Source organism: Tauraco erythrolophus, chromosome 28 (genome assembly GCF_009769465.1).
Source record: "Tauraco erythrolophus isolate bTauEry1 chromosome 28, bTauEry1.pri, whole genome shotgun sequence".
Classification (NCBI taxonomy): domain Eukaryota; kingdom Metazoa; phylum Chordata; class Aves; order Musophagiformes; family Musophagidae; genus Tauraco; species Tauraco erythrolophus.
In genome coordinates, this window is record NC_141492.1 from 2,590,632 (window position 1) to 2,799,867 (window position 209,236).

General features: G+C 53.4%; 12 protein-coding genes and 1 non-coding gene across 17 annotated transcripts; 7 read left to right on the plus strand and 6 right to left on the minus strand.

Moving 5' to 3' along the window:
- Nucleotides 1–27,809: 27,809 nt before the first annotated feature.
- Nucleotides 27,810–38,149, plus strand: ATCAY (ATCAY kinesin light chain interacting caytaxin). Its single transcript, XM_086627510.1, has 11 exons — nucleotides 27,810–27,886; nucleotides 32,039–32,103; nucleotides 32,452–32,673; nucleotides 33,464–33,649; nucleotides 34,323–34,425; nucleotides 34,979–35,110; nucleotides 35,511–35,597; nucleotides 36,010–36,108; nucleotides 36,375–36,410; nucleotides 37,253–37,288; nucleotides 38,044–38,149. Exons 1-11 carry the CDS (start codon nucleotides 27,810–27,812, stop codon nucleotides 38,147–38,149), a joined length of 1,149 nt encoding a protein of 382 aa, XP_086483636.1.
- A 14,351-nt stretch (nucleotides 38,150–52,500) lies between these two features.
- Nucleotides 52,501–59,246, plus strand: NMRK2 (nicotinamide riboside kinase 2). Of its 2 annotated transcripts, XM_009977626.2 has the most exons (8): nucleotides 52,501–52,526; nucleotides 54,175–54,265; nucleotides 55,603–55,651; nucleotides 55,848–56,019; nucleotides 57,648–57,719; nucleotides 58,501–58,607; nucleotides 59,010–59,095; nucleotides 59,201–59,232. In XM_009977626.2, the coding sequence occupies exons 1-7, from the start codon at nucleotides 52,501–52,503 to the stop codon at nucleotides 59,093–59,095; spliced, it is 603 nt and encodes a 200-aa protein (XP_009975928.2). In that variant the 3' UTR covers nucleotides 59,201–59,232. The 2 variants fall into 2 exon arrangements, with proteins under 2 accessions (XP_009975928.2, XP_086483790.1); XM_086627664.1 differs by lacking the exon at nucleotides 59,010–59,095 and having other exon boundaries at nucleotides 59,096–59,246.
- Nucleotides 59,247–64,129: 4,883 nt separating this feature from the next.
- On the minus strand, nucleotides 64,130–70,586 carry DAPK3 (death associated protein kinase 3). The gene is made up of 9 exons (XM_086627582.1): nucleotides 70,559–70,586; nucleotides 68,932–69,075; nucleotides 66,951–67,311; nucleotides 66,616–66,745; nucleotides 66,397–66,445; nucleotides 66,207–66,233; nucleotides 65,954–66,106; nucleotides 65,345–65,390; nucleotides 64,130–65,164 (listed from the first exon to the last, which is right to left on the minus strand). Exons 2-9 carry the CDS (start codon nucleotides 68,991–68,993, stop codon nucleotides 64,622–64,624), a joined length of 1,371 nt encoding a protein of 456 aa, XP_086483708.1. The 5' UTR covers nucleotides 68,994–69,075; nucleotides 70,559–70,586; the 3' UTR covers nucleotides 64,130–64,621.
- Nucleotides 70,587–71,015: 429 nt separating this feature from the next.
- EEF2 (eukaryotic translation elongation factor 2) lies at nucleotides 71,016–80,143 on the minus strand. The gene is made up of 15 exons (XM_086627596.1): nucleotides 80,053–80,143; nucleotides 79,092–79,306; nucleotides 78,205–78,386; nucleotides 77,907–78,118; nucleotides 76,898–77,076; nucleotides 76,404–76,509; nucleotides 75,996–76,109; nucleotides 75,672–75,810; nucleotides 75,043–75,238; nucleotides 74,584–74,842; nucleotides 74,148–74,255; nucleotides 73,696–74,049; nucleotides 72,597–72,779; nucleotides 72,378–72,510; nucleotides 71,016–71,442 (listed from the first exon to the last, which is right to left on the minus strand). Exons 1-15 carry the CDS (start codon nucleotides 80,053–80,055, stop codon nucleotides 71,249–71,251), a joined length of 2,577 nt encoding a protein of 858 aa, XP_086483722.1. The 5' UTR covers nucleotides 80,056–80,143; the 3' UTR covers nucleotides 71,016–71,248.
- On the minus strand, nucleotides 76,276–76,342 carry LOC147526729 (small nucleolar RNA SNORD37). Its single transcript, XR_015222912.1, has one exon. It is a non-coding gene; the product is annotated as a small nucleolar RNA SNORD37 (small nucleolar RNA).
- A 3,440-nt stretch (nucleotides 80,144–83,583) lies between the features above and the next one.
- PIAS4 (protein inhibitor of activated STAT 4) lies at nucleotides 83,584–105,388 on the plus strand. The gene is made up of 11 exons (XM_086627644.1): nucleotides 83,584–83,616; nucleotides 87,015–87,450; nucleotides 93,752–93,836; nucleotides 95,576–95,617; nucleotides 96,016–96,106; nucleotides 96,452–96,580; nucleotides 96,668–96,773; nucleotides 100,123–100,196; nucleotides 100,354–100,514; nucleotides 103,957–104,087; nucleotides 104,991–105,388. Exons 1-11 carry the CDS (start codon nucleotides 83,590–83,592, stop codon nucleotides 105,194–105,196), a joined length of 1,488 nt encoding a protein of 495 aa, XP_086483770.1. The 5' UTR covers nucleotides 83,584–83,589; the 3' UTR covers nucleotides 105,197–105,388.
- A 2,810-nt stretch (nucleotides 105,389–108,198) lies between these two features.
- On the plus strand, nucleotides 108,199–109,303 carry LOC147526730 (forkhead box protein L2-like). The gene is made up of 3 exons (XM_086627941.1): nucleotides 108,199–108,456; nucleotides 108,812–108,984; nucleotides 109,075–109,303. The coding sequence occupies exons 1-3, from the start codon at nucleotides 108,199–108,201 to the stop codon at nucleotides 109,301–109,303; spliced, it is 660 nt and encodes a 219-aa protein (XP_086484067.1).
- A 6,310-nt stretch (nucleotides 109,304–115,613) lies between these two features.
- On the minus strand, nucleotides 115,614–123,185 carry ZBTB7A (zinc finger and BTB domain containing 7A). Its single transcript, XM_086627860.1, is given in 4 exon segments — nucleotides 115,614–116,500; nucleotides 120,654–121,816; nucleotides 121,818–121,865; nucleotides 122,103–123,185. Coding segments are annotated over 4 exon segments (1,833 nt in total). The 5' UTR covers nucleotides 122,271–123,185; the 3' UTR covers nucleotides 115,614–116,046.
- Nucleotides 123,186–139,612: 16,427 nt separating this feature from the next.
- MAP2K2 (mitogen-activated protein kinase kinase 2) lies at nucleotides 139,613–150,650 on the minus strand. Of its 3 annotated transcripts, none has more exons than XM_086627520.1 (11): nucleotides 150,565–150,650; nucleotides 149,241–149,451; nucleotides 147,634–147,780; nucleotides 146,929–147,006; nucleotides 146,429–146,480; nucleotides 146,209–146,333; nucleotides 144,642–144,855; nucleotides 143,670–143,734; nucleotides 142,745–142,806; nucleotides 142,009–142,054; nucleotides 139,613–140,567 (listed from the first exon to the last, which is right to left on the minus strand). In XM_086627520.1, exons 1-11 carry the CDS (start codon nucleotides 150,648–150,650, stop codon nucleotides 140,457–140,459), a joined length of 1,197 nt encoding a protein of 398 aa, XP_086483646.1. In that variant the 3' UTR covers nucleotides 139,613–140,456. The 3 variants fall into 3 exon arrangements, with proteins under 3 accessions (XP_086483646.1, XP_086483647.1, XP_086483648.1); XM_086627521.1 differs by lacking the exon at nucleotides 150,565–150,650 and adding an exon at nucleotides 149,581–149,675; XM_086627522.1 differs by lacking the exons at nucleotides 143,670–143,734; nucleotides 144,642–144,855.
- Nucleotides 150,651–153,333: 2,683 nt separating this feature from the next.
- CREB3L3 (cAMP responsive element binding protein 3 like 3) lies at nucleotides 153,334–156,857 on the plus strand. The gene is given in 10 exon segments (XM_009977290.2): nucleotides 153,334–153,456; nucleotides 153,633–153,888; nucleotides 154,408–154,523; nucleotides 154,958–155,089; nucleotides 155,172–155,278; nucleotides 155,441–155,509; nucleotides 155,625–155,709; nucleotides 156,340–156,436; nucleotides 156,509–156,580; nucleotides 156,583–156,857. Coding segments are annotated over 10 exon segments (1,332 nt in total).
- An 846-nt stretch (nucleotides 156,858–157,703) lies between these two features.
- Nucleotides 157,704–164,910, minus strand: SIRT6 (sirtuin 6). Of its 2 annotated transcripts, none has more exons than XM_086627686.1 (8): nucleotides 164,821–164,910; nucleotides 163,534–163,661; nucleotides 163,125–163,307; nucleotides 160,945–161,004; nucleotides 160,265–160,360; nucleotides 159,403–159,483; nucleotides 158,905–159,028; nucleotides 157,704–158,177 (listed from the first exon to the last, which is right to left on the minus strand). In XM_086627686.1, the coding sequence occupies exons 1-8, from the start codon at nucleotides 164,884–164,886 to the stop codon at nucleotides 157,842–157,844; spliced, it is 1,074 nt and encodes a 357-aa protein (XP_086483812.1). In that variant the 5' UTR covers nucleotides 164,887–164,910; the 3' UTR covers nucleotides 157,704–157,841. The 2 variants fall into 2 exon arrangements, with proteins under 2 accessions (XP_086483812.1, XP_086483810.1); XM_086627684.1 differs by having other exon boundaries at nucleotides 160,265–160,439; nucleotides 160,937–161,004.
- A 2,221-nt stretch (nucleotides 164,911–167,131) lies between these two features.
- Nucleotides 167,132–174,595, plus strand: ANKRD24 (ankyrin repeat domain 24). The gene is made up of 19 exons (XM_086627702.1): nucleotides 167,132–167,200; nucleotides 168,305–168,435; nucleotides 168,513–168,601; nucleotides 168,936–169,000; nucleotides 169,241–169,298; nucleotides 169,379–169,449; nucleotides 169,694–169,800; nucleotides 169,892–170,079; nucleotides 170,625–170,653; nucleotides 170,811–170,903; nucleotides 171,386–171,490; nucleotides 171,605–171,649; nucleotides 171,769–171,867; nucleotides 171,944–172,016; nucleotides 172,129–172,250; nucleotides 172,336–173,574; nucleotides 174,011–174,148; nucleotides 174,236–174,301; nucleotides 174,518–174,595. The coding sequence occupies exons 1-19, from the start codon at nucleotides 167,132–167,134 to the stop codon at nucleotides 174,593–174,595; spliced, it is 2,865 nt and encodes a 954-aa protein (XP_086483828.1).
- A 1,120-nt stretch (nucleotides 174,596–175,715) lies between these two features.
- EBI3 (Epstein-Barr virus induced 3) lies at nucleotides 175,716–177,971 on the plus strand. The gene is made up of 6 exons (XM_086627924.1): nucleotides 175,716–175,815; nucleotides 176,500–176,724; nucleotides 176,817–176,934; nucleotides 177,042–177,214; nucleotides 177,524–177,687; nucleotides 177,819–177,971. The coding sequence occupies exons 1-6, from the start codon at nucleotides 175,716–175,718 to the stop codon at nucleotides 177,969–177,971; spliced, it is 933 nt and encodes a 310-aa protein (XP_086484050.1).
- The last annotated feature ends 31,265 nt before the right edge of the window (nucleotides 177,972–209,236 follow it).

Sequence of the window (209,236 nt, forward strand, 5' to 3'; positions counted from 1 at the left end):
GAGGACCAGGGAGATGGGAGGGGCACAACCCCAAATGTACAACATGTCCTAAGATGCTGAGCGTGTTCTTTGTGCCTCATCATGTAATCACATGCCCCGGTTGGCATCCAGCAACGGGTTTCTGATCTTCTAGGTTAGACCCACCTCATGGCCCAGCCCAGAAAGAGCGGAGCAGAAAGACGCAGCCACCAAGAACAAATTCAGCAATGCCTGATCCAGAGCCCTTCAATGTCAGCAGGGAGACTGGGATGGGAGCGTGAGGTTGCCAGCCAGGCCTGAACACCAGCAGTCCCCCAAACCCTGCATCCCCTTGGCCATCTGCCTCTCCCCAGACCGTCCCATGATTTTGCTCTATCTATATTATATCACCAGTCATGTGTGTTCACTGGGACCATAGCTCCTCCCAGAGAGCAGCACAACCCTTTGGCATGGGTCTGACTCCTTGGTGGAATCCAGGCCAGGCAGCCCCATTGCTGCTCCCCACAGGCTCCAGCCACCAGGAGAGTGGCAGGAAGTGGTGCAGGAAGGTTGTGAACTGTTTGTGTTCCCCAAACCACGCTATTTCCCTCTAGAGAGAAAAAAAATATATATATAACAATTGCTTGTGCTGCACCCAGAGCTGAACCACGGCAGAGGGATGCCAGCGCTAATGGCCCTGCTTGCCCAGGCCACGTTCACATGCAGCACTGAAAGGCTCCAGCGTTCTTCTGGGGAGGAAACAAGTTATTTTTTTATCTCCATCAGCTTTGGGAATCAAAGACACATCATGATATGTGTCTCCAGCATGCCCAAGCGCATCTGTAAATTCAGCAAAACACTCCGTTCCCTGTGACAATTTATGTTCCTTTCCCTGATTCAGCAGCAGCCCAACACATGGTGTGCTGCTCTCCACCAGGCTGTCCCCGTCCTGCCCGTTCCTTGAAATCATCAAGCATCTTTCCCAGGTCAAGAGCCAAGATCCTACATTTCTCAGCATTTAGTAGTCAGCATGTGATGGTGTCAGGGTAGGATTTCAGCAACTGCAAATAGTAACACCTCCGAAATCCGTCTTGGTACAAACAATTCCAATAGACAGACTCGGGTACTTAAATAGAGTAAAAGCCACATAGGAACACAGAAACATGCCCAGAGGGTGAGGGAGGGCCTGATTTTTAAACGTGATCAATCCTAGTGCACATGCAATCTGAATGCTACCACCAGCCAGCCTTCTGGCTTAGAAACATTTCTTCTGTCTCACACGAACCCATCCCACGCCAGACTTGGAGAGAGCAGAGGAAAGAGGGAGCAACCATACTCTTGGCTCTGGGAATTTGCTTTTCACAGCCTCGCAGAACTATGTGGTGAGGTCAGTTCCCCACCGCCTTTGAAGACTTTTCCAGCCTGTGCCTGAATATCTCTGATGGCTTTTGAACTAAGGAACAATTGCTGTGAGATTTGTTAGGGCTCATGGAGTCCCAGCAGCCGCTTCGGTCCTGCTCTTCTCCCCAGTCTATGTCCAGCATCTACAAAGTACCCGGAATCGATATGCTGAATGCTGCCACGAATCTGCCGACTGGAGATCAGCCAACTGCCAACAGCCCCACTGCTTCCCAGGAGTTTCATTATGTCCATGCTTTTGTTCCCATTCCCATCTCAGCCTGAACTCCCAGCATCCTATGAGGATATGGACTTAAAAAAAAGGTACCACGAAGTGATATCCATAGCTGCACAGCAGCCCAGGAGCAGAGGGTTTTGGTTTTTTTTACTGAAGCCATTATGAATAAAACATTACAAATTTGGAATCTCACTGCCTCATTCTTTAGTTTGGTTCTGGTTTGGTTTTTTGCCACGTTTCCTAAAGAAATGCAGCCTGTGACAGTGCTGCAGTTCGATATTTTGTCTTCTCAGCTTCCACGTACCTGCTGGTCCCACATGTCCTATGTGTCTGCCTTCCCAGGGAGTCACCACCTCTCGTATGAAAAGTCCTACAGGAATCTCACCACTGCTGTATCTTCACTTTTGTCTTCACTTCTTTCCTGCCTTTTTTCACATCCAAAATAGAGGCTCTCCAACACAGTTTCCTCTGGAGAAAACCAGATTTGACTACTCCTGTCTTCAAAGCTGTGCTCAACCTCTGGGAAAGGCTCAGGGGAGCTCACAAGACAACAGCTATTTCAAAAGTTTATGCTTTTTAAGAACAGGAAAGACCACTCCATCCTCCAGCTGAGCCTGGAAAGACAGCATCCACACAACAGCTGACCAAAACACACCATCCCAGAAGGTCTAAAGGTGGATTTGAGAGCTTTTGTCTGGCTTTAAAATTCAGCAGGTGAGGATCTAAGCTCTTTTCCCCCTCTCTCAAATCCTTTCACACCCACTGCTCTCGTCCCACAGCGTTAAGAACGTGCTATAACCCAGCTGCAAGTGTGGATGGCAAAACAGAGCCAATGCTGCCCGTAGCCCTGCCATCGCCCCAAGCCTCCACTTCAAAACAGAAGGTAGATAAGATATTGCCTGCTAATGGCTTTCCATATAAATATTAGGACCTCCCCTCTCAACCAGTTTACTCTGTGCGCTCACCCCTTCGCCGGGGTCACAGGGAATGGGAAACTGTGGGAGGTCCCCAAGTTTTATAAACGAGAGGGTTTCCCAGCATAGACACGTACCATGAGGCACCCGGGAGCCAAAGACACTGATTAATGGTACCAAGAAGGTCTGTTGCAGGGGAGCAGCGTCTGAGCAGTGCTGGGGAGGGATTACCGAGAGATTTAGCAGTTCAGGTGGATTAAGGATGATTTGTCAGTTGTCTGCTATGGGTCTCCACAAAGGAAAATAAAAAAGTTTTAAAATGGCCAAGGGTTGAAAATCATTTCGCATGAAAACAGGAGACAAAAATGCAGTCATTCCCTTTGGGTTTGATGAAGTTGAGGTTGGAATGTTGGTCTGGGTACCTAATAGGGGCCCATGGGTGGATGCACAGTTGGTCTGAGGAGTGGGAGAGACAGAGGTTACCTCCAGCAGCAACTTGCCACCTCCTCCACTGCAGCACATGCGGCTCCCATCAGCTCCCATCGCTCAGGAGCTCAGCTACAGCCACTGTGTGGGCAGGACCCCAGTGTCTCGGGGGCTGCAAAGATAGTTGGAGCTCCCCACGCCTGAGATAATGACCCAGAACAGAGAAGAGGACGACCGGGTCTTACCAGACACTGGCTGCGCCCTCGCAAAGCATCCTTTGGAAAGGCTGAGCTGCACCCCAGAGACAGCCTGCTTGCAGCTGATGCCAGGTATCCAGATACACACTTTGGTTGCCAGAAGAAAGCAGATTTGGGCAGTGACACCTCCTCCCCAAGTACATACAGCATCTATTTTTCCCAAGCAAAGGCAAGGGGAGGGTCTAGAAAGGGAAAATGTAATAGACAAGTAGCTGGAAAAGTAGCTAATAAAATTGGAATGAAGATCATGCTAGCAACACATCTCTGGTTTCAGAGGTAAACAAATAAAGGTGCAGCTGAAGGACCACAGGTCTCTGATTGCAAAGAGTAACACAGGACTGCCCACTCTATGATTTGTCTCTTGCAGAAGGGACAATTTTGGAGTTCCCTGAGCATGCTTGACTCAAATTATTTCCTTGAGCCTTCCCTAAGGATGGGGCGGATGTGGAAGAGCCAACGAGGCAGCGAGCCGCCCTCCCCCAGCTAATGAAAACCAGCATCCCGACGAGGGTTTGTCAGGAAAACACAAAACAAACCCCGATGGAACGGGAGCAATTTGGGGAGCTGGGGCTGGGCAGGCGCACTCCCACGCTGGGACAGCTCCCAACTGCCGTCTGCTATATGCAGCCACGATTAAAACACCATTTCTCTACAGGGTTGACAAGTCCAGAGTAACTCCAGGTAAGCACCACAGGCTCAGACTCCAAAATCCTGCCCAAAACCAGCAGCAGGATCCACCAGGAGATGTCCTGAGAAGGCTTTGGTAGAGCCAAGGATCAGCCAAGGTGTCCATCCCGCTTCCTGAGATCTCATTTGAGGCCAACCAGGAGGGGTCTGTTTAATTTATTTCAAAATGATTCATTTTGGGCTGCAGCAAATTGGGCTGTTTTGCTGTTTATTTTTGCATCTGACTATGCTATCCTCAAGTTTCTAAACAGAAGTCACTTCCAACCCCCAAATGGAAAATGTTCCTCTTGCAAATGGAAAACACAAACATTTCCACTGTGGCCACACAGGTGTTTTTTTTTCTCCCTAGTCCACTAAAATCTTCCTGCATTGAGAAATCCAACTGCAATGACACTTGGCTGCAAAAATGGGTTCAAATGGGCCTTTCTAATAACAACTTTGCAAGGCCAAAGCTTTGGGAAGCTGCTCCCAAGGTGCTCCAAGGCACCTGCTCCCAAGATAACCACCTCCTTGCGGAGCCTGAGGGAAACACCCTGCTCATGGTGCCCATCTCAGGTTTGTGTCATGGATAGGACAAAATTCAGAGCACATGCCAGATCTAACAAGCAGCACGTCTTCCCAGCGTTTAGCCATTGTTGGTTGAGAGGGATGAATGGCCAAGAGGAAATCAGAAGCTGTTTTGACATGCACAAAAAAAAAAATGCACAATGGCCACTTCACTTTTCCTCTTACGGGTTGCCAGGTTTGGTGACCTGCTTTTCAGGGCTCCGGCTGCCGCCGTTGATCCGAATCGAGCTTCCCAGCTCCAGCGAGGCCCCGTCCGCACGCTCCCTCCCGAGGACCACGCTCGGACCTGGCGGCAGTGTGGAAGGAGATTCAGCTGGTTCCCATTCGCATCCTCCCAGCAGCTGCCCGCAACGAGCTCCAGCTGCGGGCCGGGGTGCCGGGGTGCTGGAGGGAGAAGGCGGAGGCAGCCGAGGCTGCTGCTTTTATCTCCTTCGCTTTGTTTACGAAAAGAGAATTAGCGCGTGGCTGCCAACAATTTTCTCTGGCAAGGGAGCTCCTCCAGAAACACTCTTACTGCTGTCGCGGCGAGCGGACATGGATCGCCTTCCGTTGGCTTTCTCACCACCAGCCGGGGCTCCTGAGACCCGAGAGTGGCCACTAACTGCTGGGGAAGCTGCTGCTGGAGCCCGTCCCAGCCTCTCACAGCGGCTCCACGTGGGTGGGTGGCCAAGCGGCCAGGGGCAGTTGCAAGGAGAGCAAAGCCTGCTCTGCTCAACCATCTTCCCAGAGATTTCTCTTCCCCAGGCACAGAGGGTCCAGCTGGCTTTACCTTTGGGGTACCCCAAAGGCTGTAGCATCCCATGAGTCAAATCCCGACTGGGATGCAAAGCCCTGCTGTCCTCTGGGCAGGGAAGGTGGCTGTAAAACAAGCATGCTGCGCTGCAGAAGGCTTTTCTCCAAAAACCCACGTCATAGAACTCAAGAAGGCACCACTGTGGCAGCCTTGGGTAAGAGGCATTCAAGTTCTGGTATTTCAGAGCAAAACTTCACCCTCTGGGTGCTTTGAACGATACAGAAAGCAGGTGACAAACCAGCACTGCCATCGTTAGGACGTTGTCCTCCCCCATCAGCTCCAACAGGCCGTGCTGGCCCGTGACAGTTCGTCTCCTGTCTCATCTCAGCTGCTCCCCTGCAGCTCACGTTCAGCTTCTGATGACCCAGCTTCAGTGGGGTGACGTGCAGCTTTGATTTTGCTGTACGTTTGTTTTCCAGGGGGAAATCCATGAGATTCTTGACCTGTTTAAAAAAAAAAAAAAAGGAGAGAGAGATTTAATTAAAGTGTCACCTTGCTGCCAGGCTCCTTAGAGTTTCAACTGCACCTATGGGTCTGAATTGCCACAAACCGTTGCTCCCACCAAGGATGAGGTGGCACGCAGGTGGTTGTTTCAAACCATCACCCATCCACGAGCTGGGTCAGGCTGGGTTTGTCCCTGTATTCGCGTGGCCAAGGTGGCAGCAAAGGTTTAACTCCCAGCCAGGGAGGTCTCCAGTGTCCCCTGTGATGCTCCATCACGGTCCCTGCAGCTGAGGAGCCACCTCAGGTCACCCTCCAGCAGTCCCAGCACACCAGGTCCCCACTTACGCAGGCAGCGTTGGCCACGGAGGTGTTTAATCTCTCCCGGCCTCCCTGCGATTTCAGGAGAAATGAGTTATCCTGGCAGCCAGGGGATGCTGGCCCGGGGAGAGAAGAGCCCAGGCTGGATCCAGGCACTGGACACCTCGACCGGCAGCAGCGGAAACACAGGCATGTAATTTCCCAGTGCACAGAAACACCCTTTGGGGCCGTCCTCTTCACAGAGGCGTTTTTCCTTTACTTCATCAATCTAAATATTGAGGAATTTCGCCCCCCCCCCCCAGTTCAGCTGCAAGTCCTTTTCCATGACACTTCTGCAGCACTGCTGAGAATAAGCCGGGCCAGGAGCCCCCCCTTTCCCAGGAGCCCTGGCCAAATTTTTTTTTTTTACTCACTCCGACTCTGCCAAGAAGGTGCTCAGTATTTTACAAGCCCTACAAGAGTCCGTCTGCCCGGAGATATGATTCAGGACAGCTTCTTGCACAGGCTGGCCTAAGCCCAAACCTTCTCGATTCCAGCCTATCTGTTTGGAAAGGGATTAAGCAGAAATAAGCAGCTGTTTTGCAGAATAACAACGAAAGCGCAAGATCTGTGCTCTTGCTTGGCTCAGCGAGAGCTTCCCGGGGAGACAGATCCTAAATCACAGCGAGGGGAGCCCATCCCGCCGGGAATTCCTTCCCCAGCAACGGGAAGGATGAGGCAGCCGTAGGAGGGGGGCATTGCAACGGGTTTGTTTGGGTTGTTTTGGTTCTCCCTGCTCCAAGTGGATTTTAGCGGAAGTATTTTATAACCCTTTAAAAAAACAAAAGCCAACAGCCACCACTAAAGTATGTTTTTCATCCCGGGGAGGAGGATCCCCTCTCCCTGGCAGGGAGGGCAGAAGGGGCGGGAGAGCGGAGCCACTTTAGGACATGGCTCCCCAGGATGCTACAGGAAGGACCTCCCGCTCTGAGCTGGGTTTTCCCTTTGGAAAGGGCTGTGCAGTGGTACCTGAGCTCAAGGAATTCCCTGGGTGAGGGCAGGTGACACTATCACTCAGATTTAAAGCCGTTTTGATGTGGTCGTGGCACTTGGATCTGCAGGGATTTAAGCAAAGAGCAATTCAATGCCAGGTGGGTGCTCAGACACCCATGAATGTCATCAGGGCAAGATGGGCTCCTTCGTGTCAGCTGGGCGAGGGTAACGGCTGGGGCTTTCCTGAGCTCAGAGTGGGGTTACGCTAAACCCCGTCACCCAAACGGGCCGAGGACGCGCGTGGTGTCAGTTCAGCAACGCGGTGTTAAACTGCGAGGGCTTGTCTGTGCATCTGCATCTGAGGAGCATCTCCAAAAAGGGCTCCTGCAGCTCCAGGAGCTGAATTTATGTCACCTGCTGGGAGCTGGGGTGCTTTTTGCTTGGGCTATTCCTGAATCAACCAACAGCAGAGCAGCAGGAAACTACAAAGAAAAGAAATCGTTGCTGCAAAAGCTGGAAAATGCCACTTGCTTCCCACTGAGCATGAATGGGCACAAAGACCTGAGAGATGGAAAAGCAGCATCTTTCTTTAAATAGCTTGTTATAATAGATAGTGCCTCAGCCTGCTCTGGGTCGCTACTGGGAAAAGCTCAAGGCAACGCCAGACCATCGCCTGTACGTACATCTGTGGTATTTGAAGGCTGCAGAGCTGAAAGAATAAAGAGTGCTTTGGAGGGGAAAAATATATTTTCAGATTGTCAGCTGCACTCGCTCAGAACCCGTTATAGCCTCACTCCACATGTGGCGGCGTTTTAGTGAATTCCCCCCTTCCCCCCGGGACCACGTTCCACCCAACCCACCCCAGCAAAGGGGGTTTCTCTCTCAGCCCCAGCCAGCTCCCCGGGCGCTCCCGCCTGACGGTGAGGTCCGACACCATCCCAGTGATCCCGCACAGCCGGCGCCGCCGTTTGCGCTCCCAAAATGGGGCCAAGACGCTTCTCCTGCTGGGATCCACCGCTGCTGGGCATGGGCTGCACAGACTCGGGCCCTCGAGGAGGCAAGTTTTCCTGGGGTGTAAAAACGTGGGTAACTTGGAGCAGAAGGCAGCACCTGGCATCTCTCCTTTTCTACCTTTTTTCCCCTCCCTTGAAAAAGTCAAACGTTATACACAGCCCTGTCTTCACAACGTGCTGCTCACAGGGCTGTCGTTTGGGGCTGATTTGGGGTTTTTCTCTGCCTCTTTGGGGTGTATGGCTGTTTTGCAAAATGCATCACCAGCCCATGGACAAGGATGCTGGTTTACCTCTTAAAAATGCTTTCTGGTTCCATGGCCACATCACCAGAACAGCATCATGAGCTCTGCAGGCTGCAGAAATTTCCATGAGTCACATCAGCAACCAAAGGCACTCAAGTCCTCCCCCAAAAACCAAAGGACCCTCTGCCATATCCCTCTCGCCCTGAATTCATCAGCTGGCTTCTCCGGTAACATAGTCACTCGCATGTCATCAGGAAGGAATTTGTGCTCTGTTTGATAATCGGAGATGAATGGGTACAGCAGCGAAATCCTCAGACCACAAAATATTTCAGCAGGTCTTTTAAGCCTCCTGCTCTCGTGTGTAGACTGTCCAAGGACTCGGTCATTCCTGGGCATCCCCGACCCCACTCATAAATCAAAGCATTCCAGTCCTGGTTTCCTCTACACATCCATGAACACTCAGAGAAGATTCTTCTTAAGCAACTTAATCTGGGCAATTGTTCAAAAATGTTAAAATTACCTGCTCCTTTTACGATATAATGACAGCCTGTGGAGGCATAATTTAGCCCAGACCTGAAGACGTCTGTTTTAAGGTTAAAAAGTCCTCCGAGCTAAACTTTATCCAACAGCAGCAATAAGAAAATGAACTGTGCGGTGTTAATTTTGGTTCCTCTCATTAATGAAGCCATGCAGGATCACAGCTCGGAAGGGCCGGCTTTGCTGTATCCCAACTTTGCATATTCAGTGCAAGGTTTATTCATGGCACCAGATCCCAAGAAGGATTTAAAACGATCTGGTTGCTAACCTAACTTGATTCCCGTTGCCACCACCTGCCCTTGCCCTCACGGAGACCCTCTGGCTCGAGTCTTGCATGCCAGGAGATCCTGGTAGGTTGTTCCCAAGGTCATGGTTCAGCCAAGGGTTTGGAAAACAGGTTAATTCCACCAAAAATCCATCTGTCTCTACAACTGGTCATGCATCACCACAAGATCCTTTAAAACCTTAAGTGAAAAGGTCTCCAGGAGGCCAAATCAATGGATAAACATATTAGTTAAGAGAACACATAGCTGTACCACAGAGAGACAGTTTCTGTTGATACCCACCTATCCCAGAGATGGGCCAAGGAGCCCCATCCTCACGCAGGTCCTGCTCCACTGAAACACAAACCCTGCTTCACCCCTCAAAGCACTCCAAATCCATGGTCAGGGCTGGAAATCTTGGCTGCGACTCCCACAGGGAGCCCCTCAAGACTCCCTGGCAGCAACGGGTCTGAAGGGGAGCAGGAACCAGCCCCACGTGCTGGGGCACACCGAGCACTCCGGGGGCTGACGCAGGCTTTTGGCTGGTTTAACCTGCACTTCGCTGCTCGAGTGGCTCTTGGCAGCCCTCAAGGAGCAACGTCTTCGTGTGGCATCGATGCATGATGCCATCTGCCACTTCACGGCTCCTTCCCATCGCAGTGTTTCCAGGGAATTGCAGCCCTCAGGGAGCAACGTCCTCGTGTGACATCAATGCATGGTGACATCTGCCATTTCACAGCTCCTTCTCATCGCTGTATTTCCAAGGAATTCCAGTGCCCCCACACAGGACTGTCACAGGGAGAGAGTCTGAACCAGGACACTGCTCTGAAACAAATGCAGAAGGAATAACTATTTCCTACAGGGATAAAAAGGAAAGACCCGTTAATCCAGTGGGCAGGGGATAGAGACAGGTGTCTCTGTGCTGTTGGTGCAGGTGATGGGGGTTGCATCAATGTCCCCCCTTCCTCAGGCTGACCCCAGCACAGTGTGGGGTCAGTGCTGACCCCAACACCTCGCTTGCTCGGAGACGCGGGGGCAAGTTGTACCAAAGGGACATAATGACAACCACGGGGAGCAAACGGTGTTTTCCCAGTCATCTCGTAACATCCCCTCCCAAAATCTCACCCAGGCAGCACATCCTTCCCCAGGCTCGTGGTGCTAGTGACCAGCCAAGGAAGCTCCCAGGGATGCAGGGAGCCTTAAGCCTCTCTGGGACCCAGTGTCCTGCATGGCAGTGGCAGAAGGGAACCACTCACCGTCTGAGGGGCCCTACAGACAACCCCCCGGTCCTCCAAGACGTGGGATCGTGGAACCCCGTCCACTGCCGGCAGCCAGCCCTGCGCAAAACGCCTCAGATCTGCGTCCAGCACAGCAGGAAAGCCCTCCGGGAGGATATTTCACGCCATTCTACTGTTTTGGATTAGACCCCAGCTGCCTCCTGAGCTGTTTAAATTTACGGGTCTGAGAAGTGAACTTTCCACCCAGACAGAGGCTTGCCTAGACGAGGGGCTGAGTAGGGAGCATCGGGTGCAACACCTCTCCGAAAACAGCCAAGGGCCCGTAACAGATCTGATTCCAGCCAGCATCAATCAGAAAATGATCCTCTAGTTATCAACTGCACTTTGGTTTAACTCTCCTTTGCATCCTGGATGCACAGAAACACTTTGGAGACACACACTGCCCGTGGAAAAATACCTTCAGAGGCAAACAGTCCCCAGTCAACATCTATGGAGACTCAGGGACAGGGACATCCTCAGGTTGTGATGCCATTTTTCCAACATCATAGCAAAGCAGCCCATGAAGGGAGGACAATCTTTCTCTCCAAAACACATCCATGTCTTTAACCAGTTTCTCCATTTCACCTGATTTCCCCAATGACCTGAGTCAGACATGTAACTTCTACCTGCAAATTCAGCATCATTTTACCCCTACCTGGAGGGCCAGCACCTACAGAAAGACAGGCACGTGCCATCGCTGGGCGCAGCCGGTGGCAGAGGAACACAGGCAGCACCCTGGGGAAGGCACATTTGCATCCAGCACCGAGACCCAAAAAGCCCCAGCATCTGCCCTGCACCAGCACCACAGGCTCCCATTGCAACATCTTCTACCCAGCAGAACCTCTCTGTAGGTTTTTGACAATAATATATGTTTGTAACACAGCACAGTTGTCTGCAGGGGGAAATTCCCAGGGAAAGGAGGACGTAGAGAGGCGAGGAATGTGGGTAGCTCCAAAACAGGATTAGATATTTCTGTGGATGTCAGGAACCGCTAGAGTTGGTACAATTAATGATAACCATCTTGGCCGAGATAGAAACCAAGTGCTGCAGGACTCCCAGAAATATCCATCTGTTCCAGCAAGACCAAGACAAGAGCATCTCCCTGCTCGCTCCACGCATGACATGTCTCTTCCAGCATCCCGTGAGGAAGGTCCCGGTGGGACTCTGGCTCTGCTGCAGCCGAGAAGCTGCTGCTGAGAGCAGAGCAGAGAAGGGGCTGGCTGGGCATGAGGAGCTGGGATGGGGCAAGGGCAGGGAAATATCTATGTTGTGTGCCTTTCCTGTTGAATTTGTAGTCTGGGCAACTCAAAAGTTCAAAGCAAAGAGACAAATGTACCTCCACACCCAGTGGCTTCATTGGAAATCCCATGATTTCTAGCATGATCTCACAACTACTCAGTCATTACTCGCTCCTGACCTGTGATGCTTTAGCAGGGAGGGGAGCAGCATCCCCATCACCCCACAGCTGCCATGCAGTCCCCAACCTCGACCTCACCGGCTCCAGCCCTGAGGAGCACAGCCAGAACCGCAGAGCTTCGCAGGCATCTCCCCATATTGCTCCCATGTGGGTGCCACAGCTCCAACAGCCACCCGGAGCCCTAAGTACTTCCAGGCTGGAGAAGCCCCTGCTGCTGCTTGGCGTCACTCACACCGGGGAATGGGAGCCAGCGTCTCCCTGCTGCCTGCGCAACCGCGTCGCAGATATCCCAGAGGGGAGATCACTGCCTGCAGTTACCCAATTAAAAACGTGTTTGAGGGGATTTGATTACTCAGTTTGGCAGAGGGAAGAAAACCCTCCGGGTCCCGGCAGCAGTGAGGATTTACGAGCCAGGGCTTTGCTTCAGGTCGCTCTGCCTGATCGTGATATGTAGTAAAGGAGCTAAAAAAAAAAAAAAGAACAGGGAGAGATGGTGTCTGCATTCCTGCTGCTTGAATCAGGCGTCTTTCCTGACAGCTCCAGTCACCCCTGGCTCCAGGGACTCAGCCAAGGTGCAGCAGCGGGCAGGAGGCACTGGAGCAGGTCGTCTCTGCCATCCTGCACTAAGGACTGCTCACGGCATCCTGGAGAGCCACATCCTAAACCAGTTCTACTCTTCCACCCCTCTTCCTCAGACAGGAGGTGATCAGAGGTGTAAATGCTTCCCCATCACTTGTGAACACCTCCTAGGGATGCAGTGAATGCTTTCTTCCCAGTTTGCTAAAGGGCAGAATCTGCCTTCTTTCCGATCCAGGGTAAACACAGGCCAGGCGTTAATGCTGCTGTGTGGCTGGGCTGCCTGCTCCTTGGGTACCCCCTGGCTCCCTTCCCTTCATTTCCCTGTAAAAGCATCACCCTCAGGTTGGGAAATGAGGAAAGACAAATCTCACAGCCATCTGCCTTATTGCAGCGTGTGAACAGCGTCCAGAAACGCCTCCAGACACGATGATTACTAACAAGGGATTTGGCATCACGTATATTTATTGCCACGGCAGTGAATGGGAGACATATGACACCAAACCCCTGTGTGGGCTCAGAGGAAGCCAGCCCGGGGCTGAGCATCCCCCTTAGGGCTCCGGGACCATCCTCCTGCTCACCTGCTTCAGGCCACGGTCAAGGACAAGACGCCGAGTTAGCTGTGCTGCCACCTTGCTCCTTCACTCGCCTTCGTGCACAGCACTAAAGCGTCTGGTGTTTCTCTTCGAGGCAATATTAAAATGAAAGGAGAAATGTTATAAGTTATTTCAAAGGTCTTTGCTTCAAAAACATTCAAACCAAATTTACACACCAAAGCCGTAAATGTCCCTTTTATTGCACACACAAAATAACCCTCTGCAATACGATTCCTCTAAATTTATGGTTCTTCCAGAGCTGTTAATTCAGCCCAGGTCTTTTTTTTTTTTTTTTTTTTCTTTTCCTCACCTTAAGTCGAATAATTCATAAATACTTCACGCCGGAGTGTACTTTATGAGCATTATGATGATTATTTGAATGTGGAAATGCCTGTGAAGTTATTACAATAGTTTTAATACACCACAGACTCCCCAGCGGTACGGCGAGCGAGGCATAAAGCAACTTCATCACACACTGGAGGGAAGAGCTCTCTCGAGAAGCTGTTTATTTGGCCAAATAATAAGGATCCTGTAGCCCATACGTGTCTCTGAATCGAGTCAATGACAACATCTGGAGCAAGTTTTGATTTGCCACGCTCCAGCTCAGGAGGGTTACGTGTGTCATTGGCCAGAACGAGACACGGCTTAGATCCACAAGTCTCCATAAAATTTTCAGACTCAAACACAGAAGTAAAAAAAAAAAAAACAAAAAAAACTCAGAGGTCCATCATAAAGACATTCAGAAGAGGAGGTAACTTACTTATTTGGAGTCCCCAGGCATGTAGGGAGGCACAGATAAGCTGAACTGTCTTCATCAGAAAGCAGACACTATTTTCTGTTACCCTTGCACACATCACAGGATGGCACACTATTGAAAGCCAGAAATTAAGAGTGGCAGAGCTGTTCCTCCCAAAGATATAGCTGAAACCATTCGTTTCATTAATGGGAAGAGGCAGAACACTACAGCTATTAAACTACACCTAGATGGAAGTAGGAACTTACCAAAATTTAACGTATTTTCCAGGATTGCTGAGCCATCCAGGGCCTTTCCTCAAGGTATCTCAAGGAAGGGGCTTTGCACGTGCTTCTGGATTTTGCATTTCTCCTCCTCATTCCCCCATCTAAAATGGATCACTGGGGGCAACCGTGGCCCAGAAACTGTAAAGCCAAAAAAAAAATCAGTGGGAGCATGTCTGAATTCCCTGAGAGGTGCCATAGGATGACAACCCCTCCAGCACCCAAAACCAGCTGCCCCGTGCCCTTCCCCAAGACCACCCAGAAAGAGCTGGGAAAAGAGGCCACAAGTCCTGCCTGCCTCTGAACCACCACTGCTCCCCAGGAAATCAGTCTTTTTGTCTTGTAAAGGACTCCTACAGTAATTGCCTTCATATCTCAAAGGTGTCTTACAGCCACAGAGGTGCAAATATTTATCCATACTTGGAATTGCAGAGTGAAGCCTAACTAAGTGTTCCCAGACACTTCAGCAATTGTTGTTTTAAGACCTGAACCATAGACACCTGGCTGGAATTAATCAGCAGATGTGAACACGGAGGCAGAGCAAAGCCCTTATTAACCCTTCACACATCAATGTCAAGGTCACCGGGTGTTTCGCTGGGGCAGCCCGTACCTAGATGTCAGCTGTCAACAGCTTGGGAATCCCAAAGCAAGAAATGTCCTTTACTGATCAGGGCATGAACTGGAAGCAAAATTTATCATGCTCCTGTCACCACTTGAAGGCTTGCTGTGCTGAGGCGCTCACTCGTGAATAGCAGCAATAATAAATGTTTATTACTAGATAATAAAACAGAAGAGCAAAGCACCTTCTGTATGGGCTCTGTCTAAAATCAATAGGAGTTTAAGCATCTCTTTAGGGGAAAGCGTTCACTTCGCACCAGGTGGTTTCAAGTAGTTCACATCATCAACAGCTCCTTGGATCAAAAAATCCAAGCCCTTCTGAAGCGATCAAGCACGGACCTGGGAAAGACTCACAGTTTCTCCCATTCCAGCTCTTCTCCAACACTCTAGCTGATCCCTCACCCATGGTAGGCAATCAAGCCACATTGGCCCCAGCTCAAGCCTCCAGAAAATACACAGCATCAATGACTTCTCCAAAGCCACTGTCCTGGGAGGGTCAGGACAAGGCCATGTCCCCACGTGACTCCAGCCAGGGTGAATTCCCTGGGACCTCCTACATGAATGACTTCACTCTCATCAAGTCCTTTCCAGGAAGGGACAAAAGTCAAAGAAGATAAGGACAAGCATTGGCACAATGTTCCTTCTCCCCTACACAGGGGAAGGAATTGACCTATGATAAAATGCAACCTGAAATTAGAAGGCAGATCCTCAATGGCCATGGCATTGGGTACCAGGACAAGCCTAGCTAGACCTGGCTTAATACAGAGCTAGAGTAAGGCAAGGTGCCAAGGTAGGACCCACAAACCATAACTAAACAGAAAACACCTCCTTTGGTCTGTGCTTTTGTGTCCAGCCAAACCTCCCAGCGAGACACCCAAGACAAGGCGCTGTGGAGTTTACCTTAGTGCTAACCCGTACAAACCTCCCGTGGGGATGTGGTTGGTGTTGATGAAGTACATCAAGACGAAATGAAAGACAACCTATGCCCTGTTCTGCTGGCCCTTTTCATTGTGAGACATCTGGTGATGGAGAGCTCACCTGCTTTGAAGTGGAGATGGATCCAAGAGCCAGGCAGGTGCAAAGCCTTCTTTGGTAGACAACGTGCCATGGAGCTCACCCTGCAAATCCATCATTTGCAGCTTCTTTGGGGTTGATGTGAAGGAGGATAATATTTCTAAGCATTTTATAAACCTCTGCATGAAATCTGCAAGTCAATCCATTTGAATCCTCTTCTGTCCTCCCCAAAAGCCATGAGAGAGAAGACATGTTTTCTCTGCCGTTGACCCATGACACCTCTCTGCCACTAAGCAATTCTGATCGTGGGACTTAATGCAGAGCAAAAAAACTCCAACCTTACATTTTAAAGCAGAGGAGAAAAACCTTCCTGGATCTGTCACTGCAGATATTAGCCCATCGCCAGCTACAGAAAGCTGCATTCTTGTCTGATGTTGGTTTTCATGGCCCATTTGCTTATTTGCTTGAACTTCCCCTCCACGACAACTCCAGGAACTGGCAAACTGCAGAGACTGGTTTCCGTAGGCTTGCTGGCAAGCTGGGAGCTGTTTCACCCAGCCAAGGAGAGGATGAGAACGGAACAGAATGAGGCTGGGAGGAGGATGCAGGAGACCAATGGAAGGAAACAGAAGAGCAAGGATGTTGCAGGGAGAGGGAAGGTCAAAGTTTGAATGAGCACAAGGGAAGATTTGGAGAGAAACTAATCGGAATGAGGGGCTGAGTTAAGAGGAGGAAGCAGGTGGGATGGAGGAAGGGTCAGTCTCAGCCATCCACCTCCCTTTTTCACCTTTGCACGTGAGCAGTATCAGGCCTTTCTTCTCTTCTTACTCAGTGCTGAGATGGAAACAGCTTGGGCTTCCAGTTTATCTACAGAGCAAGTCTGAAAAACAGCCGCACTGGTTCGCAGCTCAGCCAGGGGCAGAGTCCAACATCAGCTCCCTGGAGAGGTAGCTCCTGCCAAAGCACAGAAAATGTCCCTGTAAACAAGAATCAAGGGACAAAGTCCTCACATAGATCGCCCCACCAGGTCAGGCCAAGGGCTCGGTTTGCCTCATAGCTTCTCTTTGACAGTGACTGTAAGAGGATGCCCAGAGACACGTAAGAACAAGACAAACACATATGATATGTTCCAAGTTCTCTCCCAGTCTCCAGCTGTTTCCAGCTCAGAGGAACTCTTGAGCCAGATGTACTTAGTAACCTCTCAGCAATTTCTCCTACATGCAATCGCCCAGTCTCCTCTTAAACCCATATAAACTTTTAGCATCCACAGGCTCACTTGACAACAAGGTCACGGGGCAAGATGCAGCACTGTCTGTTGACATCGCTCCCTCCAGCTCTGGAGGACTCTCCTGCCTGTCGATGAGGTCGGACAGCATCACATCCTCTGTTCTTCAGACCACACAACCTTTGAGCAGCTGCCCAGGCCATCAGATGAGGTCTCCTTCTCCAGCCAGGCAACGGGAAACAAAGACCACAAGAGCCAGACTCATCCTAGAGAAACTAAAAAAAAAACCCAAAACAACAAGGAACTTCCAAAATCTGCATCCTGCTGCACTTGAACAAAGAAGGTCTCACCCGGCCAAGCAGGTGTGAACGCAGCCAAGGACCAGGATGCTTTTCACCACGGCTACCTCGACACTAAACAATCTGCTCCCCCAGCCAGGGCCAGCCCCAGTTCAGCTGAAAAAAAAAAAAAAGCAGGTTGCTGGACAGCACTGTTTACGCCTTTCTGTGTGGTTTTGTACCCAGGGAAGTCAAACAGGCAATCAGGGGAGGAAGGATTTGCTGCTGATCTCCAGGGAGGAGGGTGTGGGTGAAATTTTCCTGTTTATGAGATGTAAACAAGCCCCACGGAGCAGGTCAGGCCATGCGATGCCCTCTGATCACGAGTCATTTCGTTTGGCATAAACACCAGCCCGCAGGTCAGGGCCATAATCTCTCCCAGATGCTTTTGTCCATGGGCCTGATCTAAGGCTTCAAACCTAAAACGGGGGATGAAATAATCCTCACCCGCTACCTTCCTCTTCTAGCACCTTTTGTCTACTCCAAAACCTATTTCCCTGGTGCAGGAGGTTGGAGAATGGCTCCTACACGAGGTTGGAGAACGGTTTCTACATGAGGTTGGAGAATGGCTCCCACATGAGGTTGGAGAATGGTTTCTACATGAGGTTGGAGAACGGTTTCTACATGAGGTTGGAGAATGGCTCCCACACGAGGTTGGAGAATGGTTTCTACATGAGGTTGGAGAACGGCTCCCACACGAGGTGGCCATGGCTCTCCTCCACACGCCATCGGGACCATGGCAGCAAGTGCAGAGCTGCCGTACGGCACTGCAGGCAATGAGGCTTTACCCTGATGCAGAGCTGGGGGAGGGAAGGCTGGGCCAGAGGCTGCTGAAGAGCCTTTTTGGGAGGTAGCCACAAGCCCTCAGCTTGTCAGAGAGTTTAACCCAACCTGTCAGTCAAAGTCTCCATTTCCCAAGCTCCATCCCCATCACAAAGAAACTTGTCTCACAAAGCCCAGCCCAACGTGACAAGTGTTTATACAGGACTAACGAGCATCTCCGTCCCCAGGGACGTCTTGAATCACTCAGGGTCCAAGGTCCAGGCACACACGCCACTTCCCTTGCTGCAGGCTTGCAGAGACCTGCAGTGCTAGTTCTGCCCTGCTGCAGAGAGCAGCCCAGCGTGCTTTGGGCCATGCTTCTTCACACAGGGAACCTGCAAGTCACAGGAACCACAGGTGCTTCTCCAAAGGAGATGGTTGGCCAAGCAGTGAGGTTCTTGGCTCCTGTGCAAAGACCACACACCATCCTCCCAGCCTGGCTCGCTGCAGGACTGCCCACCGGACCAGCGAGCAAGCACAGGATGCTTGCCTTCATGGTCGAGCCCTGCAAACCACCTCCTGAGAAATAAAAGCACCATTTTTTCATTGAAGTGCCTTAAATATGGCACCAGGATTTGAGTAGGAAATCGCCAGCCTCTCCCTCAGGAGAACACTACACCACCGATATCCGGTGTGACTCTCTCCAGCTCTCCGAGGAGCCCTGGCTCTGCGGGATTTGCCTTCCTGAGCCGCTCTGGAGAGGTTCTACAGCCATACGAAGTGATGGGGCCCATCAGCAAAGGGCTAAAACGCCGGGTTTGGGCCATGCACTCCTGACAGCCGCCTCTGCCTACACGGGCCTCCTTCCAGCCGAGTCCTCGGGGCCTCATTACCTGGCAGTCTCCTCGGAGTGGACATGCATTACCCCCATCCCACGCAGCCCAGGCCATGTTCCACCACAGGGCACTGCCTTGGGATGGGAAACCCGCAGCTGGAGAGGAACCAGCCTCTCCACTCTCCCCCTGCACGTCTCCTCTGCCTTCGACAGAGGCTGGTGGTACCCATGGGTGCCAAGTCCCCCCACATCCCCAGCTTGACCCCAGCAACGTTGGTCAGGACATCAGCTTCATAGGAGAGGAGGAAGGATGCAGCCAGCGTGGTCTCAGCTGGGAATCATGATGCCTTTGGTTTCCAGAAACATTTGAGCACTCACCTCCCTTATCCCCCGGGAGATGCCTGACTTTATCAATGCAATTGGTGCTCACCTAAATGGATTCTTCCTTCTCCACACCGCTCTTCTCATCCCCTCAGCAGCTCCTGGGATTCACATGCCTCTGGATTTCAGGCAGACCTGAGCTTTGCAAGAGCACGTAGCAGCACCAACATCCTGCAAAAAAAAACAGAGCACAGAAGGCAGCAGCTGAGAGGAGAGGCAGAGGCTCCTGCTGCTGCAGAGCCTGCACTCAGCACACTCTGGTCCACCACAGGTCCTGTCCCTCTGACGAAATCCTCAGCAGTACCTGCCCTCCACCCACCTGAGAAGCTGTGAGACAAAGGACCTGATGCTATGGGGATGGGCAAGAGATCCTCAGGGCAGCTGGAGGTGCATCACAGCACACTGACTTATTTCACACCAAAGCCCACGGACCGGGAACTGCAGCAGTTGTCCTGTGAAAACCTCAACTGGAGAAGATAAACCTCCCAAGAAGAACTGGAAGATGCTGCCAGGAAAGGGTGTAGGGGTTTCCACATGTTCATTCCTCAGTCTCCAGCTCTGCCAAGACTGAGCTGAGTTCAACAGCATCAAGTGCAGAGTACGGCCGTGCCCATGTCGAGGTTGAGCTGCCCTGCACGTGTCCAAGCCTTCCCCACGCCCAAGCAAAGGAGAATTCAGATCTACAACAACTACTGCCATCCAACAGGAACAAGTCTGATCCAATCCCACATTCCAAAGACCTACCAGATCCCAATGTCGCCCCTCTTTCCCCAGCTCCTCTTCTGGGATTCCTAGAGGTGAAGCCCAGACCTGTACAAATCGCTGGTCTACCCTTTAAAGACCAAATTTCAAAAATTAGGAAAAGGAAAATTTTCTTTCTCTGGGTCAACCCAGAATGAAACCTTCCTATTTGTCACAGCAAAACATTTTTTTTTCCTTAAGTGGAGACAATTAAAACATTTTGTTCTCCTCAAAATAAAACGTTTCTCTGCTTTCAAATGCGTGTTTGAAGGCTCTTGCGGTCCCCCACTTTTTAAATTAAAGGCAGGCAAATTTCAAATGAAGAATGTCACAGTGCAATAAAAAGTTAAAGCATTTAATTTCAAGCATATCTTAAACAAGGCCTGCAGTTTTTCATCCCCAAAATACTATTTTTATTTCTTTTTTCGCTTGAAACTTTGCTTCGGGTTGTAAATAATTTCAAAGGAACCAAAATAACTTTTATTTTCCCTAGAAACAAATGTTTTGTCTTAATTTCAGCCAGGCTGGCTTAAAGTGATTGGAGCCAGACTCTTTCTCAGTGATGCCCAGTAAATGGACAAGAGGAAAGGGCCATGAGCTGAAGTACAGGAAATTCCCTTTTAACAGAAGGGAAATTTTATTTTATTTTTTACTCTAAGGGTGGTCAAACACTGGAGCGGGTTGTGTGGAGCAGTAGTGGAGTCTCCATCCTTGAAGATAATCAAAACCTGACCGCCTGAGCAACCCCCTCTGGCTGCTCCTGCTTTGAGCAGGGAGTTGGATTAGATGATCTCCAGAGGTTCCTTCCAGCCTCAACCATCCTCATTACGTGGGATTTTATCACCAACTTGAAAAGGAAGCACCCAGGGGATTCCCAGGGATACACCAGCCCTGCTAAACCACCGCGAGCTGCGGCATCGCCAGCTCTGCCAAGCTTGAGAGTCGCACAGAGCTTCGTGGTTTTAAGTACTCAATCGCAAAAAAATCCCAGGAATTGGAGCTTGAAAACACCACGAAGCTCCGCGCAACTCTTACCCTCGTAAATGAACAGAGAGTTTGTAACCTCTGCCTGACCTGTAAGGGAGAAAACAGCAGGTTTGTAAGAGAATCCCGCAGGCACTGAAAAGGAGCCGTCCTGTGAGCAGCCAGTCTGAACACGCCGGATTCCTGCAGACCTTACACCTCCTGCTTGGATCCTCCAGTGTCCACTAAGGTGTAAATTCTGGAAAGCTTCTCCCAGAGTTGGGTATTCAAAACGTCCTGTGCCTACGTGGATTCTCTGGAGTTTATGAAGAGGTTTAGCTCACACTGGGTCATCGCACTCATTAGGGCGCCCGTTCCTGTCCTGGTCACCTCGTAAGACCTTGATAGCCTCACAAGCTTGAGCCCACTGTCAGCTTGCACTGAAACTGGGCACCATCAGCACCCAGCATTTGGTGGGCACCATCAGCTGTGTCACCGCCATGCAACGGGCTTAATAAAAATGCCAGTGACTTCAGGAAAATTTGGGAAATGTCCAAGCTTGTCAAAAAGAGATGGAAAGAAGAGTAAACTGGTAATAGATATTTCTTATTTGGGCTTTTGGAGAGCGTTAGGGTCTGTGGTCTTCTCCACCTAAAGGCCTCTGAAGGGGTCGGGCAACAGGAGCATGAATGGATAAAGTGGAGATCTTTGAATATGGAAATCTCAGACTCTGTTCATCCTCCAGATCTCCCTCTCTGGAATGCTCTATGAGACACAAGCATTTTACTGTCCTGGCCATTAGACAGACATTTAAAATGCCTTACATTTCAACAAGACTCCTAGAAATCACAGACATGCATGCAAACCTTCCAAACGTGCACGCACATGAACAAGCCACAGCCCTGCACTGCACACACCACGGTGAGCTCTTGCTCCAGCAGCCTGTCCCTTGCAGTGTTTGGGAAAGGTTTGAGTTTAGCTGCCAGTAAAGCCCCACATCCCCAGTTTGCCCAGTGAGGTCCTCTAATCCAAGGACCTTTCATTTGAAAACGTCCTTGGACCAGCAGCAGGACGTTTTCAATATTGGCTTTTAGAAAAAACATCTCAGCCCGTCTTTAAAAAAATCCATCAGACTTAGATCATAGAATGGTTTGGGTTGGGAGGGATCTTCAAAATCATCCAGTTCCAACCCCCCTGCCATGGGCAGGGACACCTTCCACTACACCAGGTTGCCCAAAGCCTCATCCAACCTGGCCTGGAACACTGCCAGGGATGGGGCAGCCACAGCTTCTCTGGGCAACCTGTGCCAGTGCCTCAGCACCCTCAGAGGGAAGAATTTCTTCCTTAGATCCCATCGAAATCTCCCCTCTTCCAGTTTAAAGCCTTTGCCCTGTGTCCTGTCACTACATGTCCTTGTCCAAAGCCCCTCTCCAGCTTTCCTGTAGCCCCTTTAGGCACTGGAAGGCTGCTATAAGATCACCCCGGAGCCTTCTCTTCTCCAGGCTGAACAGCCCCAACTCTCCCAGCCTGTCTCCATAGCAGAGGTGCTCCAGCCCTCGCATCATCTCCGTGGCCTTCTCTGGACCCGTTCCAACAGCTCCGTGTCCCTCTGCTGTTGGGGACCCCAGAGCTGAAGGCAGCACTGCAGGGGGGTCTCAGGAGAGCAGAGCAGAGGGGCAGAATCCCCCCTCCTTGACCTGCTGCCCACACTGCTCTGGATGCAGCCCAGGACACGGGTGGCTTTCTGGGCTGCCAGCGCATGGTGCCAGCTCATGTTGAGCTTCTCATCAACCAACACCCCAAGTCCTCCTCAGGGCTGGGACTGAACTTACCATTCTGCTCTCCCCTCGGAGAAAGCCACCGGGACACCTTCACCGCTCAGCCCCAGCCATCTCCTGGTGCAAACTGACCCCTACAGCCCAATATGTGCATCTCCTGTCGCAGCCAGAAGTGATATTTTCCCACAGGCTTGGGGAAGATTCACTGCCCTCCCGTGGCAAACTCCAAAACAGGTTTCTGCCTTTGACTTCCATCAGTGTGCAAAAAACAGCTGAATTAATATCAGCATTTTTGAGCAAGCCAATAATTTCTTTCATAAGTTCCTCCAGGTAGAAAAGTAATTTAGAGCCTCTGGGTCACTGGTGACCTGCAGGATGGCAGAATGTGCCCGTCAGCACAAGATCTCACTGCCTAAAAATGAGCATTCAATTCAAGGAAATAAAAGGAAAATGCTCACATGACAGTGTCTTTCCGAGAGTGTCACTCCATCCTTTTCTCCCCCTGGGGTGAGTGTTTGGCTCACAGGCTGAAAAAACACGCTACCACGTAACATAAAAGCACATCGTTCCGTGTAAAAGGAGCGTTTGGAGATACGAGAGAGATTGGAATAGGATAAAAAAAGCTGCTTGGGAAAACACCCAGCACCAGGAAGGCCCTAATCCTGCACAACACATTCCTTTGCCTTGTTACTGCCTCCTCCAAACCCGCAGGACTCCGCGGGAGTTGGGCTCAGCACAGGAGAATTCCCAGAGGAATTGCAGTGCTGGAGAAGCAGCTCGGTGCACTGTTCACTTGATACATCCCAGCATATGCAAATAAAATGGAGTTTCAACAAAAGCATTTGGCCTGGCAAGCAGAGGGGGGCGAACTCAACCCATCAGTATGTGCTCAATGAAATTCCTCTGTGACCAGGCTGACGGGGTCTGGAAAAAGCACACGTGCTCCAAGCGCCGGGACTGCTGCCAGCAGATGCACTCGGATGCTGTCGTACGCACACGTACGCTGTCATGGGCTGCCGGGCTCAAGTGGCCTTGGAAAACACGAGAAGAGCATTTTTCATATAAAAATGATGATAAAAGGCAAATATTCACCTTAGCTGGAGATGTCCCGGTGGACTTTGATAATTAACTTTGGAGCCATCAAGCGTTACAGACTTCCTGGCATTTCTTTCTGTCCCCGTGGATCTTCTGTCTGCTTCTAATACAGAAATATATAAAATATATAAAGAAATATAATGCAGCCCCAAACCATCCATAAGTATCTCGTGTATCCTGGACCACAAGGACACCCGAACGGTGTGATGTGAGCGAGGGATACCCCACCATCCCTCTGAAGTCTGTCCCAGGATCTACCAGGCTGACCATGCACATGGCTGGGAGCTGCTGGCATTTGGCTGGCACTGATGTAAGTCGCTTTCTTTTTTTTTTTTTTTTCTCCCCACTTTTCTTTTCCTGTGGCATCCACTGGATTGAGGAAACGCTGTCCTCAGCACTTCATCCCGCAGGAGCCACTCATCCTAAGAGAACAACGTCCTCATGGAGCTACGCCACTTGTGTTCGTAAGGGCTGGAAACCAGTCGTCTCCCTGCAGAGGTACCACAGATCCCAGTTCCCAACACGTGGGACACGTGAGCACCCAGAAGGAACACAGAGTTACAAGAGAAGGATGGAATGAGTGAAGTGATGGGAGAGGCACGGTGCACCAGAGTAGGACCTTGTGAGACCATGACTTTACCAGCAGCACAGCCATCAGCCCTTCTCCTGAGCCTTGTAGACCTCGTCTGGTGCCACTGGAGACCCCACCACCATGCTGAGACCACATGAGAGGGCTGCGGGAGAGCCAGGACCAAGACAGGGCTCCTCTTCTTACCGTAACAGAAAGAGAGGTGCAATAGGCAGACTCCTGCTTCCACCACACAGAACTCCTCCATCTCCCCGCTATGCCCTGATCTCCAGATCATCACAGCCCCTCTGCCCACTGAAATGCCCTGAAAAAAATCAAATGCATTGTTAGCAGTTGGTAACAGGAAAATTCCAGGGCACTGGGCACCGGCAGACTTCCCAGTCCTGCTCTATCAGCTGATATAATGCAAGATCTCCTCTTTCAGACTATTTCTGCTAAGACTCAGAAGACAAACCCTTGCACTTTCTTCACTGGGGGATCACTCCTAAAGCTGGAGCTACCTTCATCTTTGTACAGCACCAAGCACACTGGCTGCACGACACAAACGTGGGAGGGATTTTTGACCCAAGACATCACCAAACTAACCCTGTCTCTGCCACCAGCTGGGCTGAGGCTTTGGCCTGAGCTGGAGTGGGGGCTGTTTGCTGAAGCTCAGGAACCAGAAGGCAGAGGTGTGAGCCCACGTCTGGAGCAGGTGAAAACCACTGCTTCTTCATTCACTTCTAGATTTGCAAAGGAACCAGCAAGGGCCTCAGACTCTGATGCAGTTACAGACATCCCAGAAGCCAGGATCAGGAGCTGACCCCCCAGCACAAGGAGGACCGTCCGTCAGGTCTGTCTGTACAGTCCCTGGCAGCAGAAGCGAGACCAGTGCCTGAGGTTTAGGTACAGATCAGCTCTGCACGCGCGAGGCAAGATGCACCATTAAATCCTGCATCCTACCACCGTTAAATCCCGCATCCTACCACCGTTAAATCCCGCATCCTACCACGCGCTGAGGCCGCCTTTTACTTTCTCGGTGAATGATGCACTGTATCGAAAAGCCCTCCCCATCCCACCTGCCCCTCCCCAGCTCCCACGCCTTCTCCAGGACCAGATCCTGCTGGGTGATGGGCATCCCTTGCTCCCACTGAAAGCAGCACGGAGACGGTGTGCGCAGCCCCTGGCAGCATCATTCATCTGGAGGAAGAGTGCAGGGAGATATTTGGTACCTCTCAGCCAATTGGCGGAGAGGTGACACTGAAAGGGGGGTGCTTGCAGCTCCTCTCTCCACCCATCCTCCATAACACCCTCCCCCTCCCTCGCTGTCACCACCACCACCCTCCTCACACACAAAAGCAGTGCAATTAGCTGACTTAGGAGAGCTGAGGCTTAGCCAGCTGCAAGTGGAAAATAATAAAATACCTTGGAGAGGAGGGAGGCAGCAGAGGAAGCGGCAGCCATGGAAGAATACAAATAACTGCCCTCGATTCCACACCCCCACCCCGCCCCCCCCCTTAAAATCCAAATCACAAAGCAACGACTGCTGTGAGAAAGGCCGACCTAGATGCATCCCCACACTCCTCCGCTGAGAAAGCCGCACACGTCTGCATCCAGATCCAGGCGCTGGACCTCTTGAGCAGCCCGTCTCCATCGGGAGGAATGCATAGCTGGGATACAGGCAGGATCTTCTTTGTTCCTCGTTAGCCACAAGTGTCGGTGAGTACAGCATCATCTGGGCTTCCATACTGCTGGGCAACGTTTGATAGTGAGAAACATCAGGCTCCAGCCTGGGATTTGCTTCAATTTCTTTCCTTTCTTTTCCTCCCTCCATGATGCCTTCAGGGTTAGCAGAGAGCAGATGACAGCAGTGGGGAGGAGGGAGGGAAGGTGGGGTCCCTCCGAGCCTCGGGGTATCTCCTTTCCCTGCATGTAGAGAAATCAAAAATGGAGAACTGTGTGATCGTGTCTCGGGCATCGCATGCAGCCCGGCGTGGGGGCGCGGGCAGAATACAGAGAGGGAATGCTGGAGAGACAGCAGGCAGGGCGAGAGCCCTGCAACGCTCCCCGCCGCTCTTCGCTCCGATTCCTACCTCTGCCAGAGCCTGGGATAAGGACAGATGCCGGATTTACTCAGGCCTCTACGTAGCCTCATTCCTTTAAAGCAGCTACGCACAGGCAGATTCATCTCCCCTCGGATCATCACTAGCGACACCCTCTGTAAATAGAAGCCTCCAAAGGAAGCAGAAGCAGCTTTGGCTCTCCCAAAGAGCCGTGTAGCAATGGGTTAAACTCTGCTAGATGCTGATTTCCTGACACCAGGGGACAGACAGAGCTACCCCATCCACTTGGGAAATCACCCTAGGTCCCTTATCCTAAAAGAACCCACGGAATGTTACCACCAGTACCTAGGTCCGTTTGCAGTGTAAAGGCTGAGGTCAGGAAGTACATTTCAAAACTGTCATGCACTGGATGGGTTGATGCATGCGCCAGACACACGAACTGGTTTCATTTGTACGAGCTCTATGTAAGAACCTTGTCCCCTCCAGCCTCAGGTGCCACTAAGCTCAGCTGCAGCAGCATCCAGCCGAGAGCAGTGTACCTGCTCTCTCTGACCAGGGCTGGTCCTGAGCCCTTGGCCAGGCTTTTTTAGGAGTTGCAGGTGCAGTCCTTGGGAAACAGGTCTGAATTTTGCTGGCTGGCAGCATAGGAACATTCTAGTGAAGGCAAAACAATATATATGGTCTTAAGGGCCCCTGGCACTGCTGGGGTGTTAGTGAGAACAAGGCTCCCTGGATCTGAATTTCTCCTGTTCATACCAGTGCAGGAGCACACCCATCTTGCCTCCATTTGAGGTGCTCCAGTTTTTTGGCATCTGCTTTGGTTTACCTGGGAGCAAGGCAGAGATGTGAATTCTGCAGGGATGAGGAAGGCCATTCAACATCCCTGCCAAGGCCTCCTCACCCTCCTCCGTGTCTCGCTGGGTATAGGGACAAGCGTGGGGGTGGAGCACGGCCAGGCAGCAGCAGTCAGGAATTTCTCTGCAAAACCAAAGCCATTAACTTCTGCCTAGGCCAGCAAAACAGAAGCTAGTGCTACTGCCAAATCGACCTGCAACCAGCCTGGGAGGAGCTCGCTCTTCTCTTCCCTTTCAGGCACATCTCATTTCCCTCAGCAGAGGTGCTTATTTGTTTTGAGATTATTATCCAAAGAGAAGTAGCAAGGGAAAAAGGGGTGGGCATCAGCCCAGACAGTGTTGATCCTCAGGGAGAAGAGCTGAGGTCACAACAGAGCAGAGGTATACCTGTAGCTTTGATCCAGGGCCAACCTCACCTCCTCTTTCTTGTCCAAAGTGTGTCAGGTAGCCACAAAACCCCACGTCCTTGCCTTGTTCCTTCTGCAAAACAAGCAGCTATCACGCTGCTTTGCTGTGGACCACGGTAACGGCACACCTGCTCTGAAGGGTTCGGATTGAACGCTCCCTGGGCATGGTGCTCAATGCCAACCTCTCTGCCTTCCTCTTTCCAGCCTGAGTCCTTCCTCGAGGGAACCGCTGTGCAGCCAGCCCCTCTCTGAGCACAATGGGAACCACAGAAGCCACTTTGCGGATGGAGAACGTGGATGTGAAGGAGGAGTGGCAAGACGAGGACTTCCCCAGGTTTGTTCCCTGCAAAAAATAAAGCCAGGGAGAATTTTGTTTCTTCCTGTAAGAAACTAGCAGGGCATGGAGCATGCAGGTCCCTCCCACCAGCCCCAGAGGCAACAGGAGTCTTAACTCCTGTTAGCAGGGCAATTCTGGCCAAGCTTTTGTGGCAAAAGGATGCTCGAAATGCTGAAAAATTTTTTGGATGGCTTCTGGCAACCTTCTGTGAGAGTGCCAAGGAGAGCGTGAGGAGCAGGGTGCGGAGGACAGGGAGATTGGCATGGATGGATAGAGGTATACAAGGATGGATGGATGGATTGATGGATGCATAGACTCCTTCCTCATCTCTGAATCAAGCAGCGTCTCCCCAAACAGAGCAATGCTGCTTTACTGGGAATTTGCCACAGGAAGCAGAGTCATTGGGATGCAATGACTGCTGGCACCGACACGCAGAATCGGAATGGTTGCAAACCTCACAAGAAGTGATGCGTGGGTGACAGAAGGTGCCGAAGCGGCAGCTTTCACCTTCATAGACACTTTATTAAGTGCAGAGCGCCCCAAAAAATCCCCATAAGATCAGAGCAAGCTGAACTCCCTTCAGCCACCCAAAGGGTGCCCCCACCCACATCCAGCGCTGACCCACACATCAAGCACTAAATCCCATGGCCCAGCAGCAGCAGCTCACTGGGGCACACACAGCATGGCCAGCACCAAGCCCTGCTGCAGCTGGGGTCCAGGCTGCTGAGGGGCTTTTCAGGGCTGTCTCACCCTGTCCCAGCTGCAGCTGGATTCCCCCAGGCAGCCCACAGAACCCCTGTATTCCCAGACAGTGGCGCAGTGTGCTGCGCGGGTGGGCACGCACAGCCCCTGCCGTGCTAGAAAGGGTCTCCTGTTTCCCCTGGCATCGGCAGATGAGTTTAGCTCTGTTTACCCCGGGCCCAGCTGCGTGGCTAATCTAAGCACCTCTGTCTTCCAGCCCAGCAGCCAGCTCACAGGACATGGTTTTTCCTTCCGCTGGCCCCAGAGGTGGGCTCAGCCAAGTCCTTGGGTTGCTAGGAGGGATTTTTCTCTCCTCTGAGAGCAGAGCTGGGCAGAGCTTTGGGCTGATGGACCTCTGCCAACCTAAGGCTCGCCCAGAGCACTGTGCTGACAAGCTTTTAATTGAGTAGAAAGGAAAGCCAGGTGTGAAAACCGAGCACAAAGCTGTTCCAGCACCCGGACACCTATGCACCAACCCACACCATCATGTTGGAGCAGGAGCTGCCAGGCTCCTTTTCACACTTGCCATGCAAGCAGCAAACTCACCCCAGCCACAGCCAAACCTTCAAGGGGCATTTCTTCTGCAGAGCCCTCAGCGCCACCCGACACGGGCATCATCACTCCTGCCTAGAAAATGAAGCACAGGGAAAGGCAAAGGGATGTGACCGTGGCTGGGTGGCAAGCCAGTGGCAGGGACAGGGTCAGAGCCCTACAAACAAGCTCCCCAGCCTGCTGATAGACTGCTGCAGAGGGATTAAATCAGGAATGATGCAAGTGAAATAGAGCCCAAACAGCCACTGGGCAAACGAGTGAACGCCAGCTGTGTTTAACCAGCATTACAAATAAATAAATAATGATTTTCAAGACGCTTCCCCCTAGAAGCATTAAAATAATAGGGCAGAAGCTGCTGCATGTGGGACAGTAGCTCTCTAAGATGATTTGCTGCAGAGCTATTTTTGCTTAGCTGTGATTAACCAATCTTGCTACAAAAAAAAAAAAGCCCATAACCTAGACAAAGATCTGGGCTGGAGAAACTGAATTCAGCTGCTCATTAAGGACACAAGGCGACATTCCCATCCCTCCCGGAGCAGCTGGTCTGCAGAACAAGCTCAAAGTGCAACGCCAAGGCACTGAGCAAAGGGAGAAAAGGGTCCCCTCTCCTGCTGCTCCCTGCAGGGTCAGTCTCCTGCCGAACGAACGGTCCGGTCCGTCTCAGCTGCTGGTGCAAGCGCCGTCCTGCAATGATGCTGTGAGGGTGCCGCGGGGCGGATGCGGGAGCATGCTCACTGCATCACGCGGCCGTCGGATCGCGGTCGGGTCGGTGGAGGCTCGGGCTGGTTGGGGCCCAAGAGAAGGTGCTTTTAGAGGGCAACTGGGCAGCACGCTCTCAGCAGAAAGCAAAATGGTGGCGCCCGACCCTTAGAAAACCTGCTTCGTTCAGAAAATTCGGCATCTGGGGCTAGCTGCCTTTGGGAAGGAGGATTTACACGGGAGACGGGGAGGTAGCGATACGAGCATCCTTGGGGAAGGTAAGAAAGCCCTTTTCTTCACCTCTGGCTTTTGAATTGCTTTTCTTGAATGAATCCCAGCATGAGAGAGCGGAGTGCCTGACTGCAGCACGTACTCGGGTACAGCTGGGCCTGCCCCCCCTCCTGTCGATGCTGTATCACCAAGTTGTGCCAGGCGCCAGCTCACAGCCAGACAAACAACCAGCCAGGCCCCCTTCAAGACCAAAGCAAAAGGGGAGAGGAGAGGCTGGAGTGGGGCAGAGGGATCTTTCCGACTGCTCAGGATGATCGCGGCAGCAAGGAGCAAGCGCCTTTGATCAGGTCTCTAACTCTCATAAATATACAACAACCAGCTAGGAGAGGATTATCCCTTAATCTAAATATTTATAGGGTTTAATTTGGCTGGTGGCTCTGGTGCCGTAGCAGCACGAAGAGGAGCCTTTGTAGGGCAGAGCTAGGCTGTGTCCTCCTGCGGACTCGGAGGTACTGGCCCCCATCATCTCCCTCCCTGCCAGCAGCTGCTGGACACCAGCCCCGTGCACGGTCCCATCCCCACTCCTATAGCACTGCCTTAAAACTGGCTTCACCCCAGGGCTGTCCCAGCACCCAGGATTTTATACCTGGAGGTATGAGCTCTTCCCCGTGTTGAGGGGGAGATCCCAGTAAGGGGCAGGTAAAACGAGGACGGCTCAGGTCCCTTCTAAACAGACCTTCGACATCATGAACTTATCGTGGGGTTGGTGGGGTTTGGTCATGCTGCACGAGAAGTCTCCAACCCAGCTAATGCCAGGGGACAGGCACAAGTCCCAGCTCAAATTAAGGGGAAAAGCGTTCAGAAAGTGTCCAGCTCAGGGTGGGCAGCGTGCTGCTCAGCCACCAGCCAGGGTTCCTCACCACAGTGCTGGGGGCTGGGTTCTGACTTCACTTACCCCAGTACGGGTCAGGAGCAACTCCAGCAACTTCCAAAGGGTGACAGCAACGTAATGAGATTTGGCATTAACGTCTGTACAACAAAGCCAACTTTTAAATCAATTGAGGCTTCTACTCTCCAGCTGGAGGCATGGTGATTGATACCAAGAGGGTGCAGAGGCCGAGCAGGAGAAGCTGCAGATCCTGACCTCTGCCATGCAGCCCCAGGAAGGGAGCGTGGGTCAGCCCTTGGCTCCGAAATACGGGTTTGAGTGCTGATGCCTGGATCTTAACTCCGAATGAACCTCAGCAGGGTTTGGGTATCACTGTCAGGTTTTGTCAAACAGGGGCTGAGGTGAGGACGGGGTGACAATTCTGAGGTCACACCTAAGGTTCGATCCCTGCCCTGAGCACCAGCTGACTTAGAGCAAAGTCACCACCGAACAAGGAGGCAGCTGCATCCTGGGAGAGGCAGCTGTGGTGGTTATTCTGGATAAAGTTCTGCTGTGGTGCAGCCAGGGCCTGTGACAACTGCAGAAGATGTCCCCTAGTACCCTCGATGAGAGATGCCTCTCAAACTTCTGACAGAGATAAAAATGGGGATAACATGGAGAGAGTGAGGATGTTAGCAGGCTCTTCTAGGAACAGGATTTGCTCCCATATCCCTGGCTGGATTTTCCAGCCTCTTGGCTGAATGGCAACATGAGAGAGGTGCTGGGGGGTAAATGCAGGGATAGTTTGGAGGTTACTGGGGATTGCACAGTGCTCCAGCGAGAAAGCACAGCTGCTGGGTTGCTCTTGGGCAAATCTCCCGAAAGCATCCCTCAGGCTGAGCTCACAGGCAAAAGGGAAAGGGTGAGAGCACACGTGGGGTTGTATGTTTTTCCCCGATGTCCCCAGTTCTCTCCGCTGTCTGCCATGGAGTGACTTTCTCTTAAACATCACCTGCTATCTCCTGTCTTTTTACCTCCACGTCTTGGCTTGCCTGCAGACCTCTCCCAGAGGAGACGGGGATGGAGTCACTGGGCAGCCCTACAGAAGACGAGAACACATCCTGTAAGTACCAGCCTGCCTTATCAGGAGTTTGAAGGGAAACAAGCCTATGGGAACTGCAGCTTGAAGTTAGGGCAAAAGCCAGTTCCCTTGGAGTATCCACAAAAATTCCCACGTGGGAGAGGAAACCAGCAGAGATTTGAATTTGATAGTCTTTCACAAGAAGCTGGGGGAGGAAATAGGTATCTCAGAAGTGTGGGCACTTTTATCCAGCCATACCTGCAGGCATCCAACACCTCCCAGCTATGACCCACCACCCTTAGCCTAAAACATGCCTGATGAAAGCACCATGTCCTGCACTAAGGATACAGGACAAGGACAACCTGTCGGTTATTTTCCTTTTAACTCCAGCTCCCCCAAATACTTTAAACTTTAACGGGGCGCATCGCAAGCGGAAGACACTTGTTGCACCTGAAATCAACATTTCCCTGGACCAGAGTGAAGGCTCCATTCTCTCCGATGACTTCTTGGACACACCAGATGACCTGGACATTAATGTGGATGATATTGAAACCCCTGATGAGACAGATTCCCTTGAATTCCTGGGGAACGGAAACGAACTGGAATGGGAAGGTAAAAGGCTGGTTTGGGGTGAATGTCTACAGGGGCTGGGGCTTTTTTTTAGCCTCTTTTTAACCACTTTGGACACCACTCACCATCAGCAGCTGAGCACCGACTTCCCCAGCAGTGAAGCACAGCACACACAACCAAGCCCCATCTTCCACCCAGTATCTGCCCCAGCAAGACCCCAGCTATAGCCCAGTGCTGTGATCTCAGCACTTCCATCTGGGTACAGTCTGGGCAGAAGTAGTTCAGGGACTCACAAACTCTGGTCTAGCCATAATTCAGGATAAGGCATAAGGCTGTGGACACCCATCCCCTTCCAGCTGCAAGTTGGGCCACCATCCCAGACTGGAAGGTGCCACCTGCCAGTAGAGCTGTCATGTGAATGTTCAAACGTCCTGAATAACATGGTCTTGACTAACCTGGCTGATTTTGGCTGAATTGGGCTAAGGACTCACACAAGCAGCTCTGCTAGCAGATCAGAAGACAGCCCCTCTGGTACAGGCAGTGCCCTCTTCAGCCAGTATAGATGGATCTGAAGGAGGATCCAGCAAGAAGTCCAGTGCTCAGCCCGTGACTGCAGGTACTATAAGCAGCATGAGATGTTAAAGCTTATTTCTATTACAATTTGGAAACGGAACAAGATTATTAGGAACCACAAACTTGCACAGATCAAAGTTGCAGATGAAACGGGTCATCCTCAGTCTGCGGTTGTTATTGTCTCTTACTGCACACCGAAGCTCTCGCAGAGCCTTTCCATGTGTTATATTAAAGGCAGAAATGTTTGTTGCTCTTCCAGATGACACTCCTGTAGCCACAGCCAAGAACATGCCTGGGGACAGCGCAGACCTGTTTGGGGATGGTGGGACAGAAGATGGGAGTGCTACTAATGGACGGCTCTGGAGGACCGTCATCATCGGAGAGCAGGAGCACCGCATCGACCTCCAGATGATCAAACCCTACATGAGAGTGGTGACACACGGAGGTGAGGGAGAGGTGGATTGGTGGATTTCTCTCAGTCTGTCTTTGTCAAGCTGGAGGGGATGCCATGACTGTTTTGACCATCTTTAGGGAAAAATTGCTATTCATTTTGTGCCAGTATGTGGCAGGCAAGCACAAAAGCACCCAGCTCATGCTAAAAAAACCCATAGCCACTGTAGCAACCTTTCAACAAACCACAGAGGTGACAAAGCTGGCTCTGAGCAAGACTGAATAAACCCCGACCCTCTGCCCTGGGTGCGGGCAGCACGGCCAGGGATGAAGGGTCTGCAAGCACTTAATCCCGCTGTAGCTCGGTGCCTGAGCTGCCTCTGGGGGCACAGCTAAAGGCCAACATGTCCACAGTTAGTGGACACTTCTGAAATCTGTGCACAGCCAAGCAGTGACCCAGGATGAAGTTCTCAGCTCTGTGCTTTGACAGGCACAAATTCCTTCCCTGAACCCCACATGCATGTTATGGCCACAACCAGGAAGGGAGGCAAACCTGATCACGAAAGAGGTCCATAAGAGGGACAAACACTCACCTAGAGCTGAACAGAGGCACAAAAAGCAGCACTGGCCCAAATTTGGTGATACATCTTCACTGCCATTTCTCCTTCAACTCTTGCATCTCTCCCCTGGAAAGAGTCACTGATGCTGCCTGTATCTTTCTTTCCCAGGATACTATGGAGAAGGTCTCAATGCCATCATTGTCTTTGCTGCCTGCTATCTCCCAGACAGTAACCTGGCTGATTACCACTACATCATGGAGAATCTCTTCTTGTAAGTGGCTGGTTGAGGTCTATGAGGGAGAGGAGGGCAAGGAAGGTAACTCGGGCACTGGGAAAACAGTTTCCATGTATTCATTGCATCAGGAACCTCAGCAGGAAATAGCTTGAATCCAGGCCAAGCATACCCAGTGTGCAGCTGCAGACTGGAGCGAGCATCACTGGGCGAGACACCATCCCCAGCATTTGCATACAAGTCCAATAAGTCAAAGCATTCAAACATTCAGCATTAATTATGCCAGTGATGGACTCACAACCAGGCTAGAGCATATGCATCCAATGCTGAACAGCTGATAGACGTTACTGCTAGGCAGAGGAACAGCAGGGGGATGTCCATCAGTGCATGCACTATGCTAACATGTACCAGCTATCCCTCAGAAATACCCCTAGACATCCTGCAGAGGTGCCAGGAGAATCTGAAATCTATTTCAAGGTCTTCAAAGAAAGGGTCTAGAGGCTTTTTGGGATGACACACGGGTTCCTGAGGAAGCCATAGGAGACCTTTTTCAAGTCTCATATCTCCATCACTTTTGGTCACCTCCCAACAGATATGTGATCAGTAGCCTGGAGCTGCTGGTGGCTGAGGACTATATGATCGTGTACCTAAACGGAGCGACACCCCGGAGGAGGATGCCAGGCCTTGGCTGGCTGAAGAAATGCTATCAGATGATAGACAGAAGGTGAGAATCCTGTCGGTGTTGCCTCTTCATTCTTCCCTGTCCTCTTTCCACATCTCTTCCACTGCTTCCTCACAGCCTTCCCCACCACTCCTCCTTCCTCACATTCTGTAGTTTCTTCCTCTATCACAGCTTTCTGACTTACTCCAGGCTCTTTTCTTCACCTCTTCTCCCTCCTTCCCTCACAAACAGAGATCAGGCTAATCCAAGCAAAGCAGTGCTCCTACAGCCTGCTGGGTCTGAGCTTAAGTAGGGTTCCTAAGGCCACCAGCAGGGCTCTTGTCTGGAGCCACCCAGCTGAGGCTGGTGAGCATCATAACGCTTGTTAGTGCCCTGACATGCTACAGGTGAGCTTAAGAAGAGGTACTTGAACCTGACTCTCTGTCCCATGGCTTTTCCACAGGCTGCGTAAAAACCTCAAAGCATTGATAATCGTGCATCCTTCGTGGTTCATCCGGACAGTGCTGGCTATATCCCGACCTTTCATCAGGTAAATGTAACATGTTCCTAAACTCAGCTGGTTTTGGAGTGGAAATTTAATCTCACGAGTCAGATCTCAAGCTCACCTTTAACTAGTAGTGACCAAAGCAAGACTGTTTGTCATTGTCCTGCATCTCTCTGATACTTCCAAGGACAGCTGCAGAAGTGGTTTTAAGAGACACTGTGGTGATCTGGATCCAGATCAAAGTTTTTCTCAGTGGGTAGTGCAAAAAGATTTACTAGGAAGTGCAGGAATGGTGGTCCTTTTTCCTTCCTACAGATATTGAGAGGCAGGGGTCAAAGCAGACTAGGGGGATATAGAGATGCAGAACTCCCCATTTCCATCAGGAAAATTCTGACTTCCTATGGAGAGAGCATCAAAACAAGACCTCAAGCACACACTCTTTCTCTCTCTCTGCCAGTGTGAAGTTTATCAATAAGATCCAGTATGTTCACAGCCTGGAGGAACTGGAGCAACTTATCCCAATGGAGCACGTGCAGATTCCAGACTGCGTCTTACAGTGAGTATCAGAGGGACCCTGGGGCACACGTAGCTCTGAGGAGGCCCAGGACAAAAATCCCATGTAGCAGGAGATTGTGTTGAGTCAAAACCCAGGTATTGGAAATGCAGAGCCCGAGGCAAACCTTGTCTTACTCATATACTGGTGCCAAGCAAGAGCTGGGCTGGTTTGTAGTCGCTCTCATCTTCAGAGCAAACATAGTATTTTACTAAAAGTGAACAGCCCTGACTGGATAATATTTAAAGAACGTTTCCTGTTTGTTGCAGATATGAAGAAGAGAGGATCAAGGCCAGAAAAGAAAGGTAATATTAATTTTGAGAGGTGGAGGGTGGGTTCATTTTCTTGGGATGCTGTTGCTTTCTCTCCTCGTTATTTGTGTTAGAACCAGTCAACTCTGTGTTCCTCCTACCCTGGTATCCCACACAGCCTACACTTATTTTCTCCTGATTTTCTCAAAATTAGTAAAAGCTGCAGGAGAGAGGAGAAGCTTGATTAAAAGGTTATTTATCCATAAAACTGTTCCTCTTAACCCCACAAGTGCACGCATCCTGAACATGCAGCACAGGTGCTAGCAGGGGTCATCAGAAATCTCTCCATGTATAAAAAAGGCACGTTTTCCCCACATGACCACGCAAACTGACCTTAAAGGGCGAGCTGGTGCTTATTTTAAAAGCCACTTCGTTCTGCTAGAGTGGCATAAAGAGGGCCATTAGTTTATGGGTTATTTTGTTTCATTCTTCTAGAGCCATTCCATCCCTGGGGATTTAGGATAGACATGCTGGCCAGGAGCAGTGGTAACAGTTGGCTCCACTGAAAGCAAAAGGCAATGGTGGAGAGAGGACAGACCACCAGAGCGATGTGCTGTGCTGACACCTCCTCAAGCTGGTGAATTGAATGGGAGATGCCAGGCTGGGACGATTCGGTTCAGGTTAGGTGCTGAAAAGTGAGTTGCCCAGCCCCCAAGGGCCAAGAGAGGCATCCTGAAGGATTTTGGATTATCAAGGCTGCTTATCACAGGGACTAACAGTCGTTTCTGGTGTGATAACCTCTCTCTGAGCTCCAGCTATCTCTAGAAATGCCTTAGACACTCTTTCACACTGCTCACCCCTAGATGATAGATTTCAAATGCAATTTGTGTTTACAGGGCAGAAGAGAAACAAGACATGGCTGAGAAGGAAAGGTAACTATTCTTTCTTATTTATCTTTCCCTTATAACACAGTTTAACTGGTCTTTGGTGAGGAGAACGGCCCTAATGCTTGGTAACAGCCCTGGGGAGCCAGGCTCTGCCTTCTCAGGAGAGGTTTGGACTCCACAGGACATTTCTCAAGTGTCTGGGAACTGATAAAACCTCTCCTCTCCCTCGCACCTCCCTGCACCATCACTTTTGTGATGTTATTGACCTTCAGCTACATGAAGGATTCCTGACTCTCCTTTTCACCTCCAGCTTTACTAGGGAACCAGTTTGGTCATGGACCAGTGCCAGAGGCACTGGGAAACGTTCTCCTGACGTTCAGTTGTAGGAACTGCATGCTGGTGCAATGCAGAGGGCCAAATCCTGCTGTCAAGCACATCTTGGGTGTGCGTAAAGGCAAGATATGAGGCTGTAACGTTGGATAGGAAGGAAAATTCTAGGGAGGTTTGGAAGACGTGGTCAAAAACCTATGCCAGGCTAATTTGGCCTGGTTTTGGCTCTGCTTCAGATTGATATAGCCTGCCTTTTTTATTTTATCTAACCAGCTCCTGAGGGGCAACAGTGCATATTTCTGCTATTCTCTTCCCAGAGAAAAAGGAGCTTTGATCAAAATTGCCAAGGTCCATTGGACGACTCTGAATTGTTCCAAGAAACAAACGGGACCTCAGGGCCAAAAGAGATGATGATTAGTCTGTGGTGGAGATTCACTCATATCTTTTTTTGCTGTTTCTCTTCCAAGCAGGCCTGTGGCCCCAGCAGAGGATCAAGAAACCAGGTTTGATTCCTACCTCTCTCTTTCGTTTGTCTGGCTCTCTGTGACAGATTTCATTGCATTTGGAATCCGCTAACTGGGAAGGCAAGATGGGTTAGACCCAGGACCTCTCTAGCCCAGTGCCACTCACGAGCACGAGAGAGCCATCAGCCACTCTGCAGCAGGGAGGTACAAAGCCGAGAAGCTGTTGACACCTTCAACATATACTGGTTGAAGTATACTGGTTCAACGTATACTGGTTGAAGTATACTGGTTCAACGTATACTGGTTGAAGACTGCAGCGAGGCTGCGGTCAGAACCACAACCGCTGCAGCTGGTCCCAAAGCACAGACCAGTCACAGCTGCAGCTGCTGGGGAGGCACTTGAGAAAAGCTGCCCCTCAATAAATTACCTGGCACTCGCCACGTGGGAAAGGTGGGTGCGTGGGAAGTTACTGCAGAGCTGCCTTTCTTCACCCTGCAGTAACTTTTTCATGGTCCTTTGTGCCCAGGAAAAGTCCTTAGAGAAGGAGAAAGCCCATTAAAGCTAGAGTGACATTATCTTTGGCCCTGATACACTTTTGTAGAGGATTACACCCAAACGTATTTTTCGACACAGTGGGAATAACAAAATCAATACTACAATTTGCTTTCGAAAAATAACTCTTGTCTTTCTGTTCCTTCCCAGTATGTCATGAATCGAAGTAGTGTGGAATGAATGGAGTAGGAGAATGACGCAGCCTGGCAGTCACCCACGTAAATGACCTTTTGGTATAAGACCTTGCCACCATCTTATTCCGCGTGCTGTAAGATCACGGAGCCTGTCTCCCCTGTCTCCAAGATGCAAAGTCCTTTAAACTTTTTGAAAACATTTTACTCAAAAAAGACAAAAGACAACACAACAACAAACAAACCACAAAGCAAAACAAGCCAAGAATAGCACTTTTCAGGACAGGTTCCAGTGTGTTTCAACAATGGTCTGTGGAGAGCTATTAAGTAGTGCAAATAGATACCGTGTTTCCTCTTAGTAAGTTAAGAGCATCCTGTAGTCCATTAGTCACCAGCCCAGAAAGAGATATATTTTTTGTTTAAATTATAATCCCTTCCCCTAACTTGCTGCTGGCCAGCACTCAGATGTTTTGCTCTAAACTGCACACCCAGTGTCCTCCATACAGACATTAGAGCAGCCATTCCCCCAGGGAATAACTCCTACAGGCAATGAAGAGAGTGCATTTTGTCCTTTCTATACCCAGTATACGTTTCTTCCTGAGAATACCAAGTGCCCACCGGTCTAGGCACCTCTTCCAGCCTTGACCACCTCAGCTAATTCATTGCCAGTTCCTCTTATTAACTCACATTGAACCATTCTTATGAGTAAATGCCATGTTTTTTCCTGATTTGTTCTGTCTCGGCTTGTAAGGCACTCTGATAGCTTTGGAAGAGGGTCCCACAGGGCATGGCAGCCTCCACAGAACCTTCTGGTCAGCATCTTCTCATACCAACGCACATGCACCAAAAAGGTCTGGATTTAAGAAGGAGCCTTATGGACAAGAAAGTTTTTCATGCCTTGTCTTTGTATTGATTTCATGACACTGGACAATCATTCACTATCGATACCTCCTATTGCGGAGACAAGCTGCTACAGGTTTGAAATATCCTACTTGCTGTCCCTGGGTAACGAGGGCCTCGTCCATAAACGTACCTGCCTGGGAAAAACCCAAGTGGAGAATTCTGCAGATGTGGAGGCAGGACACCGTGTCTGGGTTCAGCTGCTCAGCCAAGAGATGCAGACGTGATATCGAGACTCTGAAATTTTGTATTTTGGACTCATGAGGATTCTGTGAGCAAAGGAGGGAAGAAAATCTAAGAAACAACTAAAATAATTTGGAAACTCCCAATTTCACCAGAGCAGCTTACATAAACTGCCTCAAACGCATCAGGTGAAAGCCCTTGCAGACGACTACAGATGAAGAATTTCCTGCATATTTCAAGCCTGGCAACCCCAACCCGTGGCCATTCGAAATGACCACCGCTTCACTCAGCTCGGAAACCCCCTGGAGACAAGAAGCCCTTTGCCCCCCTGGCAAAGCCAGTTTTTCCTCGAGATACAGATGTCTCCTCTGTATAAAGCTTCTCTTCTTTTTCTTCAGATGAATAAAACTGCTCTAGATGAGATCTTTATTTTCCTGAATGCCACAAAGGAGCACCAAATATGCATTCTAACCTTACTTTTCATTTGATGTATGTTTTTCTCACGCACTTCAGTCACGGATGTATTTACCAAACAGACCTTTGCATGAAAAACAGAGTGCTGCATCCACAGCATCGGGTCTAGAAGCTGAAGATGGTAGAAGCTCCATATTACATGTTTATAAAAAGTACCAAGCAAGCACCGACCTCCACAGCTTTCTAGAAATCTCATTATTGCCAAAGTGAATTCAGTTTTTTTTGAGTTTCGGTTTTATGCCAGTAACTCCTGCAAAAGGCATTCCGTCCGAAGCTTTCCAAGCAGTCAGCAGGCATCTGTTTCAAGACAGAAGCAGCAGTCAGAAATTTTCAAACATTCATGTGTTAACCTGAGCTGCAAAGCTGGGTATCCTTTTCCACACACGGTCTGTCGGACGGACTGAAGGAACCCACGGAAATTAAGGAAGGACTCTTCCCATCACACTAATTTTAGCTCAGACTATGAACAATCACAAATCCCCTTGTAGCATGAGAGTACAGGAATTCACTGTCTCCCACTGATAATATTTAAACCTAGATTTTTCCTTTCTTTCCTTTGAGATCCTTTTTATGCCTTTAGATAAAAAATCACCTGCTCTGCTTTCCCCAAAAGAATGCAATGCAGTTGGGCACTGAAAGGGAAGTTTACAATTATATAACGAACAAAATTGATAGAACATTTAAGAATGTTTAAAAGTACAACTCTATAAACCTTTCGTGTATCTGTAGTTACTAAACACTTCAGTGAAAAATGTGCACATCATGGAAAATACTGCTGTTATGGAATACATGGACATGGAATATAAGAAACCTCAATTATATTTAGTCTTAGGACCTGAAGAAATAGACTGCTTCTTCACCCTCAGCAGTAACCATACCAGAATAATGTGGGTTTTGGTTGGTTTGTGTTTATTTTTTTCTCCAAAGAAAAGACATTATGTCTACTTTTTCAGAAAAACTACAGAACGAGCAGATCTGAAGACAAAACTTCGTATTTTTTTCCAAGTAATTCCTTCAGGGTGAGGTTAAGAGTTCAGCTGTGAAAAGGACAGATCACCGATTTCATTTCAAGATAGGAAGCAAGACATTTGTTTGAATACAAAAGTCAATTTGTAACTCCTTTGAAAGAATTTTTCAAAAAGTGCACTTTGTGTAGAGCACTCTAAGTAGTATGCACTATATTTTAATTTTTAACACAATTTTATGGGTGTATAAATTTTATGTTCCTGGATGGATGGATGTCTATATGTCTTTTCAACATAAAAAAGAACCTACATCTCATAATGGATAAACTATAGCTAAATGTAAAAAGTGCATTTTTATAGCAAAAAAAAAAAAAAGTATCATTAACTTCTTTCAGACAGTGATTTTAGATGCTACTTGAAACCAAAGTAGCTACAAATTCATTGCCAGAAATGAGCAGTATCCATTTACTGAACAGGAAGCAACATCCCTAAGTTGGGTGGCAACAGACCTCTACAAGCTTCAAAAAAACCCAGATCCACATGCTGTAACAAACACACCTCCAAATACGCTGCGTTCATCTTCAGAAGATCACCACAAATGTCGATCCACCTCGCAGTGGAGGCGAGAGATGCCCAGGAACTCCCAAGGACAGCCCATGCCAGGTGCGGAGGCTGCGGATGATATCATCGCATCGGTGGGGATGCTCAAAGCCAATGACAGCACTTCCCTCGCCCCAAAATCAAGTGGTGACAAGAGAACAAACAGAAACTTGAGGAGACTGAAGCCATTTTACAAATTTCTTTGCCAGTTCCTTAAAGAGAGCTGCTCTCCAAGCCTATTTGCAGAAGGGGTTACCAGTTGAGCTCTACGTTTCCACTGGAGATGCAGCTTATAAAAGAAATGAGTGATACCAGCAAAAAAAAAAAAAAAATCATCTTGCTAGTAAAAGTGCATTTACAGGAGGACTTTTGCCAGTATATAGACGTATGTTTAAAAAATGAAATGAAATAAAGTACATCCTTTTAGCAATACTGCTATACTGGTCCATGTTCCAAACGTACGTCAGGCCTTGTTTCACAAATCATCTCCAAAGGATAAATATTTTGACTTATGAATGCACTGTATTATATCAAAGAGCAGGTATTACCCACAACATTTTTCTGGTCTTGGATTCAACTTTTATGCGATTTTCTAATGGTGAATCCATGGACGGCCACATTTTAGCTGCAGAAAAGATTATTTTACACCCGTGATAGCACATTCACAAAAATCATGGTATTCTTACTGGCAGCCAGTGCCCACCTACCAAAAAAATCAGATCTCTTCCTGATGACAGACTAGGAAATACCTTCCCATCTCTTTTAGGGAGTCACAGGACCGGACCCGGCCTTTGGACACGCAGGCACTTGTCACTGCGTCGTGCAGCGACCATCCGATTTATTCAGTTAAAACCACTTTGTTTTGGCAAATACAGGAATCGTCCAGATTTGGGGCTGTCCAGTAATTTTCATTTTGATTCACAAAGAAGACACAGGAAATAAAACTGAGATACTGCTCTACGTTCAAGTTGGATAATTAACACAATTCCTTCCGGGCAGTACTGCGTAAATGTGAGTGGGTATTTAGAGCACACCTCATTGCATTTTTTCCATCTATTTTTTCCAAAGATTATTTGCTTACAGATGTGCATACACATGTGTGAGAAAAGCTAAGCAGTAAGGGTTTTAAAAGCAACAGATCCTCTAATTTTACACATCTAGGGGTGAGAAAACAAAAGAGTTAATGAGATGCTGGTGGCAATAAGTTCAGACTGGCCTGACAGCAGGTGAAATGTACGGGCAAAATGGCTATAAATACAAAAGCACATGTTTTCTCTTTTGTATTTCCATATTTACTGGCAGTCAAAAATACAGCATGCTACTGGTAAAGTGAATTTTAAAAAGTCACCAAGACAATATAACATCGTCTATCTCAGTTTTTTTTTCCTTTGTAGTGGGCCCTTTTAACCCAAACCTACATGTAAAAATGTGTGAACTGTCATTTTTCTAAAGTGTTTGTAATTAGGTGGTTTATGGCAGAAGACATAGATTGCTGTTAAGTATGTATTATTATTTTTGCTTTGTATTATTCCATAAGAATCTGTGGATATTCAATTAAAATGAAACTAATCCTTAAGCAAAACCGCTTACCCTTCTTTTTGTCAGTATCTTTTGTTTAGACTTTGGCTCCATAGGGAAAACACGGTGAAAATGTTTCTTTGGATGCTATTCCCTCGAACAAAGCAAGCCAAAGTCCTGCCTAGCAATTATGATACTACAAAATGAACCTCTCAGAATGTTTTTACTAAAATAACTTCTATTCTAACACTAATATGGTGTACGATGTTTCCAAGTTTCCCTCAGTGTTGTGCTTTAGAAGAGTGCCATGGAAAAATTGCTTCCCTTGGTTTCTATCAACCTGTACAGAACCATACTTGTCTCAGGTTTTTTTAATCTCACGTTATTTTCACTTTTTTTTTTTAATACTCAAATTGATAAAATGATTGGGAATTAAATTGTAAAAACAAACACACACAGACAAAAAAAAAAAAAAACCACAAACCCTAAAACTGTGTGAACAGGAAAAAAACCCAAACCCTTATAAACAAGTATTTACAGGAAAATGCCCGAGATGTCTAACTTGAGCAGGTTTTAGACAGGTTATTAACATATTTCAATTAATGAATTGGAAGTATGAATACATACAAGTCTGATCCTATAACAAGCATTACTGTATTCATGCCATGAAATAACTCATTCAGGAAATGCATATTCGTTTAAATTAGTATCTATTAATATGGTTCATTTTTGCTGCGTGTAGGTATGAAAGCAGTTTTGTTGCTATGGTTTTATTTTCACCAAAAAACCTCTAGTGCAATCATATCGGTGTCGACAGCCTTTTTTTCTGCTCACCCTCTCTGATTTTTTGTTAAATTCATATACAAAAGTTTGTAGAAGGAATGGCAATACTATGTGTCAAATGTGACATGTAGAGCCTTGGATTAAATCCATGTGGACAAGAACAGCGTAGGAACCCGTTGTTCCAGTAGAATGCTGCTAACCCCAGGCAGTGTTCTATAAAATCCTGGACTTACTCGCTTTTGCAGCTCCTCTGATGCAGGCACGTGGGTTTAGGGTATGAATGAAACGCTTAAAATATCTCAAGTGGCCTTGCACCGAAAGGCCACCGGCATCAGCGACGTGTCATGAAGGGACCTGGTCAAAAAAGGAGGCAGGGAGTCTTGGTTGAGGTGTGCCAGACCCAGCTCTGAGCACGAAGAACGCAACCGATACGGCAGACAAAGTTCAAATCTCATCAAATCTCATCTCAAAGTTCAAGTGTCATCAAATCAAACCACACCATGCCACAAGGAACGGGATTAGCTGCTGCCCTACCAAAGGAACAACGTTTCCCAATCAGAAGACAAGATGTCCTTCCTCAAAAGAAAACTTACTCTTCAGTCAGCCTTCACTGCAGCTTTCCATTAGCCACATTATTTGACTGATTGCAATTTTATATTATTATTATTTTCATTTCACAGTCCTTAGAAGCTAAGAATGTTCCCTAGAAATGATGTTTTAAAATACCTCCGCTGCAAACCAGCTGCAGTTTAAAAGACAGAAGAGAGGCACTCAAAAAACTCATTTTTTTAAAAGATTTTAAAAATCTTTTAAACATACCGAGGTTACATCGTTGGTTTGAGGGTTTTTGGCAGAACGGGAGAGAAAAGTCAATCTCTAACTGGTTACTGCTCTTGTCACCACTCAATTTACCTGTGCTACATTTTTGTGTCTGCAAACCTGTGCTGCAGCACTCTGCTGGATGCATTACCAGTCCCGTCGGTCTGGTCTGCTCTGGAGATGCTGGATAAGGCCCCTCAGTGGATGCAGGAGTTGAGCACTTCCCTTTTCTCAGCCGGACCTGCGGTCCAGGTATCACCCAGATGGTGCCAACTGTGATTAAGATCAATAGCAGAACATTAAGTGAATTTTCCAGAAATGTTGCTGATGAAAGTTTAGACGTTATAAACTCTCCCTCGACTGCACAGTTAGTTTTCATGGCTTATTTTCTTTGTATTAGGTGCCTAAAACCCACCTAAATTGCAGGCTGCCTCTCACATCTACTCCACAACCAGCTCTAATTTTAAGGCAGGAAAAAAACTATTATAACGTCACCCTATTGTGTGAATTAAAAATTTACAAAAAAAAGGCTTGTCTTTCCTCCAAAACAAAATCACTTTCTACCTAGACCTCACTTTGGCAGTTTGAAGGAAAATGCAGTATTTTTTCACTCCTCCTCACTCCCAAGAGTTGCAAACTAAACCACCACCCAAGCCGAAATCTTTTCTCCCACATGTGCGTTATGTGACTGTTCTCCCCTTTAAAATGGCTGAATTTCCTGAATGGAGCAATATCCAGGAACGTGCTCATTACGGCGTAGGCTGTTCTGAGGCGTTCACCACCACCGCTGATCGTGGTGCACCCCAGACAGAAGCCAAGATTCTCAGCTTAAAACAATCAGAATCTTCTCCAAACAATTAACCTCCACTCTAGGGATGAGATTGATCTTACCTAATTTTATCAATCTAAAAATTCGATTCGGAGTCTAAATCAGTTTCAGATTCTGTCTGCAGTCAGTGAAAAGAGATGATTTCACCTGCCTTAGGGTGGATGAATCACTCCCCACGGATAAGAGATGCAGCTGCAGATCCACACGCACCTTTTACACCGTCAGTTAATGAATCACAACCCAGGGGAGGAAAATGAAGCGACAATGCAAGAGAAAAAGAGACAAAGCCATAGAACATTCCTTCCCTTTTTAGCACACGGGAATTCAGAACTTTGATCATTCAACTCGGGTTAATTTCTCAGGGTGTTTGGGATTTTTTGTGCACTTGATCTTTTGTTTAAGGATCTAACATGATCAAAAGCAGTCAGTTTCCCTGAGTAGCCTCAGTCTGGAGATTAACAAGGGAATGCTAGCGGTAAAAAGCTGAGTTTTGAGAAGAGATTTAAAGCAGGAGAGAAAGCCAATACATTCCAGTCAGAAGTCATTTTAGAGGGGTTGTATTTTTTTCAGTCCATCAGAGAACAGCCACAACGGAAAACTCAGCCTCGAGATAAAAGTTGATGATGGCTAAATGAGAGTTGTAAGAAGATTTCATACCTGGAACGGAAAGAAGAGAGAAATTAGGGGTAAGGATTGGACAATATCGCTAATATGTGCTCAGAACATAGATCTGAGAAAAACTAATTGCAATAGCAATTGAGCTAAAGTCATATTACTCCATTTTAACTTTTTTTTTTTCATTCTTTAAATGCCCCAGATTTCTATTCCCTTATTTCTTGTTTTTTGATTGTTCTTAGTACATCGTACTGCAGCCAAATAAATCAAGGTTAATGGTTAATAATTCTACCACTGTGAACCATGTTCTAAATTCCAAATATAGCCTCTTTGAAAAGGTAAAATCCATTCGAAGGAACATTTCTTAAAATCTATTTAAAGAATTTAAAGACTATCAACCCTCTCTGTGTGTTACAACACAGTAATTAATTACATGATAAATGGAAAATTCTGTTACACAGGGCACCCAGCTCGTAGCTACGTTAATTTTGCAGTGTTAAAATTCTTTTAATGTAGCTTGTTGTGCATGTCTGGTTTTGTGGAATTCTCTTTCCAGAGCGAACTAAAAATGAAACAATTGTATAGATCTATAATCAAAACAGGGAATTTTTGCTAAGCTCACTATATAAAGCAGCCAACTTATTTCCTCGAGGCCAGGAGAGCAAGAGACAGGGAAGCCTCAAAACCTGCCTGCTGAGCGTTATTGACAGTTATTTCTTGCCTTGTTCATTCTCCATCCTTCTTCCTTTTCCAAACCACCTTCGAGTTTTGCTTATTTCCTCTCTTCTCATGCATCGGTACCATCTACACCGGCCAAAAGATTCAAACGAGTCAGGAGCAAGATGAGACATTACCTCTCCTAGAATATAAACCAGAGAGTAAAAACTGGGATTCTATTCCTTTTTTAAAATGTTTCCAATTCATTACTACTGACTATACAATTTATAGTAGCACACAGAGCAGCACTAACTAATTTAACAATGTCACACAGCTACAAGCACAAGCCAGCTGTCAAACAACACCAGAAATGTCTGGCATCTGTTTAAAAACATATCCCTGGAATTACTGAAATTATTACCTGGCTCCACAGAGACACAAACCAGAAGCATTTCTTGCGTATCTTACTCCTTTTTGCCTCTATGTCCACTAATCCCATAAATTCCTTACGTAGGCCACTGAAATCCAAAGAGGATCCTCTCCTGCAGCATCGTGGCCAACAGCTCCAAAGGGCTCCAAGCAGGCGAAGTTTGGGAAGTGCAGCACGGGGAGTGAAACAGCTGCAGAACCTGATACTTTGGGAACTGAGAATTTAGAAGAATTTCTCCATCCCTGGTTGGACTTCTTCAGAAACGAGCTGGCTGCCTTTAGGCTCCAGTTTTCCTTTCCCTCAGAATCTTCAGATCAGCTCTTAATCTTTTCCTTTTACACTTACCCTCTTGTCCTTTTCATTCAGGTCCTATTGTTTTCCTTCCCTCGACAATATTTTTTCCGGCTTAATCCCACATCCCCAAAGTAACGACACACCGAAACATTTTAATCTGTATTTTTCTTGCGTGCACAGCTCCTTCTGCCCGATCCCATCTTGTCTGCGTTCTCCGAACGTGACCTGTCTGCCATTCCATCCCAGCCTCATCCACGGGACTACAGACCCTCCACCACCACCGGCAGCCGTGGGATCAGCTGCAGCACTGGGAGAAAATATCGCGGCTGACGGCAGCTCCTGGCTGCTAGCCGCTCTGCGCAGCACTGCAACAAGGTGCCAGCTCGTCAAGCATGATACTGTTGGAGCTTGTGATTCCTTTTCCTTGCTATCAGCTGTCCCACTTACTGGCAGTTCACCACGAAGTCCTGTTCTGTTGATGTTCTCTCCCTTATTTTTGTTTAAAATAAAAACCTGCCCTCCTCCAGAGGGGGTACGGCAGTTTTTGCGTCGTTGAGACACGAGCAGCCTCCAAAGCCTTGGAGAAGGACTCTCTTAGCAACCCAACTAAAGCAGCGTTCTGGAAAGGATAAATAAACCCACAATTTAAAAATTCACACGTGAAAATTACTCTGATTCCCCTGTTCCCTCACGAGCTGGTATGCCATCTCATCCGGCCCCCTCCCCCAGGTTTCCAGCGGAAGGAACCTTGGCATAACCTTGCTCATACCACACACAATGTCTTATGATTAGTGAAGGATTTAAATTCTGAATTAAAGCTTTAGAAAAACTGAGTCATATTCTGCAACAGAAAGGTCAGTGGACACACAGAAACTAAACTATTTCAGGGAAATGATGTCACGATGGTTCCATGAATATTAAACTGACTTCTGCCAAATTTATCTTAGTTTTAACAAAGCAGATTAGTATCAAACTTTTAGTAAACATTAGGATTCTAAAAATAATGTAAAGAGAGGGAACATTTTCTATCTTTGATCGAAGCACACTGTGGAATGGTATTTGTATTAGTAAAGTGTCAAGCAGATAAGTTATCTGCAGGATAAACAAGCCCAAAAAAAAAGGAAGTTTCAGATGACTAACACATAACTCACTGAGAAACGCAGCGAACATAACTTGCTAAAAAAAACATTTATGAACATTCGGCATTTGCATAGACATATTTTTACGAGTTGGGTGAAGTTTGTTGCAGCTGGTAAGTGTAACTGTCACCATTCATGTCAGATTGGTTTTTTTTCTTTTTTGTTCTTAGGGAAGCGGACAGCTGGAATGCCGGGGGTGTCCAAATACAGGCAGGCACACGCCATCACCTACAGGAACAGCAAGTCTGAGGCCACTCAGGAATGTGAGAATTTGAGCTATGTGGGTGAATACAATTTCACTGGATGTTTGGTGCACGAGTATGAAATACAAGGGACAGAAAAACCACGTCGAGCAGCTTCAAAACAAGCTCAGGAACAGGCAGGCACATCCACAGGAGAACCGAGGGACCACGAAGGAAAGGTGTTTAAAAAGAGCTTTTACACTGAGGGCTACATGAATGAGATTTGCAACTCTGAGCTTAAAACAAAAAAAATAATAATGTGCCTTCTGTCCTTCATTCCTCCAGTTTAAAAAAAAAAAAAAAAAACAGATTATTGACATTCTTTACAGAGATAGTGGAACATCACTCTTCTGGAATTCACTGATCCCAAACTCAGCCAAATACTGAAAACTGCTGCAGCTACTGCCACAACTATTGTTTTGTTTGCGAGCTATACTCGAAATCTGTTGTTTCTTTTGACACATCTTAGGCCAAATACTCATTTTTTCAATGCAAAAACCTAACCTGCATTTCTGAAGCACATTCATATCAGTAAATCCAAGAGGGCAAAATACAATTTTCCATGACCTTGAGGATGGCACATTCCAAAAATATTTGGATTAGCATGACTCCAGCGTAAAGGGGACTGGATCAGAGGTAGCTGAGACCAGTGTCCCCTCTTAACTTTTATACAACGTCGAGCTTCCCAGTTTTTGCCTGCAGTAAAATAAACACTGAAGTAACACACTGTTTGCTTTCTTAACCGAGACACCTTCCCGGCTCGTGGGCAGAAGAGAAACACAACAAAGGGCATGAAAAATTTGAGCAGAAAGCTAATCTTAGGTGAAATTTTCAGTTGGTGTGAATGAGCACTGCTCCACTTCAGCACACAACGACAATTTACACCAGCTGCGAGGCTGGCGTGGTGACTCGCCGCCGCAAACGCCGTGCTTGAAGTGATGAGCAGCTGCTGGAGATCCAGCTTCCCTGAGGATCCTGTTCATATTCCAGAATTCAAGCTCCAAATTTCTCTGGAGTGATCATTTTACATAGCTACCTGGGAAATGATGATGAAAGTATAATTTGCAAGTGGCGTCTCCAGGAACAATCAAACCATAAATAATAATTACAGTGGAAACACTGTGTTGTTAAACACACAGGATTAAGATAGCACAGTAGACTGGAAAAGATCGTTGGCTATAATCTCATCCATAAATTTATCAGGCTCTATCTCAAAACCAAAGTCTTTTCTTGCCTTCAACACCTTCACTGCAAAACTTCCAGGACCTTACATCTCTGATGGTCACTAATCTCCTAATCTGCAGTCTATGTTTATTCATGATCAGCTCATTTTATCAAAGCAGTGGGCCTTGACCTTCTGGTTGATGAGCACAAAATAGCTTTGTAAACAAAAGTAGCATCTTTTGTTAGATCAACTGACACAGCCGGATTGAGACAAACAAGATTTTAGGTCACAAAATGCTCCTTCAGGCCTGAAGAGGCAGAAAAATTCAAATTAAATGCCACTTAGGAACAGTTGTTCTGAATAAAATTTAATGATGTCAACCCAATTTGAGGGAAAGGGTATCCACAAAATACTGGGGATATTAGTAAGGTGTGAGATGATTAAGCCAGAGGATACCACATGGACCAAAAGAGATGCCATTAATGGCCAGAGCTAAAATGTTCTATAGGGTCCTGTAGCACTTATGGAACAACCTGCCTGGGTAGCTCCAACACCACTGTATGTGGGAAAGCTCCCCAAAACTGCTGCTTGCGAAGCTGGAGCTGCACCTCGCTCCTCCCTCAGGAGGGATTTTGGGGAACAATCCTTCAAAAACGCTTTCCTCAGATCGCTGATGATTAAATTCCGGATATGTGGTGTTTATACTGTAACAGCTGAAAAGCTTAAGGGACAATACTTTGTAGGCAGTGAGAAAATGATGGAGGCACTGCAAAAAAAAAAAAAAAAATAGAATAGAAACAGTCTCTGTCTACTCTTTTGAGCACAAAAAAACCTGAAACAACAGATTCTGCATCCACCTTCAGCCCGTGGGCAACCCTGCGCCAACGCTCGCTACATGCTGCACGTACGTCTGTCTGCACAAGACCACGGAGCAAGAATCAGCTCTGCCGACTCCAAAGCTGTAAAGAAACCAAACAAGACACCACACACCTCGATATCAAAGGAAGGAATTCCTCGAAGGAATCTTTAAGTATACCTTGTAATGTCTCCATAGGCTGATTATCTAAAAAGGAGGAAGAAAGGGACACGATGCTTTGGATGATTTAAGCTCTATTACAGTACACTATATACTTCACATCATTATGTTCCTCTGAAAAAAAAACATTCAGAACTGTTGCTAACTCTCCTCTGCCTTCAGCTAACATCTCTCAAGACAGTCCTGATTTTAGAAGCACCTGAAGCAATTAAATTAAAGCACAGGTTCCACAACATGTACTCATGGTGAGAGGTATTTACTCAAGGAAGGAGTCCAGCTAGAGTTAACTTACCTTAAAAAGCACTACTTTACAAGAGTAAACCAGAGCTGGAAAGCTAATATAATTTTAGGACTTTGTGTCTTATGTGTGAGGAGTGAGCCCAAAGTTCAAAAAGCTCCTCCTAAAGGTTCAAAAGACAATGGGCCAAGTAGATTCAAATTCCTTTCTCTGAACTGCTTCACTAAGAGGAATAAAAAAAATAACAATAATTTCATCCTCTAGCCTTTCCTCTCAGAAGCTTAGAGGAACAAAAAAATTTCCTTCTAAAGACATTCCCGGATGCTTTTCAAATAATCAAACAGAAATTGAGAAAATGAAGAGGAAGGCAAAGAAATAGGTTGTCCATCTTCAAGGGGAAAAAAAAAACAACAATTATATCCTCACACACCTCCGAGCCTTTCCCAGAACTCTCAAAGGAATTGTGAAAAGGGGTGACATTTCCACCTACCCCATTCCTAATTTAGGCAAAGGAAGAGCTTGCCAAAAAGCTATTTATAGCCACGCCAGGAAGGGCAGCGAGGGGTGCCGAAACAGGTGCAGCCGCCGCGCGCATGACCCGTCCGCCGGGTGCGGGTTGGCTCATCCCGGCTCGAAATTATGACATCTTTGGGCTCATGATAAGTCACAGGGCTCTTCCATCGCGAGCGGGGCGGGGAAACGGACGGAGGGAGGGAAGGGGCTCTATAAATTAGAGGGAAACCCGCCTTTTTCTTCAATGAAATAGCAGGGCAAGGCAGAGCTGAGGGGGAGGAAGGCTCAGGAGCAGCTTTGTTCTGCTGAAAGTAATTCCAGCGCTTTGAAATTCAGTTTTTTCCTCGCCGCGTTCCTGCTAAGGAGGCGACTCGGCCAGGATGAAATACATCGTAGGCATCGGAGGGTAAGTTCCTGCTCACATGGCGTACCTATACGCTGCTTTTTCTTCCTTTTGTAGGAGTTATAGGATTGTGGAAAAGATGCCGTTTGCTGGCTCTGCATTTGTGCTGTTTCTGCTTAACGCAGAGAGCTCTGCAGGGCGGCACGCACCAAACTCTTAGAGTGCCAACAGGAGGTGTGCTGCAACAGAAAAAATTATTTCAAGTAATTTTAGAAGTCAAATGAAGGGTGCGGCATGGCTCGACCGCAAAACAAAATGTTTTCAAAGTCAAGTTAAGCTTTTAAAAGCTTCTCTGAGAGACAAAGAGGGGGAAAACCTGTTCCAATAAGATGGGGGAGCACACAAAAGGGGTTTTTTTTCGGGCAAAGGAGGATTTGGAAGCTCAGGACAGGGGGACAGAGCTGGGCACAGCCCTGGCCGCAAGCTGGCGCCGGGTGAGCCTCCGGTTTACAACATGGAGTAAAGGCGCTGTCGGAGTTTTGCAATCTTGGAGTAAAAAACTTAGAAACAAGCGTGGTCAGACCCGACAGCCCTCCGCTTTGGTGCTCGGGCCTTTTCCATGAAAACGGGCTTTGCAGGCCCCGCGGCCTCGGAGCCATACTCTGCGGAAGAGACTTTTTTTTTCAGAAAAAGTCCGTTTTTCCGAGCCCGACTGTCCCGGAGCGGCTTCTTAAGCCTCGCAGCGAGCGCGGGCGTTTCACGGCAAGGGCTGCCGGCGGGGGCTCGCTCCGAACCCCCCTCGGGCGCTGCCGGCTCCCTGCGCGGGGCAGCCCCGCCGCGCCCCCGCGGGAAGGCACCGGCGCTGACCGGAGGGCGCCCGGAGGGAGCGCAGCGCCGCGGGGGGCCCCGCCAGCGCTGCCGCCCGCCCGGGAGCCGCTCTGAGGAGCCGGGGCGGAGGGGGGGGAGGACGGGGGAGAGATGGCGGCGGCCGCGCGCTCCCTCGGCGCGGCGGTTGAGCGCGCGGGAACCGCGGCGGCCGTTAGGAGCGGCGCGAGCCGCCGCTCGGCCAGCCAGTTGGCGGGAGGGAAGAGGGAGGGCGGGGCGGGGGGGGCTCTGACAGCCAATCGGCGGCCAGCGCGCGCCGCCGCGCCGGCGAGGCGGGAAATTCGAACGCGCGCGCTTCTCCCGGCGCGCTTCTCCCGCGGGTTCTCCCGGCGCGCTTCTCCCGGCGCGCTTCTCCCGCGGGTTTTCCCGGCGCGCTTCTCCCGCGGGTTTTCCCGGCGCGCTTCTCCCGCGGGTTTTCCCGGCGCGCTTCTCCCGCGGGTTTTCCCGGCGCGCTTCTCCCGCGGGTTTTCCCGGCGCGCTTCTCCCGGCGCGCTTCTCCCGCGGGTTCTCCCGGCGCGCTTCTCCCGCGGGTTCTCCCGGCGCGCTTCTCCCGCGGGTTCTCCCGGCGCGCTTCTCCCGCGGGTTCTCCCGGCGCGCTTCTCCCGCGGGTTTTCCCGGCGCGCTTCTCCCGGCGCGCTTCTCCCGCGGGTTTTCCCGGCGCGCTTCTCCCGGCGCGCTTCTCCCGCGGGTTTTCCCGGCGCGCTTCTCCCGGCGCGCTTCTCCCGCGGGTTTTCCCGGCGCGCTTCTCCCGGCGCGCTTCCCCCGCGGGTTCTGCCGGCGCGCTTTTCCCGCGGTTCTCCCGCCTCTGTCCCGCCTCTCCGTGCAGGGTCACCAACGGGGGCAAAACCACCCTGACCAACAGGATCAGCAAGGCGCTGCCCAACTGCTGCGTAGTCCACCAGGACGACTTCTTCAAGGTACGCGGGGCGCCTGCCCGGGCTTAGCGCACCGGCTGCTGCTCCCGGGTGTAGCGATAGCTGTAGCAGGTCCCCTCTGCCGTTGTTACACACTTGTGTACGCTTCTCAAGTCAGTCCTGACAGCCTAGGAGTAATGCATTGTCTGATTTATTTATTTTTAAATATATATTTAACTTTTTTAATAACTTTGGACCGGTGAGGAGGTGCTGACCTTTACCGACGTTGGTATCTGCCAGTTTCCACAGAAGTGGAGCTTGGCACAGCCCAGCGCAGAACAGCTGCAGCAAAAGCTTCCTTCAGTTCGAACAAGTCTAACTTTAGGTCAAACCGCTGATCTAAGTTAGAGGTTATTCCCTGCACTCTGCACGAATCATTTTCTCTGCGTCGGGTTTTCTTCCTTATTTTATTTAAATGAGAATGTTGCTTGAAAATAGCACATGTGCAGTGCCTTAAATGTAGAAAACCATTTGCGCTGGGGAGCTTTGACAGCTCCATATCAGAAACCCACTTAAAACGTTGCTAAGGATGAGCACAGAAGACCTGTGCTGACCTGGGAGCCCTCTGTGCCAAGGCTGGAGAGCAGCGGTCACATCAGAACCGTGCCGAGCCCTGAAGGCTGCAGGCATTTTGCAGGAATTGCAATGTAACTGGACCCCACCAGTGAAAGTCCAAGAGCTATGGCACCGTGCTTAAAGCAGTCGTGTGTCATTCCCCGACGCGCGAGGTGCTCCGGCGTCGGCGCGGTGGGTTTGCCCTGCCCTGCCTTTTATGCCACACGACACAAAACGAGACGCTCGTTTGGAAGCGCTTCTTTGCCAGGAGCCTCATGCACAAATTTGGTCAGATACGAGCCCTTAAAGTAGAGGAGGAATTTTCCATAAAGATGTATAACTTCTGAATCCGTTCAGCTCGCAAATGTTAGCACGAGTGAAGCGACCAAAGTCCCGCTGTGCTGATCTGCGTTTTCATTAGGGCTGTTAGGAGTTAAACTAGCTGTTATTGAACATGTCAATTTTAGCAGTTACTTAACACTGTATTTGCATTTTAAGTTCTTATATGCTGACTTATAAACGGGCTGGTAGTATTTTGGCTAATGGCATTGTATCAAATTATTAACCTAGAACTTTATCCGAAGTGGCTTGACTGAGCCAAGGAAACTTTTTGAAGTTCTCGGGGTTGGTGAAAGAGGGGAGCTTAAAGTTCAGGGTCTGTAACTGTTTTGTTAAGTGAACACTTGCTTTGTTGTGTATTGCAGTAGTGTCCAGGTTGTGATCGGATCGTAGGGAGCTGATCACGCTGAGTTTGCAGCAATGTTTTATTGCTCACTATATTTCAGCCACAAGATCAAATAGAAGTCGGGGAAGACGGCTTTAAACAATGGGATGGTAAGAGCAGTGTTCGCTATAGGATGCAGTAATGTATCTTTTTCCTAAGTATTTCTTTTTAATTATTAAAGATTTAACAGTAAATTTATGTAATTTCAATTTTACAAGATCATTCTATATTATACTTTCAAGCCTGTGTGGTTCGTGGTATTTGATTACACACCTTTTTCCCACCCACCCCCTTTCTTCTAACTAGTGTTGGACTCCTTGGATATGGAGGCAATGGTGAGCACTGTGCGTGCGTGGATTGAGAACCCAGTGAAGTTTGCCCGTTCCCATGGGGTGAATGTCACGCCTGGCTCTAAAGAGCCAGCCTCCAAAGATATCCATGTATTGGTCATTGAAGGCTTCCTGCTTTATAATTACAAGTAAGGTTTGGGGAACTTTAACGGTTTGCCAGGGAAGGATGCTAGATCACTAGTGCCAGGGCTAAAACCTCCTTTTTACTAACACCCCCTTCCTGCTTTTTCTGAGGTATCATACATAAGAACTTTTCTCATGGAAAATTTCACAGTAAACACCAGTAAGAGCGAGGTGCACAAGGTGGCTTTCTCAAGGAAATGTAGGAATTTCTCACGTAGGGCACACCCCTGAACTCCCAGAGCTTTAGAGCAGAACTTGTAAATGCTGAGCCAGCAGTGAAGGTGCAGGCTTCCCTCCTGCTCTCCCACCACGGTGCCTAAACCTGGACCTGAAAAGGTCGTTGATGAGAAGAAGTAGCAGTCATGACTTGGAATCTCTCCTGGAATTTAAGAATAGATCTCTCATGTGATACACGTGCTTGTTTAACACTGACTAAATTGAGCTCAGTAATTAATTGCACATTGGAGCAAAGATCAACTTCTCTTGCATTTTTTTTATGATATGGGGGGGCAAAAGTGCTTGGCAGGAAGACAGGGAAACTAGACTAGCAGTGAAGAGAGAAAATTTCCAACAGCTAAATATATAAACTTCAGAAAATTGCACACTATAAACACCCTGAGCAAAAGATTCTTGGCTCCAAACTCCAGTTTTGTTTACAAAACTTTCAAGAGAACGAGCTGTGCATGACACACAGCAAAACCAGAGTAGTTTATAAGCTCTGCCACAAGACAAGCAGCACCACTCTGGCTTCCCAGACTGAATGGAAAAATTAAAATGGCAGTCTCGGACTAGCCATACCGGGAATGGCCAACTGGAGATCGTGCTGGCAAACTGCCGCGTGTTCTTGGCCTGTCCCCGGGGAGGTAGCTCTCAGTACCTCTCCTGAAGGTTACAAATACCTCTGAAGCCTCCGTCTTGTTAACGGGAGCCTTTCCCTGCTCCAGAGGGAGTATTCCATCCACAGACCCGGAGCTAGCTCGGTTCGTGCTATATTAAGCATTTATGCAAACCTCAGCAGGCTTTTAAAGTCCCAGTCCCACCAGCTTCCAACTAGATTTGCTTTAAAGATTTTTCTGGTTTGTTTTCTTCAGCGTAATAGGAGTGCAAGGCAGTCAGCTGCAGTAGAAACAACTGCCTGTGTCTCTGGGAAAGAAGCTGCTGAGTTGTCTCGTACCGAATCTGTGTGCCCATGCACGTTTTGACAGCTTGCTTCTGCACAACAGGCTGGACTGTTCAGTAATTCAGTTCATATCAGACCGATGAATTGCAACTTTGGTCTACTGCAAGCAGAATTCGAAATGATCTAGAGAAAGAGTCAGGGTTCACACCTCAAGTCTTCCCAGCCCAGTGTTCTCATCCTTCCCAGTAACTAGTAGCAGGTATCTGGGTGGGAACAGTACCCAGTGTACCATTCTGACCTTCAGAAAACATAATTTTCCGTGTTTTATAGCTGCTAATAAACCTACTGTACGTTAGCTCGTGTCTTAACAAAAACACTTACGCTTCTGTTGCTACAATAGACACAAACACACGAGAGGCAGGAACATTTTTATGACTTTCAGGGTGATTTAACACTTTTGTCTCTGCCAGGAAAAAAAATAAATACACGTTCTTTCTCTCTACCCTACCCTAGACCACTGATAGACCTATTTGACATACGCTACTACTTGGCAGTTCCATACGATGAATGCAAACGGAGGAGAAGGTAAGAAGATTCTTTGATCTAAGTCTAATCCTTCCTTCCAGTAAAGACTCTAGTAGAGGCGAGCCTTCAAGCTACCCTTATGTAGCTATTAATGGCATATGTTGGTGTCACTTACAAATTGGAATTACAGTCTAAAGTTTTAATTTAATTGGAGAAAGACTTCCACGTGGCATTTTCTGAAGCTTCAGCTCTAGCTGTCCCTTTTGTGGGGGTTTATGGAGATCAGCACATGGGTGCAAAGGAACAGACTTGTTGCACGCTTCCCCCAGGAGCACCAGCAAACCCTCAGGGGCTGTTGGCTTTGCCTTCGTCAGCTGCTCCTGGCTTCTGTATTCCCTCTGGATGCTTAAAGTAAAACTTGCTGCAGAACACAGACTCAGTGAGAAATTGGACTGTGACATCAGCTTTTACACAAACGCAGCTGAGCAGCTGTCGGATTAACTTCAGGCTTCAGCGGCGTGCAAGAGGCAGCGTGATCCTGGTGGTCATAGAATCATAGAATGGTTTGGGTTGGAAGGGACCTCAAAGATCACCTAGTTCCAGCCCCCCTGCCATGGGCAGGGACACCTTCCACTGCACCAGGTTGCCCAAAGCCTCATCCAACCTGGCTTTGAACACTGCCAGGGATGGGGCATCTACAACTTCTCTGGGCAACTTGTTTCAGTGCCTCACCATCCTCTGAGTGAAAAATTTCTTCCTTAGATCTAATCTAAATCTCCCCTCTTTCAGTTTAAATCCATTGCCCTGGTCCTGATGTTCTTTTCCATTTTGATGTTCGCAGTACACGTAACTACACCGTCCCTGACCCCCCGGGGCTCTTTGATGGACACGTCTGGCCCATGTACTTAAAACACAGGAAAGAAATGGAGGACGGCGGTGTTGATGTCGGTAAGCCTCCCTAAACGCAAACCCTTTGGCATTGTACTTGGGATTTTAAGGAAGTCAGTAATTTAATTCAAGGAAACTTTAACTGTAATGATGCAAGGCACTATTTTTACCACTCACTTGTAACCCTGGCCTACTTTCTGCCCAGATAAACAGACGCAGTTTTATAGTGAAGAACTTCTTCCCTTTGTTTTGGATTACACACACGTAAGGGGGGGATGAAAAAAAAATATAAAAAATGTTTTTTCTTTTCGCAGCCATCATTTTTTCAGGATGGTTCTGCTTTTCTGATTGAAAAACAAGTTGTCATTTGGGTCGATAGAGTATGAAGTATTTTAAAACTCACCTACAGAAACTTTGCTCTGACCAGAAACCTCCAGACAAACCTCTGCCTCTTTCTTTCAGTTTATTTAGATGGACTGAAGTCTAGAGATGAACTTTACAACGAAGTCTTGGAAGATATTCAGAACAAGCTTTTAAATTGCTTATAGGTAAATGCATCCCTGCTTCCGAGGGGGTGAAACCCAAGGGACTGGCTGCTGGAAACAACCTGCTCTTACGCTTGGATAGTCACACTTCTCCTTCTTGCTTTCCAGGGTCTCGGAAGACCTGACAGACCCATGTACAGAAGGATGTAAATAGTACTTAGAAGTCAGAAGGAGGGTTTATTTGTCTAAACTCTTCTTGTACTGTCCCTTGGAAAGTATCTTTTGTATATACTTGAAAAATGAAGATAACTTATTCACAACTCTATGATGGACAGGATTGATTTGGGGTTGTTTGGTTTTTTTTTAATTTTCTTATTTTATATTCCACTGGCTTAAACATAAGTTGAAAAAGCACTTTTATAATGGAACAAGTAGAGCTGTGTTGGGAAAACAACTGACTCTTCTGCTTATGTGCTTCTGCAGATATTAAGTCTTTCTATAACGGCTTGTTTGTAATGTCATCTCTTGAATTCAGTAAAAATCAATTTAAAATCTTTCTTTTGTGTGGGGATTTTTTTTTTGAGGTCCTGGTTTAATGTCAGTCTCATTTACTGTAGTAGAAATAGGTGCAAAACTCCCCCAAAACACAACAGCAGCCCCTACTTCTTCACACAGCGTTTGAAATTTCATACCACAGTCTCAAAGGTACCTGTGCTGCCTCCAACCTCCTGTTGGCTGTCGCTGCTTTGGCCTCGGTGACAACACTCGCCTGGAAACCCAGTTCAGATGCGAGATTCTCAGAGGTGAACAGCACTTCAGATACTTAAGTGCTGGTATGAAACCAGTTCTGGGTCAGCCTCGGCTTCTCGGCGTTTCTCACTTCACGCTCAGAACAAATTAGCACATAAAGATACTGGGGCCTGTTTCACACAGCACTCCAGTGTTCCCTAGGTGAGAAGTTTGGATGGAAGCCTCTTGCTGCCTTTGGCAATCCAAACAAGGATGTTATTTGGTCCTAAATTCTCCAGCTAGCCGAACCTCAAGAGGTGGAAAGGGCTAGATTTCTGAATTTTAAATCCAGAAGGCACGTGGTGGGATTTCTCAGGGAATAAGAGCAGCAGCCTTGTAATAAAATTGTGCTACTTTAGGAAACTTTTCAGGAATTAGTACTGAAAATGCCGTCCTCATTTTAGTGTTTAAACAAACAGCCTTTACACACATCCTTGCAGCACGCAGGCAAGTCTATTTACCAACAGATTTTTCATTAACTCACTCTGAAAGTGTTCCGAGGGATCCACGCTGTGCAGAGCAGTCCTTTACACCCCTGTGCAACCTGCCTTCAACACATGTCCTGCAGAGTTTATTCCCAATCCGGATACGTGCTTGTGGCAAAATCCTGCATGAAAGCACCCGACAGCATGTTACAACTCCGTAAAACGTAGGTATGGGAGGTTCTGCTTTTTTAAATGCTTCTGGTAAGTTTGTAGAAAGTCCACCGATATCTTACTCATCCGTGTCCTCCCTTTTTAGCAAAACTAGAAATAAAATATCAGTGGAAATAGTTTCACTGTTTTTTTCTGTTGATAGGCTTTTTCTCAGTGCTACAGTGAGATTTAAAAAAAGCTCCTGCTCCGAGAGAGAGAGCAGAAAAGAAGTAATTAAGCAAACACAGTCAGAATATGAAATAAACGGTAACATGGAGCGCAGCATGCTTGAAAAGGGATGGGGATGCTGTTCCTGAAGCAAAAGTGAGTGGTGGACCTTTATTTTCCTGCTTATCACGTACTTTCTTTGAGAACAATATTCTGCCCAAGTTTCTCACTTCATGAATAGTGCAACGTCTATCCTTCACCAGGCTGGACCAGGTTGCCCAGAGAAGCTGTGGCTGCCCCATCCCTGGAAGTGTTCAAGGCCAGGTTGGATGAGGCTTTGAGCAACCTGGTGTAGTGGAAGGTGTCCCTGCCCATGGCAGGGGGGTTGGAACGAGATGGTCTTGAAGGTCCCTTCCAACCCAAACCATTCCATGATTCTGTAAGACCCGGTTGCAGCACTGTCCTTGGCTCCAGGCTCGCTCCGAGCTAATAATAAACTCTCCACGCTGCTCAGTGCCTGGTAACTAATTGAGCTTTAATTCCGTGGTGAGATAGGTGAGCGTGTGGAGATCTGTCAACCCGCTACCGAAATACACCGGCTAAAGATAGGAAGTGCCACGAAACTGATGTACCAAAGCACGTGCGCCACGTGGAAAAGGTTCACCACGTTAGAGTACAAACACCTCTCACGTGGGATGAGTGCGGGCATCTTTCGGGCACCGAAATAACTCGGCTGTGGCGTCAGCACAACTCCCTTCGGAAGATTTTTGGGTATGCCTTAATTAGAAAGGTTGCTCTGGAAAAGCAGCCGCCACAGATCAGCAAGAAGTCACCCCAAAACCACCCAGCCTGTTTCGAAGGGCTGTTGTAGAGGCTGGCGAAGCAGCCAGCAGCAAGCCAGACCCACCACCTTGTCCTCACGTCGCCCCGATATTTTCCGATTGTCTGGCCAGAACGAGGACGCCGCAGCCAGAAACGAGCCACGGATACTGATGGCATCACCCACACTTCCACAAGCTATAAAAAGGCATGTTCCCTTGTGTGCAACCCCGTGCGTGCCTGGAGAGCCCCACGAAACTATAATTACACTGTTCCACGTCCGAGCCGGGACAGCGCTGCGGCTCGTCACCGATGCCTTGTAAGTCCCTTCGACATCGTCACACGGAGCCTTTCCCGCAGATGAGCCACAGCTCTGTTCCCAGCAGGTAAAAAAAAAAAAATAAAATAAAAGCAGCCTCAGCTCCCCAGTGGGATCTGGCTTATAATTTCCATCAGGGTTTTCCCCCCGGTGTTACCAGGAAGGTTTAACCCTCACCTGGTCAGCTGTACGAAACCACTTCGCTCTCATGGAGACATAGAAGGGAAAAGACACCGCGCTGGCTCCAAGCCAGCCCCTAGGAACCCAAAATCGAAGGCTAAAAAAAGGCACTTTGATATTCCCTGCCCGCAGAGAATATAAAACTCCCCAGGATTAGCTCCGGTTACAAAGAGGGAAACTGAGGCAGAACCAAGGCTGAAGTCTCCTGGGGACCAGCACCCCGCTCCTGAGCACCACCCTCGTCCCTGTAGCGTCCAGTATCAGCTGAGCTCCTGCAGTTTTTATCTCCTGGACACTTTTTCCCCAGTAAATCCTCCTCGATGGTGAGCGGGAGGTATTTTCCCCCTTCTTTGCAGCCTGCTGAACTCCTGCCAGCACCCTGCAAAGTAAAACCCTCCAAAGCAGGTCACCCTCAGCGCGGTGGCACCAAAACCCACCCCAAATTCTGCTTTTTACAAAACGTTTCCGTGCCAGCTCATGCACCCATCAGGACGAGATCTCCTGCCGCCATGCCCTGCGGAGCAGCGCACCCGCCGGGCGGCTGGGGAGGAGGCAGCTGTGCCAGCCAGGGTGGAATCGCCAGCGACTTCCAAGAGCCTTGAAACAGAAACCCGTGGCACGACGGGCATCTGGGAAGCCTTAGCACTATGTGAACTTTGCCCAGCTCGGGAACAACTGTCGCTATAGGATTTCCATACATCCTTTCGCACGCTGGCTCCGGTGACAAATCAGCTCTGCGAGAGCGGATCGAATACCCGGGATTCCAGCTGAATCTGCACCCCAAAACCTCCCCCCCAAACCCCAGCCCCCAGGACACAGCACCCAAGGGGAGGACAATGGCCCCCAGCCCCCCCAGCCTCGCTCCGGCGGCTCCCACCATCGCCAGAGCCCTCGCCCAGTACGCTGAGGCCACAGCACGGATCCTGCTCTGCCCTGGGACGCTGTCACCAGCCTTGGCCTGGAAAAACGGGGCAGACTAAAATTATCACCGGGCCCGCATGCCCGGCGGGTTGGGATGAAACCTACACCCCGTGGGACGTCAGCGGGCAGCACGTGGGGATGCCCGACGGCTGGCACGGATGGGGGCACAGGGCACGGCCCCTCTGCCTGAGCTGTGCCCGTCTCGCCGTCACCCCAGACCCCCAGGAGCTGGTGGGGGGCACTGGAGTGACTAATAAAGCCTGAATTGAGCAAATTCTCTCAGCCCAGATCTTGGCCGGAGGAAAACCCACCGCTGCGCCCCTCACCGTGGGTGCTGGCGAGCCAGGGGGACGCCTGCCATCCGCTGGGATTTGGCCGGTGATTCCCCCAGGTCAAATTCAGCTGGATCTTGGCTTCACCTCGGGGCCGTGGGCAGACAGAACCCCCTCGGTGCTCCCTGCAGAAGCCATGTTCTGTGGAAAGTGGCAATTCAGGACGTCGTCCCCCCCATTCCCAGGAGACCAGGGGTGAGGGGAGGGGGTCCAGCCTGTGCTCGCCCCCGGCCCTGACCCCCAGTTGCTCTCCTGCACTCATCAGTGATGCTGGAGCCCAGCAGCCCTTCCTGGCCCCGATAACGTTGAGGCCAATTCCTTGTCCACTCTGTTCCCAGGCAAAACGGGATCTGGCTGGGCCCCTGCAAGAGGGGGATCCCTGGGAAAAAGGGGGGCGATTCCACAGACCTTCCCCAATGGGGCCCTCCTCGCACCCAAGGGCCTTCCCTGAGCGCCCAGGACCTCCCTAAATCCCACAGACCTTCTCCAGTTCCCAGGATCATTCCCCAACCTTCCCTGAGCCCCCTAGACCTCCCCTGGGGTCTGAGGCAAGAGGGGCTGGGGGCTCCCCTACCCCAGGAGCATCCTGCAACCCAGCCCCATCCTGCAGGGAGCTCACCTGCCAGCACTGAGGCTGATAAGCCAAAAAAAAAAAGCCTTTCTCCTCCCAAATTAACGAAATCCCTTTGGGATGGGAGCTGAAACACCATTTGCGGGGCACAGCAGAGGAGCTGTCACCCCACGGTGTGCCCTCGCCCCCTTCCCACCACCCATCCTCCCATGGCAGGAGCCAAGGCGGCCGGCCCGGTGCACGGAATCCTTTATTTTCTTAAAAGAGGGAGCGCAGGGTGGGACCGAGGGCTGGGCAGGTGGCAGGGGGTGCGATGCCCCGGGGGGAACGGGGGACGGCTGGGGTCACGCGCTGGGCCGCACGGGAATCGGTCCTTGGGCACGTCTGGCACCTGGCAGGCGCTGAGCTGCCGCGAGGCTTTTGAGGGGTCTCCCCACCAAGCCCCCCCTCCAGGCAGGGGGCTGCGGCAGCTCTGAGACCTGGGCAGGTCTCGGGTGGGACGGGGAGGGGAGAAACGGTCCCCGAGCCCTGCGGCAGCGAGGGAAGGAGCAGCCAGGACCACAGGGAGCGCGCGGACGGCAAGCCAAGCAAGAGCTGCACGGAGGAAGCCAAAACCCGGGGGACACAACCCACACCCCCCGAGGCGGAGGTCTCCAGGGAGGTGCGAGCCCCCAGCACGCCATGGCGAGCCCGGCACACGCCGGGGACATTACCGAAAGCTGTCGGCAGACCGGCTCCTCGGGTGAGCGAGGGGCAGAGCCGCCGAGGTCCCTTCGGCACAGCCCGCGGATCCAGGAAGGACGACCCAAGCTCGGCCCCTCCGCCGGAGGGCAGCTGGCTCCGGCACCGGCCCGGCTAGCGGATGCTGCCGTCTCCCTCACCGCTCTGCAGCTTCTCCCGTTCGATGGACCACACCAGCTCCTGGACGAACTTCATTTCCGAGGCCACCTGCTTGGCCAACGCCTCGTAGTGGTTCTCCAGCTTTCGGTAACGCCTCTTGAGGCCGTTGGCCACCTGCACCACGCTCTTGGTCTCTTCCTGCACCTGCTTCTTCAGGGCCTCCGTCTTCTGCAACTCCTGCCGGATCTGGCGGAGGTCTTGCCTGATGCTCTCATTTTCCTCCTTGTACCATGACTCCTTTTCCTCATAGATGGACCGCAGGGCTTCGATGTCCTCCTGGAAGGACTTCTTGTTCCTCTTCAGCTCTCGGAGGCTCTCCTCAGCTGCAGCCACCTCCTCCATGACCTTGGAGAAGCGCTCGAAGTTGATGTACGTGTTGTTCGGCGGCATGCTGGAGTGGGACTTGATGGTGTACTCCTTCAGGCGCGTGGTCTTCAGCCGTCGGCGCTCGGGCTTCTTGCAGTTGTCTTCATTGCGGACGTTCCTCCTCTTGATCACCTGCGGAGAGGGACAGCTGCAGGCATGGGGCACAGCCGGGACAGCAGGAGCCACCAGTGGCACGAAACCAGCCCCAACTGGGAGCTGGAAGAGCAGAGGCGAGCTGCTGGTGCATCAACACCCACCCCTGATCTCTTGGATGTTCGACACCCATAAAGTGCCAATTCTTTAACTCCTTACCTTAATCCAAGGATGTTCCAGGCTTTGAGCGATGGTCATACGCTTCCTGCAATGACAGCAAAGCTGTGACCAAGGGGCAGAGGCTTTGCTGCCTGTACTCAGGGGCCACGCCAGAGAGGGGCTGCATCCAGCTCCCACGCCCTCAGCCAGCCTCCCAAGAGCAAACGTGCGGAAAAGCCTGCAGGAACCTCCTGGCCGATGTCTCATCACGCAGCACCACTGCTCCCGCCCCAGCCCAGGGGCCTGGGTGCTCAGGTCAGACCTTTATCCCTTCCAAACCCCGCTCCCTCCTTCTCAGCTGAGCTGCTGCACTTTCAGGGTGGTCCCGGAATTCACCCCATGCCAGACGTGGGGAAGAGACTTTGGTTTCCAGATGTTTTCTGACACCAAATCCCACAAGCAGCAAGAGGGGAACGGGGTGATAAACGGGATTTATAAACAAGCAGCACAACGGGGACGGGCAAAGGCTGCTGGGCTGGCAGCAGGCAGGCTCAGAGCGAAACCCTAGTGCAGGCAGGAGATGTGGGAGCTGCCTGTACATGGAGGTTTGGGCAGGAGGGACCGTCCCCTCTCCCGGGACAATCCCCAGCTCTGCTCCCTGTCTCTCACTTGGGGTCCTTGACGAGCAGGCGGCGGATGAAGTCCTTGGCCAGCTCGCTGGTGTTGCTGAAATACTCCTCATCGAAGTCGTAGTTGACGGCGGATATGTTGGTCAGGGTCTCTTGCTTCGTCTCCCCCAGGAAAGGGGAGGCTCCGCTCAGCCTGCGGCGAGAGTGGGCTGTGACACCCCAAAACGGTGACAGCCCGAGGTGGGGGACTCACCCTGCAGAGCTCGTCTCCCCCAGACTCCCCTTATACTCACAGGATGTAAGTGATGACCCCGATGCTCCTGGAAGAGAGAGGAAGAGGAAGCTGAAGGCCCACAGAGTGCCGTCGGTCCCCTCTCCCTGTGCTTTCAATGCCGGCATGAGCCTGGTCCCAATCTCGGGGAGCCCAGCCACAGGAGCCACCAGGGCCGGCACGGGAAGGGGCCTGGGAGGGGACTCACTCACCACATATCGGCCTCCAGCCCCAGGGGTTCGTAGTTCACGATTTCCGGGGCTTTAGAAGGAAAGAGAGGAGAAAACAGGCTTTTTTGGGGGAAAGAAGCCCTTCCCCACAGACACATCCCGGCAGCTGCTGCACCAGGGCTCTGGGCATCTCCCTGGGATTAAGCCAAAGCTTCCAGAGCCCAGAGGAGCCCCAGGGGAACATCGCCAGCTGAGTCTCACCTACAAACTCCGGAGTCCCAAATATATTCTTGAACTCATTCCCGGCTTCAATCTTGTGGGCGATCCCAAAATCGATGAGTTTGATGCGTGGGTTTGGCACGTTCTTGTCCAGCAGCATAATGTTCTCCGGCTGCAGGGGGAGAGAAGTTGGCATTTACCCCCACACGCTCACCCACGGGAGCCTTGTGCTGCCCTGGGCGCCTCTCCCCGGAGAGGACACATGCCCAAAGTAGGGAGAGATCCCAGAGCCGGCCCCACTGCTCCGTGGGAGCCTGGATGCTCATCCCTGCTCCCCAGCTGCCAAGCACAGGGTGTTTGCACCTCCCAGACCTCACCTTCAGGTCAAAGTGGGCGATGCGCTTAGAGTGCAGGTAGTGCACCCCGTCCAGGATTTGCTTGAGGAACTGGGTGGCCTCCTCCTCCGTCAGGGACTCCTTCTCAGCCAGGAAATCAAAGAGCTCCCCACCCGAGACCAGCTCCAGGATCAGCACCACGTCCGTCTTGTTCTCGAAGATGTCGTGCAGCGTGATGATGTTGGGGTGCTGGATCTCCCGCAGGATGTCCACCTCCCTCTCGATCTCCTCCCGGCTCACGCCCCGACGGCTGGACGACAGCCGACGCTTCTTGATGAATTTGGCTGCATATTCCAGACCCGTTTTCTTCTCCCGGCATTTCCGTACGATGGCAAACTGGCCGCTGCGGGATGCAGGGAGGAGGTGAGGAGAGGACCCCCAGCATCGCGTGTGCCGGCGGGTGCTTGGCAGCGGGGTCTGCACTGGCACGAGGGTGGGGGACACTGCATTGCAAAGGAGGATGCACAGTTTCCCTGGGGTCTGTTGGGAACCGGGGTCCTCCTGCAGGCAGCCGATGATGCCCGCCTGCTCCTGGCATGCTCCCAGCATTTACACACCCTGGCAGCGCTGGAGCAGGTGTGTAAACTCCAGCACTGCCCAGGGAATTCCTGCCGGGGACATGGCAGCTGCCAACCCTCCCTGGGCAGTTTGGATGCTGCTGTGAATCGCCCTGGGTGGGAGATGCCCATCAAGCCCCTGTTCCCAGCCAGGAGCCCCTGGGTTGCTCCCAGGAGCAAACCCCTGGAGCCCAGCGATCCCAGGAGACCATAAAGCTCCAATGGGGAAGGTGGGAGGGGGTGGGAAATGCCTGAAATAACAGGAACTTGACAGCTCAGTTCAAAGCCTGCTGCGGATGGAGGAGGCATCAACGGGCACTTCAAGGAGCCGGGTCCTGCCAACGCCGGCATCGCTGCTACGGCAGGATCCTGACCCTTGTCCCTCCCTGCCCCGGCCGAGCCCCCCGCAGCCCCTCGGCCCGGATGCACAAGGGCCCCTCAACGCCTTTCCCCGAGGACAGGATCCATCCCACATCCCCAGGCTGCTCCCTCCCCTCCGCGCTGCCCCAGCCATTGGCCACCCCCGCCGGCACGCAGTGACGTTCGATCCCCGTCACTGGCCTCGTCACTGGCCCCAGTGCGCAGCACCCGGACCCAGCGCTCCTCTACACGTCCCCGGATGGGGGCCGGGGCCATCCACAGCCCCCCAGGGGCACGGACCAGCCTTGCCCAGGCACCATAACCAACCCCATGGCTCACACTCAACTGTAGTTACAGCGCAGCTCCAAAGGGGAAAGGAACCCGAAGCAAGTCCCTGGAAGCTCCCTCTCTTTTAAAAAAAAAAAACACTAAAGCCACCCAAAATGTTTCTGCTGCACGGTTATTCCACAGTGCCCGCGAAGGAGCACCCCAGGGAGCCCTGTGCCCAGGCAGCCATGGTTCCAGCAGACTCCGAGTCCCAGCGGTGCCAGCACGGGACCGGCGTGGCCAAGGCAGTGCTGGAGAATCCAAATCCAGCCCTCATCCCCCACCGTCGCTGCCTTCGCGTCCCGGATGATTAAATCCCATTTGCACGTGGTGATTCACCCCAGATCTGTCCTGCGGGCGCCGAGCCGGGCGGCAGGGACCGGGAAGGGCTGGAAGGTGCCAGCACCGGCCCGGCAGCCCCAGCCAAACCCAGAAAGGACGGGAGTTCTGCAGGGAGCTGCTACAGCTGCCCAGATACAGGAGTGAGTTTAACATTAATTAACACCTTTTTTTTTAATATATAGCTGCTAGCAGTGCTTGGCTCTCAGCACAGCCCCCAGCCCCACTGCCTGCGGGCAGCTGGAGACAGGGCACAGAGGATGCCATGGGCACGGGCGCACCACAAGGGCTGCAGCAGCCGAGTGAAGCTCCCAGCCTGGTGCTTGGGCAGGAGGTGCAGCCATGGAAGCCCCCTCCGAGCCTGGTGGGATGTCACTCACCTGCCCAGCTCTTCCCCCATCTCATAGAAGTCCTCCACGCTCTCCTGCCGGAAGGTGGACATGGCTGCGGCGCCCTTGAGGAGCTGAAGCCACCCTGACCCCGTGAGTGGAGGAAGATGCTGGGGAGCAGCCGGGGATCAGCACCTGCAGCACCAGAAAGAGAGGCTTATGCCGTGGGAGCTGCACATCAACACCAGCAACAGACAGCACCCACCTGGGGCCAGGACCCGGCACAGGGACTCCGTCCCTGAGGGGACAGAGGGCAAGCCCCAAAGCTGTGCAGCCCCATGCTGTGCTGCGCCGTGGGGTGGCTGGGGCCGAGCCACAGATCAGTCCTGGGGCCCCCCCACAGTCTCATCACACCCCAAGGCCTGTGGCAACCCTCTGCCCACCCCAGCCCCTGGCAAGGATGTCCGGGGAGGGAGAGAAGAGGGAAGAGGGGCAGTGGCTGCATGGGCCCCACAGCTGTGGGTCGTGCTCAATCCCAAACCTCTTGTCACTGCAGCCAGCAACACCCGGCTGTGGCAGAGGGACCCCCACCCTGGTCAGCAGCACCCTGCAGCCCCCACCCTGCCCAGAGCCTGCCCTACAGCCCCTTCCTGTCCCATAGATCCAAATCCACACACTCCCCATTCCCCCACAGCTCCTCCCTGCCCCACAGGCCTCAAAACCAGTCTCCCATCCCAATCCCCACTGCTGCTTCCCATAGGCCCCAAACCCACAGACCCTTCCTGCTCCACGGCCCCCAAAACCCAGAGCCCCTCATCCCGATCCCCAACAGCCCCTCCCTGCCCTACAGCCCCCCGATTCTGATCCCACTCAGCCCCTCCCTGCCCCATAGCCCCCACACCCCCCTCCCATCCCGATCCCTCCCTCTCTTCCTGCCCCATAAGCCCCACAGCCCCTCCCTGCCCCACAGCCCCCCCACCCACAGCCCCTCCCTGCCCTACAGCCCCCCACCCACACCCCCACACACTCCCCGATCCCCCACAGCCCCTTCCTGCCCTATAGCCCCCACATGCACAACCCCTCCATCCTGATCCCTCTCAGCCTCTTCCAGCCCCATGGCCCCCAAAACCCAGAGCCCCTAATCCCGATCCCCCACAGCCCCTCCCTGCCCCATAGCCCCCCCACCTCAATCCCTCTCAGCCTCTTCCTGCCCCATAGCCCCCACAGCCCCCCCCACCCCAATCCCCCACAGTCCCTCCCTGCCCTACAGCCCCTACAGCCCCCTCCCATCCCGATCCCTCCCTTTCTTCCTGTCCCATAAGCCCCACAGCCCCTCCCTGCCCCACAGCCCCCCCACCCACAGCCCCTCCCTGCCCTACAGCCCCCCACCCACACTCCCCGATCCCCCTCAGCCCCTTCCTGCCCTATAGCCCCCACAGCCCCCTCCCATCCCGATCCCTCCCTGTCTCTCCCTGCCCCACAGCCCCCCCATCCCGATCCCTCACTCTCTTCCCGCCCCATAGGCCCCATAGCCCCTCCCTGCCCTCCCCCTCCCCCCCAAACTCACACCGTCCCTCCTCTCCCGCCCCCACCGGCCCCCAAATCCCCCTTTTTCCCCCCTCACAGCCCCTTCCCGCCCCCACAGCCCCCCTCATTCCACCCCCTTCCCCCGCCCCACCTGGGCCGCCGCCGCCCGCGCCGCCGCCGCCGCATTCCACCACAGCCGCCGGCCCCGCCCACCCTTAGCCCCGCCCCTCCGCCGCGCGACGCCCCGCCCCGCCGTACGGCGGGGCGGGGCGTCGCGCGGCGGGGGGGCGGGGCCAAGCTGCCCACGCGCAAAGCGCCGTTTCCCCACCGGGTCCTAACGCCCGCTGGAGGGCGCCCTAAAAAAATAACAAAAAAACCACCGCACCCCCATGGCTCACCATTATCCGATTTTATTAATTCCAGTGGCACTAATACAGGCGGCGATGGGCACGGACAGTCAACACTGCAGACGGGCATCCCACCCCCCACCCCATCCCCCCCCCTTTTTTTTTTTTTTTTGCCTCGATTTACCCCTTTTCAGGTAAATCTTTTCCCCCGGAAACATTTTTTTTTTTTTTTTGAGTCAAATAAATACAGATTCGGGCAAATCGAGTGGAAATGTTTTAGTTACGATGGCAAAGACAAGTCATGTGCAACACAGAAACCTATAAGGCTTTTTTTTGTTTGTTTCGTTGTTCTTTTTTTTCCCCTCCTCATTTCCAAGTCTCCCATGGCTAGGCAATTAATTAACAATGCAAAGAGATGGTGATCACGGGCATTAACGCTAATTAATTAAGGTTTTTTTTCCTTCCCCTCTCCCCCAAGAGTCCAAGGAGTTTAATTAGAGTTTGTCCAGGAAGTTGTCGAGGGCGGGAATGCCTTCCTTGAGCCCTTTGCGTTTGCGGGTCTCGGCCACCACCTGACAGGGACGGCTGGTGTTGTCGAAGGGATCCCCGGGCAGGATCTGCCAGTGATCGAAGACGCACTGGGGGAAAGCCTGACCCCCTGTGTTGGACCTCAGATCTGCTGTAAAACCTGTGAGGAAGAAGAGGAGAGGCGAGGTGGAAAGGGAACAGGCAGCGTTCGGCATCACCTCGAGCAGAACCCACCTTACAGGTGACCACCGGCATGTCTAGACCAAAGGAACCCAAAGTGGGACTTGAAAGCCTACGGAGATGTCAACCACAGCACACCTCTGCCACAAGGAACAGCTGGGAGAGGTGGCCTTGGAGAAGAGGAGGCTCTGGGAAGACCTCACAGCAGCCTGTCGATAATTCCAGGGGGCTTCCAAGATGGGGACAGGCTTTAGCAGTGACAGGATGAGGGGTGATGGTTTGAAACTGAAAGAGGAGGTGTTTAGACTAGATGTAAGGAAGACATTTTGTATGCTGATGGTGGTGAGACACTGGCACGAGTTGCCCAGAGAGGCAGTAGATGCCCCATCCCTGGGAACACTCAAGGTCAGGTCGGACGGCGCTCTGAACAACCTGATCTAGTGGAAGGTTCTGCTCATGGCAGGGGGGGTGGACCTGATGACCTGTAAAGGTCCCTTCCCACCCAAACCATCCTGTGATGTCAGTCTCTTTTCCCACAGAACAAGCAGTTAAGAAGACAGGAAACTGCCTCAAGTTGTGCCAGGGGAGGTTTAGTTTGGATATTGGAAAAAATTTCTTCACTGAAAGGGTTAACAAGCACTGGAACAGGCTGCCTGGGGAAGCAGTGGCACCACCATCCCTGGAGGTATTCAAAAGATGTGCAGACGTGGCACTTAGGGACATGGTTTAGTGGTGGCCTTGGTAGCGCTGGGTTAACAGTTGGACTCCACCTTGAACATCTTTTCTAAACAAAATGATTCTACGATCGTTGTGGTCAGACAACCAGACACAAAGGATCTCCCTCCCAGGGTTGGTATCGAGCTCCCAGGAGCTGCCATGCTCTCCCAGGGGAGTGCCCAGGACCAGCACACTCACCAAAGGACTCGTTGACAGGCAGGTAGGCCTTGACCACAAACATGGGAGTGCCAGCCACCTGGGTCTCCTCAAACACGTGGCCACGTTTCCTGTTCAGCACACCGTAGATGCCACCCACCACCTGCTCCGGGCACTGCAAGAGAGAGGTGTGAGGACCACAAACTGCCTGCTCACCTTTTCTTCACATAGAATCTTCCGGACTGAGCAGAGGTTCCTCACCTGGATTTCCACAAGGTAGATGGGCTCCATGAGCCTGGGCTGAGCCGTGAGCACGCAGGCATACAAGCATCTCCTGGCAGTGGGAATGATCTGCCCACCTCCACGGTGGATGGCATCAGCGTGCAGGGTGACATCATGTACATCGAAACGCACGGCACGCATGTTCTCCTCGCACAGGACCCCCTGGAAAAGCAGAGCAGTGGGTCAACCAACACCATGTCAGGTGTTCCCTACCAGAAGGCTCCGGTCCCTCAGCTTACACGCACTCCTTGGAAGTGGGTCATAGACCAGGAAGTGCCAGAGCCCGCTGGGCACACCAAGGAGCCATTTGGCAAGTCACCTTCTTCACCCAGGACCTAAGAACAAGCTGCTGCTGCCTCCAAGTCACCACTGCGGCTCCTGAGGTGGCTTCAGGCACTGAAACCATTTTTACCAGTTACCTCCACACAGCAGCTCCACAGTTCACACCAGCAGCAGAAGTGCCGACGCACGTTTACCATGCTGCACAAGAACCCAAGCACTTGGCCAGGAAAAGCAGTTTTTCACATTACTGGGATAAAAGAAGTTGTTGGCATGGTTTTCCTCTTCTTCTGACTGAGACTAACTTATTTAAAAAAGGTTAACAGGAAAAAAAAAATGCTCTCCTGTTGCTGTTCTCAGCCCACATCAACTTGTTATTCTGGAGTCATCTCCTGTCTAGTCCTGAAAAAACTGGTCAACAAGGCCTGATCTTTGCTGAGGCTCAGAGTCCCTCTCATTTTCTTCCGATGCCAGCTGTTATTCACTCAATAGTTTCTGCCCCTGGTGTTGCATTTTGCTCTCTGAAAAAGTTTTTAAGTTCGTGCTGCCACAACAAATTCCTCTGCAGTCCTGGGAGGCTTTTTGTCTTGAGGTTGTGCGTTTGGTGACGTGACGTTGTCACTCCAACTGTCACCGAGTTTCATTTATCGTAAAACATACTACCGAGTTACAAATACGTCAGCACAGTGCGACATATTTATGATTTTTCAAAATTCCCTTAGAAAGACGTGCAGTAGCCCTTTGTGACGCCGCCCACCGTGCGCCCCAGAGCAACCCCAGCCCCGGGTGCTGGCCCTACCTCCTTGGTCGCCCACTGGAAGCCGGCCACCACGCTGTCCTTGATCTCGTTGAGGTACTGCACTCCCTTGGTGATGTCAGTCAGGATGTTGGGGCCGGTGCCGTCGGGACCAAAGCACCAGATTTTCCTGGCTTCCGTGACGTCCCACTCGTACTTCTCAGCCAGGTAACGAGCTCGTTGCTTCAGCTCCTGGCGAGCAGAGACCTCACCCTTGTCGATGTCTTCGGCCAAGCCGTCTGGGAAGGGCCGAGCCTTCATGTACAGCCTGTTGTGTTTGTTGGGGGACTTGGAAAGGCACATCACGTTGGACTCCTCGCTGACCGTCTCACGGTAGGACACAACAGGATCTGATTTCTGTGGGGATGAAGAGCAGAGAAGAGCTGTGAGACACCAACCAATCCAGGCACCCCGCTCAGAGCTCACCAACAGCTCTGCCACTGCAGCCTCTCTACCTTAATAGGAATGCAGGCATGGTCCTCTTCCAGATCCTTCAGGCAGATCTCCAAGTGTAGCTCCCCTGCACCAGCAATGATGTGCTCCCCAGACTCCTCAATGATGCACTGGAAAGACCATTTATACAGCATGTGAGACTTCCAACTGCAATGCAACAAAAGCTCTCCCATAAAACATGACCGACTGTCTCTTGATTTTTGGCTTTGACTCATAGAGCTACATCTAGATGCTCTTCCCACTGATCTGGGGATGACTCAGCACCAAGCCCAAGGTGAAACGCGGCATTCCTTCCCACTCTCGTAGGGCTGGGACCCATACTCAATTCAAGACTTTTCTGCCAGTACCCCCAGTCCAATCACAATTAAAGGCAGAAGCCTCCTGGTGGCAGCAGGACCAGGATTTCTCCTGTCCCCAAAGGCATTTTGGGACATTCACCTGCACCATAGGGTCAGACTTGGCAAGACGCTTCAGTCCTTCCACCAGCTTGGGCAGGTCAGCTGGGTTCTTGGCTTCCACAGCCACACGGACAACAGGGCTGACACTGAACTTCATGACTCTCATGTTGTGAGCGTGCTCAAAGGTGGTGATGGTTCCAGTCTTCACAAGGAACTGGTCGACACCAACCAGACCAACAATGTTTCCACAAGGCACGTCCTCAATGGGTTCAACGTAGCGGCCCATCATGAGAATGGTCCTGGTGAAAGAGAAAGTTGTTTTACTCGGGTTTGAAAGAGGACATCCCACCAGGCAGCGTCCTGGAATTGCAGCAGCAGACTTGAAAGCCCACAGCCAAGTGTCTTGCCTGGCCTCAGAGATGAGAAGAGGCTCAAGACAGTTCTAGGACCACAAATCCGAACTACAGCTCTGAATAAACTCCACCCAGCCAGGACTGACCTTTGAATCGGCTTCAAGTACAGATCCTCTTTCTTTCCAGGTGTGTAGTTTGGTCCCATGATTCTGACTTTCAAGCCAGTTGAGACGAGACCAGAGAAGACACGTCCAAAAGCGTAGAAACGTCCCTTGTCAGAGGTTGGCACCATTTTAGAGATGTACATCATCAGGGGGCCTTTGGGGTCGCAGTTCTTAATGCCTGCGAGGGAGAGAGATCAACGTGGTTCAGCATCATTTCTACCACTTGGTACCTGTGCCCTGTCACCCCACCACCCCCAAGCACCAACACAAGACTGGGACCCACTATTGCCCCAGCCCGTTGACTTCTGTCCAGACAGCTGGCCAGCCCAACCAGCAAGGAAGATCTCATCGCCAAGAGATCTTTTAAATGAACGCAGGCTCAGCCTGAGCCTTTGGCATATATCCTGGCTACTCCCTGGTTACTTAGCTAGCCCAGTCCTCCAGATTAAAGCTAGTGAGCTTGTTTGATCCGTACTAGGAAACTACAGACTCCAGAACTACAGTAGCTACGGAGCTGTGTCCTTGGAGAACAAGACGGCTACAGGTACTTGAAGCACTGAGCACTTATGTGACTGTGAGATGCCTGGCAGCGAAGCAGCAGCTCATCGTACCTATGGCAGCCTCATCGTCAGGGGGTCCCTCGTAGAGCAGCTCGCAGCGATACTTCTGGGCTGTGACAGGAGAAGGCAGGTGAATGGTGATCATCTGCAGCAGGGCATCTCCGGCAGGCAGCCACCGCCTCATCACGGCCTGAGCAGACATCAGAGGGGTAAGACCTTGGCAGATGATTCACAACCTGGAAGACAACCTTCCCCTGCTTCCCCAACCTCCAAGCTGCCAACAGCACCTTCCTACCCAAGCAGGGTTTGTAGCTGCATAGCTGGAGCAGCACAACTACTCATCTCCTCCCCACAGCCGATTCAGACCAATCTCACCTTCAGCAGGGGTTTGCCCTCCTTGTCCTTGTCCTCACTGTCAAGCTTGATGTCCAGTTTCTCAATCAGTTTAGCCGCCTCCTCTTTCTTGAAGTTCATGATTGCATCGAAAACCTGGAACAGCAGCAGCAGTCATGAATGTCACCAGTGACCCAGTTTGAAGCAGCAGCACAAGATTCTCTAAAGACAATCTCTGTTCTTGTTCATAACCCAGCTGAATCCATTTGGAAGCTCAGAACATTGACTACCAGATTCCCTGCCTGTACAGACTAACATGATGTGTCAGATATTTAAATTTCTTCAATCAGACAAGTCAGGTCAAAGTGAAGAAATTTTCCATCATCACACACTGTAACTGAACTACAGAGCACTAAGGCACCAGCAATGGCTGGACACTAAGGGACTCACCTTAAAGATGGGATCAAGGATGAGCTGGCAGAAGGTCCTGGGCAGTTTCTTTCCATCAGGGCTGGTAGCGGATTTGCTGAACTTGCCAGTAGCAGGATCAAAATATCTGGCGAAAGAATCAAGTCAGACAAGCATCAACGCCCAGTTCAGCTGCCGAAGCGCGGCTTGTTCTGCTTGCTCAGGCCAGAGGAAAGAGCTGCAGAGTAAGAACTGTCTTCATACCTTCCCCCATCACTCCCAGGCTTTCGGAGCTCACCAGAACGCGTTTAACTCATGTTGCCAACTCACCATCCCCTCCCCATTTATCCGTGCGTTTCCTATTCTGCAAAGATTTTGTGGGAAATGCTCCTTTCGCCACCACGTGCACCAGGTCACCAAGACGGGGCCACAAGCGGGCACCACCACATCCTCCCTCCTCACCCACCTTCCACAGCATCAGGCTGCAGCCACACGGAGCTGATGTGGAATTAAAATCGACAGCCCCGATTCCTCACCTGTCTCCCCACAGCTTCTTCATCATGTCTTCAACTTTCTTGGCACGCTCAGACGGATTCAGCTGGGCATCCCCCTTCGCAGCAAACTTTGCAACATACATTTCAGCAAACTGTTTCAGAGTGAAAGCCCAGCCATGCAAGCCGGAACCAAAGCCGACAGTACCGAGCACTGGATCAATCTGAAAGGGAACGGGAGAGCTGGGTTACAGAGGAACAGCCACCACTCTTACAACCACAGGGTGTTACAGCAGCCAGCCTACCCGGTCCCCAACGACACTCAAGTACAAAAAGAGCTTGAAGATGGAGCTTCTTAACTATGGGACTCTCCAGCAGCACTGTGGCAGCAACCATCTCTGAGGAGTGGGGGCAGCCTGGCCACACCCCCACCATTTTAGCTTTGTACCACAGAACTAGATCCATTTTTCCATCGCTTCGACCAGCTACGTCAGACAGCAGAGCAGCCGCGCAGACTGGTGTGCAGGTGAGACTCCTGTCCTTCACAAGGAGGACCAGCAATCCAGGCAAACCTGCAGCACACAGCAGAGTGCTCCACAGGAACAAAGCACGAGCTTTTCCTGAGCTTCCAGCCCTGCTCGCTACCCAGGAGCCCAGCGGGGAGCGATGCTCAGAGCGCAGGGACTGGCAGACACCTACTGGCCTTCCATTTCGGAAGGCAGCTGGGGGAGGGCTGCTGTGTAGGAGCATCACCCAGCATCACAGATGTGATGTGGGAAAGAAACTGTCCTACAAAACAAGGGCACCCTCGGTGAAGAGAGAAAATACTTTCTTGTATTTAAAGCCTTTATTTGCTCAAGCCTTGAACTAACAGAAGATTTCAAAGGAAAGCTGGCGAGAGCTCCAAAGCAGCACAAACCTGGGTAGCATGGGTGGCTTCGTTATTCTTCTCTCACTTCTCTGCTCGAGACAGGAAAGAACGTCTAAGGAGACAACTGCTCCCTCTCACTAAAGGGAATGATTTCCAACACAGCGTTCGCAGCCTCCCACTTACCATGATATTCCCCATGGGGCCACTTTCTCCTTCTCCATACGTGGAGATGATGACGTTCACGTTTTCCACGATGCGCTGGAAGGTCTGGTACAGCTCTTCTGGCTCCAGCTGCAGCTCCAATAGTGCTCGGTCCATTTTGTTCATCATCAGGACAGGCTTGATCCTCTCGGCAATGGCCTGACGCAGCACAGTCTCTGTCTGCACGCACACACCTGCCAAACAGAGGGGAATCAGTTATCCTCATCTTCCAACTCGCCCAACGTACGCTCCACTTGCACGCAGCTGCGGAAACCCTTACCAGAGACACAGTCTACAACAACCAGGGCACCATCGGTGACACGAAGAGCAGCAGTGACCTCTGAAGAGAAGTCCACGTGCCCAGGAGAGTCAATCAGGTTGATCAAAAAGCCAGAACCATCCTTGCTCTGCTTGATGAAGGCCAAATCGTTTTCAGAGAGTTCGTAAAATAGAGAAATAGCTCTGGAATAAAAGAAAAGCTATTAAAATTATTATCTACATGTCACCTCTCTCAAATGCTCAGAAACAGCTTTTTATCCCACACGGACAGCTGCACCTGGGCTTAAGGATTTCCTGAAGTGTATTCCTGGGAGGCCAGTGTGGGAGATAACCAGGAGCACAGGCTAACACATGTCCTTTCTATGCTCTCCTGAAACCATAACCTCTCCTGAAACCATGACACAAAGTGCCCAAAGAGAGCTCCATTTCTTTCCGTCGAGGATTTATCCTTTCTCCACTAGGCCCAACCTCCCTTATGATCCCTTTCCATGCCCCCTCAAGGTCCTCAAACCACCCATAGCGTCACGGCCACAAGGAGCATCACCAGAGACGCTCCGAAGACAGTGTCCAGACCGCATCTGTGAGACTCCAGCAGACATCAGCCCCATCCAGCAGCCCCAGTGCTAAAATGGACGGCTGAAGCTCCTGCTGCACATCTGTTCCTCGTGGCCACCAAGGCAGCGCTCCATGATCCACCAGAAGCCAACCAATATCTGCTCCTTCATTTACACAATCCTCACAAGCAAGAGACGAGCTTCTGAACTAGCCCAGAGAAAGCCCGACATCGTCTTCTTTCACCTCACAACCAAACCAGCAGAGGACTCCAAGCCCTCCTGAGCTCAGACCATGCAGTGGGAGCACTGAGCTGCCTGGCAGGAGGGAACTCACGTTGATTTGATGGTGATGCACCGTTCCTGCTCATCCTTCCTTGTGTCGGTGAAACGGGTCTCCCCCGCGCGGGCAGAGGCGATGATACCAGCTTTGCACACCAGAGAATCAGTCAGGGTTGATTTGCCGTGATCAACGTGGGCGATCACAGACATGTTTCTGATGTTGGCCTTTTTGTCCATGATGGCCCGTATCTGGTCTACTGTGAAGTTCACCTTGAAGGATGAAGGAAGAGGAGGGGGAAGAGAAAAACCACAGGGTATGTAGAAACGGCTTCAGCAATCCTAGGAAGTCCAACCAACACCAGGAACACCTAGAATTGCCATGCCTGATCACACTGGCACCAATTCTGCCCGTTACAGGACAACCTGCAGCAAGGGCACCGCAGACACCGGGGCCAGCAGCACCGGCACTCGGCATGCTCCCTCGCTGCCCTCCGAACCGCGGCACCGCCAACGCCTCCGTGAGGCGAACCCCCGCTCAAACCGAACCCCCGTCCGGCCGCTGCGCTGCGGCGGTCGGTGAGTGACAGCCCGGTGCACCGGCACGCCTGTCCGCCGCCCGGGCCGCAGCGTTACGTAAGGAGCCGCCGGGCACCGCAACGGCCCGTCCCCAGTGCCACATCGCCGCCGCCGCTCCCCCTCGCCGCACGGCACCCCCGGCACGGCCACGGCAGCGCTGGCACCGGGAGAACAGCGTCCTACGGAGGCTGACACAGACCCCCGGGGCCGACGGGCCCCACTCGCCGGGGACGGGCCGCGAGTCGCCCCGGGGACAGTCCCCTCCCCCCGGCTCCCCGCCAGCCCCACCCCCCTCCCCTCCGCAGCGGCCCGGCCCGCCACGACAGGCCCCCGCCACCCCCGCCGGCCGCCGGGCCCTCCCCCGCCGGCCATCTCCACCGACGCGGCGGCCGCGGTGCCCGCTCAGCCCGCCGGGGCAGCGGCAGGACGCGGGGCCTCACCATGGTGGCGGATGGCGGTGGATTCTCCGGGGCGGGGGGGTTACAGCAATGGCGGCGGCGGCAGCCCTGTCTCGCTGGCGAGCGCAGAGCGGGCGGAAGAGAACGCTGACGTCAACCGCCCCCCTCTTATAGGGCGGCGCCGGCCGGGGGGCGGGACCTGCGCACCGGGCGCCCAAGGCGCATGCGCAGACGCGCCTCTCTGGCCCGCAGCACCGGCGGACTCTATGGTTGGGAGGGCTGTTCCGCCGGGGCGGGCCCGCGTGGCCTCGCACCGGGGCCCGCGGGGGAGCGGCGACCGGCAGCTCCTGCCCGGCCCCGGCTCTGCCCCCGCTGCCGCGGGGGGAGAGTCCTCCCCGGGCGCTGCGGGGAACTCGGGTGGGAAGCAGCCCAGGGCACCGGAGCCAGTATGGCTACCGCGGGCGTCGCCTCCCGGGGCGGAGCCGGTGCAGGCGGCGGCGGGGAGCGGTGTGGGCCGCCGGCCGCACCGGAGCAGCAGGCGAGCCCGGGGTCTCGGCTCTCAGGAGGAGGCGGTAGGGCAGAGCCCCGTGTCAGCACCGGCCGCCACGGAATGGAGCGGGGAGTGGCGGCGGTTCAGCCCCTCCCGCCACCGCCGGTCGGGCGCTGCCCTGCCCCGGCGTCCCCCGCCCGCCCCGGCCCCGCAGGGTGGCAGATTTGCGCATGCGCGAGGTGGTGACGCGGACGGGCGGCTGCGCTGCAGCGCCCCCTGCGGGCGGGGAGGAGCGCGGCGCCCCGCGGCGGGGACACCGGCAGGGGAGAACGCACGGGGCCCTGCATGCGGCGGGGCTGCCGGCCGGGCCGCCCGGGGCTGCCGTGCAGCGCCAGAGCTCGGGCACCGAGGCGCTCCCGTGCGCCCCGGCCGTGCCCTCATCCCCCCTGCGCTGCGCCCCGGGGGAGCAGTGGGCACCCTGCAGTCCCAGGCCGTGCTACTGGGCACGACACCGGGGCTGTGCCCAGCGCTGCGCAGGGCGGACGAGCTCCGGCGGGACCCTCCGGCTCCTTCGTGGGCAGCGGTGTGAGACTTTGTGCTCCGGCGGAGACGAGTCCGGGACTGCCCGACCGACGGGTGCGGAATGACTGTGCAGAGCCAGGGGAGCCCCGCGCACGGTGTGGGGAGGATTTCCTCCAGCCCAGTGCAGAAGGAAGGGCCAAACCCGCCTCGTTTTGTCCGAGCAAGCTGGGAAGCTGAAGCTCGATGCGGTGAAGAGCATTACCTGAGACAAGAACGCATGGAAAAGGGTCACACACATGGGAAGGAAGAAGGGGGAAATCATAGAACCATCTGGTTGGAAGAGACCCTCAAGATCATCGAGTCCAACCGTTCACCCAGCACTGTCAGGGTCCCTAAACCATGTTCCTCAACACCAAATCCACACGGTTTTTAAACACCTCCAGGGATGGGGACTCCACCACCTCCCTGGGCAGCCTGTTCCAATACTTCACAACCCTCTCTGGAAAGAAATTTTTCCTGATATCTGACCTAAATTTCCCCTGGTGCAACTTGAGGCCATTCCCTCTCGTCCTGCCATTCATAACGGGAGAGAAGAGACCGGCCTCCATCTCCCTACAACTTCCTTTCAGGTAATTGTAGAGAGCGAGAAGGTCCCCCCTGAGCCTCCTCTTCTCCAGACTGACCAGTCCCAGCTCCCTCAGCCGCTCCTCATAGGACAAGTTCTTGTTCTTCAAACCCTTCGCTAGTTTCGTTGCTCTTGTAAGTCTCCATCTCCATGGCATAAATATTTTGCTTTTTCCTTCTATCCAGCGTCACAGGAGGCCACCATGCCACCCCCTCAGCTGCAGCAGAAGGAAGCTCACATAAACCCAAGCTACCCTGTCCCCACACCACCTCACTCAGCAGCTACGGGTGCTGCTGAATTCCCAGCACACCCACAGCCCACCAGTCCCCTCCGCCTTCACTGGTAGCAGGCAGGACAGCGGTGGGGTGACATCTGGGATGGATTTGTGTCATGCCCCCCCCGCGCTCTCCATGTGACAGGATGAGTTATCAGCTGCTGGGGTTTCCATAGCAATTGTTTGAATTTTTAGCACCAATACTGGCTTTTGCCAGACTGGAAGGGAACACTGGGGAGCCTGATTAACATATTGGCCTTCCTGGGAAATTGGCTAATTGCCTTTTTGTTTAATTAGCTTGCGGGGTTGATGACAAGGAAGGGAAAGTGCTGGAAAACTTCTCCCAGTGCAGTGTTTCACCCCAGCTACTGGGGTCACCTCCTGGTAACTCAGCCTGGAGCTGGAGCTGTGCACTTGGGTTTTAGAAACGGAGCAACCGGAGCCCAAGGGGAGCAGGATCAGGCTTAGGGGAAATAATTCCTACCGACATAGAAGGTATTTTTAACATGCAGGGGGTTACTGGAGAGAACATCTTCTCCCCAAATGCCCATGGGGGGCACAAACGCTGACCTGTGCGCTAGGGCTGGGGTGTCTCTGAGCCGCCATCGCCATGGAGCAGGTTGGGTTTGGCCACGAGGTGCCACACGTGCCTTGGCAGGGAGCGTGTCCGAGGGGGAGGCATGGCAGGAGCTGTTGAGGCCCCTGTAGCAGGGGCGAGCGGCGTTCCTCGCTAGCAGAGGGTGTCGGAGGGTCTGGCAGCTCCATGTTCCAAGATCCAACAGGAAAATCTGAGATGCTCAAGTTCAAGGGGAGGCTGCCATGGGGTGAGGAGAAGGATGGTTAGGCCAGTGTCCTTTGGGTTTCCCTGATGAAGACACAGATCTTTGGGATACGTTTCCTTGGGTTTTGCTCCGGAGTCTTTTCTATTCAGGAAAGCCTGCGTCAGCCCCCTGCTCTCCAAAACCAGCTCCCAGCGAAACCACACGGGATCAGATCCGGTGCTCCCCGGTTTCCGGACACCACTGCACCCAGGAGCCAGTGCCAAAACGAAGCACCCCGGTGCCCAGCCCGGAGCTGGGGTGCGAGGGGAGCCCCTTCTCCACCCCCCTCCTGGGCCCGCAGCCTCAGGTCCCTCAGCGCGCCCCAGTGAGAGGGCTGATCTGGGCCCAGCCACGCTCCAGGGCAGCAGGGGGACCGGCACAAGGACGTGGGGCCTCGGGACAAGCCCACGGGTCCCGGGGCAGGCCCAGGCCTACACGGAACGCGCTGCGGCCTGTCCCGGCCTGGGATACCCACTGCCGCCATTTTGGGGGCACCGCACATCGCTCCAGGGGGGCTGCGCTGCGCTGCCCCTTGCCCACTCGCTTTCAATCCCCCGTTCGTTGCGGGGAGACGGGAGGACCTCCAGCCCCGCTCCAGCGGGGCACAGCCCCGAACGGTACCACTCCCCCCACCCCGGTTCGCGGCGCGCTGTCCCTTTAAGCCGCCCGGGAAGGCGGTGCCGGGCGGGGCGGGGCCACTGCGCCTGCGCGGCGAGGCCGTGGCCCCGAGGGGAGAAGAGCGCGCGCGCGGATTGGGCGGCACGCGCCGCCCTCGGGCCCCTCCCCTCCCCCGGGTGTCACGTGATCCCGTCGGCGGCTCCCGGCGCGGTGGACGCTGGAGGCCAAGATGGCGGCGGAGCTGGTGGAGGCGAAAGTGAGTGAGCCGTGTCCCCGGGCCGGGCCGGGCTGGGACGGGACGGGACGGGCAGCAGCCGGTGCGGGGACCGAGGGCGGGCGGCGCGGCCTCGGCCCCGGCGGCGAGAGCCGGGGGGGCGGCGCCCCGTGACCGCCCCCCCTCCCCCTTTTACCTCAGGGGCTGCCCCGCCCCGGCCTCCGCGCCCGGCCGCGGTCCCCGCCGGCCCCTGGGCCTGACCCGGCCCGGCTCGCAGCCCCGGGGAGCCGCCCGCCCCTGCTCGTGCCCCCGGGCCGGGGCTCGGCCACCCCCGCAGTTAATTCCCGGTGATTAATTAGCGCAGGTGGCTTCCCCCGCGCCGCTCCTTGCCCTGCCCGCCGGGCCCCTCTCCCTCTCCCCGCGGAGCCCGGTGCTCAGCCGCCCCTCCGCGGCCTGCCCCGTGGGCGGTGTGGCGGAGCGGAGCTGTCCAGCCGGGCCCGGCGGGGGGGTGGCGGGGGGGCAGAGCCCGCGGCTCTCGGTGGCGGCCAGGCTCGGGGCGGCCTCTGGGGCTCCTTTGCAGCGCGAGGAGGTGAAGTGTCTTCGCAGCAAACGGGCCCGAAGTCGTGTCGTGCTTGTGTTGGGCCTCCTGGGGGAAAGGCCCCCACTCTGTTGTGGGTTCCTCCTTTGCCTTCTGGCACCTCCCCGGGAGCTGGGACTCCTCCGTTTCCCGGTGTCCGTGTGTGGCAGCGCAGAGGAGCGGCTGGTGGCACCGGAGCGGGCTTCACCCGGCAGCGGAGGATGCTCGCTGAGTGATGCCAACGGATGGAGCGTGTTTAGCGCCTGCAGGATCAGCTGCTCAGTGAGGATGTTTATAAACATGGAAAGGGTGACTGCCATGAGGATGGAGCCAGGCTCTTCTCACTGGCATCCAACGATAGGACAAGGGGAAATGGATCTAAGCTGGAACATAGGAGGTTCCGCTTAAACATGAGGAAGAACTTCTTCCCAGTAAGGGTACCAGAACACTGGAACAGGCTGCCCAGAGAGTTTGTGGAGTCTCCTTCTCTGGAGATGTTCCAAACCTGCCTGGACGCGTTCTTGTGTGATCTGATCTAGGTAGCCCTGCTCCAGCAGGGGGATTGGACTAAATGATCCTTTGAGGTCCCTTCCAATCCGTGACATTCTGGGATTCTGTGTGATGTGGCTAGATGGGTGCAAAAATGAGGTGTGGAAGAGGCTTGTTTTAGGAGGCACTGCCTTCTCCTTGCGCTTGGGCTCCTCACGGTGCTGTGATCTGAGCCCAGGGCTCCAAAGGAGGAGATGCGCTTCCAAGGCGGCGTGGTTGCCCCCATAGCAGGTGTTTGATGGGCTCCATGCTGCTCACATGTAAGGCTTCCTCGGGAGGAGGAGGAGGAGGCTTTAGCCTTAACAATTTTAGTAGTTCATGCGATTGCTCCTCACATTATTGTGCAGGTCCAGGCATCGGTGACAGGTTTTCTTTGTCTGAAGCTTACTCTTTATTGCTCAGATCTGATCATCCTTCTAAACTGCAGAACGCTGTCAGCTCAAACTCCGCTTTCCGTGTCGCCAGTCGCTTGGGACTGGTGGTGTGTAGGAGCAGGGAGTGCAGGAATACCTGTCTGCTGCGCTCCTGTGACTTCCCTGGAAATATTTATACTCCCTCAATGTTTTTATCATTGCAAACGTTCTATTTATCCTCAAAGTGCCCTAGAGAGGACAAGGCGCTCTCCATTTTGGAGAAAACTGAGAGACAGAAACTAGATTTCTCCAAGATCACACAGGTGGTGTCTAGCGAAGCAGTGACACGAATCCAGATGTCTTGAATCCTGACTTTCTGACAATTAAACATCCTTTCTCTCCTCTTTGAAGTTATCTGCCTTTTTTTTTTTCTCTCTTATCAAAGGTATTTTGGGACACATCACGACTACCAAAAATTCTAACTGCAGCCAGCGATGTTTGTGTGACATCTTCTGGGCTTCCAGATTAAATGATGATTTCATGAAAAAGAGGGAAATAAAATGACATTTTTCTCTGTAGTCTGATTACCACATATGCAAAAGCGGCTGTTAAATGTTTCTGGAGTCAGTAGTAGCTGTCTCAACGTAAAGTAAATCAATAAATAAATTCGTAGCTGTTTTATTCCAGGAAATTACAAGGCTACTATTAACTTCCACAGAAATCTGACTTTTATGCCTTTTCTAAATTACTATTTAATCCACAAACAAGAATGGTATCTAGGTTGGAGAAAAGAGACCTGCTGAGTCTCTGCTTTGAGTTTTTTAGCTGTGGGTCGGCTGGGGGTTCTTCTTGAATTCCTCTGCTTTCCACAAACCAGGAAGGGTATCGAATGTGGGTATGTATCCAGTATATTTTCAGGGCAACTTGAATTTTTGACAAACACACACTCGATAAGCTCGTCTTCTGCGTTCATCATGCAGCTTTGTCATGAGGGAGAACCAAAACATCAGTCTCACCAGGCTCTGGCAGTAGTTTTCACAGAAATAATTTCTAGTTCTCAGTCCGATGGAACGTTGCCTTATAGTATAGGGTGGTCTTTGAATCTTCTGAGTTTCCATGGCAGCAAGAAGGTAAATTTTTGGAGACAGAGAGAGTTTTTTACTGTTTATTGATACACTGGAGTCGATAATACAGGTGCAAGAGCAAAGGCAGCTCCTGGCTGTGGTCATGGGGGAGTGCTTGGCAAAGCACCCAGATAGAGTTTGGAGGCATTGTTCTCATGGAAACATATTGCTCTCTTTAAGAGTCTTTTAATGTCTTTCCATAGTCTGAAATATATGATATTTTGTTAAAGTTCCTGTGTATGTGGAAGGATTCTGGAGGGTTTTTTTCCTGTGCAGATAATATACAAGTGGACTGAAATGCAGTACGAAAGGATTGGTGGCCCCAGTTCACTTAAATGTCATCTGCCTTCCAGTTCGCATTGGTTTTCTTCCTTTGCCTTCCACTAATACCATTTTAGATGAATTTTTTAACATAAGCTCTCTTACCCAGAGGTAAGTCTGGATGCTTTGAGCCTCTGTGGTAAAGGGGTTGATGTGCTGCTTCGTGCGTGGGGCCTGCTGTCGGAGCTGTGTTCCTTTGTGGCCGCTCCTGCTTCCAGTCGAACTCTCTTGAAGATGCTTAGTGTTTATCACGAATGGTTTTTGAGCAATTCGATGGCTATCGTGATGTTTTTCTGATTTTGGTGATATTTCAGCTGATGGTCTGCTCTATGTTTGCTCTGCTCAAACAAGTGCCTGAGAAATGAGGTGCTAATCAGGTGAATAACAGCTGATTTGAACAGAAGGGGTTGGTTTGGGTTTTTTTTAGTATTTTGGATTCCAGTTGTAGACTAAAGTGAGAACTGATACTTTGCCTTTTTATAACTGTAAGAACATTTTTAATTTTTTATCCCCTAGAACATGGTGATGAGTTTCCGAGTCTCAGATCTTCAGATGTTGCTGGGTTTTGTTGGCAGGAGTAAAAGCGGACTTAAACATGAACTAGTCACCAGAGCATTGCAATTGGTCCAATTTGACTGCAGCCCTGAAGTTTTCAAGAAAATTAAGGAGCTCTACGAGACTCGCTACGCCAAGAAGAGCTCCGACGTCGCGCAGCCCCAGCCGCAGCCGCACCGCTCTCCCGAGGCGCTCTCCATCCATCCGTCGTACGACCGCGGGAGCACCGTTGCTCGGACTTCTATCTCCACCACTAACATTGACTATCCTGCGCTCTACGGGAAATACCTGAACGGACTGGGGAGGTTGCCACCCAAAGTGGCGAAGCCAGAGGTTCGGCTGGTGAAACTTCCCTTCTACACGACTCTGGATGAACTGTTGAAGCCGACAGAATTAGGTGAGTTTTCCGTTTGCTGGTGCGTTTGTGATGGACTCGGTCCAGGAGAGAAAAGTGAAACAGGTTTAAGTGTCAAAAAGGTAACGGTGTTCCAAGGGTTTGTAAATTTGTGTGAGAGAGGTGAGAGTGGTTCATATGGTGGTGGGTGCCTTCCTCTCCCCTCTCTCTCCCCTCAGAGTTTAGAGAAGAAAAAAAAATTTCTGCTATGAAGACAAGCTGAGAGAGTTGGGGCTGTTCAGCCTGGAGAAGAGAAGGCTCTCTTCTCTTCCAGCACCTTCCAGTACCTGAAGGGGCTACAAGAAAGCTGGAGAGGAGCTTTGGACAAGGGTGTGCAGTGACAGGACACGGGGCAATGGCTTTAAACTGGAAGAGGGGAGATTTCAACGAGATCTAAGGAAGAAATTCTCCCTCTGAGGGTGCTGAGGCACTGGACCAGGTTGCCCAGAGAAGCTGTGGCTGCCCCATCCCTGGCAGTGTTCAAGGCCAGGTTGGATGGGGCTTTGAGCAACCTGGTGTAGTGGAAGGTGTCCCTGCCCATGGCAGGGGGGTTGGAATGAGATGGTCTTTGAGGTCCCTTCCAACCCAAACCATTCCATGATTCTGTAAGAATGTTTATATCTGATTTTTCCCCCTTGCCTTACAGCAGGAGTGTGCTCACTCCGAGCTGTGATGTGAAAGCCTGCCTGTGGCTGCAGCTTTCGTATCCCGCGTTGGAAACACTGCCGCGTTGCGCGCTGCGTCCTGTCGCTGTGACTCACCATCTCTCCTCCATCCCTGTCGTTGGCAGGGCGCTGAGGAACATCTTTCTGTGTCGGTGTGACACCTGTGCTAGGCAAGCGTGCTGGAAATTCCACACTGATGCTGGTTTCAGGGCTTAAAATACCTGACCTAAAGCCTCGTGTGGATGAAAGGGGGTGCTACACACATCAAACAATATTTCTGATTTTTTTTTTCTGTGTGCTTGTCATAGTTACTTGTGTGTGATGCTGCATATTTTGAGGGGCAACTGGGAAAACTGGAAGCAGTGCTTTTTCCCATGCTGGGGCTAGGAGACTGATTTTTTTTTTCGTTATTTTAATTCTGAGAAGGAAAAGACTTGTGTCAGATGTTAGATATAATGTTCGTGTAGTGAAGGCAGTGTATTCAGAGGAGAAGCATTGTCGTAGTCTGCTGAGCCTCAGTGTCTCAAAGTCAGTGATGCAATACCAGGCTTCACTACTAAATGAACTTAGAACTTGGGAAGCTGATTTTTCTTGGAGAAAAATGTTTCATGTGGATTGGAGGAAAAAAAAAAAGAAGGATGAAGATACAATTGTGCAGGTACAAAATAAAAAAAAGGACTAATTCATCAGACTTTGTGTAATTTTCATGTTTGTGCGGAGGTGTTAAATATGGTAATGCTGGGGGCATTAAAACAGTTGAGGGGTGACTGCCAGTGTAAAGCTAAAATATTTGAAATGCTGTTTGGGGAATGGATTAGTTCAGCCTTATGTGTGGCGTGGCATTTGTTGGTCAGAAACGCAAATGTAGTCGTTTGAAGGAAAACAAACGTTCAGAAGGTGAAAACAAGCAGAGATGGGAGGAGAGACTGGATATACTTACTGTGATTAACAGATTTTGTTACAAGTGACTTTAAATCTTCCACGTCAGGTCAGAACCCAGGTCTCATTAAATTTAGTATCTCACCTCTGTCAGCTGACACCTCCCTCGGGTCAGCTTGTTCCCTAAAGCATACTGGACTAATTTTCCCTTTTGATGAGAGTGTTTTCAGTGTAATGGTGGGGGACTGGTGATGAGTAGCTGGGCATGAACAGATGTTCCGTCTTCATTGTCCCAGTCAGCTGTTCAGAACCTGACGATGTCTTCTAGAAATTTGTTTAATTTTCCCAGCCTGGTGACCTGCAACTGTAATTCCTTCTGCCTACAGCAATGTGAATAAAGAAGCATTTGTTTCTCTGTGAAACTGGGGTTGTTTCACACTGCACGGGTATTGGCTGCTTCCCAGTGCTACCTGCAACAGCCAGGTGCTGGAATAACTTGGATATTAGAAGTTATGCTTATATGTGGCTCTGCTTAGAGGGGAAGGATGATAAAACAAAGCAGTCTGAGGAAAATGAAGTGTTTTCCTGTGTGGAAGCTGCACCAGTTCGTGCTTTGTTGCCCAGATTTCCCATTCTGTGTCTGGGCTGAGCATAAGCTCCTTGTCAACCTCAGAAACTCGTAGCGTGGAAGGAGCTGAAAGATTTAGGATCTTGGATCCGTTTAGAAACACCCAGCTGCTGTTGTAGCACCCATTTCCCTCGGCTACAAAGAGGTATTTTACACGTATAGCCATGGTGTGAGTAGGGGGATCTTGATTTATATGTTCCAGACTTCACTTGGAAGCCTCTTTGTTAATGAAAAGGCTCTCTTGCCTCTTGGAGCTGATTGCCTCGGGATCAAAGGTGAGGTGGGCGCTGCCTGAGTTGGTCTGTGGGCAAGCAGGTTCCCTGAAGGACTATCAAATTACTGTTAGGCTTGTCACAGAGGTGGCTTCAGCTAAAAGCAGACAGATGAGGCCTGTTGCGAACCCCTAATATCTCATGTTTGGTAGCTGCACAGACAATTCCAGTCAATTTTAGTATCAAGTTTAGCATCTGAGTTATCTGCATGAAAACAGCTTCTGCAGCAGCTTTCTGGTTTGGCCTAAGGATGTCAACATGAAAGAATCCTTCTAATTTACTGAAACGGCTGCAGTTCTCTCGGGTAGATAAAGCTTAAAATTAAGATTGATCAGAGACCTTTTTCGAGGGAATGAGTACTCATTTCTTTGCTGCATTGTATTTTAAGTAGCTGCCAAGCAGAGCATTTATGGGAGCTCTGTGGTGTCTGAGCACCTTGCTGATAAGTGTGCACCTTTTTGGGTAAAGCAGTGTGAACACAGTTTTTGACATGGATAGTGTGCAGTAAGGAATTCTGAGTGATTTTTTTTTTTTTTTTTGCTCTGGATGTAAGCTGCGACAGCCTTTCCTCGCTGTAGATACTGGGGCTTCTGGTCTTCTCCTGGAGGCACGCCAGAGGAGATCTTGCGGTGCAGCTGTGGGAGCAGGAGGCCACGTAGCCTGGGAGGTCCTGCCAGTATCCATGTAAACAGGATTTGTTTGGGTTTTTTTCCCCCCCTTCCATAATACCTGCCTTGCAGTGGTGGCGTTGCTCTTCTCTCGTGTCTAGGTAGGAAAACTCCTGCTCCAGCCTCCTTCTCTGGATTTGGACTTCAGCTGCTGTAAACAGGGCCACTGGTTTTGTGGCAAAGGCAACTGCCTTCCCCTGACTGCAGAGCAAACACCGCTGCGTTGAGCGATCTCCAAGGAATCCCAGCAAAACCACATGCTCACACTGCGGCTCCATCCACCTAAACAAACTGTGGAATGCATTAAAACGAGTGCTTCCACCACTTACAAAAATAGAAGATGCCACACAGTCACCTTGTCCCCTGGAGTTATATGATGTTTTTTATGAGTTTGGCCAATAAGTACAATAGTGAGGAATGTTAAGGTGGTTTTTTTTAAATAATGAAACAAAACAACAACACAAAAACAACCCCTCAGTGCAGGGGAACCCTAAAACCCTTAAATCACTGTAGTCCTTGCTTTGTGTGACGTGGTCTGCCCTGCCAGATGGAGAACTGTGGGTGAGGTTGGCTCCTCCAGGTGGGAATCCATTGCAATCACTTTGGGCTTAAAGTCTTGAACATGGTTTGCCAAGTCCTTTTGGGTTTTGGGAGTTTTATGTCTCGACTCGTTCTGAGGATTGCTGATCGAGTTCAGTCTTAAAAACTGATTTCCTGCTATTGTCAACTGTTAGAATAAATGGATCCCAGCAGCTGTTTTAAAGTCAAGGAACTGAGTTGTGTGCTGAGGCATCTGTCCTGGAGAAAGATGAAAATCAGTTAGCCTAAAATACTTGGCTTTAAAAAAAAAACCCAACTTTTTTTTTTATCTGGCTGCTCAGCAAAGAAATGAATATCTGATGAGGTACTAAGCATACCTCCTGGAGTTTGGGCTTGTTTTCCAGCATGAAGATTTTGAAGGAGAATTGGATCTTTACACGGAAAAGGTTTTTCTTCCAGTCTTCCAGGGCATGTTCTCTTGCACTGTTCTCCGAAGCATCCAGCTCCCATTGCTGTTGGCAACGAGGTGTGCGTGGACACATCTTGAGTCTGTTTAGCAGGCCAGTCTCTTCTTGGGTTTTGTTTCCCTATCAGCTCTTTGTCCAGGTAACATTGGAGTGTTTTGCGTGACTCTCCAGCAGCTTTCTGTGAGCACAGTTGAGAAGAGCCCCGGAATTCCTGCCTGGAAAAGGGCCTTTTACAGCAAGAAATAAAGAAAATGGGGAGCACGTGCTGCCGCTGCTCGTTTCTCTTACTTCACAGGGAAAAAGGAGAGCTGTTTAAGCAGCTGTAGAGAAAGCATAGGCACCTAGCTGATTTTTGATTTCCTTAGCAGTGGTTGCACAGTCAAACTTTGTAACCCATTAATTGCTGGTGCCAAACTCGCCATCGTGGTCCGTGCCTCAGACCCAGAGCGGTGCTCACGTCTGGGGTCGGTGTGTTACAGAAATGAGCAAATTCCCTGTTTTGAACTTGGATAGCGTGGTGGTTTTGATGCTAGAAAATCTTGCTGGAGAGGTGATAGTGAATTTGTTGGATACTTCAGAGTTTGGCTTCTGTTGCTGATGGTGTCTTCTAAGAGTGCCAGTCAGCGTGGTGGGCAGCCTGCTGTCAGCAGCCAGGTACTTTGGTAAAAGAATACAACCACAGAATCATGGAATGGTTTGGGTTGGAAGGGACCTTCAAGAGTATCTAGTTCCAACCCCCCTGCCATGGGCAGGGACACCTTCCACTACACCAGGTTGCTCAAAGCCTCATCCAACCTGGCCTTGAACACTTCCAGGGATGGGGCAGCCACAGCTTCTGTAAATGCAAAACAAAAGATGAGCATATCTCAGTTTTCCTAGTGAGGTTTGCTTTGTCTTCATGTAGGTCAACAAACAGGAGGACAGTGTGTCTGTGGTTCTGTGACAGTTATTTAAGCAACAATATGAAAATCATTTTTTCATTACTGTGCTTATCATTCTTCACTCTCTAAAAACAACAGTCCTTGCAAAATGCTTTACCTCTCAGTGGTTGTTTTGGTCAAGAGACATTTGGTCAAGAGACATTTGGATGGAAACTGGAATTAAATCGGAAGTCCATAAAGATACCTTATTAATTTTTTTTTATTTAATTTATTTCTGAAAGCCCTTTTTGCATTTTTAAAGCTGAATTACCAAAGGGAAGTGTCCACAGTTGTTGAATCAGATTGTCATGGTGTCTTCCAAGATCTTAGAGCTGCTGAGGTCTTATCCTTCCTTCATCTCACTCGTCATAGGCAGTAAAGCACACTTTCCTACTTCCCAAATTCTGGTGTATTGACTCTGAATAAACTAGCAGTTCAAGTGGTGTCAAAGAAAAAAAAAAAATCCAGTTCTTACTAAAAAGAAAAAATAAAAGCTGTTTTATCACTCCCCGTTCTCTGTGTTTATCCTGTGACTTTCACCAGCTCAAGGCCTCGACTTCAGCTGGAAACATGCACTGACCAAAAACTTGGCATGTTTGGATTTAATAAAGGTACTCGGTGGAAGTCGTGACAGAAGTTTTCCACATCTTAAGCTTAGTTTTAACCGCGTTAAATGTGTTTGATCTTAAAATTGTCAAGGGCCAAAAGGCCAATTAATGCTGGGTTCTCAGTTCAGTGTTTCTGCCGATAAACGCAGCCTCAAAGTCATGTGTTTGTCATGTTTTGTCTCTTACAGCTCTTTTTTTGTGATGCTTTTTTATTATCTAAGCTGATCTTTGTCGTTTCTTTTCCAGAATCAGTCTGGTGGTTTCATGCTGTCGTGTCATGTATAAATCCTTTCTTATGCTTCTTTGAGTTGTAGGCTCCACTTTCAGACGTCGCTTATGGTTTGTTCTTGTACAAACACATGATTGTTGGCTCATTGGTTGTTTGAGGAGAGGAAAAATAAAAAAAGCAAGTCCAAATCCACTGTACAGTTAGCTTGTTAACTAGCAAAACAGGCAGGCAATAAGTGAGCAAAGCTGTAACCAACAGTAGATTTACCAAAATGCATGATGATTTGAGTTCTTGTGCAGTGGGATGGGACAAAACAAGTCTTAAAGGTAAACGTAGCTCAGAACATGAAAAATCAGCTTGTGCTTGGCGATGTAAGAAGAGCTAGATGTTATTGGTTTGATGCACAGTCTTTTTTTTTTTCTCTTTAGTTCCACAGAATAATGAGAAGCTTCAGGAAAGTCCGTGCATTTTTGCGTTAACACAGAGACAAGTGGAGTTGATCAGAAATTCCAGGTACTTCTCATTGTGTATGAACAGTTGAAGAAAATGTAGCTGTGTAATTCCTCTGTGTTCCCTCTCTGGAATCTTTTGTTCTCTGCAAGGAAACACGGTTTGTTTGAGGAGCTTGGCAGACAGGCCACTTGTCATGTAAAGCAAATAGCTTTGAGGGAGGTGGGAGGTGCCATTTTACCCATCTAAGTCCCTAAGTTTCACTTCTCCTCCTCTAATCTTGCTTTTGAATGGGGCAGGAAAAACACGATGAAATTGCTGATGACCTCAGTGCTCTGTTGAGCTCCTGCTGTGAATATCTCCAGATTTTTCTTTGCATCAAAAGTTCAAAAGCTATACATGTAACTCTTTGCATCTGAAAGAAAGTTTCCTCCTTGTAAAGGGTACTATAGTAACTGCAGAAGAAAACATCTTGCACCGAGTAGGATTTACCCTGACCTCTGTCGTGGTGCGACTTTTGATCAAAACAATGAGACCCGAAGAGATGTCAGTGCAGGCAGTAAGGCTTCCTCTTTGGCTGCCCTGCTCCCTTGGTCCTTGCCACCGTGAAAGGACAGTGGTGCAGAAGAGTCCTCCAAAATGAAGCGTAAAAGCTTTAAATATTCATCTTTATGGTAAAATGTTATCATGGAGTCAGAGAAAGATGACGTTTCTGGAGTGCCCAGTGCTTGCTTACTGTTGTGATCCCAGTAGGTCAAGAGTGCAGGGAAAGCTGTTTGAAGGCTTTAACAGAAAGGAAATTACATACCATGGAAGTCTTTAAGGGTGATAAAAGACTACACGTGTTGTAGCTGATGCTTGGCGCTCTTTTCTCTATATATTCAGATTTGTGAGAAAACTTTTACTGTCGATAACACAGCGTAAATATTTCGTAGCAGGGATTTCGGTGAGAGCCTAGAATGATCACTCAGCGCAGGTCCATCTTCCTCCACTGCTTGTGGGTGGTATCCAGATGTGCTTCCCCCACATCTAAAACTGCCACAGTAGCTCCTGTCTGTCAGCTGAACTGAGGTTCCATCCCTTCCACCCCCAAAATCAAAACATTTATAGTAAAACACTGAATTGGAGTGTGAAATAGTTTGAGAGGCAAATCAAGACTAATTTGAGGATCTTGTCTAATACCTTACATCCTGTGCAGAAATTAGAGTATGTTTTAAACCTCCTTATAAAGACCACTAAGAAAATACCTTTGTTCTGAGATATGTTGCTTTCCTGATACCAGTTGAAATCCAGTTGTGAATAGTACTACTGAAGGTAGCAATGCTAACAGTTGTTCTGCTGGTGCCATAGTACTTGGTTCCTTGGTTTGCCTGAACACCTTCAAGTGGACAATTGAACAAAGAGAGTCTTCAAAGAACACTGTCAAGTAGACCTGACCTTAAAAACCTAGTTTTTGTCAGCACTCACAGATGAGCAAAAGGATGCCAGGCAAATTGATGTCTTTCACTCAACACTTTTACAGTTTTGAATTCCAGAGAAAGGCTGTAGGACGGTGCATCAGGTGGAAAAAAAAAAAATAATCACAGGGCCACTGATATTTGCAGAGGGAATTGTACAATTTAAATAAAATTCTTTAAAGTAGTTCTTTAAAGGTTTATAAAAAAAAACCCCACAACTAAAACTCTTGGGTCTGGTAAAAGTGACAGCTCGTTTTGGTTGTTTTGGGGTGGTTTTTTTGAGTGGTTTTGTTTGTTGTTTTTCCTAATTAATCTGAACCTTCTCTTTCTTCTTTAATTGACTAGGGAGTTGCAACCTGGTGTGAAATCAGTTCAAGTTGTGCTAAGGTATGTGTGAGCATGGGGTTGATGTAACACCAGGTGCAGAACTGGGGAGGAGGGAGTGCACTGTCAAAAGATGTGAACTTTCAATGTGGTTGTCATGGTGACAAAGATAATTTACAATGAGTTACTGGCTCACCTGCCTAGCCCAAGCATCTTAAACTCGACTTTCTGACCTCTGCCTACATGTCCTGCTTGAGTTAGTGCTGCAGTAGAAAGGGGTGGGAGATCTTGCTGCCCAGGTATGGAGCCTGGATCCGATCTGGGAGGGTGGAGTTGGCTTTGCTTTGGCCAGATGAGGGAGCACGGGTTGGTGTGGTGATGGTTGACTGCTGGTAGCTGTTGATGTGCTTTGAAGGTGCAAACAGCATGGGGGTATTGAGAGACGTGTTGTTTCTTTACAGAATCTGTTACACAGACACTAGTTCTCCTCAGGAGGATCAGTACCCTCCGAACATTGCGGTGAAAGTGAATCACAGTTACTGCTCGGTGCCGGTAAGTCAGCTCAGCCAGGAGGTGTGACATTGCAACTTTGGAAGGACTTGTGTAATTTAGAAGGAAATTGTTTTCCTGATGAATGCAGACAAGAAGCTGGAGCATAAAAGTGCACTGCTTACTTTAAAGCTAATTTTCTAATGAATTAGCTGTGTTGTTAATAAACTGCTCTTGTAAAAAGACCCGCTTGGTCTGACTGTTCATCTGCCTTCTAACCCCTTCCTTGAAAGCTGTGGGTGAGTAGAATTTGGTGAAGCTGATTAATAGATGTACCCGCATAGAAACATCTTGAGTTTTAAAAAAATAAAGAAAAAAAAATATATATATTTAATCTTTCTGCCTTAGGGCTACTATCCATCAAACAAACCTGGAGTGGAACCTAAAAGGCCCTGTCGTCCCATCAACCTCACCCATCTCATGTACTTGTCCGCAGCGACCAACCGCATCACTGTGACCTGGGGGAATTACGGGAAGGTACGTGCCGAAGGAAACATCCCAGAACTGCACGAGCCAGTGCAGAAGAGCAGCCTCGCTCATTCCCTCCCTCCCTTCTCTCGCTAGAGCTATTCCGTGGGGCTGTACTTGGTGCGGCAGATGACCTCAGCAGAGCTGCTGCAGAGGTTGAAAACCATTGGGATCAAACATCCAGAACTCTGCAAGGCACTTGGTGAGTATGTCTGCTTGTGAGGTGGCTTTGGGAGGCCTGCTGTGTGCCTGTCAGACCGCAGCGTTCCGAAGAGCCAGGCTGCTAGAAACCTGCTTGGGAGCAGCTGCCGAGCTTGATCCGATTTCTTTCCTTTGGCTGTGTAAAAACACTTTTTATTCGAACAGACCCGCTCAGCTGCATGTCAGTCGTGTGAAACTGCCCCGCACCTGCGTGCACGTGCAGCGCTTCTGCAGCGCGTGTTGCTCGTGGCTCTGCAGGTGCTCGGGATCGCTGCAGCCGGATTTAGAATCTGTCCCCAGGTCGTGCCGCGGGGAATGCCGCCGAGGGCCGGTGGCGTTCGGTGGCTTCATGCCTTCGCGTTACCGCAGCACCTCGGCCTTGACCCGCACTATTTCCAAAGGAGATTTCTGGAGCAAGGGATCCTGGTGAAAATGTCCTGCTGCCCCAGCCCCCCGCGAGTCCTAGGGGCTGGCAGTGGGATTTCACCACCAGCACTTGCGTATGCGTTGAGAGCTTCAGAGAAGAGATGATCCCGAGAGATGCTTATCCTAGACCACTCAGGTAAATCATCCTGGTATGAGGCAAATGCAAAACATTTTTGAAAATGAGGGGAAATTACCTTTCCGAGGCAGAATCTGAGTCGCAGCTCACAAGAGTCTGGAGGATTTCCAGTTATTTAATGTTACTGGAGAGAGCATTCTTACTGTTTAGTTCTGTACGGGCGAGCTAACACCGTGGATTGCGATGGTCCTTAAAGCAAACAGTTTGGATCGTGGAGAACCTTTACTGGCCATAAGACCATAATCTTGAAGACAGACTGTAGTTCGTAGGGACAGTGATGGTTTCAGGCATGTCCCATCTTCACATGCCTGATGCACATTCTGGCACACGCTGGTGCTTTAGCCAAACTTTTGATCTTCACGCTAAATGCAGCGTTTCTGCAGCAGCTGCTGAACACTTGTGTGTGTGCCACACTAAAAATAGTGTCCACCACAGTCTTGATTGTATCAGACCACTCTTGACAGGCAGCACTCACCTGTTGACATAAGAAATGAACATTTCCATTTGGAAAATACCCACCGTTCTCAGAAGCCTGGCACTGGCTGTGCTCCCTCCTTGACTGTTGGTCAGAACCTTGAAGGAGTTGCGCAGAGGTTGGCTTTTGAGTTGTCCTAAACTGCAGGTGATCCTCTCGTTCTTCTCTGACACTTCTGGAAACCAGGCTCAGCGTGGTGTGCTGCTCCCTTTAAAGCGAGCCCCTGCAGGGTGGCCTTCCAGTCCGAGAGGGGCAGGCAGAGGTGCTGAAAGCAGCTTTCTTGCCTTTTCCTCTTGGCAACGAGCGTGCGCCGCCAGTTCTGCCGAGCTGGACAACTGGCAGCTTTGACTGGGCTTCGAGGCAGAGATGAATTGCCTTTGGGGACCTTAAATTTAACCAAATGGAAACGCCCTCGTTTCACTTCCTTTGGCCTGTTACTGCTTGGAAGTTATTTGGCCATCTGAAACTGGCAAGCACAAGCAGCTCGTAAACTTTGCTTTCAAAGCTCTGATGTGTTCTGCAAATGATTCCATAGCAGTGGAACCGATGGATCCATTGCAATATCTCTCAGTACTCAGCAAAGCTACCCTTTGGCTTCGGTCGCATCTCAGGGCTGACTCGTCTTCCTTTGCATATGCTTCTCCTGACTTTTAGTATAGGAACGTTGTCTGAAAACAGAGTTGCTTACCCACATGGATCCAAAACCAGTCTTAAAACAGCCAGATTCTAATCAGGAAGCCCTAGAAAGTGCCCATTCCTCCTTCCCATGAATCATAGTAACTGATGCACGGATAATGCTCTTACAAAGAACTTTACAAAAAGTTAAGCTTGGATGAAAAGTCTCCTAACATGAAGAAAACGCCACCAAATCTTCTAGTCCCGTGGGAATTTCACAGCTGAGAAGTCGCTCTCTAATTAGAGCTGTGTCTTGCAAACGACATGTGGCCTCGTTGTCTGGAGACATCTTGTTATGATCTGGAAAGGTCAAAATCAATGGTCGGCTTGCTCCAAAGAAAAATGGTGATGGAAGTGTCAAAAGCCTTTTCAGACAGCAGTGCTGGCAGCAGCCACTCTTCAGGAGTTGTGCAGTAGTTTAAAGCCAATTTTCCCTGTTGAGTTCACACCTCGGTGTGGGACCTGCACGTGTGGGACCTGCGCATCTGCTGCTCTTTCTGATTTGCCTGCAGCTCCTCTGGGTTTTCCTTTCAGGATGCAGCAGTGGGGGCAGGATTCTCTACCTCTTTTCCTAACATCTGATTCTTTCCAAATCCATGCTGGGTCGCTGCTTGTGACTGGTTTTGCACGGCTGCTTTGCTCTGTGAGCTGTCTGCCCTGGTACCGCTGGGTCTGGCTGTGGTTCCTGTGAAACAATCTGCTGGAATAAACGAGCTGACCAGCATATCAGCTGGAGAGCTACAGCCCAGCAGTGCGAAGAGGAGATATGATGGAGAAATGATGAGATGTGGTTTCCCATCGATTTGACTGTATCCCATATTTGCTCACTTCTGGGGAGACTTGGAATTTCAAGGGGCAGGGGGAGGCAGTTAACCCTGTCCTGTTGTCACTGATCTCGGAAGGGAATAAAATCCCTCATGCTTGTGTTAATGACCAGATAAGCCTAAACTGACTTCGTTCCAGAAGTCCTGCCATGTGCTAGAGCTCTGTCTGTCCGCTCTTACCCTCCCTGCGGGAAGGCCAGGTGTGTGGGTGTCTTAGTCCCCTCTGAAGGGGGACAAGTTAACTCCCAGTTGGCTGCCTTGGTGTAATACTAACGTGAAAAACCTGGTCAGCAGTGTGATTTCCTCTGTGCAGCCCAGCCTGTAGTTTGTAAATAAGAAGTGGATGGGTTGCTAAGAGAGCATTGACAATGTCGCTAGCAGATAGCCGGCAGACAGTTGCCCTTGTCCCAACACCTAAGTCCATCCCGGCTCCATCTGCTCTGCCTGGATGAGCGGCAGCACGTGCCGTTTGGCTGGGAGAGCTGGGTGGTTGGGACAGGAGGTCTGTGAGAAGGTGACTGACCCAGGAGTACTCCAGCTGGCCTGTAAACCATGAGCTGCCTCATCATGCACAAGGTTTCTGGCCAGCCAAGCAGCATCTCTGCTGAGCCCTGCAGGTGGCACAAGCCTGGTCCGACACAACAGCGTTGTCTCCTGTGTCCCATGTCCCTGCCTGGCAGAGGTGCCCACCTGTGGGCACAATGGCTCGTACGCAGCCAAGGGCTGTCAGTGAGCTGCTTGACCTGTGCTGTGCGTTGTTTCCAGTGTTGAAGTTTGCATCTGTTCCATTTTGTGCCCTCTACTCTTACTGCAGTAAAAGAGAAGCTACGCTTGGATCCAGACAGCGAAATTGCCACTACGGGTGTTCGCGTCTCTCTCATCTGCCCGGTAAGTCTCTGCAATGTATTTTAGTCTGGTTTTGCCAAGAAACCTTGTTTTGCTGCCAGACCAGCTTTGCAAACTAACAAACCTTTCTGCTCAGGAGAACTATCTGGTGATAGCTTGGCTGGGTTTTATCCTGATCTTCTGCTCTTTGGCTCAACAGCTAGTGAAGATGCGGCTGTCTGTCCCGTGCCGGGCGGAGACCTGTGCACATCTGCAGTGCTTCGATGCAGTCTTCTACCTACAGATGAATGAGAAAAAGCCCACGTGGATGTGCCCTGTGTGTGACAAACCAGCACCCTATGACCAGCTAATAATTGATGGGTGAGTACACACACTTCTCTGTCCTCGGCCCCTTTCTTTTTCTCCACTGGGTGCGACATCTTGTCTTTTGGTCTGTGCATCTGGTTGAAGTTCACCTCGAAACAAAGCTGGGAGTGGATTCTGCTGGCGCATAATGTTCTGACTTCGTTGTCTTGGTGTGCTAGAGGAAGGCTTGGCTGTTCCTCTGCCATTCTGAATTTTTGGATTACACTAAAGCGTTTTGAGAATCAAGCATTTACTGCCTCACTCGTCTCATCAGACTGATGAACCTGCACAACCAGCTGCCTTGGTTGACTGCTGTCGTGCCACATGGAACAAACCACTTTATAAGCACCCAATAAGGTCATTTTTGATAGGAGACATCTTCCTGGTGTTTTATCGATGTGACATGTTCATCGGCTCGCAAACAATTGTCAGCACACTGTAAATTTGATGGGGGGATCTTCTCTGCCAGCTATCAAACTGAAAGTTGTGCAACGTAGAGCCCCTGAGATAGAGGTACAAACGTAGTATTTGGAAAGATTTTTGTACAATCTGTGCAACTGTTCCAGTACAATTTCTGTGGCTATTGTGAATATCTTGGAGTGAGGGATGGGAAGGATGCCTCAGGAGGGACCGTTTCTGTGTTTGGCATGCCTATAGCCAAAGAAAACAGCAGATTCTTTGCACTGGAGGGACAGAATTTAAATGCTTTGGAATTATTGTCCAGGCTGGAGGTTTTGGGGGTCTACCTGGGCTCCCTTGGCCTCCTGCTGACGTTCCTCTGAGGACACCCAGTGGTGATTGATCCCTGGTAGCAGGCTGAGCCTGTGCAGCAGGACCTTGGGGTGCTCAGAGGGCTCCAAGGGCTCCCTGTTGGGGGTCTCCAGCCCCTTGGTGTGGGAGGCGACACCAGGGCACTTGTCAGGCCATCTTGCATGTGCTGGGAGGGAACTGGCTTTTAGTACAGCACTTTCAGAGCGGGTTTGTGAAGGGCAGACTGCAAAGTTTTGCCCCAGCCATGCATCTGGGGCTGCTGCCCACCCTGTAGTGGGACAGAAGGGCAGAGCCATGCCGGCATCCCCATCCTCAGTCTTCCCAGCGAGGCAGCCCCTGTCTCTTTTGCACGAGGGATGTTCTCTTTCTACTGTCTCATTTTGAATGTGGCTGTAAAAGCAAAGTAAATTCCAAACAGCATTTGCAAAACAGTGAGGCAAGAAATGCGTGCCCCGAGCCCTGCCAAGAGTTCTCCGGCCGTGAACTGGGGAAAGGTTGCTTTAGACTTGGCGCTCAACTTTGTCATCTGGTTTTCAGGCCGTATGGGAATGGTGTTTTCCATATCTCTGGGCTGGAGTTAGTTTGCTCTGTCTTTTTACCAAAGAGAAGAGCAGAGGGCTCACCATAAGCTAGGAGAACTGGAGTGCTGCAGTTCAGCAGTACAAGAACACTTCAAAGGTGATGCTCATATGTCTGAGTGAGGTTGAATGCTGGAAAGCTTTAAAATGCAGCTGTGTGCCAAGAGGATTGCTCTAAAAAACAGGAAAGATCTCCCTCCTCATTGCAGACCTGACGGATGGAGTCCTGTATGCAAACTGCAGAACAAGCCGGGCTGACAGCAGGGGCCACCTGAGGCAAGCCAGAAAGCTGGCGACGATGCTTGTCAGCTCCAGAAATATGGCTTCCAGAGGTTATCTCTAGAGAAGAGCTCAATAAATTACCTGGCTTTTTTTTCCAGGAGCAAAGGAAGGAACAAGGAGTTGAATTAATGCGAGCAGTAATCTCCACCCACCCGCCAGATGAAGCTTCGCTGCCTCAAAACGCAGGGAGCCTGTTTTGTGGGCTGGGACCACTGGCATCCCTAGTGGTGCTAGCCAAGCCGAGAGCAACCCCGAGGACTGGTGGAGCAAGATGTATGGCTCTTGGCTTCTGGAACATGATCTCCACCCTCATGGCAGGTTCCCTCAAAAGTAGGGAGAGTTTAGAGAGAAATGGTTGGGGTGCATCCAGCGCCCTTGGCACACAAGGCAGTGAAGCGAGCAGAGGAGTCTCAGCCTGGGTGGTGTGTTCCCAGGGCCAGGCTGATAACATTCGGAGCATTGCCGTGTTTGTAGGTACCGATTTGATCCAGGAGTTGTGGCTTTTTAGACAGTCTGAAGCAGCCCAGGCCTAGATAACCTGTTTGCTTTGTCCTCTGGCCAACACCGACAGGAAAATCCAGTTCCTTTGAGATCTCTGACAAGGCTGCTGAGACTGAGGGGAAGGCATGAGAGGTTGGGTCGTGGAACCTCCGTAGGTCAGCAATGCACGTGTCTTCGTGGACGAGGAGGAGGAGGTCGTCACTGGTGAAGGCTCAGCAGATTTCTTTGTCCCTGCTCTGCAGTGCTGAAGACTGGATTTCAGTGCCGGTTCTGTTGGATGCAGGTAGTCTTCAGACCTCCCTGAAAGTAAGCTGGAGGGAACCTGGCAGTCACAGCTGGATGTTGTTAGTCAAAGAAGGGGCGTAGGCTCCTGAGGAGGTCGTTGGTTGGTCGGGTCTAAGATCCTCTGGGCCTTGTCAGCTTTTTTGGAATTGCAGGCTTGGCGGTTGCTCGGCTGGATGACAGGACCGTCTGTGGAAGCACATTTCCTGCTTGTGCTGGGAAAAAGGAGAAACTTCCTCCCACTGGTGTGCCACGAGTAGTTCTCTTGAGTTTGTAGGATTTTTGTGCTATTAGCTCCCCTTCATACTGAAGGGAAATGCTCAGATCCAGGGGTGAGCAAAGCCTTGTGGAACAGTGCTTCCAGCAGCGTGTCCAAATAGACACCCCGGGCAAGTGGTGGGACGCATCAGAATAAAGCAAGTGCCTGGTTTGAGGCCCAGTGAGCCTCAGGTTAGTGTCTCCACAACGCGTGACGGCTGACATGGAGGTATCTACACTGGGTCTGTTTTCAGTGGTGAACAAGTCTTTTTTTTCTTTTTCTGTTGCAGGATGCTACATTTGTTGTTTTGGCGGCTACTGGGGAAGCTTTGGGAAATAAAAATAGGAAGGAAGTGAAGTGCTCCTTGTTGGATTGCTTATTTCCTAGTGTCATGGGATGCTTTGTCTTCTGCTAATGCCATGGTGGGAACGTACCCGCACCAGCCCTGACGTAGCTCTAGATGGGGCACAGGCGTCTGTCTGGAAGCGGTGCCACAGACTTGGGAAACTGGGTGAAGAGGCAAGGCTGTCCTCTAATTGCACTAATTAAAATGTTAGTTCATGGTTTAGGTACGTTTGCACTGTCAGAACCTGCACTTGTTTTATGGGAAATAAAACTGGACTGACTGCGAGGGCCGCCTGGCTGTTTGGCAGCCTTCTGCTGACACCAAAGTTCTTCTCAATTTAGGACTGTTCAAGGTGAAGATCCAGGGTGATGGCCCATCACTAAATGCCTTCTGCTGATTGCCTCCAGCTTAATAGATGGCATCTTTTCTCCTGTCCAGGCTGCTGTCAAAGATCCTGACAGAATGTGAAGATGCTGATGAAATAGAGTACCTGGTGGACGGCTCCTGGTGTCCCATCAGAGCTGAGAAAGAGCGGAGCTGCAGCCCTCAGTGTCCTATATTAGTTCTAGGTGAGTATCTCTGGGGCTAAAGACTTGAAATTACTGTAGGAAATGCACACAAATTGCAACACTAGAGTTCCCCAACTGGCTTGGGAAAAGCCGTGTGGGACCTCAAGGTGAGTTTGGCTCTTGGAGAGCTTCTGGGTAGCCCCTTTGGCTTCAGCCTCTCCAGAAGCAAACAGCGCTGCCAGGGTGCGTCGCATCCCCATGACCAGTAGCCCAAACGGGGCTATTCCACAGAGCTGGGTTGTTGCCAGAATGGCTCTGAACAAGTTTGTCACTAAATGTACCTCTGCAACCACCCCCAAAACATTGGCGGTGAGACCAGCCCTGGAAAGCAGGGTACTGCTTCTGTGGGAAAAGAGGGGTTTTGACTGGAAGGGCTGGGCAGCCTGTGCGAGGCCGGGTCCTCCAGCGGTGGTGATGGCTGCCAACGGGGTTGGCAGTGTGGTTGTGGAGCTTCTTGCTTTGGCTGAGCCAGTGCCCGGTTCCCGGGCGGGTGCCTCTGGGTGCTGTAGCAAGTTCTGACCCCAGGGAAGGTTTGTGGCGTTGGCCCTTTTTTCAGGCAGCTGCTTGAATGGAGTTTTTCATGCACCCTCTGCCTGTTAGACTGGACGTGCAGAAGCCTTTCTTCACTGAGGGGTGGTCAAACCCTGGGACAGGCTGCTTTGAGAGTGGGCCATGTCCCAGGCTGGTCCGTGTTGAAGAGACATTTGGACAATGCCCTTAATAACTTCTGATCAGCCCTGAAGTGGTCAGACAGTTGGACTAGATGGTCATCATAGGTCCTTTCCAACTGAAATGGTCTATTCTAAGTACCACAGAGCAGTGGGAGACCAAGAGTATCGGAGCATCCCTCAAACTGGGCGGAAAGTGCCTGAATTAGTCCTCTCTTTCCCCCACCTCTTGCAGGTTCTTCAGATGTGAACGGGCTGTTGCCCACTCCTAACGCTAACGCTGAGAACGGCAAGGCCACTGCTGACGTGGTGGATTTAACACTGGACAGCTCATCATCGGAGGAAGAGGAGGAGGAAGATGAGGAAGAAGACGACGATGATGAGGGACCCCAACCAAAACGACGCTGCTCTTACGAGAAAGGTTTAGTTTCTGCCTGCTGACTGCGGAAGCAGCTCTGAATCTCAGAACGGACAGACTTGAATACTCTGGTGCTTATTAAACTGGAGGAGGGGGAGAATGTCCTCTCCCACCTCATCTCCCTTCCTCCCTGGTCTCCTTTGACTTTCCTATTACAAATTAATCATGAAAAAGAAGAGAAAAAGGAAAAATAAAAAAATTAAAAAAAAACACAAAAAAAAACCCAACAAACAAACCACAAATGAAAAAAACAAACCATTGAGCTGCTGCGTGGTTGGAAAACAACCCCACTCAAAGCCTGACCCTGAACTGGAGTCGGAAGTAAGGAAAGTGTCTTAAGCCAGGCAGTCGGAATCCACAGCTCGCTGGGCTCTGCTGCCCTTCCCAGGACGGTTTGGCTGGGAGTTCACCTGCAGACCTACAGGACATCCAGCTCCCGTGCATCTCCAAAGCTGTGTGCATTTTTATTGTCTTGTTAAATAACCATTCCTTAATTAATCTCAAGTTTTTTGCTGGACGTGTGAGTCCGGGGTGGGGAGGGGCGGGAGGGGGAGAGGGCCAGGAGAGGGGGGGGGGTGGGTGAGGGTGGTTCGTATAACCCAGCAAGCATAGAGAGGGGGTTTTTAGGGGTGGGGACCGGGGGGCACGGGGTGAAAGGGAAGAGACGTACGGTTGGAATCGCACCGTTCTAGATAGGAGCTCCAGCAGCTCTGCACCTCATGTAAAGAGACACGTGTGGAACCTTTTATCCCGTAGGAATTGTGCGTAGTGGATCGTTTTAGTTGAGCAGAAGCCATGGGGAGGGTGGGGAGGGCTCGAACCACAAACCTGTTGTATTTTTGAAGTGCAATAACTTGGTGTTTTTTGAAGACTTACAAGGGCTGCGCATTCCCTTTTCTTTGAGAAGGCTTTGTTTCTGGAGGCGGTGGCAGTGACCTGCAGGACAGCTGGACACCTGGCACGTGAGGAGTGGGCTGGGAGGGGATGGCGAGGGGCGCTTGGGCCTTCGAGAAAATGCCAGGTGGGGGAATCTCAGTTTCTAGCCAACTACCTCGGTAAACTCCAATTCAGGTTTCTTTCAGCCACGCGCCAGCGCGCGGCCCGGCTCGGGCGCTGCGGGCGGCACCGTTGGCAGAGCGTGGGGGCAGAGCCGAGGGACGGCGCGTGGCGCCCCGCCACCTCGCCTTCGCAGCCTCTGGACTTTCCACTTCTCTGTTCAAGACTTTGGTCCCAGACCCAAAGCTACTGCTATGCTCTTGGTGGCAAAATGTTGTTGCTTTTTCAGTTCCCAAACCTTTTTCGACTTCGTCTTAGGGAATTTTTGTAATTACCTGTTTGCGGAGGCGGCTCTGCTGTTCCCGCTGACGCCTCTCGACTCCGTTTCGCTTCGGACCTCGCTGACTTTTCTCAGCCGTAGATGAGAAGAAACGTTGGAAGGAAGCCGGCCTTGCACCTCTTGCCCCTCGCCGCGCCCACGGGACGGGCGGCAAGCGGGAGCAATGCCCCCCGTGCCCGACGCGAGGGGCATTGCCGGGGCTGCGCTGAACCGAGACCCCCCGAGCTCCGGGCGAGGGGCACATGGCATCACTGGGCACTGCCGGAGCACGGGGCAGGGATGGCCCTGCACCCTGGACCCCTCTGCCCTCCTCTCCTGGCAGCCGGGGCGTTGCGGGGGGCGGGGGGGCGATGGCAGCGGCACGGCGGAACCGAAGCGCGGCCGATCTCCCACCAACGGAAAAGCCACCGAGGTCCATCAGAACTCTCTGAAATCCTTGTGTAGTGACTTGCCCGAAAGCAAAGAATTCTCCAAACGCTGGGGAGCGGGAAGCTTCGACCTGGAATATTTGGAGGTTTCCTTTCCAAATTCTTCCCGCTCTCTCCCCACGAGTGATGCAGGATCCCCGAATTCCCTGCCTGGCACGGCAGGGCACCGGGCTCCCCGGGCGCTGGCGGAGGGACCCTTCCTGCCCACCTCTCTTGTCTGAGCAGATGAAAACTTGACGGCAAAAATGGGGTGGGGGGGGATGGATTAACCCCCCCACTTTCCCCCCGGGCATCTCGGCGGGTGCTGTGGGCAGGGGGAGCGCGGGGCGGCAGCCGCATCTCGCTGCTCTTCCGCTCTTTCCAGGGAAACTCGTACTTGGATGACGTAGGCTTTTCTTTTTCTTCTCTTTTTTTCCTTTTAGTTTTTTTTTCTCTGTTTGCTTGTAAGCAATATGTTGTCAGGTTTAAATGGGGGCGAGGGTGGGCAGGGGGATTAAAACACAAAAAAAAAAAATAAAAATTTCAGTTTTACTGTATAAAGTTCCGTGGCTCACATCCCTGGCTGCACAGTAGCTTTAGAGTCCAGGATTATTTTTTTTTTTTCCCTAATATTTGTATTCTAATTTAATTGCTTTTAAATTTTCCAGGCCAAGCCACTGTTTGGAAACATCGTGCTTCTGTTACTGCTTTCTGTTTGAGTTGGCCAGCTCTTCCTGTACATATGTTTTTTCTTATATCCTGTTTTTTTCTTCTTTTTTTTTTTTGTAAAGAGAAGAGAAAAAAAACAAAAAAAAAAAGAAAATTATTTTTCTTTCCCTCAGTACACATTCTTCAAAGTTCAAATTATAGTGTTTGTTAAATAAAAAGAAAGATTTACATTTAATTCGGTGTCGGCTTGTTGGGATTTCTCCCCAAAAATGAGCCTGGGGTGGGGTCTGCGTGTGGGGGCCCCCCCATGGCCTCCCCTTGGGAATTAGGGGCGAGGTGGGTGCCAGGGCCCGCACCGGGTGCCCCCCCCCCCCCCCATCCCCACGGGCACCTCGGGTGCCACTTCGAATTCCTCCACCTCCAGCGGATTAATCATTTTATTTATGAGGCTTAAAGGTCCAAATCCCGCTAAAGCCGGGGCTTTGCCGGATAAACAGCCCGCTTTGCGAAGGCAGCCCGTTTGTGAAAACACAATTAGCAAACCCTGTAATCTGCACTAATTACCGGGCCGCGCCGGGCGCTCTCCCCTCCGCCTGGCCACGGCGCGGGGACCATGGGGGACACGGTGCCCGGGGCACGGCGCCCACCCGGGGCCTCCTTCACCATCGAGTACCTGCTGTCGGAGCGGGGTGATGGGGGGCCCCGCAGCCCCCCAGCAGCCCCCCGGCCACCGCCGGAGCCCGGGGACAAGCCGTCGCAGTCCTACATCGCCCTCATCTCCACCGCCATCCTCTCCTCCCCGGAGAAGAAGCTGCTGCTCTCCGACATCTACCAGTGGATCATGGACAACTACCCCTACTTCAAGAACAAGGTGAGGGGCTGCGAGATTGGAGCGGGACCCGTTTTTGGGGGACTTTTTTCCCTCCTGGTTTTGGGTTGGTGGTTTGGGGTGGGCAAACTGGGAGCTGAGCCTTGGGGTGCTGGTGTCGGGTGGGGGACGGGACTGGGTTCGACTCACCGCATCTCCGCTGACCCCAATGCACTGGGAAAACGCGTGTGCTGGCACCTGGATCTCGGGACGGTTTCAAGCGGTGTTGGAGGGCTCAGTTCTCCAGGTGGGTCAGGTGCTGTTCACTCTGGTGCCTACTGACGTCCCAGAGGTGCGTGAGGCGGGCACGGCGGGGCCGTGGCGGGCGCGGGCTGGCTGACGGCGCCTCTCGGCCCAGGAGAAGAGCTGGCGCAACAGCGTCCGCCACAACCTCTCCCTTAACGAGTGCTTCGTCAAAGCCGGCCGCAGCGACAACGGCAAAGGCCACTTCTGGGCCATCCACCCCGCCAACCTGGAGGATTTCGCCAAAGGCGACTACCATCGCCGGCGTGCCCGGCGGCGCGTCCGCAGGTCAGCGGGGTTGGGGGGGGTCCCGGTTGGGGGGTCCCAGCGGGGGTTTGGGGCTCGGGGCTGACCCGGGTGCTTTGTTTCCCCTCGCAGGGTGAACGTCGGCTACTACCACCCCTACGCCCTGTACGGCCTCGGCTGCTGCTGTCCCTGCTGCCCCCCGGCCCCCCCCAGACCCCCCCTCGCCCTGCCCGTGCTGCCCCCCCTCGCCCTGCCCACAGCCCCCCGCCGCTGCCTGCCCGAGCGGGTGCGCTGGGGCTGGGGACGGGTCCCCGCTCCCCGTGGCCCCAGTCCCCTCCTTCCCCGGCTCCCCTTCCTGTAGCCCCCCGCCCCCACTCAGGAACAGGGGGGTGCCCAGATGGGCCCCCCCCAAAACGTGGGGGCAGCTCCAGGCAGGACCTGCTCAGGGATGTCACCTGCCCCGTGTCGTTGCGTGTGTCCCCCCCCCCATCGCCATCAAACCCCAATGTGCCGGGATGGGGCCCGAACCCGGGATAAGCGTCCCCCTGAGGTGACCCCCCACCTTCTCCCTGTCCCCATACCCCGGTGTGACCCCCTCAACCTCCCCCCCCATACCCCAGTGGGGACCCCCCCCATCTCCCCAGGGTCCAACCGCCCCCAGGGCACCCACTGCCCCACGTGCCCCCATCAGAGCCGGTCGCATCCCAACGGCGTCACCCACAAAGACAGGAAGGGGTCCCCAATCCCCCCCCCCCACCCCGGACCCAGGCACATATGGGGCTTAACCCCCCCAGCGGCCGGCCCCTCGCCCTAATTATTTTCCTACTAATTGTCCCTGACGCCCCTAATGAAAATCGCGGCTCGCAGGTGTTAAGTGGCATTAGGGTGGCTCAGGAAGAGCCGCGACTCGGCCACTAAATCCCGGGAGATAAACCCCCCAAAGCGCTTCGCGCTCCCGAGAACTGGGCAGCTTATGACACAGATTAATCCCCTCACATTGGCCGTGCCCTTTTGGGGGGGGTCCCGGGGGTTGGGGGGGGGGGCTGGAGGCTGGGCTGGGTCTCGCTCGCAGCAGGATTTTGGGGATCTGGATCGTGGGGTCCCCTCGGTGCCACCTGCGTTCCCACCGCCTGCCTCAGTTTCCCCAGTGGCAGCTGGTCCCCACCCTCATCCTGGCCTCGTGGGGGGGTGGGGGGGTGAGTGGGGGGTGCACACCCCAAACCCCATCCCTGGAGGCTCCTTAAACTGCGGCCATCTGCGTGCTGCTGTTTGCCCCGGCCCTAATCTAGGCCCAAACGAGATTAGGGCCCCACGACCCCCCCCAACCCCCCCCCCTCACGCCTCGGCCCCCCACAAGCAGCTTAACGGGGCCGAGCTGCCCCAGTGGGGCCCAATCCGGCCGGAGGGGCGGAAACTGGGCAGACTGGGAGAGGTGATGGGACCCCCACCCTTCAGTGATAGTTAGCATGCTAAGGGGGAAGTTGCTTCATCGGGGAAACTGAGGCACAGTGCAGTGACAGGCTGGGACGGACACCCCCACTGCAGCCCTGGACACCCCAAGTCAGGGTTAACCCCCCCCCCCACCTGCTGGGGGTCACACACACCCTCCAGCCGGGAGAGCTCCCGCTGTGTCGCCGAATCACCAAAATAAGAAAAAAACCCCAAAACCAAGAAAAACCATCATGACCCCGCCCCAAACAGCAGACACCCCCCCACCCCCCCCGCCCTGCTGCCCCCGATAAGCCGTCCTGCCCTCCCAAGAAAACCAAACAGCTGCGGGTATATTTTTAATATATAGTTTATTTTCTTTTTTAATTTTTTTTAAAGCCCCCCCCCAAAAAAGTGCAATTTTTATTATTTTAATATTTTTTTTAATTTTTTTTTCCCCTCATCTCCCACACTTTATAAAGAACTATCAAAGTTACAATCTATGGAATGTCTTTTCTGTGCTTTTTTCTTTTTTTTTTTTCCTTTTTTTTTTTTTTTTGGCCCCCCCCACTCCCCCCCCCCAACCCCTCGCTCCTTTCCCCAACTCTACCACAAAAAAAAAAAGTAGTTTACACATAAAAACCGCCGAAATCCTGCGAGTGCTTTTAGACAGAGAATCTCTTTAACAGACGGACAGAGAAAGACGCGGAGAGGAGGAAAAGAAAAAAAAAATCAAATCAAACCAAAATTAAAAAGGAAAGGGAAAAAAAAAAAAAAAAAAAGGAAGAAAAAGGAAAATAATAAAAATTAAAGACGTGGCCCCATCTCGAGCGTCCTCGCTGGGGGCCCGGGCAGAGCTCGGGCTCACGCGTGACCCCCCCAGGAGAAGTTTAAGCTCTCGGTGTGTGTATATATATATATATAATTTTTAGAATAATAATAATAAAAAAAAACAACTTTCAACGCAGCATTTTTGTTACTTGGTACGGGCCCACCCCCCCAACCGGTCCGTCCCCCCTCCCCCCAAAAAAAAAGCCCCGTCCCGTCCCGCCGCAGTGATTTGCTCTTTTTTTTTTTTTAAATACGAGCTTTTTGTTATTTTTCCTCTTTATTTAAATAAAACCTTTTCATAATAAATGGAAAATATAAATAGATACGATATATAGAGCTCTACATATAGTTACTTATTTTATTTTATTTCATTTTATTTTATTTCTCTTTTTAAATAGTCGAATCAGGCCTCGGGGCGGGGGGGGGGGGGGGGGGGGTTGGAGTGGTCCCAGCTGCTGGTGGGACCCTCACCCCAAAGTGGGGGGGGACACACTGACTGGTGAGGGAGAATTTGGGGGGGTGGGGGGGAATAAGCCCTTTTCCTGCAGAAGAACCAGCCCCCCCCTCCCTGCCCAGCCTGGGGGGGGACACATGGGACAGGACCCCCTCCCCAGCCCCTCCAGCCACCCATTGCTGGGGGGGCACAAGGCCTGGGGGGGAAGAGGGGTGTTGGATGCAGCATCTTTACAAGGGGGGGGGGGGGAAGGAAGGAGATGCACCCCCCAAAGTCGCCCCCGGACCTGGGGAGGGGGCAAAGCCCCTGTAACCCCCCCCTCCCTTTGCCACCCACCGGACCCCAAACTAACAGGGAACGATCCCAACCAGCCCCCCCCCCCCCCCCCCCCCTCGGGTCACCACTCACTTTTGGGGGACAGGGACACCCCGCCCTGCCTGGCGTCCACCCTGACCCCCCCCCCCCCCAAAACCCCACGCTGAGCCCCCCCCAGCTCCCCCCCCAGCCCTCACACTGGGACAGGTGGGGGAATTTTTTCCTTTTTTTTGTTTTCCCAAAACCTGATTTTTTTTCCTTTTTTTTTTTTTTTACTTTACCCCCCTTCGGGTTTGTCCCATTAATATTATTATTATTATTAAATGGACTTTTCGCCCCCCCCCTTTGCCCCGCCCCATCTTTGGCAACACTCGCTCACGCCCTGAATTTCCCAACGAAAAATCACGACAATAACGACGACAGTAAAAAATCGCGGTGCTGAACTGGGGGGGGCGGGGGGGGTTAAGGCAGCCGCGGGGTGCGGACAAACGGGGGGGTTTGGGGGGGGGGGGGGTGAGGTTTGCTTTTTGGGGTGTTTTTTTTTTTTAGTGCAAATTTCAGCTTGTGCTGAAGTGGTGCCGGGCCGGGGGGGGCACGGGGGGGGCTCCTGAGCCCGATTCGCACTCCGAGACTTCTTGTGCCGTTTTCTCTTTTTTTTCCCTATTCCCCCCCCCCCCTCACCTTTTTTCCCTCTTTTTTCCTTCCTTCCTTCCCCTAATTTTTTATTCCCTCTTTCCCCCATTTTTTTTTTCCCTTTTTTCTTTTCCCTTTTTTCTTCTCGATTTTTTCCCCTTCTTTTCCCCCGTTTTTCTTTCCAATTCCCCCTTTTTCCCACCCTTTTTATTTTTTCCCCTTATTTTTATTCCTTTTATCCCACTTTTTGTTTCCTTTTTTCCTCCCTTTTTTTTTTCCCCTACCCCTAATTTCTCCCCCCTTTTTTCTTCCTCCCCAATTTTCCCTCTTTCTTCCCCTTTTTTCCTCCCTGCCTCCAATTTCTCCCCGTTTTTCTTCCTTTCCTTTTTTTTCCTCCCCTTTTCCCCTCCTTCCCTCCTTTTTTCTTTCCTCCCCAATTTTTTTTTCTCCTCCCCAATTTATTTTTTCCCCTTTTTCCTCATTTTTCTTCCTTCCTCTTCTTTTTTTCTCCCCCTTTCCAACCCCCTTTTCTGTTCCCCCCCCTTCCCTTTTTTTTTTTCTCCTCTCTTTTTTTATCTCTCCCCCTCCCCCCAAAGGACCAGCCGGGGCACACAAACCCGCAGGATTTATCCCCCCTCCCCAAAAAACCCTTCCGAGACTCTTTTGGGCTTGGGGGGGGCAGAGAAAAGCAGCAGCGAAGAGCTGGGGGGGGGCGGGGGGGGGCAGAAAACCGCAGACGAACTAGAACAGAGATACCACGACTCCGATGACAACAGAGAACCTCAATAAGTGTCTATTTACAAATCCACGCTTGATTATTATTATTATTATTATTAATGATGTCGGTTTGTTTTGCATATGCCAGAATTAGCCAGTGCTAAGCAGAGGTTCAGCCCAGTGCGGGGGGGGGGGGGGTGGGAATTATCCGTACCCCCCACCCCAGAGCCGGGATCCGGGTCCCTTCGGCACCTTCCTGGGAGATTCCGGATCCAAATTTACCTGGGATTTTTTTTTTTTTTTTTTTTTTTTTGGGGGGGGGTGGGCATGACACACCGGGAGGGATGTGACCCACCCCCCCCCCGGGGAGCATCACGGCCCCCCCAGCCCAACCTCATTCCGGGGGGCGACACGTCTGGCCTGGCACTGGCTACGAAACAGCGAAGAAATAGAATTAAAAAGAAAAAAAAAAAAATAATAAAAGGGTTTTTTTGGGGGGAATGAAGAATACACAAAACCAAACCCCCCCTCCCCGTGATTCCTGCCTAAAATTCAAGCTTTTGTGGGGAATTTTTGTTGTTTTTTTTGTTAATTCGTGAAGTGCAACGACTTCGGAGGGTCTGGTGTCGGGGAATGTCACAGAACCTAATTAGCCTCGTTCCTCGTCGGACACCTCCCGGCTTTTGTGACTCCATGAAAAAGAACTCGGATTCTGCCTATGGTTGGGGTTTTTTTTGGTGTGTTTTTCTTTTTTTTGTGGGTTTTTTTTTGTTTGTTTTCTTTTTTTTAAATATATATATATATACACATTTTTTTCTTACAAAAATAAATTCAGGATTTTTTTTCTTTAATAATAGTTTTTTTTTCCCGTAGAAGTTGGTTTTTTTTCTGACTTGTAAACATCTTTTCGCTTTTGCTTTTTAAATTAAGATAAAGTGATCTCAAAGTACCCGTTCCATCGCAAAGTGCTAAGACTTCTTTGTTTATTGTATTTTTTTTGTTTGTTTTTTATTATTTTTTTTATCATGGTGGTTTTCGTTTTGTTGTTTGTGTTTGTTTTTTTTTTTTTTTTAAATTTTTTATTGCTTTTTCTGCATTAAATAAACATCCATCTCTCCCCCACCCCCACCACTCAGCCCTCCCTCCCCCCCACCCCCCCCCAGCACCACCTCCCCTCTCACTCCCTCTCCAAAATACATTCGGCCAAACCTGCTCTTGCTCGGAAAGTAAAAACACCGAAAGGAAAAAAAAAAAAAAAAAAACAACAAAAAGAAAAAAAAAAAAAAAAAGGAAGAGACTCTAAAAAGTGCTTTTAAAATAAAAGGGCTTAAAAATCTCTTTTTCATTTAAAAATGTGCATTTAGAAAACAGGTGACCAGCTGAAAGGTGCCTTTTCTTATCGTCCTCTAACCCCGAGGGTTATATACCCGCCTCTAGAGCCATAGAGCATCTATATATATATATATTTATTTATTCATCGGGGGGGGGACGGGCTGGGGGAGCTGGGGGCTGTCACAGCCCCCCCCCCCGCCCAAAGGCCTCCTGCTCCTTTAAGGGAGACCTCAAATAACCTTTTTTCAAAGGAATTTCCCATTTTTAGGCGCTTTCGGGCGAGCGGGAACGCTGCGGCGCTGACCCAGTGCCTAAAATACACTGGGGGGGGGGGGGGGGGGGTTGCGCCCCCCCCACCTCCTCCCAGCCCCAAAGCTGACCGTGGCAGCGGGTGCTGGGAAGGGGCTGGTGGGATCCGTGCTGGGACGGATCCGTCCCAACCCATTCCCGGGACCAGCCAGACACCCCGGGATGGGGCCGGATGCACCTTCGCTCCGAGTTCTCCGGTGGCATCGGCTGAGCCGGTGGCCCCGACCCCGTGTGTGTCCCCCCCCCCAAGCCCGGGGGGGTCCCACACCCGCTGCCGGCAGCACCGCTGCAAAATCCTGCGGGTGCGCGCACACAATTAGGCAATTTTAGGCAATTTTAGGCAATTTTCGACACCGAGCCGCTGCCCTCGGCGTGTCCCCCCCCCCCCAAATTCAGCTTCGCAGCGGGGCTGGTGGGAAGGACCCCACACCCCTCACCCCCCCCAGTAAAAAAAAACCCAGCCCCCGATCTCCCTGGAAGGAACCATCTCCGCCCCGGGCCGCAGCAACGACCGAGCGTCCCGCGCCGCTGGAGCTTGAGCTTCCCAAAAAAATGGGAGGCGGAGGGGGGGTGGGGGGGGCCGAAGGCTGGGCCCGCTCCCCCCGGCCCTCCGAGGCACCGTGTACCGCCCGCCCTGAAAGAGCCCCTCCACTCCTACCGCTTTAGAGATTTTTTTTTTTTTCCATTTTTGCCTTTTTTTCTTTTTTTTTTCCTTAAATAGATCTCTCTCTGAAATAGGCTTTGTTTTTTTTTCATTTTTTGTGTTTTGTTTTGTTTTTTTTTTAACGTGTGTTTGGACACAAAATAAAGCTTTGGATTTACATGGAAGCTCTTTTCCATGCGACAGAGCCACTTTCCATCCCCCACCTCGTGCTTCCTAACATCCGCTTTTCCAAGAAAAGGTCCTTGGCTACGGAGGGATCCTCGGGGGGAGCCCTGCTTAACGATGGGAAGATTGGAAACATAATATATATATATTTTTTTTTCTGTGTTTTTTTTTCTTAAAAAAAGGGAGAGAAATATCTTTAAAGAGAAAAATCGGAGGAAAAGTACTAACTAGATTTTGTGACACTTTTGTTTTTGGTTTAGGAGAGTCCTTGCGTGTTACCCTCAGCCGACCCTCCTGCTACATTCAATCCTGACGCTTCATTATTTGAATTCTCCTCAAAGTGCTGCTGCTCCGGGTCATCCCTGGGCAGGGTGTCCTCTGATTCGGGATTCTCCCCACCGGCTTGAAAACTTCCATCTTCGGGGTTCCCCGTAGGGGTGGTAGGGAGACCCCCGGCATCTCTCACCCGGGGTTTCCGGCCCCTCCTGGATGGAATACCGTTGCATCCATCTTTTTTAAGGTGCCTGTGCAAGTGGTCGGAGCGGACGAAAGTCTTGGAGCAGCTGTCGCACTGGTAGGGCCGCAGGCCGGTGTGGACGCGCATGTGGTTCTTCAAGTCGTAGTTGTGGGCGAAGGCGGCGCCGCACTGCTGGCACAAGTAGGGCTTCTCCCCGGTGTGCTTCCGCATGTGAACCTTCAGCTTGTCCTGCCTGCGCGGAGAGAAAGGACAGGGACAGCGTGGGGGGGCAGGGCAGCTGCGGGGGGGCTGCGGGGGGGCAAGCGTCGCCCAGTATGAGGCCATAGAATCATGGAATGGTTTGGGTTGGAAGGGACCTCAAAGATCATCTCGTTCCAACTCCCCTGCCATGGGCAGGGACACCTTCCACTGCACCAGGTTGCCCAAAGCCTCGTCCAACCTGGTCGTGAACACTGCCAGGGATGGGGCAGCCACAGCTTCTCTGGGCAACCTGTGCCAGTGCCTCAGCACCCTCAGAGGGAAGAATTTCTTCCTTAAATTCCATCAAAATCTCCCCTCTTTCAGTTTAAAGCCATTGCCCCGTGTCCTGTCACTCCACACCCTTGTCCAAAGCCCCTCTCCAGCTTTCCTGTAGCCCCTTTAGGTGCTGGAAGGTCTCCCTGGAGCCTTCTCTGCTCCAGGCTGAACAGCCCCAACAAGCCCAGCCCGTCTCCAGAGCAGAGGTGCTCCAGCCCTTGGATCAACATCACTCAGTACTGGGTTAAGCGTAGGTACGGGGTCAAGCATCGCCCAGTACGAGGCTGAGCATCAGTACGGGGTCAACCATCACCTGGTATGGGGCCAAACATCAGTCAGTACAGGACTGAGCATCACCCAGCAAAGGGCTGAGCACCAGTACGGGGTCAAGGACCACCCGGTATAGTGCTGAGTATCGGTATAAGGTCAGGCAACACCTGGTACAGGGCTCAGCATCAGTATGGGGTCAACCATCGCCCAGTATGAGGCTGAACATCATCCAGTATGGGGCTGAGCATTGGTATGGGGTTGAGCATCGCCTGGTATGAGGCAGAGCACCAGTACAGGGCCAGCATCAGTACGGAGTCAACCATCACCCAGTACGAGGCTGAGTATTGGCCGGTACAGGGCTGAGCACTGGTACAGGGTCAAGCACCACCCAGTACAGTGCTGAGCACCAGTACAGGGTTGAGCATCACCTGGTACAAGGCTGAACATTGGCCAGTACAGGGCCGGGCAGTATGGGGTCGAGCACCACCCAGTACAGTGCTGAGCACCAGTACAGAGGTGAGCATCGCCCAGGACAGGACGGAGCATTTGCTGTACGGGGCTGAGCATCAGTACGGAGTCAACCATCACCCAGTACAAGGCTGAGCATTGGCCAGTACAGGGCTGAGCATTGGTACAGGGTCAAGCACCACCCAGTACAGTGCCGAGCACCAGTACAGAGTCGAGCATCGCCCAGGATGGGACGGAGCATTTGCTCTATGGGGCTGAGCATCAGTTCAGGGTCAACCACTGCCCGGAACGGGGCCGGCCGGCTCCTGGCAGGGTCTGCGCAACCGCAGCCGGAGCTGGAGCTGGGAAAGGTGGTTGCAGCAGCCGGGCCGGGGGCCAACAAGGCCACGTGAGCCGCAGCGTCTCGCTTCTTCCCGAAGGAAAAAAAAAAACACCCAGGCACGAAGCGCGTGGCCGGACAGCGAGGAGTGACCATCCCAAGGGTGAGGGACCCGCTTGCCTCTCGCCACGGGGATCCGGCCCCATCCCTCTCTCCCGGGTGGAAAAGGCAGCCCCCGGCCCCGCACGCCCCGTCGCAGCACGGCCACTGCTGCCTTCACCCACGGCGGGGGGAAATTCCGGCAGCACGAGGCCCCAGGAAATCCTAAACCTTAAGGGAAGGATCAAAACACCAAGGATGTGCTCGCCTCTGGTTGTAAGGCAGCTCCCGGGGAGGGATGGGAAGGTGGGCCTCTCTTCAAACGACGTGGTGGGCAGCAGTGCATTGAAACTGCTTTTTTTTTTAAAAAATAAATTTTTGTAATCTATAAAATGCTATAAATATTTCCCGGTTTTATAAAAATCACTCCGCCCACCTTCCAGAGAGCTTATCAGAGCGCCATCGCCCCTCCTCCCCCCGCGGAGGCAGAGGAACCAGGAAGCAAAACCCAGAAAAAAAAATAAAAATCGGTGTAACCGATGGGCTCCGGTCCCCGCCCGGCAAAGGGGGGGTGGCAGGAAAACACCCCCCACAAGGAAAGTCCCGGCTCCTCATCCTCTGCCTTCACCCCAAGAGCTCCTTTGAGAGCGGGGAGGGGTTGAACGGATCCCCCTGAGCAGCTCCCGATGTTTTTTCATTTCCCAGCAGGGGATGGGATCCGTTCTCGAGCAACGTCCCGTCACCCAACGGGATGAGGAAGGGGAAGGAGAGGATGGTGAAAAAATGCGAAAGAATAATAAAACTGGGGTGGTAATCAGGAGTGTTTGGTCAGGTTTGGGAACAGCTGAGAGGAGGCTCTGAGCACGGCCCAGGTGCTGGGGAGAAGCAGAAAAAACCCAACTCATGGAAAAAACCCGGATCGAACGGGGCCGGGACCGGCAGCGTGAGTTTATTACACCCAGTCGTATCCAAGGGCAGGTCGTGCTGGGGTGGGATGAGGCTGGGGGACCCCACGGAGCCAGCCAAGGGCAGAAGGAGCTGGAACCAGCCCTGATTTCGGGCACAGCCTTCCAGGGAGATCTTCCACAACCGAAGTTGAGCTTGGCAGCGGCTGTGGGGTGAGACACGCCATGGGGCAACAGCTCCTTGTCCCCATTCGGCTTCTCCGCGTCCCAACGGCGGCTGCGGGAAGCAGCAGGGGGATGTATTTTGGCTGGAAAACGGCACGGCCCTGGTACAGTATGGAAGGACCTTGTTTGTAGGGGCTGGGAGATCAAGGTTCCCACCATGTTCTCTGCAGCGCCAGGTCCCACCGGGAGCCCGCACGGAGCCGGTCCCCCCCTCCGAAAGCCATGGGAGGAGGGCGAGATCAAACAGCGACGAGGTGGATCTGTCTCACCATCCTCCTCCTCACCCCAAAAAGCCCCACATGCCTCCCCTCGTCCGTCCCCCTCGCCGTCACCCATGGAGCCAACAGCTTCCAGGGACCCTGCGGCATTTCCGTATCCTCCGGCTCCCGGCCAGGCGAGGACCTTGGACCGCTCAGGTGCGGTGGCCATATTCTGCACGAGGGTGTGCGCGGCACCCAGGGGCCCCCCGGCGCACGCGGGGCAGGGAGGTGCCGCGTGGCAGGGCCCGGTGGCGCAGGGCCGGGTGCCGGGGGAGCGGCGGAGGGCTGGCATCCTGCCCCCGCCATTATCTGCATTCCTCAGCTATCCAACGCGGGGCTGGGTGCGGCCCTGGTCCCGGCGTACGGAGAGGAGGGGGCCGGCAGCGCCGTGGGGCAGGATACGGCCCTCCTGCCCACGTCCCAGCCCCGTCGGCTTCATGGCTGACCACAGCACGGAGCAGCCCCATGGACCCTCCGCAAGGAAGGGGCTCCTGGGAAGGGCCAGCCCTGGAAGTCGGCACTCGTGAGACCCGGAATGTTTCAGCAGGCAGGACAGGCAGCCCACGCGGTCCCAGGGCAGGGCTGGGGGGCACCGGGGTGGGACCCCCACCCCGCTTCATCCGTCACAGCCGCAGAGCCCAGAGAGAGGAGGCGGCGCTGCGACGCGTGGACTCGAGTGAACCGGAGGAATCCAAACAATATCCCCTTTCTTCAGCGTTCCCGCGGCAGAGGGAAGGAGCGGAGGAACCCTGATTAGAACCAGCGCCGAGGCGAACGCCCCCGGGGAGCTGAGCCGAGGCGCCGGGGTCTGCACGTTGTCCGGGGCGGCCGCGGCTCAGCCCGTCACGCTTCGCCGAGAGAGGACACGAGTGGTGCGTGTCCAACCCTCTTCCCAACCCAACTCCCAGCCACCCCATGGAGCCATTGCTCAACCACCACTCCCCAGCTCAAAGCCCTGGCTCCTCGGCCACGATGGAAGCACCAAGGGCTGCAGCTCCACTTCATCAACCACGTTACTCAGTCTCTGCAGAAGCCCAGGTCTGGCCGGGTTTCCAGCAGAGCTCAGCAATTCAGGACACCGGGATGGTGTGGCACTGGATATCAAGACAGTTTCCTTGAGATATCTCAAGAGTCAGCCCCCCGAATTGCTCGTCTCTCTGGAAAACTCCGGCCTTCATATCCAACTCACCTGTTAAGATGGAAATCAGTTGAGCAGGCAAGATAAAATTGCACAAGACCCAGCCCCACGACGGAAAAAAGGGAAAGCCAAGAGCTGGTTTTGTGTGACAGTGCCCTCTCCTCCGGCGTCCGCCCGCTCCTTACCTGGTGAATCGGACTTGGCAGATGTTGCACTCGTAGGGCTTCTCGCCGGTGTGGGTGCGGATGTGACGCGGCAGCTTGCCAGCCCCCTGGATCACCTTCTCGCAGATGGGGCACTTTTGGAATGCTTTCGCCCTGATCTTCTTCTCCACCTTCTGGGACCAGGACGGATAGACGTCGCCCTCGTTCGAACTGCCGAAATATTTCAAGTAATAATCCATGACCCCATCGTCATCCTTGCGGTCCTCCTCCCCGAGCTGCTGTCTCCCCACGGAATTCATCATTTGCTGGAGCAGGGCGCTCGCAGCCAAGCCGTCCACCTCCCTCGTGTCATCCTCTGTCTCCGCTCCGGCAGGAACGAAGCTGGGGGAGTCGCCGGCTTCCTGCTGGTCCAGAGGGCCCCCGGGGTCCCCTCCTCTTCGCCCGGCCGTGGGCAGGCCACGGCTGCTGTAATGTCCGTTCTGAGAAGGTGAAAACAAGGAGCCAGGAGCCGCTGCCGCCTCCTCCTCCTCCCTGTCCAGCCACATGGCTGAGTTGCTGTCAGGATCACAGTCATTCGCCTTTGGTCTTTCGTTTAAGGGGGCTTGCGAGTAGAAGTCTAGGCCATTGCAGTCCAGCTCCTCCTCCTCCTCTTGGCCTCGGAAGTTCAGTCTCTGAAGGTCTCTCAACTCTGGGTTGGTCCACGGAAAGCTGCCTTGGTGGCCATTGACGGGGTTGCTCTGGAAGAACTCCAGGTACTCTTTTGCTCTGAGATGGTTCCTTTGATCAATTTGATCTACTGTATCCATCTGGTCATTTTTGGCCAGAATCTTCCTGTCCAGGAGATCCGTGCAAACATCCCTTACCGCCGGGATCTCCAGCAGTGTGGCGGCATTGAGGATGTCGTTGACGTTTGAAGTGCTGACGGTGAGGGTCGCGGTGTAGGCGAACTCCAGGAGAGCCGACAAGGCGTCTGCACTCACAAAGTCTATCTCATACACGTTTTGCTGGTCCACCACTAACCCTGAGGTGAAGAGCTTCTTGAAGTACTGGCTGCACGCTGCCAGGACGGAGCGGTGGGTGGGGAACTCCTGGCCTTCCACCAAGATGACCACGTCGCACAACAGTCCGTTGTTTCTCTGCTCATTCAGACTGCTGAGGATGTCGCTGCTGTGATCGGGGAACGGGGATCCCTATGGGGCCGTCCACGCCACCCGCCATCTTCGACGCAAAAGGCTATGGAGAGAAGGAGGAAAGCGCAATGAGTCACAGCAGCCTCGGCTGCTTGGAGGCATCATGGCATCGCAAAACAAACTTCCAACACTGAGCGGGTACCTGTGTGCCGACGCCAGCATTGCTCCGCGGCAAGTGCTAGCCACCGGCTCGCATGTCCACACCACCGCCGAGTCCGCCGTCCTGCCCAGCACTTAAGAACATGCCTCCATCAGCAGGCGAGGACGGACTCGCACTTACCTTTACTCTGGGAAGGAGGAGGAGAAACACAGCCCAGGTGCTCTCAAGCCAGTCTGGAAGAACAGCTGAATTAGCACGGATCCGGGCCAGAGCTGGCAAGCCTTGGCAAGGACCAGAGTTAATACAGTCAGGCAGCATCGGGACGGAGCTGGCAGGCATGTCTGGCATTGGGCTAGAGCAGCCTGAGCCTCACCAGTGGACCCCTGTCCACCTCTGGGACTATTTCCCAATCCCACCGCTTTTACTGAAAAGGTCCCCTGCTCCTTCAGCCTCGCTCTGCCCAGCCGAACTCCCAATACAATCACACAATCGCTGGGAAAACTGTTCCCATCGCACGTCCCTGTGGTCCCAGGGTCTGCTCCCGGAGATGCAGGCAGGGCGCTGGCAGCGAGCGTGCTCTGGGAAGGGCACGGCAGCGAGCTCAGCACTCGAGGGCACTGGTGTGCAGGAAGAGGGGAACACGGAGCACCCCAGCCTGCTGCTAAGGGTGTTTTACAAAAAGCTGAGCTTAAACACCTAAACTCAAGTTTAATCACCCACTGCACCTTCTGCAGGAACAGGAGCCTCCGTGGTGGCCGGAGAGAAAGCGCCGGCAGCAGACCCGGCACCAGCCCCTCGCGCCTCTGAAAGGCTTCGGCAGAAGCAGCGGCTCTTTCCGATGCTGAGGGTTTGTTTGGGAAAAGGGAAATCAATAAGTCGCTCGTTCCTGATGCGCTAGACCAGCACAAACGGATCCCCTTGACTTTAAACACATCCCTCTCGTCAAAGGTTGAAAAAGTCAGAGCGAACCAAGCGGCTCGGTGCCAGCTTGTCTCCGTCGGGAAGGGACGTGCCTTTGCCAGGAGAGGTGCACCAGGGCCAAATGCAGGCAAGGGCGAAACCTGCACTGCCTGCCCTGAACGAGCCCCTTAACTTCCCCAGGCCCAACATTCTGACCCTCAAAATTGGGAATAATGTTTCCCTCCTCTCCGTCTCTAGCAGTAAACCCCTCTGCTCCTTGCAGCAGAGATGCCATCTGCCTATAAATCAATATATTGAGCAACCTGGTGTAGGGGAAGGTGCCCCTGCCCATGGCAGGGGGGTTGGAACTTGATGATCTTGAAGGTTCCTTCCAACCCAAACCATTCCATGATTCTATATTTGCTCCCCCACCCCAAGTACTGGGATCCTCAGGAGCCAAGACATCCCCAACATAAGTAATCCGGTTCACAAAAGCCTAAGTAGCAAAGTCCCTAGTTTACAGATGGGGAAACTGAGGCACGGCAGGAAGTGGCCTGCCTCACGCCACGGGGAAATGGGGGACGGATGAGTCAGGAGCAAATCCAGAACAGATGTAGTTATACAAGAAGCAGCTCCCAGCGCTGCGTTATAGCGCAGGGATCCAGCGACCAGGCTGCAAAACAACACTCGCTTCCCGACACGCACGCCCACCCCCCCCGCCCCACTCTGGGCTCGCTTTCTCAGAGAGTTCTTAATATTTTCTTATTTTTAAAAAATATTAATCCAAGGGAAAAAAAAAAAAGTAATTTCTGCACCTTGTTGTTTCACACAAAGAAAACGCAGGAGAAGGCACTTCTGAGTCTGTGAAACACCAACGTGAAGCAAACCCCTCAACATTAAACACCAGTAAAGCACAAACCAGTGCTGAGGTCACCACGCAAACGTGACGGGGGTCAGGATGGGAGAGAAGGACCAGAAGAGCTGGGCTGGATGCGCAGGGGAGCTGGTACAAGTCCTGCCATGAAGACCAAGCACCGAAGCTTCGCCAAGACGCCCGGAGGAAGGGCACCAACTCCAGAGCCACATCCCGGGCTCCTGCAGCAGGATTTGAACTTGACGTTGTCACTTCAGGGGTTTTTAAAATGAAGGGTCCTCGCTGGGGAGGAAAAGGCTGTTTGATGGCTGAGCACAGCGTGGGGACCAGGAAAGCCAGAACTGCTCCGATCTCGGGCAGCGGCTCCAGGCATGACCTTGGGCAAGGTCATCGCACCTCTGCATCCGCAGGGGGTCCGAGGGACCCCCCACCCCATCCCTGCCTCCCGAGCAGCTGGGGAAGCCTCCGCTGCCTCGGCATCGCTCACCCCGTTTCCATCAGGGCAACCCCAGAGCTCCCCGAAACCCCCAGATCCGAGCCACCACGGCACAGCGCTCCCCAGAAAAGTGGGTCTGACATCTCTGCCCACCCCGCAACACATCCTGACCTTAAAAAAAAAAAATCACATCAGAGCCTTTCCCCTTCACTTTCCCCTCTAGATCAGATGCTTTACAAAGCTTTTCTTGCTCCCCCCAAAGAGAATTTGAGCTGTGTGAAGCACGATGAAGCTTCAGGCAATAGTCTTCTGGGCAGCCAACCTGCGGTCACCCACACAACCGGGCTTTGTCGGCTGCGGTACCCAGCTCCGGAGACGAGGGGGCTTGGGGGAGCAAGTCAGGCCGTGCAGGCAAGGTCACCCCCCCACCCCCACCGCCGGGCAGGGGGCCGGGACAATCAGCCGGACAGTGTGGGAACGGCTGCAGGGTCATGAGACCGCCGAGGGCTGGCATGGAAAGTTGTACAACTTTGCAACTCATTCTCCTCGCACAACACGCCCTTTGTGTCCTTCATCTGCGGTGGCCGAGAACATCAAGGGGCTAAACAGGCTCCCCCGAGCCCCCCCCAGGAACGGCCAACGGCCAGAGACCACCCGCTCCTTCCCGAGTGCTGCCGGCCAGCCCTTAAAAATCCCACCTTGTTCCCTTTTCAAGGAGCTCAACAGCCAAGTGTTCAAGCCAGTCCGTGGCTCAGGCGATTAGTAACAAGAGATGGAGCTTTCCACCTTTACAGGTTCAAAAAAAACCCAAAATAATAAAATAATCCGACCAGGGATCACACCACCGTGTCGGCGGGTTGGGTGAAATCCACTTGAAAGGTCCCGACGGCCAGGTGACGAGTGACAAAAGCTGCTGGCACAACCGCTTGCTAGTCCCCTCCTTGGCAAGAATAAGGTCTGAACGGGCACCAAAGGGGAGCTTCGACTACTGACCCTAAATTTCCCAGGCAGCTCTTTTCTCTCTCTACTCCCCCCGACGCCGAAAAGGCATTTCACGCTCCTCGTCCCAGACCGCGCGTCTCCGAGGGGCTGCAAGATGCCACGTTTCACCCCGAAGCGGCCTGCGTTCGAGGAGCTGGGAAACGGCCGTGGCATGGAACTCGTCGCTGCCGATGGGAGCGTCGTCAGCTTAAAACATGGTCAATTGGAAAAGAGAGAGTATGGAAACGACCGCCGGAATTTATTTACAAACCTGGTGTGTCACAACGCGCGGCCCCAACTACTCGGCTAACTCTGCTGAGCCCGCTCTGCCTTTCCAAAATCCCAACGCAGCCCAGCGTTGGCTATCCCCGCTCGCCAGGTCAGCCCGATTCCAGGCAGGAAAAAAAGGTCATTTTTTGGTGGGAGAAGCCCTCTGCCTCCCCGAGACGCCGCTCGCCGCGATCTCGGCTGTCCCACATCCCACTGGTTTCGCGCTGAGGCCGACCATCGGTCGATGCTCCTCCTCAACACCACAAGATTAATCCTTAAGCTCGAGTTATCCACTCGCTCCTTTCAGACCTGCCAGCGGAACTGCAAGGAGAGCAGAAAGCCCTGAGTCTGCACTTTTCTCACCTCGAGTCCGGCGGGATGTCACCCAATCGCTTTCCTACAGGAGTTCTGGAATTTGACATTTACATTCAAATGAGACGACCACATTAAGATGGGATCACAACCAAAAGTGCTGACAAACGCTGCTTAATTATTAGTTTTCCACGTAACCTCAGTGGGTTTGGGGTTTGTTTTGGTTTGTTTTCTTTTTCCCTTTTGCTTCTTTGCATTTCTTTAAAATTCAGCTGCGTGAACAGAGGAACCGAGCAGCTTAGAGGGCTCTAAACCACGCAGGTATCGGGTGGAAGGGCTAAGTCTGCTTAGCGGTAACAACCAAATGTTTTCAACGTGCTCTTCATCCGGAAAAGATCTTAAATCGCTTTACAAAGGCAGAGCTCTCCTCTCCCACGGAGGTGCCACCCACTCCAGCAGCACGGATGAGAAGCTTTGAGCAACACTACGCACCCGCTCCGGGCAGAAAGGGAAAATTATCATCGCCTTTTCCACCGAGCACGAGGAGAATGGCTTTAGGGCACTGCTACAATCCACGACGCAAGGTTTCCTGGGAATTAACTGCGTTTTGGGCTACAGCACGTGGTTATTTGGCCTCCTGCAGGCTTCAAGGTACCAAGGAACACAGATGACAAGTCGTTACGCCCAATTTCTTAGAGGAAACGCGCACGTGACAGTGTCGGGGCAGACTTTGCAGCAGCGCTGCTGCGTGCCAAAAAAGAATTATTAAAATAATATTGCTATATTAAAAAAAAAAAAAAGGAAAAAGAAAAGAGACAGTGGTTTGCTGCCCAAAGCTCAAACATTATCCTTAGCCCTCACTCACCACCGACTGGAGAAACGGGCATTTTTTCCCTATGAATAGCTCACCCCAATTATAGGTCGCACAACACAAGTCCTTGTCTCTTCGCTTTATATTTAGGGAGCGATCATCTCAGTTCCCCCTCTTCCTTCTTCCAGCTGCGTGGACACATCTGCGAGTCTGGATCCCTGGAGATAATCGGGCAGCTCTCTGGCCATGTGGAGCATGAGCCATCAGCTCTGCTGACACCAGGCTCTGCAACATCCCAAGGACAAGCCCCAGCAGGTCTCCCTCTGCCCAGGGATCCACCCTAAACTATGCAGAGGCCTCGGGAAACACACCTAGCACGCAGCAGCATCCAGCCAAAAAGGTGGGAAGATGGTAGGCAGGAGGAAACGGAGGAGGGTGTTCTGCCTGCTTGGGAGAAGTCACTATTCCAACCACTCTACGGTGGTAGTCAAACTCAACCGCTCTCTAAAAGGAATGCGCTGTCGGCAGTTTAGTGCCAAACTATCCGAATTATGTGGACGTGCAAAACAGACGCATCTTCTCGAGAGGAAGACCCCGCACATCAACAGAAACTAAGTGTGTTGTACGAAAAACTCAGATAAAAAAAAGCACGTTGACTTCTTTTAATAAATCTAAACTTTCGGTAACACGACAGGAAGAAATCTTTTGTGTTTGGCAGGTAATCGAGCCATCGACGGCAAAAAAAAGTGACTTCAAGGTTTCTTGTGTCTTGACTGGACTTTGCATCTGGGGTAAAACACCACAGGACACGGACGGCATGACCAAGATCATGCAGCTATTGAAGTGAGGAGATCAAGAGCACCCTGCAAATATCTGTGGTCTCTTTGTGGACAATCCGGCTCTGTTTTCTGCAAACGGGCATCCCCTCCAGCCCCCTGCAAATCCCCGTCTGAAGGCATCGGCTCTGGGAAGCGCCTTGTTCCCCAGCACCCCCGCCACAGCCCTCGATGCCGGGTCTCTCTCACCGCAGCTCTGATCGCTGGATTCAAGGCCAGGTTGGATGAGGCTTTGAGCAACCTGGTGTAGTGGAAGGTGTCCCTGCCCATGGCAGGGGGTTGGAACTGGATGATCTTTGAGGTCCCTTCCAACCCAAACCGTTCTGTGATTCTATGATTCATGACATGAAGGCTCGTCTAAGGAACGAGACCAACGATGACATGAGGATTCAGGCAGCTCCCAAACAGGCACCGGGCTCCTGATCACACAACCAGATCAAACTCCCACTCCCTCAGCTCCTCAAAGCTGGGTGGTTGTTTTGTTCTGATCCTTCCAAAGATCAGAGCTTTCCGAGCATCCCGCTTCCCATGTCTCAAATCTAACACGAAGCAGAAAAAACCAACCCGAGATGTTGCAGCAATACCCGAGGCAGCCTGAGCTTCTCGGTTACATCAACCACCCTCCGTTTCAGTCCAACTCGATGAACTCGCACCACTATCAGGTAGGCAAAGCAGCCGGGGCTTTCCTCGCCGCTGCCAGGTCTGACCTGCCAGAGAGGTTCCTCTCTCTCTACTGTCTAGAAATATATGCCTGGGCAGCGTAGGACGCTCCAGCATGGAGTCAACCCTTGTTCTAGGACTGTTTCACACCAAGCAGCTGCTCAAAATAAAAGGAAATCCACCTCAAAAACCTGCAGATACATCTGGCAATCCTTCAGCACGGATCAACTCATCTTAGAAGAGCCAAAGCATTTTACGAGTCGCGTATGGACAGGGAAGAAGAAACACCTAGTACGCCGCGGAAGCGATCTCTGGGGCAGGGCGCACAATGGTTTAGCAGCACAGAAGTTCAGACAGGAAAGGAGAATCCCACATCCTGCTACTGCTGCCAAGGGAACGCTGGTAGGAAGAATATCTGGTAATTGCTGCCATTGAAGTTCGGACGGAGCTCTGGAATTGAACGCCCCTCAGACCCTCAATGAGCATCACGGGAACTTGAATGACCACAAGTAATAAAGAACCTTGATATTCCTTCGTATTAAAAATAATAATAATAATAATAATCCCCTCCCACAGCAGAGCACCTCAGAGGTGGGAGCGGTGCCAGGAGCTGGCTTTGCCGTGGTGCTTCTCCTCTCCTCGGGCTGCCCAAGGGGGGCAGATCCGCGGAGCCGGTGGAGCACGGACAGCCCTCCCCCAGCCGCCAGCCAGCCATTTCCTCGCTCGGGAACGGCTGCATCCTGTGCTCATTCAGAGGAGCCTGCGTAGGTCTGATATATTTGGCAGAGCATCTAAATCAGGCTGGAAGAGCTGCATTGAAGAATTCGGATGAAGGAGTCCCAAAGCCCATGTCACACCAGCGTTTCAGCTCAGATATCAAACTGGGGTATGAAGAGACGACCACCAAGCCGCCCATCAAGGCGACACGTGGCCTAGCAGCTCCTGGACAGACAGGTTTTGGGGGTAATTCAGCAATCTCCCTGCTGCCTCAGGCAAACCGTGGCAGCTGATTGAAGGTAACCCCGAGAGACCAATTTAAATTTTACACCTCAACCCATTTAGAGTCTGTTCAATATTCAAAACCGCTCCCCTCCCAGCCCTTCCCGCTGGGTCAGCAGTGGGAAGAAGCAAAGGAGAACTTCGCCCCGACACCTTGGTTGGTGTAACAGCAACCGCTCGTGCCAAGTCAGAACCAGAGCAAGAGAAACTGGAACTGGGGGCTCCCAAATCCCTCTGGCAGCGGCAGGCTGTGAAGCAGCAGCACAAGAGATGGTGCGACCACGACAGAGCAGGGAGATAATGACTGCTTGGGTGGAGCTGGTCTCCGCGGTGCTGTTAACGAGATGCCAAAGGTCTGAGATTCCTCATCAGGCTAGAGGAAATCATGAGGGACACGGCTACGGAGCGCACCAGGAAGAAAAAGGCCTTCTGCTCGTCATTTTCTGAAACTGCTTGAATTCAAGCGGTTTTCACACCATGGTCCAGAAAAGAAAGGATGTTCCAGATGTGGCTTTTTTTTCTAGTTGCATGGACAGTGAAAGGACAGGGGCCGCTGAGAGAAGGGCTCACAACTACCAGCTTTTACACCAAATCCAAGGTCTGACCAATGGACCCACCCTGCAGCAATCCCACACCTCTGTACCTCTCCTTGCCTCCCCATTCACGTAACCTGACGGCATTCACTGCCCAGAGAAGAGAATTCTAGTTCTAGCTCTTCAGATGCCGGTAACCCAACTTCCACAATTAGGAAAACAAACAAGGGACGACCAAACGTCACGCTCTGCGACACCACAGATCCCTTCCCGGTGCCTGTAACCGGGAAGGGATTTCCTTCCAGGGCACGGCACAGCCGCGCACGGCGCACGGGGAAGTTGGGTTTCCGCTGCAGCATCGACTACTGGCAAAAACCAGAAGTCGACTCAGACCCCCGGCAGACGGCAGCGGTCCGCTCCCGCCTGCCACGTCACATGGCAAAGCACCGCGGCCCGGCCTCTGCCGGACCTGTTTCGGCACATCCGAGAGAGGCGGCTGCGGCACGGCGCGGCTCGGAGCCTCCCCAACCTGCCACCCCTCCGACAGCCGTCCCGCGCCGGATCAACACGCGGCCCTTCTCACCGCTGACAGCGACAACCAGGACGTACTAAAACTCCTCTTGTGTTGCAAGGTTAGCTCGAACTGGTTACTCCACCCAGACCTCCTTGCCAATTTTCTCCTTTGTCATCAGAGACCGTATTTAATCCGGCAGGAATGCGCCTTGGTTCAAGCCCATGTAGTCACAGACCCAAGGCCAGCGTGTGTCCCTTGAGCTTCCCGTGCACACAGGGGTTTACTTTCCCCATCACTGGCACCATCGCTCTGCTTCGGTGTTTCTCAACACGATGCTCCCAAATCCATCGCAGGGTACCGGCCACCGACTAACAGGAATTTCTCCGCGCTGAGAAGAAACGAGTCACCACGCACCGAGGACCCTCAGACCCTCCTGCGAACCCACCATCGCTCCGGCGAGGCTGCGTGCCAGCTGCTCCCAGGCCTCCCTCCTCTCCTGCGCCGAGTCGCTGCCGCCTCCGCACGCAACCCCTTCAACCTGCTGGAAACGTCCCGAGCACGGTTTACCGGGGCCGGGCAACAAGAAGCAGCTCCCTGCAAAACCACAGCAGGGTTTTTGGGAGATCCTGCAGAGTACCAAGCTCTTGCTGTTCAGCCCCTAGTTCTCCTAAATGTTTTAGAAAGGCTCAGAAGTTATGTGCAAAGGGAAAAAAAAAAAACCAAAACACACGCAAAACGTGAAATTGTGTGTTTCGATCCTGGCTAAAGGACCGGCCCTTGCCTGGGAACACAATGCGTGTGAAATGGGAACATTTCTTTTAACTCGAAAACCCTGGAAGCGCCGGGATTCACGCAGAAATAACCTGCCGATACATCAAAAAGGTGACACCAGGTCCCTTCGCCAAAGGCAGCGACTGAAGACTTGCCGGCATTTTCCCCGGGAGAGGCCGACAGCATCTGCCACCTTTGCACCACGTTCCCTCTCCCCTGTCGCAGCTTCTCTCCATCTCCTAAACCGAGAGAACTGCAAGAACTGCTCAAATCCCAAATCCCTCCCCATTCCCACAGGCCCCCAGCACCCATCCATCTCCTGACCCGCTCCCTGCCACCGGTTCCCCTTCGCAGCCTCCGTGCCCTCCTCCTTCCACACGTCTGGCGCTTCCTGCCCCGCTCCCCCTGCCTTCCATGTTCCATGTCAGAGGTCTGGCATTAATCTAATTGCCTCTAACGACACCTTGAAGATCGGGTCGTCTTTTCCACACTAGGAAGGAGGAAAAAAAAAAAAGGAAAAAAAAATAAAGAAAGAATAAGATCGGAGTTTAGTGACAAAGCAGAGTGTACCAGGCAGGGCGGTCCCTTAGGTGATTCCTAGTTTGTGGATAAACAGACAACTCGTCTCGCTGTTCTGGACTCCATGCGATGTGCGAAAGCGAATCCCGAGGGCGAGCATGCCACGCGCTTCATCCCCGGCAACGCTGTCCTGCCACGACGTTCCTTCCCTTCCCTCCTCGGCGCACGAGCGGGCAGCGCGGGGATGCAGGGAGGGAACGCTGAACCAGTACCGCGTGTACTCTGCCTGTTGGGGCAGGAGGCTCCGAGTAACTGGAGAGCAGCAACCTGTAGCTACAAGCCCGCCTTCGGAGCTCGCCCAGCTCCGCGCTGGGAGGCGCTCCGGCAAACCAAACCAAACAAAAAATGAAACCTACTTACTGGTTTCCAGTTTGCCGGTGGGAAAAGAAGTAGGTGCACGAACCAGGAAGGAAATAGGAGGCACGACTGCAGCGTAACAGCGGACAAGAGGGAGTTAAAACTCAGCGCTGGGATGCTTGGGAGCATCCTCTGCTGTGAAAAAACACCCAGGGCAGCAGTCCTGCCCGCAGCAGGAGAGCATCTCCCGCAGCTCCGGACCACAGGGGCGGAAGGCAGGAGGAGAACGGTCCCGAAGGTGCTAACCTTCCCAGGCAAAGCAACCACCCAGCCAGCGCCAGCGCCGCCTGTTTCTGCCCGGGAGGACGCGCGGAATCCGCGCACGGCTTCGAAAACCGTCGGCGAGCCGTACGCGGGGCTGTCGCCAGGGAGATCACGCTCCCGACGGCCCAGCTGTACGCGGTTGTTTGGTTTTTTTTTAAGGGATGGTGAAGCGACGGCGTCGGAAAGCCGTGGATGGCCAGAGGATCTGCGGCTATCTCACCGACGCGGCCTTGGCTCCCACCTGCCGCCGCGGGGGCAGCTCGCACCAGTTTCCAGTTTCTCACACCTTGTCACGTTAGGAGAGGATGCTGATCCCTACAATTCCCTGCCACCTGCAGCCCGGGGCTGCTGCCGGAGATCTCACAGGAAGACTTCAAATGGGTGGGAAGGAGCCCCACCGCCATTCAGGGCACAGAACGACTTCTGCTTTGTTTGCGCCGTGGAAGTCGCGTCCGGGCTCTGCTGCGGGAGCCAGCAATGACACCGGGGAGGCTGGGAAACGGAAACTATGCACGGAGGGAAGACGATACGGCCAGGGAGCTGGGCGAGAAACAATCGTCCCTGGATACTCGCAGAGAATCCCGACGCTTGTCTGACCTCGTTTACTCCCGCTCTGACATCCTACCGGAGCTCCTCCGGGACTGGCAGGATGCTCCAGCACAGGTATCGGGACGGATACACGGCTCACGCCAATCGGGAGGCAGCACCGAACGCAAGTATGCACCAGTTTGGATCAAAGGGTCACAGGATTTGGTATAAACGCTTCTCTTCATCCTGGAGACTGACTGTCTTTCTCCCTTTCCCTGAGTTTTGCTCGTCAAAAGGTTTTAATTACAGATTGAAACCAGTCTCTTCACATTTGAGGTTAAGAGCAACTGTTTATTGCTCCGACCACGCAAGATAACAAGTAGGATTCTAATCGTTTGCCACAGAAGTCTTCTCTTTCAATAAACTCCGCCATCCTGAGGCTGGGGAAAAAAACTCTCAAGTGTCAGTTTTAATCAAGATTAAACCCCAGTTCTCAAGCGTTTAGGCTCCATCTCAAACACGGATCAGGAATTTCACAGGTCTCCCCAGTGTTTAGGTTGGACACCTGTAAGGGACTCGATTCCGCAGAGCTAAAACCCAGCACTCGGGCAGCACTTGATCCACCAAACGAGGTCCGGAGCGAGGCAGCCGCAACCAAACCATCGCAGCGCCTTGACAGAAGCATAAATTTCCTCCCTGATTTGCGTCCCGCGCCGACATCCACATTCCCACGCCGAGAAAACAACCGTAATTTTCAATTCTGCTTCAAAAGTCACCAAACACAAAGCGAACCCACCACTTTCACCATGCCAAATTAATTCCACCCAGCCGGGGCTGGCCCAGTACCTCTACAAAGCAGAGCTCCTCGTTAAGCCCACGATACGGCTAAAGACCATCATCAGACCCACCACCGCAACGCAACGAGACATATCTACAAGTAAAAAAAATAAAATAATAATAATAAAAAAAGAAGGCCTAAGAGTTGCAGATCAGCAGAAAAGGAAGAGCCGCTTTCATTCACCACCAAATTTATTAAGAGCTCCTGCCTTGCAAAACCCTCCCCTGAGTTACTAACGCAATTAAGGCTTGGTGGAAAAATCCCACCATCTCACCCATGTTTGGGTTGCGCCTCTTCACTCCCTCTTTCCCCAGAACAAGCCTAAACAGGGGCCAGAATGAATATTAACAAGAACGGCTCCTCTCTAATAAACTACTCAGTTTCTCTCTGTCTCTTTTTTTTTTTTTTAAAAAAAAAAGGTTGTTTTAAATACATCATCTCCAGCAAACCATCAGAATTAAGCCAGCCCGTCTCTTCCTGATCGGCCTGCAGAAGTGCCCACATACTCCAATTTCCAACCAGGACCAGCAGAAACATTCAGAAATAAAACATTTCCTCAAAAAAAAAACCAACTACCCAAAACCCAAAACCACTCCAACACTTTTTTAAAACGACGGGATGACCTTTTAGCTCGCCTGCTACGTTCACACAACGTCAGCCCTCATTAGGTTGTAAATTCTTCCAGGCAGGAGACCTTCTCTACCCTGTGTCTATAAAGTACTTATTATATAAGTTATGGTTTCAACAGCCAAGACAATTAACAGCACGGGGAACGCGGCTAATCTTGAACTGGGACCAGCAGCAACTCTACCAAGAGTCCTTGAGCCCAGAGAAACTCGTGCTGTCCAGCCTCCCGCTGCCCCGCGAGGAGGCGAGCTCAGGAGCTGCGAACACGGGAGAACCAGCTGAAGCACAAGCGGTCACATCGGCACGACGGGAAACTGCTGCTTTCAACATAGGAACGTCGGGATTTAAAAGTTCTGGTCAGAGGACACCCCGGGTGCCGGGAGTCCCGCTCCACGCGCGGGTCCGAAGGCTCTCCCCGCACAACCAGCTCGCCTCCAGCTTCCCACCACGGTCACCGCAGCAATCTGCCCGTGACTTTGCGTCCCACCATCAGCCTCATGAGCACGGCGCTGCCAGGGGAGCCGGCGGAAAGCTCCAGCTCTATCTCAGGAGCTCAGCACAGGAGCTTTGGGTACCCAAGGGCTCGATCCGTGACCCACCGCCTGGAGCTCAAGAGCCTTGGGATGGGGGACGGTGAAGACAGGGAAGCGTCGTGACCCTGGCCAAGCTGAGAGGCCTCCCCTCTGCTGCCAGCCCGGGATGCTGCCCCTCATGCCAACCTCCACAGCAACCCGTCGGCCTTCCCCGCTGCGCAGGTCCTGCGGCGGGGAGAGAGGCTTATCCTGCACGGATCTTCCCGGGCAGCCCTCTGCGCAGGGCCCAGCCGGCTTTCAGGGCCCCAACCACCGAGGAGGAAAGCGGGGGGGGGGATTATCACCGCGAACCGCTGCCCGACCGCCCTCTCCCCGCTCCGCGCACGGGGGTGGGTGCGGAGCCGGCCGGGGGGAGATAAGGAAGGGGTGGGGGAAAAAAAAAAAAAAAAACAACAAACCCCACGGAACGAAGCCAGGGAGAGGCGGCAGCCCGGGCCAGCCTCCCCCAGGCCGCTTCCCCGCCGTGACGACCTTGGGGCGCTCGGGGACAGGAGGGGGAGCCCCGGCTGGGAACGGCCGGAGGGAGCGGCCGAGCCCGGCGCCCCCGCACGGGTCGGCCCAGCCGCGGCCGGGCTGGCAGGACGCACGCCCCGGGGGACCCCACCCAGCAGCCGGCCCCCCCCTCCTCCTCCTCCCTCTCCCCCTCCTCCCCCCCGCCGGGTCGGGCCGGGCCGAGCCGCCCCCCCGCGGCCCGCTGGCGGCGGGGCCCACAGGGAGCCTTGGCCGGGCGCCACGACCCCACCCCTTCCCCCGGGCGGGCCGCCGCCAATGGAGGCCGGGCGGGGGAGGGGGCGGGGGCGCCGAGGCGAGGTCCCGGCCCCGCGGCCGCCGCGGCGCGGGCTCCCCCAGGCAGGGCGGAGCGGGCCGGGCCGGGCCGGGGCCGGGGGGCGCGGGCCCGGCCGGGGAGGCAGCGCAGGCCCCGCCGCGCCTGTCCTCGGCCACCCCGCACCCCGCGCGCCACCCGCCATTGGGCCGGCAGGCGACGGGCGGGCACGCGGGGCGGAGGGGCGCGCCCCGATTGGCCCCGCCCGCTGCCCATCAACACGCCTCCCACTCGCCGCGTGCGCGGGGCGAGCCGGGAAACGTAGTCCGCGCGGCCCCTCGCACCTGCGGCGCGGCGCGGGCACAGGACTACAACTCCCAGGAGCCCCCTCGCCGCGCCCCCACCCCTACCCCCCGCAGGGCCCTTCCCCCCCCCCCCCCCCCGCGACCCCCCAGCACGGCCCGGCCAACTACAACGTATGCAGGCGGGGGGGGGGCGGGGGAGGGGGGGGGCAGCCGCCCCGGCCCAGCCCCCCCCCCAGCCCGCAGACCCCCACGACCCCCCCTCCCCCCCCGCCCCAGCCTCAGCGCTGCCCCCCAGGGGGGGGGCGCGTGTCAGACCTCCATTCCCCCGACCCCCCCCCCACTCCAGGCCCGACCCCCGCCCGCCACCGCCCCCCCCCCCCCCCCCCGCGCCCCCCCGTACCGGGCGGGGGCCGAGCGGGTCCGAGCGAGCGGAGCGGGCCGCGCCGTGCCGAGCCGGGCCGGGCCGGGCCGAGCCGTGCGGGCGGAGCAGGCTCTGGCCGCCCCGCGGGAGCTGCTCGCCGAGGGCCCGTATGCGGCTCCTTCCTGCTCCGGCCGGGGCCCGCCCCGCTCTTAAAGGGGCCGCGCGCCGCCCCCCCCCCTCCCCGCCCGCCCGCCGCCCCCCCCCGCGCCTGCCGCCTCGGGGCGCAGCCTCCCAGCCGGTGGGGGGCGCCCCCCGCAGCGCGCGGCTCCGCGCGGAGGGTGGGCGGGGGCTCGCGGCCCCCCGAGAGCCCCCGGAGCCCCCTCACCCCACCGCCCCCGCGCCGCGCCCGCCGCTCCCCGCGGCCCCGGCCCCCGTGGCACCGCCCCGCCCCGCGTCCCGGACGCCGGAGGGCACCTCCCCGGGGCGCCCCCTGCGCGGGGCACCCCACAGGGCACCCTCCGCGCCCCCAGACCCACCCGTGTCACCCCGGGCCCCGCCATGTGTCACCCCATAGGACACCTCCGCGGCCCCTCCCCTTGTCACCCCCCCCTATGTCACCCCCCCACCCCCCCATGTCACCCCATAGGGCACCTGCCCCCGACCCCAAACCCCCCCTTGTCCATGTGTATCCCCCCCAGCCCCAGTATCACCCCACAGCGCACCTCTCTGTGCCCCCAGTCCCCCCCATGTCACTCCGGCCCCCTGCACATCACCCCTCCTCCTGCCCCCCCCCAGCATCCCTCAGGATCCCCACACTGTCCCCCTGCCCCCCACCCCCCTCCCCTCACTGGGAAGGGGACACACGAGAAGCTCTGCCCAAGGTCAGTGGTGGGCTGGGAGCCAGCCCAGCAGGGACAGGGGACAGGACAATCCCGCTGGAGCCACCACATCCAGGCCTGCCCCAGGCTGGGGGGGGGGCAGGGGAGCACAACAGCAGCAGCCCCCACCCATGACCAGAGCACCTGGTTTGTTTTAGATACCCACCATTACACTCCAGAGTGAACAGCTCCTTAAGGCCACTTTCCTGGAGGTTTATCCGCATGGAACATTGGCTGCCGTGGGCATCCAGCCACAGGAGAATTTTAGGAAAGATTTTGAATTAATAATAATTTTTAAAAATTAATTAAAGGATGAGAAAGAAACAAAAGAAAAGGCTTTGATCAACAGACCCCTCCCGCCCCAGGCTCCCAAGGGCCTCTGCTCCAGCCCCGCAGGCCAGCACCCCTGGGATTTCCCCATTTCTCCCCTTTTTTTCCTTAAATAACCTCACTCAGCTCCTCACAGGAACACCAAGGGCTCCACCACCCACCCCATTCACCCCATCCTCATCGTCTCCCTGGCTGGGGGGAGCCCTGGGGGGGGCCCCGGAGCGTTTTTAGGTGGGGGTCGTATCAATAACCCTGTCCTGCAGGTGGGGAAACTGAGGCAGGATAGAGAAACCTGGCTGTAAAGCCGGGATTGAGGGGACCCTGGGCCCCAACACCACGTGTGGGGCAGGGGGAAAGCGACAGGGGGTGCGAGGGGCTGGGGGCCCCCCCAGCTGCACCCCAGGGCCGAGCCCTGCCACGCGCTGGCAGCCGCACGCTCACCGGCTGCTTTCGCTTTCCCCCGCCGCGGCCAGGGGCACGCCCAGAGCCCCCCCCCCTGCACAAAGCTGAAGCCCTGGCGCGTCCCCCCCAGCCCCCCCCCAAAAACCACCTGCAACACAGATATAGAGAGCACCCATGTATGGCGGGGTGGGGGCAGGACCCCAAACACCCATGTTGTGTCCCATAAAAGAAGTGGGGGTGGGGGTACTCCTTCCTCCAGCGCTGGGCAGACCCCCCCTCTTCCCCCCTGCACCCCCAAAAACCCCACCGTGCCGCAGGGGCTGTGCTCACGCCCAGCCCAGGGACCCCACAACACCCCCACCAAGGTTCCCAGCCAACATCACCGCCAACCTGCCGCCGCCCCCACGGGAGAAGTGAGTTCAGCCCGGGCTCTGCAGGATGTCGAGACCCTTGGGGGGATCTCAAAGCACCAGGAGAAGCCAAACTGGGAACCCCCCAAAGTGCCGCTGCAACAGCCTCGCATTCGGGAACGGACCAAGGCAGGCACCCAGCGTCACCTCCCCAGCACCCCGGCATCGCTAACAGCACAAGAATTCTGCAAAATAAAGTGATTTTTTAAATTTTGGGCCTGATTTACGTTTCACCGAGGCTGCCCTGAGCTGGCACAGCCCAACTTCACCTCTCCCTGCGCTTCTTTTCACCCCAAATATTTCACCCAAAATATTTAAAACCTGCAAATATTTCACCCAAAATATTTCTTGAGCTGATCCTGGCTCCTCTGGGGTAGGATTTGGGACATCGCACCGTCCTCAGATCCCGCATCCATTCCGGCCAGGGCTGCCTCGTGCCGAGATAATTCTGTTATCGCCTGCTTCCGCTGGAGGCAGCCGATGGGCAGCGTGGGGAGAGCCACCGGCGCATCCCGGCACGGCCGTGTCCCCAAGCCCGGTCAGTGACATCGCTCCCGTCCAGGGAGGAGTCGCCAGGGTTCTGGCTCTGCAGGGGTTAAAGCCACTTGAGGCACAACCAAGAAGAGAAAGGGCCTGTAAATGTAAAGTGCTATTTATTTTTTTTTTTTCCCCCTCCCATGATGAAAATACCCAGTTTAAAAAAAAAAAATAGAATAGAATTGCAACAACAAAACACTCGATACACTTTCTCCTCCTCCTCCTCCAAAACCAGCACCAAAACCACCAGAAAATACCCTAAAGCTTTATGAACTGTCCCCTTCCCCACCTCCTGCTTAATTTAAGAGGCAAAAAAACATAACGACAAGCATTCCCATGGCATCGGGGTGCCATCCCCGGGCATGAGCTGAGCCAGCAAGGACAGACCCACCCCCCCCCCCCAAATCTGGGGTCTCCCCCCCAGGTTTGCCTTGGTGGGGGAGATGCAGCTGCCCCCAGCACTTGCCCCGAGCTGGGCAGCACCTTCGCTCTTTGCTGGGGAAGGGGAAAGGACGGGGGTATGAGAGGTTTGGGGTCACCGAGTCATGGCACGTGCTTTTGGGGGGGCTGCCAGTGGGGGGACCTGAGCACAGGCAGAGCGTCAGCCACCAGCCCAACAGGGAAAAAAAACAGCCCAAAAAGAAGGAAAACACACCCCCAAAAAATAACATTCCACCAAGCTTCCAAAAGATCATCTCCAAAGTCACCCGAAAACACATAGATGTGGTGGAAAACAGGGTGACAGCGGGGACCTGCCATCCCCACAGCGCAGCCGGTGCTGGCGGGGACGGGTCCAGACACTTCACTGGGGCTCAGCCCCCGCGGGGGGGTCTGCAGGGTCCTTCCAGGGCAGGAGGGGACGTGACCAGGAGGTATTGGGCAGGGGGAGGACGGACCATCAACCACGGTCAGAGCGAGGTGGCCTTTGGAAAACTCCATGGCCACGGGACAACGGGGTCTCGCTGGGTGGGTTTAACACCCTCCCAAGAGGCTGCCGTGCCCAGCCTGGCACCGTGCACCTCCCGGGGGCTCCGGTGGGAATTGTGGGGCTCTGCCACAGCCACGGTGGCCAAGAGGCAGCTGGAGGGGGAAAACCTGCAGCCCGGAGGGGCTTCACCCTTCCCCAGTCCCAGGGGGCTCAACGCATCAGGACCCTTCGCTGAACATGCAGTGCACGACAAGAACGGGCTTTAAAGAATCCTTTAAAAAGAAAAACCAAGAAAACACAAATCTCTCCTCTCCTCTCCCCACAGGACCGGTCGGAGGGAGCTCACCGCCGCGCTCCTCTCCAGCTCAGCCATAAATCACCCCGCAGACCTCCTGCCCGCTGTCGGCGCGGCACCCACCTCGGCCCCGGGCACCCCGGGCAGGACGGTGACACTGTTTCGGGCCACCCCAGACAGGGTTTCTCCATTCCCAGACCCCACCAATTTCTCCACCCCAGAGCCCACGGGAAAACCAGGGAGGAGGCGAAGCGCCCGCTGTGCAGCCCCTCGGCCCCGTCCCCTGCCGCCGTCTCACACACACACGATTCTTTTCTTTTTTTTTTTTTTTTAACCCAAGTGAACATGTTTCCCAAAAAAAAAAGAAGAAAAATTAACATAAGCAGCACCACATTTCCCAAGTGTCAGGAGCTCCGGAGCTGGAGCAGAGGCTTGGAACAAGCCCACATCAAAAGAAACCAACCCCGCTTTGGCCGGGGGACGTCGGCCGATAAAGCCACTTCCGAGGGGACGGTGCGTTGGCGCTGGGACGCGAGGCGAGAAGGGGGCCGGGGGGAGGCAGGAGGGTGGTTCTGCCAGGTACTGAAGGAGAGAAATGGTGACAGAGGCAGATGTACTGACACCAGGCGGTCGGCTCGGCCCTCACACGGCAGCGCGGGTGGGCGTGCTGGGCTGGTTCAACCGCAGCGTTCTGCACAGCCAGCCAGCGAAATCCACCTCCTCCACCTCGGAACGTTTGATGAAGGTGTGACTCTGAAGGAGAAAAAAAAAAACAAAAGAAAAAGAAAAAGGGGGGAAAACAGGGTTAGGAACGTGCATCGTCGGCTGCTCCCCGGCTCCCAAAACCCAGCCCCAGCCCCGTGTCGTGGGCTTAGAGCCCGGAGGGATGAGAAGATCCTGGTGCAATGGCTCAGGCTGCTCTCCGGCAGTGAAAAGAAGATTTTGAGAAAATATTTGCTCCTTGCAGCCCTGTGGCTGGGATTTTCATCCATCAACACACCGCCATGGGACCAAGGAAGATTTAAGAGACAGCCCCTGTCTGCGAGCAGACCGGAATGCTGCTCTGAGCAAGGTGCTGGGTGCTCCTGCACTCCCCACGGTCCTTGCTTGCCCCTGGGCAGCAAACCCTGCTCCTCCGGGGGCAGAAGGTAACGGAGAAGCACAGGTAGGACAGGACGAGCTTCGCACAAGGGCACGGGGCCACAAGGACACAGGCCACCTCCTTTGCAAGGGCTATGTGGGAGCACCCACATGTAGCTCAGCGGCTCAGCATGGTGCCAAGGAAAGCCCAGATCAACATGGTTAAACTGGGCTCACAGAATGGTTCGGGTTGGAAGGGACCTTCAAGACCATCCAGTTCCAACTCCCTTGCCATTGGCAGGGACACCTTCCACTACATCAGGTTGCTCAAAGCCTCATCCAACCTGGCCTTGAACACTGCCAGGGATGGGGCAGCCACAGCTTCTCTGGGCAACCTGCTCCAGTGCCTCACGACCCTCTGAGGGAAGAATTTCTCATTAGATCTAATGGAAATCTCCCCTCTTTCAGTTTAAAGCCATTGCCCCATGTCCTGTTACTCCACACCCTTGTCCAAAGTCCCTCTCCAGCTTTCTTGTAGCCCCTTCTCTTCTCCTGGCTGAACAGCCCCAACTCTCTCAGCCTGTCTCCAGAGCAGAGGTGCTCCAGACCTCGGATCATCTTCATGGCTTGAGCAGGTCTATGCCTTTCTTATGCTGGGGACCCCAGAGCTGGACACAGACTCCAGGCAGGGTCTCACCAGAGTGGAGTAGAGGGGCAGAATCCCCTCCCTCAACCTGCTGCCCACGCTGCTTTGGATGCAGCCCAGGACACGGTTGGCTTTCTGGGCTACGAGCGCACACTGCTGGCTCATATCCAATCCATGTATTCATCTTCATCTGCCCAGCTCAGGAGGCAAAGGTTTGTCCCAGGCACCTCCGCAGACACGGGACAGCTGGGTGGTTCTCATCCTGGGCTCTGCACGGGTTAGATACCATCACTGCCTTTGAGGCAAAGGTGAGTGAGTCACTCCCTCTCCCGGGCTCTATTTGGCTCATCTTAAACTCAGCTTGGGAGTTTCCAGCCTTTTGAGCAAGAGAGGCACAGACGGACGGGGCAGCAGTTTGCAGATCTGGTGCCACCTCACTGTAGAAAGAAAATTGCTCTCCCCACTCACCATCAGCATCTTCAGATCTGCCCGTTCTGCTGGATTTTTAATTAAGCTGAAACAAGAAGAACAAGAGAGCAAAACCAACACTGAGACGTTTCTTGTGGGAAACCAGTCATCTGGCTGGAGAGGTCTCCAGCTTCACCGAAAAGCTACTTGGTCTCCTGGCTGTTTTCCCCAGGAGCCTGGCAGCAAGGAAACAGCTCAGAAAGCATCATCTCCAACAACCCAGCTCCCAGGGAGAGCGGCAGGATCCGTCTCCTCTAGACCAGGTGGATAAACTGGCCCCTGCAAAGCGAGAAAAGGACCTAACGCTTGGTGAGGATCAGTGATTTTTGTAATGTCCCATCTCCGTGATTTAACAGGGGCTGTGGCAGCGTCTTCAGGTGTTCCCCCACGGCATCAGAAGGTCTGGAAGTTGATGGTGTGTGCCTGGTGCCTGCAAGGCTGTGGGGTGACTCACAGCCCTAGCAACCCGCTCCACCATCCCCCTCTGCCAGGCTGATATTTAGAAGGTGCTGGGATACTGCTAAGCATCACCAACAATAAACCACTTTTATCCCAACCCTTCCCAAGGCAGGAGCTCCCAGCACAACGCGGGATCACACTGCAGCCAGGGAGAGATCACCTACAGAGCCTGGAGAACATTGCGTTACGCTGAATGATTTGGGTGGAGCGGCAGCCTGCAGAGCTGTCAAAGAGTGCACGCAGGCCTCCGCCTTCAGCCCTAAGATGAAATCCTTACCATTTATTTACAAACTCCTGGAAATCTTGCGTGAAAACTCCGTTTGGCAGCTTGGGAGGTGGCTGCAGAGAAAAGGAGAAGGGTTTTCTGCATCACTGTGTGTTAATAGATCAAAAAGCAGAGTGTCACCTATAGTCTTTAATGAGCTGCAGGAAAGCTGTGCTCTACAGCCACCCTCCTCCTCCTCCAAGCTGCCCTTTACAGCCAGGGAACTGCTCCCTGCCAGTTCTTACCCTGGCAGCACGTGGCCAGGCTGGCAGCAAACTGCTGCCCCAGCACGACGTGCAGCTGGGGGGACCCCACGCTGAATCCCTGCCAGAGTCGGGAAACCGAAATTGCAGCGTCGCAATTCTGGATCCGACCTCGCAAATCCCGGCTCTGGCAACGCCTACGGCGGATGAATCCCATCCAGAAACGATACGTGAGGGTCAACTCCTATCACCCTGGAAGGGGAAGCTGCTCTTTCCACTTGCAGGTGGGATGGACCCTACTTTAAAAGTCCGGCAGGACATTTCAACCCGGGGTTTTAGCACCCATCACCCTCGTTCCAAGGGCTTCGTCTGAGAAAACACGCACGACATCAGGGAGCGCTGATCCTTTGCTGATCTAGGGAGGAGCACGTTTGGAACAGCTGGTTGCAGAAGGAGCATGTCAGTACAGCCAAGTGCTCCCCTCACTGCTCTCCTCTTTCAAGGGTATTATGAACTTCCCCCTGCAGAGCCTGATTCCAAAACCAAAGATGCTTTTGCCATACGAAGAGAATAGGGGAGCAGGAAGGGACCTCAGTGAAGCTCGGAGGGGGTCTCTATCGAAAAGTCCCTGTTCAAGCAAAGGTTTTGGAGCCCACCCTGACTCAGCAGAGTGGACACGACACTGTGGTACCTCAGGGAAGCCCCAGCAGTGCCCACAGAAAAGAAATACTCACCTCATTAACTATATAATCCAGCAGTTCAAAGATGGCCATCGCGGGCCGGCTGTCCATCCCATGGCCTGCGTGGTTAAGACGACAAAAAAAAAAAACAAAACCAAAAAACAGTAGTGAGAGGCTGTTCAGGGGCAGCAAAGGGCTTCACTTCGTGCAAAAAGCACGTGTGCTGTGGGACTTTTGCTGGGAGAGGCAGAGGCAACCCACTTGGGAACTGACTCACAGTTAAAAAAGTCGCAAAGAGAAAACCAAAACGCATTCCGAAATTTCAGATTTCTTCCACTGAGCTTTTAGTCCAGATTTATTTCCTAGCTTGGAGCATGTGGAGAGTATCAGACCATCTGCTGTAGCAGGCTGGCAGCACTTCTAGAGCCTTCTGCTTCCAAGCAAACAGCTCAAGCAGAGCCTCCTTCAAACACTCGTGCGCTTTGGTACTTCTTACGAGAGCTCCCAGCAAAGCTGTTCCCAAAAAGCTGCCCCTAGCTTGAAAGGAACCTGTTGGCAGCACGGGCAGAGCCTGAAGAGCAACATAGGCTGTGACAGTGTCCCTCAAAACATCTCCTCCAAGGGGTCCACATCCCAACAGCCTGTGCCATCCGCAGCACGGGGTGCATTGCTGTGTGGCCTGAGCCTTCTCGCGGGACACAGCAGGGTCTAGAGGCAGATAAACTGAGCTCTTCAAAATCTTAACAGACCCTGGTTGGCATCCTGAGAGCCACCTCACCTCCTCATGCAAGACCAGACTCCCACCTGCGCTCGTTAGGAATGACAAACCTCTGCAGAAGAGTTGATTCTGCTGGAGCATTGACATGAGTCCACCAGCTCTGCCGAGAGGGGCCTCCCTGGAAACACTCACCTCCCCGCTACAGCCTCATCCAGAACGGCCTTGGGCTAACCCAGCCACACCGACCAAACCCCGACCCTTCTCCCCCACGTCTGTGTGTTGTTTCCGATGCATACGACAGCCCCTACCACTGATGGGGCGTCCTGGGGGCCTGGCCCGCGGCGAGATGCTGTGAGACTCTCCCTCTGCCCCGTCCACCACAGGACGGCCAAATATTGCTTCCAGTTCCTTGGAGTCTGGCGGGGGGATTGGGTACCTTCCGATAGACAGCTCCACTAACGACAGACCCATGCTCCAGATGTCGGACTGGACCGAGTAGTGGGTGCCCTGCAACCGCTCGGGCTGGAAGGAAAGACCACAAAAACGCAGGTTGACACGGAATATCAATATGGAAAGTCATAAATGTCATGCTCTGAAATTAAATAGATGAGACTCCATATCCTGATGGCCTCTCTGGCTCAGCTCTCCACCTCTCCAGGGAAAGGACTGCCCCAAAGGGGTCAAGTGCAAAAGAAAGATCATGTGCAAACATAAAGGATCTGTATGCATCGAATCAACAGCTACATTTGAGCAGCATTTCCAGCTGCTCCTACCTAGGAGTCCAGAGTACACAGCAGGAATCTATTTCTGTATGCTGAGATCTAATGAACTCAACTATTAGTATTTTTTTTCCTGTTCATTCCTGTTAATACCCAAAAGGAATCTGAGCACAAATCCACTCTAGGCTCTTACCATTGAAAGAAAAATAAAATATTAAAAAATTTAGATCCAATGCAAGTCATCCATACTGGCAGCTTTGAGTCAGCTGTGCAGATGCAGCGGCTGAGTGCAAAGGAGACATTAAATAGCCACTGCCTAACTATAACTGTACTTGGATAACCATTCCCAAAATACGAGAGCAGCTCAGACCTAAGCACAGGAGCGAAGCCTGACAGCTTCCTCAATAACCCACCGCTCGTTCCCAGCCACGACCACCCACAGCGTGGGGAGAAGACCCCCACCCACCCTCTGCCTGCCAGCCAGCAGGACCTGGGGACTTGGAGCCGGCCAGGAGGTCATTTTATTGTCACAGACACCATATTATCTGCAGTTGAGCAAACACTGAGGATGATTCTCATTTAAAGGAGAGGCACAACCAGCTCCTCCTGCAGTTCCCTCTGGCTGGCTCACTCCAACACGGCTTTAATTTCCCATTAGCCTCCATCAAACCCCACCTGCACTACACTGGTTTTACCCCCATTTTGCCAGCACGGTCAAAGCACTGGAGGTGCTGGTATCGGCATCCGTGTCCCCTCTACGCCCAGTTTGTTGGACAGAGCTTTGCACACAGAAAGAGAAGATGTTTTTGAACCTACAACACTCGCCAAAATAAAATATGGAAGTATTTGTAGGATCTGAACGACTTTCCCTGCAAGTCTCTGCACTTCCACGTGCACCACTGTTAGCTGGGCACAGGCTGGAGCCAACAGGACACCCACTCCTCAAGAGGACGCAGAGGTGTCTGCTTCTCCGGCACGGGACAGTGCCTTCAGGTGCTGGACTCGCCCCTGATGTGAACCAGGAATGGAGCAGTCCAGGTGAGGATGGAAATACAAACCAATCCGTGAGTAAATCGGACACTGCATGCTGGTTCTGTAAGAGCTGAGTTGAACCCAAATTGTAAAAAAAACAGATGAAAAGCTGAAAGGAACTTACAGACATGTAGGACCGAGTTCCCACAAAAGAATTTGCCATGGAGTCAATGAGTTGACCGCTGACCCCAAAATCACACAGCTTAATCTCTCCTCGAGAATTCACCAGGATGTTGGAAGGCTTCACATCTGGCAACGGCAAGAGAGGAGAGCGTAAACGTGACTCTAGGTGAAACACAGGGCTCTTGCCACGCAGGCAGTTATTTTTAGGTTCCTCCTCTCACCTCTGTGCATGATTTGGTGCTTCTCTCTCAGATACGCCAAGCCTCTCAGAACCTAGAGGGAAGCCAAAGACAGGATGAGATCAGAGCGGAGAAGGAAAGTGCTTTCCCTTTGGCAGGACACGTTGCATAAACTCCAGGCGCCGTCACGCTGCAGCTTAGCGAGGAAAGCTGCTCTGTAGCACCCGGGTGTTTCAGGGTTGGCAATTTATCACCAAGTCAATTGCAGATCTTGGGTTTACCACCCAGGAAAGCTTCTCTCAAATCTTCTCCAGGAGAGGCCAACACCAACCAGTGCAACACAAAGGGATGGAGCTATGGAGAGTGGTTGGGAATACGCTTTCCCCCTCCCCTCTTGCACACACCACTGCTTCTTGCTGTAGGTCAGGATAGGAGAGCACGTGTGAGGAAACCAAGACAACTCCCTAAGGCAACACAAGCATTATTCCCAAACCGTGCCCAGCAAATCCTTCCTGGAAGCCTGAAGAGTGACCGTAACTCACCGCTATACTGACTTTCCCCAAGATCTCCTCGGGAATTCTTTTGGCTTCTTTCAACACTTGATCCAAAGAGCCACCATCCTAAAATAAAGAACACCAAAATGACCAACACGCCAATCCCCAGCAGGAAAACAGCAGCTGGCTGTACAGGCAAGCAGGCCCAGGGAGGGCAGGTGGTATCAAGCAGAACACGGCATCCCAGTTCAGCTGTCTGCAACGACTCAGCACCCAGCATGCTCCTTTTACAGCAGAAAAAAAGAAATAGCTGGTGATCAGAGCTCAAGCTTCTCACAGACAACTATTTTAATGCTATCTTCTGTCAGCTCTACTTCTTGCTAGCAGTTCTTAGCTTCCTTTCCCTCAGTGGTAAATGTGAAGATGATGCTGTCAGCGCTGATCTGGAGGAGCGACAACACTGTTCTCCACCAGAGACAACAGAAAACACGCGCTGAGCTTCACGGCAAGCTCCGCAGAGCAGCGGGTTTACAACATTTCCGTTTGGCCAACCCCCAGACCTCGACTTCCGCTTTCCAAAAAGTCGATCTCTCTGTCATTTCGATGCCTGAAGCAGCAGCGTGCAGCTCCTACCAGGAGCACGGTGGCATTGCTGCAGGCAGATCGAGGAGCCATCGCAGCTGCCAGCGCCCTAAACACTTCACCCGCGATTTCCAGAGAGCAGCGGTTTGCAGAGGAGGAACAGGGACTCACCATGTGCTCCATGCAGATGGAGATCTCTCCATCGCTGTAGAAGGCTCCATAGAAACCCACGATATATGGGGAATTACACTCGTGCAGCACCTGCAGCTCTCGGATAATCTGATTCCTGATGGCCGGTTTGATTTCTAAATGAATGAGCTGCCAAGACAGAAAAAAAAAAATATTCAAGGTGTGACACCTTCGGGGGAAGGAGAAACCCACAAAAAACTTAAGGGAACCATGTGAACAAGTCCTGAGTGTCAGAAAGAAACAAAACCTTCCAAGGGAAGCTCTGCTTTGCCACAGATTTTTTACCATTTGCAGACTAATACCAAGGATAAAGGGAGAGGTAAAGCCCTGCGCAGCCTGTTAGTGACAGAAGCGATTGCGTCGCTAGGACATCGCACAGGACACAGAGCGGAAAGACAAGTCTGAAGTTTGATGCAGATCTGACTCAGCAGACAGGAACATTTTCACAAGTTCTGTAGGTGTTGTAAGAAGAGGTGCTCCGATATCAAGGAAACCACAGGAAGTGAAAAAAAAAAAAAAAAAAGAAAAAAGAGAAGATTCTGCACGTGAAAGAAGAGTTGCTTTATTCCTTGGGCTCCAAGTAGAGTCAGTTAACACAGCTGTGAGTAGGGAAGCCACAGACGGAAAATACAATGGCAGGTCAGAAAAAAAGAGTCACTGTTCCTGTAAGCTCTTGGACACCCAACCCCAGGGACACCTGTCCTGCCCTACAAAGGCTGATCTCTGCAGGGAGGACAGCACTGGGGCAGCTTGCCTCCCCTTCAGCTTCTGAACACAGAGCTCACAACAATCTCAGAACCACCCAGTGACATCCAACGCTCCCAAATCAAATGCCCTGGAAGGCCGAGAGAGCTCAGCTCTGAGGGAAGCCACCGGGAGAAGTGGATTTGCTCATGGAGACCCACTAAGCTATCCCAACAGCAGGTGAGACCAGAGACTTCCAAGGAAGTTGTCCTACAAAGAAGCAGTTGCACCGTTCTCGCTGAGCACTGCCTTGATGAACAGGCAGATGAAGCATCTCCCAGTTTTCTACTACAAGGCACCACAGTAGAAGACATTGCTCATAAACCCATGTCTGAGAGGAACCACTGTCACAGCTGCTTGGAACTACCTTGGGGATCTATGAGGTAAGGGGCGAGGAACATGTGTGCTAAACCCACCCCTCCACCTGCCATTTCCAGTCCTCCTTATAGCCATGACTTTGGATCCTCAAGAGATCTGCTTCCTACTGCTTCTAGCCAGTTTAGCTGAGCTCATTAAAACCAGCTTCACCAGAAAAAAAAATAAGCTTATGTTTTCACACAAGGCGCTCCAAACCCCAGGGACCTGCCACATGGAGAGCAGCCTCTTCCAGGGGACTGGGAGACAGGCAGAGCAGCCGGATCGCTCACAGCGATGAAGCAGGAGAGGCTCCATCTAAAATCCAGGTGGGGGCAGCCGGGACCATGGTTCTGACCCAGGCAAGGCAGTTAAGGTGCAGATGGGTCACTGCAGAGAGACCCCAAGCAAAGCTGGTTCTCCCAGAGCCAGGGCGACTGCCAGACGCTCCAGCACAACACCACAGCCCCACTCCTCCTGCCCCCAGTTACCTTCCGTGCCATAATGAGTCCTGAGGGTTTGTGCTGCACTTTGGTGACCACCCCACCGTTGCCAGCTCCCAGTTCGGAGATCCTCTCAAAGTCATCATCCTTCAGCTCGCCCACTTTGGCTTTCTGCGTGAGAAAAGCTTCCAGGCGTTTCTTCTGCTGCTCGTCCAGCTCCAGTTCCTCGAGCTTTTTCTGAAGGTCCACGAGGTTTGCCCTGGAGAGGGGAGGAGGAGACAGGAGGGATAGTCAAGAGACTGCGAGGGTGACACCAGAGAAAGAGGGTTGGTGGTTTTTTTTCAGGGAAGCAGAGGGAAATAACTGAAAACTGTTGTCTGACACACACTCAGCCCCTGATACAAGAGCGAGACTAAAGCAAGGCTCTGCAGAGAGGAAGGGCTCAGCCCCGGTGCCGACAGGGTCACCCACAGTGAGACCCATGGTGCAGGATCTGCCCAACACGCACAACTCCTCTGGAGAGGAGCTTTAGCGCAGTCAGCTGCTTTGGGAAAGCCAAGGAGTAGGGAAAATCCTCCAGCCCTTAAAGAGGCAGCACAGCTCAGCCTGGAGAGAACGGCAGCACCAGCAACCTCTCCCGACACGGAAAGCCAAGCTTGGGATTCACTGATAAACATGAGAAGGGCTTTCCAGGGCGTCCAGCAACCCCCTGCTCCCTTACACCCCCCTGCCACCCCCTAAACTCACCGCTCCCGAGCACAAAGGGGTGTCTGTGCTCCCCCAGCACCTGCTGCGGAGCTCCCGTGGCCACGCACGCTCCAGCTGCTCTCTCCCGTTTGCTGCCCACCCTGTTATCCCCTCCGCCCAGCCTAAAGCCATGTTTTGGGAGGGTCTCACCAGCACTCCCAGGCGATGCTCTGTGCCCCCCTCTCCACCACCCTTCGCCCCACACATCCTGCCCACCGATCCCTGATTACTGCCCCAAATTCCCCCCTTCCCAGCCTAGATCCCCATCTCGGCCCCGAGCTGCACACCCAGGCCTGGTCCCCGAACGCCCCGGGCCCCAGCCCTTCCCCCAGCCTCCTCCGCCAGCCCCCCAGCACACCTGGGGACCAGCCCAGTCTCCACCCCTGCCCCAGCCCACCCACTCTAACCCCCAAGCTGCCCCCAGCCCCCGGCCCTGGCCCCCCGACACTTTCCTCACCCCAAACACACCCAGCCCTGAGCCTCAGCCCGTCCCGGCTCCCCCAGGCTCGTCGCAGGCTCCCCAGGCCCGGTGCCCGGTCTCCCCAGGCCCGGTGCCCGCCGTGCCCCGGCCCGGTGCCCCCGCGGGCGCGGCGCGGCTGGGCGGGCCCCGCCGCCACTCACTCACTCTGCGGAGCCGTCGGGGCTGGGCCCCTCGGCGGCGCTGGGGGCGATGGTGAGGGCCGGCAGCACCGGCTTCCTCTTGGCCGGCATGGCCGGGCCGGGCCGCGCCTGCGGGGCCTTGCCGGGGCGCGGCCGCGCGGCGCGGGGGCGCGCGGGGGGGGCGGGGCCGCGCGGGGCCTAGCGGGGGCGCGCGCGAGGGGCGGGGTGAGGAGGGGGAGAAGGGGCGGGGTCTGAGAGGCGCGGGGGGAGGGGGCGGGGCCAGCGAGTCTCGCGAGAACTGGCTGAGGCGGGAGGGAGAGAGGGAGGGAAGGCGGTGATGGCGGAGGGGGCCGGGCCGGGGCGGGGGGGGCTCCCGAGGGCGCGAGCGCTAATTGAGGTGTCGGTAATTAGCGACCGCACGAGCAGGAGCCCGCCGCGCCCTGTCGCCGGCAGCCGGCCCAGGGGGTGCCCGAGGACCCTCACGCAGAACCGGGCAGTCGGTCAGCGGCCCGTGGCGCCGGGCGGGCGGGCGGGCGCCCTTTGCTCGGTACCAGCGGTTCCCGTCTCCGCCACGGGGCCATAAACCGGGGAGCGGCGGCTGGCGCCCTCCCCGCTGCCGCCCGGGCAGAGGGCGTCGAGCGGCAGATAACGGGCCGCGGCCTTGTCCTCGCGCCACGCCTCGGTCACACGCTCCGTTACTCACCCGGCTCCTGCGGGAACGGGATCCGGCGGGATCCCGGGGGATCCGGTGGGGACGGGCTCATCCGGAGGGTGACACGCGTTGGGATGACGCCGTCGCCACAGGGGGATGGTGGAGGATGAACATGGTGGCCAACAAACCGTAGTGTGTTCGGCCCCCAGAACGGCCAGGGGGGAAACTGAGGCACGGAGGGTGCGGGCAGCCCTGCCAGCGGGGCAGGCAGCAGAACCCGGGCGGCCAGGCCAGCCCTGGCCGCAGGGAGCAAAGGGGACCAAGGTTTGTTGCAGAGGAAGCCGTAAGTGGTAGAGTCCGAGCTGACGTCTTCCGCGGATGTTGTCCTCGACACCTATAAAATGTGATTAACGTCGATACGCTTGCCTGAAAAAAAGGGAAATCGTCCCCGAAAATAGGTGAAAGTTCATGGGCAATCACAGCGCTCGGACTTCGCTCACCAGCCCTGGGCCCCTCCTGCCCTGCTTGGCGGAGGAGGACAAAAACATTTGGCTAATGAGTTACGGAGCGCAGCAGGTCCGTCACCAGGGCGGCCCTGCCATCGCTCACCGCTGTCCCCAATCAGAGACAGATTTTGCAATCCGAGGTGTTATTTCTGTGCAGTTGGAGTTTAAACTTTGCCATTTGGGTCAGGGCACCACGGAGGAGGAGGAGGTGGCCGGGCTCAGTGTCCGCCCTGCTCCTCTGCGCACTGAGGGGGTTGAGAAGACAGGAGAGATCCGTGGGAGTGGAATCTCACACAGGTATGTCCTGGCTGCTGTCACTCAGTGGGGTCCCTCTACCTGATGGTCCCACAGGGATATTGGGGCTCACTGGAAGGACTGAGGATGAAGGACAGGACGCAATAAAGCCGCTTGCCTGGGTAGGCCAGCGAAACATCATGGTAATGACAATGATCTCCAAACTCACCTTGAAGGACACTTGAGTCAGTGCTCAATAGGTTGGGAAGGGCAGTTGGGTGATGGGTTGGGTGGAGTGGGTTGAGTAGTTGAGTGGTAGGTTGGTTGGTGAGTTAGGTAGTTGGGTGGTGGGTTGGTTGATCAATCGGACACTTGACTGGTCAGTGGGTTGGTTATTTGGTTGGTCAGTCAGTTGGTCAGTTGGCCAACAGGTTGACCGTTTAGTCTGTTTGTTGATTGGTTCATTGATTTGGCTGGTCAACCAGTTGGTCAGTTGGTCAACTGGTAGGTCAACTGGTCAGTTAGTTGGGTTGTCAGTCGGCTGATCAGCCAGTTGAGCAACTGCTCCGTTGGCCCGTTGGTTTTCTCTGAGTCCGGGGTCCTGAGCAGCACCCGGGCAGAGCGGGGCTGAGTCCCCTCCTCGGGGCCGGCCGGTGGCAGCAGTCTCCTCCCTTTCCATTTGCCACCCAAAATTATTAACCTGATTTTCCAGAGCCGTCACACGCATGGGACAGGGCCGGACGGGGCAACCGAGCCCTCGGGTGCTCATCCTGCTCCTGCTCTTGGGGGCACGGCGGGGCTGGGCCTGCTGGGTGCCTGTAGGGAGCCCTTGCCTGTGTGGTTCTCTTGGGAGGGAAAGTAGAGGATTTGGGAGGAGAAATAGAGGACTTGGGAGGGAAAATAGAGGATTTGGGAGTTTCAGCTGCTGGGAGGAGCAGGGGGAGGCCACTGCTGAGCCCCTGCACGCCTGTGCTCTCCCTCCCACACGCGTGAACACAGGGCTTTGCCAGATTTGCGCACATGTGCTCGCATACCGGCACCGGCACACGCATGTGCGCGTGTTCACACACTCACGTCTGCGTGGGCACACACGTGCCCATTGCGTGGTCATGTGGTTCCACAGACACACAGCTCTGCACCTGCATCTGCCAGCGTGGCCTCGTCACACCCAGCCGCGTACACATCCACGTGGTGACACGCACAGCCACACTCCTGTAGATGCACCTCGCCATGGTCCCGCACACGTGTGCCCGTGCCCAAACATGCTCCCTGCGTCCTCCCACCAATCCCATGCCCGCCCCCGTGATTTGGGGTGTCCCTGGGGCTGTACAACTTGGTGGGGGGAGGCAAGGGGGCAACCACGGGGACTGGATTAGGGACCTGACCCTGCCGCCTTGCAGCCATGGCCTCCGGCATGGGCAGCCTCGACAGCCTTGACCTGCTGGACCTCCTCTTCGACCGCCAGGACGGGATCCTCCGCGGCGTGGAGCTGGGGACACCCCCGGGTGCCTGGCACGAGGACAGGGTGAGTCCCCCAGGCTGGGGCATGACACCCATCCCCACCTCATCCCTGTGTCTGGCAGGAGAGCCCCATCCCCACGCCTTGCCCGGGAGCTGGGACTACCCCGCAGCACGAGCAGCTCCTGTGGGCGCCCCAGGGTGACAGGCACCCCATGGTGATGGGTGTCTGTGTCCTCGCAGTGTGCCCAAGACAGTGAGGACTTCCTCAGCTCCATCCTGGGCTCCGGGGACTCAGCATTGGACTCACCCAGCTGGTCCCCGGCCACCAGCGACAGCGGGGTCTCTGAGGACCCCACCTCTGACCAGCTCGACAGCCCCCCCAGATGCTGGGATGGGGGTCCTGGCGAGGCCCTGTACCCCTACACCAACCCCTGTCGGGCTTTGCCCGTCGCAGGGGGTACTGGGGTCCTGCACCCTGATGTCTCCATCGACCTGGGTGAGCCACGGAGGAGAGACTGGGCAATGGACCAGGCTGGGGGCACTGGCAGGACTGGGGGGACTGGGGACATTGGGGAGCTGAGGGGGACAGGGGAGCTGGGGTCTCTCGGTGATAGTGAGGAAATTAGGGGAGCTAAGGTGACTGGAGGGAACTGGGCAGACTGGGGAGAACTGGCAGGTCTGGAGGACTCGGGGGGGGAGTGGGTGGGAGCAGGGAGAGCTTGGGAACTGGGGGAAACGGGGCGGACTGGTGTGGTGAGGGAGACTGGAAGAGGAGGGAGGTTTGGGGGGACTGGAGATGCTGAAGTGGGCTGAGCTGCGCAGGGTGTTCGGAGGGTGCTGGGGCAGGACCAGAGGGACAGTCTGGGGGGACAGAGTCCGGGACCACTGGACTGGGAGGTGGCAGCAAGTCACCGTAGCCCTGAGGCCATGGCAGGGGTGAGGGTCCTGCACTGGGGACACTGGGGACAGAGGGAGACAAAGGACTGCTGACAGCTTCTGCTCTCCCCTCACCCAGACGTGTGGCACCCCGGCTTCTTCCCGGAGGAGAAGCAGGACCTGCCTGTGGTCTCCCCACCTGCATCCTGCAACCTGACTGTCAAGGACCTGCTGCTCTCAGGCAGCTCTGATGCCGTGAGTCCCAGCCCCTCTGTCCCCATCCCTCCCTGTCCCCAGTCTTGTCCCTTCCTGGAGCATGACCCCATCCACATCCTCATCCTCATCCCTGTCCTTTCGGGACCATGATCCCATCCTCACCCTGAAGCACAGTCCCATCCTCATCCTTGTCCCATTGCCCACCCCTCCCTGTCCCTATCCTTGTCCCCTAACCTGGACCATGGTCCCTTCCCCTTTCCTCCCCATCCCTGCCCCTTCCTGGACCACGATCCACTCCCCATTCCCGTCCCCATCCCTCCCTATCCCCACACTTGTCCCCTTTCCCACACCGTGGTCCCATCCCTGGCCCTTCCTGGACCACAATCCCATCCTCATCCCCGCACCGTGGTCCCTGGGGTCAGGCGCGGGGTGACCCCACTGCCCAGGGCCGTCACCCACCCATGGCCCCGCAGCAGCCGCCGGTGCCCAGCTCCCTGCTGAGGCAGAGCCAGGGGCAGTTCCAGGAGCTGGTGCTGACTGAGGATGAGAAGAAGCTGCTGGCGAAGGAGGGGGTGTCCCTGCCCACGCAGCTGCCCCTCACCAAGGTGAGTGCCACCATGCCTGGGAAGGGCATGGAGTAGGGTCCCACTTCAGCAGCCCTGACCCCACCTACCCCATCTCCCTCAGTATGAGGAGCGGGTGCTGAAGAAGATCCGGCGGAAGATCAGGAACAAGCAGTCAGCTCAGGAGAGCCGCAAGAAGAAGAAGGAATATATCGACGGGCTGGAGAGCCGGTACGGCCCCTGAGCCCCTGCTCTGGGCACAGCTGCACGCCAACCCCGGGGCTGGCACCCCCACACACCCCAGGCACCTTGGGGCACCTGCCTGGCCAGTGATGGGCACGCTGCTCCTTGCCAGCCCCACACTGACCTCATCCCCCTCTCCCTGTCCCCCAGGATGTCAGCGTGCACGGCCCAAAACCAGGAGCTGCAGAGGAAAGTCCTGCACCTGGAGAAGCAGAACTCGTAGGTGTTGCCAGGGCAGCGGTAGGATGGGGCTGTGACTCTCTCTCCCTCCCAGCCAGACCTGCTGGGGGGCAGGAGGGGCTTGGAGGTGCCAGTCGGCTCTCCCTGTCCCCAGGTCCCTCCTGGAGCAGCTGAAGAAGCTCCAGGCCCTCGTGGTACAGTCAAGCAACAAGGCGGCGCAGACAGGAACCTGCATCGCGGTGTGTGGAGCCCCCAAATCCCCCTTGCTTCGAGGGAGGGAGGGAGGGACACTCAGACCCATGGAGATGTGCTGGCTGGGCTGGATGGAGGGATGGACAGAGGGATGGACGTATGCTGAGGCAGAGGGATAAATGCTCCAAGGTTGGATGGATGGAAGAAAGGGTGGAGGCATGTGAGGATGGATGGATGGATGGATGGATGGATGGATGGATGGATGGATGGATGGATGGATGGATGGATGGATGGAGAGCCCAGAGCCCCAGTTCTCTTGGTGCATTCACTAGATGGCAAAGGGCTAGTGAGAACCAGCCAAGGTTTTCCCTCTTGGCACCTTTAGTGTGGGAGGAATCACTGGACATTTAAGAATTCCGAGCTGGGCTTTTGTGTGAATGAGAAAGTGAAAGTGCTTTAGGTGACTAAGGAAAGTGCAGAGGCCAGAGCCCCAGTTCTCTCAGCGAATTCCCTGGAGGGCAAAGGGCTAGTGGGTGGACGGATGGATGGATGGATGGATGGATGCGTGCTGGCAGGGGCACCTGCACAGGGAAAGGTAGAGGGACACAGCCCTGGTTCTGCCAGCAGCTCACTCTCTGGGAACTGCGTCCCACAACCCGGTCCCCCTCTGCCCCCAGGTCCTGCTGCTCTCCTTCGCACTCATCGTCTTCCCCTCCATCAGCCCCTTTGCCTCCGGCAAGGCCGAGATGGACGGCGACTTCAGACCCGTGCGAGGTGAGGGCTGTGCCAGGGCTGTGCCGGGCGCTCAGGGCGCTGGAGCGTCCCCTGACCCTCCCTGGCGCTCAGTTTTCTCCAGGTCCCTGCACAACGCGGCCGCCTCCCGCGTGGTTGACACCCAGCCCCACGCCAGGGATGAGAAGCCCCAGAGCCGCTGTGGCCCCAGCACATGGACGAAGCCCCTGAGACCCTGCACGAAGCTTTTGGTGGCCGCACGTTCACTCCACGCCTGGACAAAGTCTCCCGCCGTAACGGCACGGAGCCGCTTGCCTTGGAGGGGCTGAGCCACGGGGACACGGATCGAGCCGACGCCGCGTCTGAGGATGGCACCGCACCGCACCACAGCCTGGCATCGCTGGCTTGGACCAAGGCTGGCCACGGCAGGCCCACGGTGCTGGAGCCGGCTGAGGAGCTTTAAGCAGCACCCAGGGAGCACGGGGGATGCGATGGGTGGCTCAGCACCTCCTCCCCTACGGGACCAGCCCTCGGGGTGGCCCCTCAAGGACAAAGGCAGATGCTGGACCCGCTTGGCTTCGCTTCTATCTGTGAACTGGGGAGACGAGACCGGTTCCCATTGGCCTTACTGGGAGGGAAGGGGCTGCTCCTGCCCCCGGGGTGCAGCAGGAATTGCAGAAGGGACATGGTGGGGACGAGGGAACCGGAGGGACCCTGGGCTGGTTGGCTATTGATGGTGCAACTGGTAGGGTTTGTTCTTTTTTTTTCTTTTTTTTTTTTAAGCTTATTTTCATCTCTAAATAAAAGGTATTTTGGAAAAAAAATTCATCTGCTTCAGTTTCGTATCGGGTGAGCCACGAGGTTTCAGGAACCTGCGGGCCAGGGACACCTTGAGCCCAGCTGCCATCAGGCAACAGGGTCCAACAGAGCTGGGACACGTGGCCAGACCGTGGCTGCCCCGGGGGCCGTGGGCACAGCAGGAGGCAGAGGGGAGGGCAGTGGGACTGGGGCACCGTCCCACAGCTCCCAGCCCTGCGCCAGGCCAGGATTCGGCCAGCACCCGTCCCCTTCCGTTCTGCCACCCAGATCACCAGCACGCACCGGACTGGCTCTGTGGGCAGATCTCCGCAGCGGCTCATCCCAGTCACTGGAGATGGCATCAGCTGCCCCATGTCACCGCCCCAGCACCCAGCACCCTCGTCCCTCCGCCCCTCTGAGGTCTGTGGGACACCACAACGGTCTCCTGGCAGAGAAGGGACGAGATGCTCGGTACGTTTCAAGCAGGCAACACCCTTCCCGGGCTGGGAAGGTGCAGCTGCCCTGATACCCGCGATTCGAGTGTATTTAATACTTACATAAAAAAAGGGACAATGTTTACGGATATAAAAAAAAGTCGGTAGGAAAAGCGGCACAGACGAGTGTCTAGACAGACAGGGAACAGTCTGGGTCAGGTGAGGAGAGGCTCCACCTTCATCTTCTTCACTGTTGTTGGCCCCGTGTCAGGGCTGGGACGCTCCTGCTTGAGGCTGTCACGGCGCTCCACCAGCGTGGTCCCAAGGTCAGGGCAATGCCCACCCGTGCCGTTGTGCTGGGAGAGGGGCTCCTCCTTCAGCAGCCCACGAGCCCCAGGGTCAAATTTGAAGAGGTGTTCGGGCTTGGTGAGCTCAGCGCTTTCCACCACCACCGGCCCCGTCCACTCTGGGACCTCCAGCCCCAAGTGCTTCATCAGCTCCGTCATGACATCATCGACGTAGGCGTGGATGCGCAGGTCGGCCTGTCTGTCCTGGGGCGAGCGAGGGCAGGCCCGGCGTTAGGGGACAAACACAGTGTGCGGGGACAAACGTCCCCTCCCAGGGAGCGTGTGGGGACAGGGTGTGGGTGATGGCGCAGCTGCACGCAGGCTCCAGGGCTTCTGTCCCTGGGACATCGTGCCTGGTGGAGCACGAACTGACCCCGCCTGGCACCTCTCCCCAGCTATGCCGCGGGCTGATCGGGCTCGATCAGGGTGTGGGCAGGCCGTTTGTGCCCTTAAACACAGCCCAGAGACAGGCACATGGATGCAGAGCCAGGCTAGCGAGCCCAGGACAGAGTGGGACAGGGACAAGGGAGCTCTAATGACATCCCTGAAACCCCCCAGCTCCCGTTATTCGAAAGACTATGGACAACTAGGGCACCAAAACCAGGGTGGAACGTGAACCAAACTCCCCTGCCCCATGGCATGGGTTACGCGTGTGCGGTTACTTAATTGGGCCGTAATTCACCGGACGATGCATCAGGCTTTGGGCTGAGTTTTCATTCTGCTCTCAAGATTTCCTTTCCATTTCCAGGTGTTCGTGAGGAGTTGCAGGTTTAAGCGCCCCAAGAAGGGAAGCCCAACGAGTTCGCTGGCTAAGCGAAGCCACCCTTCGATCGGGCTGCCTGGGAGGGGACAACGTGCGGGGACTGACCCGCAACGGGGCTGAAACACGGGGAAAGGAGCAGCGCGGAGCAGCGAGGACGCGCTCACTCACGTGTTTGGTTGCTTGGAGGTTGACTATGACCAGCTTCCCTCCTCTCTTCTTCGTGATCAGGGGGAGGTTGCCACTAGGTTTGATCTGCAGAGAGGTCCCCAGAGTGACAGAGAGATCAGCTTTCCTGCAAGGAGGAGATAAAACATCCAGGGCAGAGAAAAAGCCATGGTTGTTTGCAGGCTGCTTCTCCTACCCTGCTCCAGCATGGATTCTCCAAGCTTTCCAGCCGGGAATCAAAGCTGTGGGCAGAATTTGCCATGTTTTTTCTTGGACAATTTCTGGGGGAGAGGGCTGGGCGTTGTGCTGTGGGTACAGCCTCGGGGCTGCGAGGCACGAAACACGACGAACAAAGCTGGGCAAGGTCGGCCCAAGGGCCGCCGTGGCGCGGGCGGAGGACGGGGAGCCCGGGCGGAGGACGGGGAGCCCGGGCACCCTCCCGGAACAGTGTGAACCACAGGTGTCAGCGGCTGCCATGGCGTGAGAGCCCAAGCACAGTACCTGCAGGCTTCGTCCGCCAGCGTAAGGTCACGGTCGGGTAGGGAATCTTCCCAGTCCAGAATGGTGTCTCTTAACTTTCCTCTAGAAAACACAACACACGCAGAGACCACGGTTTCCCCTGCCAGGCAAAACCAGGCAGCAAACCCCAGATCCTGTCCCACCCTCCCTGGCCCGGCACTGCAAAGGGACAGAGAGAGGTGTGGAAAGGCACAGAATTCACCTGCCTGAGGTGATTTTGAGGCTGGTGCTGCCATGTCACCAAAGCCCCAGCTGTTTCGCTGTCCCAGTTCAGAGCTGGGATGTGCCTGTCACTCCCCAGCATCAGAGCTGGGCCAGCAGAGCTCTGCCCCACGGCCCGGATGAGAAAGCAGCAGGGCTGGGCTCAGCGAGCCTGGGTGAGGAAGCACGAGGGGCACATGGAGTGTGTCTGGATGCCAGATCACCTGAGGGCACCTCCAGCCGCAGAGCTGGAAACACCATCGACGCTTCCCTACTGAAGACAAGCAGCACCAGGGCAGCGCAGTGGCTGTATGCTGCTGGAGGGGAAGGGGCTCTCTAGAGCTGCCATCCCACTGCAGAGCGTTCTCCAGCACCAGGACACGCTCCGATTATCGGCGTGGCAAGACCCCCGTGCCCCTAAGGAGGCTGCATGCCTGGGAGTCCTTGGAGACATGGGTGCTGGCTTCCTATCCGGGTCTTTGGACATCTCCCCTACACCCTCTGCTTCTCCACCTGAGCTGGAGGGACTGTCAGCCAGCCCTGCGAAGCCGAGGCTGCGCTCTGGAGCCACTAACCCCGGTGAACGTGTCCCGCCGCCCCACGTGCCCTCCGGAGCCCCCACCCAGCGTCCTGGCAGACGTACCTGCAGGCCCGCAGCCCCCGGGCTTTGGTGACACTGCACAGCCTGCCCGTTGGCTTCAGCCCCATGCTGCCCACGACCACGTCCCGCACGTACTGCCTGCAGGAGAGACCGTGCCGTTCAGGGCCGAACGCACAGAGAGGTGGCACCTGCTGTGAAATGACCCCCCCCCCCCCGACTCCGATATGGCCCCACAGACACTGGGGGAAGCGGGTGATGGCTCAGAGCTAGAAGCAATGGGCAGAGCACCCCAGTCCTTCATCGGTCTCTGCCCGTGTCTCCAACCAGGTGCTGCGGGCAGCAGCTCTGACCAACAGCCCCAAAGGTCTGCCACAGAGCAGGGATGGAAAAACCAGCCCGTAGCAACCTCCCCTCCTCTCCTCTCTCCAGCTGCCAGGCTACAGGCAGCCCTGCCGGCACATCCACCTTGCCACGAGGAGCAGGATTTGCCCAGGGCCTCCCAGGCAAAGGAGAATTCCCCAAATGTTCTTTTTCCACCATCTGACAGGGTTTAGGATTCAGACGGACAGATCCCAGGCACACAGTGCTAGACACCTCCCAGGCACACAGTGCTAGACAGCTGCCAGGCAGACAGCCCCACGGCACGTACAGGGCCTCCATCGTTCCTCAGGGACAGCAACAAAGCCCCCACCCCACTGACACCCTCCCCAGGACTCACGTACTTGCCACATTTCATGCACTCTTCCACAAACATGTTCCCATGGAGTTCAGCCAACTTGTCCCTGTGGGAGAAACAGCAGAGATGAGCTGGAGAAAGGTGGAGAGCCCCGGGGCAACAGGGAAAGGTGCCCAAACGCCCCTCCTGGCTGAGGCCCCTGCACCTCAGGGGCTTCCCCACTTTCCAGCTCTGCCAGGATGGATCTGCCAGGTGACGTGGGGTGGCAGAGACCCTCTGCCATGGCCCAGGGACAGTGCCCCAGCACAGGGTCAGCACTGAGGGGAATTATATTAAGTGTAGACAAATACCTGGCTGCGTCAGAGCAAGGCACAAGTGGTGGGCAGGCTTTTAAAACTGAAATGCTTCCACCAGCAGCACCAATTCTAGCCCGTTCTGACCCAGCATCAAATCTTCTCTATGCCCAGTCGTAACTGGGAGCTTTGCGTTTCTCAGCACTCAGTGCTTCCCTCTGTCCTTGCATGCTTCCAGCCCTTTGGCCACTTGTTTTGATTAAAACTCCCTTGGAGCTCAACGCCAGCCTCGAAGCGCAGAAGGAAAAACAAGGCCACACTCTTCCTACGTTCCTACGAGCCCCACGATGACTGGGAGCCTCCGGGGCAGACGGAGACAGGACTGACTTGATTTCCCCCATTTTGGCCCCAGTTCAGCGGCGCTTACTTAAGCACATGCTTTGCTTGGGCGGAAGAGCTGTGCTAAACCAGAGCGGGAGCCAGTGGCACTAGGCTGCGGGGAGCACAGCTGAGTTCTGGTCATCACTTCCTAAGCTTTTTCCCATGGTTGTTCCATTTCAAAAGGCAAATGTGGTGCTAGGTGCAGGAACCAGGTCTCAGGTCTTTTAATAATAGGAAATACCCCCTCGAGGCAGCTCTCTGCTCAGCCCATGATGGCAGAAGACATTCGTGAGATGAGTCTTCTCCGAGGTCTCGTTCATGCTCCTTGTTCCCATCCCAACTCCCTCCAGTTTATTTTCTGACTTGAGTTCAGCTGCTCTCCCCTTCCTGCCTCACAAGACAATCGCTCACTGGGCTTGAGCACTTAAGCAAACGGGTTTTACGAGAGGCTGAAGTTTCTTGAAGGGAAAAGAGCCTGTTGCCACGAGTGCTGATGGCTCCTGCAGGTTCATGTGAGGACATCTTTGGAACAGCCACTGTGCTGCTACATGCACGTCTGTCCCCACCCACGCGCGGAGCGGAGATCCTGTACCCTCGGCTCCCACACGGCACGGCTCCCCGCAGAGGGAACACGGCTACGCGGGATCCCTGACCCCATCGTGGTGGGCGAGGGAATCAGGAGAGAGCACAGCTGGTAGGTCAGACCAGTTCCAGCTGCGGGACTCTCTCTCTGTCTTGCCAAATTGCAAGTTCTGCAAATTAACTGAGAGGCAAAATACTTTTTAAGGCTGTCTCGGGCCCAGGCATGGTTTCATCCCTGGAGCAGCACCGCCTTTATTTTTTCTCAAGAAATTCAATTTAAGCAAACTGTAAAATAGCACAAGATCGAGTGCTCTGAGACAGCTCCAGCAACGCTGGCAAAACAGGGTGGCACGCGTATCTGCCGGAGAAGTTTCAGGTGCCCTCATCCTCCCTCCTGTCCGTTCACTCCTCTGGACAGGCACAGAGGCAGCGGAAAGGACCGAGAGCCCTGAGCACGGCTCTGAGCCCAGTCCCCTGGAGCACGTGCCCTGCTGGAAGCCCACAGCTCGCTCCCTGGAGCACGTGCCCTGCTGAAAGCCCACAGCTCGCTACCCAGAGCATGTGCCCTGCTGGAAGCCCACAGCTCACTCCCCAGAGCACGTGTCCTGCTGGAAGCCCATGGCTTGCTCCCCAGAGCACGTGTCCTGCTGGAAGCCCATGGCTTGCTCCCCAGGCCATGTGCCCTGCTGGAAGCCCACAGCTCACTCCTCGGAGCATGTTCCCTGCTGGAAGCCCACAGCTCACTCCCCGGAGCACATGCCCTGCTGGAAGCCCACAGCTTGCTACACCCCTTCCAGTTTCCGCTCCCTGTATCAGACATGGCAGACAGCTTCCAAGTCACCCTTGGAAATCACGCCCCAGCATCAAACGTTGGCACGCGAGGCCATGCTAATCCAGCGGCACGAACAGACACGTGGCAGCGGATGGAACAGGCACGAGGGACCCAGAGACAGGGCGGGAGAGGCCGTACCGTGGGAATCCTGAACGCACGTGAAGGCCATCCACGTTCTGGCTGACCAAGAATTTCAAGATGCCGACTCTCTGCAGCCCCAGCAGCGCCATGTGAGTTTTGGAGGGTCTGGCATTCTCGAAGGTAGTGTCAAATTTTGGGGAGAGCCCCTTCTCTTCCATAGTCCAGACGCCATTGGGGCCCCTGCAGCAACAGGGACAGAGAAGAGCGAGAACTGAGCGCTCAGGATCCAAGAAGACAGTCTCAAGAGGGAAAGGGGATTTTCAGTTGGATCCAGGACCAGACAGGAGGGAGGCAGTGCGTCTGGCCGGGGTCGCAGGACGCACAGTCCAGGGCTTTACAAGACGTGAGATGGACTTGGAGGAGGTGCCACCCTCCCAGCCCCTTGCCCGCTGCCCACTGCCCTTACCTGAAGTCGGGAATCCCCGAGGCGGTGCTGATTCCAGCCCCCGTGTGAAACACCACGTTGGAGGAACTCCTGATCAAGTCTGCCAGCTCCCGCACCTTCCTCTCCAGTTCCTCCGGCGGGTCAAAAATCTGAGCAGAAGAAACAAGCCACCATGGGAATGGAGGGATGCAGGGAGAGCTCTTACACACCTCCTGGCACAAAGACCCAGTAAATCCCAATTCCTCTCCATCCACGCAAGAAAAGAAGGTTTCAGCATTCCTTAACGATAAAAGCATTTAATCAAAGACAGACAGCACCGTATGAACCATCTCCGTGCTGGGTAAGGGCTTCAAAACCTCACGCAGACGAGGGTATTTATTGCTCTCCCTGGCAGGCAGCTGATACCCCGAGAAGTGGCTGGGGTCCAGGGCACCACCAGGCAGCGGGAGGACAGGGGCAAACCCAGTGTCACCCCACGTGTGCCCAACTCCAGCTGCCACCGGCACAGCCACCGGCTCTGTGGGCAGGGCAGAGGGACAGCGAGCTGCGTGGGAAGCCACGGAGGTGGGGGACGCAGGGACACCGTGGCTGGACAGGACCGTGTGCCCACCCGGCTTTCTGGCATGGGCACTGGATTTCGTTTTTGCGGGATGCTTCTCCAGCCTGGCCTCCTGGGGACAAGGACTGAAGACAGGCTGTGCCTGTCCCTCTCCCTGTCCGTGTCCCAAAACCTGTTCTAAGCTTCCCGAGTCCTGCTGAGGGCATGGGTGGGGGTCACCCCGCAGCGCCTGGGACAGGCCCCTCGCACCCACCCCCGGGGATCCCTGCTGGGGAGCACAAAGGGTCCCCATAGGGCCAGGGAGCCCCTGTTGGAGGGCCACGAAACAGAGGAATGGTGCTGGGCCTGGGCAACGATAACGAGGGAGCCATGGGGCTGGGCTGGGGGGACGAGGGAGCCATGGGGCTGGGCTGGGGGCATGATGGAGCGATGGGGTGGGCCTGGCGGGGAACATGGAGGGAGCCATGGGGGGGGCCTGGGGGGAACATGGAGGGAGCCATAGGGCGGGCCTGGGGGGAACATGGAGGGAGCCATGGGGTGGGCCTGGCGGGGGACAAGGAGAGAGCCATGGGGTGAGCCTGGGACGAAGAAGGAGGCGGCCATGGGCAGGGCTGAAGGGCCGCAAAGGGTCTCTGGGGCGGGGGTTCCCCACGGGGGACACCCGCGGGGCCGGGGGCCCGGTTGCCATGGAAACCCGCCCGGCCGGAGCAGGCCGCGGGTGCGGCCGGGACCCGCCGCGCCGCGCTCACCTCGGGGAGGCCGCACTTGCCCTTGTCCGAATACGGCGAGAGCCCGGCCGCGTAATTCACCGCCATGGCCCGCCCCGGCCGCCGGAGCGCGCATTGTTGCCAGCGGCGCGGCCGGGCGGAAGCGCGCGGGGAGGCCGCGGGGGGCGGGGCTCGGGGGCGGGCACCGCCCGGGGAGGGCGCCGGCGCCGCCATCTTTGTGCCGGGCGAGAAGGAGTGTGTGGTGGTGTGCCTTCGCCCTGCCAGGGCTGGGCAAGGGGCAGGGGGTGCCAAACCAGGCCAGGGGATGCTAGGCAAGGGCAGGGGATGCCAGGCAAGGGCAGGCTAGGGGGTGCCAGCAAGAGCTGGGAGGCCAGGGCAGGGAGTGCCAGGAGAGGACAGGGCAGGGGGTGCCCGGCCAGGGGATGCCAGGCCAGGGGAGAGCAGAGGGTGCCAGGACAGGCCAGGAGGTTCCAGCAAGAGCTGGAGGTGCCAGGCCAGGGCAGGCCAGGAGGTGCCAGCAAGAGCTGGGAGTGCCAGCAAGAGCTGGGGGGCCAGGCCGGGGCAGGGAGTGCCAGGAGAGGACAGGGCAGGGGAGGCCGGGCCAGGCCAGGCCAGGGGATAGTGACAGGTCAGGGCCCAGCCATGCCCCACACCACCTGCAGCCCCAGACCCCCCAGAGGGCCAGAGTCTGCTGCCCTCAGACCCCCCCAGCTTCCCCCTCTGGGCCTGGCCCCTTGCCACCCTTTCCCTAGGCATTTCAGGGGTGCAAGCAGACCCCCTCCCCAAATGGGGTTGGTCCCCCCAGAGCCTCCCCCCTCGGCTGCCCAGTGCTGCCAGCTGTAACCGCAGCCGCAGCCGTAACCCAACTCCCTCCGTCTGGTCCCCTCCTCTGCGGGTGCTGTGCCGGTGGGGAGACACGCAGCGGGCAAGGACGGAGCCTCAGGAGCGGCAGGTCTGGGGCCGGCTGAGCTGATTTTGGTGGGGGAGAGACCCTCGAGCACGGCTGTCCCCGTCCAGGTGCTAAGGGGCTGAGGCTGGAGCTGCCATGAAGAGCCTGAAGGCCAAGTTCAAGAAGGCGGATGTGAGTGCTGTCCCCAGGGACATGGGGACACAGGGACCTGCCCGGGGATGTCCATGGGGACATAGGGGCCTGCCCCGGGGATGTCCCAAGTTTCACAGGGACATGATGACGTGGGGATCTTCCCCAGGATGTCCCCAGTGTCACAGCGACGTGGGGACCTTCCCTGGGATGTGGCGTGGCTGCTCACCATGGGGATAGTGGCTCTATGGAGGTCGGCACTGCCACTCTGACTGGTAGGATTGAACTCCCAATGCACTCAAGGGTGCTCCCAGGGCTGTCGTTGGGAGCAAGGCAGGGCAAAAGCACAAAAGGCAGCGCCGGGGAGAAGGAAATGGGTCCCAGATCCCCTCCCTGTCCCCTCCCTGGGGATGGCTGCCAGTTTTCCAGCTGCCACAGCCGGTGGAGCCAGCATGTCAATGCTCCTCAATTATTCAGCACCAGCCTGGCACGGTGTCACAGGCTCTCGCCATCCTCCACACTGGGCAGGGAGTAACAGTGCTGTCCCCAGTGCCAATGGCAGCACCAGACAGACATGTGCACTGGGACACATGGCTGGAAACACATGGCGACAGGGTGGAGTCTGTGGGCCTGCCCTGCTCGGGGTGCTCTGTGCCTCAGTTTCCCCACACTGCCCTGGACACTTCTGTGAGTGGGGAGGGCTGAGAGGCTCCTGATGTCCTGTCATCCCTGGGGCTCTTCCAGGGACTCTTTGAATTTTGGGGTTCCCTCCTTGAGGGGAGTTTGCTGAACCCCTGAGATGCAGGTAAGGGGTCCTGCCCCTCCCTTGGCCCCAGGGCAGTGGTGGGAGGTAAGTCTGTGCCCCCCAGGGCAGGGCACGGGGTCCCATGTCGCTTTCCTCAGAGTGCAGGATCTGAGTGGCAGTGGGATGCTCATCTCCTTGGTTTGGGGGTGCATTGCTGCCTCACCTTGAGCATGGGGTGGGAAAGCTGCCCCCCCAAAAAAAAAAACCCTCCCACTTCAACTGGGACCACCCTGGGTGCTGGGCCCTGACTGGGAACTTGGTACCGGCTCCGTGGCAGGGATACAGGGATGCCTGGAGCTCTGGATGCTGAGAAGGGAGGGAAGGAGGGGAAAGAAGGAGGGACGGAGGGATGGAAGGAGGCGGATCCTGGCTCCCACTGCGGCAGGACCCGGCCCCCGCCCGGGCAGCGATGCAGGACCGAGCTGGGGTCTGGGGTCCACGGCCTGGAGCCCCAGCCTGCCCTCGCCCAGGCGGGGGGCAAGGAATGCATGGCTGCCCGCCGCCTCCTCCTCAACACCATGAAGCAGATCTGCCTCTGTGCCGCTGCCTCCTTCGCGGTATGTCCCAGTCCTCCATCTCCGGCCCCCTGGGTCCCGTCCTCCAGGGTAAGCCGTGTCACCCCCATCCCACCCGGACCTTTCCGTCCCCATCCTGGGGCTCAGCTGCGTCCTCTCCAACCTGCTTTGTCCTTGCATGACAAGGGTGGTGGGGGGGAACGGGCACCACCCTCCCAGTTTGCCCAGTAACCCTGGGAGACTGGTTTATTCCCTGCCCCTGGATGGGGTCCGCTGGCCTCACTGGGCTGAGGGGGACTTGCAGGGGCACCAGGCGGGTGCAGTGGCATGGGCTCCGTGCCAGGCACTGGACAGCGGGCTGGGGAGGGGCAGGATGCAAGCAGCTCCCAAAAGGTGACATCCATTTCCTGCTGCCGCGACCGCAGTGAGCTCCAGTTTGTTGTCACCAGCTGCGGGGTGAACCCAGGGCTTCCCGTGCTGGTCCTGTCCCGCTGCGGGTTGTTCCCTCGGGATGGAGACACGTGGGATCACTGGGTCCACGAGCCCCCATTCAGCCCCGATCCTGTGCAGGGTTGTGCCCTGTATATGCCAGGGAGGCTGGAGCCATCCCAGGGGACTTGCTCTCGCTGCCAACTGTGCTCGCCCTGGCTTCATCTCTTCCTTTTTGGGGAGCACAGCAGGGCTAGGAATGGGTTCAGTGGGGAGACGTGGGCAGGGATGGGGCTCAGCACCCCAGGGGTGCTGGCTGTGTTTGGCATTGGCGTCACTGGGGTGGCAGGAGCAAACCCTGGGGCAGGGGCAACCAGGCAGTGTCAGCTCGCTCCCGAATCCGAGCTGGTCACAGCCTGGCCCGTCCACAGCTAAGCTGGGCAGCTCTGTAAATCTCCTGGTCTGTGAGCTGCAAACTGCGAGGGGGGGCTAAAGGGGATCCTCACCCCAGTCAGCTGTCCCAGCTAAACCCTCCATACCTGGGGACCAGACACCACAGCCCCCAAGGAAGGGGTTGGCCCGGAGATGGCCACCCCAAGGGATAGGAATGGGTGGAAGATAGCAGGGATGGGGATGAGGACAGGCACCCGAGCCCAGCTGCCTGCCTGTCCCTGGGGACAGTGCGCCCATCACAGCCTCCTCTTGGCTTCATTGCAGAGCCAGGACTGGACCAAGAACGATGAGAAGCTCCTGCAAGCTGTGGACTACAACGATGCCGGGAGGGTGACATCTCTTCTTGTCCGCAAGGGCCTGGTCGCCACCAAGCTGGACTCGGAGGGCAAATCGGCGTAAGCACTGACCCACATCCTGGGGACACGGCTGGGGACCAGGGACGTGATTCCAACAGCCCCTGGTCTTGCTGCAGGTTCCACCTGGCTGCCATGCGAGGGAACGCGGACTGCCTGGAAGCCATGCTGGCTCACGGCGTGGATGCCATGACCAAGGATAGCTCGGGTAAGCACATGACTGCCACGCACCCCTGGCTAACACCATGGACCAGCCGGGGCCACCAGTGCTCCCTAGTTGTTTGCACACTGCTGGCGGGTGTTGAGGCTGAGGGGACAGAGGGGACGGCCACGCTTGTGGGAGCTCTAAATTGTCCCAGCTTCCTACAAGGACTCAAGCACTGACCGATGGTGCTCCTGGGGATGTCCCGTTCCCATTCCCATTCAGTCTCGGTCCAGCAGATCCTCCTGTGTGCACATCCATCCGTCTGTCACCCAGCCGGTCCCCTCTGCCACAGACCTGTTGTCTGTTCTCTGACCCATCTGTCTGTCCCTCTCCCCAGGTTACACTGCCCTGCACCTGGCATCCAAGCACGGCCACCCACAGTGTGTCAGCAAGCTGTTGCAGGTACCTGGGCTGGGATCATGGTGCTGTGAGAGAGGGAGGGTGCTGTGCCAGCGAGTTGTCCTCTCTGTCCTTCAACTCCATTCCCTCACCATCGGTGTTGGTTGACATGGTGGTTCCCGGCTCTATCCGGCACTATGTGGTGCTGCCCAGCACCTGCTTGGCGCTCCACCGTGCCAAGAAGCCACGAGCAGTCTGTCTGTCTGTCCCCTGTCCTCCTGTGAGCCAAGCTCTCTCCCTCAGGCCTCCTGCCCTGTGGATGTGGCTGATGGCAGCGGCCGAACAGCGCTGCACCACGCAGGTGAGTGGGGACGGTGCCAGCCCTGTGCTGCTCATATCCCCGTGAGAGGTATGGCGCTCAGCCTCTGTCCTTCTCCCCAGCGGTCAGCGGCTGCATCTCGTGCTCGGAAATCCTCTGTGATTTCAAGGCTCCCTTGAATGTCAAGGACAAGGTGAGATCCCTCTGCTCCTCGCCCTGCAATGCTGTGCAGAGCAGCAAGGGGCCAGGCTGGGGCTGCTGCTGACATGCAGCAGCTTCTGGGGTGGGATGCAGCAGCTGGCAGTACCTGGGGTTCCTGGGGTGAAAACACGGCCATGAAGTGGGACGTGGAAATCTGGGAGATAACAGGAGCGGGGTGCCCCATGGTGGGATCCGAGCCTCGTCTGCACAGCCTCACCCACCCTGACCTTGCCCAGGATGGCTCCACGCCGCTGATCCTTGCGGCTAAGATGAGCCACTCCGAGCTTTGCCGGTACCTGCTGCACCGCGGAGCGGCCATCAACAGCCGGGACCTGCAAGGGAGGTGAGACTGCACTGGTGGGGGCTGGGGGCAGACGGGGAGACAGAGGGAGCAGCCCCCCTCATCTCTCTTCTCCTCTCCCTGCTCTGCTCAGGACAGCCTTGATGCTGGCCTGTGAGAACGGCAGCGTGGAGACAGTGGAGGTGCTCATCAACGCTGGTGCCCGGGTGGCTGTGGTGGACTCCACAGGTCACGATGCCGCGCACTACAGCCTGGCCACGGGGAACGCTCTCATCCAGCACTTCCTACAAGAGGCGGCTCAGCGCCGGTCCTGGGCCAGCGGTAAGGCAGCCGTGCCGTCCTGGTGCTCCTTGTCCACAGGGCATGGACCTGTGGGGGTGTCTTCAGCCTGCAGGGTGCTTTGGGGCTGGAAGAGGCTGAGCAAGACTGGGGGGCACGTTCCCCCTTCTCCCACAAGCTGGGGGTGCCTTCACCTGTGCTGTCACCAGCCGAGGGCTGGGAGGTGGTGCTGAGCCTCGGTTGCCTGTCTCGGTGTCTTGCAGATGCTTGCACACACGTGTTCACATGTGTGTATCAGCGTGTTTGTACATGTGTCTGCGTGTGCATATCTGTGTGCATGTGTGTCCTGGTGTCTGCACACACGTGGGCATCCCTGCAGTTACACATCCACATATATCCCCCATTTGTCTGTCTGCACACGTGCCCCTTGTACACACACGTACCCCTCTGTGCACACACGTGTGCGTGTACCCCTGTACGAGCATATTCTGAGGTGCCCCTGCACCCACGTGGGCTCTGCCTGCCATGCCCACCCCTACAATCCCCTAAACCTCCCAATTTCTCTTTCCTCCTGCTCTGCCCCACAGAAGAGGAGTCAACTGAGCAGACGTCCCAGGTAAGGGCCTGCCTGGCTGCCCTCCTCTTGTCAGGGCTGGCCCCAGCCCCTGAGTGGGGGTCCCCAGGAGCCCAGCGGCTCTCCAAGGTGGTGACAGGGCTGGAAGGAGGGAGGCTGCTTTAGATGTGATGTCCCCTCTGCTCTGGTGTCTCCGCAGACATCTTCGCCCAGCCAGTCGTCCGTCAGGGAGAAGAACAGCACCCCGAGGAAGAGAAAAGCCCCTCTGCCTCCCCTGGGCGCCCCCAGCCAGGTGAGAGAGGGGTCCCCCTTGGCTCCACATCTGTACCCAGCTTGGCAGGTGCCGGGTAGCTAAACCACGGTCTGCTCAGGCAAACTTCTCCAGCTTCGCCTGCCTCTGTGGAGTCTTCGTCCCCATTCCCGGGGTGCCTGCAGCACCCCAGGCCCCAAGGTCCTGCAGTCAGCAGGGCAGGGGCTAACAGCCCCTTCCTATCCACGCCGTGGGCACATAACATTCCTTGCTCGAGGGGCTGTGCTGGCATTGGGGGTCCATGTCCTGCTGGAGCCTTTCCTTCTCTGGTGTCAAAAAGTGCCCTGCGCACCCCAGAGCGTGGTTTGCCCATGAGGGCATGCGATGCCCAGAGATCTGCCACAGTGCCTGGCTGGGCTCAGCCTGCCACAGCCCCCCTGGGGAGGATGGGCAGGAGGGGAGCGACAGTGGGGAGGAGGCTGGCAGTGCCTGGCACTGAGGTTTGGCAGCTGCTTGTCTTGCAGGAGGACCGGGACGCCTACGAGGAGATTGTGCGGCTGCGGCAGGAGCGGGCCCAGTTCTTGCAGAAGATCCGGGGCTTGGAGCAGCAGGAGAAGCAGAGACAGGAGGTACCAGGGAGCCATGGGACTGTGGGGGAGATGCCACCATGTCCCTAGGGAGTGGAGGGGACGGGAGGGATGACAGCATTTATCCCTCCCTGTTTTCTCTCTGTGTCCTGCTAGCGGGCAGAGCTGGACGAGGGCTCCCTGCGCTCCATGGAGAAGCAGGTGAGGCTGGCAAAGTGGTCATGGGCGGCCTTGGCTCTCTGAGGGGCCCTGGTGCTGGGGATGCTGTCAGGACTATGGTGGGAGCGAAGGGGACCCCACACCTGTGTCCTGCCCCACAGATCCAGGAGCTGGAGGAGCAGCTGGCAGCACGGGATGGTGAGAAGGAGCGGCTGGGCAAGGAGGTGGAGGCTCTGCGGAGCCGCTTGTCCTCACTGGAGGTAGGTGCGGGTAGCAGCTGGCAGTGCCAGGGGCTGGGGTGTGCGGGGGCTGATGCCTGCCCCTCTGCACCCCCAGAACGAGAAGGAGAACACGAGCTACGACATCGAGACACTGCAGGATGAGGAGGGAGACCCACTGGAGTTCCCAGGTAGGGCCCTCTCCAGCCTCCCAAGGTCCCTGTGGGGCTGGGCAGCCCTCGGGGAGGTGGCACCCTGCGGCGGAGAGAGTGGGCATGGCACCAGAGTCCCTGCACCCCGCAGGGGCAGAGCTGCTGCTCTCCAAGAAGACTCTGAGCCCCTCAGCTGAAGAGCTGCTGGCCACGCTGCAGGGGCAGGTGCAGTCCCTCACTGTGCAGAACAAGGAGCTGCGGGAGAAAATACAGGCAAGTCCCTGTCTGTCTGTCTGTCTGTCTGTCCCTCCCTGCCTCCATCCCCTGGCCCCCCATGGCCTCACAGTCTCCTTGGCAGGTGCTGGAGAACTACGAGCGGGACGAGAGCAACCCACCCACCCCAGGGGACTTCGTGCCCGCCAGCCTCTACAATGCCCTCCAACGCGAGCTGGAGCGGTTGCGGGCGCAGTGCTCGGAGCAGCCGCGGGCGACGGATGCGAGGGATGAGGCCGGTGGGCAGCCGGAGGGGCACAGCGGTGCCTTGGAGCAAGCCCCAGAGCAAACGGTGGAGGGGAGCGCGGTGCAGCGGGTGGCCGAGGAGCCAGCCTGGAGCTGGGGCGAGTGCAAGGCGGCACTGGGCGAGCTGCGGGCGCCGCAGACGTCCTCCTCTGCGGCTGAGTGTGCGGCTGGCGCTGAGCTGGCAGAGGCCCGGGCGGCCCTGCAGCAGGTGCGGGCAGCGCTGGAGGAGCGGGAGCAGCAGGTGAAGGAGCTGCAGGCCCGTTTGGAGGCCAGCACGGAGGCCATGGAGGTGACGGCCTCCCTGGAAGAGGTGTCGAGGGAGAAGGAGGCTTTGCTGGAACGCTGCGGCCGCGCGGAGGCAGAGGCGGAGGCCTTGAGGCAGGAGCTGGAGACCAAGACGCGGGACTGGCGGGCAGCGGGTGGCCCCGAGCCGGAGCCGGGGGTGCTGGAGCGACGGGTGGCGGAGCTGGTGCGGCAACACGAGGAGGTGACGGCCCAACTGGGGCAGCTGCGGGAGACGCTGGGTCGCCGGGACGCCGAGCTGGGCACCCTGCGGGAGCAGCTGGCCACCCATCCGGTGGCACGGCGGGAGCACGAGGAGACCCTGGCGCGGCTGCGGCAGGCGCAGGCGGAGGTGGAGGACCGGGTGCCGCCGGAGGAGCACGCCCGGGCCATGGCGGCGCTGGAGGAGCAGGCGCGGGCGCTGCGGGAGCGGGCGGCCACGCTGGAGGCGGCGGTGGAGGCCAAGGGGCGCGAGGCTGCCCGGCTGGAGGCCGAGCTGGCGGCGGCGGTGCCACGGGGAGAGCACGAGGCGGCACAGGCGGGGCTGCGGGCCGAGGCGGCGGCGCTGGCCCAGCGGCTGGGCGAGCTCTCGCGGCGGCACGAGAAGACGTGCGAGGAGGTGTTCCGCGTGCAGCGGCAGGCGCTCTTCATGAAGAGCGAGCGGCAGGCGGCGGAGGAGCGCCTGGCCGCCGCGCAGAAGCAGCTGGCGGAGGCGCGGGACGAGGCGCGGAGGCTGCGGGAGCTCCACGGCCACGCCGAGGACTCGGCCCGGCTGGTCAGGGACAGGGACAGGAAGGTACGGGGACAGGGAGGAGGTGTCGGGGTGGTGACGGGGTCCTGGGATGGGGAATGGTGGCCTGGGTGCTGCTCGGGTGAGCTGAGCTTGCCAGGTCGCAGGGGAGATGCGCTGGCAAACGAGCGCACACGCGTGTGCACGCTCACAAGTGCACGTGCTTGCACATGCCTGCATGCACCTGCACGTGCGTGCACGCTTGCACACGTAGGCGCACGCACGGACACGCACACGTGTGTGCTCCCCTGCGTGCGGACTCGCCGCTGTCCCGGCTCTTCCCCTTTTTTACATCCCAAGCTGAGACTGAAACCGAGGGCAGAAGTTGGGGGGGTTGGAAAGCCCCATCTCTGCCCCTGCCTGGGCACGGGGACCACCCTGGGGTGGCAGCGGGTGGACCCAGGGGAGTGGGGGCTGAGGGGTCCCTGTAACCTTTGTGCAGATCACAGAGCTCTCCAAGGAGGTCTTCAGGCTGAAGGAAGCCCTGAACGCCCTCCCCGAGTCCCGGGGACCACCACAGCCACCCCCCGACACTGCCACGCTCCAGGCCAGGATCCGTGCGCTGGAGGAAAAGCTGGTGGTGGGTACTGGGGGGTGTGGTGGCCATTGCCTGGTGGGGTGTGGGCTTCTGCAAGCCCCCAGCTTAAACCAGTCCGCTGCCTTGCAGGAGACAGAAATGCGGCACAGCAAGGTGGTGACGCTGTACCGGAGCCACCTGCTCTATGCAGTGCAGGTGAGATGGGGACATTGCTGTGGGGGAATTGGGGACACCAGTTTGGGGGACCGGGGCACCAGCCAGCTACACGTTGGTGCCCACGTGTGTGGGAGGCAGCAAGGGGCTGGATCCAGGGACTGCCAACCCAGGGGGGCTTGGGCCATGCGCAGAGGCTCCCTGCCATCCCCTCTGCTGTCCCCACCGCTGTCCCCTCCGATGTCCCCACCACCCCAGGGCCACATGGATGAGGACGTGCAGAGACTCCTGTACCAGATCCTGAGGATGCAGCGGCTGCAGGAGCAGGGCAGATGAGCCCCTGCCAGCACGGTGGTGCTACTGGGGTCGGTGGCACAGCCAGTGACACGGTGGGGGAGGGACAGGCCTGTGATAGCACCTTCTGTGCCCCTTTGCTTCTCCCGGCAGTGCCCTGTCACTGGCACACGCACCCCCCACACACACCCGCCCAGCGCTGGGGGCCTGTGCCAGCCCCACTGTGCCCCACACACCCCAGCACAGCAGCAATAAAGTATTTATACTCACGCCAACGGGTATGGCTCATCTCTGGGGGGGACGAGGGTGGGCGCAGGGTGCGGGGGGCTGGGGGGAGGTTGGCAGAGCTGGGGCTGGCAGGGAATCGGTGCCATCATGTCCTCCAGCCCCGATGTCCCCACATGGAGTGGGTGACCATGAAGGAAGCGGGGTGGTGGCGTGGGAAGGATCGAAACCCTCTTGGCCAGAGCCAAAACTGCTTTCCTGCGGGTCCGGGGCAGGCAGGGGCCCCGTGCGCAGGGGATCCCTGCGGAGCCACACTGGGCGGTGGGTCCCCACTGGGAATGGTGTTTCCTGCGCGAGGAAGTGGGCTGAGGCCGGCCGGGGCTGCGGCTTCCCGCGCCGGCAGCGACAGAGCCTTTGGTCCCAGATGCCTGGCCCTGCTGCGGTGAGCGTACTGGGGGAGAGGGCTCCCCATGGCGCTGGGGGCATAGGGGGGTGTCGGGGGGTAGGGGTGGCCCTGGGAGGTGGGGACCAGCTGAGTGCACTGGCCCCTTCCCTGGTGGAGGCCGGAGCGATCTGAAACCCTGATTCTGGGCACGGGACCACAGGGGTGGCTGCAGGTCCCTGTGGGAAACCTCGGTCACAGGGTGCTTTTGCTCCCACCTCCACCCATCCTCCTTCCTGGCAGCAGGATCCGGCCACTGCAGCGAGAAGCCATCCTCTGTCCCCAGGGTGTGCAACAAGGCCAGAGGGGAAACTGAGGCACAGCACTGTAGGGGGGCCAGGAGATAGGTTTGAACCCCTGGCTTTAGGGCATTGTCCCTGGACCACCTGGGAACCTGCGGCCATGGTGTCCCTGCAGTCCCCTGCCCCGGGGTTTGACTGTCCTGCCTGCCCCACAGGTCCCTGGAACCGGGCAGCTCCGCCGAGTCTCCCTGACATGAAGTGGCTTTGGGTGGTGGCTTTTGTGGCACCTGCCTGCACCGTTCCCTACAACGGCACAGCAGGAAGCTTTGGCGACGGGGACAATGGGGACAGAGGTATGAGGGCATGTGGGACAGGGGATGGGGGGGACTTAGGGGGATGGGAGGGCTGGGGACAGAGGTAACAGGGGCATGGGGACTGTGGAGGGAGGGGTTGGGGGGACTAGGATGGAGGTTGGAGGGAGTGGAGGTGGACTGGAGGGCTGGGGCAGAGGTATGAGGACATGGGGAACTGGGGATAGAGGGACTAGGGGTCTGGAATGGAGGTACCGAGGGATCCAGGGGGACTGGAGAGAGCAGGACTGGGTAGACTGGGAGTGGAAATGGAGGGAGCAGGGATGGAGGTACAGGGGCACCGAGGGGACTGGGGACACTGAGGGGACTGAGGGCAGAATTACAGAGCATCTGAGGATAGAGGTATAGGAACACTGGTGGGATTGGGGATGTGGGGGGACTGTTGAGGGAGGAATAGGGACACTAGGGGTCTGGGGACATGAGGGGACTGAGGACAGAGGCATGGGGGCTGGGGGCATTGGGGAGGGACAGGCACCAGGGTGCTGGGAACAGAGTTGGGGGGCCCAGGGAGGCACAGACCCTTCCTGACCCAGTGTCACCCCCTACCACTCCCTGCCCCACCATGCGTGTTCCCTTCACCCCCCTGCCGGGGACCGCAGAGGGGAATGGGAGGAGGGGGGGGTTGCACCAGGGGGTGCAGCCCGTGCCCACTGCCGTGTCCCCCAGGCCACTGCACCCTGCATCATGGCACCCTGGGCACCGAGGTGCTGTTGCCATGCCCGGCCGCAGCGGCAGGGCTGGCTGAGTGGCGCCGGGGGGAGACGGTCCTGGGAACATATCCTGCTCCAGGGCTGGCCCTCCCCAATGTCAGCCTGGCCCACGAGGGCCACTACAGCTGCAACCACCCTGGCACTGGCGAGACCTGGGCCACCATCTGCCTGCGGCTGGGCTGTGAGTGATCCCGGTTCTCCCCGTGGCCCCCACTACTGGCTGGGGTTCCCCTGGGGAGACGGGCAGCGGGGTGATGCCCGTCCCCTGCCCAGATCCCCCTGCACTGCCTGCTGTTGAGTGCTGGGCAATCAGCTACCCCCAGACAGTGAACTGCTCCTGGGTCATGGCCCCCGAGCCGCTGCTGGACACCAACTTCGTGGCCACGTACAGGTCAGTGGGGGGCCCCGAGCCCTGGCTGAGCTCCCCCGTGGCTGCCTGGCATGTGGGGCTGCAGGCAGGGGGGTGCCCCTCGCCCAGCTTCCCCTGCCACCCCCCAGGCACGGTGTGTCGAGGGCCACGGAGATGGGCGAGTGCGTGCGCACGGGGCCGCGGAGCTGCTCCTTCGGGGACGTGCAGATGTTCTCCCTCACCCCGTACGTGGTGAACGTGACGGCCGTGAACCCCCTGGGCACTGCCTCCAGACTCCTGCCCTTCCTCCTGGAGAACATCAGTGAGTGGTGCTGGGACCGCCCGTGTGCCCCACAGCCCCCTCGCCCTTAAACCCCCACCTCCCAAACAGGACACCCGGGTCTAATCCAGCCCTGGGGCTTCCTTTGGGCCTTTCTCTTCCCGTTTGCTCCTCTACTTGGGATGCAGCAACATCAGTGCAAGGATTTGCTGGGTCTCAGGCCACCTCTGCAGCCTGGATCGCACAGCTCCATCAGCGGGGCTGGAGAACACGGCATCACCATCCCCAGCAGCCCTGTGCCAGGTCTCCCAGCCAGCACCTCACACCTTCCTTGTTTTCCTGCTTTGTTAGTAAAGCCGGATCCCCCTGAGGACCTGCGGGTCTCGCCCATCCCTGGGGAGACCAAGAAGCTGCTGCTGGAGTGGAGCCCACCAGGGTCTTGGCCCTTCCCGGAGTACTTCCCACTGAAGTATCACATCCGCTATGCCGGGGAGGAGGGCTCTGGCACCAAAACGGTACTGTCCCCCCGCCGCTGCATCCCCCACCCTCCCCCACATGGTAAACTGAGGCACAGCTGAGGGATGCATCCCAAAGCAAGGCTGTCCTGGCCCCCCTGGGTGCCCCTAACCCTGCTGTACCCACACAGATCGGGCCGTACATGCAGACATCCTACACTCTGACGGGAGTGCGACCTGGGACCCTCCACCACATCCAGGTGGCCGCCAAAGACCTCGCAGACTCCGGGGAGTTCAGCGCCTGGAGCCTGCCCGCCTCGGGGACCCCCTGGGTGGAGCCGTGACAGCAGAGCAGGGCCGGCGTCCCCATCCCCACCCCACTCCTCTCTCTTGTCCCACAAAGGGACCCCCCGTGTCCCAGCCACTGTCCCCGTGTCCCCCAGCAGCGCGGAGCCATCAGTACTGGAGGGACCCACGAGAAACTGGCAATAAACTGGTGTGAGGCCCTGACCGCCCCCCCCCCGCTTTTGTGATGTTCTCCACGGGGCTGCTCCCTTCTCTGGCTGTAAGGCTGCGGGCAGAGGGGAGGGCACGGGCTCTGACTGGCCTCCATCACCTCAACTGGTCCAAACTGGTCGCTGTGGAGGGCCCAGACGGGTCACTGTGCCCCCCCCGGGGCCTCAGCTGGTCCCCGTCACCCCTCCACGGCCCAGACCGGGCCCTCCACAGCCGGTACGGCCCCCGCGGCGCCACTCCACGGCCTGAGGCGGCCTCCAGGGCCCACACCGCGCCCAGACGGGGCTCTGCGGCCCGGCCCGGCCCGGCCCGGCCCCGGTGCTGCCGCCTGGCGGTGTCGCGCGGCGCCGTTCGCACACGCGCAGCGCGAGCGCTCGTGCTCGCCGCCGCCTCCCCGCGGCGCCGCGGCAGTACCGCAGCCGGGCGCCGCACGCATGCGCACAAGAAGGGGCCGGAGCTCGTGGAGCGCATGCGCAGTGCGCCCGGCGGGGCGGGCGGCAGCCCGCAGGTTGGCGCATGCGCAGTGCAGCCGGGCCGCGGTGAGCGGCCTCCCGGGGTGGCTGACAGCGTCGCACGCCGTCACAGGAGCCGCAGTTTTTGGCGTAGCCCTCTTCGAACTCCTCTTGTTCTCTCCTAATTCCCTCCCGAGGCGCTCGTGTTTTTTTGTCTGAGCCTTCTTTTGGCCTTCGGGCCGCTTCAGGGCCTCCCTGCTCTCCTCGCGAGGCCTGCTGAGTTCTTCCTTATCTCTAGAGCTCCCTTTGGATCCCTCTTCCTCCTCCAGAACCCCTCCTCACATCTTCGCTGTGCCCCGGAGCAGTTTTTGTCCCCTGTGCTCTTTTCAGTCCCTGCCCTGTCATGACACCTGTAGTTTGCTCAGGTCCCATCTTGAGCTCCTCGTTGTTTCCCCAGGGAAGGGAAGGTGAGGGCCACCAGCGACTTTCAGTCCTGGTCCCTTCCGTGTGGGAGGCCCCAGGTGATGGGTCTCCGTTTCGGACCGGGGCTCTGGCAAAGGTGAGGGTCAGGTGGCAGAGCAAGCACAGAGCCCCACGAGCACCCTCACCCCAGCACAGCCCTTTTCCAGGGTGCTCGAGAGGCCCTGCTGATGTCCAGTGTTCCCTGCGGCTTTTAGCAGGCTTCGCCAGCGCCCTCCGGAGAGCCCCAGGGCCTTGCCGGGCTTTGCTGGTACCTGCGAGCAGCCCTGCTTCGCTTCAGAATTCCCTGGGTCCTTTTCCATGTTTATCTAAGGCCAGGTTGGATGGGGCTTTGGGCAACCTGGTGTAGTGGAGGGTGTCCCTGCCCATGGCAGGGAACTAGATGATCTTTGAGGTCCCTTCCAACCCAAACCATTCCATGATTCTATGATTCTATGATCCAAAGCCTGGACAGGGCTTTCCTGCCCTCCAAAGAATCCTGGGGCTTTCTCTGGGCTTTGCCAGGGCGCGGGGCCTTGCTGCCCTCCAGAGTTCCTTGGCACCTTTGCCAGCCTTCGGAGGAGCCTGGGCAGTGTCCTTCTGCCCTTCAGAGAGCCCCAGCGCCTTCCCCAGACTTCGCCTGAGCCCGGGCAGGCGTGCTGTCCTTCAAGGGCGTTTGGGAGAAGGGCTCGTTTATCTCCTGCAGTGAAGTTCCATCTCGCTCCAGCTGATGGCACGATTGGGAGCATGTAGAGCAGAGATTTTCCCCAGGAAGATAGATGGCATGTTGGACAAAGTCCCAGTTCTGCCGCTGGAGTATTTGATACTGTACAGCGTGGGTCTCAGCCTCGCACCACGCCAGTATTCCCACCAATAATGAGTTCAGAGAAGAGCCTGTTTCTTATAAAATGGGAAAATAAATATGAGCCAGGCCAAGTCACGAGGTCAGAGATGAGACAAGAGTTATCTGCGGGACAAGCAACCAGCAGTTTGAGGCTGTACAGGACTTCCAGACATAGGAATGGGCTCCCACCAGCAGGAGTTAATGGTATGTCAGTCCACAGGAGAGCTTCCTTCCATAGCACATGTGTGTTTGAGGCAATAATCCCTCCAGGGTTTCAGCTCCTTCTGTGCCTGACTTACAGCTGTGTAACCTTCCAAACACACAGCAAAGGCATTTTTCTCTGGGAAAGTGTCAGCTCCCTTCGGCCTCATGCTGACAATCGGCCATTGTGTGTCCATTCGGTGATCCACAGCCCGCTAAAAGAGACTCCAAACTGGCTGGGCTGAACACCTGGGCGTTCCTGGTGCAGTTGTGTAAGTCAAACAGCCTTTGAGTTAATATTTTGGTGTATGGAGTGAAATCCGGTCTCTGGGATGGGAAGTCTGTGCAGTTTCGAGCAGCTAATGGCTCAGAAATGTGTGTAGGTTAGGAATGCATGTTTACAAGGTCTTGCAACGGCAATAATTGATTGTACATATGGGGACAAAAGTGCACCTCCTGTTGTTCTTTGCATTTTGTGGATTCTGCTGTTTGAGGAAGAAAAAAAAATATTTATATTACTTATTTCAAGGAGGCAGAGTTGTTTAATACTTAAAAGCCAGGAGCAATGGTATTTTTTTTCCTGGCTCTGTCACTTGCATCACAGTATGACCTTAGGAAGCACATGGGCTTTGCTGCGAAATTTCTGTGTCTTTGGGATGAAGATAATAACTAAGACCTCACGGGATGCTGGAGTGAAACTAGTTAATAAAAGAGATCTTTAAGCTTTTTGTTGATTAAGATCTTAATAAAGCCATTGCTTGCAACACAAGGTTTGCATTCTAAAATCAGTTTAAAATGCAGCGTAAACTCCACATTCTTTCTAAAATGTGATGGTAAATTCACGAGAGCTTTTGCAGGACGGTTCCTGTCACCTGAACATCATGTGTAGTTTTTGTTTGTTTTCTCCTCATACCTTCTTAATAAGAAAACTTTGAATTTGGATTCTGATTAAAAAATGTCCTTGGCAGGGCAGTTTTTTTTATTGTTGCCTGGCAGCTCTCAAAGCTTTCACAGATGTTTCTCCATCATTTGCATTCAGATTCTATTTCTGCAGTTTTCTCTGTCACCAAAATACACCACTTTGTTAATTTTTTGATGGAAGCGGAGGTTTTGGAATACAAGACAACTGAGGCAGGCAGTGTGTGCTCAGTTATCCGTGCTCCGTAGCTGGAACAGAAGTTTTCTGGGAACATGAGAGCACACACAACTACAAGACCAGCCCTCTTAGTCAATGAAACCGTGGACCAAAGTTTCCTGAGCTCCTTTTCCGACAGGTAGAGATTGTCTCTGAGCATGTTGTGGAAGGGACCTGCACGAAGGGAATGACTAGGGTCACTGTGACACCACACATGGTTTTTTGCTGCTATGTCATAAGGTGATTTAGCTGGGTTTTGTATGCCAGCAACCCAGCTGGTGGCAGGGAGTGTGTAACTAAAGCCGTGTTTGGTAGGAAAGGAGCCTGCATACCCTGACTTTCCTGGGTGGAGAGCTTGGCAGTCCTCAGATAGTTCCTTTCCAGCTTGGGTTTTTCTTTGGCCTCAGGAGAAGAGGCCCACTGGGGAGCTGCCCGTTACAAACCTTGTCTCTATCTTCTTGCACCTTCACAAGGCTCCTGTGTTTAGTCTGGGGCTTGCTGTAACTTAGCAGCATTAGGTAACTTAACAATTACAGTAACCTGCAGGAATGCCTGAGCGAAAGCCCCTCTGTGCCAGGCAGAGGGGCTCCACTGGGGAGGTGAGTGGGTCCATGACGACGTTGTACCCTCTCTCTTTTCCTTTTACAGCACTTCGAAGTCTAATAAAAGCTGCCGATTCCCATTTAATGGATAACGTTGGTTCCTAACAAGCTCACCTCTCTCTTAAAAAGCCAACGTTGGTCTCAGGAGATCTAATTTAGGAAGCACGTGTAAGGCAAGAGTGTCCTGCAAAGGCCTCTGGGGTGGAAGCCACACCATGCAGTACTCCAGACTGGTTGGCTGCCAGAGCTCAGAGTATTTTTATCCACCAGCCAAGCTGCCAGAGGCTCTCCGCAAGCTCTGCACCACCTGAGCATTGCGGAGGACAGACTGGCCTCTAAAACAGGCATTAATTCTTCCCGAGTGGTGCAGGGGCTCCCCGATGGCAGCAGCCAGCAGCAGGCACTGGTGGTGGAACACACTGGGCATCACAAACAGAAGCTCGAGCCCAAACCTTGTCCTACAAAGCGCTTCTGGTGCCAGCTCTGGTGCAGGGTCAGCACCCGTTCAGTGTGGTCCGCTGGATCTGCAGTCTCCTTCCTCTGTGGGTCCTCTGTCCTCTTGCCCCAGGTGGCTTTCTGAAGGTGTTGGTACTGACCTGAGGGACCAGTGGACTCGGTTATTCCATTTGTCCTTTGCCACAGGGCTGAGTTACCACCTGCGTTTTCTCAAAGCTTTTGCCAGAGGATGACGTAGTGCTCCAGAACTCAGACCCTTTGATCCCTTGTCAAACTGTTCCAGCAGAGGCAAGGATGCGTTTCACTAGAGCAAAGCAAAAAGTCTCTATTCAAATACAGAGGGGAAAGGCCTCTTTTGGAATGTGTGGCCATATTTGGGGGTGGAAAGGTCTAATACAGAGAAATCTCTTTTCCCAGCAATGACATTTGATTTCAGGATACTTCCTGTAAGGCACCATTGTCCTCCTCAGAGTGGTGAGTGATGTTGGAGGACACGTGCATTATTAAATTTAGTAATATGGAGAGGATGTAAGTGTTACTATGGTCATACCACTGGTGTAACACACGTGTGAACGGGCAGTCAGCAAAGGTCACTGTTGTATATCGGTGTGCGCTTGTAGTCACTGCCCGTAGCCGCTTGCGCTCCGAGCCATCTCGAGTACTGGGTGTGCACAGCGTCCTCCCTGGACACCACAGAAACTTCCAACCTGCCATTTCCACTCTGCAACAAGGCAGAGGGATCCATCCCTCTGTGGGCTGTTGTTTGTGCGAGTGGCACGTCTGTGTCGGAGCACCGCAACAGCAGGACATCCGAGAATGCCGTTGTGATGTGAGTGACATAAAGCTCGAGGGGGTCTTGGGTGTCCGGAGACAATCAAGTGACATGAAAGCAGACAGCTTCGCCCTGTTCAATATGGTCTTCTTTAAACTATGTTTTTACTTCAGATTTGGGCTGCCAATAACTCATTCAAACAATGATCTAATGCCTATGTGAATGTTTGTAAAACCTCACTGCTCTGGCAGGTTGAGCGCTTGCCAAAAAGCAATCACATGTAATTAGGGAGAAGGAATTTGAATATACTGGCCTTTCAGTGCAGCATATTTTTCCAGTTGTGTTTGTACCATTTTAACTATCTCATTAACCGGGGTTTTGCTCTGTGTTGGGGTCTGCAGGACTTGCTCCTGTCTTCAAAGGAATCTTCTCTGTAGACAGCACTGCCAAAAACCCGTCTAAAAACTACCTGGGATGCAGATACCTGTGCTGGACTGTTCCTGCAGTTGTGGCCAGTGGCATCACTGGCTTGACTTTCGAGGAAAGTAAGAATGTAAGGAACTCCTTATATACTTCCCTGGGGCTGCGGTGGTTCTTAGAGGGAATGGTCAGAGACTACACTGTGATCAATCAATGGCCATACCACGTCTGGGAAGAACTTTGTTCATGTCCGAAAGCAAGGCGGAAATATCTCAACTAGTTTCCCTTGCGTGCAGCTGGTTACTGCTCCTTGTCCTTGGTCAATGACAGAAGATTAGATCTAAGGAAGAAATTCTTCCCTCTGAGGGTGCTGAGGCACTGGAGCAGGTTGCCCAGAGAAGCTGTGGCTGCCCCATCCCTGGAAGTGTTCAAGGCATGGAGGATCTGACAGACAAGGCAACAGATCCATGGAGACCCTTGCAGACAAACAGCATGTGACAAAGGCTGCCCAGTGAAGGGTGCAGCAAAAGTTCTCTGGAATTTTCCTGTGCTCAGAGGGTGAACACTGAGCTGTTTGCAGCTTCTGTAGAGTGATGGGTTAACCTTGCCGGGCCCCAAGTGCCCACTAAGCTGCTTCATCACTCCGCTCCTCAGCAGGACAGGGGGAAGAAAATAAAATGAAACACTTGTGGGTTCAGATAGAGGCAGTTCAATAAAGAAAAGCAAAGGCCGTGCGCAGAAGCAAAGGAAATAAACCAAATTTATTCTCTACTTCCCATCAGCGGTTGATGTCCAGCCACCACCTGGGAAGCAGGGCCTCAGTGCACGCAGCAGTTGCTTCAGAGCACAAACACCTTAATAATAAATGCCCCCTCTTCCTCCTCCTTTCTCTTAGCTTTTACTGCTGAGCATGACGTCATATGGTCGGGAATTTCTGGCCATCCTGACCGTGTCCCCTCCCAGCTTCTTGCCCACCTCCATCCTCTTTGCCCTTGAGGGGAGGGTCAGAGAGACAACCTTGATGCTGGGAGCACTGCTCAGCATTAGGGTGTGTTATCAGCACCCTTCTAGCTACAAATGCAAAGCACAGCACCATGAGGGCTGCAATGGGGAAAGTGAACTCCATCCCAGCCAGGCCCAATACATGTAGTCATACAGCAGATTGGGCACAAACCTCCCATCCTGACTGCCCGGGCTATCCATAACCTCTCCATGTATTTAGCCGTCGACAAAGGAAGGGTGTGCTCTTCATTTATCCGTTGGATCCCACTGCCTGTGGTCTGTTCTTACCAGTAATTCTACAGGCAAACTCCAAAACACCCGACGGGTTTGTACAGAAGCATGGTTGGTAACTCTACTCAGGAATCCAGGGACACACACAGGTCAAGTCCTTTGAGACAAAGTCCTGTTATTTATGGGAGGAAATTTCTTCCTGAATGTGAGAGAGGTGGATTCTGCTCTACACTGACCACTGGGGCTTGAAAGCCTAATTTCCAGCCAACAGTCATCACATAAACTTGTGCTGAAGAACCTGACCTAGTTTGAATAATTAGAGGTAATTGTCAGCTCTTTCCAAATGACAAAACCCTTAATCACCAGCAGATGCTTAGCCAGCCTCACAAAACAGGCTGGAAACCCATAATGGGATGGGAGTATTGTTGTCCCAGAGGCACCAAGTTTCAGGAATGGGCAGGAATCTTCCTTAGGGTTTTTTCCAGTACATGGTCAGAGGCTTGGACTGGGGCACCAGTTCAAGCTCATGGACTGGGCATCTTTCCAGAAAATCTGTAACTGTGCCATGAGCACGTAGATGACTGACACTGAAGTATCAGAGAACAATTCAAGATGGAGCAACTTTGAAATGGGGAGCTGAAAATTTGGGTTGCTCCATGGGTTTATGTTCCAGATCCTTGAATCTAGACTGAGATCCCTAAGCTAGCCTGGAGTTTCCTAAAGCTTTTGGAGCCCCAGGCATGGAGGATCTGACAGACAAGGCAACAGATCCATGGAACTGTCTGCCAAGTGCACTTCTGGGAAGCTAAGGCGGCCTCGAATTTCAGTGGAAACCCCAGAAGATCTCTGGACAACTGGTTCTGTGAGCTGAATGTGGGAACTTTTGACTTGGAAGACTGGTATTTTCCAGTCCGTTTTATTGGAAGGGCCTGGACTCCCAAGTCCTGGTGGCAGTGAGGGAGAGCTGAAGGACAGTGGGAAGGGAAAATGCAAGACTGCAGGAAGCTGGGAACTACTCCCAGTTCTGTCTGTGCATCTCACCTGTCTGTGACCCAACCACCTTTACAAATCCTGCCACCCCCTTCCCTGCACACGGTTGTTTTCTCAGCGTGAGAGGAGAGACTGCTGCAATAAGGCCAGGTTGGATGAAGCTTTGAGCAACCCGGTGTAGTGGAAGGTGTCCCTGCCCATGGCAGGGGGGTTGGAACCAGATGATCTTTGAGGTCCCTTCCAACCCAAACCGTTCCATGATTCTATGAAATAAGAGGGGTTTTGGAGAGCTGACTTTAAAAAAGGACCCTGTGCAACATCTTCCCTGCTCTGACTTAAGCTGCAAAGAGCCAACCCTCTACTCTCCTGCCCCATCCATTCTCCAGAGGAGAATACTTCTGAGCGCCATGATCCTGCCTTGGTGTATCCCCGGGCCATCTCTCTCCCCCAAGAATGTCTCCCTGACTGCTCCTGCTTCTGCCGTGCAGCATGCAACGGATCACAAGCTGTGTGTTTCCATCATTGTCACTCAGGGATCTCAGAGTGGTGTTGCAATCTATGACTTTCTTAACCTCTTTAAGCCCTGGCTTATTCAGCCAGGGTTTAGTTTCTTTGGCACTTAGAGATAGCAGCAGCACTATTTCCATCAGAGGTGCTCCAGCCCTCTGGATCATCTTCGTGGCCCTCCTCTGGACTTGCTCCAATGGCTCCATGTCCTTCTTATTTTGGGGACCCCACAGCTGAATGCAGCACTGCAGAAATGTGTGTCTCTGGTAGGGTCTGAACCCACCAGAGAATTAACCTGGATTGTTAGTTCCTTTATGTTGACTGCAAAGTGAGATCTGACTCACAGTTATGTGAAATTTAGGAAAAGGAACACTCCAAGATGATGTGAAGGGGACTGGCTGAGGGGAAATGAAGGGTTTGCTGGTATGATGCTCCCAGGCAGTGCTAAAACATAATGGATGGACAGGGAGCAAGCCTGAGCATTTGCAATATTCCAGGAACCAGGGCTCCCAGGGGTGTTTCGCCTTCTGTACAACTAGATGGTGAAAAGCGTAGCAAAGGTGGGAAACCCCTGGAAGTGGTCAGAGCAAGGAGTTGTCCTTCTACCCAAGTAGAGCTGTGACAGATGGACTTTCCATAGAGAATTCTGTAATGGAGCATTGAGATTGCTCTGAAGTGCCTCTCGGCACATTTGGTGCGTTTTACAGCACACTGGTGTTCATCTATTCCTGTGTCACCTCCTGCAGCGGGACTAATAATCGAGGATCCTGACTCTAAACCAACGACTCCCTTGGGAACGTGTCTGGGATGAGACTTATTCTGGGGCTTTGAAGCGGGCGGTAATGTGGAAACAGTGACACCAGTGCAGTTCCCATGAACTAGGGGGTCTCCCACGCGGGCATGGGTGTGGAGCTCTTCAGCCAAAAAAGTGTGAAAAATGAATCGTAACACCTTTGGGAGAGGTCAGTCTTCCCGTGATGTGTTTGTTTAGGGCTCGGCCGTTACCGCGATGATGCTGCCACTGCAGGAAAAAAAAGCCCAGAGCAAAGGCCCAGTGTGTGGTGATCAAAGGGGACGAAGAGGATGAAGAAGTCTCCTCCAGTCACACAAAGAAGGACAGCAGAGAGGCACTTCCCACAGTTCTGCGAGGACATTCATAGGCAGCAACTTGCAGACTGGGGAGATCGCAGCTCTCCTAAACCCTTTGTTTGGTACATATTGCCTTCCCCAGGTCTTGCTGATGGTGTGACAAACTCCTGCTCTGTCCCACGAGGTCTGCAGATGACAGCAAGAGCCAGAAGCTGTAGAGCCAAGAGTCTTTCCTAGAGCAGTGCCTCCAGCCTCCTTGCCACTGCTGATGCCTTCCCAGGTCTGGTGAGTCTCTGTCGAGTGCTTTGCACCCTCCCAGCCATGCTCACACCTCGACGCCAGCTTTCCTGTGGCCTGGTTCTTTTGCTGCCCATTCAAGTTGCCTCCTCTGCATCTCCAAATTGCTTGGGAAAAGGTTGGCTGCTCCCTAAGGTGCAGACAGCTGGTGGGTGAGAAGGACAACGCAGCTCTCCAGGCAGGGTCTGCACCCACCAGGGCCCAGATGGAGATGGTCACCAGTGACAGAGCTGGAGACGGGCTCACCTTGGATGTAACTCAGGCAGGACTGAGCTGAAATGGAGCTCCTGGCCCAGGGGCAGGGTGTGAGCGAGGTCCCCAGTGAGGCTGGTCGGGGGCCATTAAGTCCTGTTAGTGCACTGGAGACCTTGACAGCGATGCGTTGGTCGCACAAGCTGGATATGGCCTTAAGCAAAGGCTGTTTCTCCACTGCTGGCTCCTGCCAGATCTTCCCAGCCCAGACTCAGAGCCTCATACACCCTTTAAGGTCTGCTTTTCATGTGTTTCTCTCCCCAAAGAAGGGCTGGGACAATGCCAGGCTCCAGTAAACTGTTCTGACCAGTCCCCCAGTGCTGGCAGGTTACTTTTGCTGGAATAAACTCCATCCATTGCCTCTCTACAATGCTTCTAGTCCAGACATCCTCCTCTGCTCTTGCTGCCAGCGTTGTAATGAAAAATGGCTCTTCTATTATGTCTGCTTCCATTTGAATCCCTCTAGGAAAGATCTCGTGTTCTCCAGCTCTTTGCTGCTGAAATTAGCCCTGGCATCCTGCAGGACTTCAGAGCTCGACTCTTGAGTCTAGCAGTGGGAAGAGTTACTGAGACTGTGGAGACAAGATGGATTTGGGAGCCAAGTGTCCGAAAGTACGCGCTTAATAATAACGCAGTGAAAAGGAGGTGCTCTGGGAAGGCAGCAAAATGATCCCTCTAAGGATGAAAAAAAAAAATAAAATAAAAGTGTTCTTGGGGTCTTGGACAATTCAGAAAGGGTTAAGCTGTGGCACAGCGTTTGGGACAGCTGCAGAATGCTGGAGTGGGCACTGGGATTGGAACCAGAATGACAGTTTTAGGTCACTCACAAAGCTTTCTAATTACGCTTTTTTGGAAAAAAAAAAAAAAAAAAAAAGGTGTGTTTTATTCTGTAAGTGCTGAACATTCCACAATTGCTGTGTTTAATAAATACAGCGGGGGCTCCTAGGAGACTGAATGGGGCTGAATGAATGAAGTATGTGAGACATCTGAAACCTATTAGTTGGAGCAAACTGTTAGAGAGGCAGGAATTCTTCTCTTTTTAAAAATATTTATACATTTCGCTTTAATGTCAGGCCAACATCTTATTTGGGGTTATGTTCCAGTGGAAGGAAAGGTGTGTCGGGGGGAAATGCAGGGGGAGGGGAGGTGCATTTTTGGTTCGGTCCCAAAAGGAGCAGAAGGGCCATGTGGCTTTAGTAGCATACTTTCCTTTCTGAATGGAACCCAGCTCATGGAAACACAAGGCGACGTTGCCCCATGTCTTGGGACTCGGTTCCTTCTGGTGTGCATTGTGGTGAGTAGACTGGACTCATCAGAGCTGGAGCCCCTCACCTGGGGCACCGGGAGAGCTCTGCAGCCCTCACAACATTAGGTTTATGGATGCCAGGAGACTTAGCTTGTTTAATCTGGTTTTGATATTTAGAGAGGAATTAGAGTGCACAGCCAGCATCTTCTCCAACACATGGACAGCTCCATGAAGTCAGACTGGTGTCCAGCACCAGCAAGAATGACGCCACATCCCTTCCTCCTCTGTTCAGTGGTCTCTGACGCAAGGTTTCCACCCAGGCTTTTCCTTCTAGTGCAGAAATTAGCTCATCTACTTATTAAAAGGCAGAAAAATAGGGAAGATGGCTAGGAAGAACACAGAATGTTCCACCAGAGAATAAGCAGGGCTAACAGCTCTTCAGGACCCACTTCACCTGCACAGATGTCTCTGGAAAGGGGTTCAGCGGAGAAATAGTTGACAACACCCAGCTTCAGTCTGGATGTTCTTTGAGCTGAACTTTCCCTTCTCTAGTGGCAGCCTCAATTGCTCAGAGGCCAAGGAGATCTTGAGAAGCAGTGGAAAGGCGCAAGGACCCCACTCGGCCCCACATGCCACACGTGGCCACTGGCAGAAGAAGCGAGCCCAACAGGCTGGCAGACTTCCTTGACTTTTTGGGGACACGGCTGCAGGACTGGCTCTGTTCCTCTCATGTAACTCAGTCCAGCCAGGTCCAAATGTGTGTAGCTTGGCCTGAGACCTGGGCTTTTTCTATTCAAATGTTCCCATTCATGGTCTGCTCTCTCTTCACCACCTGCCACTGCGTTGATCTTGCCTCCATTAACAGCTTCTTTCTCCTCTTCTAAGATGAGGACAATCATAGAATGATTTAGGTTGGAAAAGACCCTTAAGATCAACGTGAAAGGCACAAAGAGTCCAAGGAGCCCTAAGGAAGGTAGAGGTCTTCTGTCTGCATACCATCACCCATCTTCCAAAGAGAGCTGGAAGCCCAGTAAGACCACACAGCCTGACTGTTCCCACACACAGGAGCTCTGATCCTTCAGCATGTCAGAAGCAACAAGAATGGTTGCCTTTACAGCCAAGTTTTGGCTGTCCACAATCACTGCAAGTCTTCTAGCTTCCAGTGATCCAGTGTGTCCTCCTCCAACTTGCAGATTGGGCTGGGATCTGGGGAGATCCTGCCTTGTAGTTAGTGAGACAGCTGTTCCTCACAGAGCCCCTTCTAGAGTTCTCAAGGGGCCAGATTCTCTTAGATTTGATTTCTGTGACCACGTCTGGGAGGGCAGGAGATGTGGGGATGGCGTGGGTACTCAAGAGTTACTAGGGAGAGAGGGGAATGGATGTTGCCAGAACATCTCCAAATGTAGGCTGAATGTTTCCTGCTGGAGGTGGTGGTTAGGGATTGAAACCTAGATCAAACTTGTACATGTTGGTGGCAAATCTCCCAACCTTTGGTGCTTTACATTTCATGAACTGTCAACGATTTCCAAGACACAGAATGACATTTGACCTCACCTCTTCTTGTGCGGAAACTTTGGATCAAAGCTAATGATGGTGTCAGAAAGGTCCAAACTATGCAATATTTTCCAACCGATAAGGGATATGTAAATTATTCCTGCTTTTCTGTGATTCCTGGTGATCTTTATTCAGCTCAATTTCATTGCATGCGGCACACATTCATACTTAAATTCAACCCCTTCCTTTCAGGCTTCCTGAAGCTAAAATGTAAAATTTTAGGAAACTCAAAAATTGCAAATGTCTTCTATTATCTTTCTTATCTTCCAAAATCTATTAGATCATAGGATATCTCCCCACTGCACAGGAAACAGATGTTCTTCTTGCAGCAGGGACATGCAGGAGGCATCGTTAAATTTGTTTGGTTTAGAGTGTCTTGAAGATGTGATTGTTCTTTGCGGTTACGAGTTGCTGCAACCTCCTCTATGAGCTGGGATCTGGTTGAACTTAGAGTGGTGCCAGTAAGGAAATTCTGTTTAGTTTCTTTTCACCATTAGTAACCACCTCTTAGTGGAGACTTTGGAAAATAGTCTCTGAGCAGCTTTTGATTGCATCTGCTGGTCAATTTAGAGGTGACTGTGCTGAAAACAGGACCGGGGCATGGGATGAGGCTGTTTCTCATTTTAGTAAGGAAATAGCGTAACCCACAGATTCAGAGAGTCCATGAATGGAGTTATCTCCAGAGCTATAGTGGGGGAGGCATTGAGGAGACATCGTATTTAGTATCTCTGATTGCACTTTCTCTGGGGCATCTGTTCACCTTCAGTGGGAGGATCTTGGTGGATTTCAGCGTGGTCGTTTTTGTGTACCTGTAACTCTTGTTTTTTCAGATCTCTTATTATTTTTTTTCCTTCTCTTTTACCAGATTCAAACAAAATTGTGCTTTCAATAAAGACACAAAGGGAAGCGCCAGTGCTACTTCCAAAATGTCTTTATTTTCCTCCAGATTGGAGGTTCAGAGTGTGTGTTCGTCTGTGTATATGTGTGGGTGGTGATTGCATTTCAGAATTTCCAAGACTGTTACAGCTTTTACTTCTTTTTCCAAACAAGTTAGTCAGATATGGGTTCTCCCTCCTGAAAGATCTGGAGTCCACTTGGAATAGAGACCTCCATATATAAGAGAAGCTGAATAAAAGCGTCTCTCACTGGAGGTGATTATTTAAGGGCTAGACCAAAGCAGAAGAATGCAACAACAAACACAGGGAGAGGATGCAGCGTTATTTTATATGTTGGACAGATTTTCCACCCTGAATATGTGTTGATGGGAGTGCCAGTGACAAACACTTTGGAAAAAGTGTCTTAAGTATGAGCCAAGAATTTCCTTCATCAGCTAAGGTGTACAATATATCATGACCTTAGTCGTGCTCATACATATTTCTGAAGGTGTGTCTCATCCGAGCCTCTCGAGAGCACCATTTCCTCATCTTGTAGGACTGTCTGGACACGTTACCCTGCAGCCTCCCACCCTGCAGCTGGCCTTTGAGGAGGGTGGGTGCTCTCTAGCTGGAAACAGGTTGTTAGAGCGTGAAGTGACCCATGTAACGTGATGAAGATGAGCTGGAGCTTAGATATCAAATAGAGCAGCTCCATCAGGTGCTGAGCAATTGCTGAATTAAACACAACTCTGTTTAATTAGAAGCAGCTCAGAGCATTGCTCTAGGTCAAGGAAGTCAACGACTAGAAGTCTAGGGACTGTGAAGGATGATGGCAGGAAATTCAAGTGATATCTTGAACCTTACACACAGTGACTGCTGGAGGATGTTTAATAAAGTCATTAGAACTGATGCAAAGGAAACTCTCAAATGGACATTAAGAGTTCAAAAGGATGGACAGTGCTCTGATCTGGTTTACATGATGGATGTCTCCATTATAGCAGGAAAATGGGTGTGACACCCAAGCCGTTGGTGACTCAAAGTCAATAGCAGAGGGATCATGCTGTGGCTAACGGCGGCGCAAGAACTCCAATGGCTGGTATAGCTTGGGGATATGCAGGTGTGCACAGAGTGGATCACAGGCAGGAGAAGTTTGGAAGAGTGACTTTTCGTAAGAAAAAAGTAACGTCAGAAACTGCGGGACCGTCAGCTTGAGAGCAACTTGTTAACTTTACACTGTGAACCAATTGATACCAGAAGCGGCGATACTGGAAGTAAAGCCCACAGCCATAGGTTACCCAGCTGAAATCCAGCCTCACAGAGATGATCTTATCCCCGTTCCCCAAATCATGCCACTTTAAAAATTTGTCCTGTTAAGAGATTAAAAGTACAACTGGACAGACACGGTGTTTTAGAAATTCCAGAGTAAGTGAAGAACCGAGCAGTGCTTGTGGCTGGTTATTGCATTAAAAAAAAATAAAATCCATCCTTGATGCTGAGGCTAGTGCTTGATCCTAAGCACTGTTCAGCAGTGATTAAAACGTTGGTCTGTTGTCAACACTGTTTTAGTCACAAATCCAAAACGTAAACGAGCTACTCTGAAGAAAATTAACTTTATCCCAGCCAAAACCAGTACAAGTAGTCAACCAAGAGATGACCTTGAACTGAGGAGGAAGCAAGGCAACACTGCAGAGAGGTGGGCCTGTGCGAACCTCATGGAGTTCAACAAGGCCAACTGCAAGGTCCTGCATGTGGGTCAGGGAGGACAGGCTGAGTGGAGAATGGATTGAGAGCAGCCCTGAGGAAAAGGACTTGGGGGTGTTGATTGATGAGAAGCTCACCATGAGCCGGCACCATGCGCTGGCAGCCCAGAGAGCCAACCGTGTCCTGGGCTGCATCCAGAGCAGCGTGGGCAGCAGGGTGAGGGAGGGGATTCTGCCCCTCTGCTCTGCTCTCCTGAGACCCCCCTGCAGTGCTGTGTTCAGCTCTGGGGTCCCCAACAGCAGAAGGACATGGAGCTGTTGGAGCGGGTCCAGAGAAGGCCATGGAGATGATCCGAGGGCTGGAGCACCTCTGCTCTGGAGACAGGCTGAGAGAGTTGGGGCTGTTCAGCCTGGAGAAGAGAAGGCTCCAGGGAGATCTTCCAGTACCTAAAGAGGCTACAAGAAAGCTGGAGAGCGGCTTTGGACAAGGGTGTGGAGTGACAGGACACGGGGCAATGGCTTTAAACTGAAAGAGGGGAGATTTCGATGGGATCTAAGGAAGAAATTTTTTACAATGAGGGTTGTGAGGCACTGGACCAGGTTGCCCAGAGAAGCTGTGGCTGCCCCATCCCTGGCAGTGTTCAAGGCCAGGTTGGATGAGGCTTTGGGCAACCTGGTGTAGTGGAAGGTGTCCCTGCCCATGGCAGGGGGGTTGGAACGAGGTGATCTTGAAGGTCCCTTCCAACCCAAAGCATTCCATGATTCCATGATTCAGGCAGAAGATGTGTTGCTCCTGTTATCGCTTCTTCCAGACCTGACAGCTGGAAGGGCTTTGTCAGTAGCGGCCAACTGGTAGTTTCTGGCAGTCCTGGCCACATGGCTGGTAGCTACTTTCAGGTTCATTTTCATAGGGATATTCCTGGTCAGTGGGCATGACTTACCTAATTTTCCTGGACTCCAACTTCTCCCATTTCCCTGGCATGCCTCAGCTGTACTGAACACAGCAAGTTTTTGTGTTTTTCTTGTGTTTTTAGAACTGCCTCCATGGGTCAGCCTGAGTTTGATTCCAGCCCTTCCTTCTAGGGAATAGCTGAGTCTGTCAGCACGGGAGCTGGGATAGATAATTTGCATCAGAATAAATAGTCCAAAAGCTGGCATAAGCTTTGACCAGAAACGCGGCGTTCTTGGGCTGCGACGAGCCTCTGCTCACTCGTTATGCAAATAGCAAATTCCGACTGCCGTGCTGCTTAGTTTTGTCGGAACGCAGAGGCGAAATACCGTGAGAATGGTTTGTTTTATTTCCAACTTGCCGCAAACCAGAGATTCCTGGGAGATGTCCAAGCCAGTCGCTAAACCCAACTGGATGTTGGTTGCTCTATCGCATGTGAACCTGAAACTCTCGAGATCCTCTGATCCCTCCAGCTGTGTGATTTGTCCCGACTCCCTCTCCTGGCATCACACTGACCTGTTCACAATTGCTCTGTGTTCACTCTTAATTTCTTTCATCTCCATCTTACAGTAGCTAGGTATTTCTCTGGTTTCTCTCCAAGGCTATGAACCACAGCAAACACTGATCAACTGGAGAGATATGACTCCCAGCGCATTTTGTCTCTTCTAAGCTTTTACTCTGTGAATGAAGGCGATTCAGCTGCTTTGTCGGGGTGGTTTTTCATGGATCCCTGTTCCCTCAAGTTCTTCTAAAGCCTCCTTTGCTTTGTTAAGGGTAGATACAGTTGTCAGATTGTTTAGTTTGCTCTGCTCCAGCCCAGGGCTGCCGGTATCACTGCCTGGTAGGTGTTCTTGTTGCCTTATAGGCAGAGGTGCCTAGAGTTAACATTGGAAATTTCCCATCAGGTGACTTAAGGAAAAAAAAGGAGACGGTGCAGTGGCTGAGTGTAAACTTCCTGCCAGAGCCTGCTCAAACAGAATCTGAAATCTGATGTGGTAACGCAAGAGATGTGGAAGTGGCAAAGGAAGTGAGAGGTTGGCCCCATCATATTTTTTCACCAGCTTGTAACACTTCGGATGGACACAGCAAGTCCTTCTGCACCCCGAACTGGCACGGAACAAGTTTCCTATCTGCACACTTGGAGCAGCATCTACAAGTATGTAGAAACTGAAACGCAGGACGCATCTCGATGTGCCAGGCCGTAATTTATACGTGCCGTATTTCTCAGGTTCCCAACGTATGCAACAGGATGCGTTCTCCTTGCATGAATTGTTAACGACAGGGTTATTTTAAACTGAAGTCACGATCGTCTGCATGCACCGCTGCAGAGTTTGTGTCGTTGCAAGGCGGCCAAACCTGTGGCTGCTGCTCCTGGAGCCACAACGGGCCGTTCCTCAGCCGAGCTAAGGGACTTGCTGTGCATCGTTCGCGAGCAAGCGAGCTTGGGCTTTGCCATGTCGCACTGGCCCGTTGGCAAAAAAGCAGGACTTCTGTGGTTTTTTGCTAGCACAGAGGGAGAATTGCTTAGACTAACCCCAGCAGATCCAAACCAGCGGAATGGGGAAGTGGCCAAGAGCTTGGAAGCAGTCCTGGGCTCCGAGTGGAGCTCAACGCCGTGGCAGCTGTCCACATGGAACGTGACGGCTTTGGAGAACCGCACCTCTGCGCTCCTCAGTTCCAGGAATGTTCTAGGAAGTGGGCAGAATCCTACTGATTTTGGTGGAAGCTGATTTCCCCTTGAGATTACCTGCGGTCTCTCGGAACGCCAGTGTGGCACAGCAGCCCACGATGTTTGGATGATGTGTAGGGCTGGGAGACCCGCTGCCTCCCGTTTAACCTGTGTGCTTTCCTCTCTTTATCCCCTTCCCTCTCATTCAACCAAACCTCTTTCCCTGCAGCCGGGCAGAAAACAGGCTTTCCTAGTTAATACCAAAATAAACATAGTACTGTCCAACCTGGGAGGGAAGAGAGAAGGGGGAGAGCGTGGGGCTCCCTTGTAAAAGGAGCACAGGAGGAGAGGGTTGCCCATCCCAGCCTAGTGAGTGCTGGAGGTGATGCGGCACAGGGAAATACCAAAGGAATCAGCAGAGCTGGGATGGGACCTGAGTCCTTTTCCAGCTCCTACAGCCTTAGGAGTGTCCATTGAGGGGTTTCTCTCCCTTTTTACTTGGGCAGACCCACTGTACGATCAGTGCTGAGCATTTGGGGTTTGTTTCAGGGCACTTCTTTTTTAGAGACAGGGAAAATATAAGTAATTACAGGTGATTTATTTCCCTACTTATGAACAAGAAAATGGTAACAGGAATAAAAGAGGAAGCAGAAAAAGAGGCTGGTGGGGGTGAAGGGTCTTGCAGAAGATGCATGCAGGGGAATGGCAGTGTGCAGAAATCTCCAGAAATGTTCTGGGCATCCGAATACTCTCTCTGCTTTAGTCCAGCTTCCATCCACCCACTGGGAAAGATTAAAATCGTGCTGTTACATTTACTTTTTGCCTAATTTGATCCCTTTCCCCAAGCGATACACGTACATAAAATAAAAGGTTTGAAAGGTGGATTCAGCCTTTACTATGAAGAAGTAACCCGTGGTCCTCTACAAAGCCCTGGCAGAGCTGATTGAGACAGTCCTGCAGCGGTGGGATTAGATCTAGTCCCACCTTTACTTCTGTCTTTCCGTTGAATGCCCGTGCTTATTCACTTCACCAAGCAGCTGGAATCCCAGGCACACGGTGGGAGGCTGGCTGCTAAATAAGAAACGGCAAGGAGGGATGTTCAGGAATCTGTAACCAGGCACACACGAGGCTCTCTGCACCCTGTGCATGCCTTCTGCTGCGCTGCTGACACGTCCGTCTGATCACCTTTGTACCTTTGTAAAGCCACTGGCCCTCTGTCCCACCACCCTACTCCACTGGATATAACTGCTTTCTCCTTTTGGTCTTCATCTGCAAACTCTTTGTCTAATCTCAACCCAGAAAGACAATATTTCACGCCTCGGTGTTAAAAGCAACAGCAATTAATAAAGCGTTTAGGAGAACATGACTTTTCTGAGTCACGTCCATAGCCCCTCCAGCTGTGGATGCTTTAGCCCTCATGCAGGATTCCTTATCCCTGGGATGTCTTCACAAACTGGCCTCCTGGCCCTGCCTGGAAGGAGGTCTGCCTGTTTACACGCTGCTGTAGACCAGGGCCCGTGCAGGCTGGGTTGTATTTGGTGGGGCTTTTGAAGTGGAAACAATGCTGCTGTGATGGAGGAGGTTGGCAAACACAGAGAGGCCAGACGGGTGGGAGGAGGAGGAGGAGGAGGAGGAGGGGGGAGGAGGAGGAGGAACAGGCCAGCTCCATGGCTTTGTACCCAAATAGCCATCCTGAACTTCAGCGCGCTGAGTTCCCTTCCCCGCAAAAAAACAGTCCATACATTTATGTCATCTAGAATTCACATCCTGATAAGCAAATGACCTGAAAACAGACTGCCTGGGCTGCCTGACAGAGGCAGCTACAAGGTGTGTCTCCTCTTTGGAGAAGAAGAGGCTTGATCATCCTGAGCCTTGTGATCAAGGTTTACAGGGACAAGCCAAGCAGGGCTGTGTCCAGCTGCCTTGCGGGGCTGTCTGTCTCATCCAACTCATTGAACTGGCCTCTGTCCATGTTTCTGCCATCTTCCCTTTCCCAGCACTGTCTTTAGGTGTCCAGGAGTCAACTCAGAGGAACCTGGTCCTAGCCCATGCCTGCAATAAACTCTGGGACACCTGTAGAGGAGGGAAGTGTTGGATGCTGTGTTGGACAAGTGAGCAGAACCCTTCTCACACCTGGATACTCCAGGTCCCCTGTGCTGAAGCTCAGGCAGTTTGAGTCCTGCCCACACAACTGGTCCTGCCTTGTGTCAGTTTGTCCTTCCAAACTTCACCCCTGTAGCTACAGAGGCCATTAATGAAGTTACATATGTTTGTATAAGGAGAAAAGTTTACCTTTCCTCCGTTACTTTCTCCCATCCACCCTCACATTTGATCAAACGCTATTTCAGTGAGGCAGGTGCTCAGAGAGATTTATGAGCTATATGGGCCTCTAGGCTACACACGTCCACCTTCTTTTGTCTCAGCTGGGCAGACGAGCCTCTTCCCTGCACACCCAAGGCTGTCCGGAAATTGCTTGTGAGCACAAAGAAAGCATGAAGGGCTTTGAAGAATCCAACTGGAGAGGCTGAAATTGTTTAAGAAGGGAGATTAGATAAAATATGTCAGAGCATATGGGGCTTCTTGACCACTCCGTTGTTGCCCATCCCCAGCTGTCAGACCCTGAGCAATTCCAGAAGGAGTTAATAAAGACCTGGGCAGGAGCCAAGAGCTCTTGCCGGAAGCTTATCTTCCCCACCAAAATATCTGATGTCTGCGGCTATGGACATGGTATTGTCCTCATAAAACACAACAATAACAACAAAACAAGCGCTGCTATTCACAGCTCTGTAACAAGCCATTAAAAAAAAAAAAAAAAAGAAAAAAAAGCACTGGAAATGTAAGAGTATTTATTAAAATGGAACCATGTGTTTAACATAGTCCTGTCTTCATAAGCTTGTGCACATCACGTTGATGTTTATGTTCTCCTCTGGTGTGAGGGGTTTTTTCCATGCCTGTTAGTGATTAGCCAGAGGGAGCCTGAATGAACTCATGTCTCCAGTGAGTAGGACCAGGAAACCCTGCACACACTGGGTGATATGCAGCTGCAGGAAAGACACAAACTTCCTGCGGAATGGCCTTGCTTGTGTCCCTGCAGACACAGCCAAGGAAACACAAGAGACTGGACTGAAAGGAAATGGGGAAAGAGAAAATTCCAGGGTGAAAAAAAGAGGAGAAAATTATCCTCTGGTTCTTTGCAGAAAGTGAGAATCCAAGCTTTGGATTGAGAATCTTCCCTGGAGATGTCCCCTCATCACAGAATCATGGAATGGTTTGGGTTGGAAGGGACCTTCAAGATCATCTGGTTCCAACCCTCTGCCATGGGCAGGGACACCTTCCATTACTACACCAGGTTGCTCAAAGCCCCATCCAACCTGGCCTTGAACAATTCCAGGGATGGGGCAGCCACAGCTTCTCTGGGCAACCTGGTCCAGTGCCTCACCACCCTCAGAGGGAAGAATTTCTTCCAGTTTAAAGCCATTGTCCCGTGTCCTGTCGCTCCACGCCCTTGTCCAAAGCCCCTCTCCAGCTTTTTTGTAGCCCCTTTAGATACTGGAAGGCTGCTGGAAGGTCTCCCTGGAGCCTTCTCTTCCCCAGGCTGAACAACCCCAACTCTCTCAGCTGTCTCCATAGCAGAGGTGCTCCAGCCCTCGCGTCATCTCCGTGGCCTCCTCTGGACTCGCTCTAGCAGCTTCCACGGAAGCTTTGATGAGTCTGGTCTTGAAATATAGATTTGGATAGGAATGCCCAGGAAAATAGGTTCAGAGGAGAAAACAGGGGGAAAATAGATATTCAGATATTTTTAGTTGAAATTGTCAATGCCACAGTTGTCACACAGTGAGCAGGTGTGATGACATGTGCGTGGTGATACAGCTTCACGGAGCCAGAGGCCAGAAGGGGCATTAGATCATCTAGAGTGACCTCATATGTATCAGAGATGACTGAATTCCACCCATTTATCCTGGTACTGAGCCTCATCACTCAATTTGACTAGTGCTTTTCCTCCTGCAAGACATCAGACCTGCTCCAGAGGCGTCAAAGACTGGGGAATCCACGACTTCCTTGGCAGCTTGTTGCAATGGCAAATCACCATTACTCTTAAAACGCTTTCCTTATTTCTAATCTGCAATCATCCAGTTTTGGCATCCAGCTGATCACGTGTCTTTTTTTCCCAATGGTAAAAAGCTCTTTTCTAACCAGCATTCCCCTCTGCCCCTCGTGATATTATGCATGGCAACGGACTTATCCCTCAGACTTCCTTTTGTTTTGATAAACCAGCTAGACCAGCCTTCCCAGCCCTGTGGCCAGGGACTTTTTTCGGGCCTTTGATCAGTTTTGCAGCTCTCTTTTACAGCTGCTGTGGCTCAGCTCGCTCCCTTTGATGGCCCTGTCCTTATCCTTGTTGGAAACTTGTTCAATTTGGGGTTCTGCAAATGTTCCTAGCAGTACTTGTACGTTTTTTTTCTGCACCTCTGATGAAAGCAGGAAGGGTCACAGCTATTAATATTGTTGTATGTTCATGATCCATGTTGATAACTGCCTTCAACAACTCTTAACCTGTTGAGCCCACGCGCTACCGATGCCGTTCGTGCAGTACCTGCTCTGCCAGCATCTTCCTTCCCTGTGGCATCCACACTGCCCTTTAACCAAACTTTTTAATGAAATCTTACTTGTCCAGCAAGCTCCAGCCGTATTGATCGATATTAGCTGAACCACTAACCTTTAATTTGTCATTAAATTACTCCCATTGATTATCATTATCGACAGTCCAGGGAGCAACACAGGCCATCCAGTTGAGCCCGCGTTATTCAGGAACTCAAATTTGGTTGTCATTCTGTTCCTTCAGGCTTTTAATTCCCTGTCTCGGCAAAAGTCTTGAACATGTACCAAAAATACAGACTCATTGGAGTGGTTAGTGCACACCAGCACCTTTCCTGGCAGAGATCCTGGCCCCTCCACCAGCTGCACCAGCCCTCTGAGGCCAACGTCCACCGCCTGCACCGTGTCCGACGTCAGTCATGAGCTGCCTTTTTCAAATGGATAAGTCATGGAGGTGTTGGCACTCAGGAAAATTTGCTTCTACTGTTAGTTCACAGCTGGCACCGGGGAGAGAGAGCTGAGAAGAAAGAAGGTGTTTTGCACCTCCCAGGGAAGGCAAAGAAGCAAGAGCTGAACTATTAGCTCGAATCTCTGCGTGTTAAAAGGAGACAGATTTGCTGCTGGCTCTTGGGTTCTTCTCTCATTGCACCAAACTGGAGAAGAGACCCTGCAGGCGACGGGCTGAAGCCATTCAGGTTACTGTGGCCAAACAATGACATCAGCTGATAGACTAACTCGTAACAGAGGGTGACGGTGACTTGCACACGACCCTGACAAGCAAAGTCTGTTAATGAGCCAAAAGAATAAAAAGGAATATTTTTTTTCCCAGACCTCGAAATATTAATAATATTTGCAAAATAATGATGCAGCTCCCAAGAGGCACAGAGAGATCTTCTGCCAGACAGCCCAAGACACAAAGACGTCTGCTATGTGTGTTTCTTCTGAGGATGCTAAAGGCTGTGCTGATCTCATGACTCGAGACAGGAATCCTGCATCCTGGTGCTGGTCGCCCTTTGTTAATGGCCTTTGCAACCGAGCGATTGGCAGACCCAAACTTCTTCTCATCACTTTTAGTCTTTCCGTATTTTTCAGTAATTCATTTCCAGTATATCCTGAAGATTTCGGATTCTTCTTACACAACGACCAGTAACCAAACAGACCCTTGCACGGGGCTGGCCGTTGGTCTGTGATAGTCCAAGCTGATGTACTGCTAGTACCCAGGTTTGGAGCAGGCCAATGAAGAGTCTTCCAGCCAATTACCATGCACTGTTCAGGGGATAAGTGAGGTCATGATCCAGTTTAGATGTCACTGCCTTGTTCTGGGGCTGGAAGAGAGCTTAAGGATCTGGACATGATCCATGATGTAATAGTTGTTGCTAATTTGAACGGAGCTGCTTCCCCCCCTTCTTTGGTGTAACACAACTTGTGGGTGGCAGATTCGGGCTTTGTTTGAGTATTTCAAGTATTGCAGTTTGCTGCAGGGAGAATTCAGGGCAGAATTTGCTGCTCGAGATGGTTTGTTGTCTGTGGCACTGGGCTGCAGTTACGCGATGGTAAGCCTGTTCCAGCACACGCTGTACTGTTCCAGCTCCAATGTTGCCTGTGTGGTCTGGCAACGTTCGCCATACAGATGCAGTTTTGTGCAGCACCTTCTGCAGAGGCAAATCTTGGGACAAGAAGTGAAGGAAGGAGTGCCTGGGCAGTATGAAACCTGAGAGAAGTTTGCATTTACCAACTGATTCTGCGCAGGCAGACAAATCAAAATCTGTGGACCTCCTTTGATCAGAACAAACCAACCTCCGTATTACAGATGACGTGTCACTGGAGAAGAATTAAAGAGGGTCCATCCAGGGCAATGCAGCCACATGAAGCAACACGTGCTGCCTCAGTCGGCAATGAACAACCTGACTGGGATATCATAGAATAGTTTGGGTTGGAAGGGACTCCTAAAGGGCGTTTAGTCCAACCCCCCTGCCATGAGCAGGGACACCTTCAACTTGACCAGGTTGCTCAGAGCCCTGTCCAACCTGACCTTGAATGTTTCCAGGGTTGGGGCATCTACCACCTTTCTGGGCAACCTGTGCCAGCGTCTCACCACCCTCAACGTAAAAAATCTCTTCATTGTATCTAGTCTGAATCTACTCTCTTTTAGATTAAAACCATTACCCCTTGTCCTATTGCTACAGGCCCTACTAGATATGGGAAGCCCAGTGGGAACTTCAGTGCAAGGCACCACCTGAATGAACGTACCGTTGCTTCTCAGCAGGGCTAACTTGTCCAGCAACCTTTCCGGCAGGTCCTTTGGGTGCAGCCATACAATTTTTGGAAATAGAGTACCCGACACAAGTCATGTCACACCACTCATCCTTGGGGCCAAAGGACAGTGCCTAGTCTATTTAGCTGCTAATATGGACATGGCCTCTGAGAACTTACACACAGTTTCCAGTTGCAAGAAATAACTGACAAATTTCACATGGAAACATCTGGACTAGTCCTTCTCCAAAGGCAGACAAATCAAAATCTGTGGACCTCCTTTGATCAGTGAAGTGAAACACACGGCAGTTGAATTCAATCACTGAGATGCCGTGTGAAACTCTGCCACTGTCCTTCCGCTCTCCTACATTTCCTCACTAGGTGTTTAAACCTGCTCCCATCACACCTGTGGAAGGTAATCCAGATGTGCTTCCACTTTGATGTGTCTCTTGATTTTTCAGAAAGGTCATGGAAGGGCCGTCCTCTTGTATTCTGTAGCTGTAAGCTGCTGAGATGCCAGGATGGTTCAGCTGGTGAAAACAAAAGGTCACCTAGCAAAACCAGAGATGATCCCATTTCATCCCATTCGTTTCATTGAATGGTTGGACTCGATGATCTTGAAGATCTCTTCCAACCAGATGATTCTATGATTCTGTGATCTATACATTGTTAGATGAAATTTTTGGACTAGATATTTGATCGTTCAGGATGAGTCATTCCTTGGACTTTTTCAAAGAACAGGCTCACACATTTAGTGCTTGTCTGTAGTGCTTCCCACTGCCCCATGCAGTACGCCAAAATACTTTAATCTGACCTTAAAATACAGCCAGTGCTGAAGCAGAAGACTGCAGTTATTTGGCAGCAGAGATCGTTGCCTTCAGTTTTAAAAGTAGATGCAGAAAGAAGAGCTTGGGAAAAAAGCGGATGCTCGTAGCAAAGTTGGATTGTGGTTAGGACAGTCTTAGTATGATCGGTCAACATTACTTATTCTGCTGAAAACAGACTGCTTGCTGGGTACAGCAGAACGACTCTTAACATGTTTTCACAGCCTTGGTGGCACGTGGGAGCCTGGTGGCCATATGTGCAATAGAAGTTGACAAGTATGATTTTATTGAGCTTGCCATGGTCAGGGAGCTGAAATCCCTGGTGTAAATAATTTGCTCAGAGATGAGATGACTTGAATGAAAACACACAGGATTTCCCATCTTCTGTGTTAGAACTGGGACTGAAGACAAGCCAAGACAGAACATAGGCACGTGGGGGGACTCCTCCATGTGTGAACATGTAGGAAGCACTGTGTAAAGCCTTCACAGGACATCCACATCTCTACCCGGGGATTCATCGAGTGTGAATCCTGGTGCACACACAAAGCTCTCAAAAGGGTTTCTTTAAAACTCTCTGCTTTGAGCAGAGCTTGTACAGAGTTCGAGAAGGCATCGTGCGAAAGGAAGTTATTAAAAGGCATCCTGCCTTTGCTTGATAGTGCGTAGAAGGCCCAAGAAAGAGTCTGTGTTACAGGGCAGGACCTATTCAAGGAGGAACAATGCTGCTTTAACACGGTGTTCTGCATAACTGCAAAAATTAATAAACATAAATACGTTCATATTTGCCCTTTACGGACCTTGGCTTGCTAGTCACTGAAAGCTGTAGTGTTATGACACCTTCTTTTCAGTGACTTTTCCAGGCTTTACTGGGTTGAAACGGGTTGAAAATGCGTTTCAAACACCCATTGCCAGTCTGAAGGAGAAGAGTGGGAACATCTCATGGCTTGTCATTCCCATTGCACGGTTCATACTCTGCTCCTGCTTGTGGGAGTCCTGAGGAATCGCTTGTTTGAACGGTGAAGTACCAAACATAGGCAGGTTTGGAAGAACAAAACCTCAGAGCTCAATCGTCTCAACCAACCTGAATTGTTTTGTCTACTGAGAAAGGAAAACAAAATACAATATAACATCATGCATTGGCAGAGAACTCAACAGATGAGCTCACAGGTCTTTTCCGTCTGAAAAAAAAAAAATTCTACACAGGACAGCTTTTATTCTCCAAACAAATAGCTAATTAACCCAGCTGATTTTACCTTCACGTAATGGGATGCTTGTTGTGTGGCTCTCTGCAATCCATGAAGAGGAGAGCTCAGTCTGGAAGTGGGACTTGACAACGTGTGAGGAGGCACCTTGTTTGGAAAACACTCATTAGTCCCACAAGCTGATGGTGCCTTGAAAGCCAGTGAGGAGAGGAGCACCTGGCTCAGGACATGCACAGGAGACTTTCTGAATCTGTGGTTATCGCTGCTCCGCTCTTGCTCAATACTGAGATGTCCGTGAGACACCCTCCAGCCAGGTGCTTTTGGGACTGCAGGCTGGTGAGAACTCCTCTGTACCATAAAGGTCCCAAAATGTCTAAAATCCTGCCTCTCCAACATGGGTGATGTTCGTGACAGGGATGCCAGAATAGTCTCCACTCTATAGCACGGGTCACCATAAGACCGTGGTGGACTGGACCCGGGCCCAGCTCACAGAGCAGTTTTATCTAGACACCAAGAATCCTGACAGGACACATAGTTTGGTCAAGACTTCTCATTTAATCCTTCCCTCAAAATGCCTGCAGCTCTTCAGCCTTTGGTCACCAGTTGAGGTCCCAGGCTACTCCTCCTGCTTAAAAACCCAGCAGCTTTTTCATACGGAGGGTCCAGTATATCCTGTCTTTCCATAATGTTTCCATGTTCACCTTCCTGCTTGAATTAACGAGATATAAACCCAGTTCATCTGCTTTTGAAAGCAAGGACTCTTGCACACAAGAAACAAGGTTTTGTCCAGCATTTTTGCTTACTTTTCTCATTTTTACTTCATCACCAAGCCCTTCTCAGCAGAGGGCTGTGGGAAGATGCCAGGTATCCTCTCTTGCATTCTCATGAGTAATACTAGAACATCATTCTTGGCCATTATGTAGCTCTTCATCACACGTTCTTACCCAACTTTTGCTGGGTGATCTTTCAGACCCTTTCAGTGCTTCAGAGTCCACCCACACCAGGGAGCCGTTCTGCAAAATAGAACAAATGCATTCATTTTGATTCACTGCATGTTTGGTTTGGGTTTTTTTGACCCTCAGTTTTACCTTAGGTCGACCTGAAATTTGTCCCTTTTACCTAAAATGAAATAATACATTTGGTTTCACATTATATTTCACCAACCCTAAACAAGATGGGCAAAATTTGAGATGGAGCTGTGATTTTAATCTTAAAATTATAGGCTTACGTAGGTTGGAAGGGACCTCCAGAGATGTCTAGTCAGCCACTCACCCAGAGCAAGTCCAGTATGAGCACATTGTCAGTCCATGTCGAGTGGGAGTTGTCTCCAAGGATGGAGACTCCATCATCTCACCGTGCCTCTTCGCAGTGTTTGACCAGTACAAAACAGGTTTTATAGCTAAGCAGAATTTCTCTTGCTCCAACTTGTGTCCATCACATCTTGGCCTTTCATTGTGCACCTCTGAGAAGACCTGTCTCTGTCTTCTCTGTACCCTCCTGTTAGGTAGCTGTAGACAGTACGAAGATCCTCCTCCCTTTGCCTTCTCTTCTTCTCACTAAACGTACTTTCCACAGCCTCTCCACATACATCATGTACTCCGACCCCATGACCATCTCGGTGGTCTCTGCTGGACATACTCCAGTACATCAGTGTCTTCCTTGGACTGAGGAACCAGAAACTGGAGACAATGTCCAGATGAGGTCTCTCAAGTGCTGAATAGAGAGGAATAATCACTGCCCCTGACCTGCTGGCTGCACTCTTGCTGATACAGCCCAGGATGTGGTTGGTCTTTTGAAGATGATGGAGAGCAGCCTCACAAGGACTTCAGCCAGTGCCATCAGCACCTTCAGATGTATCCCATCTGGTCCCCTGCGTATTTTTGTTTTGAAAAAAAGAAGTCTAAGAAACTTCAAAACTTGAAGTTCTCACTTTCCAAAAAATGTACGTCCTTCTTTGTTTTGACTGAAAGAATTTGTGGATGATTCCAGAACTTCAAACAACATTTCTTTTAGAAAATTTGCTTTCCATAGGAAAATTCTACCCATCACCATTTCAGATTTGTTTGTAAACTTTATGAAGTTGTGCTTATTGTGACTTTAACTCATCTGTCCTTTGTTGCATGTTGCAAGAAGACCGGTAACCACCTTACCGTTGAAAAGAGGGAGCTCTTGCCCTCTGCTCCCCTCTTGAACCTCTCCAGTCTCTGTGGGTTCATTCCTTCGCTGTCTCCTGGCGCCAGCTGACTGCTCTGGGCTTGGATTGTGCACAACGTTCATGAGCGTGAACATGTTTTTTACTCATTTGTTTGCACCGAAAGAAAAAAGAAGGACTTTCCTTCCCCTGAGGAATGACTCCAGCCTGCGCCTTGCTCACGGCTGGGCTCGGAAGTGTGTGGATGTGCTTGAAAGGCAGAGCTCTGCCTCATCTTCATCCTCAAGGTGATCTAGTTGTGGATTTCACCACACCGATACTTCTACAAAGTGAGTTGTCGGGAGGGATATTACAGCTTTCTCTAAAATCATCCTCTTGTTTTCACTTGAAATTAGTCCACATGGAATTTGCAGACTTTGGACCTTCCACTGGGGAAGTACGCTCGGGTGGTGACTTGTGGATTGCTGATGTCCTGAAGAAAATTCCGGCTTCTCTATCTGAAAATTGTTTTTAGGCTTTGCCTTGGCAGATCTGAGCAGTAAGTGGCTGGAAATCCTGCATACGGCATCGAGCAGAAGTTCCTGGGATCTGGGGAGCTGGTCCAGTGTTCTCCATCTGTTCCAGCACCGTTGCCAAGTTAAACTTCTGCGCTACAGATTGCACAAAGGGGAGAAAAGAGCTACAAATGAAAAAAAAAAAAGGTTTGAAAATGGGGAACTTTGAATTTAACCAAGGGAAAAGAGGGTAACGTGGGCCTCTTTGGGGCTGGAGCAGACAGCTGTGGTGGGGAGACTTCACATCTGCCTGGAGATGACCATTCCATGGCTGTGAGGCTCCCCACCCCCACCAGTTGAGGGGCTGGATACAGATCCCAGCCCACCTGAGGGCAACAAGAAAGGTGTTTGTATCCCTGATTTGAATTTCACAGGAAATGGAGGGATCGCCTTACTCCTGGCAGGAGAAAGAGGCAATTTTCATTCTAAATAAGGCAGCTCCCATGTCAAAAGTTCCACAGTGAAATCCCACTGCACTCATTGCACGGCTTTTTATGAATAAAATCTTAATAAATGTCCAGCGCTTGATTTTTCGCAGCAGACTTGCCTGGCTTTGATCTGCACTTGCCTGGGCTCAGCACGGCGGCTGCTGCCTGCCAAGCTAAAGAGAAAAAAAAACTTACTTTCCTTAGGTTTAAATAAAAGTGTGTTTTTTTAAACATCTTGGCTGTTGAGTTGTGTGTTATACATCATGCCTCGGCCCCATCCCTTCTCTCCCAATCCAGAGCGCACACTGAAACAATTTCCTTGTGGTTTCCCTCCTTGGTGGAGTCGAATTCCTAGAAAACAAAAGGAATGTTGCAACTGTGGCCACAAGCTCCAAGACTGCAGATCCTACACATGGACAGGAGCCTTGGCTGGAGCAGGACGCTGATAGCAGCTTCTCATGAGTGGGTACCTTGGGTTCGATCTTTGCCCTTGGCTCCAGCGAAGCAGACAGGTTTGTCCGGTTCAGTACGCATCCCAGTTCCCACAGGAACATAACGCCTCCACGCGTGTGTGCAGAATTAGGGAATATTTCTACAGCCCTGGGAAAGGCAGAAAGCAGTGAGGATCTGATCGCCTCCGTTGGCCCCTTACCCCCATCCCTGAGCTCAACTCAGCTTCCCATGACTTCCAGAGGCAAACCCATCGAGATCTGGATCCGACCCAGTCCTGACTGAAACCCAAAGTCTCAGGATGGGCACAGACTCTCATCCAAGCTAATCCACATCAAACTCAGGCAAAGCTGATAGAGCCCGGAATGCATCTCACTGGTGCCAGGCAGTGGGTTGCAGCCCAGCTGGACCCAGCTTTCCTCCATCTGCCCCAGAAGGTCGATTCAAGGGTGGTGGTGGAGAGGTGGTCCAGTAGTGAGAACCTCATTCCCACCAAAGAGGGAATGCTACTCTTTGGGTTGTGCAAAGGAACGTGATGGCAGTGCAGGCATGGCTGCTGCCCTATGGCTCTGTTCTTCTGGGTGTCACAGGCTTTCTGCTGCACCAAACCAGGAAAGCCCAGAGAAGGAAGCAGTTGGCAAGTGTTATCTGGCCAGGCATCTGGAGCACAGGGCTGTCTCCTGCTAGGTGGCACACGCTCCCCAGGGGAGATCCCATCCTGATTGGACTCTTCCCATCACTCTGGAATGACTCCAGCAGGACCTGAGCAAGGACAGCCCTACTGCAAGGACGAAGCCTCTCCAGGCTCCACTGGTGTCTGTGGGCCATCCAAAATAGTGGTGGTTCCTCTGCCAGCTGGGAACTGAGCGCTGACTGTGAGCAGAGAGCTCAGAGGATTGCTACTGGTCGGGATGTCTAGAAGACAACCACCT

Bases quoted from the DNA above. Each gene is read 5' to 3' on its own strand.
- EBI3 (XM_086627924.1), top strand. From the start codon at position 175,716: ATGAAGTGGCTTTGGGTGGTGGCTTTTGTGGCACCTGCCTGCACCGTT. The intron at 176,935-177,041 runs GTCAGTGGGGGG...GCCACCCCCCAG, and splicing joins AACTTCGTGGCCACGTACAG to GCACGGTGTGTCGAGGGCCA. The intron at 177,215-177,523 runs GTGAGTGGTGCT...CTGCTTTGTTAG, and splicing joins CTTCCTCCTGGAGAACATCA to TAAAGCCGGATCCCCCTGAG.
- MAP2K2 (XM_086627521.1), bottom strand. From the start codon at position 149,675: ATGGGTCTCACTGTGGGTGACCCTGTCGGCACCGGGGCTGAGCCCTTC. The intron at 149,452-149,580 runs GTGTGTGTCAGA...TCCCCTCTCCAG, and splicing joins GCTCTTGTATCAGGGGCTGA to GGCAAACCTCGTGGACCTTC. The intron at 147,007-147,633 runs GTGAGTCCCTGT...TCTTTATTTTAG, and splicing joins CCATCTGCATGGAGCACATG to GATGGTGGCTCTTTGGATCA.
- PIAS4 (XM_086627644.1), top strand. From the start codon at position 83,590: ATGGCGGCGGAGCTGGTGGAGGCGAAA. The intron at 96,107-96,451 runs GTAAGTCAGCTC...TTTCTGCCTTAG, and splicing joins ACAGTTACTGCTCGGTGCCG to GGCTACTATCCATCAAACAA. The intron at 100,515-103,956 runs GTGAGTACACAC...TCTCCTGTCCAG, and splicing joins GACCAGCTAATAATTGATGG to GCTGCTGTCAAAGATCCTGA.
- ATCAY (XM_086627510.1), top strand. From the start codon at position 27,810: ATGGGAACCACAGAAGCCACTTTGCGGATGGAGAACGTGGATGTGAAG. The intron at 27,887-32,038 runs GTTTGTTCCCTG...GCTTGCCTGCAG, and splicing joins CAAGACGAGGACTTCCCCAG to ACCTCTCCCAGAGGAGACGG. The intron at 35,598-36,009 runs GTAAATGTAACA...TCTCTCTGCCAG, and splicing joins ATATCCCGACCTTTCATCAG to TGTGAAGTTTATCAATAAGA.
- EEF2 (XM_086627596.1), bottom strand. The intron at 72,780-73,695 runs GTAGGGCCAGCA...CTGCTTTTCCAG, and splicing joins TCCAGTGGGCGACCAAGGAG to GGGGTCCTGTGCGAGGAGAA. The intron at 72,511-72,596 runs GTGAGGAACCTC...TCTCTCTTGCAG, and splicing joins TCTACCTTGTGGAAATCCAG to TGCCCGGAGCAGGTGGTGGG.
- DAPK3 (XM_086627582.1), bottom strand. From the start codon at position 68,993: ATGTCCACCTTCCGGCAGGAGAGCGTGGAGGACTTCTATGAGATGGGG. The intron at 66,446-66,615 runs GTGAGACTCAGC...TTCCTTCTAAAG, and splicing joins TGGGACTCCGGAGTTTGTAG to CCCCGGAAATCGTGAACTAC. The intron at 66,234-66,396 runs GTGAGTGAGTCC...TCTCTCTTCCAG, and splicing joins GGGCTGGAGGCCGATATGTG to GAGCATCGGGGTCATCACTT.
- LOC147526730 (XM_086627941.1), top strand. From the start codon at position 108,199: ATGGGGGACACGGTGCCCGGGGCACGGCGCCCACCCGGGGCCTCCTTC. The intron at 108,457-108,811 runs GTGAGGGGCTGC...CTCTCGGCCCAG, and splicing joins ACCCCTACTTCAAGAACAAG to GAGAAGAGCTGGCGCAACAG. The intron at 108,985-109,074 runs GTCAGCGGGGTT...TTCCCCTCGCAG, and splicing joins GCCCGGCGGCGCGTCCGCAG to GGTGAACGTCGGCTACTACC.
- ANKRD24 (XM_086627702.1), top strand. From the start codon at position 167,132: ATGGCTGCCCGCCGCCTCCTCCTCAACACCATGAAGCAGATCTGCCTC. The intron at 169,299-169,378 runs GTGAGTGGGGAC...CCTTCTCCCCAG, and splicing joins AACAGCGCTGCACCACGCAG to CGGTCAGCGGCTGCATCTCG. The intron at 171,650-171,768 runs GTGAGGCTGGCA...CCTGCCCCACAG, and splicing joins TGCGCTCCATGGAGAAGCAG to ATCCAGGAGCTGGAGGAGCA.
- SIRT6 (XM_086627684.1), bottom strand. From the start codon at position 164,886: ATGGCGGTGAATTACGCGGCCGGGCTCTCGCCGTATTCGGACAAGGGC. The intron at 163,662-164,820 runs GTGAGCGCGGCG...TCTTCTGCTCAG, and splicing joins GCAAGTGCGGCCTCCCCGAG to ATTTTTGACCCGCCGGAGGA. The intron at 163,308-163,533 runs GTAAGGGCAGTG...CTGTTGCTGCAG, and splicing joins TCGGGGATTCCCGACTTCAG to GGGCCCCAATGGCGTCTGGA.
- NMRK2 (XM_086627664.1), top strand. From the start codon at position 52,501: ATGAAATACATCGTAGGCATCGGAGG. The intron at 56,020-57,647 runs GTAAGGTTTGGG...ACCCTACCCTAG, and splicing joins TTCCTGCTTTATAATTACAA to ACCACTGATAGACCTATTTG. The intron at 57,720-58,500 runs GTAAGAAGATTC...TGATGTTCGCAG, and splicing joins GAATGCAAACGGAGGAGAAG to TACACGTAACTACACCGTCC.